Raw genomic sequence first — 288,358 nt, 5'->3', positions numbered from 1 at the left:
TACACTTAGACACTCTAACAGTTCTGTATTCAAGGATTTTCCACATCCATCAGTGTGTATGTAAAACTGGAGGTTGTCTTGGATTCACTTTGTGAAATTAATACCAAATAATAAATACACCATTTAGAGTAATTATTACTCTTAAAAAGACAACTAGAACTGGGACTGAGAAGGAGTTTTCTTGTATCAGAGAGCCAAAAGCCACTGGGATTTTGTTCATATGGAGTGTCTTTTTTCTGGGATCATCTGGAAAGGTTATTTAATAAACAGCCTGCTAATGCACTGACAATGACCACAGTCTCTCTTGATCTCTTCCTGTGGAACATTTTAGATAAGACTCCCATCTTTTATTACATACCTTGTGTTTTCAATGGGATGCAGAAGTGGTTTATGGCCCATGAGATGTATAGATGGCATGTAGCACAGATGATATGGTGGACCCTTCAAACTTGGTATGATTGCTGAGGATTACAGAGAATGCATCAGAATGTATCAGAATGTAATCAGATTACATCTGATGATGCAGCTGACCATTTCCAGCCCTATATTCCCATGCACTTCTCTTTTCATGTTTGATCTGTATCTTCTCACATCTCTTGCTTTTGTGGAAGAGATGGGTTCTCATACAGCACTTTGCCCAATTTTAGGGCTAAAGCACTCACCAATGAAGAAGGTCTTCATTACAACTGCTAGAGCTACTTCTTACCCACCCCACCCCTTTTTTTTCCCCACAGTCCACAGAGACAAATCTCTCAGCCATGGAAATTAAATCAGCAGCAGCTGATTCAGGACATGTGAATTTAATTCTCAAAAATGCTGAACAGACTAGCCCTTATCCAGCAATTTATATAAATACTTGCTTAACCTCAAACACATTAATAATCACAGACTTCAAAGAAAGCTTTACTTTGCATATGAATATGAACTATGGTTTTAATGTACTTTAGTGAGAGCTGCATAGTGTAGTGGGAGTATTCTTGTAGCATGATAAAAGCCTGTAGCACTCCTTTAAGTATAGATCTATGTATGTTTTGGTGATCATGCCAAGCTGATCACTAATTTGGTGGTTTAATGAAAATGAAAAAAAAAAATCATTTACTTAAACCAATGAATCTCAGCCTTGGAGTTCAAGACCTGATTGGTTTCCTATATCCTGAACTCTATTAAATTATGTACTCTGTATTTTTCAGATTTTCTGCCTTCTGGAAATGCACCAAAAAAAAATCAGTTTAAAATAGCATATATATATAAAATAAATGTAACATGTCAATGTGTGAGCCATATTTACCTGCTACATCTGTAGCTGTTCCACCTAATTCTTGGCAAAATACAAAGCTACCGGTCAAAATGTATTCTAAAACTTCACTTATTAATCTTACCCTGAGAAGCATTTCATTTTGTAACATGTCTTCCCTATGTACAGATGGGAATTAATATTATGCTGTCCAGTAGCAAATAACTTCATAAGGTTTTTGGATAGCATATAGAAGGGTAAGGAAAAATATGCTGACATTCCGGGGAAGCCTTTGGTGATTTAGCACCTCTCCCAGGGTGCACATAATCTCTTCTGTCCGTCAAATTAAAAAATAGGTGCCAGCTATACACAAAGAAACCTTCCTCTGCATCCTAGAGAGAAAGTTCTGCCAGAGAGGTTTTACCTTTTTCTGACCCTTTAACCCAAATCTGTGGAAACTTCATGCAACACAGTCTGTTTGAAAGTGTAGAAGATGTGTTAGAGTGATGAACAGGAACTAATAAAAGACGTATATGCATGGCTAGAGCAAATGCTATCAATGTCATGCAGGATATTTTGTCTAGTGTGTTCCCAAACATTTGTATCCCCACATTAAGTTTCTAGTCCAAACAGTATGAGTAACTTCCTTAAAGATGGAAATTGCTTGTTACCTATGAAATATCTTTGCAAATAATTCATGTCATCCTCAAGAGAACTACTTTTGACAGAAATATGTGTAATTTGTAACTGCAGGTTTCATGTTCAACTCAATTATAACACAAAACATCTAAGGGAAAAATAAGTGTAAGCATATGCCATAAAAATTAAAATGCTTTTAGAGGGGAAAGTCCTCTGCATAAATTTGTGTAACCCTTGAGAATAAAGCAATCCACTCTTTCAAAGTTAAATGACAGCAATAACTGTATAGCTCCAGAAATCTCCACTTGTGAATGATTTTTGGTGAAGAAGAAAAGATGTCTCATAATATAGGTACTCAATAATTTGGTATTAAATGTTCCATAAAATGCAACTGTAAAAATATCTAATATAATACATTTACTTATTCCTTTTTTAAATCATAAGTCAAATCCTTCAAAAGCACTGAAGTCAATATCTTAAAAGTCCTTCACACAAAGCCATAAGAAGTTTAAGTACTCAATTTCTGAAGAATCCTGAAACAGTCACATTCTTAGTTAAGTGTACACAAAGGCCAATATTTCTGCAGACATGACTACATAATAGTATGGAAATGCAATAACCAACTGTGTCAGTTGGAAAATTACTTCCTGTGATTTTTTAAACAAGTATAAAAGCTTTGAACAAACTTAATAACCTCAGAAAACACCACTGTCTTTAATGATATTCTCTCAGCTTCTCTGTTAAGCTTATATATAAAATTTTCTCTCATCCTCCTCCTACTTGTCTTTTAAAGAAATGACATATCTCTTCACACCTTGGCCTGCCCTTTTCCCACAGAGTTTTTAATAAAATAAGTCATTAAGTATTATATTACAGACCCAAAGAAGTCATTAGCTTTATCAGTCATCAAGAGTCAGTTACGTGCTGGTCTTTGGTAGTTATGCCCACTTTCACCTGATTCTTTTTAGATTTTTCCACTGCATTTATAAATTCCATAAGTAAACTTATGTTCAGCAGATTTAAGACTCCTCTTAGCACAAATATATATCAAAAATTGTTCAGGTCCTCCTCCTCTCCCTTTAGACAACTAATTCAGATTAGTTTGGACACAAGGGAGGAGCAGCTTTAAAGAATTCTTTGAGCAATGACTTTCTTCATTGCCTGAGATCCATGTTGGTAGAGGGGTTACAGGCACATGCTTGCAATCATATTGCAACCCAAGGCTTAGCATTTGGAGGTGAAAAACTTCTTTATCTCCTTCTTATGAATCTGAACCTACAGGAAGGGTTGGAAGGAGGATCCAGGGAACTACAGGCCTGTCAGCTTGACGTCGGTACCAGGGAAGGTTATGGAGCGTTCATCCTGAGTGAGCTCACCAAGCATGTGCAGGACAACCAGGGGATCAGGCCCAGCCAGCATGGCTTCATGAAAGGCAGGTCCTGCCTGACCAGCCTGGTGTCTTTCTATGACAGGGTGACCTGCCTAGTAGATGAGGGAAAGGCTGTGGGTGTTATCTACCTGGACTTTAGCAAAGCCTTTCCCACAGCATCCTCCTATAGAAGCTGGTGGCTCATGGCTTGGATGGGTGTACTCTTCGCTGGGTGAAAAAACGGCTGGATGGCTGAGCCCAGAGAGTTGTGGTGAATGGAGCTAAATCCAGTTGGCTCCCAGGCCTCAGTGATGAGGCCAGTCTTGTTTAATATCTTTATCAATGATCTGGATGAGGGGATTGAGTGCACCCTCAGTAAGTTTGCAGACGACACCAAGTTGGGCAGGAGTGTTGATCTGCTCAAGGGTAGGAAGGCTCTGCAGAGGGACGTGGACGGGCTGGATTGAAGGGTCAAGACCAATTGTATGAGGTTTAACAAGGCCAAGTGCCGGGTCCTGCACTTGGGTCACAAAAAACCCATGCAATGTTACAGGCTTGGGGAGGAGTGGCTGGAGAGCTGTCCAGTGGAGAAGGACCTGGAGGTGCTGGTCAACAACCAGCTGAACATGAGCCAGCAGTGTGCTCAGGTGGCCAAGAAGGCCAACTGCATCCTGGCTTGTATCAGGAATAGTGTGGCCAGCAGGAGCAGGGAGGTGATCGTGCCCCTGTACTCGGCACTGGCGAGGCCACACCTCGAGTACTGTGTTCAGTTTTGGGCCCCTCGGGGCAAGAAGGACATTGAGGTGCTGGAGTGTGTCCAGAGAAGGGCAACAAAGCTGGTGAAGGGTCTAGAGAACAAGTCATATGAGGAGAGGCTGAGGGAGCTGGGGTTGTTTAGTCTGGAGGAGGCTGAGGGGAGACCTTATCGCTCTCTACAACTACCTGAAAGGAGGTTGTGGTGAGGTGGGTGTTGGTCTCTTCTCCCAGGTCGCTGGGAGAACGAGAGGAAAAGGCTTCAAGCTGCATTAGGGGAGGTTTAGACTGGATATTAGGAAGAATTTTTTTACTGAGAGAGTGGTCAGACATTGGAACAGGCTGCCCAGAGAGGTGGTAGAGTCGCCATCCCTGGAGGTATTTAAAAGACTTGTAGATGTGGCACTTGAGGGCATGCTTTAGGAGACTTGGTTGTGTTGGGTTGGCAGTTGGACTTGATGATACTAGAGGTCTTTTCCAACCTTAATGATTCTATGATTCTATGAAATTCTCAGAAGCCATTTCTTTCATACATCACACAGAGTAAATGAATGCTCTCTAACTTTTCCATCCCCTGATCTTATAGAAACATGAGGTAATATCCTCCTTTCAGAGAGTTCTGCACCTACTGTTTTTAAAATCTATTGGTCAATGGCCTCAATATAAAGTCTTTGAATTTTCTCCACAGATTCTATGCTGGGCTGCAGGACCTGCATCAGGTTTCTGCAGGTCAGGTCTTTTTACAGATATTCATTAATTCTTTCCATTTTTTACCTCCAGTTTGTAGTGTGTAGAACAACATCCACATAAGGACTCACTGAAGCAATAACACCACTGATTAAATAGTCTGGCATACTGGCATTCCTGTATGAGCCTTAAGCAATAATTTCAATTACTGTGAACTTGGGGTCAAACCTGGCAGTATTTCAAGGTGGAACCCACAAGTTTGTCTGCACTAAACCTCCAGAGACTCTGAACAATTAATAATAGTGGCTTTATATAATCTGCAGCAGAGCAATGTCTTATTTTTCAGTCATCTTAAAAATCACAGAAGCTAAGAGCCACCCTACTGTGTGTCTCCTTTTTTTTCATGGTTGGTCTCCCTCACTGGAAATTATCAAGGCCCATGTGGGGAATCCCTCAGAGCACCGTACCCTCACCGACCACCTCTCCTGCAGCTGAGCATCCCTTGCAGCAAGAAAGGAAGCCATTGGGAGCCCAACAATACCCTACCCTACCCTTTAGCATCCATTTGTCTCTCAGGACCTGCACAATGTCTCACTGCCAGCACCTGCCAAAGTAACTTCAAACTTGGAAATGTTGCAGGAAGCCAATAAGGATGATGCAGTCAATTAAAATGAAGCAAGGATATATCTGCTATTTTATCTACTGATATAGTTGGAAAAAACCAAGAAGCTTTCAGGCACACAGATTGCTTTTCAATTAAAATTGAGATTCTGTGTTTATTATAAATCCATGCAAATATTGTTTGCTGTAACCTGATAAAGAGCTTGTCTTTATGGGGATGGATACCATACTAATTTGTTCCTAACGTTAAAAATTTTGAAAAATTGAGCCATTCACATTTCAACATTTTTTCTATCCCCCTTTTTTTTTAATTTGTCTGCACATACATAATTCTTATAAATATAAAAGCCACAGTTAGCTTGATGTAGCTCACATTTTCTTCCACAGAATTCTAAGCCAATAACCTCAATTACTTTCTGAGTATGTCTTAAACTAGCATTGTTTTTCTCCTAAAATTCCATTAATATTAGGCAGTTGACAGCTAAAAGTAAGAATCAGGAGCAGCTGTAATTTCATAAGCAATTATTCTTATGTACTTGTTTTTCACAGATTTCAGTAAATTCAGGCAGAGGAGGGTAGCTATGAAGTCGTGATTTTGAAATGTGAGAAATTCTACATTGTCGCATTAAAAATAAAACACAATTTACGTGTTTATGTAACAGTTCAAAGAACAAGGACTATTTTTTCGACTGATATAAAACTGAAAAGCTAATATTGCAATTGTGAGAGATTGAGCTTCTGCTAAATTAAAAATTCATAATTGGGATCTGGGGTATAAAATCTGTGGAGTGAAATTTACCCTAAAATAGTAATTAGAACTTGCCAAGCAAAGTCACCCGAATCAAAGTAAGGTTTATGCAAGCTAGATGATATTCTGATGTTACAGGGAACACAAAATACTACAAGAAATGAACCTGGAAGCAGACAAGCAGACATACTTCAAATGAGTTTTCAAGAGTTGCACTAAAGCCACTTGGCCAAACAATACAAACCAAATTATGATCCAATAGTTGAAAGAAGATGTAAGCCAGTAAAGGCAAAGAGAAGAAAGCCCTTTAGCTCAAAGATCACTTCGTAGGCATGAGGCACAGAACTGCAGCAGCAGATGATAATACTAAGAGTCTTGTTGCAGAAGATGTATTAGATTTTCAATTAGTGCCTTGGCAGTATGGTGCAAAAAGCAGCTACATTCGTTTCAAAAAAGCCTCATGTTTTAAAACTTATATGGATAGCACTCAGGGCTATAAAAATATTGTCCAGGTTAACAAACAATGTGAACTTAATCTGAGAGTAAATAAACTGGAAAAGATAGTATTTGCAGTAGTACTTCATGGGAAAGTATCATTTAGTGTATTTTTAAATGAACGAGTACGTCTACTGAAGGAAAAGGGGGCTAAAACAACAGAGGGAGGGTTTAACGTGACTTTCCAGTTGGATATTTGTCTCATCAGAGTATAGAATGTAGGTAATGGAGCCCAGATTTTCACTTTGTCCCAAGGGAAAGGAAGCATATCAGAAGAGACTCATCACTCTGGGAATCAAAGAGCAAACAAAAGAACCGGTGTGCTGACCACTGCTAGAGAAAAAGAAAAAACAAAACAAAACAAAACCCAAGACAATGTGTTAAGTTAAATAGTAGAATAAATTAGGGATATTTTCCAGTACTTCAGAGAGATTTTATGAGAGAAGGCTGAGGCAGATTTTCTTTTTAATGTAAGAAATACATTGCATATGTGTTAGTACCCATGCTTCCAAAAATACTGTGTGCACTTGTGTATATTCAATTTATCTTTCAGGTGACTCTTGCACTGCTACTGCCATTACATTCCATAGCCAACATGCTGAAAGTTCAAGAGACACACACACCAGTGGGTGGGGGGTGGGGGGGTGTACATTTTATCATACAGATGATACTAACATCCTCAGAAGAAATATTTTCATGCATAGAAAGTAGAAGAAAACCATGGCCAAAAGATCTGAACATCTATGAAAAGGACCAGAATTGCTGGACTAAACTTATAGATACAGAAATGTAGACTGTGTTAGAGAAAAAAAATTACACAGCAAAAGAGACAGGTAAGAGTGAAACTACCACCTATATACACGGTTTTCCAGGCTGCAGTCTCCTAAAGTCTCATCTAAAGTCTCAGGTCTCTCACGAACAATTTTACATACAGTACTCCTGAATAGGAGAATTCCTTGAATAGGTCCAGACAACCAAGCAATCCGGATTCCTTTAAATGACTGCCAAATCTTCAGCATTATTTATATCTCCACCTGCACATTTTGTCATCACCGATTTCATATTTACTTCCTCATAACACTGCTGAACTGCTGGAAAAACATTGAGCCTAATATCAATCTCAGTAGTACCTCACTGGAAAATCCACCATTTCAAGATGATTCATCATTGGCAGGCACAAGAAATCTGTCATATATATAATCCTTAGTCCATTTATAAAGTGCTTTTTTGCTGTGCTATAAATCTCATTTTTCACCACAATATTATGCACTGTACTTATTACAACAAACTTTATATACTCTATATCTACAGGAAATTTTATGCACCAAACTTCACATTCAATGCAATAAAAAATTCAGGCCTGTTTAAAATTATCTATTTCCTCAAAGTCACATTAACTACAATAAATCGTACTCCCATCCTCTAATCTTTTTATCAGATAACACTTTTCACATTATTTCCCTTGATTTTGATTTCAGGATAACCAGAATATATTTACATAGCTATCTCTTTTGCCCTTTTGAATTACTGGCACAAATGGCATTAGTTTTCAATTGTATGGAACTTCCCTGTTATTCAAATATTTACTAAAATTAACACTAACAGAATAGATATCTTAGGTGACTCTTTTCAAATGTAGACTCCAGTTATTGCACCATTTCTACTTCAGAGAGCAGGGTAGAAAGTTCTTCCTTGTTCTTATGTAACTCCTGTACATCAACCTTTCCAAATAGGGAATAGGAACAGTTGTTGAACATTTCCTAAGTAATTATCGTCACTTTAGCTATGTCCAATTTCATAGTGTCCTATCCCATTACTAGGTTCTCCTTTGTTCCCAATGTAACTGAAAAAAAAATTTTATTACCCTTTTCACTGGCAGCCATGCTTTTTTGCAATTCCTATTTTATTACCAATTTTCTATGCTCTAGGCTGACGCTCATCTCTCTCTCTTTTGTTTTTCTTCAGTTTCATAGACTGTTTTTCTATTTCTGTTACCTTCATTGCGTCACTGAATTATGGTGAGCTTTTAAGAAAATTAGTCTCTTTCCTGATATAGAATCATGGCTTTGAAGACTTTCTGATAATTCTCTAGGTTTAATCAGAACGCCTACTTTCTAATAACATTTTCTAAAGGAGACAAATTTATTAAACTTCCACTTCAGTCAAATTTGTCCATTATAATGAAGTTCAAAATATTGTTGATTCGTGGTGAATTCATGTACTACAAAATTACTGCATTTGATTGTAAAACCTCTAACAGTGATTACAGGCTCTTGTTCCATAAATTGTCCTACACTTGCTTTTAAAAGTAATTATAATTTTCCTCTCCACACTTCATAGTCAGACGTTTTCTATTTTTATTAAATGGTCTTTAACAGATCCCCTTTTGTATCTATATTTGTTAGCCCTTACATGGAGTTCTCAATACTATGCTAGAGATACACCAAAGTGTGCCTATTTGAATTCAAACAGTAATTTAAATGGAAAGCAGTGGGAAAGGGGTTGTGTGCAGAACTCAGTAGACACCCTTGGAAATGTCTGTTACTGAAAACTGTCTTACCATGCCAGAGTTTTCAGACATGGATGCCTACAGTTAGGCACCAGAATAAAGGATGTAAAATGAGCTAAGCACAAGCAATATGATTTTCTCAAGGCACTGATCAGTAACAGGCATTTTATTTTTTTCAGGTGCCTAATACAGCTTTCAGTGTTTATTTTTTAGAATATCAGATTGAGAACTGTAAGCAATCATTATTAAACTGTTCACTTCAAGACTTTAAAATTTGACAAGGGCCTGTAAATATTGCATGTTGTTTCCTAAGGGAAAATGTTGAGGAACTGGAAACCCCACATCATCCTATGTGTTGTCCCACATCCTTCTCAAAAGCATTGCCTTTGCCAGGCTTTGACCTCAACTCTAATTATTCTGGTTTCTTAACAGAGGGAAAACCTACTCCTATGGAGTACTGAAGGGAATTTTAAAGGAAAAAATACCTGTACTCAGAAAAGGGGTAAATATATTTTTATTTGGGCAATACCCGTTCTGGGGGGTAGAGGCAGTGGTTCCATATTTTTAATGCATTTTTAGTATAGCTGAGGAAGCTTTATCATAGCTTGTGTCTATCCAATGCCTATTTGCCATTAATTTTGAATATAACTCAAGTTACAAACCTTGTACAGAGTAGCAACTCACAAGAACTATGTGAGTTCTTAGGCAGAGAAAGGCAAGAAAAAAATTGGATCTCACTTCATTGACTGTAAAACTGATGTAAAACAGGTGTAAGGAGAATCAGATACACTATTAACAGATCTTGTACAAAAATAGAGTATACTGATGTTCATTTCACTTTTTTTTCTGGTTTGTATTTTTGATAAATTTTTCTGAGAGCTCATACTGAGGTAAGAGTTTGTTTATCATTTGCAGGAGAGTAAAGAGGTTTTATTCTTTCTTCACCTTTTGGCCTCTGCCAAAAATTATGATCTCAAGGAAGACCAAAACCTCAATTTGTTTTTAATAAAAGCAGATATTGTGCACAGTTTTCTTCTTACTCATTTATTAAAAACTGAATACCCTGGTAAAAGGTATGATGAAGGCCCCACATGTACTTGTTTTCACCTGCCTGATTTTAGCTATTAACTTGATCTCAATGAAACAGCATGTCTTTGGCAAACACAACACACAATTAAACTCTATGATCTGGTTCTAATGCTTCTCTGCTCTTGCATATTCACATTTTATTTCAATTAATTATTTAGATTTATAAATAAATGGCACGTCTTCTCCTCTCACCCCAGGCAATCAGGTAAACAAAACCTAAGCTTAATTATGCTGTGCTTTCTTCTTCTTTAATCATTCCCATTCCAAACTCTAGTGTTATGAGAACCTGAGTAACAAGAAAAATTGGGTTTGTCTGGATATTTCATCAGCTTTTGACTATGGATCCTTGTAAGCATATTAAAGGTTGCAGCTGACTGAAAAAAAGGCTGACTTCATACTGAAAGGGACCCAAAAATATAAACTTCTGTACTTCGCATTTTAAACATGATTATACAAATTCTACTTAGGCTATGTGATGTCAAAGAAGGGTGGGATCATGCTGTGGTTTAGCATAATATAGTTTAAAAGTAAATTAACTACAAGATACAAACTCATAGCAAACCAGACTTCATTAGTTCTGCCGTTCATGGAACTATTTATTTAAACACATATCAACTGACATTTACTGAGATTGTGAATTATTATTGCTCTGGATGCAGAACATGCTGGCTCTGACAGACCTTGCTGGCTCAACCTCAGAAATGACAAAACAGAGATATGTTAATCCCAGGACAACTCTTGCCCATAAACAGTTCAACTTCTTTCATGGGATACAAAGGCTGAGGCTGTAAACTCAGCAGCCCTAATTTTGCTCCTGGAGTGCCTCAGGACTGCAATTCTCAGCACCCTAATTCCAGCAGAACTTCTTAGATGGGCACAGCAGCATGTGAACAGCAGAATGTGAGCAAGCTTAAGCCCAGCACCCAAGTGACCCAGGGGTATGATCAAAAGGAACCCAATGCACAAAGACAGCATGTACCTGGAAAAGTCAATGTTGAGCTTTCCAATGGCTTTGGAAAAGACATTGCTGAGTCAATGTTGATAAGATTTACTGAGCCCAAAGTCAGTTCCAAGTAACTACAAAAACATTTTGCTTTTCAGCCAGTTTCATAATATTCATAACATCCAGATTTTTCCACTAGCCTAGGCCTTCCTAATAACCTTTCTCCAGCACAAACAGCTTGACTATGGCCAAAACACCAAGAAAAAGTAACATTTATTACTAGATGTAGATATTAAAGCCATGGGTAGCGATGTATATTTTACAGAACTATCCACTATTTCTATTCTGTGTTTGTAATGAAGCAGAAGGAGATGTTATATCCCATATGATGTTAAGGATGCAATAAAAGTTACCATCTGTTGACAAAGAAAGATGTGAAGGAGCATTTGCTAAAATTAATTATTTCAGTTAAAGCTGAGATAGAACAAGAGGAAATGGCCTCAAGTTGCACCAGAGGAGGTTTAGATTGGATATTAGGAAAAATTTCTTCTCCAAAAAGGTTATTGAGCACTGCAGCAGTCTGCCCAGGGCAGTGGTTGAGTCACTATCACTGGAGGTATTTAGAAGACGTGCAGATGTGGCACCTAGGGACATAGTTTAGTGGTGGACTTAGCAGTGTTAGGTTAATAGTTGGACTCAATGATCTTAAAGGTCTTTTCCAACCTAAATAATTCTGTGGTTCTGTGATCTTATATCCAAGATCCCCTCAGTAAGTAGCTGGGGATACCACTGGAACTGTCTAGGGCTATTCTGAAGGACTGAGGGACTCTTGGTGTAGTTCCAATGTCAGACATGGGCAAGCTCGAGGGTGAATAGGGACTCCAGGCCAGAAATCACCCCCTGCAGCACAGAAGGTCTCCCATGCCCCACTGTAAGATGGGTCACATTGCCAGCGATGTGCAAGCAGGGGTTTGTGGGTACGAACTGCCCCTAAGAGTGGTACATATGCCTCTGTTGGGATGTCATGCTCCAACTTCTCCCATGCTTCAGGAGCTCTCGCCTGCAAGGGAGCAGCAGCAGTCACATTCCTCCACAAAGCCGGTGTCCCAGGAGACAGAAAAAAGCCAAAGCAGTGTGCATGGATCTGTGATGGGAACAACTGGGAGGGAGAGTGATCTGAATGAGGGCCTGGGGTCAGTTTAGCCCCTGGTAAATCCCCACTTGCCAATTTTAAAACGAACTGTAGAACAGTAATGCTGGTCTGGCAGTCATGTAGTATTTTAGTTATCAAAACTCAGGCTTCAGGGATTCAGTCGGTTCCTTAATTACATTAAGAAGATTTCCCTTCCTTTCCTCTGCAACACACAATGGAGAGATGCATTCAGAGGGAGACATTTTATTTTAAGACCTATGATATTGGTCAACAACAGACAAAGTCAATCTGCTTTCTTTGCTTTCTTTGCTGCAGTCCACTTTCTTAGTATGTCTGACTGAAATATTCAGCTCACGTGATTATAACTCCATCACTAGATTTGGAAAGTGTGAACTGCTGCTGCTGCTTGTAACAGATCATCCAGGACAACAAATATGCCACTGTTTAGTCTCCTGATATTTGGAATTATTTTCTCTAACAGAAATCATCTGATTATGGTGGGGGGAGATCAGTATGCAATGTAACAGCTTTTGACATACAGAAAGTCACACTAGGTGATTAAATGGCATTCTTTGGCAAGCTTATCTGCTGAAAAATCTGACTTGCATATTCCCTACTTAAGGAAACAGCCAAGAACTTGAACACAGAATAAAATAGAAATACAGACCCAGCTGTGATGGGGTCATGGGCTCAGAGGCAGAATGAGTGCTCCATAGAATGAATCTCATGGACCACTGGATCACTAACAGCAGATATTCAATAGAAAAACTAGTTGAACAGGTAAGCTTTATTCTGTATAGCAGTAAGATTGAGAAGAATTCAGCTGCCTAAACATATGTGAAAATTTTAGATGGTCCAGAAACTGGAGTTATCCACACCTGACTGGCTGGTAGATGCATCACCTTCTGTAGTTGTAGCTAGAAGCAATAGGGAATCTAAAATGAAAAATATGTCTGGACACATGAATACCAATAGGTAGCAAAAGTCCGTTTAACTGTCATAAACTGTTTGGGTTCTTAAATCTTCCCATTACCCCTAGGAAAGAGACTGCATCTTCTGTGTGCTAGAAATGAAAAAGGTATACACATCCTTGACATCAGTTTTTATTTTCCTCCCTCTTCCCCATTTTTTTGTTCAGATTTTCATATTGAAAAATCAAATGGCTAAATTTAGAAGATGAAACCTATGTGTTGAAAAAAACTGCAATGGGCCATCTAAACTATGGCAATGAGTTAAGGAATAGGCCTGGTTTAAAATATTGAGATACATCATTCAGAAATCAAAGGGAATGGAATTAAAGTGGACTGATACAGCCAAACCAAGGAATCAAACAATTATTTTATTTTTTGACATGGACCTATATCTGTTTATAGAGCCAAATTTGTTATGAAAATGTGGTGATGCCATACTAATGGGCTGCACTAAAGCAAAAGACAGCATTGCCTTTCTTTTCAAGGATTTAATATGACCCTACAGCCAATCGTTCGTCACTGCTCCTGAAAGATTAAAGCTCTGGGTTAGTCTTAAGGCGGCAAGAGCAAACCTCCAGCAGTAAGTTATGCTCCCTCTTTTTTTTCAGATTAGCTACAGTAACAATTCCCCTGAGGAAATGCAGCTACCATGTATGACAGAGCAAAAGCACCATACCATAAACACTAAGACAGAAAGAGAAGGTATGGTTAACATCAGTCATAGTAGGTAACACAGCTTAAGCAGGACTTGCAGGTCCAATCATGCTGCTATAGGAGACATACAGTACAACAGTAGAGAGGTTTAATAAAGAAGGAAGATTTAAGAAAACCCATTATTTTCTGTATCTGTATCTAGTTTCTTCCCTTCCACTTACAGGGAAGAGGACAGATAAGTCAAGTCTGACAAGTCATCAAGTAGACTATTAGCCACTTTTCTACAGCTCTGTCTGCAGGTTTGTGAGCAGGTAGGGAAAGAGCACTTTATTTCCCTTCATGCCTCTATTCCTCACATCTCTCCCTCTGCAGATTTGCAGAGTAGCAAAGCAGGTTTCCTTCCTCTCTGGAGCTCTCAAGCAAGACTTTTCCTCCTTCTTTGGTGCATCTGGATTCTGGATGACAGGAATGTTCCTGCTTTTAATTTGCTTTCTCTGCTTTCTGCTCTCTGTCTTTAATGTTGCTGCCATCAAGACCCACCAGATCCCCAGGGAAGAAGAGTTTGTGGAGCTTCTGCAGTGCTTCCAGCACAAAAACTGAGCAACATCTCCTCCATAATCTGTGCCCCACAGTTGCACAGTTTTAACCTCCAAATACAGTGTCACTGTTGATTCAAATGGTCCATATTAACATATCACATGTAGCACAAATGGACCTAGCATAAAACCATTTGTTCTAGCCAATACATGCATTAGCCTTCTTTTTTTTCCTCCAGTCAAAGTATTTGTCAAAGAAGATTAACATTCATCTAAATTGTGATTATGGAAAATAGTTCTCCATATGATATGGCCAACTCTCCCATTAAAATATTAATTAGGAAATGATAGCAGTAAAATTTCAGGTATGTTTTCAATACCTAATTCACACATTTCATGTCCTCTAAACCATGGTTTATTTTGTAAATATTTGCTAATCTAACAAAATATGTACTGCCAGCCTCAGGTCATAATTCATGCAGACAGCAAAGAGGACTTCGTGCCATTTTATACTGTGACTTCCCCACTTAATTAGCTCCTTTAAACTGTTAGTATCCGACTTCTTTTTCCCTAGCTCTTGTGTTTTTGCTTGTGTGACTAAAAAGCTCTGCGTACCATTCAGCACAGGTCAGCTTCCACCCTCTCTCATAGCAACAAAATCCTGGCTACCTCTGAAGTGGATATGCTAAATGGGAGGGATTTCACATCATCTCTTGTCTCGCTAGCTTATGTGCACAAAATGCCTCAGTTTTGCTCAGAATGTTTTTTTTCAGCAACAACCATTTTGTGTGTGATGCTAATCAGTTTGCTATTGATGGCTGAATCTATGCAGTAATAAATATATATCAATAATATAACTAGTCTGTTCCATGTTCTTTCCTAATTCAGTGATGTATGGTATACACAATGTATGGTATACACAGACATGCTTTTCCCAATTTTTAAAAATTTTCCAGAAGCCATGCTTAAGGACCATGATCTTTTACAAATCTACATGCTTTTCTTGCTTAAATAAGAAAGCCACATTCTTCTCTGGACGTTTCACTTAGAAAAATACTTGATGCTTTTTGTAAACACAAGGTCCAGTCCTGTAACCCTGATTCAAATGACCTCATGGGAATAATCTCACTAATTTCAGTGAATTTATTTACATCGGTACTGTTCAATATTCTACTCTGGCTTGCTGAATCAGACCATTAGCAAAGATATACAAATGTATTCAGCCATAGGCAACTTGTATTTCCCTGTTTCTAAATTAATGATCTTATCCTGCAGCATAAACAGCTCTTATTTCCACAAAGCTTTAAAGAAATGAAAATGGCCACGATGAAACTCTTCCTTTATTATGATATCTGATACTTTTTCATTATCAGTTACTAAATTTTCTTGGGTGCCCTGCAATCAGGGAATGTTTTGTTGCTGAGTTCAGTGGTAAAGGATTGTTTCTACAAGGCACAACTGAAATATCTCCTGACCAGTTTGATGAGCTGCTGAGCTCCCTTCACTTCTAATGAAGCACCATTACTTAGCAATGACAGAGCATTTACTAGCTCTCAGTAGCTTTTATTCAGTGAGACTATGACAGCAGAACTAAAAGTGAGTATAAGCACGTGCAGGGTGACGGCTTTGTCCAGAGGTTCTGTGAAGCCACTAACGCAACACCTTACTCCTCAGAGCAAAGGCAGGCAATGTGGTGCGTTCCTGACCAAGCTGCTATGTTTATGCTAGAAGAGCAACTGAAGTTAAAGGGGTTTTGGCCTAATGGTAGAAGGAAAAATTAAATACATTTACCAGTTTGGTGCAGTAATACTGCCCAAATCCATTCAACCTCACTTATGTTCATCTACATTACTGCAGTGATGTTTCTCCCCTTTTATCTAAGTCAAAACTCTGGTTTGATAGCTCTGCTGGAAGGGGAATATGAGAAACAGAAGGTCTGCTGCAGCTGAAGGGAAAAGGAAAGATCAGGACCTTCAGTGTGACAGCAGTGTGCATTACCCGAATTTTCTTCTCCCTCTCCTTGGACAAATAAGAGTGCTTCTAGCCTAGGTTACCATAGTTTCTGGTTTCCTTAGTAACCCCTTTGAGAGCATTCATGTGTTTGTGTCAGACAGAAAGGGTGTGAGGGGGTCTAAAATGGAATACAAACCTCAAACTTAGAGCGAAAAAATCCCAAGTTTTCTCCTCAATCAACAAAACAAAACGAAGCTTAAAACAAGCAAAGTCTCACTGGAAATCAAATGAAATAATTATGACTGGGTATAATTTAAATCACGTTGTGACAAAAGGACAAGTTTGTTTTCAAGTTAGAACCAGTTAGGGTCTCCAGGATAAACCTAGAAGTTGAACACAAGAAGAAACACACTTATTCTTGGCATGGGAATCTGGGGTTTGGAACTCTGGCTTGCAAGGATGCTGCCTTTCTAGACTTCTGTTGCGTGCTAGTTACAAAGGAAGTGGTTACACACTTGAGGTGCAATATTAGCAAACAAAACCAAGGCCAGTAAGAATCATGTGTTTTCTAGAAGCTTTGTGTAAGTATAATGGAAATCCTGTCATAATAATACCCGGTAATATATTGTGCAGTAGTTCCTCCTCCCTTCACCCAGTTGGCACTAAATACCAAAATAACATTTTTTATGAGTTAATGGCCTGATCTTGCTTTTTTTTTATCTGAAGTAATGGATATGCTCCTTAACTACTTCAGAATTTAAATTTATGTTTAAATTTAGAAAATTATTTCTGTTTCAGGGAAACTATTTCTTATTAGTAGCCTTCACTGACCCTTCTGGTTGTGCATTCTAGAAAGAAACTTGCCAGTAGATTTGCTCTTTTGCTCTTTTTCTTGAGGATCTCTTTTGTGTTTGGAAGTTATGCAGACACTTAACTAAAGCAAGTCTTAGCTAAACAGCATAAAAAAACTGAATATAAGAAAATATCTTTTTTTCTGTGAAGGTGGTTGAACACTGTAACGCTTTGCCCGGAGAGGTTGCAGAGTTTCCATTCTTGAAAGTATTCAAAACCCAGCTGGACACAGTGCCGAGCAGCCTGCTCTGAGCAAGGGGGTTGCACTGTATCTCCAGAGGTCCCTTCCAATTTCTGCTGTTCTGTGACTCTGGGATTCTGTGGAGTGTGTAATGGTTGGGAAACTAAAGAACTAGAAGAAGTCTATGACTCATGTAAGGAGGCACCAGCACATGTAAAAATGCTCTTTCACAAATGTAATACTTTTCTAAGTTAATTTATAGCATTTGAGAGTTTGAAGTGTAAGTGCTTTTGAGGATATTTCTACATTAAAAATAGAGAATAGTAACTGTGACGTTGGTATTAAATAGGCCTAATGTCCTAACAATAATTTTGGCAATTATAGGATTTTGTATTACAGGAATTTGGGGAAGTTAGGAGAATTAGAAGTTACAGTTGGAAGAGGTTCATTTTTATATGACAAAAGGTACAGTTCATCACTCAGAAATGGAAGACGGAAAACGAGTGTACAGACAACTTGAGAGTAATATGAAGGATGAAATGCTGTTAGAAACACAACAACATAAACATTTATCGGGGGTTTTGTTCATATTTCCCATTCTTGTCCCTAACCTGTCAGTCCCCTGTACTGTTGATGGCTCGCTGTGTTTCTGAAGGCAGCAATGGCAAAGCTGCTAATACCACTTTTCTAATTTTTGGCTCCTGTGCCAATGTATTTTAACTTATAATAGCAGATTGCAAAATACATTTGTTGATCTTTGTCTAACTGATTCTCTAAAATGAAAGTAAAAAAGAATTACATAGGTCAGCAATGAATGGTTTAGTTTGTTTCTATGAGCTTCTCCTCAGAAGTGGTTTGGAAAGAAATTGAAGTTTTCATATACTGTACATGAATGGAGCATTAGTAATGGCCTCGTTCTATATACAAGACATTACATATACATCTTTAATCCGGTAAGCAGTTTCAGTAGGTGGCTCCTAATGAGCTATTTGCTATATTTCAGAGGTGATTTATTGATTGGGTTTCTGTTAATTATCAGTAGGAGCTCTGCCCTTCAGTAGATATGTCTCCATTGGCCAGTTTATTGTCCTTAAACTATTCTCTGATCCTACCTTTGTTTGATGTTTCATTGCCTTGAATCTTGTAGAATATTTACTTCAGCACAAGGAAGATAATCAGAACAGTAATATTTTGTGACCATTTTGCTGAGGCGAAAGTAACTACCAATTGTCCACATCAAAAAACAATCAGAACCTTTTCCTTCAGATAAATGCCGCTAAAAACACATGGGATTACAGAGCACCACTTAAAAGTCTGACTCAAACCTCAGTAACATCAGAGGGAATCTTTCTATTTAATTGAATAAACTTCAGATCTGATCCTGAATAGCCCCGGCTTATATTATAGTCAAAGAAATATCTTTCCTCTAAGAGGCAGAAGTGACTCCCTAGTGACTTCTAATGCTGTTTTTGAAAAGTAGAAAACTGTAAAGATGAGAGTGCAGAATAACAAAGAAATAATTGAAAATACCACTACCACAGTTTACTTCTTAGTTGCTGACCACAAAATTCAAGTTTCAGCTCAAGTGAAAAAAAAAAAAAACAAACCCTACAGTGAGGACTGTAGTTTGTATGTGTCCAGACCCCTGGGAGAATTTACCTCCTCATGCTTAAGCAGTCTGGACTGTAGGGACTACTGATAATTTGGGCAGACTGAAAACACTAATGTATATAGTAGAATGCTTTTAATATAAAATACTAGTATAACATGTTAGCATTACAGCTAAGACTAATGTTTTTAGAAAGATACATATTATTGCACATTAGTAAATTTCTTCTTAGTAAAGTGGGTTCCTTCCAGATCTTGATGTTTATTATTCAATAAGATGAAACAAACAAGTGTTACTATTTTATTCCATCTTCTCATTCCTTCTTTTACTACTGACTTTCAGGTTTCATATGAAAAAAATAGTGAGCGTTCTTTAATAAACAAAAACCCAAATCACTGAAGTCCTATTCACCAATCAGCAATTAGCTCTCATAATAAAAATAAGTCTTTTCCAACCCAGAAACCTGTATAAATATAATAGTAAGGAATCATGAATTGGATAGCATACTTATTACAATACCTTTTATTGTACTCATCACAGCCACAGAATCATATATGAAGTAACCAGTGCAGTATGTTACTGAAATGCCTTTCTTATACAGATAAGGTTATACTTCAAAAATCTTTCTTAAAATACATTTCCACAAGTCCTGCAGTCAGATGTCTCAAAGGATTACCAAATCGATGCCTATACTTTCAGTTTCAGGTACATGATTCAAGTGTCAAAAGGTTGTGGTTATTAGAACTTGTTACCATCTGATGGTGTTTAATAGTTCATATAATCCAGGTCACACTCCACTTTCTTGCAGCAAGTGATGTTCCCCCCACAACAAAAAGGGGTAGTAACTGGCACATTTGGTGACAACCTCAGGGTAAGGATTTTGAATAATAGAGGCTCAAATGATCTCCCAACATTTGGCGTGCTACACCAAACCAGGGTTTAGGCAAAATGATACAGGGAAGTTTTCATTAACACTGTCTGGTATTGAAACTTGCTTATAATAATATTACATTATGGTGAAAAAGATCCCAGGGGATAGAGGGGGTTTTTTTTGTGTATGATGGCTGTTTTAAACAGTTCTTATTCTTGAGTGCTAGGTACCAGTACAGGGATAATCTTGAGCTACGAAATCAAAACAGCAATGCCGTATGATACTGATTTCAGCAGAGGCTGTTTGGTAAAGTTGTTGGAGAGCCAGTCAGGAAGGTGTCTCATTCTGATTAGACTACTTGTTTCTAGTAACTTTGTAATTTGTTCAGGTTCAGAGGCAAAGAAAGAAATTTGTGTTCCTTATTTTCACCATCAGTAACCCACCAGCTTTGTGCACTTTTCTTTTAGAATGAGAAGCACTGAATTTCCAAGGTAGTATTAAATAGATGCATTGTCAGTAACGCTAAGAAAATCCCTACTCTTCTACAGTTAATTAGTCTTGTTACATTAATTGAAAACCATTCAGAACTCAGATCTGAATGGAAGGCGATCTGGGAAAGCGGCCAAGAGGGGTTTTAGAGAGCGATGCACAATGTGCCTCTCCAGAGCCCGCTGGGGGAAATGGACATTGCCTTCACAGGGCAGCGGATCAGGCTCGCTCCTACTCAGAAATGTTGCTAAGGACCCGTGTATTTATTATAAGTAATCACATTTAGTAGCGGTCATAATAATGAAAAAGGTGGAAAGGCAAAGCCTTTAAAAGGGCTTTCAGCAATTAAGAAGCAAGGAAGTATCTTCTTCCAATGACGGTAAGGATGTACAGGGGGCAGATTGATAATGGCTAAATGCTCTTCAGGAAATAGTTGTGCCCTCGTTGCAATGCTCAGAACACATTTTTGCCCCTTTTTTTGTTCCCAGTTTGGTTTTTGAATAACAGGGTGTTAATAAAATAATGATACAGAAGATGGTGTTGAACGTCTGTTTGGAAAATAGAGATATACACCGGAAGGCTCTCCTTTTTTTGTCGTACAGTGGTTGGACTAGTAAATATATCTTTCCTTAAAAATATTGCCTTTTTAGATCACTACAGAGTTCATTCCAATGTCCTGAATACCATCACGTTTGTAAGGCACTTTAGTAATCAAGACTGTCATTAAATCCTGTAATTCATTGCTACAGTGTATTTGCTCTGTTTTCCTCTCCTCTTTCCTCCCATATGTATGTCATAAATTACTCTAATTCCAGATATCTTATTATAGTCATCCTTATTCGTTCATGTGCATCATCTTTGACTTTTTGCTACTGACTTTTTTTCTTTTTTAACTGCGGATCATTTTGTGACCTGAGCTCTTTTTGTAATAATGGAAAAAAACTGGGATCAAAGTATGCATTTTGCAAAATTTGGTGCTTGAATTATTAAATACAATTCTATTCCCACATGCACTGAGAGACAAGTAGAAAATGGAAGCTGTCTATAATTTAATTATAGTACATACAATAATAATCAGTTGTCATTAGGACCCCGATTTTCACTGTGATGTGCAAACAGAGAAATGCCCAGGTCACAACAGAGAGGTGGTGTGTGGCTTGCAGAGCAGGGTTGGGTCCTTCCTTGTGCAAAGCTGGACTTTTTTATTTATTTCTAGTGTTTATTTCTGGTGACAGTATGTCACTCTAAACTTTTAACTGCACACAGTGAATACATGACACTAAAGGTATTATAACTTAAAGAATCCCTAGTTTACAAATAATTTATTTTTAACGCAAATCACAATAGATGGGCATATCCTAGAAAAGGAATTGGAAACAGTATTCTTATTTCTAAGTGATTCCTGTTTAAATTGTGAGCCCATGCTGCTATTTTGAAATTAAATGCCATAGTCTCAGCTCTCTAATGATAGAAATTTGTTGATTATTACAGATCTTTAAACAGCATTCATGCACATACCGAAACAGATTGATAATGCCAACTAGATACAAACTGGAAGTGTTAAATTCTGCTGCCAGCTTCAGATGATTTGAAACACTTCAAGAGTAGAGTTCTGGTGGCTCCAGATTGAGGACTGTGCTAAGCACTGTACACATATGTAACAAAAGGTCCCTATCTCAGCCAGCTTACATCACAAGTCTAGAAAGACACCAGCTGACCAGATGAATGCTCAAGTGACACTGAGCAAAGGTCGCTCACACAATTATATAAAGATATGAAAAATTCAAAGTCTAAGTATCGTAGCTATGCAACTGAAGTAGAGACTGGCAGGAAAGATGTCCATAGTCCATTGAAGGACAAGAGAAAGTCTACTCGTGGCACAGTGTGGAGAAAGACATGGAGCCTGGGAAATACCAGAATAGCTTTCAAACGTATATAGCACATACTGAACATGTGGTGCTACTAACGATGAGGTTTTGTGTACATGTTTTGCGTATTAATAAATTAATTAACCAATTTAAAAGGCACATGATTAAAATTATAATCTATAGGATTTTGTCTAAGGAGCTGATTAGACACCTATGAAGGAGAGCTGTAAGTTTGATTCAAGTTGCTGGACAATTGACACTACGGTGCTGGTGACGATTAAGCAGCCAAACACTCTCAGTGCTTTTCAGTTGCTGTACAGCCTTAATAAAGAAACTCAAGAGGTGAACCAGGTCAGTTCTGAATGATCCCAGTCAGTCTTTGTGGCTGGGCAAGGCTGAGCAAATCTGGTTCCTATAAAAGCTGGGATTCAAGGTAGACTCTGGGGCAGTAAGTAGTGTCTCTGGAAGAGCCCATGAGCCCTGTAGCACCTGGCAGGTAGGGGTAACCAGCTTTTTCCATGGCAGCTGAGGACATATTCAACCCTATTTTCTGCCCACCACCAAACACCAGGAATTTCTATAAGAAGCATCTCAATGTTCTATATTGCATGTTTTGGGGTTTTAAAGGCTTTTCTTTTTTTTATAGTTTTCACTCTCAATAAAGAGCCCAAACCTGCACACTGAAAATCGCTACTAGCTCCCAGTGAAGTTAAAGCATATTACTTGTCAGACCAGCTGAGTTTTCCCATTCAGTCAAAGAACCCTATTCAAGACTACGTGAAAAACATACAAAAAACCAAAACACCAGATTCAAGACTGCACCCCACTGCTAATATACAATGGAAATCACAATACACTGCTTGCACAGGAGCTTGATTGCTGACAATTTCACAGCCACTTTTGCCACAAGTCACAAACTTTCAGTACAAAAGGTTATTTTAAAGCCTTAGCTCTCAAACTGATGCCATGAAATGAGACTTGCAGCTTTCATGTAACCAAAATAATTATTTCAGGCTGTCATAGTTGCAAGCACATTCTTGAATGCATGACTCGGGTGCACCTTGTGGGCTTAGAAACCAAAATGTTGACCAGCTATTTACAGAACTGCTCCACAGCTGAAGAGTGCTTGGAACTGCCTACCCTAGTGCCAGCGTCATATACCTAAATGCCTTTTTTCTCTCCCTTAGCAGATAAAACTACCATCTGAATTCTTAATAGTACCTTGATCCAGCACTAAAATAAGGAATTGCATAGTGGTCAGGCTAAACGCACGGAGTGCAGTGTCTATCAGGGACCAGCACAGGCCATTCAGGTGTGCCACAAAGAAGGTTTTTACCTCAAGCAAAGCATAGAAATTATCCCATGCCTACTCCTTTTTTTATGTAATGGATCTTCCACAGTATTTGCCTACAGAACTATACATTTAAGCCATGTTACCACTTTTTTTTAAAGTTACAATTTTTTCAGTTTACATGCTTTCTTCCATTATAATTATAAGGGACACCTAATGGTTTTGGTAGTGTGGAAGTTTTGAACTACCTTCAGTAAGAGTGTAGTTAAACACTGTAGGCAAAAACTGAGCTCTGTATCACTGCAGAATTTCTCCACTCATAAGGAAGAAAATATTCACTAGCCAAAAGACAAATCTGCAAGCATTTCACTTCTGGACAAATACATGTTTCAGGATGTGGTATCAAGACAAAACCCATCCCCTTTCATCTAAACATTTGTTTTTATACCTGTCATACAGGATTAAATATAGCCTGATTCTGTGCTCCGCCACCATATGTTGCCAGTTTCTGAGTGCAGCAAAAGTGGTTTTAGATTTAAAAGGTTCTATGCAAATTCCAGCTGCTAATGGCACTCATTTTTATGTTCAAAAGGGGCTCATTGCTTTATGTAGATGTTTAATTTCTACTTGTAGTTACTTAAGGTATATTCAGACATCAGATGGCACTTGTCTAGATTTACATGGTATATTCATCCTGTACACCTGTGAAAGATCCTTGAGAAGAACAAGGTACAGCCACCTACTCACAGAAAATGTTAGTGCATGTTAATCAGCACATTATGAAAACACATAAGTCATTGCTTAAACTCATAGTCCCCATATATTCAATCTTTACAGATTACATCTTCTCAAATAGAATTAGAATTCTGGCCTGCTATTACACACTGCCACATGCAAAATGGGGTGCTCTGGAAGCCGGTTAAGGGAAGCATGCCTCCCAATGTTTCAGATAAGACTCTTGCTCATAACCTTGATATTCAAACACCTTTAGGTCAACACAAAGTAAATCCATAAGCAAATACCACTCTGCACACAAAGTGATAATTTATTCCAGCATAGGTGGAAACTGAATTTACTGTACTAAGTTCAGCAGAACAAGCCTCCAATGAGTCCCACAGAGTGGCAGCAACAGATGAGACCATCTGTGGAGAATTAAATATGCCAAACCCCAATAACAGAGCATTAAGACAATGCTTAAGGGCACTTCATCTCACTGTTCCCTGCAGGAAAAGAATCAGCCCTTTCATACCCTTAGTCCTACTCCAAGGATGTTACAAACTCATAATGGGTTGAATCCCTAGTTCAGTCATCCGGATCGCTTATATCCATCCTGATTCAGCTCGGCTGTTCCCTCAGTGAAGCATTTTCACTAAAGCTCTCACCTTGCCCAAAGGTTGCCTAATCACAGCTTTTCAGATCTGGCACGCAGATCTGAAGGCCTCGCAGGCCTTCCTCAGCATCAATTCTGCCCTTTTTTCCTAGAAAGTTTAGGCGAGGTGGAAAAGCCTGGCTGTTGTTTTGCTTATAGAAAAAAAGGGTGGAAGAAAAGTTGTCACTAATACACCCCATAATAAATACTTCATTTTTTGGTTTCCAGTTGTCTCTAGTAAGTTTTTACAATACCTTTAATACTTGATGACCTCTCAGAGAATTATCTTTTTGTTACTCTGTAGAACCTGAACCAGGAAAACTTTTATATACAGTCCAACTTCATGCTTATTTTTAAGAGTGTCCTCACACCTTTCTGGAGAACAGGGCTTTCTCCAAAACTGTGTTCAGAGCAGAGAAGAGGTTTTGGAAAACCAGTATGACCATCTGATAGCTTATAATTATATTCGCTATAAACTGACAAGCAACACCTGAAACATATGGCAATTCAACGTCAAAATGTTGCTCAGTATTTCAAAATACTGATTAATCATTTTCTTTAGCAATGCGGAATTCACTAGTGCAAAGCAGCAGCTATGACACCTTGTGGAACCCACAACTTTTTTGTTCTGCCTAAAAGGCAATGGGCAGAGCAAACAAGAGAAATGCAAAAAGCTTAGAAAACTAAAAGAAAGCTAAAAAAAAAAACCACAAGAACAAAAACCCAAGTTCAAGAGCTGGTGGAGTGTACTTTATCTTCAGGAGCCCAACTTGAAATATATTAAGTGCTTTTGATTTTCAGGATTTCCTGTAGGACAAGGCACATTGGGAATTCCTTGTCCATTCAAATTCCTTTGAAAAGTATCAGCCAAGGTTGGTTTGAGTTTTTTTAGCTCCTCAACTAGGCTGACAAGCTGCTGGTTGCTCTTCTGAAGAGATACAGTATAGGATGATTTGAGATTGACTTTTCTTGAAAGTCAAATCTGTGTCCAGCAATGAATTATATAAAACTGCTTATCCAGAACTTGTATAACTGGTGTGTAACTATTACGTTGTGTAACTTGTGGGACAGTTACATCATCCTATTTTGCATCTGCCTTTTTCTATTTTATGCAGTTAAAGACAGTGACATGAAAACACAATCAAACAGGTACAGGATACATAATGGTAAAAGATTTTATAGACATATTTCTGGGAAGAGTACGTTCCTCACAAAGAAGTTGCAGAACTCATTCTTAGAAGTGCCAATAAAGTCTCTATTCCTTGCCTTCCCCACCCTTTACCATCCACACACAGGCTAGCACAAATTTTTATGGAAAAACGTATTTTATTACATTTTCAGAGTTTGAGCCTGTTTGTCATTCACCTAGTTTATTCAATATTCTGTGTGAGGCTTTCAACAGCTTCATACACATACCATACATATATAAATATATGTAAATTCCTTCTTTATCGTCTCCCTTCATTAGGTATCTGAAAAAAGATTTTAAAATATTTTATGTCAGGTCTGGATATATTCACTGCTAGGTCATGCTGTTCTGAACATACTGTCTTGTAAAAGAGCATAACTGGAAACTTGTAGATTATTACATTGGACTACTGGGATTCCAGTCTCTCGCAAAACGTTTAAAGCATTTGCAATAATCCTCCTAGTTAGAGAGTCATCCATCATATAATCAAGATAATTCTTTTAATCCCTTCTGAAGTTTTGCATTTCAAAACAGAGAGCACAGGATGATCTAGAAAGGCAGAACATAAACAGCCAAACTGCACTGCAGATTTTGCTCAGGATTTCTTGGGTCAGAGAAGGCAAGCAGATTTCTAAATGTCACACACTCTGTCTTCCTCTGAAGTAATGAATCATTGTTTCTCTCTTTCACTTCAGATTTACAGTGTAAGTGCTTTTTTCTTTCTCTCCAACCTCATCCCCCTCCTCAAAGAAGAAACAAAAGTCACAGATTAAAAGGGGGTTTCTTGATCAGAAAAATTACAAAACCAAAACTGACAGAATAAAGTCAGACATTTCCAGGGAACTTATTACAACAGCAGGTACAACTTAAAATCCAAGAAAGGATCAGATATTTAGGGATAGATTGTCTAATATATATTAATTAAAGATACTCTAAAACCTTTAACTGGGAGCCTTAGGGAAGAAACTAAACTGCTGGTTTAAACCAATTTCTGTGTATTAGAAGTTAGGATGGCATTTAATGGATGGGAAAAAATTTTTACTGTAGCTTCTTATTGGAGTTTTTGGTACTGTCTTCTTCAGTCTATACTACCAGTCACCAGCTACCAGAAAAGTCTGGCTATGGCTTTGATCCACTGCATCAATTCCAGTATATGTATTCTGTTTGTTACATTGATAAAGTACTATATCTTCACAGACTGAGAAGACTGAAGTGCTTCCTACACAAACCAACAAAGCTGAAAAAATCCTTAAACAGTATTTCTTAGTTACACTATTACAGGTGAATTCCTCTGAGGTGGCTCGTAAATTTGAGACTAAGACTTTGCCTCCTATAAAGTCTGAAAGTTGTAGGTGCCGCCTTCTGTAAATATTAATAATGGCACTGGAGCGAGTACCACAAGCAAAGGGCACTCAGCCACTCCGTGCCTTCCCAGCAAAACTCTCACTACCACATAGACTCCATATCACTTGTTCTTGAAGCTTCCTATAAGATTGCAACTGTAAAGGAATTTTTCTATATATACCACAACAACACATGGATTAAAGACCACAGTTACTCCCTCACTGCTACTTGCATTCTAGACATGGCATTTAAATATTTTTTGCAGCAGTCAGGAAAGCTTCAGTGTGTTTTTGAGCTCTCGCAGAGACTGACCCAACCCAAACTACATCAATCCCCCAGCCAGACTTCTCTAACTGCACTCCAAAACGTACTCTTCAACCATGAACTATTTGAAAGCAGCCACATTTAATCTCTTTTACAGATTAAAAAAGAAATAGATTATGGAACTTTTCAATCACTATAAAAGACATCACCCTAAATTCTGCAAACAACCTGACAGCCCGAGCGGGTGCCCGGTAGAGAAGCCTTGTGCCTCAGTTCCCCGGGTAACAAGGACACAGGCTCAGGAATGGAGCACAAACCTGCCAGGAACAATGCAGGAACCATTCCACTTTTTTGCGGCTCTGTCATTTTAAAGTATCTCATGAGCATTCACTGTCTCAAAAGGCTGCTTGAAAGAGACAGAAATTGCCTTGTGTGCATTCTCCTTTTGAATCCAGGGCAGATCAATGATTGTTTATTTATCCTGAGTGAAGCTAGTGATGGTTTTTCTCCAAATTCTAGCAGACAACACTCCCATCACCTAACCTGGCACGACACGTGTCACACAGAGCTGGGAAGGGTCACGGGACTGAAGCAGGTTAGAAAGCGGCTGCCTTGGTCACACAGAGAGCACAATTACTTAATGACAGCAATTTACCAGTTTTACAGTTTGCAGTGCCAAGGAAATATCGCTTGTGACTGTGGAAACAAATCAAGCCTGAAGTGGTTATTCAGCACAGAAAATCAAAGCTAGTTCTTCTAACACTGAAAACCATGGAATTTATTTCAGTGCTTAATTAATGCTTTGGATACCCAGTTCTAAGCAGATTTGCTGGAAAGTTTGGGGCACTAGTCCTTTTAAATAACCAGAACTATGGATTAAACCATCTTTGCTTCTTCTAGTTATTAACTTGACAGTAGGTTTTTTTCTAATGATTGTTCACTGTATGCCATTAGTCTTCCAACTGTGAGAGTTATTTATTTGTGCTGTTTTCCTAAGCAACCCTGCTAATTCCCTACTGAAAGATCAGGCATAAGAATAGGGCTACCGAAGCCAGCTGAAGTCTTTTAGTTCACAGGGAGAGGACATTAAGGAAGAAAAGGGTTGTTGAAACCTCTCAAGGCTAGATTAATATCTTCACCTTTCCACATTAAATGAGTGCTTCTCAAATTTGTATTATCATAATTCGTAACAGGACTTCACAGACAGAAGAATTATTTTTTATATTTAAAATCACTTAAAGATAAAAGACAGAAGGGGATTTGGTTTAACAGGTAACAAACTCATGGCAGGAAGGGAAATCCCAGCTATATGTATTTTTCCCTGTTGTTCATGTACAGCTACAGTGATGATTTCTTAAAGTTATAGGAAATGAATGAGAGTCAAAATGTGAAAGAATCAGTAATTAAATTACGGGGTTGATTTTTTACTAAAAATTAGATAGCCCAAAAACTAATACACAAAGGTTTTTACAGTCGAATAGCTTTGAGACTGAAAAACACAAGAAATCTATCACTGCTTTCTGACCTACTTTCCATGGTCATCGCTAATTCGATCTTCTTGCCTTTCATATCTCTCTCTCTCTGCCAACAGACAGATGAGCAGTGGAAGAACAGAAGAGGCAGGTTGGGTTAAGAGGCCATAGCAAACAAGAGATTGGAAGATTTCAGAGACCTACTCCCTAAATAACAGGCAATTACTCTTATGAGGATGAAGTCAAGGGACATTATTATCACGAACACAGTACGTCTCATAAATCACCAAAAAGTGTCCAAGTAAATGATCTATGCATGGATAACGTAATGTCTGAAACAATTATTATACCACTTGCAGTATCAAATCTAAATTCTACAAAAAAGTTAATCAAGACATTGAATAAAGAGATCTATTGAAAAATGAGACAACAGAAGGGGGGGCAATTGAGTACAACAGACATTTTCTAAAAGAATTACTGGTATTTTTGTTTAAGATCTAGGTATTTGTTTTGAAACAGAAGCAATTTATGAGATGTTAAATAATCCATAAATCATACATTTCATTTCAATTCAGCGATTTTACCTGACTTGAACAACATAAAAGAACACTTTTCAGGCTGAGACCATTCTGCTTTTCCCCCCTAAGAAACTTTTCATATGTCTATCCTGAGCCCTCCCACATTAATTTTATTCTGATTTCCTAGGTAAACGAAGCTTATGTAACAGCACTGTCAATTGTCATCTGTCCCCATGCCTTCCAAGAGTTTTTCATCCCATTGACCACTTGAAAACAGCTTATATGGGGATACAAATGTATATAAATGTGTCTGAGAATCGACAGCTGTTTGGAGAATACAGGCCCAAATTCATGTCCCTATTTGAGGAAAGACAGTGTAACTCTAGCTGTTTGCTGCTAGCCAGGCATCATATGCATGGACTAAGCCAGCCTCTGCATGAGTTGTTACATGCCCGGCCAAACACAGAAGTGATTTAGGAGCTAGAAAAAAAAAAGAGGGGGAGAGGACAGGAGCATTACAGAATCACAGAATCCCAGGTTGGAAGGGACCTCAGGGATCATCTAGTCCAAGCTTTCTGGGAAGACCAGAGTCTAAACAAGATGGCCCAGCACCCTGTCCAGACGAATCTTGAAGGTGTCCAATGTGGCTGAGTCAACCGCTTCCCTGGGGAGATTATTCCAATGGGTGACTGTCCTCACTGTGAAAAGTTTCCCTCTCGTCTCCAATTGGAATCTCCCCAAGAGCGACTTGTGTCCATTCCCCCTTGTCCTCTCCATGGGACTCTGTGTAAAAAGGGAGTCTCCATCTTCTTTGTAACTAGCCCTTAAGTTTTAGCACATCTGGATGTTCTGTGAGATGGGAGAGATTTAAGACACAGATCAACTGAAAGCTAGTCTCCACTAGCTTTACTGTTTACATGAGGATTTTTTTCCCCTCAAATTTTTCAGTTTAGCCCCCAAAAGGAAGTAGTCACTATTTGCCCACTCCTAGTTAAATATCAAACTCTCAGGTACAAGCTACATGAAAGCGATCCAGAATATAAACTTCAAATGATTAGGAGGGTTTGAAGAGAGGTACCTGACATCTAATTACATTGCCTTGATTCTGGGGATCTGCGTCCTTTGACCTTGATTCTGGGGATCTTGATTCTGGATATCTGCATCCTCTGACCTTGGCCCAGGTGTAAAATAAGCCACTAAGCGTAATGGATAAGCATTGATCCATGTCTACAGTTCCATGTCTATGGTTCCAGGTCTACAGATCCATGTCTGTGGTTCCTAAAGGCAACTATCATGTTTTTCCATGTTTGCTTCTAATAAACACAAAACACATTGCTTATAAGGATTAATTGCCTTTTTGAGATGAACAGTCTATTCCTCACTGAAAATTATATTAAGACTGAGACAGATGTAAAACTGGTAGGAGTGTCAAGTCTGTCAAAGAGCATGCAGACATCTTCCCAGTGCCATGTTTTGTATACACCTATGTAATCCTGTTTTAAGGAATGTGTTGATTTTTTTCAGCCTTAAAAGAGCTAACTGGATTTTGTGCATTTCAGTTATGATCATAGGAACCCACAGGACACATTTCAACCAACCTTCCAACTCTACCCTCTTACACTGAGATTTCTAGGGGAGCTCTGTGCTCCCCACCACCATGAAATAACAGAACCTGTATATAGTTTTGCAGAAATTATTTTTTGTTTGTTCTTATCTGCAAATTTCCCTTTCAGAAAGTTGTCAATGTTGGAAATAACAAATATTGCCAAAATGCTGTTCTTTCATTTGCTATATTCCTTTTACAATCCCTGAGCAAAACAAAAACAACAACAACAACAACAAAAAAAAAAAAAAACCAAAAAAAAACCACAATCACCAGAAAAACCTACTAAGTTCTTTTTTATTTTCAGTAATGCTGTGGAACAAAAATGACTAATTTCAATTGTGATGACAAATTTTCAGCCAGCTCAATCACAAAAGAGAAAGTAGAAATACAGAGGTATTGTTCAGCTCCATGGTTAAGGCTGTATGAACTGTTAGGCTGTTACCTAGATTAAACACACTTGGTTTCACAAAATAATAGTCACAAATTTGAAAAAAAAAATTCTTCAGAAGATGACAGAACTAGCTCTACAATTTTTATTTTAATCCATAATTTTAAAATATAGATGCTTTTTTCTGGAGCGTTTTGGCCACACAGAGAAAAGGAAAAGAGGGAGTTAACTTCACTGCAACTTTCAGTTTCAAGATCGTTAATAAAATGCATTTCTTTGAATTCAAGAACTGGAGCCATTGTTTGTACTGTTTAACACTGCTATAAATTTTCTTTTCAACAGATATTTTGGCAGAAAATAAAGTAAAAATAAGTGGAAATTTTTTGAGAATTTATGCTACAAATAATTAACAGGAAGTGAACATTTTACCAGAAAACCTTTTAGGACTGTTTTAATTTTTAAAATATTATTTCTTTGTACCATAGAAGATTAATACACCTAAAAAGATAGTAAAGTACCAATCATTTAGGTAGCGAAACTCCCTAAGGCAGGTAGTAAATCTAATTTAATGTTTGTTGAGTTTTGCTATTTTTCTTTTTTTACTTTATAGCCACCTCTACTGAGAGGTAAAAGTATGTTGGATATCAATAACATATTATTTTAGCATGATGGCTATAGCTTTATCTATATTGAGTAACCCAGTTGATACTAAAAGGGGTTTAGTTACTGTGAGTACAGTCGTTCATACACATAAGCAGAATACCAGCTTGCAGCACAGTGGTCTACTTCAAATGTGTTTTCAGAAAAGCATGTTCGACTAGGGAAGAATATGAAACAAGTATCAAGGAAAGAACATTCACTTTTGAAAAACCAAACTCTTTCACAGTGCTTCTTAAACCAAAGAGGCTTTAATTTTTTACTGTTATTCAGAAACAATAATTTCTTTATAGTTTTCTGCTTCCATATTTTTTTTTAAACCTTCGCCACTCTTTTATAAGAAAAGAAACTATTTTTCTTCCCTCAGGACAACAGGAGGAAATTTCTGTCATGTAGCAAAAGTACAAAGTTCAAGTTCTGAAACTTACGATATTTATTTATTTTTAATACTTTACCTTCTACCTTATATGAACTAAAAATATCTCCAGAATTCTCCCACTTTTTTAAACAATAGAAATTGTTCATGTACTATGATACCTCTTCAATAGTCTTCTGAAAGTTTTTTAGAACTTCTTCTATTAAATGTATGTGTCATTTTTAACTATAAGAATGTAATAAAACATTTAGTACAAAAGTCTATCATTCTCCACTGAAAGGAATTATGAATCTTCAAAGGTCAGCTATAAATATGGTTTCTAATGCCTTTGTGAGTGAAAAGAGCTTCATAATAATGAGTATAATCTTTGTCTGTCCAGATTTTCTTTTCAAGGAAATCACAAATTGGTAATTTCTACCTGTTAAATTGATTTCTTTAAATCTCTCCTTTACAGGTACTCTGCAAGATTCATCCTTTCATAGCAAAGAGAAGAAAATAAACCATTTTAAAAGAGGTAGCTGGCATCATTGAGAAGTAGACTGAAAGACTACCAAAAAAAAAAACTTCAGGAAGACAGACTTCAGGGGAGAAAAAAATCAGTTCTGCTTCAGTGTGTGAAACAAAGTGAAACGTTTCTTGATTAATATAGAGAAACACAGGAAAACCAGATTAACAGGTAGGATTGCTGTATTCATTGTTTCCTTAGATGGGCCTCACCCATAGTTGTTCCCAACATCAGAACAGATGTAAAATAAGTCCTGAAGGGCAAAAAAAGCTACTGATGTACCTCTCAAAATTACAGTCTTCAGCACTTTTTATATGAAACCTATAATACAAACAGGTAGTAAAGCTGAAGACATTGGCAGAGCTCTTGTGCAAGTGCATCTTGTCTGCCATTTTAAAAGATCTCATAGAGTATGTCTTTCTCTGTTTATTTAGTGCTCTGTTTAATGCAATAAACCAAACAAGACACTGAAATATGGAGCTTAGTAAACCAGAGTAAGGCTATACTAAATACAATAATTCCCAATATCTAGGGTTCGGAGTAGTTTGGGGTTTTTTTAATTATCATCCCTTTCTTAATCTGGATTGTGAAACTGTTATGTATTCACGGCAACTAGCAGAAAAAGAAATATATTGACCTTTGCAGAACAAAAACGTGTACTGGAATGGAACCAGCCAGTAGTATTCCTGGATACCTCACTCTACCTTGGCTTTCCTGTGAAACAAAACTTCTTTGAGATATATATGTATAAATATCTCTAAGAATTTTCTATATATCTCAGACAGAGAGATATATATATCCCATGTCCTTACTTAAGATAACTATCACCAGAAGACAAGCTACTCCTAGACCTTTCCTGATGTCTCAAAAGATCACTCCTGAAGGTGTTTAGTAAAAAAAAAAAAAAAAAAGGACCGATACAGATAAAAGTGACAGAATTAGGAGCTTTAGTTTTATCTGACCTGACACACTGAAAACAGTTCATTTAGGCTCTATGTGAAAATATTGAAGAACATAATTTTTTATGCCTAAGCTACATAGCCTTTAGACCCCCAGGGTACCGGGGTCTCTTCAGGGCAGTGGGTCAGACTTCAATGAGAATAGGAATCACCCTTCAGGTAGCTGTGGTATGTACACTTATCTAATAGCAACCAAATGAGGAAATACAAGATTTCGATCTCTCCCCTTCAGTCTGACTCAAAACTAGACAGAAGAGTAGGGTTTGGGTTTTTTCCCCCAGAATTAGTAGCACAGGTAATCAGTTGGCCCAAAAATCTTGCTTTTGAAGGCCTGCCAGCAACACATGGTGCTCAAAGGCTGTATAATGAGCCAGATATCAGCCCTCAACAACCTGCCCAAGGAATGACATCAATATAGAGCCAGAAGCAAAATAACACACCATAAATAACACACAGTGCAAGCGATCTAAGGGCTGAGTGATCACTGACCACCACATAATACCAGATACAAAAACGAAACTCAGCTGCAAATGGATCATCCCCAGCTACAGCCAAAACTCTGGATATGTAAAAACAGCCAAGGAAGTGCAAAACACTGCTTAAGTTTTTAAGTACAAGCAGTGGGGGCTACAAAAAAAAAACAAATTAAGTGTTACTCTTTTTCCTGAGATGGCTTTAAGACATTCAGTGTATGCAGCTCTGTTACAGAAATCTGAGGATTATTTCACGTCAAGGAACTGTAAAAGGGTACTAATTTTAAAAGAGTGCTAAATACTGACATTTCCAGTGCTCAGGTCAACGCAGCAATAATTAATTCTGTCTGAACTGTTGCAATCAGGAATGCAACATGATGCTTTATGTCATGATTCCCCAATTAGTTTCAGCGTACAACCACATTACTGCTGAAAGGGTTGAGCCTGCCTCCTCCCTCCTTCCCAGTTCCTGCCCCCTCTCTTGTGCTAGCACTAGCACTCAGGAGAACACGTGGTGCACCAGACAGAGATCTCATCTCCATGAAAATTACATTTAGGGGGTTAGTTTCTAACCAGATCAGTGCCAGATCCGGTTCACCTTGCAGCTGCATGAATTTTCATGCCTGTTCAAGGGAAGGGGCAAGAATAAACAACTCAGGTTTTGCCCTTCGGTAGCAACGATGATTTATGCCAGTTAAATTGCTGTTGGGTCCCCAGGTAATGGCTGCCACAGAAAACCTTAACATGAGCAAACAGACTGTTGCCTACTGTAGCTTTGTATAGGAGCAGTGACGATGATTCCTTAGCCGCCTTCTGAGGTTTCTTTTTCTGCCTGACACTTCATATATTTTTCTGTTATTTAAGCTGTTCAGTTGCAGTAATAATAGTTATTCCAGCCTCATTAGTTAATGAGAATAATTGCCCATTGTCATCTTTATTAAATCCTTCCTTTTCCTTTTTCTTTTTAAAATAGTCATGCTTCTTACAGTACTTCTTTCCCCTAAATTGAATAGGATGAATTGATTTCCACAGTGTCTGCTAGAATAGGATGTTGGCTTAATAACTATGGATTAAATCCCTGTCCAAATTAAATCACAGGCATCTCTCTCATTGCATTGTGGCTTCGATTAACCCATTGCCATTCAAATGCAAGAATTCTGCTAGAAGAACTCCAAGCCTCTATTGTTTTCTGTCTAGGAAACAGCATCCTTACTTGCACTGTAACTTCTGAGTCAATGCAGATTTTACAGTGCCTCTGGCCTACTGCAAAGGGAATTGTCTTTTCCACGCCAACAGATCTTCCCTAGCTGCCCTTAGACTAATTTAAGGACACATGGAGAATTTGCCAGAGACTGTTACATTGCAGTGAATGGAACCACTGTAGTTAGAAAGGGCTTCATGAGCAAGCCCATATTACAGTGTCATAATACAAACATATAACTAATTAACTAAATAATGAAGGGGAAACATAAAAACAGTTTCTTATGCCTGGGGAATTATAGGGCCTAAGGCTCAAATGGCAGCTTTAAATAAATATTTCTTTGCTTTTGTTAAGACCCATTGCTTTATTTTAATATACATTTTAAATTAAATTTAATTATAATGTATATTGGATTCTGTGGTTATAATTTGTATTTTGTGCTTTATGTATCACTCTCTCATTAGTTTCCTAAATAACAGAGAACACACTTAGTCAGTTGGCATTTTCCAGTGTTTTAATTGCCTGCTGTGATATAATTATTGTGACATTTTGGGATGTTTTTAACATCCTGAATTAAATATTCTGACATCCCACAGAGCACTTCATGAAAACAGTCAAACTGTATTCAAGTCATTAGGAGTCTACAGTTGTCCTTTAATATTAAAATTATTTTTGATACAAAAAATACAGATATAATTAAAGTATTTAGCAGCTTATATGTTATGTCAGTTTTCACCTTTAAAATTGTAAAATTTTATTTGAATATAATTAGTAATTATGGAGCTCAAAATACTGCATTAACTTCTTTCTTTTTCTTAAGTAGCTATCAAAGAATGCTACCTATGAAATTCTACAAATGAAAATCTATGAAAATCTACAAATCTTAATTTTTGGTGAAATCTCACAGTAAAATATGTTACACTTATTTTTAAAAATAAAATAAATTTATTCTATTGTTTCACAACAATGGTTGTGAAATACTGTACATCTTTAAAAATTATTTTACTTGCCACAAAAATAGTTTATGACACAACATAGAATGCTTTGACTCTTAGATGAGACTTAATTTCTGCAAACATTAACTGTTAAATGGATTAAACAGTAAGAATGACATATGTTAAACAAAACTTTGAAAATTAGCTCCTAACAAGGTGCATGAATACCTACGAATAAGGTGGATTTATGTAATAAGCAGCTATTTGCCTGCCTTGGTCTTTTCAGCCCTGTTTTGTAAATGGATTGGAACCTTCCTGGTACGTGCCAGGAGAGCGTGGAAGAGGTTTTGGGGAGCACAGAGCCAATAGGTCAGCTCTGTTCAGCCCTCCAGTCCAGCCCCTTCTGCCTCTACCACCACTGGTGCAGAAATATGTAGGTCTTATCAAGGATAGAAAGAGAAGTAAGGAGACTGATGGAGACTGATATTGCACACTGGCAATCTCCAATTAATACCTGGTCCCTAAAGACTCATACGCTGGCTTGTGCGCGGCACTGTATTAAATTGCACTACGGTCAAGCTCGAAAAACAGACAGACATAGCCTGCCACTTTTCCATGTGAGAGTGTGGCTCTAAGACATAAACTGTGCCTGTTAATTAAATATACTTTTAAAGAGCAAGTCAATGTTTTAATCCATACTTAATATTTTATTTATATTTAGCACTGATACGCCAAAAATTGAACCAAAATCCTCAATTCATAGTCTCACATTTTGAGGCCAAAATAATGATTTTTATCTTAACTGCAAATTTAGATGTTTATAATATTAATCAAATAAATTTCAAAAGATTTTTTAAATTTCCTATAATATGAACTAGACATAAATGCAATACTGTAACACTAAAGTAATATTCCACAAATCTCAAATGTAATCATGTATATTTGTACAAAAATACATTGCACTATCGAGTGACCCAGACATGGGTCACTGAGTGCAAGATGAGTGACAGAATAAAGACTTAATAGCTTGTGTGGAAAGACAGTAGTTGCTAGTTACCAGAACTAAAACTAGAAGCAAGGAAGCAACACTAAACAATCCTATACTATGTTGGCATCAGTTTGATAGCAAATATACAGTTTGTTAGCAACAATCAGTTTGATATCACGCCTATAGTATGTGAAAAAAGGGACTGCACACATTTCAGGGTGTGCAGAGATGCAACAAGGAAGGCAAAGGCTCACTTGAAATCTGGCAAGGCATGTCAAAGATAACAAGAAGGGCTTGTCATCAGCAGTAAAAGAAAGACTGGGCATACAGTGGGCCCACTGCTGAACAAGGAAAGGACCCTGGAGATGCAGGATGCAGAGAAGGCAGAGTTACTGAATGCCTTCTTTGCCTCGGTCTTTACTGCTAAGGCTGGCCCTCAGGCACCTCAGCCCCCATAGAAGAGAGGAAAAATCTGGAGAAAGGAAGACTTACCGTTGGTTGAGAAGGATTGGATTAGAGATCACCTATGCAAACTGGATCCTCACAAATCCATGGGCCCCAATGGGATGCACCTGTGAGTGCTGAGGGAGCTGGCAGATGTTTTTGCTGAGCCATTCTCCATCATCTTTGAAAGGTCGTAGAGGACCAGTGAGGTGCCTGAGGACTGGAAGGTAGACAATGTCACTCCAATCTTCAAAAAGGGCAAGAAGGAGGACCTGGGAAACTATAGGCCAGTCAGCCTCACCCCTGTCCCTGGAAAGGGGATGGAGCACTTCATCCTAGAGATCATCTCCAGGCGTGTAGAGGACAAGAAGGATATCAGAAACAGTCAAGATGGATTCACCAAGGGAAGATCGTGCTTGACCAACCTGACAGCCTTCTATGATGGTGTGACTGGCTGGGTCGACGAAGGGAGAGCAGTGGATGTTGTCTGTCTTGACTTCAGTAAGGCATTCGACACTGTCTCCCATAGCCTGCTCACAGGCAAGCTGAGGAAGTGTGGGTTGGATGAGAGGACAGTGACGTGGATTGAGAACTAGCTCAACAACCGAACTCACAGGGTTGTCATCAATGGGGCAGAGTGTGGTTGGAGGACTGCCACTGGTGGTGTTCCCCAGGGGTCTGTGCTGGGTCCAGTCCTGTTCAACATATCCATCAGTGACCTGGACAACGGGATAGAGTGTACCCTCAGCAGTTTGCTGATGACAGCAAGCTGGGAGGAGTGGCTGACACACCAGAAGGTTGTGCTGCCATCCAACGAGATCTGGGCAGGCTGGAGAGCTGGGCCGAGGGGAACCTCATGAAATTCAGCAGGAGCAAGTGCAAGGCCCTGCACCTGGGGAGGAACAACCCCAGGCAGCAGTACAGGCTGGGGGCTGAACTACTGGAAAGCGGCTCTGTTGAGAAGGACCTGGGAGTGCTGGTGGACAGCAAGCTGACCATGAGCCAGCGATGTGCCCTTGTGGCCAAGAGGGCCAGTGGTATCCTGGGGTGCATTAGAAGGAGTGTGGCCAGGAGGTCCCACATGGGAGGTTATTCTCCCCTTCTACTCTGCCCTAGCGAGACCACATCTGGAGTGCTGTGTCCAGTTCTGGGCTGCCAGTTTAAGAAGGACAGGGAACTGCTCGAGCAAGTTCAGCGGAGACCTACCAGGATGATCAGGGGTCTGGAGCTGCTCCCTTAGGAGGAAAGGCTGAGAGACCTGGTTTTTTTTAGCCTGGAGAAGAGAAGACTGATGGGGGCTTTTGTCAATAACTATGAATATCTAAAGGGAAGGTGTCAAGAGGATGGGCCCAGACTCTTTCCAGTGGTGCCCAATGACAGGACAAGGGGCAACGGGCACAAGTTGGAACACAGGAAGTTCCACCTAAATTTGAGACAAAACTCCTTACCTGTGCGGGTGCCAGAGCAGTGGCACAGGCTGCCCAGGGAGGCTCTGGAGTCTCCTTCCCTGGAGACATTCAAACCCCGCCAGGACGCGTCCCTGTGCCCCCTGCTCTGGGTGTGCCTGCTCAAGCAAGGGGTTGGACAAGATGATCTCCAGAGGTCCCTTCCAACCCCTGCCATTCTGTGATTCTGTGATTCTGTAATATGGAAAGTAAAGTTCCTTTCACTTCTTAGGCACAATACAGCAAAAACTGCTAAATCAAATCAATTATCTGATACAAGTGAAGAAGATGACAGTATTAGTGCAGTGTGTGCAAAATTAATGTCCATCATAATTTTAGTGAGAACCTGGAGAGAGAGATAATGGAGATATCATTAAGGGAGGACAAATCTGCTGCAAAGATGTTACTTTTATGTATATTATTACCTGTCTATTCTATGACTTCTAGCTTTACTTACATGAGTACTTATTTATTTTGTATCTTTCTGATAGTATACTGATGATTCATATTGACTTAAGCATGCCCTAGCATATATACAATAAAATGCACTGAAACAATCCCAATTATATGATCAAAAGGTGACTTTGAATGCTGACACTCTATCCACACATGAAACTTCTATGGTGACTTGAGAGTCTTTTTTTGGTTGAAATCATGTCTCCATTTTTTATCTGTCTTTAAAACACTTTAAATGAGTTAATTACAATTCTAAACAGCAGATGTGGGTTTTAACAGCCATAGGGTTTGCAGTAATAGGATTTTTGAGCAAATATCATGTTAATTTAAGTGAAACTATCTCTCTTGCTGAACAAGAATAGGGAATGGAGAAATAAGAGATTACAAATAGCATGGTTAAAATTAAGCTCATGTAAACTCTGTCTGCATTTATAACCAAGAGCAGATCAGCACTGACCTAATTTTACTCCAGTTATGAATGATTTTTTAATATGTTATAGGATCGGTGCAAGCATCCTCAAGCCTACTGACCCTATTGAAGTCAGAAGTCCTACTACTTCATATTAGCTGCTGATTGGCAAGGCATTTAAACTGACCATCCTAAATGCATCCCCATTCAACAGAGTATTTTAGATGCTTTGTGCAGCTGAATCCAATGTAGACTTAAGCACCCACTTACAATGAGTATGGTAATACACATCCCTGAATTTGCTTTCACTTCTACTTTTAAGTATTGCCAAGCATGAAGATGGTGACAGATCACTGGAATTGGGAAAAGATTACCCACAACATCTCATTCAGATGTTCATTTTCAGGCACAAAATCTGAGAAGACAGAGTTTTTTAACTTGAAATATAATCAGCTGACATTGTACTCCATTGTGGTATAATATCAAAACCCAAATAAACCAAAGAACTGTTAAGCGCCAGAAGCAAGCCTTTAAAAAGTCTTTCCAAAAGTTTTATGAGATTTTTTTTTTTTGCAGGAATATGTACTAGGAAAAAATATTTTTGTGTTTGTGTGTTGAAAGATGCTAAAAGACCATCTCTTCACTTTTTTAGAAAATAAACACTCATATAACAAAAAAACTTAACACTCTAGTCATTTCATTCATGTCTTGCTCTGAGATAGTATGGAGTTACGATCATATATTTAGTTACATAGTTCTTTCAGATATATCAAAGTGGTACCTGAGGTCATGAGTAAAATCACACTTATGGCGGAGCACTGGAACAGGCTCCCCAGGAAGGCAGTCACAGCAACAAGCCTGACAATATTCAAGAAGCATTTGGACAATGCCCTCAGACACATGGTGTGAATGTTGGGGTTGTCCTGTGCAGGGACAGGAGTTGGACCTGATGATCCTTGCAGGTCCCTTCCAGCTCAGGACCTTCTATGACTCTATGTTTCAACACTGTCAGACAAGGTATTTTGCTATTAATAAATTATCTCTACTGAGGGAAAATTATATTGGGACTACCTACATTAGCATTTTAGTTCAATCAAAAGTTAGTGTTTTCAAGCATGTCTCCCACTCATTGCCACATTCTATTCCCCACATTACAAAGCTGGTGTAGAGTGCAAAAGCTGCATTATTTTCAGATGAAAATAAGCGAGGGTCCACTCCTGGCCAGACATCTAGTCCATGGGGCCAGGCTAGAACGAGCCTGAAGTAAACCTCCAAAAATGTAAATAATGGGGACATAAACCTGATACCAGTGCATAACTCCACAGATTCAATGGGCGAAGTCACTTGCTGATATGAACATAGCCATTCTGTCCAGAAAAGTGCCACAAGAGGTTTGATGTTTCAATGTACTGAAAACCAAGATTATTAAGAGAAATCATAAGCACTATGGTGACTGAAACAGACGCAGTAGGTTTTCCCTTCTTATGGGGTACATAATAATTCAGTGCAATAGCATGTCCTTCCTTGCCAATGGTTCAGCCTCTAACTCTATGTGTTTCCCAAAGTATACAGTGATAAGCCATCCCTGAGGCTTAAGCTTCCAGGTTATCTCCAACAAATCCTTCTTGTCAATGCATTTTTCACCTCTTAAATAATTAACCCAACAAGGTGATCCAAACTCCACTCCTGCCTCCACCTGCAGGGATTTAAACCTCTCCCTCTCAAGAAATATGTATAACCACGAATCTGTGGGTAGTTTTGGGGAGAAGGTGCTCTCCATCCATCCTACTGACACTGTGACATCATGCAGAAAGGAATTTGTGATAAATTGGGTAGGAGAGAGCCCAACTCTAACTTATTGAATAGGGCATTTCTGTTAAAGATGGGAATACTTAGTGACAGTCTGCACATAGTGGTAGCTGCCATTACAGAAAGTGATCCCTAGCATTGATTTGGGGGAAAAAAAAATTACAACTGCACTTGCCAGGGGCCTAAGTCCTGTAAGTACCTAGTAAGTATTAGGTATGCTCTGAGAATGTCTTCCAGATCAAGCTGCTTAGAGGATTTGGTAGAGAAACAGTTCCCAGATCGCTGCCAGACTGAGGTGGAACATAGGCAAGCCCCCAGCAGCTTTGGACACACACAAAAACAAAAGTCTAAACACATTTACACCTTTAAAGGCAAAGAAACAAAGACATTCAAGTGCATCTAGAAAGAAACTGCTACTGAGCAAGGTCTTTTTGGGTAATATTGTAGGGTTTGTGACCTTAAGCCCTTTATTTGAGCTACTATGATTCCTCTGATTTTGAGGTCTGTTAGTACTTTGCCTGCAAAAGAAATAGCAGGCCCTTGGGAAACAGAGGCAACTGCTCTGCAGAAACTAGAGCAGACTAACAGAAGGAGGTGTGTACTGCAAGCTGCATAACTTAACAGGCTTTACCAAGGCAGCTTGAGCACTGGAAGCAAGTCAGTGAAATCACTCCGAGTGCCACGCAGCTGTGGTTATAGACTCTTTCCAGCCCCTGAGCAAGCTGCTTTCAAACTAGCTCAGATAGCTCTGTGCTCTGCTGCAGTCAACAGGCATAGCATAAAACCAATCCAGGAAAGAACTTCTGGTATGCGCTTAAATTCGTTTCTAATTAGGAAAGTGGGTAAGTGGATGCTTGAAGTTAATCACCTACTTAAGTGCTTTTTTGAATTACAGCCATACACTGGTATAACCAATACCTATATATTTACACAGACCCCATTTCATAATTCTATACAGAAGCAGAGAAGGAAAATATTCAGATTAAAAGAAGGGAAGTAAAGCTGAGTAAATTCTATTCATGCTAGTTTTGTTGGCTTTCCTAATGCTATCATACCAGGTTGACCTTTATTTAGAGATCTGATTTTTGTCATTTGACATTGATATGTTTCTAAGCAATAGACTATTTCTGGAAGGAAAAATATTTCTTCCTTTCCCCTTTGCTTTTTGTTTTTCCTCATATTATAACAATTTGTACCATTTCTTACTTATATTGCTAAATAGATACTGTTGTTAGGTTTGCAGTAATTCCAGCCAAAACTGTTCAGTGTATATGGTAGAGAGCTGTTTCCTGACCCTCACCCTGGTGAAGCAGATTTCTGAGTAAATATTTACTCAGAAGAAATAATTTCAGTACAGTATAATTACAATTTTAATTTTTAAAGAATGAGAAAGACATAAAGATTATATGATTAAATAAAATTTTGAAAGTCAAAGCAAATAAGAAAACATGAGCTAGTCAGTATAATCCTATTGATCGTTGTAAACAACAGAACGTTTATTCTTGAAAATGATTGTTCAGCACAGAATATTCTGTGTCCACTGAATTCATACAAAAACCCTTCCACACCTTTGTGCTTACTAAACATTCTGCAATGTACCTCATAAAAAGCAGAAACAATATTGTTAGCTATTCTGAAAAATTCCCGGGTTTCAGTAAGTGCATTTTATCCTGCTTGCACCAGAATTGAGCCAGATGCGTTATAACATCGGCAAGGGCACCTATTAGTCCAAAGTTTGTTTTTCATTCTCTGAAGGTGTTGTTCAGGTTGTTAAATACTCACTGTATTTCACTTCATGGGTAGGAAAATGATCCCTGTGCAGATTGTATTTCAGATTTGGTGTTACTCCTTTCTCCAGAACAAAAGGTCCGATATATAGCCTCACTCTTGCATATTTTAAACTAAGCTGTACTAAAAATTCACATGTGAACAGGTCACAAAAAATGGCTACAGGATGCCAAAATAAATAATTATTTTGCAGATACAGATCTGAGTAATGAAACAAGAACACAAATATATTTATTTTTTAGCTATATGTATATCAATTTATTTGCAGTCAGGTAAGTTAGGATGGAGTTTTTGGAAGATCGCTACAAGTGCAAACACTTATCTACATAAATTTTCTTGGAGGATCAAGGCCTAAACATATTTTAAAAAGACCCAAATTCAGCCAGAAGTTTGTCACTAGCTCAGTTTCACCTTTTTTAAAAACAAATTCACCTCAAAATGTTATAGACTTCTCCATAAAAAGAGGTTCCATTGGACAAATAATAATGAAGTAGAACAAACTAATCCTGTAACTAGAGCAAATTCAGAAATATTGAGAAATGTGTTTAAAAAATGGTTTGAGAACAAATCTGTCCCCTACCCACTTAGCCCCTAGAGGCTATGACCTTCCTTGCAGGCCATTTTTCTTTCCCAGTTTTCCAAACTGAATATACTCTGCGTAACCTACTCAGGAAAGCCAAAGCCAACCTCTTTCTATTCCCTCTGAGACTTAACTTTGAGAGTTCACACTACTGTAACTGAACCCTAACTCTTTTGCAGATTTGTTTCCAGTTGCAAAGTCACTGTGTCCTCTTCCTCAGACTCTTCCTCATCCTCCTAGAAATATAGGACAATATTTTTAATCCTCATTTGAAGATGTGAAACATCTGACAAAGTAGTAGTAAATCCTACTGAATACTTTTGTTTAGCAGGCCTCACTAAAGGTTGACAGAAGGCTCCAACACTATCCGATACTTAAAACAATGGATTGCTCTTTTGAAGTTTTACTTGATGATCTGAAAATAAACAGAAAATCCCAAAGGCGAGAACTTGCATTGGATGCAAATATTGTTGCATTTGTCAAGGATGGTGAGAATGAGCTTATTGCAATCACCCAGCTTATTAAATGAAACGTGGGTCTTGGTAGAGCCAAGTGGAAGAATAAACATTTATAGGAAAAAAGAAACATAGGCATTTCCTACAAAATGGAGAACTATATTCCAGGCAGCAATGGTCACAAAATCCAGGGACAACATCACAGACCCAATGAGATCCTCTAGAAAGGCTAATGTGATTCAGACAGCTATATTTTAGCAGGGAAGTAGTGAGTATCCTTCAACTGAAGTAATTTTACATCCGCTATCTCACTTCTGAGATTTTAAAAAATTCTGCTGCCTGTTCTTATTCTTCCTTTTTAAGTGCATTAAGAAGCTAGGAAACAGGCCATCAAGGATCATAAAAAAAATAAAATAAAATTGAACTCTAGAATATGGCTTACTTTTTGACTGCAATGTAGAAATAACTCTTTGCTCCCCCTCTCACTTATGAGAGGCTTAGTATTATACCCAAAATATTTCTGAGGCACCATATCAAACCTAATTTTTTTTCCTCTCATTCACTTGATAAGCATGACTCCAAAATATAAATCAATGTATTTCATGGTGAAGCATATTTCCTAAAAGGAAAAAAAAAAGAGTTGCCATTTTTTACTTGTTTAAAAAAACACAATTTCGAGGACTATTTGAAAAATATCACAAATGTTGATCTTATCTATTGAGTACCTTTGCCTGAGAGTGATGATGTTTGTGAAATGATGCCTTCCTGCATTTTTAACAAAGGCTGGTGCATGGGGGTAAGAGGGGAAAGGGCAGCTCTGCCATTTGGTTATGTTTTCCTTCCAAAATAGTCTATGATGTTCACCCAGATCACAGGACACATAAAGCATGTTATTCTCTGCCCTAGGAAGTTAGAATAGACATTTCCGGGTAGTGAGAAGAGCCTGAGAGCTATCATACCACCAAGGGCTTAGGGCAAGGCTTGCTTGCCTGCTAGCTCACATGCTCTTCCTTTCTACAGCTGTTCACTTCATATGGATTAGCTAAATTGTCACATTGCCTGTTTGGTGACTAGCTGTGTATCCATGCAGGGTCCTGTCATGAGGGCTGATCTTAGGTCAAGATTCTGCTTCATTTCTTTCTCCAGCTTGGTTTTGTTTCATGCCTTCCCCTTGGCTTTTTGTCCCCTACCATGTATATGTTTATCACCTTATCCTAGACCTGGTTCTTGTATCATCTATTACATCACTAACAGCAACATTATTTTAGCAGCAAATTCCAAGGTTTCACTTCTGTGAAACAAATACAATGCATCCCAAGTAACATACACTGTACAAATTGCTGATAGGAGTGGTATAATAATATTTAACACTTAATGTTGAACTCTTTTCATATCAAGACGTCCTTGGGCAACATTGATTTGTCACTGGGTCACATGGTGGATAAGACTTTGTTTATGACAATTCTGATCAGAAGTACTCAAATTTAACAAACAACTAGGCCACAGATGGCAGTTAATCTAGTCTTTGACTAAATTAATTGCTTTCATAATTGGGTACACATTGAGCTGTTTAAACATTAAGGACGGTGCTCTTGGGTATCTTTAACAGGAGAAAGTATGGCTGTTTTAACCAAATGCTTTGAGCAGCTGAGAATAACAGGAGAGTGTGTGTCATAGGGAAAAAAACAGAATGCTGTGACTGCATTTAGATCTGCAGAGACAAGAAACAGCAAGATTAGAATTGGCATGTTTGGTTAAATTTGAGAAATATTTTGTAATTGCACAGAGGGGGGAAACTTGTTATTGTTATCTCCTCACTGGGAGAATTAGCTTAAATGTTTGGGAGATAACATGTTTTATCAGTTTCCCATACACTTAGCCAAATGATTATCCACATATGAAAATAAGGGGAGAGGAGTTTTAGTTACTGCTTGCACAACCTTTCCAGTGCTGGAGTGCAAGTCTTGTTGAAGCTCTAACATATCTAGCCAGAGACAAGTTGTGGGGATGATAGTGATAACCAGGGTGAAAACATGATAGCTGTGGTAAGGGAAACCTGATAAACACTAGAATACCAGGCAGTGAGGATTTTGAGCTGTGAATTTGTACACTTATGTAGCACTCTACATGTAAAGTTACTTGTGCATCACAGCAAGTTGTGCTGACCTTGACTAGTTGCTACCTGACAGGTCAAGTTCTGCCTTCAGGTAGTTTTGGGAAGATCATTTTTCACACATGCTGCTGCCTAGCAACATAAAGATCTAAACAGAGCTATACAGGAATTTCCCAGCAGCAGACCAAGCTCCTGTCCTGCAGGCCACACCTGGTAAGGCTACACCAAACAGAAAAGCATCTAAAAGTCCTAATATCCCTGAAAGCACAGTGAAAATCCCATCACTAAGACTCAACTAATATTCCAGCTAGTATGTTCTTCCTATCCTTTCCCTTTCTACAAAGGAACTGCAAGATGCTTTAAAATATCATATTTTCACTGATAAGAAATATTGATCCTAGCAGAGAAAAGATGCTATTTCCAATAATCTATTGCCAATAATCATGCAAACCAGTTATACAAGGTCAATGTGGAAATGGAGCTGAGATTTATTTTAGAAGTAGCACTCTGTGTATAAAATGAGCACTCACAGGGGACAAGACCACGGCTGAGGAGCTTAATGAGTTCTTTGTATCAGTGTTGGAGGTGGAAGAAGTTAGGAAGAACATTATGCTGAACCCTTTATTTCTGGGAGGAGAGAACTTGGCGGAGAAGTTGTCTGAAATCAGAGTGGCTATGCAAGAGCTATAAAGCAAGTTGTTAAAATAAACACTAAAAACAAATCACCAAGACTTGAGTATTCACTTGAGTTCTAAAAGAAGTCCACATTGAAACAGCTGAATTACTAGAGGAAGTGTATGACTTCTTATAGCTTTTTCAAATGTGATGACTGGAGAGAGCATCCCTAGAGATTTGCTATCTTCAAAATAAATAAAACTTTTAAAAGACCAAAATCAAGTTTGAAGTTGCTTTGGATTTTAAAAGCTTATGTACTTTCTACAATGAGTTTGTAGCTCAATATATTCCAGTTTCATAATTCTGCAGATATAGTGATAAAAGGTTAGAGCCCACTTTAATCATCAGGAACCGATGCTGTTGGTTTGAGATGTTCCTAGCACCTCCTTTGACTCTCCGGTCTGAATTACTAGTTGAATCACACAGGAATCTATTTTATGGCAGCAACACCTGGTTTATAAATGCTGAGAAAAAATTGATTATGAGAATGCCTATAAGTGCAAGAATATGAGAAATCATCTAGATGGGGAGGGCTTGTTTGTATGAAACCTTGCCTACCGAATGTGATGAAGTAGTGGTGCAGCCTTGGCTTGTAGCAATATTTGCGTAACATTTAAGCCTATGGCTAATTTTTTATTTTTAATGGTAAAACGTTACAGTTAAGATAGAGTCCCTACCTTAAAGAACAAAAAATTGCCAGCTTTTAAGCTCATGTTACAAATTCTGTTATTTCTTTAAGCCCAAGACTGTAGAATCAGTGAAGGCAGGAGCCTCCTCGCCTCCCTTTGAAAGAAATTACTTGCATAATAGTGCAGAAAAAGTTGAAAACATACCTTGATTCAACTCCAAGCAGAAAGGCAAGAAAAATTGCACAATGGAAAGTAACACAATAGAGAGACTGGACAGAGAAGGAATATATCTGAATCACTGTGGTGTTGTGCCCAAACTTGAAGGAGCAGGATCCCAGCAATTGCTCTCAAGTGGTTATAGTACTTTTAGATACACATCAGTTTCTCAGACATCTTGCTCTGTGCTGTGGGGAGGCATTGCCAGGGAATATAGATATCTAGCTGTGAAAACATCCTTCAAAGCAAATGGTAGGAACTTTAAACACTTAAATTTTAAACAAAAGGAGGAAAGGGAAGAAACAAATGTTTGGTTTTTTAGAGGAAGTGGACTTGCTTACGATAGAGAAGGAAAAGATTAATTCTGTTTGCACCTGAACCCATGAACACTTGGAATGAAAAAGGCCTTTCCAGGGATGATCAAAATATGGGAAAAGATAACAGCAATGTTACACTTTTTCTTATGATGCTCTGCAGTAGATCTACTCTGCCGTCTGCTTTTCTCAGCAGGAATCCAATGAGGAACTGCTCAGCCTGTCATATTTTGCCTACTGTGACTTCATTCTTTTTATTAACTGAGGGGATTACTTCATGTAGTCCAAAAAAGGAATACTTAATTTGAATCTATAATTGTTCCATTAATTTGTTTGAATTAACCTAATACAAATATAGTCTTTAAAAATTAATGTGAAAATGTTCAATGTAATAAAATCATAAAATCAAGTTTTAAAAAGCTACTTGAGAAATAAAATTACCCCAAAAAATCATTCCATGTGTTTGATTTTAAAATCTAGGTATGAAAAAAGGTACAATAAGAAAATATCTTGGTTATGTTGAATTAACTGCCTTTGCAAAATAGAAATGTTATTTTCAGTCCTTTTGCAGCACTACTGAGATTGATTAAAACCACATAAAAAGATACCTATTAAGAAGCAGCAGAAAAAACCAAAACATTTCAAGAATGCAGTTATGTGAAGCAACATAAGCTTCATAGCAAACTAAACCCCACAGCACTGATCTAGCTAGTGAAATAGTTGCATTTCAAGAATAAGCAGGTCCATATTTTCAAATTATTTTGGGTCTGAGAAATCATGTTGCTCTCTATTTATTTTGCTAAAGGGGTGGTGAATTTCATCCACAATATTCCTCCTTTCCTTTCTTTTTCTTCTACTTCCACTTTTCAATTTGAGATGTTTACCTTAAAAAATGGAAGAGATGGAATTGGTGGGCAAGGAGGGAGAAAGGAGTTGAGTGGGGGATTCAGAAGGTAGCATAACATAAACCACATACAATTCAGCTAAAAGGTAGGTTATACATAAAATTGATAACATGAATCTTATAGATGTAATAAAAATAGTTGTTCTAAATCAGACCACGAAGAGCTCTCCATCAAGAGGCAACAGCTCTGCAAGTGATATTACAGGGAAAAACCAGCTTTACTCAACTGACCAATGAGCCATTCAGTCTCATTTCCTACCACCTCCCATGGCGGATGCTGGTTAGCTTGGCTATAAAATTCTAGCCAATGCTGGAAACTGCACCTAGAAACAGTTGCAAAGGACCCCAAAACATGAATTTCTGCAGTAAAAACAGAAACCTGTTACAGACATCCTGCTCCCAGAATCACACACATAGCCACTCCTGGGAAAATGCTACCGACCTAGGAGGTGGTACCCTACATTCTGCTTCCTGAGCAAGGACTCTACTGGAGCAGCCAGCCTGTGAATTGGGTGTCACTTATGTGATACTACCCCTCTCTATTTAGATTGCAATCCTTCTGGAAGAAGGTATCACATCCTCTGATGCACCACATGTGCTGTATCTTGTCGCATGATCTGTTGGCTCTGTTCCTTGTCATACAGGGAAATCCATCCAGTGTGACATTCCAAGCAAGGAGGAGTAGTATTGGGGAGAAAAATTCCTCCCTAGCTTAAATAATACTTAATCTGCACTCTGCAGCAGAACTAGCAGCCCTTGCATTACTTTGCTTCAGCAAGCCCTTAGCCAGCGTAATCGTAAAAGTCATTCATGAGGACAGTAAACAGTTCTTTGTCTTTTCAACCATAGTATAATTTTGGATTACCAACGCATGCGCTGATGGCTGGCTCAGTATTTCATGTCTATCTCTAATATTAAGCTGCAATTAGTGATCTATTCTCTCTGGGTTTAATAGCAGTATATTTTCAGCTGCAGAGTTGCTCTGGTGATGGCATGCTTAAATTACTTGGCCACTTGGGAAACTTTAGAGAGAGTGAGTGGCATTACTCAACTGTGTGGAACATAGGATAACAGTTTAAATGTAAGGAGGAAACGGCCATATTTGATAGATAGTACTATGGAGACATCACTTAGGAGTATATATTGAGATTTTACCTTCCCTCTAAATTTAATTTTAATAGTCAAATAATGACATGTTAAAACAGCAGTCTAATCTATAGAAGACTAATTTGTTATTTTTGGCATTTCAAGCTGCTCCTTTCACTTACACACCTTTTTCTGCCAGGCTAGTACTGAAACATAGGATATATAATCCTCATAAGAACACTTTAAGAAGAATCACAGAATCACAGTATCACAGAATGGCAGGGGTTGGAAGGGACCTCTGGAGATCATCTTGTCCAACCCCTTGCTTGAGCAGGCACACCCAGAGCAGGGGGCACAGGGACGCGTCCTGGTGGGGTTTGAATGTCTCCAGGGAAGGAGACTCCAGAGCCTCCCTGGGCAGCCTGTGCCCCTGCTCTGGCACCCGCACAGGTAAGGAGTTTTTTCTCATATTGAGGTGGAAATTCCTGTGTTCCAACTCATGCCCGTTGCCCCTTGTCCTGTCATTGGGCACCACTGGAAAGAGTCTGGGCCCATCCTCTTGACACCTTCCCTTTAGATATTCATAGTTATTGACAAAAGCCCCCATCAGTCTTCTCTTCTCCAGGCTAAAAAAAACCAGGTCTCTCAGCCTTTCCTCCTAAGGGAGCAGCTCCAGACCCCTGATCATCCTGGTAGGTCTCCGCTGAACTTGCTCGAGCAGTTCCCTGTCCTTCTTAAACTGGCAGCCCAGAACTGGACACAGCACTCCAGATGTGGTCTCGCTAGGGCAGAGTAGAAGGGGAGAATAACCTCCCATGTGGGACCTCCTGGCCACACTCCTTCTAATGCACCCCAGGATACCACTGGCCCTCTTGGCCACAAGGGCACATCGCTGGCTCATGGTCAGCTTGCTGTCCACCAGCACTCCCAGGTCCTTCTCAACAGAGCCGCTTTCCAGTAGTTCAGCCCCCAGCCTGTACTGCTGCCTGGGGTTGTTCCTCCCCAGGTGCAGGGCCTTGCACTTGCTCCTGCTGAATTTCATGAGGTTCCCCTCGGCCCAGCTCTCCAGCCTGCCCAGATCTCGTTGGATGGCAGCACAACCTTCTGGTGTGTCAGCCACTCCTCCCAGCTTGCTGTCATCAGCAAACTTGCTGAGGGTACACTCTATCCCGTTGTCCAGGTCACTGATGGATATGTTGAACAGGACTGGACCCAGCACAGACCCCTGGGGAACACCACCAGTGGCAGTCCTCCAACCACACTCTGCCCCATTGATGACAACCCTGTGAGTTCGGTTGTTGAGCTAGTTCTCAATCCACGTCACTGTCCTCTCATCCAACCCACACTTCCTCAGCTTGCCTGTGAGCAGGCTATGGGAGACAGTGTCGAATGCCTTACTGAAGTCAAGACAGACAACATCCACTGCTCTCCCTTCGTCGACCCAGCCAGTCACACCATCATAGAAGGCTGTCAGGTTGGTCAAGCACGATCTTCCCTTGGTGAATCCATCTTGACTGTTTCTGATATCCTTCTTGTCCTCTACATGCCTGGAGATGATCTCCAGGATGAAGTGCTCCATCCCCTTTCCAGGGACAGGGGTGAGGCTGACTGGCCTATAGTTTCCCAGGTCCTCCTTCTTGCCCTTTTTGAAGATTGGAGTGACATTGTCTACCTTCCAGTCCTCAGGCACCTCACTGGTCCTCTACAACCTTTCAAAGATGATGGAGAATGGCTCAGCAAAAACATCTGCCAGCTCCCTCAGCACTCACAGGTGCATCCCATTGGGGCCCATGGATTTGTGAGGATCCAGTTTGCATAGGTGATCTCTAATCCAATCCTTCTCAACCAACGGTAAGTCTTCCTTTCTCCAGATTTTTCCTCTCTTCTATGGGGGCTGAGGTGCCTGAGGGCCAGCCTTAGCAGTAAAGACCGAGGCAAAGAAGGCATTCAGTAACTCTGCCTTCTCTGCATCCTGCATCTCCAGGGTCCTTTCCTTGTTCAGCAGTGGGCCCACTGTATGCCCAGTCTTTCTTTTACTGCTGATGACAAGCCCTTCTTGTTATCTTTGACATGCCTTGCCAGATTTAATTTCAAGTGAGCCTTTGTCTTCCTTGTTGCATCTCTGCACACCCTGACAATTATATTTAAAATGTAATATATGTTTTAAATTACTACTGAACAAAAGTTGCTATATTCCTAATTGCAAATATTCTAATTGTTTTTTCTAAACTAAAATATAGAGTCTTTTGTGTAGTTTGCATATTCGCATTTGATTTCACCATATAAGCCTGTATTGTTTAAAGCCCTATTTTTCTTACCTTATTGTGCACTGAAATGTAGCTCTGCTTAGAGTGATTCTGTAAAGCAACATTTTGGATTCCACTCTGATCAAATGTGCTCAGCTCACCATAAAGGTTGTGTGATTTTTTTTGTAACTCAAGGGGTTTGTCCAAATGTAATGCAGACTTCATATATGTGTACTTCTGCATAGCAGTGTGTGTGCGATGAGACCATGGCCTTTTGGCCACAGTACCACCAGACCCTTCGCCTCTAAAGAGTAGTGATAAACAAAGATCTGAAAATAACCTATGAAAATTTCACTGTGTCTTCTAAAATGGTAGCAACTGAAAGGTCTATTCAGGTTTTAGTTACCCATGTAAACCCAAACGGATCTATTTTATAAACATTTACTGTAGAGTTTTATTATAATGCTTGCTTGCTACAAACAAGGTTAGTTTGATACATGGAAGTGACACCTCTATTAAATCAGCCAGTATAGTTAACGTAGGCTGGACATGAAGAACATTGGTGTTCTTGAAAGCTTCACTGCTTTTTGCAAAGTTAATTAGATGGTCTGATAAGAAAACACCTGCTCAGATGCAAACTTTGCTTTACCTATTTAGATTGTCACAGCTTTAAGAGCAGTACTGCTGGAACATATAAGAAGCATTTTCCCATTAAAAATGGGAAACCTTCCTATACAATGAACAAAGATTTTTGTGGAAAATGGTCATCCACGTGCAATAATCATGTTTCACATACTTAGAATTAGGTCAATAACAAGTGTGCAAATATAGTGCTGACTTGATTGGCTTAGTGCTGCCTTTCTACTTGAAAGCTTCGTTTCCCTAATTTCCTGGTAGTTTTCCCTAAGTAGAGATTCAAGGAGCAGGTTCTGGCTAGAAAATGTTATTGTGCACTTAGAAATTCACCTTGGCTAGCTTTCTATTAAGCTGTGCATAGATACAGTTGGGCACATATGTTGGAAGGTAGTGATACCGACTAATGCTGGTGAGATTCACAAAAGCAGAGCCTGTAATTAAGAGACAGCAGTACTTTTCATTGTATATACTGCTGAAATACGCAGTCACCAAACAACAGATATTGTACCCCAAGATATTAGATGTAAAAAAGTGCCATCTCTTTCTTCATCTGTAAGATATTTGGTATTAAATTATAGCCTCTTCACACATCACCATTTGTAAACTACTTTGAGTTTTATAGGAGCACAGGATGATAAAAGGCCTAAAACTCAGGAGCCTGGAACACTTGCAAATCTTACTTCTTCCTGGTGATCCAAAACCCAAGGAGCAGACCTGAAGTTGCCTGACTTTTCTGCCCTGTTAAAAAGATCATTCTTCCACCTGTGTGTGAAATGGAAACTTTTCCAGGTGTTCTTATGAGTTTGAGCTTTCATTTTCCCTACTAGAACTGGTAACAATGCAAAGAAATATTTTGGGTTTAAGTTTCAAGGCTTACAGAGCCCCTAACCCAGATGCCCTGCAATGAAGCCCTGTGGAGAAACACTTGGGAGTACTGGTGGACGAAAAGCTGGACATGAGCCAACAATGTGCACTTGCAGTGAGAAGGCCAACTGTATCCTGGGCTGCATCAAAAGCAGCACAGCCAGCAGGTTGAGCGAGGTGATTCTGCCCCTTTGCTCCACTCTGGTGAGACCCCACCTGGAGTACTGCGTCTAGATCTGGGGTCTGTAGCACACAAAAGACATGGGCCTGTTGGAGCAGGTCCAGAGGAGGGCCACAGAAATGATCCGAGGGCTGGACCATCTCTCCTATGAGGAAAGGCTGTGAGAGTTAGGGTTGTTCAGCCTGGAGAAGAGAAGGCTGTGGGGAGACCTTACTGCGGCCTTTCAGTACTCAAAGGGGGACTATAGGAAGGATGGGAACAATCTCTTTAGCAAGGCCTGTTGTGACAGGACAAGGGATAATGGTTTTAAACTAAAGGAAGGTAGATTTAGACTGGATATAAGGAAAAAATTTTTTACAACGAGGGTGGGGAGGCACTGGCATAGGTTGCCCAGAGAGGTGGCAGATGCCCCATCCCTAGAAACATCCCAGGTCAGGCTGGACGGGGCTCTGAGCAACCTGATCTAGTTGAAGATGTCCCTGCTCATTGCATGGGGGTTGGACTAGATGACTTCTAAAGGTCCCTTCCAACCCAAACTATTCTATGATTCTATGATTTTAACTGTGAAGGATTTTAGCCATTTTGAAAATAATTCTGTTTTTTAAAGATATTTTTGTGTAACCACACTGATCGAGGTTGTTATGAAAATTCAAAGTCTAAACTATTTGATTAGGCATAACTTTTTCAGCTGGACTGTGTTGCTTGCCACCACAGGCAGGGAAGAGGTAGATAATGGGATGGCCCCTCTCTCACAGGATTCTTGCTGTGCCACACTACAGCTGCTGGTCCAGCTTCTTCTGCTGGAGGTTACCTTCCTCCTCCACTGGAGGAAAAAGAGTAAAAGAGTAGGCTGTATATCAGACTTGGAATAGTGGAGGTATCTGCTGGTAGTAGGTGAAATAGTAGGTGGTGCATTAATGCCACAAACCACACAAACCAGATGCGGTGGCATCGTTGTTCCCTAGCTCTCTGTGCTTACCTCTCTTCTGGAGGTTCCCAACCTACTCGCTCACAGCATTTTATGGTACGGTGTATTAGTTTAAGTCTCTGAAAATCCTGGTATTCTAGCTGATGAAACCACGTTCTTTTGCATTTTGCCAGACTCACAAAACTACTATCTGTGCTGGCTGTCCACTCATCACTGCCTGAATCTAAGGATGAGGTTTGCCTGAAGAATCCTGTTTCTTTTGAATAGGTGTACTTTTCCAGCTCCTGACTTTGAACTCCACTTTATGCAGGAAACTCTAGAGCAACTTAAATACTTTGTATGAATGTGCCTCTAGGAGTGACTACAGGGATTCTGCCTTCAAAGCATGAATGAAAACATATGCAGACTGATGAACAGAACTGGAGGGTTTCCTTCTCAGAGCTTCTTCTATGGAAGCTATGTGCTAAGTCCCCTAGCATTTTTTAAGATTAAGTCCTCAATGATCAGTGAGGAAAAAATTATAATTTAAAAAGAAATGGAAAAATTACCTATATAATTGCTTAAAATGACATTTCTCCTACGTCTGACACTGCAGAAGAAAGTGCTGTGTCTTATGAGCATCTCTGAATTCTTTATAATGTGCTAAATTGCTAGAAAATGGATATTGAAAATATGTTTAAGTAGTCATGTATTGGTAATCTAGTATTCACACTGATTACTAAATAACCCTTATTCAGTTTGGCTAGGTCCTGCATCTAAATGATCACGTTAGTGTTTATGGTGACATTCCCTCTAGTGTTATCCCCCCACCCCTTCTATTATTTCTGCTGTGGTATATCTTTCAAGTATGAGCAATTCTCTGTAATATTTATATCACACAATTCATCAGTTAAGTCCTTGTGTTTTAGCAAGAACACTGACAATTTCCAGGTTTACAAATTGTATTCATGTGAGATGGGGAGCTCATCACTTTAGGATGTATTCACTTCAAGGTAGCATCTGCAAAAGGCTTACTATAAGGTTTTGACGGTTCAAGTTAGACTGTTTTAATTACACTTCATCCTTACCCCCAGTTTCCGCAAAGCAATACTTATGTGACAAAGAGCCATGCAAAGCTGTCTCTACAGGAGTGAATTTCACCTTTGGGGATTAATTATAAAGAGGTTTTGGTGATGAAAAATTTCGCAATGTTTCAATAAGATAGTTAAATCTCTCCAATGTGTGTTCAGAGAAATTAATTCAAAATGACAGATTTTGATGGGGTTGTGGTATCAAACTGTAAGCATCTGTGACTATTTTAATTTCTCTTTACCCCAAAATCAATATGAGAGGAAACATACAGAAAGAACAGCAGTAATAATTCTTGAGCGTCAAACAAAATTGTACTGGACTTTGCCTCCAGAGACATTTGTAACTGACTCTCTGATCCCATAAAAATTAGCTAGGATAGACAGCTAAAATTAACTAAATTGAAGTTATCCCTCACTGCTCTAGCTTGTGCCCTCAATCAGCCTTGGAGTTTTGATCCAACCCTTGTTCAGAAAACTGGAATCACTTCTATAAAATGAAGTACAAATCCATGTAAGAAGTGACCTCTTGGCTGGAAAGCTATTTTCATAGAGAACAAAAACCACTACAGCTAATGTAAAAATAACACCCCTGATGGTTTGACGAAGCAGGATCCTTGGGTTGCCTGGTCCAGTATTAAGTTTGGAAGAATAAAAAATCTCAAAGGGAGGGAGTAGTTCGAAACCTAGTCTCTACAGCATATCTAATGTCTAGGCAGTATTTTCAGAAGGCTTAGGAGTTAAAATTCTAGGCAACTATAAAAATTCAGTTTGAAATTCTTTCTTTCCCCTTTCCTCTTCCTGCTGCCTGAAATCTGCCCACCAACTTTGTTAGCCAGCTTTACTTCTTTTTTTCTTTCATGCATGGAGAAGTCTTTCAAATGGGAGGCACCTTGAAACTACAGCAAAAAGTGTGTTAAATAAACAGAACTGGGGGCCAGTGTAGCTTCTTCTCTGCTCTTTATTTAATCATAGACATCTCAAAATAAAATTCTTCAGATACAGGGCATTTGTGTCCCTAGGAAGCTGATTCATGTCAGATAACTTCAGGGGTTCGGTTAAATTAACAGTGTTTAAAACTCCTGTGTGTTGAATTTATTAAGCTATTCTACAGAAGTGGCAAAGTTTATTTTTATGAAAATTCTTTACAAAAAAAAGATGTGACCTGTCACCTGTTACCAGAGTTTTGTCCGTTCCAGTGGAAGCAGAACTGATCTTCAGGGCTGTGATTTACAGGCAATCCCTGAATATGTCCTTCATCCACAAAAAAGAACATCCTTAAGAAGTTCTGAATGAAATATCCACCATGGAAGGTTTGCAGGAGAAGCAGATGCATGACAGATTTTTTTAAGCCTGTTTTGTGGCCAAAAAATATATGTTTAATGGAGACTATTACTACTTCAAAACAGATGCATTCTGTCCAAATAAGGTTCCATTTTAGTTTGTGCAGGCTTTGCAACACCTTACTGGAGTTGCCTTTTGGTGTTTCTCTGAGACAAGGCTGGTAATTTTTGTTGCTATTTTGGAAGTCCGGTGCAAATAACAGAGCAAAGGTACCCGCAATAGATCTGAGGTGAAGAAGAAGGAAGCCAGGAGACTGTGAAGCTGCTGCTTGCTATGTAGTGCTGGCTGCTGTAATGAAAAGCTAGAGGAAGGAATGGTTTGCCTTTTCACCTGCACTTCCAGTCTTGCCATTCTTCTGAACTGCTCCACTGGAAGGTAGTAAGGACTCCATTCCCAAACAGCCCCCCTTATGGTTGCACTGGCACTCTACACAGATACGTAGAGGGATGAATGAGTGGGGAACGGCTTCCCATTCTTTGTTCAAAGTTGAAGCCCCTCTGCAGCTTTGATGCAGTATTGCTGTTGTTAACTCTGCTCATCCTCTAGCACAAGAAAAAAAAATGTGTCTAGATAGGGCAACACAATTCTTTCCGGCATTGCTCCTTCAACCCTTATGGGGGAGGGAGGTGAGAAACATGGGTGTCTTTTCTGTGGCCTTATTAAATGCTGTTTTTACACAACCTGCAAATAGGCACAGAAAATGCCATTTTTTGCTAAGTAACACTGCATCCAAAGACTGTTCGGAGGAGGGGAGCAGTGGGGAGGAGGAGGTACTCAAAGATGCGCTAGAATCTGAGAAAACAGCGAGATCTTGATTTTTCTGTCTGGGGAATTCAAGACTGCTAATTGCTCTCTTGCAAGGCACGGGTAGCAACTGTACCATTAGGCTGGTGCTGAGGGATGTCTGTCTTGTGCTGGAGTCCAGAGGTACAGCATGAGGGCAAATATGTGTGCAGAGCAATGAAACTGGCTGTCCCAGCGGTTGTCAAATGCTCCAAGTAATCCAATCTGACGTTTGTGTGTTAACTTTTCTTGCAGTTATTTTAATCTGACTTTACTTCTGAAGTCATTTGTACGTTGATAGTAAGCTTTCTGAGGCATGCTCCCAGATACTGAACTAAACAGACTTGCTTCTAGTTTCCATGCCGCTCTTTCCCAAAGGCGGGGTGGGAGATAATGCTGTGTTTCGTGTGGTGCCAGCTCCCAGCTCACCTCCTGTCTGACTCCACGTGATCAACATCCTTATAAAAAGTAGGCTGAAGGCAAAGCGTTAAAAACAGGCTGGTGAACTGAGCGGTAGTTTAGAGAACTTTGAAAATCAGAGTGAATTGGCAAGCCAATTAGGAAGGCATAGCATCGTGGCTTCCCTCGTGTGACAACCATGTCCATGCAGGTGGTGGAATAAGGGATGGGAGCGGGATCGTATTGCCACCATGGGAAGCAGCCCTGGGGGCTCAGGTGTGGGTGAGGAGGTGGAAGAGGCTACACAAGCTGTGGGCCACAAGCGAGCCCCGCTCCAAGGGGGACCGTGGGCTGTGAGGGAAGCCCCCACAAGCGAGCCCCGCTCCAAGGGGGACCGTGGGCTGTGAGGGAAGCCCCCACAAGCGAGCCCCGCTCCAAGGGGGACCGTGGGCTGTGAGGGAAGCCCCCACAAGCGAGCCCCGCTCCAAGGGGGACCGTGGGCTGTGAGGGAAGCCCCCACAAGCGAGCCCCGCTCCAAGGGGGACCGTGGGCTGTGAGGGAAGCCCCCACAAGCGAGCCCCGCTCCAAGGGGGACCGTGGGCTGTGAGGGAAGCCCCCACAAGCGAGCCCCGCTCCAAGGGGCACCGTGGGCTGTGAGGGAAGCCCCCACAAGCGAGCCCCGCTCCAGGCGGGACCGCGGGCCGCGAGCGAGCCCCGCTCGAATCAGCACCGTGTCACACCCCGGGGTGAGGGTGAGACCTGCGCTGCACCCAGGGATGCCTCCGCCTGCGCTGCGGGGCTGGGAGGTGTAGGGCGGGGCTCGCCCTGCGGTGCCGGGGCTCGGGCAGCGCGGAGCCCTTGCAAAGCCTGCCCGGGGCGCCCTCCGGGTGGGGAAGCCGTCAGGGGACGCGTGCCATTCCCCCTCCCTCCACGAACTACAGCTCCCGGCGTGCATCGCTGCCGCCCGCCCTGGCCGGGACGGAGCAGGTGGCGCGCTGCCCTGCGGGAGTTGTAGGCCGGGGGGGAGGGGGAAGGTCGTTGGGAACTGGGGCGGCAGTGGGGAGCGGGCGCGGGGTGTCCGTTCTTGGCCCAGCTACCGCGGCAGCGGCGCTGCCTGCCCGCGGGGAGGGCTGGGCCCGGGGGGGACCGCGGCGGGTTTGGGAGGGGGTGGGGGCCGGCGGGGAGCGCGGACACGTGTCAATCAACCCGCCAGGCGGCGCGCGCTCCCCGCCCCGGATGCTGCGCTGGGGGATGGGGGGGAGAGGGGGCGGGCACGCGCTCGGCGAGGCACGGGGGGGTGGGGGGTGAGGGAGAGGAGACGGGGGAGCGCGCGGCTGTTCTGGGTGGCGCGCGCGCTCGTATGTAAATGAGCGGGCGTGAGGTCAGAGGCAGATGGAAAAGGGAACAGACAGAATGGCCGCCGCGGCTCCCGCTCCTCCTGCCGCCGCCTCCCAGTGCCGGAGCCCCCGCTGCACGGCGGAGCGCAGGGGAGTCCGCCGAGAACTCGACTCCTGGCGGCACCGGCTCATGCACTGTGTGGGTAAGAGAGCGGGGGGCGGCGGGGCGGGGCGGGGCGGCATCCCGGGGGCGCGGGGGGCGGCGGGGCCACACGGGGCGGGCGAGGCGGCCCGAGCCCGGGTCTCTCGGGTGGGCGGAGGGCGGCGGGAGGGGAGCGGGGATGGAGGAGCGGCTCCGGCGGCTTTCCCGAAGGGCGGAAGCGGGGCCGGTGTCTGCGGGGGAGGGCGAAGGTCCTGAGCCGCCCCCGGCAGCGGCGGGCGGGTGTCAGGGCTTCGGCGGGGGCCGCCCGGTCCCTGCCCGCGCTGCCGGCCCAGGCCCTGTCTCGGCTCGGGTCCTTTTGTCTCGGCTTCTCGTCGTTGGCGCGGTGAGTGCCGGCGGCTGCCCCCCTCCCCCCTCCTCCGCCGCCAGTGCCCGGGGGGCGGGGGTGGGGGGGGGGAGCCCGCCCGTGTGTGTATGCGTGTGTGTGTGTGTGCGCCTTTAAGAGGGAACCGCTCCTGCACTGACGGTTGGGATTTGAAGTTTTCCCTCCCCCCTGGAAGTTGTCATGGCGACGGCAGTCCTCCCCTCGCGCTGCCACCCCCCTTACGCCCCCCCGCCCCCCCCCAGTCCCCGGGGCTGCCCCGCCGGCTCTCGTGCCGCCAGGGTCCCCCCGCGTCACGTGCCGTTCTCGCGCGTGGGGGGTGGGGGTGGGGGTCCGGTCCGTGCGGGTCCGGTGCCGCCCGGGCGGGCCCAGCCGGGCGCCGGCGCTCGCTCGGAGCGCGGCCGCGGGGGACGCTGCGGGCCGGGGGCTGTGGCGGGGGCGAAGGACCGGCGCGGTGGCAGGCGCTTCCCTTCTCGGGGAGCGGATAAAATCGGCGGGCGCCCAGCAGCGTGCTGGTGCCGGTACTGACCCGCCCCGGCGGCTGAGCGCTGGAAACGCACCCAGGTGTAACCGGGAGGGTAAGCCGCCGTCGGTCGGGGGCTCTGCCCGCGATTGGGCAGAGCGCAAAGTGAGAAGTAAATATCTGGCAAGCAGGTACGCTTACTGTTGCAGGCGATTAGCTTTGTCCGGGTATGGGGTTGTTTTTTTTTCCCCACCTTATTTTCAGTAACCTTGTAGTTCTCTCTACATTGCCCCAATAACACTTTGAAATACCTGTGTATATGTTATGATACCTCTTTATGCTTGCACTGTCTTTTTAATCCTTCAAGTTATAATATCGTTTAGGAAAACAATGTTTATGTATTTCCGTACTCTAATACATTATATAACACTTTCTGTGGAAAGAATGTACTTTAGTTAGAACATGTAGGGAGAGCTAGCTCACTGGCACAGATGCTGTGATAAGCTGTTAAATCTGATGGACTCACGATATTTAAGTGGCCATTCCTCTGACAATGTGCTATTTAATGGCATTTCAGTTTTAAATTCAAACTAAAATCCTAAAAGTCTGCTTGGCAGCTGGTGGCTGAAGGGACTTTCAGGTGGAGATGGTATGCAGCCAGATGTGTTTGGGGAATGCACTTGCACAGCACGACCAACACTGATAAAAGCTGCAAAGAAAGGTAATGAGTGCTCCACAAGACACAGCTTCACCATATGTAGGGTCCTCTGCTGGGCAGATCTGCTGTGTTTAGGGAACTTCTTGACGGTTGTTTTTTTGGTTGCTCTTTCACTGAGAACTGCAAGGTGTAGAGCCATAACTACTTATATTTTGTACTCAGTTGCACTGTGGTGTCACTTCGTGCTCTTTTCCGTGGAATAGAAGTTATTTAGGATATGATTTCCGTGTATGTTCATGATGCAAAATTCAGTTAATAGAAAGGAGCCCCAAAATGATTGGCAGTTGCAAAGGAGGAAGGACATTGGTTATGGTTTAATAGTTAGTCAAGAGCTATCTCGGTCAAGAACTGTTACTTGGCATGCCTGTTGAGCCGCCCTTATCTGAGAGAAAGTGTAAACAAAGTGGCAAGAAAGTGAGTAGTCAGGATAATGGAGGTAGTGTACCCTTAACAGGTTTGGGTTGGTTGCTTTTTTTTTTCTTCTCTGAAATTCTGTAGCATTAACTTCTGTAAAATAACCTCTTACATTAGCTCAAATGAACTTCCAAAGTAAAAATGGTTAATTGTTGTCACTCAGCAAAGTATTCCGAAGGATTTGAAGAGTTTAATAAAGTTAATAATAACTGGAAGATCTGAACAATTGGCTGGTTGATGGGTGAAATAGCAACATGTTGGGGGGAGGAGTGGTGAATACGATGGATTTGGTATAACTTAATTTTTAATTTCTCCACCCTTCTCAAGAATCATACACTGGTAGCAAAGTGAGGAAGACGATGTGGTAAAATAGTAGCCCCCCAGTTCTTGAACTGGCTTACTGGCTATCCTAAAGCAAACAAAAAACCACCACCAACAAAAAAACTCATGTCACTCTACCCTTAGCTTTTTTTTTTTTTAATTAAAATAAATGTTGAAAAGTGATATGGTTCTGTGGACTATCATTTGTTGAGCATTATGTTCAGAGAGCGAAGCAGGGAAGTAGAGACTCCTTGAACACGTCACTGTTTCTGCTAACCCCTTTGGGTGAACAACTTTATTTTGATGTCTTATATCACTTACCGTGTTGACACTAGATTTGGTATTTGCATTTCTGTAGGATAATCACTTGAGCACTTTGAAATCCTTTATCTGTAAAGGATTCCTCGTCCACTTAATTTATGGAAATGGTAAACTGAGCCAGAGATAATACCTCCAAGACAGTGATTGCCTGGCTTGCAGCTCATAGTCAATGGATTTTCTGTGTCACTGTTGTGGAAATGAACATAATACTCGGTTGCCTGCAGTGCACTGTTTGCTTGAAGGGTCAGTGATGGTGAGGGAACTCTGCTCGAAGAGCTGGATCTCTGAATCACTTGTTTGTCAAAACCTGGTTGCAGACTTGGATGTTTGCATGGGCTTTAGAATTAAAAGCTTGGCCTTTGCCAGCCTATTATGTTAATTCATGACCTGTGGAATATGATTTAAAGTCTCAGGTCAAAATGTTCAAGCATTTAAAGAATTTGAAAGAAAAACAGTGATAAGATTTCACTGACATTACTGAGAATTCTTTTATTTGGTATCTAAATGTATTTGAAGGTATAAAAGACTTCACATTGTAAGTGAATGGGATATATTCACAGAAATTCTAAATAGGTGTTTGGTATAAAATGGCTGTAAAGATTGTAATCTTTGTGTGCGTTATGTTGAGCACTAACATTCCTAAGATGCCTAGGCTTGTGCTTATGGACGTACCTGACTCTCGCATGACTCTATCAGAGTTCAAAACGAGATGTTCTTAGAAGGCACATGAAGATCTTGATTCTGTCGGTGTTCTTACAGCATGCATAGTATGTGCGAACAACTACTGTTTATAGCATTGTTCACTGGGATGTTTTGTTCTAGGTACAGTCTTTGTAGCATAACTAACAAACAAAATACCCTAATTCTATATTCTCTGTTTATGGAAAAATGCCAGAAAGCTCAGAGCTAAGTACCTAACTTAGCTAGCAACTGAGTTCCATGGTGGTTTAAATTGCAAAATATTTTAGAGGTGCATATCAGAGTACTTTAAAATTACTCTTTGGTACTCTCTGATTAAAACTTTGTAATGTGAATTGGTTAAATGCATTCTATTGGATTGAGAGGCTTTGGTAGTATGGAGCTATAAAAGTCTAGCTTCATACCGTGGTCAGCCTTTAGAAGCAGGACTTATGCAGTTTTTCCCAAGCAGTCATTGTTCCCACTGCCTGATTTAATTTGAACTTTACAGGTAGAGTGTTGGCATGTATGTTGAGTCCCCCAAGTTTTCATGAGTAGACACAGAGGAGAGACCTAGTAATTGCTGGCGTACAAGAAGAAACTTCAGCTGTTTACTATGTTACCATAGTATCCTATGGGTAGAGTTTGGAAGAGTAACTTGAGGCTTTTTTTTGAAGATGGAAAATGCCAGGTAACTCCAGTCATGGAAGTTGAAATCTTGCGAGGGCCTTGCATTGTACTGTAAAAATATAAAAGACTCTGAATAATGTTCCAAAAATGACATTTTAAAATTTCATCTTGACTACTTTTAAAAAACAACAAATGCATTGCTATTTGGGGGGAGGGGAAGGGTAGAAGTTTCACTGTTCCTCTGCTGCAGCTCAAGGGCATCCATTTGACGGGAAGTAGCCTTGGTATTGCTTTCTTATGAAAACTGAAATCTGATCAAAGTGAAAAATCCATTTTTGTATTCCTTTGAAATCTAGCATACAAGTACTCCTTTACTCTTGTTACATGTTTTTCAGACTTTTTTTTTCTCTGAACCAGGACACATTGGTGCATCCAATTCTGTTTTGATGGATCTAGATTTTGAGGGATTTTTGAAAAATATTTGAACTTCTGGTCGAGCTTACTATTTTTGAACAAGGTGTCCCTCAAGTGGACTTTCCAGGAGAGGAATTCCCAGCCCCCTCCAAACAAAAGACTTGTAAGCTACTGCATTTGGTATTATCCCCATGCTTGCAACACTCCTGCATTAACTACTTTGTATCTTTATTCCCACAATTCGCGGAAGCCTTCTTGCTTTCACTGTGGCCGTAGGTACTTTGCAGCAGGTTAGTGTCACTTTTTTTGTAACACTGCTGCAGCTGTAGGCCATTTTCTGTAGCTGCCACAGTAGTAATGGCAGAACTAGTTATTTTACTGCACATCTATAATGTTCCTGTCTATCTGCTAGTAATTGTTTTGATGGCTCGATGCTCTATTGCCTGTCAGGACACTAACAGACTGTATGCAAGACTAATTTCAAAATGATACCTGCTGTGAACTCTCTTGCTTCCTTGGCACTCCAGCTTCTTTAAACAGCAAACAAGCTTGCTGTGGCTGTAGTGCCATCATCCAGTATGATGGGCAGTAATACTGGCATGAGGTGTTCCTGTGGATCTGTCATGCTCTGAGCTGTGATGTGAAACTCTTGGTGTGATTCCAGCGTAAAACAGATCAGGGAAGTAATTTCAGTGTTAATGCGAATGTTGGAAGAAGAACAGGAATTAAATCTAGGTGAGAGTCACAGCACAGGTTCATGGGCAATTTTTGATGCAATGGGGGAAGATGGTATCACGTAAGGAAATAGCTCAAACTGATATTGCAGAGGCAGGTGTGCAAGTCAGCATTAGTGTTGAACACTTACTATGAAACCATAATCGAAGAATACAGTAAAGTGCCATCTTGCATCATCAAGTCTCACAGAGCTATTACCAGAATGGAGAAGTTGCAATACTGACTGCATGTTCCTGCTGCTTGTATGCTTGCATCAGCACTCATCAGATCTCTGTCTGATCTGCTTTAGCTCAATAACTGGTCAATTCTCAGCTGAGAGGAGTTAGGGGCTTGCAGAAAAAAAAAATCTGATGGGTGCTGGTGCTAGCACAAGGATGGGCTTGCAACTGTGTGGTAGAAGCAGGGGGGTGGGTAACAGCAGAAATAAGCCATTGGATTGGTTTAGCTGCCGATGGCACCGTCAGCTGCCAGGAATGGAACACAGCCCTGAATATATACCATCCCAATTTCCCCTGAACTAGGCAGGTTAATGAAAGAGGAAAAAATGTTCAGTGTGTGTATATATGTCACTGGAAGTTGCTGTGGTGTATGTATCACATTAACTGTCTTTAGACGGAGATAAGAGAAAACACATGGGGTTTGTTTTGCTTGTGTTGGACTATCTTTGTTTCAAATGTGTAGTGTTAAATCAGCTTCTTTTCCATGTCCTCTCACAATCCGTTTCAACTCATCAGCTTTTCTCTCAGAAAGAATTGCCTACTGCTGTCATTATGTGTTTTTGAAGGGATACCTTATGTTTGACTCAGATAAATTTTTACTTGGCAAAATGGTACAAGAAAAGTTAGAGTGATGACACCCAGAGGCTTTCTTTAAAAGGCAGGGGGAGGAAGTTCTATGTATCTAGCAGTAGGTGCAATACTAGTTCACTGATCTCCTGTGATCTTGCAGTTGTAAGGATGTATGGAGCATAATTTTTTGAAGGACAAAACTGCACCTGCTATACAGACTAATTCAGGGACTGTGTGGGATGCAAGCAATGCTTTGTTCGAATTCTTTGCACTCCAAACAGAAATGTGTTGCAGATCATGCAAGTAGATATGTATATCTTTAGTAGTGTTGATAAAGCCTGTGATTATGTCTTTGGTACTCCTTATGTCTAGATACCAGTATATGGAAGCAGTTCAATTCTTAAGTGTTCCAGGAACTACCGTAATCTTTGTCAATGTTTTTAGCCATAGCTTGAACTTTCTTATTGTATGTTCTTATATGGTACCTGTTTACTTTTTATGTGGCTGATGGGGAGCTGAGAAACTTAAACTCTGATAGTCTTTCTACACTGTAGGCACTAAGAGTTTCTTAAGCTGGAACTTGTGCAGACCAAAACTGTGGAGTACGGAGATTGCCTCTGCAATTCGGGCTCAGTTCTTCCCTTGAATTGTGTACTAATGGTTGAGCTCGGTAAGTTTCGGGTTGTTTTTCTTGATGTGTACACAATTTCATTGTTTTTCTTTCTGGACTCACTGTACCTACCTTTATGATTTATGTCAACTGGTATGAGCATTCATTTAATAAACAGGTCAACAAACTAGACTGTAAAACTAATCTAGCTTAAAAGTAACCTAGAAAACAGGAGGGGAAACGTGGCAGGAGGAAGAATAGGAAAGAAAAGGTCAGATCTAGTTTAACTTGGATCAGTTTCCTAATCAGGTTTACTACATACCTGCTTTTTCTCCTGAATCAAGTATAAGTAGCTTTACTGGGGAGAGCAAGGCTTCTGAGTTTTAGTAACTGCCTGTTTAGCAGCAGGTTTTTTGGGGGTTCGAAGTGAGCTGGAAACTAAGTTGGCTGAACAGCATGCTAATCAACAAGATTGTTGACAAGAGCAAGAATACAGTACCACTAACAATAACATCTCTCCGCTTGTTCTCCCTTTGCAGTGGAACTTGTCTGATGCAACAGTGAACTGCCCTTCTGTTTTAAGTTAGTCTGGGGGGCCTCCTGTGATTGTTGTTGCTGCTGTAGGTTGGTTTTCTGTTAGCTGAGTCTCCTGAATTATCTTGCTATAGTAATGAGACTAATAGTTGTGTAAGGGAAATAATGTTGGGAAGGTGTCATGCTGATCAATTTATCAGATCAGTATATGCTGTTGAGGAGCTGTATTCCAGCTACTGGCAACTGGTCAGGGCTTGTACTGCCTACAGCTAAAATGGGAAAAATTAGTACCTCTTCCCCTTATCTGCCCTTGCCTTTTTTTCAGCTGTATTATATGGATGTTTTGAATAGATAGTTACAATGGCTCCCTTCTTTTTGAATCTGACTCAAATATCAGGGCTTCAAACAAGGTGGCTGTTCGAACCTTTAGAGTTCAGTGTGTTTACATGAAGTGTAGAGGTCAGCCAGAGCTTTATAGACTTCACTAACTTAAAATTCTTAGGACCACTGTCTCTTATGTTGTTCTTGAACCTTGCTCTCTTCCATGTGCTCGAAGGGAACTTTGAGATAGGTTGGAACAAAACTGAATTAGTGAGATTCACATGTCTAGTATCAAACTTTTGAAAAACAGGATGGCATTATAAATTTATCTACCGTACATTTAACAAAAATACCCCAAACCCCCAACAAAACCCAAAAAGCCAACTTGACTAAAGGCATAGAGGAGAGAGTAAGGGGGGAAGATGGATGGTAGTGGCATATCTGTTTGAGCCTGTAGGAGGGTGGAAGATGTATTCCAAAGAGTAGGGGGCTCTGAATCTGCAGAAAGGCATTGAGTGGTAGAGGTTGAATTCCTTTTTATGGGGTGTGGCCAGCAGCATGTGACTCTGCAGATCAAAGACCCATGTGACAGGTTGTCATCTCTTTTTTTTGTTTGTTTCCACTTCTGCCACAGACCAGGTTCCTGTGTAGTGTCTTAAGAAGCTAGATAACCCCTTCTTGGATAAATGTTTTATTCTTAGCAGCAGCTGAGACTCCAGAAGAATTTTGCATTTAATTGTGTTTGGTTCTCAACATCCATCCGGCCTCGCATCTCCATAGCAGCATGTGCTATATTGGCATGAGTTGGGTAAATGTCACTAGATGTGATTTTTTTTTTTTTAAAGTCTGTTGGTAAATGAAAGTGCACTGAATTTGGGACCTCTCTAACTATGTTCCTCGGCCTTTAGTTTCTGTATAACTTGGTAGGGGGCTGCTTTCCAATTATAAGACATTCTAGCTTTTGTGGCACCTGGGGATTGATTATTCATGTTTAAAGAGCTGTTCAGTCAAAAACTTGTTGTTTTGCAATGTGTTTTATTCTAAAATGCTACCAACTGCTTTTTAAAAATGCTTAACTTTCAGATTATAAATATTTATCTTCCTCATTCCGCAGTTCCCAGCTTCTTCAAATCATCTTAATTAAAGGCTAGTTAAAATCTTATATATGAATAATAATTCTCACCATCATAATTCTACTGCTTTATAAACTAGCTTTAGTGTTTTTCTAGTCTGCCGAGCCACCAAGAGGTCAGACGGCAGTGTAATTAATCTAGCGTTGAATATGCTGCTGCTTCTTATAACTACTGTCAAAAAGCTTTGCACACCTTATTTAAAAATCTATTTTTCCATTCTAAAATACCAGGTTAAAATACTACAGGTGCAAAACTGCTGGAGATCTTTTGATTAACAGTGAACTAATATTACTGCTGTATATGATGTAGATTATAGAAGACTGCCTTTGAGGACTCTGTGACTGCAGCCATCAGTTTGGCTCACAGAACAGTGTGCCATAGCAAGGCCAGGTTAAATGTGAAGACCTGATTTCACCAAAGTGTAGCTATTAAGGCTCCTAATCTGAGTATGGGGGGAGGATTATCAAATGGCTACTGCTTTGTGACCAGTTGTTCAGATGCAGGTCACTGTAGTGATAGCCATCTGATGAGGAGGAAGAAAAACAGGACCTACTGAGGAGCTACTGCTGCCTTAGACTGCTCTGTATAAGGGCTCTAGTGCTAACTGTGCCAAACTTTGTCTCAACAGTTTGCTGTGCTACCAGCTGAATAATGGGGTGACTGTGGACTTGGCTGTGATGCTGGGTTGTACTCCAAATTTTTTATTTTTCCTGGACCACCCTGTCTCTCTATCCTTCAACTTTCATAAGCCTGTCACTCCCTATCTTTGACTTTTCCTTAAAACCACTCATTTGTCTTTGCTTCCAAACCTTTCCTTTTATTCATAGTCAATGACATGAATGACAACTTTATCTGTTTCCACAGATAGTTTTCTCTTAGCTTTTTTTTTTTTAGTATGTTTCTGTAGGGAATGTCTTTAATTGATTTGCATTACACCACAAACACACTCACCAAGGCAAATTATACTTTTCATCTTTCAGTCCAGGAGACTTACGTGAGGCCTTCTTCCAAGTGTCTAATCCCATCTGTTTCTTTTTTTAATGTACTGCTGCTAGATACCCCATCTCCTGGTGCTTGAGGAAAAAGGGTGTATGCTTCTTCCTACTACCTTGTTCAGGAAATTACAGTCTCTGGCAATCTTGCCAGGTCAAGAAGTCTGCTGCCTTGTTATCAGACTTTCATATACTTCCAAATGGCTACTGATTAGGACTTAACTGTTCTTTTTTGGAAATGGAACCCAAACTTATTCTGGCTAGAGGTGTCCTAACTTCTAACCTTAATTTATCCCTAGTTTTTAGGTATTGTGGCAACACTGTCATTTAGGGGTTTTCCTTATGTATTCCCCTTCTATTTTTCTCCTTTCCCCTTCCATATTTATTCCTATTCAGATGATATTGCTTATTTAGCATAGTAAAAACTGAGTGTTAATGGATAATGAGCACCAATGATTCAAAAGTTGCTGTAGTAGCTTTGACTGTTAGGCAAGCGGTTCAGACAAGTGAAAAAAATGTAGCTACAAATGTACAAGCTAGTGCAAACAGTTAATAGCGGATATTGTCTGAAGTCACTGTATGCACTGTGGTACAATCCCAGTTGCAGTGTAGAGGCTTTAATAAGCTCTCTGTTCTTGTGGTCTGTTTGAATATTTTCCTTTTCTCCTGTTCCAGTTTGGATGGGTTCTACAGAGTCATACTAAACAGTATTTCAAACAAAGTATAGTCCGGACCATGTTGAATGTTGGTCATAATAATCTGTCTCTGCATCAGATAAGAACAACTCTACTAAATCAGAGCAAGTCAGTCTAGACTAGGATGCAGCCAGCAGTGGACTGCTAGGGAAAAAATTATTAATACAGAATATTTCTGAAATACTTTCCAGCCTTCAATGACACTTGTCTTGATCCTTGGAAGAACAATTTTCTCAGGTTTTTGTAATTGATTTACTAGATTATTGCACCATAACATTGTTGATTTTGTGTTTGGGTATGTGATTTCAAAGCAGCCTGAAACTTCAGTGGATCTCTGGTGTTTCCTGGTTATATTGTGTTATATGACTCTTCTGTTTGTCCTAGAACAAGAAGTGGAAGCACCATATGAAACAATTACTTTAAAAAGGCAAGGGATGGCAAAGGTGTTTCCTGTTCATGTGGTTTTGGGGGTTTTTCATATTTACCTTTTTTTCTGAAGACCTGACCTGTCTTCCCTTGGTCATCTCTTCCATCCCTCAAGCTGAAAAGTTCTTACATGTTCCTTTTAGAGAAGCTGTTTATTAAATTTGATCATTCTTCCTTTCTTCCTTATGTATTAGTTCTGCTTTCTTCTTGAGATGGGAACTGGAACTACATGTATTCAATATCACATCAGTGTGAATTTTTGTGGTAACAAACCAGGGAGCAATGCAGAAGTTTTTCCTTTAAGAAGTCGAAGCATTTCACATGCCCTTCATGGAGCTCATCCTTTCACAGAGCTATGTATTGGAACCCCAAGATAAAACTTGAGTGATGTCACTTCAGAGCCCATGACTATCCATGTGATGTGAAGATTTGCTCTTCCACTGTTTAGCTTAATATTTACTTGCCTTTGTTAATCATGTTCAATTTTACCACCTCGATATTTTGAAGTTCTGCTGATGGTCTCTTGATTTTCCTTTGCTGCTAACACTAGACTGTAATGGGCAGTGAATTGTTACTTATCTATGCAAGGACTTCACCTCTGGGAGGTTTTTAAAGCTTTTGGAGAGGGATGTCAATAGATGTCCTTTTGAAATCTTGATTTACTCTTAGTGTCCCATATCTACGTGCCTGCTGACATCTTCAAACATGATTGAGTTTCTTGAAGTATGACTTCCCATTCACAGAGGTTGTATTCAGTCTTCAGTAACAGATTATAATTATGCATGTGGTAATTCTGTTCTTTGGATTTTCTTTGCCCAGTTATGAACACTTGACTTATGAACATTTATGAAATGGCCTCAGGTTGCACCAGGGGAGGCTTAGATTGAATATTAGGAAATTTTTTTTCACCAAAAGGGTTATCAAGCATTGGAACAGGCTGCAAAGGGAAGTGGTTGAGTCTACCACCACTAGAGGTATTTAAAAGAAGTGTAGATGTGGTGCTTAGGGATGTAGTTTAGTGGTAGACTTGGCAGGGTTAGGTTTGTGGTTGGATTAGGGTTTTTTCCAACCTAAATGATTCTATGTATCCCTTTGCTGGTATATATTCTAAGCTGGTGTCTGTCTGGTAGGAGTATACAGGCCAGTACAAGACAGGCATACACAGTTGCTGATGGGATTTTCTTGTTGTGGTTGATTGGTGTTAAGTTTTGCTCCTTTCCTGTGGTCTGGTTTTGAGGTAATTAGCTTGCTGATTTCCTCATAATAAGTATTAGTTTGGGTGTATCAGCCTCAGGTTCCTCTCAGTTTTTCTTATTGTTACTTTCTTTTCTGGTTCCTGTCAACAAGAGGCTGTTATTACAGGAAGCATGTTTTATTTACTCCTTAGACAAACTGATCATAGTATGACTTGGTCAGGTAGGCCCTCTGAGGAGTGGGAGAGGCTGCTCCTTCAGTGGCATCAACTGAACTTGCTTAGCAGAGGGAAGGTCCCAGAGACTATATAGTGGACTATCATGGCAAGAAGCTGGGAGCTTGCTGCTTAAGCTGGACAGTGAGTTAAATGGGGGGGGGGGGGGGGGGGAAGGGGTGGAGAGAAAGAAGGGTTAGCTGTTTGACCTGAGGAGTTGAAAATGAAAACTTATGTAGATCAGCCTGTACAGAACTCAGGTGGTATTTAGCTAACTAAAAACAAGCTTAGAAGTGATATAGTACAATGGCTGTTGGAAATACAGCATATAAACTTGGTTTTACCATCTTACCTATTTACTTTGGAATTCTGTGACCTGTTGTGTTTTCCACTCTGTTGTGGTACCTGGCTTTTGAGGTCAGAAATCTTCTGGTGACATTTAGGGAGTTTTGCTGTAAGGAAGAGGTTTTACCACACCTTCTTCTGTTGACGCCTAAGTCAGGAGTTGCTCAGTTAGTGGCTTACAGTTGTCCTGTGATCTATTGGGGGGAAAAAAGATCCTTTTGTGAAAGTAGTTTCAACTCTGCAACTCTTAGTGGGTTTTTTTTGCGTGTTTCCAGGGGTATGTTCCTGCACTTCATATAATCAGGTGTGAAATTAAATGTCATGTGTTTATCTCTAAGGCCCAAATCATACTCTGTGCTGATGCAATAATTTAGAACTTCAGGTATACTTGTATGCTTCTTTTGATTGTTGGTAAAATGTATGTGGCAAGGTAAAACATAAGGAAATAATCCTAATAAGCCTTCTCCACACTGGACCATCTCCCTCAGCATTGCTTGTTGTCATCTTCATCTTTGTTTGTCAGTTCCATGCCTGTTCTACGTGCATCATGCAAATTTCCCTCAGGCTTGACAAAGTTTTGTCTTGAGATGCCAATTCATGCATCAGTCCTAACTCCAACTGATGTATATGTCATAGACCCTTGATACCGGCCTGGTATCGCAGTTTCTGAAAACATGCACTCCTTCCATGTCATCAGGTCATCTCAGCTGTCTAATGCAGATCTGAGGCATGTGAGGTAGCTCTTGATTTTTGGCCTTTCCCCCTTTTATTAGGTGTCTTACTGGAGTTTATTTTAATCCCTTACTGCTTTTTAAACAGCAACAACAAAAAAAACCAGCCCAAACTGATACTGGCCTTTGTTGTTGGAGTGCCAGATGTTACACCTTCTTGGAGAGAATTTCTTCAGCAAGATGATCGGACTGGTTAGGATATATTAGAAGGTAGTTTTATTTCCTGCTTAAGTCTTCTCAGTGTCTGCTGACTCCTGAACAAATGTGTTCCACCCCAAGGAAATGGGATTTAATTAGAAATGCTACATTCGTAACTTGTGGCTGCAGGATTTCTTATCTTTATCAACTTCTGTGCACTGTCCTCAGAAACAATGGTAGATTACTTGAGTCCTGGATACTTCTGCATGTAGCACCTTGCTACTTCGCTTGCATGGAGCAGGGTGTTTACTTAAAACTTGTGCTTCTTGTCAAAACTTTAAGGTTTCACTGGAGAATTCACATTAGAAAGAAACTGTTTAGTAAATCCTACAGGTATCAGAGGTTTTTAAGGAAGTATTTATCTGTAAATTGGTCACATCTGAATTGTTCTTGTTGTCGTCTCTGGCAAGCACGCTTTGTCCCACAAACCTTCAGGGAGTGAACTGAACATTCAAGGGATCATGGATTTCTTACTTAACTAGGTAATGCTTTCTGCAGTGACACTGCAGGAGAAAAAGCTATGAGAGAAAACTGCTGTAGTGTGTCCTGGGGGAACTTGCTTATCTAGTGTGGTGATGTTGGTTATTGAAATCAGTGGTCTCACTTGCTGAATATGCCTGTTAATTAGTGACTTTAAGAACACTTGTGCAATGGTTCAGGAAGGAGTTTTGCTAGCCCAAGCCCAACTTTGTAAGGCCTTTGTTTCAGGTTGCCACATATAGTAGCATTTTGAGGGATGGTATTTGATGTGACTTGAAGTCATTTCTGGCTCTTTCATATTGTCTGAAGAAATCTTGGCATCTTTTCAGAATCTGTCTTCTGAGGAGTCAAATCACTTTTGAGGAAACAGGTATTAACAAAGCATCTTAAAGGCGGTGGAGTGACTGCTTGTTTTCTTGATGCCTTTTTATTAATTTCCTAGGTAGGAACAATGGCTTGCACACCTTCAGCTCACCTCATTCAATCACCAGTATCACAAACCATCACAACCTTAGAAGAGCCAGAGCAGCCTCTTCTACTTTTGTCTGTAAGAATAGCTAACACTAGTGATTTGGATGATGTATTTGAATTGTTGTTGCCTGTCCTTCATTCTGTATGGTGCTGTACTTCTCCACCTGCCCTTTAACAACCAACTGACCTGACTATGTGGCACACAGAACAATTATGGGCTGGATACTCAACAGCTTCATCAGTTGTACATCTCTAGTGGTACTCTGGCATTTTTTCCTCCTTCATTCTCAACCTTCCGGATCAGTAATAAGGGCTGTTTTATTCTGTGTGTGGGATATAAGTGACCTTGACCTCTGAGTCTGATTAAAAAGTTTGGTACTTTTTAATAAGTAACTTCGTATGAAGTTTTCCAGAATGCTTGAACTGAGATTTATCTGGTTCCTGCAGGAGTTTCCCTCTTGCTGGAAATGCAGACTGTAATCACACCTTTCTTAGAGGGGAAAAAAAAAAATCCTATTCCTGTATTCTTGACCTTGCAGTTCTGTTGGCTTCCCTAAGTGGTTGCTGTTGTCCTTCTAAATTCTTTCATTAAGAGGGAAATGTACCCTACTTACAGATCAGCTCAAAACACTCAAGTTTCCTGTTTTGCTTTGCACAAGACTTGTGGGAAGCAATGGGATATGGCTGTCTTGGGTCAAATAATCTAGTGAGTTTCTAAGTGGAATAGTGAAATCTGGTAAAGATTCTACATCTTCTATTTATCTTAATATTCATGCTCCTTCTGGGGGGAAAAAAAGGGGGGGGGGAACCCCCAAAATCCAAACTGAAAACTCAGCAAAAACCTAGTAGCTGTTTTGCTTAAAGCTTCTGATTTGTGCTGAGTTTTTTGTTTTAAGGAGCAAAACAGGGTCATAACTTTTCCTTTTTTGCACAATATAAAATGAGAAGGTATCTCTCCTCATTATTTGTAAAGCAGACTAACAAATCTAGAACTGAAAATGAATGTCTCTCTGGAAGTAGTGAATGTTTGCTTCTGCTAAGGAAGAGCCAGTCCTCGAAAACAGAAGGAACAGAGTGTTTCTAAGACAGGATAGCCTACTGTTTAAATCCATCCACCGTGTGTAAGAGCTCTTGTCTGTTCTCTGCATGACCAAAGCATTCAGAATTTTGTCAGTAGGTACTTGAAATAAGTATCTGTTTTTCCTTTGTCGTGTTCCACCCCTTGCTCCCCCAGTCAGGTTGGACAGTTGTTAGTAATGTGAGTTTTATATGATGTTATCAGAAATTAATTACAGCATTCTTACAAAATTTATTATCTCCCAACAGATTTTCAGAGCTGCTGATTGGCTTCATTTGAGTACTACATGAATTTTGTTCCACAGCAGATGAGAGTCCAAGTCCCACACTTTGAATCTTACCATTTTGTGCTTTGTCTTCTGGCATTTAATAATTAGGAGGAAGTTTATCAAAAGTTTGTACAGATGTGTGCTAACTGCTTTTTAAAAAACAAACAAATCTCTACTGTAACACACCTGCTTAGCCTTTAAATTGTGTCAAATGCTAAAAGCAAAAATGAGAGACTAACTTTTTCCTGTTCTCTTCTTCTATCTTTGATCTGATGCGTGTGTCTAATGTGAAGCTAAAAATTGTATTTAAAGTCTCTGTTGCTGTATTTGTGCTTTTTCAATCTCCAGTGGCAAATGAGGGAATTCGGCCCTCTTAATCAAATTGTAAATTATTATAAACGTGTGTATTCTTTCCAGTACATTATGCAAGTTCAACAGAAGTACACTTACAAGATGTAGATTACAGGCTTATTGTCCATGACTTGTACATTGAGATATACTACCTACCTACTGTGAACATGTAATTTTTTTTATGAATCGAGCATGTTTAAGAACTGAATTGGAATCACAGTTTAGCTGAATTTAGAGTTCTTCCAATCTAACTGAAGCGTTAGAGGCACTTGCGTTTTAACCTTGAATTCCAGAAAATCTTTCAGAAAAAGGAGGCACAGTTAATACTTTTTATTTTAAGTGAAGTTTTTACATAGACAGAAGTGTCCAATTCTTGTTGACCTAGTTGACATGTTGCCAGTTCTAAATTTTGTCTGATTTTCCAGGCCAGATTTTGGCTGGGTACAAAAATGATGGCTGTCTGGGGCTTTTCTGGGGTTTTTGGTTTTGTTGGGTTATTTTTTTTGAAACCAGCTATTTATAAAAATAAACTGTAAGTTAAAGGTAAAAATACATGGCATAGGTATTATAGCAGTTAATTTATGTCACACTGATGACTTGGTAAAGTTGTGGTATGCCTAGGATTATTAAAAATACTTTTTAATAAACTGGTTTCAGTGTTTGTGTTAATAACATGTTTGGAAATAAATAATTTGAAGAATGCAGCACTGAGATTTATAAGGTTGATAGTTCACTAACTTATAATTTGGCATCTAAATACGAGATGCCTTTCATTCTGTAGCTTCAGCAGATAAGTGTCAATTGATTTCAGGGAACCACCATATTAGTGCAGTCTAGTTCCAGGATTTCAATCAATTTCAAATATAAACCAACAGTTTCTGAATGTGAGGGAGTTGATACTGAGAGATAAGAATTACTTTTCTCTTTATCATTTCAAAACAGCTTACAGGGATTAGATGGGTTGTTTGAATGGTGCAGAAATGATAATTGAAAAGAAACCTCCTGAAAATTCCCACGGAACTGAATCCCTTAGGAAATTCTATTTAATTGTTAAACTTACTGTCAGACATCAGTTTCATGGAATGCTCCTGAAGCCTTGCAAGTTCGCTAGCTTGCAGTAAACCCACAGTGTAGTACAGAATCCTAAGCTTCAGTTTTTCAAAAGCCCATCAGGCCAGGAGTGTTTTGAATTATTTTTTTGGCTCGGTGAACAGGCATTTTCTGATAACTCTATTTTTCTCTAACAGCTTTCAGCTAGCTCTCCCTTCTTAGCAGAAAGCTTTATGTTCTTTGATTCTGATAATCCAGGAAGTGTGCCAGACCTATTTATTCATAAATTGACTGCTAGACTCTCTCCCAGATGCTAGTTAGATGTCTGATACTGCATAGTAGTAAAACAGTGTTGTGACCTAATTAGTTGCTCCAGGTTTGCCAAGGACTTCACTCTTCCGTGATGGTTTAGTGAACATCAGACTAGGCCTTCATGTAGAAAAGAAGCCTTTGTCTGGCAATCTTAAACTACTTGGGTAAAATGGCCAAACTTTTCAGTCTTCTTGTACATCTTAAAATTATGGTTAAAAACCAAGAACATGCTTCAGGCACATGGTCTTCTGAAAGTGACAGTTGTTTCTATGTTGTAGTATTGGGCATTATTCTTCTCATGTTGTAAAGTGGTTAAATTGATACCGAATGAAGAAGTCACGAGTATTTTTCTAAGCTGGATGTCATCTTCTTTTATAGTGATTTCTTCCCTCTGAATTTCCTTCCTTTAAGAACGCAAACTATAAACTTTTATCCTACTGCCTTTCTAGATACCAACTGTTACTCAGAATAGTGCTGGAGATAATATGGTCTGGTTAAGCTTCAGTGTCTGAAGAACAGTGATATTCACATAAATTCCATATCTAAATGTCCCGATGTGACAGCTGGGATTACATCACTGTTCAAAGATGAGTTTTTAGAGACAAGAGAAATTAAGTTCTAGTAACTGTCACTTAAAAGTACTTTTCTCTCCCCCCATCCACAGAGCCACAGTCACTTCCGAAGTGTTTTCATTATGCCTTTTAAATCATAAATAAAACAAATATCTCAAAATATCTTGCTACTACAACAGATTAAATCTAATTTTAATTTTGACAGTGTCTGGAAGCTATGGTAAAAAGTGTCATGTGGGCTCTCCTGTTTATAAGTCTACAAGGACCCCTTCTTACTAGCACAGAAGATTACTTTGGAGTGTGGAAATGCTTCCTTTTTTTTTTATTGAATGTTATTTTTCTAGCTGTGATTTATAAGTACCTGAAAAATAGACCTGACCTTAGAATTGGTGCTAATCTCAGTCTTTACTTAACCTACAAATCTTGGTGGGTTTTTTTGGGTGGCAGCCAACAGGAAAAAAAAAAAAAACAACACACCTTTTCTTCAAAATTGTTGAACAATTAGGGGGGAGGCAGGACACTTCCTCTTTTTGTTTTTCTTCTGAGGTATGGCCAATGTCAGCCTCCCTAGCACTGGAATATTACTTTTTGTATTAATGCTTTTAACTACTTAATGTTATAGCTAGTTCTTTTGATGTATATATTCTTCTTGGAAACTATATTTCATTACTATCTGCATCCTCTCCGTGAAGTACAGTGTAGAGAGCTGAAAGCAAGGGTTTTTATCCTAAGTGAAAAGTAGTCAGAACTGAAGCTGTTCTATAGTTTCATTTCAGTTTTTGGTCACCCTGTCTCTTCTCAGTGGTAGCAGGAGTGTCCTCAACTACATTAATTCTTGGAGTCAAGATTTGTCTTAGAGAAGGACAAGTATCTTTTTTAGCTATGGTTTGGAATTTTATTGGAGTCTAAATAGAGGATTTCCTCCCTTTCACATTGGAATCTCTGGTATGTTGGTTCCTGTTTGCTCAGGGATCTGAATCAATATGGTAAAGAAAATGAGTGCATTAAGCTAAATGTTTAGAACTTTCTATTGTAAGAATACTTTTTTAGTGCCATAAGCAAAAAGTGGATTCAAGGTAGACAAGATATTCAAGAGAAGCCCCTTCCCTATCCGACTTCTATGCGAAATCTGTCGTAAATGATGTACTAAGAATTTTTCTGCAAGAAAAATGAGCTGTTTTTTACCTGAGAATCTGGCCAGATTCTCATCAGATGAGTTTGCTGGATAGATATTCTGTAGTGATATTAAACAGGAGAAAGATAAAATTTTTGATTCTGTTGTGATGCTCTATATCTTGAGTATTTTGCCCAGCCAAGCTAGTTTCTCTTTTCTTACCATTTGTATAAATGGCAAAAAAGGTGATTGTTGGCTTGTTGGATTTTGTTATGTGTTTGTTTTGATGGTGTTTGGTGCGTTGTTGGGTTTTTTGTTTTAAACTCGGTGCTTCAGTGGTTTTATAACCTGGCCAATCCTCTCCAAATTGTTGTTATAGTAGACTTAGAAAAAAAAATCCCAAAACAAAAAAACACCACCACCAAAAAAACCACCACCCACAAACCCAAACCCCCACCAACAGTAAAACCCCTGTGACTTTGAGAATGATGTCAATATATTAAACAAGGCTAAGATTATTAATCCATTTATGGCTGGGGCAGGGGCAGAGAGGACAGCTGCTGACCTGTGGAAGGAAGGGAGAGGCAGAAAAAACAGGTGAAGATGGTAACATCTAATTTAAGTTTCTCTGTTAAACACTCTGCTCTAATTTTATAAAATATATTAATATAACTGTCTTCTCTAAAGAATAGTCTCCTTTAACAAGTTGTAAGGGAGTTGCTGCTTGTATCCTAATGGTGGGATAAAGGAAACTAGGTGTAATAAAGAAAAAGATCAAGATAAGTATTTAATACTTTTCAAAAATTTTAATTAGTGCTACAGAAAACTCATAAAATGCGCTCTAAATAGGGAGTGGTCTGACGCATCAAAGGAACTTGGTGATGGCTGAGTAATAAACAGGTATTCTTAAGGGGTTTAGGTTTCTGATGCAATTAATTTTTTTTCTGTCACTTGGAAGGAGGAGACCATTTCTGTATTTAGAGACAAAAAATGCAAAACTTGCAAGCAGATAATAACCATTTTTCAGGGGAACCAGCAACCTGTCAAAAAGGTGGAACAGAGTGCAAGCAGCACCTGTAAAATGGGGGCCGTATACTTCACAAGGCTCTAAGCTTATATGATTAGAAACTAAAAGATGACAGAACATGAGCTCCAAGTTCCTTTCTTATGAAATGGATAACTTGGAAGAAAAGCAGATTACTTCTTTGACTCTAAGCTAAAACAAAATACTTCTTCCCACTCTTCCACCTTTATTTCAAATGACTATTGAAGCGCTATTTAGAGAGAATTGGAAGCGAAGCAGAAGTTTTTCTTTCAGAGAAACTGAGAGACTTGGTGCTCTGTCTGCCTGGGTTACTTTTTTAAAAAAAGAAAAAAAAAAAAAACAAAACAACAACCAACCAAACAAAAGATATTTCTGATGCTTGACAAAACTAATGAAGCCGAATTTGTGGTATGATTGTTTAAATCCAAGATAGCTGGCTTAGTAATGCAAACCACAAAACCTCCTTCAGATATACTCCTGTACTGAGCCAAACTAAATAAAGCAGTTGTGAAACTGTATAGAAAGGGGAGAAATAGAACTTGGGTTTGTCATTTATATAAAATACTTTTCAGAATTACATGTAAATTTCAGAAGGGATCACTTTTCAGTTGAGTGAAAGAGGGCAAAGTGCCAAGGGGGTGGAGGGGAACCTAAGTCATTGCACTGGCGTGGAAGAACCAAGCTTAATGTTTTTAACTGCTTATATATTTTCACATATGAAGGGAGATTTTTACTCTTTGTGGTAACGTCAGTGAGTTTTAGCTCAGAACTGCGTGTTTGTGTGTTGTACCTTGCCATGAAGTTACTGCTACTTAAATAAGTGTATGGGACAAAGAGGCTAGCAGTTAAGGAGGTTATCCTATCGGTTAGGGCAATAAACTAGGGTGTGCAGGATCTGTCTTTTGGTCCTTACTTGTCCATAACTTCTTTCCAATATGATTTTAGTTTCTGAGACTCCCTGTACAATTTATGTAATAGTCCTCGTAGATTAAGAAATACCACCTCAAAATATGGGCTGTATGGCTTCAGAATGAGAGCAGAATTTATATGAAAATTAGCTAATGTTGTTCTCATGGTCAAAGGAAAATGCAGAAGCAGGAATTGAACTCGTAGTTGTAATCAAGTCTCTAACAACTAGGTAAAGTAACACTAACTACTATTATAGAACACTGAAAAATAAAAAGTTCCATTTTCATGCTGTGTCTGGCAGTACTGTGCCCAATCTCATTAAATGTAATCCTATTCTTTGGGTTTTCATAATTACATTTTGAAGACCACTTGTTAAATTTTACAATCCTCTAAGAATAGAAATCAGCAATTCTGAACCTACTTTCGTAGTAGTTTTGACTTAAAAAGCAGCATTAATGGGCTAAACTCCACACTGCTTAGAATGTGTAACTTTTTTCTGCTTTAACTTTTCGTTCCACTTACTCTGCTTAGAATATTGAATAAACACAAAAAAACCAAGGAGACATAAATCTTCCTTGCTGATGCCTGTTACTTAACAGCATCTTCTTAAATATGAGGAGGGGTGAGGCCTGATTTTACTGAAAAAGCTAAATAACAAGTGATTTGGATTGTAATAAACCAACTTGAACTACTATAATTCAGATGTCATTCTTGGTATAGTAAGCCACAAAATGAAGGGCGATAGAAATTCCTGTGATAAGTTAATTTTTATGCACAGGGAAGTTATGAAGATTCCAACATATGATTCTGCTAACTTTGTTAGGTGCGTTAATAAAGGTGTGTTTTTAAAAAGCCTCAAGATCCTTTTCTCCCTGCGGTGCCTTCAGAGCCTGTAGTGCTTTAAGCTAAAAGTCTCATTTCATTGTAGTAAAAATAAGCATGTGTGCCCTGTCCTTCAGAGTAGTGTGCAGCAGTTCTATCCTATGCCTAACTGAGGATATGCTGAAGAACAGAAAAAGAACTTAATTTGCTTAGTCTGCATGCACCTGGTATTCTTCCAAATTCCTTAACACATAGACGCAACAATATGATCTCTTCTAATGGGTAACCTTTTGGCATTCAGATGAAAAGCAGAGCAGTAAATATGAATCAGGTGAGCAGTACTGTTAAGTATTTCCCTCTTCCATTTAAATTTTGTCTATCTGCATAAGGAACATTCATCTACCATTCCTGGTATGCATGCAGTGATATGAATGAAACTGTCTTTATGGCTTGGAAAAATATCAAACCAAAAAGTAAATTTATTTAGAAATATTCTTCTTGAAAGCTTTTTATCAGTTCATCTGCTCCTACTTGCTCCCCCCTTCCTCTGATCTGCTGCAGCTTTTTCCAGTTTAGGAAGGTATAAGTGAAGCGTTTTCTAGGTGGCTTTTTGTGAGGTCATTGGTGTGATGAGAATTTGAACTTTAGGGTTTTCCTTCACCAATATTTTTTTTTTTAAACTTGGTGGCTACAGAGTGGTAGCTGGTTACATGGATTTTCAGTTATCCTGTTACAAGTGACTAGGCAAGTACCTCAATATACCCCTGCATCAACTGTAATTATTATAGTTTGCCTAAATCTGGTTAGGCCCCTCCTTGAGTTTTAGTACTGTTATGTTCTAGTACTGAGTGAAAGAGCATCCTTTTAAACTAAGAAGGATTCAATTTTAGTAAATGTCTCAAATACGATTACTAATAAAAAAAACCAACCCAGCCTTATAGCTAAAGCCCTAGAATTGCATTACTTAGGAAACAGAAACATATAAATGGAGAGGGGGGAAAAAAAGACTGTGTGTGAAGGAATGAAGAGTCAAGGGTGAATGGAAATATATCTGCTTTTATGAAATGGACTTTCTTTTGAAAAGGAGATACAAATACTGGAGTTAATATGGCCATATACAAGACCAGGGAAATCAAGAAATTAGTATGATGCAGAGTGTACAAAACCTATCAAAAACATATTAGTATAACCTGCACATATATTACTGTACTTTGCCAACTCTAACTACCTCTCCTATCTGCACCACCAAGTGGTACACTTGAAAGTAGTACTCAAATGTCAGCTTCCATTTATTACGTTATATTTATTTTGTTTTGGCTGTTCTCTTAAGACATAGTCTGAGTCATTCAAACAAATTTGTTGAAAACATACTTGCAGTCTCTGTTCTGATCACCTAGAGGATGTAGAGAGGGAAGGAGGAAAGGGACGATTTGAGAACGTATTGAATTGGGGCCAAATGTGAGGCTAAAATAAGTATTTCCTCTCAGAAATGTTACGAAGATACAACTTTGGGAAAAACGATAGCCATTGTATAACTAAACTTGTTTGACCTCAATTTGTATTGTACAGTTGTTCAATTACATCTGTCCAAAGTTAACCTAGGCCAAACCTGTATTGAAAATTTGAAGTTTGTACCTTGTGATTTCTGCTAGACTCAGTGCAACATAGTCTAGTCTATGGATAGCTTCCGCTGTGACAGGTACAGCTTAGCTATTTGCTAGTTTCTGGGCGGAAGAGACCTTCATAGCACGTAGCCACACTATTGCTAAAGAGTAGATGAAAAAATGGCTGTATTTGGTCATGCAGTGAGGAAGAGTACTTGTGCGTTCCTTGAATACCTCTGTAAGTCTGTATAAGGTGCACAACCCGGGAAGCTTCCATGGAATGTATCCATTTAATCATTATTCTGTTTTATTCATAACAAAGAATTTTACAGCCTGTACTGTTCATACTTGGCAGCATACACTTTCTAACACAGATAAGCTTTTAAGATGTGACAGGCACTAAGTGGTTTACAGTGATAAAACATTACAGAAAACAAATCATAAAGTTCTATGAGCACTTGAAGGGTAGTTTCTCTTCAAGAAAACTACTTAAAAGTTGAAGGCAGTCTAAAGACTTACTCTGGATTTAATAGTCCTGTCTTAATACTCTTAATTCTGAGTCAACTTGTAGAGACGCTTAAATAATATACTAGAAATAGTTCACAAAGTGTTCAGATTTTCTCAATAGTGGTAATTACTCTTACCTTTCCAGCTTTTGACTTTTTATAAAGAGTTAATAGGATAGCACACTAAAATCCTTGCCATAGGCCCTTGGCCTGTTTAGGACTTCTGGTTTAGACAAGACAGTACAGCAGTCCTACTTTTAGCTTCATTGCTCTTCCCCTGTAGTCCTGGGGGAGGGATGTAAATCAGTGACTGCCAAGCCCAGGGCCATTATTCAACTACTCAAGTTCCTCACTTCCCTTGGGATCTTAAATTGCATCTCATGGCTGCTGTGGCCAAGACCACTGTCAACTGTCACATCACTGATCAGCTCTTCATTAATAATGAGTAGCAGGTCTAGCAGATTGCCTCCCCTATTGAGCTTGTCCACCACCTCAGTCAGGCTTGTCCTTCAAGCACAGTAGAAACCTCTTGGGTTGCTTGTGTGCTACCACGTTGCGTTTCCATTGGATGTCAGGGTAATTGATATTTTTCATGAGAGCTAAGGCTTGTGATGGTTCAGTGTTTTTCCTTCTTTTTTTTGAAGGTGTCATCTACTTACCCTTGATTGGGCAGTCTGTAACAGATGTTCCCCATGATGTTCCCCTGGCTGAATCCTGGCCCATGGATTTTCAGCTGTCCTGTAGGCAGTTCCACACTAAAGCTCCAGTTGTTGAAGTTCTTTACATAAAGTGTAAGCACTGTCCTTCTTTACTTTCTTGCTTCTCCTTTCTTAAAAGCCAGTATCTATCCACTGCCGCTCTCCAGTTCTGTGAACTATCTCACCATACTGTGTACTCCCAGTAAGGTTGTTATGTCCTGATTGGTAATCCTGTGTGCTTGCTTCCTGTGCTTGAATGCGTTCATATACAGCTACTTAGATGTGTTCCTGCTTATGCCGCTTATTCAGGGGTGCTGCAAGATTCCCACTGTTCTGCTGTCCTGTGCATTTACCCTCTTTGCCATTCTCCTACTTTCTAGGCTTTGATCTCCACTTCCCTGGCAAACCTAGCCTGAAGCCCTCCTTATGAGGCAAGCTTGTTGGCAATGATGATTTGCATTATCAGATGGATCCACTCTCTCTCAAGAACTCTTTTTCTCAGAGGATCTCAATACATGAAAAGCTGAGGTCCTGCCTGCGGCTGTGTAGTCAGATGTTGATCCACAGCATGTGTTTGCCTCTGCCAAAGTCTTTCCCCAGGTCAACACCTGGGCTCTGGTGTCATTCACCATTGTCCCTGGACTCCTGTAGTTAGCTTTTATCTGCTGAAGGCCTCCTTGGGCAGTCTTGTGGTGGCCACATGGATGGACAACAAATGGTAATATTGCAGTGGCCAGATGCACCATAAGACTTTCTCTGCAGCATCCCAGGTTTGGACCACAAGTAAGCAGCAGAGCTTTTAAGACAGCCAGTCTGGCTGCTGTGCAGAAGCCTTCATCCCCCTGGGAGTCTGCAATTACTGTCACCCATTGCTTCCATTTAGTGGCATTGCTGTGACCCATGGATCAGGCTTAGATGCCAAACCTGACAGAACTTGTTCTTCCACACCTCTTTCCTGCACTTTGCCTTTTCAGCACCTGAATAGCTACTGATGAAAAGAGACCCCCTTCCTGTTGTTGGAGGTCACAACTTCCAGCCTCCCTTGTCCTGGGAGTCCTCATCCTAGCCCTGAGTGAGGAGAGCAATGGATTTGGTAGAGGGTGGTCATGGGGTGGGGGAAGAGTTAATGTAGGGAAAAGAATTGTTCACAACTTGGTTCAGAAAAGCAAACTCTGGAAAGTCTTACCTGTAGTAAGAGACTAGCTGTATCATAAATTTCTGCTTATGAAGACTGTTGAAGGAACCTGACTTGGATAGTAAAGGGTGTTGGGTAATGAAGAAAGCTAATACTCCTTTTACATGAAGATACAAGAAGTAAGACAAATAAGTAAAAGTAGTAGTTTATTAGCAGTAAAGCAAGTTTGACAGACCAGGGAACTGCGAGTTAATAGAGCCAATGATGTTTCTTTTCAGTTTGGACATAGAAAGTGTGAGGGCTCAAGTAACAGTAGTTTTGAAAGGTAGTTAGGAATCGAGGCAATCAGCCACTAAGACACAAAAAATTCTGTAAAACTAGAGCAAACTTTTTTATTGGTGAATCACAAGAGGCAGAAGCAAAGTATATTTGTCCCTGCTCATTGCAGGGGTGTGGTCTAGATGATCTTTAAAAGTCCCTTCCAACCCAAACTATTCTATGATTCTATATTTCTGACTGATATCTGTAGGCTTTTCAGGTTCTGAGGAGTTCCAAAACTACTACCAACTGCTTATGCATATTGGCTCATGAAGTAAAACAAAGGCTTACTGAAATGCCTGTGTCAGGTGGTTACATTTTATGAAACAGTGCCAGCACATATTCATCAGTAGCTATATTAAAAGCTAAGATGTATCCTCCTGTTCAGGGTAAATTAAAGTTGTATCCATACTGCTGAAAAGCACAAAGTGGAGGAGGCCCACATCTTTTGTGGGAGAACTTTAGAATAAGGGCTGGAAAAAGATTTTGTCTCTGTTATTAGGTTGTATGGGTAAACTTTCTTTTGGAAGGAAAGGATCCAGTACACAAAGGTGAGGAAATAAATGATCCCACTGAGTGAGTTTAAATTGTGGCTCCATGGGGAAGTTCTGGGAGGACTTGTTAAGAGAAGTGTTGCTTTGCATGGGTGGGATGGAACTGAGTTTGAACTACCAGAGCAGTAGGTTGGTGTGCCCTTTGCTCAGGGCACAAAAATCCACAGTCTTTAATCCACAGTGCTGTCTCTAATACGAGCTGTACAGAAGGTGTTTGGAAATTGTATTCTTTAACAAACTGCTGTTTGGCAGAGCTGTCTTTTCTGTGCTCATGTTTTTGCATAGGCAGGAGCAGGCAGTAGGGCAAGCAGATATGTGTAAGTACAAAAGTAAAGGCAGAAGCAAGTAACACCCTCCGCACCTGGTGTGAGGGGGATGGGGAGAAGGCTGGTGCCCAAAAAACAAGGAGGTTTTGGGTGGGGACTGGAATGGTAAATAAGCTTCCTGTTGTTTGATTTACAGAGTGCTAAGAAATGGGAGTTAGTGTTTGTTCTTTTAGAATAAGTACAACTGTCTCCAAGAAATACTGCACTCCATTCATGTCTCTACTCACTGACAATAACTTGCAGGAACCTAAGTACTGGCTAGCTGCTGAGCTAAACTGGCTTGCAGTTTATAACGTTAATGATCATAATACTGCACAATGTGTTTTATATTTCCAGCCTGTTGTGTTTGGGGACTTGCTATGTTAACTTCAGGCTTCTTCAGAACTGCTAATTTGTGCAATGCTAATATGTGAATTTATATTACACTGAATCTAAGAGTCAGTGGATAACGCTTTAAGGTAATTTTTAGTGTATACTTTGGCCTTGGATTTTTACTTTCTGGTTATTTTAGACTTTAAAAAGTGTGCACGTGTATATATTTGTGAGAGGACAGTGGTTTTGTCACTTAATTTGTGTTCTCACATAGGGCTATATTTGTTACGAAGAAAAGTGGAAAGTTAAAACAGAAATAAATGTTTATAGCTCAAATCATAAATTTATAGCAAGTATAATCAATTGAATTTAATAATATAATCTATATAAAGATTATAAAATTTAAAAATTAAAGGTAAAATTTAACAAAATGCAACCTGTCAAGCTGAACACCTATGTGTTAAGATAGCTTCTCTTGTCTATGTTAGGATTAATATATTACTTGACATGCTACTTGAAATACAGTACATGTTCTTCCTGTGCTAGAGTACCTACAATCTAAACCAAAAGGTGTATGGCATTTTTAGAGAGCAGTATGTTGTATCATCTTAGAGGGCATCACAGCTGATGAGCAAATTTCATTATTCTAAATGTTCTTTGTTGATGGTAGTTAGTTGTTTCTTCAAGATATTGGTGTCTTTTAAGTGGTGCAATGATAAAATAGCCTTGCAAAGTGCTGTAAAATAGCTACATCTTTAATATAGGCCGGTTTTGAGTATAAAGAATGAGAACCTTCAAATGGTGCTTTGAATTATCCTCTTAGTTGAAAATAAGCTTATTACTTGGAAGGAGAAAAGAAGGGGCACTTGGAAACTGTTTCTGTATTGCACAAAACTTCTGTTATATTAACAATGACGTAGATTCTCATGGTGTTTCATCAGTTGTTATGCATATCTTTTTCTGGATTTTTTTGTTGGGTTTTAGTGTGGGTTGGGATTTGGGTGGGTTTTTTGGTTGGTTGAATTGTTTTTGTTTGTTTCTTTTTAAAATTATTTTGTTTGCTCTGTGTCTCTTCTCCCTTGTTGCAGTATGTGATTTTACTAAATACCTAAACAGGTTAGCTGGTAAATCTGGAAAATAATTGGATTTATCTAATCCTCAATTTTAAAATGTTTTTGTATAGATACAGAGAGAGCTGTTATGGTATCAGAAGCAAAATATGCTTTTTATTAATTTGTAGAAATATTAACCTACTCAGATCCTGTAATTTCAGGTGATTATAAATAAGAAGCTTCTGATTTTGAAGGCTTCCTCCTTTCTTTTTCCTCCCCATCCCCATGATTCTAATTCTTGGTGTGAGAGACTGCCTCACTTGTGTAGAGCTACGAGGCTAATCCTCCCACCTTTAAGATTCTGTGGTAGTTATTTTAAGTCTAATGAGGTTGTTGGGGCATGGCTTAATAGGCTGATTGTGTGCAGATGGCAGTTGCCTTATTTTTATCTTTTAATTCTGTTGAATAGTAGTATAGTGGAAGGAGTAAATATTTGTGTGATAAATGTAACAAATTTTTTAATTGCTTTCAGAATTTGAGAGTACTTGTTGCCAGTGTTCTTGAATTTTTCTTTTAAGAAACTTTTGATTTACTGTTCTAAATGTTTCTTTTGTCTCCAGGTTTTGAAAGTATTTTAGAAGGGCTTTATGGACCAAGGCTACGAAGAGACCTCAGTTTATTTGAAGGTAAATGAGCCAGCTTTTAGTGTAATGACCTTAATTTATTAGTTTCTCTTCTAGTTAAAGGTAGTTTAAAGTATACATGGAATTCTATGAAGGAAATATTAAATTGTTTTTCTTAAGTTTATTTCATCATGTTCTTGTCAATACTGTGCATAGACAAAAACTAGGTAAAATGGTACCTAGGTTTTGTTCCTATGCAGGGAAATTTTGGATTAGCTAAGCTGTCCTGAGAAGCTGTCATGAGAAAGATTTACTTTTCTGGAACACTGCATATCCTACTTTGGTTTTTTGGACAGCTTTTAGAAAGGGAAGACAAGTTGCCTAGCTTCCGATCAACACTAATTGGGAAAAGGAAGGTAATGAATGCTAGCTTGGTTTTCTTGTAGTGGTCAAGAAAGTTTAAGCATTTTTGTTTGGGGTTTTTTTACATCTTTATATATATATATAAAATTAAGCTTTTTATTTATATATGTATTATCTATGTATAAGTACGTGTATATGTGTGTGGGGAGATTATATGTTTTTTTTTTTTTCCCTTTACCCTTATAAGACCTAGCCTATTCCAAATGGGTTTGGTTTGCTGGAATAACCATCAGTAACACCTGAGTCTTTAGTTAGTTAAGTATGAAATGACTTACTGTCTTTAATAAAAGCAGAGGAAGAAAATCCAGCACAAAAATGCTTTGAAGTGTTGAAAGCAGTGTTCTGTGAAGTTCATTTTCATGGCTTTAAAAAAATGTTCCTTCTGTTACCAAACCTTCAAAATGTTCCACTTCATTTCTTTACAATTTATTATCTGATAGTGTAATTTGTAAAGCATGTGACTTACATACTGCTAGTACATGAAGCAGAGTGGCAGTACCTGCCACTCATGTTTGCTTAGAATAGATTTGGAATGATCGCCTTAACTTGGTTATGGTTTTGTCCTTTTCATAATGAGCAAGTTCCTTGTCCTGTATCATATGCATAACAATATTTTCAAGGGAAAGGGGGAGAACTTGAAATACTACTTTACTGATGTTTTAAGAATATTTTTTTTGTCACTAGTCAGACTTAAAAACATGTAAGAAACATGACTTTGGGTTAAAGCTTATGTTCATGAGTAGTACTCCCATCTGCCCTGATAAACAAGCACACTATTGCTTTGAAAGGGAACAGGGTGTTGTTATAATAGTGTACCGTATCTTTTTCTTCTTGGTTATAATTCCAGTGGGTTGCTACTATTGGGCTTTACGCTGACCAGTGATTAAAGTTTTATTATTCTTTTGCATGAAGAGGTTTACATTTTGAAAGAAAATTCAGGGCACTTTTTCTTTTGTGTAAGAAAGCAGAAAGTACTGAGGTAATGACCAGAATATAAATGTTACAGTTAAAAGAATCCCGATATTACACAATACGGTGTTATATTGCTCCTTTAGAGTTCCTGCATGTTACTGAGCTGTCTTGTGGGAAAAGTTTTAGCTTATTTGCCTCATGCTGTTGAAGATATCGTGTAACCTATTTAAGATCTGCTTTTCCATGGCTTGTAGTTGATGTCCCAGTGACTTTGTCCTGAAAATTAAATCCATGTTTATCTAAAATATAAAGTTTAAAACTACTGACAGACATTCTTGCAAATTAGAAAAAAGTTAATATGCCTGACTGTTTCAACAGTTAAAGCCTGTTTCCATGTTTGACACATCTGTAAGGTTGATATTACTTCTGGAGCAACTGCAGAAGAGATGGTGTACCAGGTTGGGATGCCCACCTTACCTTACTATTTTTGGTTAATTTTTATTGATGCAATATCTGTAACTTCAATCATCCTGTTTAGAGGAAGATCTTATACTATAGGATGCAAGGCTATTTCTAATTTGAGGTCTGAATTGTGTTACAAAGATTAATATAGAGTTCTTGAATAAAAATTTTTATAAATCTTTCCACTGTCATAATTTAAGTACCACTTTTCACTTTACAGATAATGAAACAAAGGTACAAAGTAAATATTTTGCTTTAGTTAACAAAATACATGGTTGGCAGAATCAGAACCCAAGTTTTTAGACTTAGTGACATGCCTAAATCACTGCATCTTGCAAGGTGTCCACTTATCTTGTCATAACTGCTGAACCAATACTGTCAACATGCAGCATTATGCCTCATTAGCAAGAGTGTAGGTTTCCTTTAACAAACCTCAAGAAATTATATGGCTTTCTCATCCAGAAACGTGTGAGAAAACAGAAAAAAACACTATTGTAGCTAAGCAGCATGTATTTCATTTACATTGGTGGTTTTCTCTATTGTTTGCAATGTTGAAAAAAACAACGAGCATAAAATGTAACAAGTGTGTTAATTGATATTTCCTCCTTAGTTCTGTCTTGAAATATTACTTGATTATAGATTAAATTAGTGTATTCTCCAAGTTGCTTGAGAGAATACTAAATTGTAATGACAAATTTAAATGGTAAGAAGAACCGCTTCAGTTTTACTAGCTTTTTACTTTTCAAAGAAAATTTCCTGTAAACCTCAAATAATCTTGCTGAGAAGCCAAACTAATTAAACTAAAATAGCTATCCATAACAATAGACGGTTACCTGAAGATGGTAGGATTTTTTTCATTATCTTGAAATTCTTATATGATGTATATATAGGGCTTACCTTGGGCTTGCTTAAGTGGTTCTTGTCACGTCTGTTACTCAGCACCATATTTTTTTCCTGACTACTTTGATAGTACAGCTTCTGGTTGCAAAAGTGTCAAGTTCTGTATCTTGGCATCTGACCTTGGTCATGCTCTGAACTAGCTGGAGGCATCTTGTGCTATTGAATCCTTAGGGCTTTCTAATCCTTTGCTTATACCCATTTTCAGCTAAGCAGATTCATGTGTAAGTAGTTATTCCTTACATTCTACTTAGGAACATTTAGCTAAACTGTTAGAAAGCGTTTCCTTGAATCATCTGGTGTGTGTGTATTCTTTTTTGGGATTATGTGCTGGGGCTCTAGCCTCCTATGGACAGGGAAAAAAGTGTCTTGTGGGAGAGAAGCAGCTCTCTTATCATTCTTTCTCTGCCAGGAAAAAAACTCTTTATACAGAATGAAAGGTTTATTTGAGGGTGTGTTTTATTTTTCCTTACATTATTCTGGAATATAAAATAATGCAGTAAAAAATCTATATTAGAAACACAAATCTCTATCATTCAAGTTTTTATGAAATCAAAAAAGATGAAGGGATATGATAAACACATCAGGTATTCTAAGGTACATGCAGAAGCAGTAGTGCCATATAAAAGGGAAGAGCATGATTTTTTTCAGAATTGTGGCAAAGAGCTGGAAAGTTCATTGGGACATTGTAATAATGCAGACAATACTGGAAAGTAAGGGTTGAATTTATAAGCTATCTCATTTAGATTTACTAGACGACTGCTTCATGTTTTAAGAGGTAAACGTGACATCTGTTCAGTACTAGAAATGTCTGTATTTGTTTAATTTAGCAGGACTCCTTGAGAAAAATGGTTTGGAGAAACAAAGGTTTGAATGGCTTAATAAATGAAAAAAGGTAGTTTTTTGTCAAAGTTCACCATTTTATTAAAAAATGGAAATAAGTTTAACAGCTTTGTACTAAATGACACTGGTTTGAAGTAATCTGTACCATGCATAGTATTAAAATGTGTTTTACAGTCTTAACTTTTTGCCATGGGCTGGCTAGTGTTTTAGGTTGTCAGCAAATCTTTCATCATCTGACCCCAAGCAAGATAAAATGAGGAGGGGAGATGGTCATGATCCTAAATTGAATGCAGCTGAGAGAAAGTGTCTTCTGCTTAAAGCGCCACCTATGCCTCTGATCTTTCTGGGAGTATGCCTGTGTATCTGTAGCTAAAAACTAATACTGGTTTCAGTATGTTTCCTGTGGTGGTGACCTGAGACTGCTGGATGCCTGGCATTTGAATCTGGTGTATATCTGCTATCTGGTGGCTAAGTTTTTTGCTTAGCTCGCTGGCTATGTGTTGTGTTGTATTCTTCTTTGAACAAATTTAGTGTTATGTAGAGCTGATTTGTCTCAAGGTTGGCTTTTTTTTTGGCAACACACAAGCATTACTCTCTAGTTAAGCTTTTTGCAGTGGAATTTCAGGATTCCAGAGCAGAAGAATTTCTCTGAAAGTAAAAAAAACTGTCTTGGAGTAATGCACAGAATCCCAGTATTCTTAAGTAGATTTACTGTGGTTGCCAGGAAAACTACGAAAACATGAATTCATTAGGAAAGAATAGAGTGGGTTTTTTTTAATCTGTGGACATATTAAAGGAATAGCTTTAACAGACTGGGACAGCTAGATTAATTGAGCAAAAATAACTGTCTTTTGTTACTGTCCAGTCAAGAAAAATCCTATGTTTGTTTTTGAGCATCAGCTGTCTAACCTGTCAAAACTGCTGGTTTGCATCTGTAGACGCATATAATATGTTAATGCAGAATTGTGTTCTAAATTAGGATTTTAGAACTGAGTAAACTAGACTTAAATAATAATACAGAGTTATTTGGGTTATGTTTGCACTCAGCTTAAGAGCCTCATTTTTATAAGATTCATTTCATTTTTTCTGGTGCTGCCTCCCTGATAATTAAGAAAGAGTAAAAGCTCAGCAGTTGGCTGGGGGAGAGGGCAGAGTGGAAAACAGTCCTGCAGGCAAGAAGGTGAGAGAAGGAAGAGGGCAAGAGGAGGTGCTCTGGGCACTGGAGCAGATTCCCCTGCAACCCATGGAGAGGACCATGGTGAAGCAGGTAGAACCTGCAGCCTATGGATGACCCTGTTGGAACAGATATCCACACTGCAGCCTGTGGAAGACCCCATACTGGAGCAGGTGGAGATACCCTGAAGAAAGCTACAGCCCACAGACCAGCCCATGCTGGAGCAGGCTCCTTGCAGGAATTGCGGCCCATAGAGAGGAGCCCATACAGGAGCAGGTTTTCTGGCAGGGCCTGTGGCGCAGTCTGTTCCTGAAGGACTGTGCCCTGTGGAAAATACACATGCTAGAGCCGTTTGTGAATAGCTGCAGCTGTGGGAAGGACCCACACTGGAGTAGTTCATGAAGGCCTGTAGCCGTGGGAAGGACGCCATGCTGGAGCAGGGGGAAAATGTGAGGAGGAAGGAGTGGCAGAGCAGAATTGTTCTGAACTGGGGACAGGCCCTGTTCACCATCCTCCTTGTACCATTTGGCGTGGGGAAGGAGGTAAGAGAGTCAGGAATGAAGAAATGAAGTTGAAGCCCAGGAGGCAGGGTTGGTAAGGTGGTTTTAGTTTGGCCTTTCTCATTATGCAAGTCTATTTTTGTTGGCAATAAATGAAATTAACTTTCCCCAAGTTGAGTCTGGCTTGCCTGTGACAGTAACTGGTAAGTGATCTTCCTGTCTTCATCCTGACCCACAGATTTTCTACCTTATTTTTTTCCCCTGCCCTGTTGAGGAGGGGAAGTGAGAGAGCAACTGTGTAGGGGTTGGCAGCCAGTCACGGTCAACGACAGGGTGTTATTGAACACAGATATTCTCAAGAACCCCAAGAGAACTGTAATTAGAATTTAGTGGTATGGAAAAAAAGAGGAAATGTATTTGGTAATGGCGGGGGGGGAGGGAGTTGTTTAGGTTGTAAGCGCATGAGCTGGAAATGAATGGGATGGAGAGGACCTTGGTGTTAATCAGATTTGTATTCACCTGCCAAAATGATGCAGTTGCAACAGACTCATGCACAAGTAGGATGCTGTAGGAAAAGTACTAATGGCAGTTTAAGTCTGCTGTAAATGTAAAAGAAAGGCAGCATCTTGAGATCTTGGTCACCTGTGTTCAGGAAATGTGTTCAAGTGAGAAGGGTGCAGAAATGATGGGGTTGACTCTTGTAAGAAAAAACTGGGTGGACTAGATTAGTCTACCAAAATGAAGTATAAAGGGGGGGACAGTGGTATTCTCTATAAATAAGTCAAGGTGCCAAGTACCTAAACAGCTATTATTTGTGGGTATAAGAAAAATGTTGCCACAAAAGCAAACTGGAGTAACTTTCCATGAGTAAATTTAAACAACAAATTAGAAAGTTGATTTTAACTATTAGCACTGTTGGTTTGGGAAAAGCTTTAAAGCAATTGGTGGTTCAGGATGAGGAAGAGTATGTGGTAGAAAACTTAACTTGTGAAAAGGAGCTTAGCAACTTGTTTACATAAAATAGATGGTGTGTTTCTAGTTCAGTAGAAGACTGGACTTGATATAGGTGATCTGTTTTAAGTCCTCAAGATCAAAGTGCATCTTTAGATAGAACATATAAAGTTACTTTAAAGCTTCCTAAATAAATCAAGTGCTACAAGTGAGTATAGGGTGTTGGTTTATCTATAGTGAGGGTATCAAAACAATTAAAATATTTTAAGTACAACACAGGTAGCTCAAGTGGCGTGGAGTCCATATCTTAATTCATAGCTTAGTTTACTACAGGTTTGCACACTTTCATTAAAAGGAATAGTGACTGGAATTCAGAGCTTTATTTACAGTATTCAGATGCCTCCAGTAATCGTGATAGGTAATCAGCTGAAAGGTGCACTCCGTTATTTGAAAATTGACCCATGTGAGCCAGACAAGACTTTGGAAATACCTGAAGAATTGAATACTAACTACTGACTACATTGTACCAATAAATGCACATTAGATTATGATGGAATTTATTTAAGAGAGTTGTAGGATGTGTATTTTGTTCTCAAAATTAGTTTTTACTTGTTTAAAACATCTAGCTTTTTTTCTTTTTTTAAGACTGTGAGCCAGAAGAGCTAACTGACTGGTCTATGGATGAGAAATGTTCCTTTTGTAATTTACACAAAGAAACAGTCAGTGTAAGTATGAACATCAAGCATGACTCCCCAACACCCAATTTTTTTGTGTAAAAGTAAGAATCAGGGAATTGATACTGCATTTTGACTCAAGATAGTTTGGCTATGAGAGGGAGTGAGGAGGTTTGGCTTTATAGTAAATATCTTTTTTAGTAGTTCTTTTTCACTCAGTAGCTGAATAATTGTATATTGTACTAGCAGTAGACTAACTTCTGAAAGATGTTACACTCTTCATGTCTTCTAGGATCGTGCATCAGTTATCGGTTCTTCACAGTCAACACCTACAGAGGAACTGTCATCTCAGGGACAGTCCAACACTGATAAGATTGAATGCCAAGCAGAAAACTATCTAAATGCACTCTTTCGAAAGAAAGGTAATAAAAGCATGTTTTAATATTAAGAGATGACACAAATCTAGAAGAATCAAATGAATCAGGGTTGATTTTTTATTCATTAGTAGTTTTTATTTATCTACTGAATGTTGTTCCCCTTCTTTATTCCTTTGGCTTTCCTTAATCTTTTTCTTTGCTTACTTGAATCACAAAATGAAGCACTACTCTTCCTACTTGCCATTGATGTTAGTCATGTTGCACTGTGTGATATTCTCTCGAATTTCTGTTCACTGTATTTTATTGGTTTCATTGTCATTTTTTTCTTAAACATGAGCTCCTACTTTGTTTTCATGCCAACTTCAGTTGCCATTCTCTGGAATTTTAAGTATTTAAACATTTTCTGTTCTTAAATTTTTACTTCCAGTTTTCAACCTGAAGACCATTTTAAGGTGAGAGAATGTGTCTCACAGATTACAACATGGGATCTGGAATCTTGCACAAAATATGTTACTTCAAATACATCAGAGTCAAAAGTTGAAACTTCTTGTCAAAATGTAATATTTAATAACTCACTAATTCTTTGACTATCCTTGTTCTTTTGGCACTCAGCAAGTTATAGCAGTACGTGAGTGGCTGACAAATCAGCTTGGTTCATATAAATTACTTAGCTAGTCACTGTCAACAGCAGCAAACCCTCCCCCCCTCTTTTTCTTCCTTAAATTTCTGTAAGGAATGTGAATGCAGCTCTACTCAGTAACTACAACTTTCACGGAGTTTTTTTTGTTTAGTAGGTGTACTTGGACATCAAAATAGCTGAGTATAATTAGGGTGACAGCCCTCTTATTGTCTAACACAGCATTAGAGAGAGTCAGGCATGTTCTAATCCTTCACATAGGTGAGAGAAAGAAACAAAGTTAATTTTCTCCCCCTTACCTTGCTGTAGCAGGAAGAGATTACTGTGCCCTTGAACCTGGGGTGGCTGGAATTTTTTTCTGTGCGGCATCTGTCTGTTCAGCCTGCATCTTGCTTAGAGCTTTAAAGAACTTTAAATTCAGTGCAACAGCATTTTGAGCCCACCTTCATTCCTTGGCTTTCTTTAAAACCATTTTCCATGCGAAATAAAATGTCCAGTGAAGTTGCCACCTCATTACTTCTGAAATTTTTATTATATTTTCATCACAGGCCCAGCTGCATGGCATCTCCCTAGGCAGGTAATTCAATTCCTTCAAATTTCTACTTCCTCAGATCTGTTCTTGGTCTTGTTGTACAGTGTTTTCCGACATTCGCCTGCTTAATGCTTCCACTGGAGATGCTGTCTTTTGATACTCCTTGAGAGAAGCTTTTATTGTGGGAGAACTGAAACTTGGCATGACCTCACCTTACTGGAGTGACTTCTGTGAAGTTTGTCACAAAAAGGATTTGGCTTTTGGCAGCTTGCTTAGATTTATTTTTTTTTAATCTACCAGATCAGTAATGCTAGGTTAAAAAGGTTTTGTCTATTGAAAAACAAAACCAAAGTCTCTTCCAATTGTTTTTGTGATTCTCTGATGGAATTGTGTATTCTTGGGTAAGAGGTACTTAGCTGAAGAGTTCTCTAAGAATATTGCTTCAGTTCAAGTTCCAGCAAAGTCTCTTAAGTTGTTTAAATTATGGGAAGTGAAAGGGAAATAAATGTTTGTATCTGCAAAGGGCATGTGAAACCAATTTGAGTCATTTAAGTAATTGTCTTGGCTTTGTAGGAGGAAGATGAAGAGGTTTTTAACTATGAAAATCCCAAGTCTGCTTTCTGAATTTTTGTTGGTTTTTGAGATCAGTTATCAGATTAGGAAAAAAGGAATAAAAAAACTTCAAGTAATTGTTTAGCTGAGGAACAGCTCTTACACCTGGTACTAAAACAGATGCCCTTTCATTGTCAGAAAAAATGTAGAATTCTTGGTTGGCTGCCTTTAAAATGGAAATAACACTTGTTTCACTTATTTTGATTGCAAAATCAGGATCATATACTGTCCCTGCCTATCATAACTAGCAGAGTTTCATTTAGGACCTCTGTGAACGACTTCTAAGACTAGTGAGCAAATTTGAGAGTTGTGTTCATTGGTCTCATTATTGTTTTATTTTAGAACAAGTTAGGTATATGGCTGGGTGTTTTAATTTGTGGACTGTTTTTTGGGTTTGGTTTTTTTTGATGTCAAGAAACTAGTTCAGAAGACCTTGAAACATGCAGTCATGTGATATTGCCTACAGCATACAACCTTCAGGCATTCATACATCTATGAGGATTTGTCTGTAGAATCTCATCCTTTTAAGAGGATGATAGAATTACTGCCAAGATGGGCAAACTCTTGAGAAGCTATAAATAACAAAGTCTTCCTGTTAGGGACCTGTCTTCACTATGTGTTAGTGAAAGACCAGTTTGGTAGGTAGTTGGTTGCGGGAAAGTCCTGTCCTCAGTGGATGCCTCAGTAAATCCAAAGTAATTTTTGTCATCAAACATTGTTTCTATTAAAATGTCTGCAACCCAGATGCCTTCTTCCGAAGTATATCTCTCTTTAACCATTTGGTGTTGTAAGCAGAGTAGACTGTGATACCATTCCACTTACACAACGTTAAAGTACGTCAATTTTATTTTGTTAGAGGCAGTTACGAGGAAAAAACATTATGTGCTTTAAAAAAATACATATTAGTCTGTCTTAACGATATTATCAAATGTGACATATGTGATCCTTATTACATGGCAGAACCATTGTTGTTTAAGAGCTTGATCAGACACTTTCATAACAGATTATTAATTTTCTGGGTTTCTAGTGATCCACATTCTATGTTCTTGGAAGCTTTTTTTCCCATGCCATATTAATGTGACCTCTTTAAATAAAAACAAAAAAAAGGCCACTTAAATACATTCACGGTTATGAATCAGGTTCTATCTTCAGGACATGATCCACCAGAAGATAGAAACCTGAAAAGCTTTTGTAGAAATTAAGGAAACGAGGCACAAAATTAAAGGGAGAAAATGGTCAGGATGACTTGAATCTTTCCAGATTCTCTGGGCAGCTCGGTCAAGTATCTTCAATGCCATGTTTTCCATGCCAGAATAATTTCCCTGTAAGCTTTTTGAAGTTCTTCCTTGGTTCTAGGTATCTGTCTCATATTCTAAAATATTCCCATTCAGAACTATGGCTTTCTTGCACAATACTGTATGCCTGCATTTAACTCTCAGAGTTCTCCTGTTCTTTGCTTAGTTCTATCTCAGAGATACATAGATATTACAAGCTGGTTATGTTTCTTGGACCATGCACATATAATTTGGCAAACCTATGAAAATGTTATCTTGTACACATAATTTCGGACTACAAAAAAGTGTTACTTTCTGAGGTATAGTTTTGAGATGTACACACTACTTGATCGAATACCTGGATTTCCTTTTTCTTAATAATTTTAAGAAATCTAATTTATCCTTTCAAAATCTGAGAGGTTTTCTGTAAGAACTGAGAATTCTGTCATGGCTTGTGCAGTAACCTTGCATGATATCCTTGCTATCTCTCTTCCTCAAGTTCATAAGGAAAGAATGCTTAGCAGGATTTCAGCTGCTTTCTTGAAGAAGTAAAACATACTTTTTGTGTTGCCAGTGTTACTCTCTTCACTGAATCTGAATTTCCTGGTCATTTTCAACTATGTTTAAGAAACTCCTTAGAGACACGACTGTATATAGAGTAATGAAAATTACCATCTGAGTAGAGGAAGGAAAAACATTGAATGTTTGCAAGAACACAAAACTAGAGTGAACTTGCCCCTATTCCTTCAGTCAAGTTAACTAATCATGATACATGGCTCAGAATATATTGCTGTATTCTGTTTTTAACTTGCTGGTGATCAGACAGTGGGCTGGACAAGTTTAAGGGTAGAGCTAAGAATGTTGCTGAGGCAGGTTTGTTGTTGAGTGGGGACATTCTAGAAAACATGGCCTTTCTGTGAAAAGGGGAGAGCGGGAGTAAATACAGGAAATGTGCTGATAAGCAACTAGGTGTTCTTAGTTCTGCTACTCACACAACAGGATTGTAGGGTTAAGGGAGGTTGTGATTCCCTGCTGATCTCCACTGCCTTTTGGTATTGTATCAGAAAAGACATTAAGTCACTATTTTGACTTTTTAAGGAAAAAATACTGTTTTTCAAGAAATAGAATACTACTGTGGAACATTATTTTGGGAGCTTTTAACTCCTTGTCCATTGTCCTGCCGAACACGTTTAAGTCCAAACTATCAGTTAAAATTGGTTGTCACTTTGTGCATTGCAGTCTATTGATCACAGGTAGTGTTAATGTATAGAGTAGTTAAGGATATGGATTTGAATAGGTTCAAGGTGGTGCAGTACATAAACTGGGGAAGCCTTAATCCTAAATAGTGAGCTTTTAATTAAAATAGATCACTGCAATTAGTCATAATTACACATCATCTTTATTACTAACTTCTCTTGCATTCTGACTGTAATCTCGACAATTGCAAGCAGATTATGTAGTATATATCACAATATAATCACAGGATTATAGCATGCAAATGTGTCATTTATCCTTCTCTTACCCTAATAACATCAGGTAAACAGTGATCTGAGAGAAACTAGAGGAACATCAGAACTACCTTTTACTCCAGATCCTTAGAGACCGTTCTGGGTTTGAAGTAGTATGTATATGATCCATGGAGTAGATACAGCTGCCTTGTGTTTTAAATTAACTATGTGAAAAATAGAAGTTTAAACAGGTATAGGCATGTGTATTTAAAACTTTGTAAGTAGCTATAATCATGATCCCTAATAAAACATCTTAAAATAAAAACTTCTCGGGTCATACAAAGTATATCTGGTGCCATCTGCTGATAATTATTAAGAAATATTTGCTAGTGATACCAAGCTCAGAGACCCAATACTTTTCTTATCCCAAAATACATTAAATTGCATTTAAAGTTTTTATATGACTAATTACAAATTCCCCACGTGTAGTGAAACTTTACCACTGTGAATTAAAATTACAGGTCTCTACACATTTTCATTGCATATTTGTGTAATTATACAGACTTACAGCCATTGAATGCAAGTAATTAGTCTTTATATAATACGCTTCAAGTGGGTGTATCCTGTTCTGATGACTCAAGAGTATTCTGTTGAGAAAACATTATATAAAAGTTGCATTTACCCTTGAAAAGTCTATTTTCTTTCAAAAATCTACAGTGTGTAAAAAAGAAAACAGTATATGAAACCATATAATATTTTCTTCTTTCCTCTGAATATCTAACATCTCTCTCATTTCTGTTTATATCATTTGGAGAGCTGTGGGAAATTATTTCCACCTTCAAAATACTCTAAATTATTTCTTCCTCATAATGCAAGTTACACACCCACAGCTTCATTCTGTATTAGGAAGCAAAGCAGTATTAATAGGAAAGGATCAAGAGCAGCTTTCCAGCATCTCTGCAGAGGTTACTGAGAAGATGGGGTCAAATTCTTTACAATAGTGCATAGCAGGACAATGGAAAGTTACAGACAAATTGCAATGAGAGGTTCTTTTTTATGTAAGGAAGAAATTAGGACAGGCAAGCAGTGGAACAAGTTACCCAGAGAAGTTATATAGTCTCCATCCATAGAAGTATTCAAGATCAAACTGGATAAAACCCAGAGCAACCTGATTTGATCTTAGAGTTGACCCTGCTTTGAGCAGGCAATATTACTAGAGGCCTCCCAAGGTCTTCGCAACATGAATGACAATTTAATGACTTCCACAATAGAACATACGATACTGATGATGTGAGTGTGACACTATTTGCATTTCTGGCTACTCTGAGGACTAACTGTGGTTTAGCCCAGTAGATTGGATATGCATTAGCAGTAAGAGCACTTTAGATGCACCCCTGGAGCATATCTTCCAGATTATATGCTGTGAGATTCTGTCTGGGATTTTTCCCTACCCCCCCATTATTACATTTTTGGAGTCAATTACTTACAAAACAAACAAAAAAAAACCACCACCACAAACCACCTGTAAACTGCCAGTAGCTGTAGTAGTTGAATATATGAGAAATTTTGCTGCATTGATTCTTCCATAGAGAGTATTTGGAAATTACTCGGGGGGGAACCCCTAATGCTAAAGAAAATATCATAAGAGAAAAAAAAACAACCCCAAACAATCCTTTTTTGTTTCAACCAAGCCAAAAGATGACTTGGCTCCTAATGGAAAAGTGGGCTTCTCTCCAAGTGTCTAAAAGCAATTCATGCTTGGATATTACCAGTGTGAAGAGTCTAGAATGGAAAGGAAAGGCAATAGAGACTTGGCAGTTCTGAGTGAGTTTTGTCTTGCAGTGTTGTTATAATTGATGCTGGGGATGGTGATTAATAAGCAGAAATTTATTCCAGCCTATTATGTTTTCCAGCTAATGGCAGCTGTCTCTGTGCTGTATGATCTTTTGCTTTTTAAAGGTAAAGATCATACTAGGATGTAAAATAACTATCTTTCCCATTTGCACCAATGATTATCTCTTTTCCAAAAATCTTCGACGTTTTTCTTGGGTGCATGCAACAAATGAATTACTCTAAGCACGGTTGTTCCAGACCAGATATCTGGTAGACTAATCCATGTTGATGATGATTCGTATATTTCATTTTGTGTGAGTTTCTTGATTGCTGGCTGTCAGATTTTTGTTTGCTTACATTTGAGTGAGTGTGGTTTTTTTTTAAGCTAAGCTATTGATCAGTAGTTTTTGTTGTCTAGAGCTAAGATTGCCATCATGCAGACACTTTTTTCCTAGATAATTCAATTTTTCAATTCCAACTCTTAATTTCCCTTGTTACGTTTTGCATATACATTAATGTGTTTACACCTGTTGCCTTACTGCTTCAATATCTTTTTGATGACTTTTTTCTGTCCTTGTAAGTGTGTCTCTAGGATTTTAAAATTCCAGCTGAACACTTATTGGATTTATTATTTTGGAATTCGAAAATAACAATAAACAAAGAATACCTGTGCCTGGGTGTTACATGATCTGGAGAGATCTTTTTCTTTGTACATGCCCTCCATCATTTAGAATTTCACCTCATACCTCTCCTCTAGAAACTCGTATCAATTTTAGAAGTTTTGGTAGAGATCTGGTTGAAAGATTGTCAGAAGATAGTGCTTCAACTATAAGCAGACTTGTTTTGTCATGCCTTGGATAAGGTCTCTTGAAGCCAAAATGTCTAGCATATACTCAGTCTTTGAAAATGTTGGAGTTCTACCTTTTCTAATAAAGCGTTACTGAAAGGCCAACAAAAAGGCACTGACAAGAAGCATCTGAACAGTCAGCTGCCTCCTCGTACGCTTTAGACTGCAGACTGCATATGTGCGTATTTGTAATTCCTTGCAATACTCTGAAAATTAATTCCTAAAATGGAATATATTTTGAATAAACCTGAAACAAACAAAAATCTATGCATTTATTTCTAAACTTGAGTAGCATTCTTTGATCTGTCTCAGTGGTCACTCTCCCGATAGTAGATGGATAAAGCTGCACTGGCTTGCGCAAATATGCTGTGTAATCCCCCAGGCTACCTATTAGGAAATTTACACTTTGCACGCAAACATCTATCTGATCCAGTCCTTTCAGTTTCTCCACTTCCATGAAAGCAAAAAGCAATTTATTGTCTGTCTTATCTGTTTCAGACTAATTTAAGTATCCCAGTAACTGCCACCATGTCCTTGGGCATTTCTTTCAGGCAATCAAGGCTGACTTAAAAGCTAATTCTTCTGTATCACATTCACACTTACTTTCAGTCTTTAAATCCCTGTCCCTTCTTGATGAAATCTGTTTCAGTCATTACCTATGAACCCAAGCATAGGCAGTGGTAAAAACATTGAAAAGAATATTTCTGTTTTGTGTGTGTAGAGTTGAAGGAGCAAAGGAAGAGTGGGATAGTGAAATGAGTAACTACTGCTGCCACTTTAAGGAAGAACAAAGATCTTTTGAGTATGGGCAATTGTTGTTGTCTTGTGAAATGAAGTATTGCAGTCATCAATGCAGTATTGCATTGATAAGTAACAGAGCTTACTTTAAGTGAGTTTCTTAATTACATTGTTATTTATGCTAAGTTACATATCTTTATTTTGATCTTTCTGGTACTTTATATTGGAATTCTTTTTTCAGTGGTTCACAAATGTAGTTTCAGCTATGCTTGTTAATAAGAGGTTTAACTCTAGCTAACACAATGTTAAAATAAAGTCAGATATCTGATGTTTAATCCTTTTTATTATATTTCTGTTTTTAAAATGAAACGCTTCTCTCCATGGGACTGTTACATACACAGACAAGAAATAGGACATGTAGAATAGGAAATAAAGGTTTTCTCCCAATGTTTTTATTGGTAGCACTTCAAAAATATCCTGGAAATGTCCTGAAAATCCTGTAAGATTTTACAATAAAATTTAACAATTTTGTATTACTACAATTTCTATGGGTCTTTTCAAGTAGTGTCATATCAGTTTTGATATTGCAGTCCTGAATCTACAATGGAGATTATAATCCAATACATACATGAAACAAATTATTTCCCCCCCTTTGATCATCTCCTCAAAAGTACAACTGTCCTATGTTATGAAAGACTAATCTATAAAACTACACTTCTAAAATTATTGTTGTTGTAATTGTTCTTTGACAGTAACTGGTTTTATTCAAAATCCTTTATTTTCAAAACTGAAAATGAACAGTCTACAAATGAAAATTCACCAACAGTACATACAGATTCTGACTCCCATACTTGCATTATTTATCTACCCACATAGTTTTACTTGCATGCTATGACAGAGGCATAGGTTAAAAATTGCTGATGTGTGCTAAATGTGTTCTTCCAAGTGACCTCCAGTTAGGAATGCTCATAAGAACAACTTACTAGATATCTGATTTAGTGTTCATTACACATGTACTTATTACACACATTTATTTTGCTTATAGGAAGTATTTCTTTAAAGACAAGTAATTAAGTTTGGTTTTTAATACATTTGTTGCTGTGTTGTTTCTTTTTTGTTCCTAGATCTTCCTCAGAACTGTGATCCTAACATTCCCCTAGTTGCTCAGGAATTAATGAAAAAAATGATCCGTCAGTTTGCGATTGAGTACATTTCAAAAAGTAGCAAAATTCAAGAGAACAGAAATGGTTCATCGTTTGAACCAAGTCTGATATGTAAAAGTATCCAAATGAACCAAACTGAAAACTCCCTTCAGGAAGAACAGGATAGCCCTCTAGACCTCACTGTGAATCGAACTCAAGAACAGAATACTCAGCAAGGTAAATTTCTGTATCTGCTTATCTTTGTTTTGCTGTCATTTATTACCTTATTACATCTTATTCCCTTAAAATAAATGTCTGACAACTATCTATATGTTTTGTCTGTCCAAAGCAGTAATCAGTACACATAGAAAAAAAAATCCTGTGGGATTAAAATAAGATTGAAGGAGGGTGGGCATTGCATCAACTTAAAGAAAACTCCTATTTTCCTTTAAACACTGTTATAAGAGAATGGGGGAAAAACACAAACAACAAAAAAATCCCAAAACAAACAGCACACTTTATATTGTGTGTTAGCAGATAAATATTCTAATTTGAGTGCCTGCATTAAATAAGTGGCATTGGAACTTCTCAGCTTTAGAATACTGAATCTAAGTCAGCTCACCTGTGGCTGTCACAGCTAACAGTGGTTCAGGATTTTGTTGAGGAAATGGCTGTTAAGCCTTCTGAGAAAAGAAAGACACTGGAATTTCAGAGAGCAAAGGTCATTCTGTCTGTGTCAGCCCTTGGACACTTCGATTCTTTAAATACAGGCTGGTCAGAATGATGGAAAGAGAAGATTAATTTGGGAGGAAGTTTCCATACTTCATGCCTTAATCGTTAGAGATCAGTGCAACTTTCTTAATTGAGAGTAAAGCTAGAAAAAGAAAAATAGTCTGTCTTGTCATCATTTACAAAAAGGAAATAATTTCTTTGCTCAAGGAATATCGCTATCCAAAACTGATAACAATCAAAGCACAATAGCAGTTTGGACTTTGAACTTGATTTGGATTAGCAGCAATCTTCAGGAAGGGCTGTGACTTATGTGCAACTAAAAGTAGTGGCAAAAGCAGGTTTTTGCCTTCTACAGATTTGGGGGTGCATGTTAATCCAGTAATACCAAAGGGAAAAGTTTACTTGTATGTCACGTACCATACTAAAAATGTAAAAAAAGGTAGAACTGCAGAATTAAGTTTTTTAAAAAATATATACATTGGTTAGAATGAAAGCAGATCTTGTATGTGTGTGCTTAATGATACAGTCTTTAATTAGATGACACATCCTTGGTGGGGGAGCTCTGACATGGGTATACCTTGCTAAACATGACTATTCCTATTTCAAGCATCCTTTCTCTTTGACAGCAGAAGCATTAAGAAATCATGGAATTCCTGCTCTTATTCTGCATGGGCACTGGAAACCAGTTCATGCCTGGATTTAGTGAATACCTTGTGCAGATTAGATCCTGAAAAAGTATCTGGTGTGCTTTGACACACCTCTGCTATTGATGAATTACAGATTTTAGAGATTTAAAATTGGCCAGGTTGAAGCACGTGTTGTTTGCAAGGGCAATAAAAAGTACTTTCCTGGTATCAGCCCTATAGCCTGTTGCTTGCTTACTTATAACAGCTGGTTGTAAAGAATAACTAGCTTAAAATGGCCATGAGGGAGCAAAGTCCCCAAAGACAGGTTCTGCTCCTGGCTGAGCTCAGGTCAATCTTTGAGGAATGAAAGGGAAGGCAGAGGGTGAATGGGCAGGGTCAGGAAGAAAGTTCTGCTGCTACCTTCAGCTATTTGAAAATTCATTGATCTTTTGTCCAAGAAAAAGTATTGAGAAAATGAGGTATTTAAATCTTTTTAATATAATTTTAATTTTTCTTAATGGGAGTAAACAGCAAGTTTAGTTGTGTGTCTTCAGCAAAACATCTGAGACTAAAATAGTTGCTCAGCATACATGGCTTACTATGTAAAACTTGTATACTGTGTAAGATATTGTAGATTCTTAGGACTTACGCTGCTGTGTTTGCTGGAGTGCTTTGCAGCTGTTAACGATACTAGTCTTGCTGTGAAGTTTAGAGCTACTGAAATGAGAGGAAGTACTGAAACAAGACTGTAAGCTGAAGAAAGGTTTCAAGCTATCTTATCTACCAGGGAAGTTGTATTGCACGTTCCTTTTGCCATGAACATACCAATTTTGAGCTATCTTAGCTTTCCACTGTAGTAGCAACACAAGCAAATAAGATCAAGACGGGAAAAGTTGGCCTGCTCTTTTTATTTGCAGCGTGTTCTAGGTGCAATGATTTATGGAAAGTTGTTTCAGTTAGCTATTGTCAAGGACTGTGTCTGCCTACCCTTCACTTCTGTCGTCTTCCTGAAGAAAGATTGGATATATTAAAGTGTTACATTCTTACAGTAGCAAATTGTGAAATTTTAACGGCATTATTTTTAAAAATATATTATTCTGTCTAACGCAATATACTACTTCAGTCTGGAGACCTGTAAAAGCAATACCGTGGTTCCCTTCTTAGTAGTGTCTTTTAACTGTTGTGCAACTCTTATTTGCTATTTGTAATTCCTGTTACAATTTCCAAATCAAGTGGCAGTAGTGGAGTAGGAAATTCAAATTTGTTCATTGCTCTGACAGATTCTGAAAGTTGAAATCTTTTTAATCCGAATCCTGTGAAGGAGATAATCACCTAAATACAAATACTCCCATTTCATTTTCTCTTTAGGCAGGTGCTCTGTACTTACAGTAGTCATCTTTAAAATGAATGATCGAAATGATAAAACACTCAGTCTTGTTCCTTTACTATGGCAATGATTTGTGGACTTGAGAGGAAGGAAGGAAGGAGTAAGCTTTGTTTTCCAGATCACTAGAAGCATTTGTTTTTTGTTGGTGGGTTGTTTGTTGGGTTTTTTTTTGCGTACTGAGCAGATCCAAGCTAAGTGCTAGCTGAACATTGAGAAGAAGATTCTGCCACTGAAGATGTCTGGATGATCTTATTTCCATTCAAAAAAGCTTCTTGCTTTCCTCCAATATCTGTGGCCCATCTCTGAAGTACTCCCAAAACATTCAAGTCTCACACTTGCAGACCTGACACCTGTTATTGGTTTTACATGGCAAGGTTTTGGTAGCTGGGCAGGGTTGCCAGGCTAGCATCTATGAGAAGAGGTCAGGGGCTGCCCTATGCTAGGCACAGCCAGCTCTGCCGCAGACCCACAACAGGCCAAAGTGCAACACATCAGTGAGGTTTGGGGTGCCTCTGAAAACACCTTTAAGAAAGAGCAAAAATGCTGGATGAGCAGAGGAGTAGGAAAGAGAAGGGTGAGCAACAAGGTGAGAGAAGGAGGGGGAGGAGGTGTTCCAGGCACCAGAGCAGGTATTTCCCCACAGCACATGGAGAGGGCCACAGTGGAGTAGGTAATCCTCTGCAGCTCATGGAAGAGAGAGCTCTGGAGCAGATATTCACACTGCAGCCTATGGAAGACCCCACATTGGAGCAGCTGGATATTTCCTGAAGGAACTGTGGCCTGTGGAGAACCCACAATAGAGCAGGGGAATAGTGTGAGGAGGAAGGAGCTGTAGAGAGGAACTGCACTGGCTGTGACCCCCATTCCCAATCCTGCCTGTGCCATGTGGGGATGGGGGAGAGAGGTAGAGGAGTTGGGAGTGAAGCTGAGCCTGGGAAAAAGTAGGGTGGGGAGGTGCTTTATGTCTTTTCCTTATTTTCCAAATATATTTAATTTTCAATGATTTTTTCCCAAGTCTGTTTTACCTGTGATGGTAATTGGCAAGTGATCTCCGTGTATTTATCTTGATGATCTTTTTCACTGTATTTCTCCCCACTCCCCTGTTGAGGAGGGGGAGTGAGAGCGGGGCTGGGTGGGGGTCTAGCTACTGGCCAAGGTCAACCCATTGCACCCCTGGTACTGCATCATTCAATACTGACTGTTTAAGCACTGGCATCCAGGTGTGTCCAGCTGGCACCTGACTGATAGAGTCCCAAATTATGCTTTGCTTTCTTCTACATGTGGAAGTGTGGTAATCTTGCTTTAATTCCTGTGCACCTTGCTGGTAACTAATCAGGCAATTACTTCTGTCAGTTAGAAGCAACTGACTCCAGAAATACCTGTATTTTGCTCTTTTTTCCTAATGCATGTAACTCTAGGACTGTTCAAGCCTTGAAAAGAATACTCTGTGTAGTGAAATAATTTGTTTTGCGTGCACTGTATCTAACAAAAATAGGGTGGTATTCTGTAATTTTGCAATATTACTTGTTCTCCAAACTAAGCCAATGAAAAAGCGGCATCGTTGCAGAATAAACATTGAGTGAGGAACAGTCTTGGAATATCCGGCAGCAACTAACTATTTTCTTGGGCAGTCATGATGTTGAGCTTTTTGGGCAGTGTTCCCAGCAGCAGCTAACTTTGATGCAGAGGCTTCTTTCCCTTGATAGATACAGGAGAGTTGATCACTCTCAAGCTACTAAGCAAAGTGACTTACAAGAGGCTGTACAAATAAATAATCTGTTAGTTTAGCAACACAAGCTTAATCTTGTTGATGTATCTGCTAAGAGCAATGGTGGTGTGTAAACATAGCAGAAAAATACAAGAGAATTTTGCAAAAATTTCCTTGTTTTATTGATCCATTTTATATTGGAAGACATCAGAAGGTATCTGGCAATGTGATACACTTTGCTGCATGAACTTTTTACAGCTATCCTGTAGCTTTGTCATTGTTGGCCATTATTGAAGTAGGAAAAATAAGGATAATCCAAGTCATAATTTCTGTTTAAATTACTTAAAATAGCATTTTATTATCCAGTTTAACAATGTGCATGTGATTTCACCAAAATTTTGTAGCAAAATAAAGATTTCTCAAGAATGGACCAGAATTTGGAAACAATACTTAATTTTTGAAAAGTGGTTTCATATCTCCTGAAAACCCGCACTGAAGTTAATATGGCAACTGGCTTCACATCATGTGATTGCTATGTACAGGGCTACTGAAAGAATTCCAAATATTACTGAAAATAACCTTTTTTTCTTAATATACTCTTCTTACCATATATATTGGGGAAAACACTATGCTTTTTGGAGGTACACATGTTATATTCACAAAGATAAATTGTATGAGCTGCAAATATATTCAAGAAACAGTTTGTTTAATACTTCTGCATGAAAAGGTCACCCTAAGAAGGTACATCTTTGAGGGGAGTAGGTGTTTTATTTCTTCCTTGGCTGCTGTAGTGACTAACAGGCAAGGTCCCTGTCAGATGCTTGCTTGCTTCCCTCTTAGTGGCACAGGGAGAAAATGGGAAGGAGAGAGAGCTCATGAGTTGAGATAAGGACATGGTCATTGCTTACCACTTGCTGTTATGGGCAACACAGACTCTGCTTGGGGAAAATTAACTTAAATTATTGCCTGTTAAAATAAATACCTAATTATTAATGCAGATAGTGGAAACAAAGACACATTGCAATACTACCTTTCCTCCTTAGCTTTGCTCCAGATTCCCTTGTGACCAACACCACCTCTGTGGTGCAAGGGGAATGGGTATGGGGTGTCCATCGTCTGTACCCAATGGTTTCTCTCTGCCATTGGGCTTCCCTCTGCTGTTTTCTCATTCTTTTTGTTCCCTTTTTCTCTCTCTGTCTGGCACTTTTTGCCCTTTCTTAAATACATTTTCCTAGAGATTCTGCCCAAATGGCTGCTGGGCTTACTGAGTCCTGCAGTGGGTCTGCTGGAACTGGCTAGGACCATCTGTCTGTGGCCCCTCCTCACAGATGCTGCTGATACTTTGGCTATATATTAGGTGTCCGTGGCATATACTTTTGATCTGGTAGTTTTTCATCTTACAAAATAGCACATCAGCTCAGCAAAAAGGGGCTAGTCAAAGCAGTAGTTAGGAATTAATAAGAGACTTCAGTGTTCTTACTGACAGTTCTCTGAAAACTTTCTTACCATGTACAGCAGTGTGGAAGATAGCCAGCAAAAGGCAAGGCATCATCAGGAAGGGACTGAAGACAAGACAATGTCATTTTGTTATTATGAAAAACCTTATTGAGGTTTACTGCAGGGTGATGGATAAGGTAAAGGGAGAGTTGTTATTTACTAAATCTCACAGTCTTAGAACTAGGCAGGGCTTGCTGAAACTTCTTAGAAAGAAAAAACAGATAAGGGGCAGCTTTTGCACAGCAGTTTGTGAATGTCAGGAACTGCTCTAGCAGGAGGTTGTAGAGATGGACAGTGTCACAGGGTTCAAAAAAGGCCTTAGCTTTCTGGCTAGCAGCACCAAGGCCAGAAGTTAAATCTAGAGTAGGCAGGGATGTATCTCTGAGATCCCTAATGCAATGACAGCAGCTTCTGGGAGAGCAGGAGAGGAATGAGCTGCCGGTATGGCCAGGCTGATGTGATCCCCCATGCAAGGACTGGAGTTTTTCCCATGCTTGGAGACTGAGGGCTGAGTAGAGTAGGTTGTCTGATCTAGTACGGCAGCTCTTAATAGCTAGTGAGAGGTTTCCTGAAGCCCAGAAAAAAGCAGAAGTTTGCTGGAATCAGTGTAGAAATACCAACTGTAGGAACTCAAGGGTGACCCATGCAGTCTCTGTTACTTGCTCTCCCCCCACTGTTTCTCTAACGTTGCTAGGCTGGAGGAGTTTCAAGTGACTGTGGCCCTGATTGTTTTGAAGATGACCTTTGATCACACTTAGTTATATCTTGGTATTGCTGCACCTGATGATCTGGTGCCAAGAAGCAAAGGCCAGAGGTTGAGCTATTGCTTTGAAGATGAAAATCATTTAATTTGCACAGAAATAACTTCATTCTAATGAAGACCATGAGCACACTTGGAGTGAAATCACTGAAAAAAAGCCTCGTATGTGGTGACTTTATCTAGTCTTTCGTATGTATATCAAATTTCTTGCATGGTTCTCTTACTCTTTTTACTGAGGATCATCTTCCTATAAAGCGTTGTTTTCAGGGAGGTGGCATATACTTAAGGAATGCATTTGCTGTGTTGGAGGAACCAACTGCCTGGAACCTGAAATGACTGTTCAGTTCTGCTTACCCTTTAGAGGCCCAAAATGTATCTAATTTTTTATCTCAGGAGTCTGCATTTTCAATACTGTGTCCTTTTTAGTAATTTTTCAACATATTGGTGGCCTGGCTTTGTCAAAGCTAATTCTGAAAAGATTGGAGATAAAAATTATTCTGGTGAGATTTTGTTATAGAATCTTGGAGGAATCTTTTGAGTCTTGTTTGTTGGATTTTTTATTTCCTAAAAATCTAGTTAGCTTCAATTTTTTTGTAGATTGAATAGAGAGAATTTATTAGCTTGTCATAACTTGGTGAGTTGTGAACTTCCAAGTAGGTTTTTTTTAGTGATCTTGTCCAGCGATCTCTTCTAAACATTTTTGTCATAGTGCCTATGAATATCAGCTGAGGATGGAGAAAGTGTTGTGAAGGGAAACACACAAACACTTAAGAAAGGGAGATGTACTTTGTATAACTGACAGAGCACAATAGGATAAACTTGTCTGTTGTGCAGGACTTGGGGACATTGTGAGTTTAGGTATTTGGCCTGCCCAGCTGTAAAGCATCCCGAATAGTCCCCGTAGAATGTTTCTATAGTGTTTTTAATTGACCTTTCCTTCTGGAATATCACTGCATCAGAAAGGTTGATTAACATTAACTAGTCTTTCCTTTAACTTTCTTAAGGTTAAGGAAGACTTTGAAAGGAATATATTCAGGAGAAAATTAACATCTTTAACAAGTGGCATATTTATAAATGTTTTTTCCCCTTATGCTGACTTACAATGCTACTTTTTTCTTTCTTTATCCTTCTTCAAATAATACAAAATAGTTGGGGAAAAACAGGCAAAAATTTGTTAAAAATTGATTTGGTTATTAAACAAAACTCTATTTCTTTGCAGTATGGGTATAAAGGAGAGTTATCCTAACAGTTTTTCTGACTTGTTATTAAATTGTTGGCATTTGGACTGTTCAGCCAATGCTTCATGTCTGCATCTGAGGCTGTGGGAAAATACATACAGATTACTGATGTTTTAGAAGTAATACGCAGTAACATGAAAATGACATTAACGTAAAAAGGGCTGGTATAAGGTTGCTTGTAGAGTTGAATGTTGAGCTACATGTTGAAACTCCAAATTGGATTTGCAGAGCTCAGGCACACAAAACAGCCCGAGTTTGAAACAAGAGCAAGGAAGAAAGGTATGAAATTAAATATATCTAGGGGATTTATCTAGAATTTAAATGTTATTTAAACAAAACAAAAACCACACACAAAAAACCCCCAAACTTAAACTAGAAGGAGTATTTCAGGTGCTAGTTGGTTTCTTTAATTTTTAATGTTCTTTTTAAAAAAAAAAAAAAACATTTTAAAATTCTAAAAAATACGGTTTTCTATTTCAATACTTTATAGACTTCAACAGCCAACTATAAATCTTGAATTTAACATTTGCCAGTGACTTAACAGAGCAGACTCCCACCCTAGTTTAGGTATTTTCATTTCTCTAGTTTCTTTATTACATATATGTGGGGGCAGCAGGGGGAATATGTATAAACAAACTGATAGAACCTTTAATGACATAGGTCTTGTATATTTAAAATTCTATATTGGGCTCAGGCTTTCTTCCCAGTTCCTGGGTTACTACTTCCTTATCCAGTAACTTGGTCTGGTCTCATAGCTAACCCTGCTCTGAACAGGAGGTTGGTCTGGAGACCTCCTGAGATCCCTCTAAGCCTATGATTTAGTTATGTCAATTTTAACTTTAGTATTAGGGTATTTTGTTTACAGTATGTAAATATGAATATATGAATAATAAGTGAATTGCTTTGGTTGCCTTGAAAGTAAACTGCAATATATATTCATACATGATTTTTAGGAAAGTGGTCACACGTTCCTGTTTAAGACAGGTTCTTCTTTTAAATTTCATTGTTTCTGAATGGGTTTATTTCTTATTTTTTCTTAATTTTAGAAATTTTGTTACAAATCAAATACATAAAACCATTTGGTGGCAGCTGACATTGTTAAAGGAATAAGATGTAAGAAATTTTACAAGATAAAGTAACTGCTTAAAAATTGTGCCATAGGTACGAACATTTGCTAACAAAATTCCTGAGAATCATCCTTAAACAACTGCTATCATCACTACTTGTTCTTTGCAGGGGATGGAGTGCTAGATCTCTCTACAAAGAAAAGCGCAAGGTTGGAAGAACCCAAATATGATCCATTGTGTTCTGAAAACTCAGTGTCTGGGTAAGCAAAGTTTAGGACTCTCTTCAGTTTATTTAAAAGACAATCCAGGTTTCTCTTCTCTGAAGTCAGGTTTTATGTTCATAACATTTGTATATACTGACACACACGTGTGGTTCCTATTTTGCTTTCAAAAGAATTTTTGTCACTCATAAGTGTGTGTCTATGTATATATCATATGTTTCATTTGTCTTTTTCCTTTTTTTCTGTTTAAAGAAAAGTTATCAGAACAATCACCAAACTTTAGTTCATGTTACTAAAAATGAACTGAAAATTTATTACGTAATGCTTTAAAAGTAATAGGATAGTAGAAGAAAATGTAAATATATTCTTTCAGAGTTTATTTAGGAAACTTCAATTTTGGACAAAAATTACCATGTTAATATTTAGATTTAAAATATTCTTCAACTAACATGAACAAGTTAAATGACTTATCTATAATATTCCTTACTAAGAGAGAGAAAGCAAGCGTGCGCGAGAGAGAGCTCTTAATCATCACACTTATGCTTACATCATGGTTCTGACTATGGTGTGTGGTGGCAAATGGTTAAATTTGTTTATTCAGCAAGAAAGACATTATTAGATCTGCTGAAAGCTACCACAAAACTAGTGAAACGCATTTTGTTGGATTTTGTTATGATCTTGGCATCCTCCCATCCACTAGCCATAGCAGGACCCTTTTTGTCACCTGTACGTCTTACCAAATAACTTATTACAAATAGGCCTACAATAGCAGTATTTGTTGAATGATGTAAAATTGCATTTCATTAACTTGTTGATATGAAGACGTTTTAAAATGAATATGACTTTGTAATTAGAGAGCTGTAAATAGTGGCTAGAAGTTTTAAAAACTGTTTTATTTTACCAAAATGGACTTGATTGTTAACTATGGCACTTTATCCTATTGTTGTAGAAAGCCTAGTTTTGTGTAAGTCTGGGATGTTTGTGTGTAGTTATGTATTTATTGCTGCAAATTTTCTATGAGGGGGTTGACTCTTTTATTACTTGTTTAGCGGTAACGTCACGTTTCTACTAACAAAAACTCCTTCAGGATTTGGGTATTTAACGGAACGTTAATTGTATAATTAAAATTATAAGTGTTGCTCTGCAAGCATGTGAACAAGGGAATATAGCAAGCACATGAGAATATTATCAAATAGAAAGCTAGGATATAAAGTTCTTGGAAGGGCTGCTGTAGAAGGCACCGTATGATTTTTGACACACTGTCCTACCAGAACTGTAACATTTTGCTAGGATAATCATTTAACTACCCCATCTCAAAGGCTTTAAAGTATCAGAAGCAGTGATGTTACCGAAGCAAGGAGTATAATAAAGGAGTGGACCCTTCCCTTCCATAGCTGTGTGAGAGTCTCTCATACATCAGTTTACCATCGTTTCATTCCATCCATCCAGGAGACTACACAGACACAGAGAGGACTATGTGGAAAGAAGTGCTGAGTTTGCAGATGGTTTGCTCTCAAAAGCTTTGAAAGACATTCAGTCTGGAGCACTGGACATAAATAAAGCAGGCATACTTTATGGCATACCTCAAAAAACTTTACTTCTCCACTTAGAAGCCTTACCAGCAGGAAAGCCTGCACCTTTTAAAAACAAAACTCGAGATTTCAATGATAGTTATTCATTTAAAGACAGTAAAGAAACTTGTGCAGTCCTACAAAAAGTAGCCTTGTGGGCAAGAGCTCAAGCAGAGCGCACAGAAAAAAGTAAACTCAGTCTACTTGAAACCTCAGAATTAAAATTCCCGACAGCTTCCAGTTACCTCCACCAGTTAACTCTACAGAAAATGGTCACTCAATTTAAAGAAAAAAGTGAAAATCTACAATATGAAACTTCAAGTCCTACTGTACAATTAAAAATTCCTCAGCTAAGAATAAGTTCTGTGTCCAAACCACAGTCTGATACTGCTGGTCTTCTGGATGTTATGTACCACGTTTCTAAAACCTCCTCAGTCTTAGAAGGATCAGCTCTTCAAAAATTGAAAAATATACTCCCTAAACAGAACAAAATTGAATGTTCTGGACCTGTAACTCACTCAAGTGTTGACTCCTACTTTCTGCATGGGGACCTCTCTCCTTTGTGTCTTAATGCTAAGAATGGGACAGTAGATGGAACCTCAGAAAATACAGAAGATAGTTTGGATCGTAAAGATAATAAGCAACCAAGAAAAAAACGTGGCCGTTATCGGCAGTATGATCATGAAATAATGGAAGAAGCAATTGCAATGGTAATGAGTGGGAAAATGAGTGTTTCCAAAGCACAAGGAATTTATGGGGTACCTCACAGCACTTTAGAATATAAAGTAAAAGAAAGATCTGGAACGTTGAAGACTCCGCCGAAGAAGAAACTCCGATTACCAGATACTGGCTTATTTAATATGACAGATTCAGGGACTGGCAGCTGCAAAAATAGTAGCAAGCCTGTGTAGAAAAATTGTTAGCGAATTGTTTTGTGTGTGTGTGTATGTATGTCTGTATACACACACTGTATGAGAAATACATATGCTCACTCTGACAGAAGACGTGAAATTATACAGTTCAAAAACCACATACATGCCTTTTGAAAAATAGTTTTATTCAGGGTTTTCACTGTGGACAGAATTATAGAGTTGCTCACGTAATTCTGATAGTGTGTATTTAATATAATCCTTGTATAAATAGGTGAAAAGATTCAGGTTTTATTTAGTAGTCAATAGCATAAAGATGTTTTTGGAAAACAAGTAATTGTCATGTGAAGCATAATTTTTAATTGGTGAAGAACCACTCTACCCATTCAATAATCCATCTTATTATGGAAATACACAACCAAGGGTTAGCAGACTTTTGTACTTCACAGAATACTTGCAATAAATTGTAAGTAACTCAGACTATACAAATCAAGGGATTTTTTTTTTTAAAAAGCTAGTTCCTTACAAGGAAGTGGATTTGTGAAGTATTAGTAGGATATAGTACATTCTGTGAAAGAAAAGAAGTTCATTGTCACTTAAATATCCAATACAAGTAAGAAAAACATTTCATTACTAAAAATGTGTGTTTAGCAGGCATAAACTGCATTTTTTATCATTTTAAGAAAATTTTGTTGTTGGTTTAGAAAGAAATTGGTGTTTACAAAGTGTACACTTATGAAACCTGAGAAATTACTGTAGTTATAGAATTATTAAATATGAAATGAGATGGAATACTAAGAGCATAAAATAATTTAAACTTTAACATAATTTTCCTTTTTAGTTTGATGAATAAGGTAACTTGTAAGGTTTAAAAAGAAAGCTGGAATGCAACTTAGAGCATGTTCATAATGTGCACAGAATGAGCTTGAGAATGGTTTGGGTTTGTATGGGTTTTTTGTTTAAACGTGCTGGTTAGTTGATGTTATGACTACTTAAAATTTATTTAAGGATTGTGTCACACTCCTATTGAAAAAACCTCACTGTAACTGTAATGTATTTGCTGCTGTGACATTTCAAAACATTTTCAGTTTATCAAAATGAATACCAAGTTACATTATCATTTTGCTAATAACCAAATTTGCAGTTCAGGGTCTTGATAGAAATACAAATATTAAACAGTGAAGCTGTTTTGAACTTTCAGTAGTATAAATTCTTTATAAATTTGGTAGCTAGAAGTTAGGCAGTTCACTTTAAATACGTAACTTTTAATAGAATTTAAGGGAGACCAATTACCTTCATATTGCAGTTTTTACATGAGTTTCAAAGTATTCACATTGGACTTTATATCATACTTGGGGTTTTTTTGTAATATCACAAAGTATATGTCTACATATGAAGAATGGGGGCTTGCTTCATACATTCAATACTGAACATCAGTGCCCTTTTCCTCTCAAAATGTAATTTTTTCTCTATGTATCTAATTTGGCATAGAAAAACACTTTCCTCCAACTTCGATACATTAGGTGCACATGCATACATTTTCCCCCACTTAAATTTGCATGTTTCTGGGTTAATTATATAAATTAAATGGGACATTAGACACATATGGGCTACATCAGGTAATTTAACTTCTAGATAAACTTGCCATTACATTCAGCGGAGAGCATGCTGCAATATTGCCATTGCATACTGCAGTGGCAAAATGTAGCCCATGTTTATTAACACTACTGAAAAAAACCAACTTCCATTTTGAAACAGAATAATCCTTTGAAACTGCACAACCAGTGTCTCAGTTCTTTGGTCTCTCAGATCTTTACTGAATCTTCTTCAGTGATTAAGGTTTACTTGCATATAACAGAATGAATCCTTTTTTTAAGCAGAACTGTACCTGATAACAAGGAGGTCACAAAACAGCAGATGTCAGGGTCATCTTTCATTTTAAAAGAATTAAGCCATATTTTGTGAGGGCCAGAAGGATTAATTTGTGAATATATCCCCACTGAAAAATGAAGCTGAAAAAACCTTAAATGTTTCAAGGTGTGTCTTTATACAGTTTTACTTGCAAAAATTTTGGGCTTCATTGCATTGCCTAATATTTGTACCATACTGATGTTTTCTACTCCTCAGACGATGTTATAAATTTGAGTCAGAAGTTTATATTGAAGGCAAGTTACAGTACTCTTTTTATATCATTTAAAAGATGACCTGACCAAAAAATTAACAGGATTCATAAAATCAGGGATCATTTTACTATTGACTTAACAGTACTCAGTAGTTTTGTATGTAATATTATAATTAATTTTCAACATTTTAGTACTTGTATTTATTTTTTGGTCAGAAATAGTATATTAAAATATTTTTTGATAGTTTATAGATGATACTCAACCTGTAAGTGTTTTAAAGGAACAGAATTATTTGTTTCTAATTATTAGGCTAACCTTTGATTACACAACTAAAGAAAGGCAGGGAAATGTGTAGATTCTCCTTCCCCAACCCCTATCTATTCCATTAAATGTCATTTAAATTACACATTTTGAACTGTTTTATAAATTCAGTTACCAGTACCTACTTAGTAATTGACAATTTCTGAAAATTCCTCTTTCAGCAGAATTTTAAATGAAGGCGAAAGCAAGCCCTACATGCTTTCTACTTATTTGAATGTTTCTCAAGTATTTTATATTAAAAAACAGTGCCTCTGTTTTTAGAACTACTGCTCAGTAAAGCTGTTTAAACCATTTCTGGTAGCTAATGACAATTTTATATTAAATTGTATATTAACTTTAGTGAGACTGATTTTTTTAGTTGTTTACAGTACAAATACTTGTATTTGTTTTTTAATTGCAGTATTTCCATTGTCGCAGTAATTTAGTAAAACTCTGTGGCTGCCTTGATTTTTGACAGATTTTTGTTAACAACTGATTTTTAGGCAATTAGTTATATTTATGCATAAATCAATTGCACTATAATTCATGAATTATTTATTACAATATTTTCTAATTAATTCCATGTATTTGTCTTGTGTTGTAAATGTACTGTAATTCTGTTTCTTCTTTGTGTTGTTATATTCCTAAATCTGATTGTATGAATTTAATTGTTTAGTTAACGTGTTTCTACGTTGTAATTTGTAGTAAAGCACTTCAATGCTTTTGCACATAAATTTACAACACTGATGTGTGATTGATTTGCTCATTCAGTAAAAAAAAAGAAAGAAACAAAAACCTGTACACTGACTCATTTGACTTACTCCTGAGGCACAAGTCGGTTAGCAGTGGCATAAGATCAAGAACTATACAAATTAAGCACATAGTGACTAATTTACTATGAGATTTTATATATCAGAAATAGTAGCTGTAAGGAGGGATGATTTCTCAGAGTTGATGCATTCCTCATAAATGAGAAGAAATTCAGAAAACTAATTTTATAAGTTACATCCTTTAGTTTGCAGCTAAAAATTATCTATTATATGTTACAGGCAATATATAGCTTTTATGAGGGATTTATTTGCTTAGTAAAGTCAGAAAACAAACATTTCTGTAGGACAAATTTATATTTCTATAATAGTTCTATGCTGTTTATATGAGTTCTTGAAAGTATGTTCTGTTCCCATTTTTGTTCCTGTTCCCAGTCTGCAAAGAAGTTGCTAAATTGATCTATCTTGTCTGGCTGAGACGACAGAGGATAGAACACTAGGGAGTCCTCTGATAGAGCCCTTTCCTGATAGATGGGTGGGTTTTGTTATTTGTAGAGGAGGCAAAGGTTGACTTTTTCAATACATAAAACAATACGCTGAAAGGCTAGTACTTAACCTTATCACATCTCTGTCTTTGTGCCTATTTTGGACTCCAGTCAGGCCCCACTCCATGGTATGAACTGCCCCTGCCCTCCAGCAGGGAAATAATGTCATTCCATGCTTAACTTTTGTCTTCAGAGGCATTGTGCACAAAAGGTACTGGGGGAGCAGCACATATTGATCCTTTCACCTCTCAACCCCTCCATTTCCTACCTACTCTCTCTAGCCATCTTTTTGTGTGTGATTTATAGGAAGTGTAAGACACTTCTGTGAAGGCGTATGCAATTGTGAAAGTGACAGTTCTTCCTTCTGTGAAATTATTGCTTAAGCCTTTTATCTTGAGGATAGTCTAAACTAGTGTGTGACAACAAATTTAAGGGCTATAGGAAGGAATTGCGGGAAACTGAAATACAATTTCACAGTTGTATTGAAAAGCTACTAATAATTGATTTGCTTAAATGTATAGACATCTCTCCAGAGCGAGGCTTTAAAGAAAATTAGTTGCTTTAATTTGTTTGCATAGTGAACTCTGTTCCCAAGTGGCGACTGAAGTGAGGAGTCGATGTGCTTTCACAGAGTTGGAAGATCATTTGGAGTGTGGTACTATTACAGTAGAATAGATGAAGTTGTCTGTCAGCTTTAGAAACTAACAAATGCTAAGGGAAAGCAGATTATAGATGCTACACAAGGGTAGATAACCAGTAACGAAATTGTATTAGAAGAATGTCCAGTGTGTCTGTGATAACCAGGCTATTACTTTATACAACAGGTTGATCACCCCATAGCAAATTCAGAGCAGTTCTGAGGCCTTTGAAAATTTTGGTTACTGACTTTGAGAAGGGTTTAGGACTCTGGAAGTTTCTTTCACTAGTGAGCATATTTTAAATAGCAGTTATGGATACAGGTCCTCCACAGTTAAAGCTCTCCAGTGAAACTCCATTGTACATACCTTGTAAGTCTAGACAGATGGAAAGATGTCTGTCAAGATTCAGTCTAAAAAGGCTGTACCATAGGCATTTTTTTTTTTAGCAAATTAGTACTTGACAAATTTACTCTGAGTTACAAACTGAATATTGAAGACCTAATGCAGTGTTCATTTTTTTATCTCTTTGGCCTTTCAAGATATTATTTTAAGTTGTGGTGTGGAGGGCAATTAGTTTTTATCCATAATTATATTACTAGAGTAAGTGTTGTTTTCACAAGAGTAGTGATACACTTCAACACCTCGTGACTCCTGAGTTTGTTGGACTGAGTAACACTCAGACTCTTCTCAGTGAAGTCGTGTTTTAAAAACAGATAAATCCTGACAATTACATGCCCTTGAATAGTACTGTTTTTACTTTAGATTGCATGTGTGATGAGATTTTTTTGTCTTTTTAAGGCTTCAATTATTTCATTTTAAACATAATCATAATTTCAACTGGTACCATCACAATTATCTTACGCTTTTATGACTTAGTATCATCTAGATGCTTGCTTTTGAATATCTATAATTTCATACTAAATATTACAGGAGAAGGAAAAGACCTGAGGAATTAAGTGTAGTTGGCTGTTTTTAAGCTCTAAAATCCCTGTGGGACAATAAAAATATGAATTTGTATGTGTAACTTCAGAAACCTGAAGCTGAAAGTTATTACTGATGCTAATAATATCGGGTATAAGCTAATTAACGATTATGTAACTTCTATAGAAATACAGCACATTAAATTTTAAATATGTTAGTTCCTTGATCAATACAGTTGTAAACCATTTCAAAATGAAATTTTTCCGAAGTACAGACTTAAATGCCAAAAACTACAGGAGGTAATAGTAGGGCAAAGAGTTAGTGCCATGTTCAGAGTTTGGTGATATGTTTAAACAATACATACTTTTCTAAAACAGAATTCTTCTAACGTTTTCTGCTCATGCAATTGGTTTCAGTAAAACATTTGAATTCGATGTTAACTATCTGCTGATAGTTGCTATCCAGATTAAGGATTTTGTATTTAATTGAAGAAATATCTGTATTAATCTCTACCATGGAAAATTTTCAGCTTTTCAATATAAATGATTGATTAGGTAAGTAGTGACATTAGTTTTAATAATTTTTAAGAAATTAATTAAATAGTTATGGTAGTATTTTATAAGTTATTTTATTTTGAGTTAATATCTTTGAGAATAACTGCTCAGAAGTCTTATTTAGATGTAGGCCTACCCTGTATTTGAGATTTAAAGGATTTTAACCTTTATCACAGAAGGTATTTGTTCCAGTGGTGATTCTGTCTCTCTGTTTAATGAAGGAATCTGTGTGTGTGTGTGCGTGCACATGTGTGTGCACGTGTGTGTAATATATTGCAACGAAGAGCCTGTGATGCACCACTGCAATTTATTTAAAAGCTAGAAGGGAAACTTTCATCTGAAAAAAAACAGTAGCAGTAGCAAGTGGCTATTTTTTCTATTTTCTGTTAGCCCATTAAGTGTTCTTTAAAAATAAGTATATAAATAAAAACACTTTTAGAAGGATCTCTAAGAGTATCCTGTAGAGCATTCAATATACTTTGGTATATGAATACCTTAGGGTGGGATTCAGGAGAGGTGGATCCATTCTTGCCTCTGCCAGAACCTTGAATTGTGACCTTAGGCAAGTCATGTACCCTCCCTGTGCCTCACTGTGTGAAATGGGAGCAATACTAAGCTCCCCAGGTTCTTGGTGAGGTTTTCCTTCATTAATGACTAAGGTAGTTAGAAATATCAGAAAGTTAATGTTATTGTAATTACACTTAGATACGCGAAGCTATGTTTAAAACTATTCTTTTTGCCTCTGATTTTCTTCCTGGTTATTTTTCTTCTGGTAGGACAATCACTGCTATAGATAAGATGCACATCATTGCTAGTGACATTTGCAAGTATGATTGGATAGTGCAAATCAAACAGAACTGTTTTGCAGGCTTTAGGTTTTTAGGCTTGAGTTTAGCCATTATAACAAACATTTAGATATGGTGTTTTACCGTAATTTATATTTTGTTTTGATTTGTTTTCATTTTCAGTTCAATCTCAACAGCTGATGCAAATTCAGAGGAAACAGCTAATTTGGAAAAAGGAAAATCAACATTAAACAAAGTTTTGGAGTCTTTTTGTTCATATCACTGGCAACAGACTTTGGCTATGTTAAAATTTTTAATACAAGATGAAAACATTCCTATAGTTTGCAGTTGCAAGCAAACACATTTGGTCCACTCTGAAACTCCCAGTTCCCTTACTGAAGAGGATATTCACGTTTCATTTTGCAATTGCAGTGGGCATATGCTGACAAAAAGGTGCTGTTTACAAAATCAAAGACGAAACACTTGTTTACCACCTCTGCCTGTTTGTATTAAAGATTTCCATCCTTTGTCATGCCAAGCTGTAGCGATCGGATGCGTTAAGACAATGGTGAACAAAGCCTGTAGTTCTCCTAAGTATTGTGCTGAACAACTGCAAAATTGTAACAGGCATTCTGTGAAAGCAGCAGCATGTACATATTCAGCTAAGGACTGTGATCTCCTGAACAGCATTAAAAATGCAACTAGATCTCGCAGCCCATCACCGCCTCCACTATCACCTGTACAGAGTAAAGAATTTGAATCATCGGTCATAGATTTTCCAACTTTAGACAATAACAAGCTTGAAATATCCATCAACCAGCCTCCATCCCTCTTGCCAGCTGAAGGAAGCAACGGAGAATTTGAATATGAAGGTAAAACGTGCAGAGGAAAAGAGACCGAATATCCAGGTGGAACGTTGCTATCAACAGACCAAGAAAGCAGCAATTATTATATAAATTCTGAGAACGCTGAGAAAGGTGAACATTCTGCCATCTTTCAAGATTTAATGGACCGTATTAATGAAAAGTTAAAATCAATAGACACTACAGATATAGCAACAAATCTTGTGAAACTTTCTAGCAGTGACAGGGCACCAGAAAATGATGTCAAATTAGGAGAATTCATAGCCTCTCTTTTGCATAATGCTAAGGCAAGTGACTACAGCTTTATGGAATTACTTCGCCAACATGATAAACAAATGGAAAATAAAATTATCCAAACAAGATTTCGCAAGCGTCAGGAAACCTTATTTGCAATGTATAATTCTCCTGATTCACCATTCATCCGACGGCAGTCTTTGCAAATCAAGAGGGAGCTTGCAAGCCTTGATGAAACTCTCGTAAGAAAAAAGCCAATTTCTGAGAGAAATGCAAAGAAATCTACAAAAAAGTTTGATAGAATATATCCAAATAAAAGACACAGTTTTACTGTGATAGAAGATGAGGCTTTGCAACATCTCAAAAGTAATCCATGCATGAACTGCCAAACCAAACCAATGTGCTTTCCAGTACACCAAAAAGAGGCTTTCAAACTACCTCTTCCTAATTTTCAAACTGGCTCTGGCTTTCTAGTTCTTTCAGAAAACAGTGCTATTGCAGCCAGCCAGGCAAAACTTGCAAAAACACAAGGAGATTGTGCAACCTTAAAAGAGACTGATCAGATTCCTCTAAAGGATGAGAATAATGGAATCTTGGGCAGAACTAAACGTAACATTGTGCCTCCTGGATGGTTCTCTGTGTATGTCACGAACAATATGGTGTTTAGAAAGTCAGCCAATGCAAAAACGTCTTTAGAATGTTTGGAAAAAATGAAAATAAATAAAGATGTTCATGCTGAAAGATGCAGTGACATAAATATAAGCAAAATTGTGAGAGACACAAATCTGCAAGTTGTTGTAGAGCGTTTAGAAGATACAATAAACTTAGCCAGAAAGACTAACAACTCATTGCTGGATAGTTACAAAATAAGCCAAAAAGATAATGCTTATGCACAGGTTATGAACTCAGCTGCTAGAAGACGCTTACCTTTCACTCTGAGTGAAATAGGATGCACAGGACAAAGCTTCCTTCCACATTCACATGTGCCAAGCAGCAGTAAAATCAAAACTGTGTGTGTGACAACAAACAAACAAGAAATGGTTATAGATCAAGAAATTAATGACAGCCTTTTGAAATCTCTGACCTTTGATTCATCCAGTTCAACTTCCAATAATGGGGACTTGCATACAACTTCTGAAGCTGGGGAGATCTCATCTCCCTTAAACTACTCTAGTCCTATTAAGCTTATGTTTGTCTCCGAGGTTAATAGTAGTGAAGGAGTCAAATATACTTTGACATCTGCAGCTGCATCTTCTAAAGGAAGCACAGATATTTCTTTGTTTCAGGGGCACGCAAACACTTTGTTAGACAAACAGGCCACAGGAGAACTTTCTCATGCAATCTGTGTCAAGGAGGATTGTGATTACAGTGAAAGTGGTACCAAGGATGAGTCAAGTTGTGTTTATGCGGAAACAATTACAAGCTCTTGTCCAGCTGGTCAAACTAACTTAAATGACTCGAAACAAAATGGTGAAGCTGTGGAGAAATCTAGTAGTAGCAGTGAATCGGTTTTAAAAAGAAAACCAGGTAGACCAAAGAAAATAGGTCCTCAAGTTGTTAAGCAGGTTAAGAGACCTATTGGACGGCCTCCAAAACCAAAAATAGACATGACCGAAAGCACAGAACCTAGACCTGAACTTAACAGTGATGGTAGAAGTACCAAATCTGATGCAGCAGTAGTGGAAGAAGTTAACAGCAACAAAAATATTACTGTGACAGTTGTTTTTGGAAGGTCAAGAAGAACTAAGAGACAAGTTTCTGAAGGTAATCTAAATGTAATCAGCGTTCTGCCCACACAGCACATTAGTTCTAATTTTGCCAGTGACCACAACAAAGCGAGGCACAATGCAGAAACTGAAAATTCTTTGACTGAAATAGTAAAAGTCTTACAGAATTCTTCTACTGAAAATGAGGTCTCTCGTTATGACTATGTCAGACCTATCAAGAACAACCTAGCATCACCACATCCTTGTAGCAATATTATACGGCCATTTAAGAAACCATTAACCACCATTCGAAAACCTGGTAGGCCAGCAAAAGTAAAAATCTCCGGCATATCAGTGACTGTTAATAGATTTTCACCTCAGGAAAGAAAAGTGAGTATTAGCAACTGTTTGCCTCCTTTACAACAGCAGAATGTGTTAGAAAAAAACGTACCACAGGAGAGAAAAAATCAACTATACAATAATTTGGGTCAAGTAAAGAGCATGCAGAAAGATTCTAGAGAGGATGGATCAAACAGTGTTTTTACAATAGTGTCAAGAAAACGTGAAATTCCACTGAGACATTCTGCTAGAGACAGAAAACCCTCGCTGCATTTTTTACATTCATTAGCGTCTTCTAGTGCATTTACTTGTAGAAGTGCCTTACTACATAAATCTTACAAACTCCATTTGAAAAAAGCTAAAGATCGAAAGGAAAAACATAGGCAATCAAATCAGAGCACAGCATCCAAAGATACCTCAGAACTGAGAAATCCAGGAAATGCAAAAAGGGATCTTAAGGATGGCGAATTCGGGCCCTTTAATGAAGTATCATCGGATCCCATTTTTTCATCGAATCCCTCTCTCAGGTGGTGGGCTACTTCCACGTCAAGTGACACTTTGTTGGAAGAACTAAACAACAGATTTGAACAGATAACTAATACCTGGTTGCGAGTGGGGGGAAATGAGTTTGATAAATGTGTACGTGAAAAAAGGGATCCCATTGAGCAAGACTCTAATACTGAAATGCCAAACCCTTTAGACTCCTGCCTTGTAGAACTTGAAACATCACCTATAAAAATGCTTTTTCAGAAAAAGTGTAATATGAATGAACTCTGCACCTGGTTTATGCAAACTACAGAAACACAGTCTCTCTCTCTAGTGAGAAAGGCAAATGCTCGCAATCCTTTAGAAGTAGTTAGCACTAGAGAGATAAAGGTGGAAACTAAACAATCTGATCTTAGTACTTGCCCTTTCAGAAAGCACTTTAAAAAGTTTGCACTATCCTCTCCTTCAAAACCAGCAGGGAAATTACAAATATTGCATAACATGGTGAGGTCTCCAGTCTTAAGCATGAAAAGTAATTTCACGTTAGCCAGATTAAAAAGAAATGAATTTAAGAAGTTGCAGCGTGATAGGTGGGGAGAAACAAAAAAGCTCTATAATCAGGCTCCTGGAGGCTGGAAAGCAAAAAAGAAAAATTTGCAGTTCTTGTGCCAAAGCCAGTTGTTTAAAAGTACAAGTGGGGAAACCAATGATGAAATGCCCAAGCTCCAGGAAAAAAATACAGTAGGAACCCAGCCCACTCAGACTTTGGTAGAATCTCAGAGTAGCCTCTTGCCAACTGAAAATGAAGCCAGAGATGCATTTGCTCAACAGATGATGGGATCTTCTGACTTCAACTCACATCCTGGTTTAGCAAATATACTTAAGTCACATGCAGAGACAAATGGAACAATTTGTTGCCAACAAAATGTTAGAAAAGAACAAAGCCAAGATAAACTGTTTCAAAATACTTGGAAAGCCAAAACCTTTAAAGATTGTAGGATATTTCTGAGAAAACTCAACCATATTGAGCAGCACAATTCGTTTAAATTAAGTAATGTCATTTATTCCCCTGAAGCTGTTGAAAGTCAAAGCAATCAGGCCTATATGGAAGACAAAAGACATCCTCTTTTAAGGTCCCATTCTACTAAGCAAAATGCATTAAAGAAACAAGAAAATGAAATGGAAACATCTAAAGGATCTAATGCTTCTAAAGTGACTGAAAGGCTGGATGACCGGTTTCACAGCAGAAAATTTAGTGGTGTAAACCATGATGATAATCCTGCTGGTAATTCCGAAGTTCTTATCAGAATAAACAAAAGAAAAAGTCCACAATGGGAGACCACTGATACAAATATAAGAAAAAGGCATAAGAGACAATCATGCAGTAGTGGACAAATGGCAACTTATTACCCAAAGTACCAAGTAGGTAAGTTCCTGTTCCCCCCTTCATCTTAAAATTCCAATCTTAACAAGTTGGAGAAGTCAAACAACTAAGCACTTTGGATTTTTTTTTAATTGTATGATATTAATTTTAATTTCAGAGAAGACATGAGATTAAATATTGTATAGCATCAGAGTAATGCAGAAAGTGCAATTTTAAAATATATAATAGTTTACACAAATCTTAGCTACAATAGGTGTGTTACGTTCTATTATGGCTATAACGCACCAAGAGGAAAGAAAGAGACTTAACTAACATAGTTCAGCCAGACAACAAATCAAGTTCTGACATGTCTAAAGTCAGTCACAACTGGCTATTGATTCCAAAAGGAACAGAATTTTATTCCACTGTGTAGTTTCTCATATTGTGAGGAAGGGTAAATTATAAAATGAAGCAGAAATTCAGTGTATTAGCATACAGTTGTTTTAAAAAAAGTCATTGAATGATTTCTAATATAAGTCTGTAATGCTTTTATCATTAGACAGTAAAAAATAGTACTATATACTTCTGAGAAGTATTCAGAGATCCGTTTTAGTATGTATTCAATGCCAAATGAAATCTGCTGTCTCTAAAGGGTTTACTCATTGAATCCTTACAGAACAATTTAAAATGCAAAATTATTCTAGACAAGTATACCATACAGTTACTATGCTAAATTCATTGGATTGGAATCTTTTTAGGCTAGTGTGAAATTAAATCCATTTTAAAGCTAGATATTCATTGTAATACAACTGTGATCTTAGACAGGCTGTTATATTACTTACAAAAAGGGTACACTTGTGAAATTATTTTTTCTGTAGGATGAAAAGATCTCCTTTAACAGAAGTCTCAACTCATTTCAATGAAATAACTAAGGTGTGAAATACTCATATCTTTAGACTGTTATTTTGTATTTTGATTCACTGATTGGGGACCAAACTCAACATAAAATACTTGTTTGTAAGGAGTTCAAACCTTGAAACAAGATTGCTGTAAAAAAGCCAGAACTAGAAAAGGAAAGGGTAGCATCTATCTGTTTCTTTTTCGCAAATGAAGAAAGAGCTCTCTCATACTTTTATGTCATAATTTTGACTACAGTTGAGAAAATTTTGCATTCAAATTATATTTATCCTTAAAGTTTTTCTTACTATGGCAATGTAAGACCTATTACTGTGATATGACCTCATGTTAGTTTTAATTGGGACTCAATTTTATTTACCTGATAACTTTCCTCCTTTAGCTTTGGATCTTTAGGAAATCTGATAACTATTTTGATATTTTACATTATTTCATTCACAATTTTTGTTATTTTTCCCTTTTACTCATAGTTTCTCATATCAGTTGTTGTCTTAGAAAGGATATCACAGAAAGTTCATTGATAAAGGGAATGGTAAAAGACAAAGAATTACAATTCTGGAATTTTCTCCACACTTGTAACCCCAAATCTTTTTTAGGGGTACTGTTGCAGTATCAGGGGATTGTCAGATATAGAAAAGGATGTCTTGTTTTGGCATGTTGGTTCAACATTGTGTACTGTCTGCACTAGCCAAGGAAATCATACAAACATTTTTAGTCTAGAGTATAGCTACTGGCTAAAAAGAAGGAATGTGATTTCTAGCTGTGCATGCATTTTCAAACATAATTCCTGCATCTGGAAGTTTAATGCACATGAAAATATCATTATTCATTCATATGTTCTTTGGGCTATATTTTTGTTGATGTGGTATCATAAATCACATCATCGTTCTGTTGTCATGCTTGAAATGTTTTTATATACACATTTATGGTCAATATTTAAAGTTTTTCTTAAGTTTTCTGATCTTGGTATCTTACCGAGTATTCTTGAAAGAGAGAAGTGTTGTGATGCTGTTTTATTGTGAAGCATTGTGGCAGGTAGGCAGAATGTTGTCACTGAATTCTTATGTATACTCAGTTTTTGTTAGGATTGGCAAGTGGGAATAAAGCAATTGAATTCTTACAGCTCAAGGTAGTATCAAGCAACTAGAACTAGCCATGTGCTCGCTGTAGCAACAGAAGACCGTTAATCACTTTTTCATACTGCCTGTTTTATTCAAGATAAGGTGGATGGTAGATATGTTGGTCCATATGCTGTTTGTTACTACTTGACTTCTGAACTGTTGCTTCAACAATGCATTTGATGTGTTATGGGGCTGTTCCCTTTTACTGTAAATCTATGTTCTGACCATTTTAATTTCTTTAGTAACACTGAAACATTATTAATGTCTTGGTGGCAAAGAAAATTATGTGTGTTTTTAGGAAAGTATTTATGTTTCTTTCCATGCGGGTGGTTCGGTGTGTTTCCTTGTAACACTGAAGATCATATTCACATGCTTTGGACTTGGCCAAGCTAGATCCAAAAAGGCTTCAAGACAGCCATGCTGTAATACAAGAAACTATTATCCAACAATAAAATGGGACACAATAAAAGACTCCATTTTAGGAATTTACAGTGTACTGAGTATTTTAAAAATCTGCTTCAGGGGGTGTGGATTTATCACAGAGGCAAAGGAAGCTGTGGGCCCACTGCAGTAACAAGCAGCGCTGCATGCTGTGAAGACATGACGTACCTGTCTACTTACCCTTCGTATCAGGGTGGGAATTCGCATAGAAAAGCTTTTAAAAATCAATTCCGATCACTTGAAGCTAGGATATTTTCTTCATCTAAAATGAACTTTTTCATTTTTCTCCCTTATAATTTGGCTTTTCTTAAAGTAGTTTGGAGTTTTAGAAGAAAATCTATTGTATTTGTTGGCAGCAAATATACATTTTCACTTTTAATTTTTTATTATATTTGAATGCTGTTTTTAAATGCTGTCTTAATGAGATCAAGTTAGTGCGGTACTTAAAATAAGAATTGCTAATCTTTGTAATCATTTCAAAGTTGACTACAAGAGTTAGGAATCTAACTCAAAAACTTGGTATTTTTATGAGTCTATTTGATCTCATGATTGTGCATGTAAAATAACATCTATTATAATATGACAACAGACAAAATTTTTCTTAAACTTGATTTCTGCTACCATAAATTTTCTCAAAACTGGGAGGGAAAATTTTGTGAACTCTTTTTACACATCTATATTAGTATGGGATTAATATTCCAGTATTGTTGCTTATTTGTCTTACGGTAGTGCAATCCAGTAGCGATAAGGCTACACAATGTGAATTGCTTTCCTACTACTGTGGAAGACATTAGTCTCACACCAATGATCTAGTGACAAAAAAGATTGTTTTTAGCAAGTGTCTTCAGCTTTCTCTTTCATGAATGAGCACATTCTACACTCCTGATGTGGAACAAATCTAAAATATTGGGTTAGGTAAAATGCAAATGACACATAGTGCAACCATCGTTATATCTGTTGATTTTGAGAAATCCCTTTTAACAGCCGTGCCTTAGCCCTTTTCACTAAGGCGTTTCATCAGAAGGTTACTTGGCTTCAGAATAAGTTTCACCTGTGATGCAGAGTAAGCAGACAGAAATTTTTATAACTCTAATTGCCAGACGAGAAGTTACTTTTTCACAGACAGACATAAAACAAAGTAGGAAAATTAATAGAAATGAATGACTGTTCTCAGTAAGTGGGCCATTTTTAATGCAGAAGTATAAAAGCAGAAAGGTAGACTTGATATATAGTTGATTATAGATGTATAATAAGTCCTGACTCATTTAATGAACTTGATGGTCTCTGCCTCATTCCCCTTAATGCAACAACAGCAGCTCTAATACCACAGTCCAATACTCCGTCTTGTTTTATACTCTGGAATCCCACTTGCCAAATGCAATTTTATAGTCTGTCCTTCCCTTGTCTTTCTCTGCCATCATGTGACCTCATGTGAGGTGTATAAATTTTGGGTGCTGTTTTGTTTTAAACTGCGGGCATTTACATATTGCCTTAGGGTATGCTGTTTGTCATGTTCTTTTGAGGGTTCTGAGCTAAGGATTTTTACTGTTGCTTATTTGCTTGTTTGAATAGTAGACTACTGCTGAAGATCTCAACTTCTTTAACTTCCTTTACCTCAAGGAAATTTCTGTAGTTTAGTGTCATGATCATTAAGCCTTTGTATAGGATTTATATGCTTAGTTTTATACATAACTAGGGGGGAGGTCATCATTTTACTCAGTATTGTTTTGTCTTTTTTTTTTTTAATTTGAGTTCCTAAAAAACTGAGAAACTCATACTCATGCTTTCGTATTTGTTCTCAGTCCTGAGAAAATTGGTAAAATTTTCAGCTTTCTTTAGGGAGCTGATAATACTATATAAAAATAGGGACGCTTCTGTCTTTCTGCTTAAGCCTTTCTCTAGAAGAGAAAACAGTAGCTTTCTCTAGGCCTGCCATTTGAGAATATGACAACTACAGATCCTTTTTAAAATCCTCTCTTCTGTTAAGAGTTTAGTGCCTTAAAGCTGCATTTTAGTTGATGTTAGATAGAAAAGGATAGAGGGCAATCAGCACTGCCTGTTACTTGTAAATAAAGGATTTATGTAGTCTGCCCGTCACGAAGCAGGTTAATTATACTGAGGCAATTCCACATTTTGGTGTTGAGCTCTGGGAAAGTATTCCTGCTCAAGAAAGATGCTTTAATCCAGAGAGGCACGTGTACTGTGCCTTATTTTGCATTCCTCTGTTGTTTATATGCTAAAGCTAGTGGTGGGGGTTTTTTAATCAAATTTTTGTAAGGTGTCTTATACTAGAATCTTCAGTTGGTTACATTAAAAAAGTGCAGATTCTGGTTCCAGAATTGAGGGGAAGATTTAAAATGGTGTGAGGTGACGGGGCTGTTTGCATGTATTCTTGAGTAGATTTTCCTTCCCTAATTCCTCTTTCACTCAATCAAAAGATAGTTGTAGCCTGTCCTTTGATGATTTGACACCTCCTTCAGATTTTCAAGCCAATTATAGTACTGCATTTATTCACTTTTTATCCTTTTGCTAATGGTGTCCTTTTGTTTTGCTATAATTACACAGTAGTGCCTTAAAGACATTGTTTAAACAAGGTTTGAGGCTAATAGAAATGTTTTCATTATTTTGAAGTGTTTTAGGAGAAAGTCTAAACACTTGTTTGCAGGGCTTTACAGAGTGGTGCTAGATCTTATTAACTTATCCGAAATTTTGTTTAAAATATAGGTAAACATTTGGTAGCTGTTAGATATTATATTTCATTTTTTATGTTCCTTCTTCCTTATATTCATTGGGTAACTGGATACTAATTTAATACAAATAAGATTTTTGCCATAATTAAGGACAGCATTTTCTTATGATAAGTCTTTTTTTCTCTAGTGTTTCCTATGGTCAACATGAAAAAGAAGGACTCTGCCCTTGTGTCTTGAGTGTTCCCTAGCATACTGAGTGTTTCAGAAAGCTGTTGATAGCCTTTCAGGCTCCAATTAAGCCAGGTATTTTTACAATGATCAACAACTAATTAGATGGAAGTATCTGAATGGAAATTGTTTTATACGGGAAGCCCAAGATTTTCAGAGCAGCATTTTGCATTCACGTGTGCACATCACTAGCACATCATAGCTTAACAGTTTTGCCCTTAGTGGTAACTGAGGTAGGGTCACGCTTTGTGGTCTCACTGTAATATGAAACACAATGGTGTCCTTGGGTGTGTAATCTAGCAAAGTTTATGGAGTCCTCATTAACAAAGTTTACTTCCCAGTTATTTAAAAGATATTATTAGATATTTTAAAATAAATCAGAAGAAAATGTTTGGAAACACAAGCTATGTTTTTTAACAAATACAAGTCTATAGAAATGTATGATTTATAGACCCGTACCTATATGTATTTGTATAGGGATATGTGCTACTTACGAACTGAGAACATTTCTAATGTACTGTTTTAAGAGAAAATCACTTATTTGAAATACTGCAAATAGAACCTAGATTGTGGTCCCAATTCAGAAGTCAACTGGCATTTTTAATTACTTTGTTGTTTGCAAGGATTTTTGTAATAGTGCCTTATTAAAAAGCTGGAAAAGAAAATAGAAATTATTTTACTGCTGGGCAGATAAAATACTGAAGTTATTGTAACTGAGCAATAATTAAAATGTACTCCACACATTTTTATCAGGTTCCTAACCAGGTTACAACTAAAAATATTGTTTTGATTGGTTGCAGCGTACCTTGATAAAATAATGCTGCTCTTGAGACATATCTCTGTCCATCTTCTCCTTTCAGTGCATAAGATATTGTCTTGAGTTACTTAAGTTTCCATATCTCCTCCATCTGTTATTTCTCTTCCCTCCTTATTGGATTGCCAGCGTTCAGCTGACTGCCTTGTTTTCTCATCTAAATGCTCACTTCATTTTTTTCTCAATGTGTGATTTTTGTCAACATTATTTATTCTGTTACTCACTTCAGTAAGTCAGAGTACCTATGTTTTCCTTGCAGCTTTATACCTTTTTCCCCTCTCTCACATAAGCATAGAAAGGGTGCCCACTTTTTCAAGGAGGCTGATGAGCCCAAACAGGATGTCTAAGCACTTCTGGTAACAGCTTTTAGCTCCCATAATGAAAATTACACCATTATCATTGGCTATCTCTTCCGATGTTAGCTATCCCACTGCTCGTTGTATATCATGACACTTAGTTGTATTTTTATAGCAATGTAACATTGACTTGTGCATCACATGTGATCCACTATAGCCGCCTACGCCTTTGTTAAAGAACTACCTAACCTGCATTTGCCATGGTCCCTGCTGAACCGTTGTTTATTTCATGCTGTTGCCTTTATTCATTGATTTTATGCAGACCCATGTCTGCACCACTGTTCAGACCATTCAGACCATTACACTCTGGTTGTTCCACATGCGTCTGCATCCTCCCTTCATACTGTCTTTCAGTACCAAACTTCAATTGATTCTCAGGTCACACATCAGCTTTCTCTTTTTTCCAAGCTATATGTTTTCGAGTGCCAAAGCATGCTCTCAGGAGCACTGCAGAATGAGTGCAGACCAACTTCATTCCCCATTTTGTTTTTTTTTACTGCATATTTGTCATCGTATACTTCTGCAGGTCCTTGTTATCTCTTACACTTGTTAAGAGTGTTATGTTATATAAGCAAGATGTCAGCCAACCTTGTCATAGTTTTCTTCAAACCTTGGTATGGAAAGTATTTTCAAAATAGCCATGCCTACTTTTTAATCCACTTTTTCTTATTGAAGACGAGGTAACTTTAAATTTTTTTCCTACAGCATAAAGATATATGTCTTTTTCAAAATCAGGGTGTATAAACAGACTTTGTCTTCCTAGATCCATGGTTTTGGGGCAACAGCTCTGGACACTTTATAATGCTAGAAAAGTTACTGGTTTTGCCCCCATTCTCATGGCAAATTGCACATTCTGTTCTTGTGGAACAGGTCAAGCAATTGGTATTTCTCTTACTATTTTTCATAACTGAAAGGAGGAGACCTTTTTCTGATGCTGCTTTCTCTCATGTTCTTGACATCAGTAAAGGCTGCCTAGACTATTCTTCGGTGTTCTTTGGAGTACAAATAATGTTATCTCCTGCTGTATTAAAAGGATGTAAATGTTTAGTGAGACACTTCATGCTTTGTGGAGACGTAGGCTTTTTTTCTGTATTCTTTTGTTTGGTTTTGTCAGTCTGACAGATTTCAGAGTCTGATTAGTTCTTTCAACAGCAGAAACTTACCTGACTTACGCCTGCATTCAGCTTTATCAGTTCATTACCACAAATTAAATTTAGACAGGAGTTTCTCAAACTTTTCTCTCAGTGGCTGTGCCAGCTCACCTACTCTCCATCCTCTACTTAATGCCCCCATGCTCCTTTCCGTCTCCACTTCTAGGCATACCTGAAAGGAATCTGCTTCTGCCTTTTATCATGGTTTGTCTGTAAGGGGGGCAGATACCTTGTCTGTAGCTTTCTTCAGTGATGATCAACTTTACACCTGCTTTTCTTACTGCATGCCTACCAGTAGAAAAGGCCTTCATTTAGCATTAGCTCAGGACATTAAATCCTTTCAAAAGCATAAGCCTCTGCAGCTCTACTTGGGTTTGAGTGTTTTATATCAGTTGTCAAGCCATCAGTGAGTAATGTGACTACATTCATGCTTTCCCAAGCAGGACTTATGTAGGTATTCTGGTTCTTTGTTTTCACTTTGCACCTCAGGGTAGAATATTTCTAAATTGTGGTCCTGCTAGGAATTAGAATAAGACTTGCACATTTCATATTAAATTACATGCATACATAAAACTTAAGATGCTTAGGGAAACAGTCTTTTCAGATAGATCTTCTCACAGGTTCCTATTATCTAAGGAGTGGATTTCACAAATATGATTATACTTGATGTTTTACTGACACAGGCTTGCCCTCAAAGTTGTCTATTTCAAACCATTGGAATCCTAATTATTTGCTTCAAATAATGGATGATTTCCGTGTACATGAAATGGAAGCCTAGCTGAAAAATTCTTGTCTAGAAGCTGTAAGAATGCCATATGATATTTTTCTTAATCCAAAAAATTATTCTTATTCTCACTTAGATGGTGCTCTTTTATCTGCGTGTCATGTTTTCCATTTGGAATGGAGGATAAATTTTGCGGGAGGTGGGGGAGTACTTAAAGTTAGGTTCCAATGTTTTTATTGGGGCATTTAGCATAGATTCCAAAATATTCAGTAACAATTTATATTTAAAATTTAAGAAATTTATGTACAATGCAAGCAAAGATTTAAGAGCTATACTTAAGGTATCCATTCTTAAAATTGTGGAGGTTGTTTTTACCCGTCTTTCTAGAGATGTGTGTTTGAAGAAATTCTTTTGTATATCATATTTGTTGCTGAGACATTTCATATTTGTTGGTTTACTACTTACAGCTGGTTTTAAATTATATTTAATTAGTAGAAATCTCAGAAAAGGAAATGACTTATTTGCAAATTATTGTTTGACCTTCCTTAATTCAGAAGTCTGGTGGGTTATAAACCACTCAGGGACTGTCTCATCATACTTCTGAGATTATGTCCCTCCATAACATAATTGCATTTGTAATGTCAAAAAACTATTATGAATTAACGATTTGAGTTAATCCAGCTCAAATGACAAGATTTACATAGCTGCATTCATCCCGGTGTTGAGAAGGTGGCATTGTTTCCTTTGAGAACAGCCCGAACCAGCATATGTAGTTCTGAGCCTCCAAGTTTTAGCCTTATTGCCCCTTGTTCAAAACCATTTTTAATTATGATTAAGTAGAATAAAAATAGCAAAAACTTTTTTTCTGTTACGGTGTGTTTCTCAGGCAAATGCAATAGTACTCATCTGCACAACAGGTATTTAGGGTTTTTTTTAATTTATTTGCATGCTACTGACTCCTAATAATGCATAGAAATTAGGTAGTTTTCTTTCATGGAACTGATGATCAGAGGCAGACATGTTTCACGGCAGTGCCTAGATGCTAAGAATTAATTATGTTCCTTATAAAATCAACGATGCTTCCTTTCAACTGTTAGCTTCTTAGCTGGTGTTTGTTTCTAAGATCTCTGAAGACAGTATGATATGAGTGATTTGAGGTCATAGGACTATTTTTTTCTTTAACGGGTTTAATACTAACATCACAAGTAAATTATGCCCTAAAATTTTATCACTTCTACATGCCCTTTTCAGTGACAGCTTACATTAATATTTTGCTTCCTTGTTATTTAAGAACACTCTGCCTTCTGTGGACCACTAAGTAATCTGTATTGCCACAAAACAGTGATTCTTGTCAAAAAGATCACCGTTCTAAATAACTTTGTAAGTCGGGCTGCTTTAAACAGTTATAACTTAAAAAGGGGGCAGAAATGTTGTGTATATTTAAACTTGTCAACATCCATTCAAATCTGCCCTGTATTCTGGGGAGCCGTCAGGACCGAGCTCTCTACTTCCATGGCTGTGCAAGTCCGATAATGTTTGGGTTTTTTTTCCCCTCTTGTTTCCGTTCCCGATTTCTGCAGTGAGGTTGCAATTTAAACCTTTTATTTTGCCTATGATCCGTTAGGTTTACGGGAATGAGAACATTTTTCTGTAGCTGACTGGTTTTGGGGGGAAAGTCATGTTATTTCTGTGACTGCACTCTGAAACTGTGGTCGTCTAGTCCACTTGATAAACTTTTACCTGCAAACGCATACAATATGCTGTTTAGTTTCACTGTTGTACTGTGTTCTTTGGAGATTAATTAGTGATGTAAAAGGTGCAACAAACATCCACTGGTATATAATTTTGTCTCTGTGTAAGTTAAACTTAAAGCTTGAACAGTGTGTGGATATTTCAATATATAGCTTCAGGAAGACGCTACCAGTAAGTAATCCTCTTCCACTGATGTGCCACAAGCACTCAGCAAATTCCTACTAGCCTCTTTTAGTTATCTTTCTCATGTATTTTGTATGTATTTCATTCCTATTTCCTTTCTTCTTCCCACCTTTCCCCGCTTATGCCCCCCCCCCCAAGAAAACATTTCTGAGTTAGTGTGAAGGGCAAAAGAAACTCTTCCACCATAATTTCAGTCTGGGGCCATGGCTGGTTCTGACTTCTTACTGTCTTTTTGCCTCCATTCAGTTCACATCCTGACTTGGTTCAGTCGTGTGTACTTTTTCTATTTGTCTTAGTACTCCAGATGTTTTAAACCCAGCTCTTATGTCTCATTTTTAAAAGACTCCCTGGATATTGCTTATCTCCCCAGCTTGCTTTGATCTAATTGAGTATGCCATCTATTTCCAGGGCATTTCTTTCTCTCTGTCCAATTCCCAAATGGGATTCCATCCACTCAGCTGAAAAATATTATTTCTTCTTACAACAAGAATCCATTTGATAAATGGAAATGAGACATTAAAAAATTCCTTTGTAGATTTCTTTGTTGTTGCATTTTGGCATTGTGGAAAGATGAGTTTAAATTTCAGAGACAATAAATCTGACTGTGTGTGCTTGGTTTACTTTAATTTCAAGGTATGTTACATTATCAAATCAATCGCTGTTGGAAAGCATGCTGAGGCTACTCTAGTCATTGTCGATTTTAACCTAATATATTCCACTATTTCCATTTCTGGGAAACATTTGAGTAGTTTGTACAGAGAAAATTTTTTTATCCTGCTGAAGTTTTACTGTTTCTACTCAGTATTTTTGAAACCTTTCTGTAAAAGCCTCAAATCGGTGCTATATATCACAAATACTCTTACACTTTCCAAGCTGTCACTTTGCACATTAGTGGTGGTGGTGGTGGTTAACAAGTTTGCAGAATTTTTGTCAGATAGGAGGGTAAAAATCAGCTTGCCCTAGCCTCAGCTAGTTGGGAAGGAGATGTTTTTATCTATGAAATAAGTGTGTGTTGAAAAAGATTTAGGGAAACATAGCCCCACAGTGAAACTTTCATAGTCATTTTACAGCATACACACAACGTTTGATGGTAATCACTTTGGTAGGAAATGCTGAGGAGTTGCCTAAGAGATAAACATTTATCCCCATTCCTACTTTTTCTGCATGGCCTTGACACGTAGGCACACATTAACTCAGCAAAGGTGTGGACTTGAGCTAGCCAGATTTTTTTTTTAACTTTGTCATTTTCATACGACAGGTGTCAAGTTTCTGGTGTTCCAAGCTCAAATAATATTATTTTCTTTTTGTGCTTGGCAAGCCTATCAACTTACACAGTATCGCGCTCACATCCTCCTATGGAAAATCAGTATTTCTGTTATCGTAACAATTTGGGTAAAACTAAAGAAAGAAATGCAAAACTTCACCAACAAATACTTGTATTCAAGCAGTTTTAACTGGAAGTGTGGAAAAGAGCGGGGTTTTCTTTAGCTCTTAGGAGTGGTGGGAAGGCCCTTTGTTGCTTGCTTTAATAGAATGTTGACTTCAAAGACCTTTCTACTTAATTCCTTTTGCTTTAATGTTAGAAGGAAATTTTGGTGGGGAGAGATGATCCTTTTAAGTTGTAGCAGGCCTGGAGACTTAACCATACATAGGATTGTCTGCTTAGCCAGGGGAGATGGGCTAAAGTAGGACTTAGCAGTCCATTGGCATTATTCTGATTTGGCTGTATGATTTGATAGAATAACATAGGCAATTTCTCTTTTTCTAGCACTGCTGCAAGATAGCAAACTCAGAGATGGTTCATTAATGATGATTTGGGGACTGAAAGTTGCAACACATGAGAAAAAAAATCCTGGAGTCATCTCTGACAGTTTTCTAGACCCATTGTTTTTGTGTGCAGCAGCATCCAAAGAAATCCAAGAGCATGTGAGGGCACCCTCAACTTGCGTTGACAAAACAGTGGGTCTTGCCACTGTGCACAGCCTTCGTGTGTCCACCTCCACAGTGCCTCTCTGCTAGTTCCCACATGCCCACTTACAGAGAAGAGTCAAAAATCTTTGTAAGACTGAACCTGCTCCTTAGAGAGCCAAGATATAGCACATGCTAAAGGAATGCAGAAACACACAACTGACCTCCCTGAGATTTTTAATTGCTATTGTTTCAGATCAAAAAGGTATAGTCGCGTTTCTATATACTTTTTTTTTTTCACTTTTATTTTGAAGAAGAGACAAGAATCGTCAGGATTAGTTATTGTACACTCTGAAATCTTTTAAATTAAGCAGTAAGCATGTTAACGGTGCTTCAAGAGTAGTTAGAGGACAAGGGCTGGTAGAGGGTGGTGTAATTAAAGGTCAAGAAAAGAATCTGGCTTTTGAAGAAATATCACTAGTTTATCATACAAAGAATTTAAAATAAATGGAGACTGTTTTCTTCTTTTTCCCTGGGCTTTTAGCACTCTTGGCCTGTCTTTGAATTCACTAGTGAAAGCAGAATTACTGAATGTGCCATGGCTGGAATTCACAGTCCATGTTACAGAATCTCCTGTAGCTGGCTTCCACAAATCACATCCATGGGATTGACAGAGTTAATCAGCTTCCAAGTGAATAAAAACAAAACAGATTGTAATTGCTGGAATAGTAAACAGATGGCTTCAGAGCTGGAAACTCAAACCTTTTTAGAGACCATTATATAAGATCAGTAAATGCCTGGTGTCTAGGAAGTTAAAGGGACCTCCATCCTCTTACTGGTGCAGGCGTTGGTAGTAGAGGACTCCAGGAGGACACAGGGCAGAGATACTCTACAGCCAGTGTCCCAGCTCTACCGCAATAGGTGTCATGGCTTCTGGCAGCATCAGGCTGTAACCTGCAGTTCTTCCTGACAGGAGGGTTGCTGTATGAAACATGTCTTTCCATAGGAATGCTTAATGCACAGTGCACCTTCTGTAAGCAGAGCAGAATGAAATTCAGAGTAGCATCTATTGATGGATCTGGCTGGAGAAATTCAACTGCTTCTATTTAATTTAACACCTTAATTACATTCTCTGTTTTAAAAATACTATTTAAATACACCATTTTCATACCTGCTACATCAACAGCTAGAAAATAAATCACTACAGGTAAAAGAATCAAAAGCAAGATGGAAGACTAGGTTCCTGGATAACAAATATATTAATGCAGATCTCTAACCGTATTATTTTCCACTTTATTTCTACCATGGTAAAATTTCCTAATATACTTGAGCTTTTTATATGTCCATGTTACTCATACTGGGGAACTGGGAGGGGAAAAAAAAACACACAACTTTTTTTATTCCTGTTTTCATGCATTCTCTTAAAATGCCACACCCTCAAGTTTCTGAGAGTTCTTCTGTAAGAGGTAAATTACTGCTTGACAGTTACCAGCATATACTTCAGTTCTAGTTTTGCAAATTCAGTGCTGCCTTTCACACCTTGTACAGAAACCTGCACAAAAACTAAGAGGTAAAGAGTAGGACAGTCCCTCAGAGAGGGAAGCCGTTACAGTCGGCTACTCGGAGAGAGCTCTTTGCTGGTATTAAGCACCCTGCATGTTGATTTGCAGTCCCGGCAAATGGGAAGGAATTATGGTTACAATTATACCAAATCCTAGTATACGCTCTGTTATTGCTAGCAGCGGTGGTATTTGGAAAACAGGCCATAACAATTTAGCACAATTCCTAGTTTATATACAGGAGTAACATGGCAAATTGTTTGAGGAACCTGACCCTTTAGCTTCTGTCTGGCACTTTCTCAGCATTAAACAAGGTTCATGTAGCTACTGGTTTAAACAGTGGAAATACTGTTCTTTAAAGCACTTTGCATAGCTGCAATGTCTTGATTCCTAAGGCTTTTGTTTCTTTCAGATAACAACAAAAAAAACCTGCAAACAACAAACCCAAAACAAAACAACATTCCATCCCTTTCTCTTCCTTTAGCCGGTCATTGCTGGTCATTGCTAAGAGTTTAAGTTTTGCTACCTGGCCACGCCTTGAAAGCACATAAGCAGTAGGGGTGAAGAAAGCCGCAAGCGTTCAGAAGTCAGCCCTAGCACCGACTTATACAGACAGTTAATCCCATGGTTGTAAGAAAAGGCTTTGACTTTCCTCACAGCAAGTGAGGGCAAAGGTTCGAGCCTGAAGAGGTGGTATAGTCAAAGTAACCTTGCTGACTGGAGTCTTCCCTGTCACCTACGCTTGTACTCTTGTTTCCTATAGGAAGCAAAAGACCAGGGTTTGTGTGCAAACCAGAAATGAATTAAGGAAATGGTACCAGGCAAAAAGAAAAGTCATCAAAAGCTTGAGGCAGAAGAATGAGGACACAAGGACTTGCAGGTCATGGGAGCGGTACCCTAGCTATGGAGGGTTAGGAACTAGGGTTAGTAAATTAGAAATGCCTGTTTCACTGCCATGTCAGAGAGGTGCACAGCCTTCTGGAGAGCTTGCCTAGACATGTAAAAGAATGAAAATTGTGTTTCAGATGATCTGTGAAAAATAACAATGAATTGTCACTTTAGCTGTTACACAAGCTGTCTTGCCCTCTTGCCATGACATGGGAAAAAGTTTAATCGGTCAGGAGCATTTCAGTGGCACAAGCTAGTACGGTTTAGGTTATAGTCTTGTAATTGCTGAATGCTAGTCTGGTCACCCATGTGAGCACCACACTTCCGCAGACCCAGTCCTTGATAATTTGCACCCAAGTCCTGTGGTGGACGCCATTTCCTGAAATGCAGCAAGTAAGATCCATTGAGATATAGTCTTGCTACTTAAGCATCCCTTTGGTAGAAGAAACTGTATGCAGGTAGTTTATAGCATGATCATTACCGCCTATCCTTAATTACCATACATGGAACTTGATTTTTTTTATCTCAGTAATTAGAAGTATTTCCTACTTTGTATCATTCTTGCAGTTCTTGAAATTTTTGAAAAGGCTGGTGAGAAGCAATGAATTGCACATAGGACACATCACTGCAGGAGGTAGGCAGTAAAAAAAAATAGCAGGGATGGAGAGGTTTGAAAATAGGATTTCTAAACTCTACCTTCTTGTCTTCTGAGTGTGCACAATTACAGTGCTTTACGTAGTAAAGGAAGAAAACTTTTATGATGAGGGAGGTAAAACACTGGAACAGGCTGCCCAGAGGGGTGGTGGAGGCCCCATCCCTGGAAACATCCAAGGTCAGGCTGGACGGGCCTCTGAGCAACCTGATCCAGTTGAAGATACCCCTGCTCACTGCATGGCCTCTAACGGTCCCATTCAACCCAAACCATTCTATGATTATATGACAATAATTAAAGTATGATGCAACCCACTTTTGTGTCCTAGTCTACTTTGTGGTCCCCACAAAGGGCTCCATTTCTGTCCCCTCTCATATTACTTATTTTCCTTGATTTGAAACAAAATACAAACTGTCTATATCAGTCCTTTCGTGTCTGTACTAAATTAACGTCAGCAAAACCCCCAAATTCTTGCCCAGTTCCTGCTCTGTTTTTACAGTAGTCAGCCTGCAGAGCACACCTCTTCCTGTGCAAAGCAACAGCACAAGCCGGAGCCAGACCTAGGGCAGTCCCTGCAAACGAACAGGGCCCCAGCCATTTCAACGCAAACAAGCACACCTGATCTACTTTTACGACAGGGGGAGCGCAGCGCAGCACAGCCAGGTTCTGATCTCGGTGTTTCTGGAACATAGTGCAGTAAAACAACAAAAAAAACCCCAACAGTATATACAATCTGCCACCACCTCATCTTGCCTCTTATCGCTTGCTTGGTTGCGGGGGGCGCGGAAAGCGTACTAAACTTTTTCTTGTTTTTTTCCCCTCTCCCACCCCCGCCCCTCTTCTCACAGCACGCTACAAGTGAAAGTCTCGGAGCCACAGAATTCAATAGACATGAACACAGAAAATGAACATTTGAAGTCCATAAAGATGTGCCTTAATCAGCCCACGGAGTGGAATCTGAGTTTTTCAGCAGCATCTCTCGCCAGCTGTAAAGTTTTTAACCAAAATCTCAAAACTGATGAGAACAAATAGATTGCAGCTGTTCTTGCACTATTATTTTGTACATTGTTCCTGAGGTTTTTTTTTCTGCTGAATAATAAGCATTTATTACATTGATCTTGAAATGATCTTGTGTGATTTGGCTTTATATTACTACTAGCATTATTCATTTTGATGTATTTTTCTTTTTTTTTTAAAGTTTCACATCTGACCATCATGAAACTCTTGCCGTACAAATTTATATCAGAATCAGATGTTCCCCTTTAATAGTATTGTGATTTTTCTATGTTCTTTAAGTTTAATTATTATTTGCCAATTTTATTTTTGTGCACGAAAGTTAATATATTATGTAATTTGTGGCATAGGTCACCATGTAAACGTCTATAGTAATAACAGTTCAAACAAATCTGTAACAGGTGGAGACTGACTACCTCGAAGCAAAGCAGTAAAGGTTAATGATCTGAGGAGATCTCCTTCACAAACGGACTGAAGTATATCGAACAAGCGGTTTGTTTCTGCAGTATGCTTTCATCTTCATTTATCTTGAGAACTTGTGTGAGTGTTTAATGACCGTAATGTCTAAAAGAAAGGCCGAGCCTGCAGGAGAATCTCTTGAAAGATTGTCATTCAACAAATCCGTATCTGCACTTTTTGAGGTTTCTGCTAACTGGTCTTTCTTCCCCTTTTGTTTTTATGAATTTATGCCTGCCACCAATTAAAATGGATGTAAATGCTCTTCTATTTCTTTTTTGTGTGTGTGTGTGTGTGTGTGTGTGTGTGTGTGTGTGTGTGTGTTTCCACACTTTGGAAATTCAATGTAAACATCAAAATTTTAAACACTACTCAAAGTAGCAGTAAATGGTTGTAGCTGACTACATTGTAGATGTGCCATGCTTAGCTCAGCTTTAGCAAGGTTCATGTACTTCATTCATCAAAACTTTATTATTAATAGAGCTATAACAAAAGTGTTAGAATAAAACCATATGATCTGTTTCTCTTTTTCTGGAGTCATACATTCAAAAGCTAGAGTAGAGGTATCTTAAGGAGTTGAATTAAGAAGGTATCAGTCCTTTACTTGCCAAGACCTAATTTTCCAGAAGGAAGATTCCTTCAAAGACACTGTATTTTATAAAAAACAAAGGGTTGATGATTCACTTAAAATTACCATCTTACTTAACAAAATGAAGATGCAGCTCTTCTTTACAGAAGTTTGTTGGTACTGTAATCCAGTAACTGAAATAAAGATTGTTGTGAATACCGGTAAGCCTCACAAGATCCCACAAGGATTTTGAGTCACTGAAGTGTCAGACGGCGCAGAACATGATTAAAGATCAAACATCCATTATCACACCACACTGGCTAGAGGGTCTTTATTGTACCTCAACTGTTTAATGCATTTGGATTCTATGTGGCAAGAAAGCAAAAAAGAGAATTAAACTTGCTGGGGAAGAGGCACTGCAGTTGACTTCAGTGGAGCCCCACCAAAGCGCAAGGAGTCAGGGCTATCCAAAAAGGGTCATAAAACTGGTCCGACAATGAGTGTGGGTGGAACTCACACAGCCAGTATCATGCTCACCTGCCCAAAGGAGGAGATGCCCCACAGATTTCTCATTTCAAAGACAGAGTAAATACCAGGCCTCTTCTGTTACAGGCACATCTCACCTCCAAGCAGCTGGTTTCTTTAACTTTTAACAATCACATTCACTTCCCTTTGTGTCATACTGAGCTTCAATTGGCTGATGAGTTCAAAAGTGTTCAGATGGGGTCAGATACAGGCCTAACCCAAGCTCAGACTGCTTCGGTACCTCACACAACCAGACTAGAAGAAATGTTCTTGGTGCAGCACTCACCCTTCTCCTGACAGCGACGGGGCAAAGGAAACCCTTACCAAGAGGAGATCTTTGGGTTTGCAGTCTGAAGAGACTGGTTAGGTAAGCAAATAAAACCCGTCACAAAACTGCTTTTAAGAAACAACTACTGTAGGAATAAGCATCAGATTAGTTTAAGTTTGATGACAAGTGACCACTGCTATTTTATCATTATTTAATATAGAATTAAGTCTCCTGGTCTAGGTATAGTTTGGCTCACGCACACTAGACACCGTTGTGCTTGGCCAGCAAAAAGAGAGAGGATGCACAGTAATTGGTTCAGAGCAACAAAGAGATTGTTTTTAAGTCAGAATATTTTAGGGATTAAAATTTTATTCCTTAATTAAGCAACCAGGAAGTTAGGTACTTTCAACCCATAGAATTAACGTAAATAAAAGTTATGAACATGATATTAGCTAGAAAGAGTAATGCATACTAAGTCAAGATTTTTCACTGCGGGTATAAGGTACTTCCAGGCTTGGCTCCTCAGCCCCTCTGGGTGTTCTCTCTTGCTACTGATGTGCTACTTTCTCAGCCAGCCAGCTGCATACATTTAAACCTTGGTTATTGCTAATGATCAGCTTTGAAAAAGACAACACACACCTGATCATCCTACCTGCAATTAAGCAGTCATCCCTCCTCGAAGGACAAAGCAATTTTGTAGAGCATACCAGATTTCCCTATTGCACAGAAACCCCTTCCCTTGGCAGGGAGCAGGGCAAGGGAAGAGCCCCAGGGGCTGGAAATTAGGTGCCAGTTGCTGATCCAAGTTTCTAGCCTGAAAGAGGATCACAGGGTCTTCCAGGCATAGAAGGGCCTCAGAAGGGCCATAGTTCTCTGCCCTGCTCAAAGGCAGGCCAGCTGCGAGGTCTGAGCAGGTTGCTCAGGACTTCACCTTGTCAGGTCTTAAAAACCTCCTAGGAGGGAGCCTGCACAGCCTCCCCGCGCAGCCTGTTCCCCTGCCTCGTCCTCCTTATATTCTGGACTGAGTTTCAACTTACACCCATTGGTTTTTGTCCTCCCATCATGAGAAAACAACAAAGCACCTGCTTCCATCTCCTCAACAGGCTCCTTGTAGGTAACTGGGGTCCCCCCCAACAGCTGCAGGCTGAACAAACCCAGCTCCCTCAGCCGCTCCCCACAGGGCAGCGGCCCAGCCCCCAGCAGCTTGGGGGCCTCCACCAAACTCTCTCCCGTTTGTCAACGTCTCTCTTCCGTTAACACGCACCAGCAAAGCCATACCCACAGCAGACATGTCCACCTGCCAAGGGGTGACTTCACCCGCCGAAGGGGTGACTTCAGGGAAACATGATCTTTCCAGTACAGCATTCCTGGAGAGATGCCAGAGCTAGAACCCACCCATGTGGCCAGGTACCACGGAACAGCAAGAAGTCAAAACTGAAGGTCTTCAGTTTATTCAGGAAGGCATTCCCAGAGAAGCCTTCATGAATTTTTATTGCTCCTGCTTTTCCTAGAAACTCATTTTAAGGAAGAACAGACTGACTAGCAGCAGTTGTTGAGAGTATATCATTGCCAGAAGAGCAAACCACTCATGAGAGCAAGGGTGACAGAGAACTTGTAACTGAAATAAAACACACCAAACCAACAAACTAAACTTTGCAGCACCAGGGTGGCTCTGACTGACAATCCACGGAGAAAAACTGAAATGTATGTCAGCCTTCTGAACTATGCTCAGGCAGCATTTGAGGGGACAGACGCTGTCTCTGATCTCAAGTGATTGCACGTATGCAAGCTCAACCTAGAACACAAGTTGGGGATATGAAGGAAAGTATTATCAAAAGAGGGAGCTCAGGACTTCAAAGTTATCTTTAAAATTATGAATAAGTAGTAATTCACCACAGTTACATAAGCTTCTGAATAGCAAATATCAGCAGAAATGTTTGTCAAACCACAAAATGCCATGTCACGTTTCCAACAAAAACTGAAAGGGAGGAAAAGCAACACAATCCTGCCTGTTTTCTGTATGCAAGCTTGGAAATAGCAGAAAAGCTTGGGCACTGCACTTTGGGAACACTGATTTTCACTTGTGGCCCTAAGCCATTTCTGAGAATTACCAAAGATCAGTTCCAGTATATTTATCTATTTTAAATACAAGTTCCTTAGAAAGCTACATTCAGCATCAGTAGTTGAGATGCCCATGTCAAGCAATCAACAGTTTTCTCCAACTGCCTTGGAAATTATCTATATTGTTGTGCTGGTTTAACCCCAGGCAGCAACCAAGCCCACACAACTACTCACTCACTCCATCCTGGTGGGACTGGGGAGACAATTGGAAGGGTATGAGTAAGAAAACTCGTGGGTTGAGATAAAGGCAGTTTAACAGGTAAAGAAAAAGCCGCACGCACAGACAAAGCAAAACAGGGAATTCATTCACTGCTCCCCATGGGCAGGCAGGTGTTCAGCCATCCCCAGGAAAGCAGGGCTCCATCACATGTGAACAGTAACTTGGGAAGATGAAAACGGCGTCATTCTGAACATCTCCCCCTTCCTTCTTCCCCCAGCTCTATGTGCTGGGCATGACATCATATGGTATGGGATATCCCTTGGGTCAGTTGGGGTCAGCTGTCCCAGCTGTGCCCCCTCCCAGCTCCTTGTGCACCCCCAGCCCACTCGCTGGTGGGGTGGGGTGAGGAGTAGAAAAAGCCTTGGCTGTGTGTAAGCCCTGCTCACCAGTAACTAACACATCCCTGGGTTATCAAGGCTGTTCCCAGCACAAATCCAAAGCACAGCCCCAAACCAGCTACTGTGAAGAAAACTAACTCTATCCCAGCCAAAACCAGCACAATTGTAACAAAGCCAGACATGACTGTTTCCAAACCAAAACCCTAGCATTTCCGGAGTGAGTCTGCTCAGCCACCAGTGACTACGATGTACAGTTTAATCTTCTATTGCCTCTGTAAAATTCATGACTATTCCTAGATGTGTCATTAGAAAAAAGGTTTGTGAACTTCAAAGCTACCCAGAAATCACCACTGTATGCCACTTTAAAGAGACAGTACACAGACCCTGTGAAGTATTTAGTTTTTTGCCTCTTTTTGTACTTCAGTATTTCTTTCCTTATTGGATCTCATTTTGTACCACAAATATTTTTATGCTCTTCTAAAAGCACATGACTGATTTTCTATAACAAGGTCAAGATCAGTAGCAGACTTCCAGACTTAGGTTTGTAAAATCAGTAACTCAGTTGTACCATTTTGACATGATTTAAAATAAAGCGGACACTTATTCTGCAGGAAGCAGAATTCACAAATAAGGTCAATTCCATTTTACGTTAACATGAACAATAAAACCCAGTGAGCAGATGCACAGGCTAATAATTTAAGCAAGTAGCTGCATTAAAGGTGGGTACACTCAGAATTGCTGCCTGTACAAGCAACCACTCCAGGTCAAACCCTCTCTCTGAATAATGTTAAATACCAAACCACCTTTAACCAGTAAGTACTTAACAACCAACAGCAATTTTTATGTGCAGATAAAAAGCATTCTTCTCTATAAAGTAAAAAAAAAACCCAAGTGTTATTCAGGTAGTATTTTAATGTGTTTTATTACATGAATGGACTTCATCTTTGAAAAATCAAAAGTATCTATTTAAAAAAGTGCCTACAAAAATCGAGAATTATGAATGATCATAGCATAGAAAGAGTTAAATGTGACTAACAACAAAACAAATCTTATTTTTCAAGCCTGATGTTAACTGCCAGCATGAGCAAAGGACACTTTCTCCTTTTGTCTTCACTCATCTGCTTCCCTGTCCAAAAGTCTGGAAAGATTCATCCTTGTTTTTTCAAATGCCACTGTCTTTGCTCGTCTTGAAGGCCTTGAACTTGGCACTGGGACCGATTCTTGAATTTCATCTCCACTGAAATGTAAAATATTTTAAAGTAAGGCCAAAAAGACTAAGCAAGCTAAAGAGTTTTTATATGAACTTGAAACATGGTCTTAAAGAACAAAAGAACTTCTTACTAATTATACACCTTTTTTTTTGAGAAGAATATATATCAATGTTTTCCAAGTGATACAGCAGTATCAGTAAAGATAACCAAGTGTCAGCAGTTGCAAAATAAAAGATTAGGTGGTATCAAAGTATATATACACCAAGTAAACAAATGGGAATGACTGACACCCTAAAGGCCAGGGATTTCCCACTTGAGAAAGAGTGAGCACAGCTAAAAATTAGAAAGATAATGTAATTTCAATGCTTATATCCTACAAGACCATAAGGGAAGGAATGCGCTGTGTACATTCACTTCACAGTGATTTCTAGAAGCTCATCAACCACATGTTGAAAAGCAAGCAACAAAAACATGGAGGGGAAAAAAGAATTTAAATAAAAAATAAATTTGGTTCCTCCACAGAACAGTTATTAAAAAGCAGAAAATGTGATTGGAGAAAGAGTAATTATGTAAGCCAAAAATCTAACTCTTGTCAGCTAGAATGCACGTTAACTCCATGCACAAAAGGTATGTTAAGAAAAAAGAATAAAGAATGACAGGTTCTTAGGCAAAGATAATAAAATGTGAAGCTGTCAAACCTGCCATTGTTTCAAAAGTAGCAGTTCACAGAAATTTTCTTAAATATTTATCTGTGTCTTAGGAATAAAGGATATTAAAGATACAGGTTTGGAGAAAGAAAACATTTGAATTAAATTTGCTTGCTAGAACAGATGTTGTAGTTTTGATGGTCGAGAGAAAAGGATTTACCTTTCACTACCACATTTTTCAGTTGTGCCAGTTTTTCTTCTCACAGACCTCGCTTCTGCTGCTGCTTTCCTTTGTTCTAAGTATAAGCAAAAGTTTCTTTTCATATCATGATATTTCTTTTCTTAAACAGTTTTGTACCTTTCTTCAGTGTTTGATATTGCATTAACACACAAATACAGAGCCACCACAGATGGAATGAGGTGACAAAACAAAGCCAACACCACCACAGTGTACCCCTTCTCTCATAAACACTTGGCCACAGTCACCCACAGCAATGGGCAGATTATCTTAAAATCCTGTAGTTGGACTTTTTCTATTTTAAAATCTGTGCTCAAATATTTCCACAAAACAGACTATTTTAATCTTTTAACAAATAAAATCTGTTAAAACTACACAGTATGAAGACTGAATGGTTTTTATATCTTTATGTTCACAAAAAGTATGAAGTTATTTTGTTAAAACCAACTAGTACTGTAGCCAGAAAAAGTTAGTGCATACCTTTGCCAGTTTTGTTTCTCGTGGATTTCAATTTTGCAGTTGCTTTATTTTTAGCTTCATTAACTGGAGTATGAAGAGTATCTTTATTATTTTCTGTTAAAGAGAACAGCACATGAAGAGTCATAAATAAGCCACTTTATCTTAAGCACCAGTATTTTAAATTTTGGCTGTTACATAGACAAGCCACACAATTTTACCTCCGCTTTTTCCTTAAACTAGAAGTTAGTAATAAGGCTAGAAAGAAGCTGAAAATGTCACTCAGTTATAACCCTGCCCCAGCATAGGTCAGTCACATTTAAACTATTCCTGAAAATTGTTTAGCCCCTTTCATTGTGTCAGACATCAAGCAAGTGGGGCAGGAGACCAGCTTGGCTGAACAGGGAACTCCTCGTGGAGCTCAAGAGGAAAAAAGTTGTATGATCCCTGGAGGCAAGGTCAGGCTTCGCAGGAAGAGTACAGAGCTGTGGTTCGTATATGCAGGGAAAAGTTGGCCAAAACTCAATTAGAGTTGAAACTGGCCAGTGTTGTGTCAGATACCAAAAAGAGCTTTTAAAAGTATGTTAAAAGCAAGAGGAGGTCTAAAGAAAACATTGGACCAATACTTGAAGATTTTCACCTAAGAGGTATGAACAAAAAAACTAGACATTCGAGGCTTTTTTTTTTGCTGACAGTGTGCCCAGGTGGCCAGTAGCATCCTGGGTTGTATCAAGAAATAGCATGGCCAGCAGTAGGGAAGCGATCATCCCTTTGTACTCAGCACTGGTGAGGCCGTACCTCGAATACTGTGTTCAGTTTTGGGGCCCTCACGATGAGAAAGACATTGATATGTTGGAGCATGTCTAAAGGACAGCAATGAAGCTAGTGAAGAGTCTGGAGAAAAAGTCTTATGAGGAGTGGCTGAGGGAGCTGGGGTTGTTAAGCCTGGAAAGAGGAAGCTCAGGGAAGACCTTACTGCTCTTTATGACTACCTGGGGTGAGGGGGGGGGGAAGTGGAGAGGGAGGTGCTGGTCTCTTCTCCCTGGCATCCAGTGACAGGATGTGTGGGAATGGTTCAGAGCTGCGCCAGATGAGATTTAGACTGGACATTAGGAAGCATTTCTTTACTGAGAGCATGGTCAAACACTGGAACAGGCTTCCCAAGCCTGTCAGTGTTTTAAGAGGCATTTAGACAAAATATGCTTTAACTTTTACTCAGCTCTAACGTGGTCAGGCAGCTGGACTACATGATCGTTGTAGATCCTTTCCAACTGAAATATTCTATTGTGGTTTTAGAAATTTCTAACAATCTTCCTTCAGCAGTCTTATGTTAGGAAAAAAGCTTCCTTGCAATCAAATCTAAATCCCCTTTTGGCTTCCAATTGCTGCCAAGATTGTGTCTGTTGCCCCTTTTGTAAATGATAGCTGTGAACAAATTTGAAGTAGTAAATGCTGCTTTACTTTTAACGATCCCAAATGTATTTGGGGAAGGGTGGGAGAAGGGAAGGGAACAATGCTTTTCTCCTACATCCTGCTTTTAAGAAGTGCTCAAAAATCCTGTTTCATGAGACATTCATACCAAAAAGTATTATCAGATGTTAGCAAAAAACAGTACAACTATTTTCTCAAAAGCGTACTTCCAACTTGCCATCCAATAAATATTTGATGACATAAACATAGAAGATAAAAAATTAAAGTATTTGACACTTCCAGAAACAACAGATTAAAGCCCTGAAATAATCTACTAGAAAATATAAATGTAAAATTAAAAGAAAACATGATCTGCTTAAAACAGTTGTCAATATCTTTGCTTTACTGCTGTATGCAAACCTAAGCAAATCTCATCCAAATGCTTTTCTGCTGAAAAATGTTAGACTTTGTGCCACCAGCACAATATACACTGCTAAGGCACATGCAGCTGTGCAGACCATGGAAAGTCTTCCAGCTACCTCTACTTCAAGCTCTGAAATAGCAATAAAAACAAATCTGGCACCAACATACGAGCTTGTAACAAGGACAGACCAGTGTCAACAGTAAAGATATCAACTAAATACTGCTATAAAACAGTCGGCAAGAAGCATGGGCACCGTAACTCCAAAGTCTAAAAACCCCACCAAGTACCTGCAGGGCAGAGCTTAAAACTGAGCACTGAGTCTTAAGTAGAGTATATATACTATTGTGGAAAATAACAAAACACAGAACCTGATCAAAAAAAGCAGTAACAAAACATGGAAAATACTTCAGAGCAAATATTTTGAAGCTATATGCGCATTTACTAGATGTTACCTTCTCCTGTTTTTTCAAGAAGTAGATTTAATGGAGGAAAACTAAAATGTATTTTCATACACAGCTAAACAAGTCAGTTGTATACCTACTACTAAAACCACACCTCTCCTGAATTACCTTCCTTGTTGTGAATAGTATTTTCAGCTAACGTGGTATCGATTTCCTGTGGCATTTCAGAGGGGCCCATTTCCTCAGTCCTTTCAGAGTTGTCTTTGCCCACATTAGGATCTTTGATCAAGTTCATCTTGACCTTCTCAATAGCTCTTTGACACAGTTTATCTTTCACTTTCTGGAGAAGAGATATTTAATGTTAAAAGCTACTTAATTTTACAACTATTTATTTTATTCATTAAATTTACCCACTAATAGGATTAATCAAATTCACTACTTGAAGGATACAATGTGCAACATGAATAGTCAAGTTGAAAGGAGAAATGCTTTCTCCATCAACACCAGGAAGAGAAACCCAAAATACCTCTTTTTTTTTTTATTAAAGGAAACTTAAACATTAAAGCAACTGGACCTTTCCAGCTAAGTCCTGGAGCATTTCTACCTCTGGATGATATGCCCATAGCAGATCAGCATTCTCTTCAACATTTCGATATACCATTATCTTCCTCTGTCACACACTCAAATGTTTTTTTTTTCCCCATATTAATAAAAGCATCAATGTAAAAACTTAGTTAGTCTTGTAATCCCTTCCCACTTCATCTTAATTCAAGCACTCTTCATGTTGCCTAACAATCTTAGTTATATCATACATTTAGGTGTAAAGTTTCAGCTGTTAATCATTAACTAAAGATAAGCCATCCAAACTGTAAAAGGCTTAATATTGAATTTTATTTTAACATTAATAACTACACCACAGTTATCAAAAGAACTTACTGTACTGAAATGTATCAAGTTGGGCACACCGTTTCACACTGGCTTTACTATAAGCATATCAGAACATTAGATTGCTAGTGATTAAAAAAAATTAAGGACCATGTTATTTATGTACTACCTCTATTATCTCGTTGAGCAGAACCAGAAGATTCTCTGTGGAAGAACTACTGAGTTCTAGTGAATTTAAAGCTTTTGCATAAATACGAACATCTGGTGCCGTTGGGTCCATCAAGATCTCGTTGCAAATTCTCATTGCTAAACTATCATGCACTGTTAAGTCCTGTAAAGGAAAGAAATCATATCAGAATTTTTGCTTGGAACCATTTACAGAAGACAGCAATGAGAAATCTGATTTAAGCAGCTAATGACTAATTTTACATAGTAAACATTTTCTTAAAATGCAGTACTTTGAGTACATACACCAACTGATTTTTATAAATACTTTTCCCAATATAGACAGTTGGGCATGCTGAAAGTTCCCACTAGCATTTTAATTGTACGAGGGAGGGGAAATGGAGCGGAAGGTCAAGCTAAGAGGTTTCATTACCTGAAATAATTTAATCCAGCTTCTGACCCTAGGAACCTCAGAGAGGCCCAGACAGCTAGCAGTAAATGAGGGGGGGTCCAGACAAAGTGGTGAGAAGAACTATCTCTAGACATAAATATTGCTTTCCTCCAGTTTAAACACACTGTACCTGATAGTCCTGAGACTTTTTAGACTGAGGTTTCAGCCCACTTGGTCTGGTCAGGTCCACTAACAGTTCAGAAACATTACTGATATCTATTTCAGCCAAAGGTGAAGTTGCAGGAGCATTTAACAGTGTTTGCAGAGTTGGAAGATAAGCTTCTTCAAAGCATTCCTGGTTAGACCTGTTTCAATTGAGTCAAACATTAGCAGCACAATGAGACAAAGTTAAACCTTCATTCAACCCTAAATCTTCTCTTCTATGATGAAAAGTTCACATACCCATTACAACACTTCAATCAAAGCAAAGGGGGAGCAGCCACCTCGGCAGAGACAGCCAGCAGGATCAAGACATTAAAACTGCTTCACAAAAACAATTTCTTTCAAGTTTTAGCACATATTATTTCAAGTAAGTTTTAAGTAACATTTCCGGCCTATGAACAGTTTGAGAGTTTGCCCTTACTACTGACAACTTAACTGATATATACATATTATCTCCTAAGGGACAGAAATACATTTCTCTAAATCTTCTCTTTAATCTGTCCTCCTTTCTGCTTTTTCCTTTGGGGGTACTCCTCATTGTGTAAGGAAGCCTGGCCAAAAAAATGCAGTAGTTAACAAGATTTTTTGGAAGAAATACTTGTGCTTTCTTTTCCCAGAAGAGTTAACTCCTGCCAAGCAAGCCTAAGAATCACATTGTGCTTGGTTCTGCAGCAAGTTGTGTAAAAGTATAGTTCTAGAAGACAGGTCAAAATATTTAAAAGGTAAGGTGTCAAAAAGTACAAGGTACTAGTTGGTGAAGTAAAGCCTTTCTTGAATCTGATAGTTGTTAACCTCCTATCTGAGCCCAAATAACTGCAGGAAAAAACTAAGAAAGTAGATAATTTCAAAAAAGCAGATTGTTTGCTGCTGGATTATTGAGCCAAACCAGCTGACCAAAGGACCTTTTGAGCACTGACAATGGAGCAAGAAAGAACGAAAGCAAGAACTGTCCTTTTCAGCAGCTTTAAGGCTTTAGATTGGTTCAAGCATAACCAAAGTATCATTCAGATTATTTCCTGTAAATCAAATAAAACTTTAAAAAGTCTAGTAACATATAGGCACAAGGCAGAAGTTTCTCCTCTTAGGCTGCCAGACAGTTTATTACTCTTCAGAAAACATTCCATGAATAAGAATTATTCACCGGTTACAGGATCTTGTCCCTATTATTAGTATACCATGCCACTCCACTGACATGACAGAATATTTATAGCAGTCAGCATCAGCTTTTTTTCCCTCAGAGTTCAAATATTTAATTTCAAAAAGTAAGCCTCTTGATTATTTCTGTGACAAGATGGAGATGTTAACAGAGCAACAGCCAGAGAGATCAGTACCAAAATTTGGTATTAAATTCAGCCAAATCTCATTTTTTAACTTGAGTTTTCCTTTTCTGAATGGTAACTCCGCACAGTTCTGAATTAAATAGTAAATAATTCTCATCTGAAAATACACTACTGCTCTCAGAAGAGACTCCATGAGTCATCTTAAAATAAACCATTTGTGATCCAGAATACAGATATTTTGAAAAAGAAAAATTAATGAGGTTTCCTAACTAAACAGAGATCCCAAATCAATAAACCAGATTAAGATTTACAATTTTTTTCTCCACTGATTCTTCTGATTTTTGTTTAAAGCATACAGCATATTTTCCTTTTCAAGAAAAGGATCATCTATGAGGTGCCAGAAGGCATTGCCTCATTTGCAAATGACTTTGAAATACACAGAATTACTCAGGTGGGCCATCAGTAGGACTCAAAAAAAAAAAAGATTCAGAGGGTAAGACAACTACATTCACAGGTAAAAGATTATCCGTATTAAAAGCTTAAATTCATTACTCACTATCAGATACTAGAAGCACATAAAATCACTTTTTAGGTTACTTATTTTCAAAACAATTTAAGTAGGGAAAACCTCATTCTGGAGCAGACCGGCTATTTTTCTAAAAACAGCAAAAATATATTTTTGGGTTTTTTTCCCTCTCCAGACTCCCGTTTGAACCACTCCCCTTAATGTGGCAATTTATAGGCCACAAAACACTTAAGTCAATTTGTTTTGGAAAAATAGATAAGGCAACATGTAATACACTAAATTAAATCTTAACCATTAAAAAAGGCAGATAAAACCTCAGTGGCTAAAACCACTAGCAACAACTGAAAAGTTAAATGTATTTTTCTTTGAGCAAATGAAAGGTGAATTACAATTCAAGCTCCTACACCCTTACATAAGCTCTCTACCTCCTTTGTCCAGATCCTTGATCTAATTTGCATTTGTGCAATTTCTACTTGTGCAAGATTAAAAAAGATTCATAAAGCTGCTAGACCAATTGTCACGGTTTAGCCCCAGACAGCTGCTCGCTTGCTCCCCCCCACCCAGTGGGATGGGGGAGAGAATTTTAAGGGCCAAGGTAAGAAAACTTTTTAAACTGTCTTTATCTCAGCCCAAAATTAAACAGTAATAGTAATAACAATAATAATTATATAATGAAAACAACAAGAGAGGCGAAACCTCGGGGCGGGGGGGGGGAGGAAACCAAGTGATGCAACCACTCACCACCTGCTGACTGACACTGCCGGTCCCCAAGCCACAGTCGCTGCTTCCCCTGGCCAACTCCCCCAGTTAATATACTGTGCATGACGTTACATGATATGGAATATCCCTTTGGCCAGTTTGAATCCACTCCCTTGGCTGTGCCCCCTTCCCTTCTTGTGCACCCAGCAGAGCACGGGAGGCTGGAAAAGTCCTTGACTAGTACAAGCACTACCCAGCAACAACCAAAACATCAGTGTGTTATCAACATTGTTTTAATCCTAAATCCAAACACAGCACTACACCAGCTACAGTGAAGAAAATAATTCTATCCCAGCTAAAACCATGACACTAATGTATATTTTCACATAGTAATTCAAAGGCCATACCTATTTGCATAAGCAAATAAAGGGAAGAACACTCCCAGACAGTGTCTAAGCCGAACATCCTCTTCGGTCACAGGATTATACCACAACAAAACAAGACGAGAAAGAAGCTTGGCACTAACCAGCCTCCCAGAGAACATCAGTTTAGCTATGCCTTCTGCAGCTTCCGTCCTAAGTTCTGAAAACTGAAGGAAGAACTGATCATACACACAACACCAACCACAGCACTTTTCACTAATACTTTACAATAATAATTTACATCCTATTTTGCCAGTCAATTCTCTACCTCCACAAATTTGCACCTGCACAGAATTCAAAGCTAGCTCAGGAGTAATGTTAGTCTCCATCTGTGACAAAGTTGTGGTCATTTTCTAGGACAACTACTTTAACATTAAACCATTAATTTCAATTACACATCATGTAATGTTCACATGGAACCTAATGGGACAGGAAACCTTCTGCAAAAGACATTTTAAAACACAACTACAGCAAGTTTTATAGTATTTCTTACCTCACTGTCTAGGAAACCTGAAAGAAGCTGCAGGAGGTTGTGAGTCATAGCAGTGTCTTCCTCCTCCTCTACTGTTTCACTTTCTTCCTCACAATCTTCCATTCTACTATGTGCGTCTTCACTTTGAGAATTACTGCCTTTTCTGGATTTAAATGGCTCAATCCCAAACAGCATTAGTTGATCAAAGATTGCCTTTAAAGCACTGAGCTTTACCTTTATGTTATCTATTTGTAAAACCTAGATTTAATAAGGAAAATACATACATCATCTTACAGTAGACCACCAATGTTAACATTAAGTGTAATAAGATTTTTTTTTATTTGCTTTAATAAGATTGATCTGTGAAACTTTTTATAGTACTTGGGACAAATGTCACACTTTAGAAAGGTGTGATATAAGTTTAAACCTGAATTTATAATACAGCCTAGGAAAGAATTTATCAATCTATCTATGCAATTTCCATTACATAAAACTGATTGAATTTCACTCAGAGGGAGCATGAGTGTGTGGGACAAAATTTGATTGTCCAATGTCTGTTTAGAAGTTGAACAAGTCTATCTGCCTATAGTAGCTCCATAGTGCTAGGCACCACAGAAAAAACACATAAGACAACCCCTGCTCTGAAATCCTGTATAGCTTCACTAAAACAAACAGTATGTAAAAAGACAACAGGGAGCAAGACAGTAATAAAAGTCAAAAGTTGCGTAGGTTACTATATGTATTACAGTTCAAATTAACATTCAGATAAAACCATACACAGCGGGTTAGCCTAGAAATCCTAGATGTGTTTAGCCCGATGCCCCACTTTTGATGGCAGCCTACACAAAGAATATGGGGTTTATTACCTACAAAAATTAAGCCTAAACTCTAAGCTGCTAAAACTACTGAAGTACTCCCTAAACAAGCTGATTTTTAAGACGACATACTCAAAGGCAGATTAAAAACAGTAGGATGTGCTAACTTTTTAGGAACCTGAAGTTCTGCTGTGGTGACTGACAACTATCATCTTGTCTGAGCCAAGCATATCAACTCAACACCAGTCAAGAACTGACACCAGTCAGTTCTCAAGTGTGTACCTGAGCACACTCTTAATAAAGCACGAGAGCCACCTTCACTTCTCTCAGGGCCAGGGCCTGAAAAGTTAACAATAGTGTAGTCTTTTACATAATTAGCTCAGCATCAGAATAATTACCACAAATATGGGAGATGGGGCTATTACGGCACCCAACATGTTCCATGAACAGATGTTCAGCTATGCTTTTGTTTGTTGGTTTGAATGTCGCTTTATCCTCTAATTAACAACTTTTACTTAATCCATACAAAATTAATAATTCAGAAATTAAATCAGACACCCAAGATGACAGGTATGTGTGTAACAGAAATGAAAGCCAGTCACATTTTTAGTTTGGTTTCCCAAGCAAGGAAGGCTTACAGAATCCTACAGCTTCTTTTCTACATTAACAACATGAATAGAGGACCAATTTAATCCTATTTGGAAGAGAAAACCAGATCTTACAAATAAGGAATTCCTACAAGCTTTCAAGACAACAGGTGACCATACAAAGGAAAGGCATGCTACTACCAAGATATACTGTATAAGCTTGAATATTACTAGACATCAGAAAATTCGAAGTGAAACCACACTGTCCAGATCCATACCTTTAGGAAAACAGGAATCACTGGTGTTCAACTAACGTAACTATGTAGAAGAGCTTGTTATAGATACAAGACTAGTTTTAGTTACTTAGTCACACAGACCATCATTCTGTTTTCCATCAGACATTTTACCTGTAACAGCAGTGCAAGGTGTCGTCGGGCAAATTCTTTGTTCTGAAGGGCACAGCAACCCAAACACAGAACTGCCATATTTCTCACAGCTGGATGGACATTAGTTATACCAGGAAGTATCTGGAAACAATAATATTACACTTTATAGTTGAAATACATGAATTGAAAATAAAAAACCGACTACTAAAATGTGCTTATCCTGAAACTAAAAATAATTTACTTTTGATACAGGATTGGGAAGTGGTAGCTACTCTATACTCAAGTTTATCTAAGTATAAACAGAAGCCAATTGAGTATGCTGTCTGAAATCAGCAACAAAATAACGGCAAGAATCACAAGTATTTTGCTTTGTGTTTGTTTTCAAACAAAATTGAGGTGACCACTCATTGTGAAACAAAAACCAAAACCAAACACAAACAACCTACACATTTCTTCATAAATGACAAACATTCTTGCAGAGAAACAATACCCAGTTCCAAATTGCAAAATACAGATGCCACTTCCACGTACTTGGAATAGTTGTGTGGATTTTTACCATTGTCTTCTCAAGAAAAGCCAAACTAGATACAGGATGAACTCTACAATGGGATAATTTTATATTTTTGCATTTACTAACGAGTTCAAATTTAAGCAACAAACAATATATCTCAAATCATGTAATATGTGAAAATCCAGCAGAAACAATAATACAAAAGCAGGATCTTGGAGAAAGAAAAGTGGAATAAACAACAACAAATGTGAACATTAAAGACTGACCTAATGAAAAAGAAGGTTTCTGGGAGGCACGTCAACACCAGTTACGATTTCTAAGAATACTTTATACATCTGAAAGAAATCAGGTGTGGTTCCACTATATTTAAACTAATCTAAACTGGTATTGCAACTTTCTTTGCAGTTTGAATTCTAAGAATGCCCATAGTGAGCCAGGTCTTCTGGCCCATTGTCTTGGTATCAAAAAAGGGCAAAACCAAATTCCTATAAAGTATTACATAAACAAACTAAGTAGATACTTCCCAAGAATTCTTGTCAAGGTCCCAACAATTTGCAGCTGAGACACCCTAGAGCTGGGAGGCTGTTCGTATCTGCCTAATCATTCCATATTTATTTTTCTTGAACTTGCTGAGTCTTCCTTGAAATTTAGTCACGTGTTCAGCATGCACACATCCTGCGACAATGAATTCCACAGATTATGTATTAAGTGAAGAATCAACTCATTTCATTTGTTTTGAGCTGGCTAGTTGCTAGCTTTACGGGGTGATTCACTTTCTCCATAACACATCTTCTGCCCTCTATCAGACCCTACCCCTAAGTCTTCTCTTCTCCAGTTTTTGAAGAGGTAATTTATTTAGTCGTTCTTCATACAGAATCCATTCCATACTTTTCCTTGCTGCCCTTCTCTTGACCACTTCCTATCTAGAAAGTTTATTTGAATTCGATGAGAATCGCACAGAGTATTCAGCTGTGGGTGCACCATTCATACAACAGCATATTACTTTTTTCCATTTTGTTTGCACATTCAGTAACAGTTAAGTCTGTGATATTTAGAAATGTTCATCTTAAAATCCATACTCTTCACAATGAAAACTAGGAAGTATGTCTTGTAGGCTAAGAGGCCTATAACACCACTGCCTTAATTTTCAATACAGAAATATTTTGCTCTTCAAAGGTGCTAAGAAAACAGAAGAGGGGGGAAATCCCCATAAACATCTTTTCGTTCATCCCTGCCATGTACAAGGAAGGTCTACATGAGTTCCAGTCTTTCCTAGATGAAAAGCTTTGGACTAGCAAAAAAAACCCACAACACCAAACTCATACCTCAAGTAAAATAAAAACAAACCACAAAACCACAACAAACAAAAACCCAAATTGTAAAGTTCTCTATTAAAGAGCTCATCGCTTCAGCTGATAGAAAATCCAAGTAATTGAAGTACCAGCAAGGGCAGTAAGCAGATGCCTAAGCACCACATTTGGCACAGTGTAACTCAGTACTGTCCAACACTGTCATACATCAGTCGGTAAATATTTACCATATTCCTGTTTTATTTTAGTATCTTTCTGCCACAGCCAGTTCTGGCAGAGGAGCTCAGAACAGCCTATCTGGACTGCACCTCCAAGGCACTAGGTTCTGGAAGGCTTAAAAGCACCAGACACAGCAAAGTCATTGTGAAATAATCACAAACCATCCTGCCAGCACCTAAGGGCCAGCTATGATATATCTATTTTTATTACAATGTAAACAGTATTTATTCCTACATACCAGAGATTCAATGAGTTCATTAATGGTTGGACCAATTCCTTTAGAAAGGGACATGATCTTCAGAAGTTCATAACACATCATCAGACACTTCAACAGTGTTTCAGGATCATTCTTCAAGTGGGTCAGGAAAAAAAAGACAATCACTATTAATACAAATGGTGGCTGTGATAAGAAGAATTGGGACATTAATCATAATCTTTCCCTACCCAAACAAACATTTCTTGTCCACTACACATTTGTTGTGCAAGAATATTAATCAAAATCTGTCTATAAATATGACGAAGAGAGACTCAGGTTTTCAGTTCGTTCATTACTCAAGGACAAGAGAGCAGTTTAACTGAAATTCATTTTTTGCCACAACATACCATCAGCTTCTCTACATGCAGAAGGAGAATATTAATACCATAAATGTTCACTTTCAATTTCAAAAATTTAGGTGATAAAGCAAACTACAGTTTCCTTTAAAATTATGAATAACTGTCCAAACAACAAGCACTTGGGAATACAGAAAGGGAAGAGACCTTCTCCACATGCACTTCTTTAATTTCAGGTTGCTCTGCTTCTTTTATCAGATCATTTTTAATGTGTTCCAACTCAGTTATTTTCTCTTTTAATACTGATGCTTTATTAAAATCCTGCAGATCAATGCATTCTTCCAAAGCTGCTTTTGCTTCAAAAAGTTTCACCTTTGTTTCAGCCAGCTGAAATACAAAGTAAGAAGTTAATATAATACCATAACCTTTGTGACATTAGCCAACAATACACTATTGACACAAGCTAATAATACACTACTATATAAAAATCTTAGTAGATGGATACACTTAATGTTTTTCTTGTCAACTGAAATCTGCTTACCTTAAGCTCCCGCTTTCTTATTTCAGCAACATCAACAGGCTGGTCGACTGCAACAATTGGCTCATGAACTTCTGATATAATTTCTGCAATCTATTGTTACAAGCAGTATATTAGTACCATTAATTTCAGTTCAGATACCAGATACTAAGCATTTAACTTCTCCAAATTTAAAATATCAATCTTCTGAAAAAGTATTCAACATCTGTGCAGTTTACCTTAACAGCATCAATTTGGCAACACATAGTCTAACTGGAAAGTCTAGTGTTTTCTACCATTTAGCTAGGTAAGCAAAAAAATAGAAGACTGTATATCCATGAATGAGTTAAGCAGTTTCCATGCCAACAGCTCACTGGCACCATTCCTCTAGATCTGAACACATGCTTTAAAAAGAATTACTGGTAATGAGAGTAAGGTTTTTCATCTGTTACTACTTCAATCAAAGCAACTAAGAACACTATCACTTAAAGATCTATAAACCACCATATATAGTATAAGAAACCACGCAAGTAACTTAATTTCAAGCCAAACACATGCATAGAACTAGAAGCAGAACTAGGCTGAGAGTTTTTCAGTTGGTTCAGAGGTTTCTTTAAAGTCAGACGTGTTACATTAATAAAAATCAAGACAACGCATGAGGAAAACTGAACACTGAGTGAGACAGGATAGTCTTAATTTGATTTATCTTGTATCAGATCACCTCAGTTTCTAACTTCCTCTCAAGCTGTACCAAATCAACAGAATATACCAAATCAGCGTATTTCACTGGAATAATAGAAATGCACACATCTACTATTACTATTGTACTATAATGCCAAGATTACCATAGCTCTCCACCATAATCATTTTAACAAACCTATATCCTAGCTTTAACCACTGGACTGAAGTTTTCCAAAAGGGGCCTCTGTCCTTAAGTCCAGGGTTCATTTAAAATATTTGAGCAAAACCAAGGGCCTATTTTTCAGGAGTCAAGTTTAAATAATTATGCTGTATATTAAACTTTACTATATGAAATACTTTTCTTATAAGGGTTTTCAGTACCTATCTCAGCTAAAAGGAGGGAAGAGAAGTCAAACCTGGAAACGTACATTATCCTCACTTTGAATGATCTAGTCAAAACTGTTTGGATCTAATATGACAAAGGATTCTGAAACAGGACGTTGAAGTGTAATACTGTCCTAATTTGAGGATTACATTTACATCACCAGCCAAATGTCAAAGATAAAAATCTTTGGACAACCACAAAATGCAGCTATGCTACCAAAAAAAAAAAGGGGGGCGGGGGGAGGGCAGCCGACAGACACAACATAAATGCTTCTCCAACCTAAAAATATTTTAACTCCTGATATTTCTGTTACTATGCTTCATAAAGTCTGTTTGACATACAGGGAAGGCAGAACCTAGAAAACAATGAACCTTTAGAACTACTTACAGTTTGAATCCTTCTGTCATCATCCTGAACAATAGTGAGTAATCTTTCCGTAAGCAGAGATATAAAGGCTGTTGAAGTTGTAGGCAGAGTAAGAATCTTTTGTAATGTAACTAACAGATGCTTTCTGCATTAAAGAGAAAAACCCAATCAATCTGTTTGCTTTTTCAAGAAAATGGAAGACATGAGTTAATATTTTACCCACTTTGAGTTAGTGCTATCATGACTTTATGATACATTATAAGAGAAACTTCTCTTTAGCTATATTAATTGCTGAATATATTTTCTTACTTAGCAATGTTTGTCTTCTCCTGGTTTTACCTTATTTCTCTTGATTAGAAAATGCTGGATTTTTTTTATTCAGGTGTCACTACTGTCCAATGAAAGGTCATACCAGCAGAAAACAGTCAGAGTATCAACACTGTAGAATGCTTTCACAGAAATTATCTGGCTGAAAACTAAAAAAAGTTTAAGTTAAACTATCCTGCCAGTCTGGCATACATATGATGCATTCCACTAAGAGTTTGAGATTATTGCTCTGTTTGTATGGTATGAACTTCCAAATTTATTTACTCTTATTACTTCACATCAAAAGGCTGTTAAAATTATAGGAATGACTCAGTTAACACAGTCCAATTCAGCTTGGCATCTAAAGCATCTGTAACCTGTTAGGCCTTAGCAGACTGGGCTTAAAAACATAAGAAACACACAGGCTACTTGCTACAAGTCATCGGCTGAGAAGTAAACCATTTATCTCCTTTTATTTTTTTATATACTATGTTCCAAATCAACAGTCTTGTAACTTCATAATCTCATGAATACATTATGAAAACAACTGAATTTGTTCTCCCCAAACAATGTTGTATCTGCATTAAAACTCATTTTTCCATGAAAGCAAGCAGACGATATTTGGCACGCTTTTGGGAACAATTCCATTAGAGAGACCATGCCTTTTTTTCCAGCTAGCATTAGAGCTGTATTTTGTCTGTTTGATCAGGTTATTTTCCCAACCAAGACTATGCCTGTCCACAGGCACGACTGCCATAAGCTTAATAACACAGATTTTAAGTTTACCTTCCTCCTTCTTCTGTGGTATCCATGCAGCCTATGATATGAATCAGTTGCTGGCCTATAAATTCTTTTGTCATCAGGTTTTCAAAACAAGTGAAGTCTTCTCTTTGTTCCTCGCTAAGAACTGGAATATTTTTAAAGTAACTGAATCCAAATAGAACAGATATAATTACATTCAGAATAATTGTTAAGTAAAAAACCAAAACCCACACCAAACAAAACACCACCCGACTCAAACCCCCACCACTTGCCTTAGTTACAAGCCTTAAAAATTATTGTGTTCTTCTTTTCATAGATTAATTGTTCCAGAAATTTATACCAAAGAATGCAGTTTTAAAGTAGTGTACATTAACCCTGTTTGAGAATGCAAAATAGTAAGGAACAGAAAATGAGAAGTTATGCTTGTGCGTGTGATTTCAGTTCTGTACCCCTGCATAAAGGGAGCATCTTAGGCATAAATGTATACACGTACCATTTTTCATATATACAACTAGTATTTTTCTATATATTTAGGTACTATGTATTCTTTTACATGTTCAGAGTGTTATATTTCCTACAAGACAAAATACAAGAAAATCATTACAGTGTGCAGTGAATTCTAAATTATATGGTCAAATATACCATCATTTGAGTATGTCAGATATACTCGGCCACATGGCATGGAAACTGTAATCAGTCTGGTTTCTTGTTTTTTTCTAGAGTCACTGTTCTTTTATCAAAATTTCATCCATCAATGAGAGCATGCGTGTTCAGAAAATCTGGAGTGAAATATATGATTTACAAAATTCAGTACTGAAAAGAATATAAAATGAACACACTATATGAGCTGTGAAAAAGATGCTTATTTTTACACAGCTTTGCAGACACTTTTCAGCAACAGCTCATTAAATTTAGCAAATTTTAAAAATTTCTTCTAAGGTAGGACAAAAGCTCTGCACATAGCTATACTTAAGAACATCTGAAATTACAACAGTGTAGGCAGCTGATCCTGATCATTTAACAGTAAAGTTACCTGCACCAGACAATAGTGAAATATTTAAACAAAGCTCACAATCTTGCATTTTTTTCTTGACAGACTTAGTTTCTTGCTCCTAACTGATACTCTCACAGTGCAAATAGAGTCCTGGATCATACAATTGCAAATCTTACCCAAAGCAACTGGTGGCATAGCTCACCAATGAATAGTTTAACAGTTGATACTACAAACAAGTACCAGCAAACCTAATTAAGCTTACTCAGCCTCTTCCTGAAGGGGAAGATAATTGAGGACATTTTGGGTAAGATCAGATGGAAAAGAAGAAAACCTTTTTTTTTTTGGAGAACAAATGTTTTATGGACTCTTAAGTTCATTATGAATGAATAAATTTACACCTACCAGACTGGATCACACTTCAAAATTCCGGAAGCACAGATGCTTCATTTAATAAAAGTTTATGAAATGTGTTAGCACATTCCACATTGAAAAGTAGCAATGATTTCTGTAAGTACTACTAGAATACGACACCCACTGAAGTGCGAAAAGAATATGCACATTTTTAATTGGAAACATCTATCAAAACAATGCATTTTTCAGCAGATCTGATTTATAATAGTTTCAGGAAGCTTCACTCTACATTTTGCAAGTACAATACCTCAGTTAAGATGTCTCAGCATTTCCCATGCTCACAAACAAATTCTGTTCAAATTTTATTTTAATACTAAAATAGCCCATTGAGACAAAAAATACCTTTCTTCACTTTGGTAAAAAAAATTACTTAACAAAACATTCATATTTCTCTCCCCCTCAATTAAATGCTCTGTAATTTGCTCATTTAACAGCTCTATCACTGCCTTCAAACATAAGTTTTGGGGAAGCATGCCTGCCTAAGCAGGGGAAAGAGAAGCAAGTGAACTTTCAATTTCAAAACACACTTCTCTTGGGGTCAGCAGCCAAACTACAACAATAAAAAAAAGTATTGGTTTCTGCAAGCTCTTTGCAAACACACAGCAACCTACAAAACAGCTGGACAAAGGATAGCCGCATATTACAGAACAATGACTCTATTACCTTAAATGGAAAAGAATTATATGCTATTGATCTAGCAGTCCATCTTGCTGATAATTCATGAGAAAGGACATTCCAAAGTGTTTTTTTCACATTATAAATTTGCTTTTTACAGTTTTTAATTCCTATAAATGCTCTCAAAAATCTTTAAAAATGTTTTCTAAAAAAATATCACTTTTCAAGAACAACTTTGGCTTTGGAGGAAACCTAATCAGTTAAATAAAATAAATATTCTCTACTTTAAAAAAATAAATTTGTTTTAGTGGTAAGAGATTTATTTTTAAATGCAATATACCTTAATAAATAATCCGCATATATAGCTGGTTCTGGCAACATCTGTTCTAGTAAATCTTCACCTTCTTCACCCTTTGATTTTAGATATTCACAAAGACATCTCCAATATAATACATTCTCAGCTGTTAAGTCTTCCAGCTGCATCAGTTTTCTAAACAAAAATAAATACAGAGAGATCAATAAAACAGGGTCAAAGACAACAAATACACAGAAATTGATTATTTCCTAAAACAAAAATAAAATCCTGACAAAGGTACTGCCCATAGAAATACTTGAAGGCTGACAAAAATAATCTAGTCTCTCTTAAGTGAGAACACTGAGCTCCCTGGGCCACTCACCACACTACACTTTTCAGTATTCTACATCAAGGCAGCTCGTGTCAGTTTGCAGAAAGACACTGCTCGGCCTTTCAGACCTCCTAGAGCAACCACCCAAGTCCTTTACCCCTATGAAACAGTGTTATTACTGTACACATCTGGAAAATTGAACTTCATTAATCTGCAGAAATGCAACAACTTCATTAAGTGATTTTTAAGCTTCTGTTTATGAATTAGTTCTTCCATTCTTAATAGAAGACCTTTACACAATATTCAAGTAGCAATCATAGCATATCAAATGCAAAAAGCAACACAACTGCGTTCTCAGCATCTCGGTAAGCTCATCCTGTTTAGCAGACATAGGGCCCCCACTCCTTTTTATAATCATAGTCTTTTCCATGCCAAGCAAGCATATGATCTTTTTCAGAAGCAGACATTAAGTTGTGCATTAATTCTACCTCAAAACAGAAAAAACAGAGCATCACTGTCAGTGGTAGTTTTCTCTCCCTTCAATCCCATTTTACTTGCAAGCTATCAATAACAAATTTGTTTTTCTTTTAGGTCCCTTGCACACACTGAAGAAAACAAAAAAACACCCCAGCAACATGTAGATGAAAAATGATCATTTGATGGCTTCCCATAAACCAGACAGGCCTTAAAAGCAAGTTTAACAAACAAAAAATCATCAACTTCAAAAATCTAAGCATTTGTCATACAGCTACTGCATCACTCAAGGTGTAGTCAGAAACATCATACAAGAAGCCTAATATTTTCCATAAATAAAAAAAATTACAAACTGAATAATTTCACTCACTTCTCAAAATGTTGTTAGTCTAATAGATCTAATTCTTAAAAAAAATTCTCAGCCCAGTCTTTCATAACAGAAGCCTTCTTTTGAGCAGGATCAAAGTCAGACTGACAAGTCCACAACTATGTAAATTTTTCCTTTGAACCTCTTCAACTATTGGCACATTTACAGAGGCTGTTAGATAGTTATTACAGTGTTATTGACGCTTTTTAAACGCAGACAGGCCCACATCTATAGCTTTGGAGTGCAATGCATGTAGCATCTACTGACTGTCATAAGATATTACTAGCTTGCAAGACACTTCATATGATGACATTATACGTTTTCCCCCAAAACACAGAATAAGATTGTTGCCACTTTTAATCAGTAATAATTTGTAATTTAAGTTTCAGCTGAGATTAGACTCCTACCATGTTAATACTCATTCCACTCTGGTTGCCTCAATTAACTCGAGCTGTTTCTTCTCACACCTTTTTGTCTCCCTTAGCAATTTCCTACAAGTTCTAATTTCTTGGCTTCTTTCCCCCGTCATTTTTGCCTTAATCTTAATATTCATCACACCATTTTCTTCATAGCTTAGGAGCTCACTTAGTTGAATTCTACCAAATATTAACACAAGAAAAGAAGCCTCTAAGATACCAACTTCTGTAAGTCTCTGTTTATTCAAGTAAAATACCTCCAAAAGAAAGCCGAAACACAGGTCATTAATTCCATTCTGATAGATTCTCCAAGCAGTTCATGGATAACAAACAGCCCCAAATTGCACTGCCTCTAGCTCAGCAAAAAAGATAGAAGGAAGCCAAACTAGGAAATATGTGAGAAAGACCAGACACATTACTGAAAGGGAGGAGGAACAGGAGAAAAAAGGACCACAGTCCTTCAGTACTACAGGTTAAAAGAAGGGAGGAAATTACAGTTGTGGGGGTAAACTAGAGCATTGCTTTTATTGTAAGCTGTACAGACAGTACAGGAAATAAAACAAATTAGCTTCCAAGTTGTTACTCACAGAAAAGCTTGTTTAGCTGGTTAATTTACTGCTTCCTCCTAAATTCTAAGAGTGTGATTTTTGGGGTGTTCAGGAAACAAGAAGTCATTTTTCATTTCTTCCTCTTGCTTATCTGGCACTATCATTTTCAGTTGGTGAACACAGAACTTTAAAGACCAAAAAAGTGTATCCGAATGATGCCATGAACAGGCATCATGGCTTACACCACAATATCAGTCTTAACGCAGGTAATAGTTACTCTGCTCCCCATTCAGATATAAACTTGATATTCTTATACAAAATATTCTTTTTTTTTTTAATGAAAACTGATCTGCATACCTGCTGTCAAGGTTTTTACAGTTCTGAACAAAGTCTTGAAGTGGAGATGATGAAAACAAAGCATTTAGTACTGGGCCAGCCACTTCTGGGCAATTTTCCACATCCAGTCGATGAAGCAATTCTAAAACATCCCCTTCAGTGAATTGTAACCAGGCCTGAAGCAGCTTCTTCTTGATTACCTCCTTAACAGCATCTAATAATACAGGAATTTCAATGGTTTAAAATGTTAAAGGTCAAAAGATAACAAGCTTTCAATACACTTTCACAAATCATTTTTCTATAGGCGGCTTTTTGGAAAGAAGTTATTATATAGTTGAACTTAATGTTACCTTAAAAAAGAAACCCAACAGTTAGACAAGAACTACCTATGGAGCACTACTACATTTTTGAGGCAATATATTTTCCCCCCACAGGGAATTAAAAAAAAAAAAACCTCTATCCAAAAATTGTTACATCTAAAGACAACACCTCAACCCAGAAAATCTACAAACCATGAACTCTTGTAGAGCAAGGAAATATTCTGGGGAAGCATTGTTAGATACCTGCTCTGTTCCAGGCATTTTGGAATTGGCCACTTTTGGAGGCAGGATACTACTGCACAGACCTTTAGTTTGAACTGCCACACAGTTCAAACTGGTGTTTGAACTGTTGCTAATTCAATTATTCAGCTGGATTATGAAATTTACATAAAGATACTTTAAGTTCCTCCTCCCCATTACTGTTCTAGAAACTACTTGTTCATTGTGGCAGAGTACTATTAATCAAGGAGAAGAGTATTTATGGGAACATCTAGAATACATACCTCATTAATACATATATACAGAATTAAGCGAGGAAGTAGAAATGCTAATAGTCTGATGGAAGTGAAAACATAACAACTAGGGAGCAATACAAGTAAGCTCTTAGGACCTTTTAGAAAACAATATCCAATATAATGGAAAAAATAAAGTACACACACACTGACAACACTCATCTTTTCTCTTATATGTAAATTATTATCATAAAGACAGCACCTATATATAGTCAAGAGTTCAAAAAGAGCTGTAAAAAGGCCTTGAAAGAGCTAAACTAAGGTCCTAAGAATAAGAAACCTCTCCAAGAAGGTAAGAAGCATAAACTAGTAGAATGCAGTAGAATGAAAGAGAACGAAGAACTGACAGCTGAGCTGAATGCACCCTGAAAAGTAGAACTAAGCAGAGTCAGCATTGTGTCTTCTAGGTTTTAATTATGAACGCTTGTTCTAAAGCCAATATGGAAAGATATCAAAAATTTAAACCTAGCAACCTTGAACAAGCAGGTTCCTCTCTTACTAGCTTGAAAGTTACTCAGATAAGCAAATTCAATAAAGATACACATATTCAAGGTTATAGAATTTACAATACAGATCAAAATGACTGAATACTTGTGGATGTATATATAAATGCAGCCAAACTGGAACATAAGCCTCTTTTGCCCAGCAAAAAGTATATGATATCAATGACAGATTATTTTCCCTTGTGATTCTAGTTGTCAAGAAAAAGAGCAAGTTCTCAATATCTGGGATGAAGAATCACCCTAAGGAAGATACAGACACCAACAGAGAAAGTACCTGCTCTGTATCATAGAAGTTCTTTATGTTGAACACCTCAATGTCACTGAAATTGAAAAGCTGTACCTTCTCAGTAAGGAAATAAAACAAATCCTTGTTCCTGACAAATGAAGATCACAGGAAAATAGTGAAAGTATCTTTCCCCCCACCCCAGTTTTGAATGATTACTAAAACAGAAACACATTCACCTGAAGACAGAACAATTGTCTGTCAAGACCCAAGTATTATTGAGGTGGGATGTAGGGGGTGGCAACCAGCAGACAAACAGCAGCTAGTTAGGTCAAACAGCAAACTAGTTCACTGATAAGAAATAGTAAATCAGAACACAGGTCTTCCAGTGTGGGAAAAATGCTAATTAAAACTTACACAGAAGGAGGACTTCTTTTTAAGTATAGCTCTATACAGTGTAAGAAAGCACTCATCTGATCCTCTCTTCCTTTGCTGTCAAGAACACACTAACATGATCCCCAAGTAGCCAAAAAGGTTGATAAAAAACCCACAAGCATACATGACAACTTCAAGAGCTACCAGCGAACACAGTACTTTTGCCTTGTTCTCTAACTGAATATCCACATGGGTTATGTTTCTCACAGTTCACAAGCAGCACATCACTAAGCAAGGGAAAATTCTCAGAGTAAAATTCAATACGGCTTAATACAGATTCTCCAAAAAAAGTATGTGGATAACACACTAACACTTGGTAAAACCAGCAGCTTTTATTGTGAAATTCATGTATATAATTGCTATTGTTACGGGGAAAAAAAAAAAATGTAGGCAGGCCAATATTGTCTCACTCAGATGCACATGACCTTTTGATCTTTTGGCAACACCATGACACACAACTACGGGTACATTCTGAATGGCTCTTTGTATAGAAATGATATAGCACAGAAGACATCAAAACGAATAAAGCTGCTCCATGACTAAATTAATGAGGGTCAGTCAAAAATTCATTAAAGAAAGATTCAAGCTAGTTAACTGAAAAAATAACCAGCTGAAGAGATTTCTCTGCAAACACACATAGGAAATATTTTCAAACAAATATGAAACTGACATAAATGTTCACATTTCAATTATTTAATATATTTATTAGTTACAAAACTATCTGTAATGAAACATGTTTCAAAATACACTGAACTAAATAATTACATTTTTCTACTTCTGTGTTTAATTACATTGTCATTTTTTAATTTTAATAGCATTTGATCCTATTTTAGAGCTCAGTGGCTTTCAAGTTTTTTTGAAAGTGCAATTGTTTTCTGGAAAAGGGGTCTGGAAAACCAAAGCAGCAGGCAGAATTTCTTGTGCTTAAACGCCTCCTGGTACCTCATGACTCCCTTTGAGCTCCTCCTTATTGCCATCACAGATTCCACATAAATCATCCCCAAAACATTAGAAAGTATTTTCTCAAACATTTGTATTAAGATGTCAAGAAAGATGATCTCTTACCAGATCTGTCATTAAGTCCTTGTTGTAACAATTTTACTCTCTGTGCTATTGACAGAGCTCTCATGTGAACTTTTTCTGCCAAAACCTTAAAAAAATAAGACATTAAAATATATTTCTACAAATGGTAACAACTGTATTCATTACCTACCTGTGGGTTTAAACTCTCAGTTTTATCCATCCACAGAAACCATAAGCCAATAAAATCCTGTAACACCTATACCATCAGCACCATACCAACACATTAACAAGCAGATTTTTGTTCATGGAAGAAAATGTAAAATAAAGAAAGAATAAAGTTAACAAATAGCTCAGAAGCTTGGCAGCTCTGCTTGAATGCAACACCTGGATATAAAAACTATTCTCTTTAAAGCTCCTAGATCAGCAAATACCTTCAATAAAATGACTAAAGTATCTACATTTCTTAAAGCCTACCAATACAGAGGTTCAGTTAAAAAATAGAAATTAATCTAAGTTAAGAAAGAACAGAAAATAGTTTTGCGTGAAAAAAACTGAATATTTTGTTTTAAGATCTTGTCTAAGATGCCTGCACAAGAAAGATACATGGTAGCATACCTTCCTGCCCTTACCCCTACAAGTAAACATAAGTAATAGCTGATACTTCTCGAAATTGGAATACCAAAAATATGCAATTTTTCACTAGTATTGCTGTGATCCTAACTTTATTGAATTATAACAACGCTTCTCTGTAATAACAGAGAAGATTGCTTCACAAACATCACAAAATGCATAGAAAGAAACCAAAAGATTGTACATATACTCCATACTTCTATTGTCCAATTCTGAAAAGCTGAGTTCTATCACACAAGTAATTTCTATTAAGCACGTTCTGCAGACAAATTCAGGGGTTTTAACTTGATAACTTGTATTAAATCACTCCCCCTCAAAATTCTGGCAAGTGAAAATAAATTGTTTAATTGTTCTTAGTATTTAATCAGTGAGATGGAGGAAAAAGACTTTAGAACTTTAAGTCAGTCTTTGAAATTAATATTAAAGTGGTCCAATTTACCTCATATGCCTGCTTCCTGACACCTTCTTTTACATCCATAGTGCGGCCTACAATTTTTGGCAAAGTCCTTGCTGATGGAGCAATACACGACAGCACTGCACGCCTTACTTCTGAATTTGAATCATTTTCAAGCAGTGTACTGTAAACTGAAAGTAAAATAATCATAACAATATTTTCATAAGAGTTTGAAACATGGAAAACACTCAATAAATCAGCTGTTTTTAAAACCCTTCCTCTGTCCCTGCGTAACACATACAAATGTAGGGAAGAGTTCAGGGTCACAACCCCAAGATTTTATGGCTGAGTTATGATCTCCAAAGAAATTCAACTATGAAAATAATATTTGCAATCCTAAGTAGGATCTTCAGTTAGTAACTCTGAAAACTGCTACTCTAGATCCCACCTATAAAAAAACATTTTGTCATTTTCTGGACAAAAAAAATAAAAATAAGAAATAAAATGCTTCCAATCATTGGCTCCTTAAGTCCTCTATTTACTGGCTATACATCCTCATTACCTTTGAAGTAGATCCTCAAGTTCTAGTATAAATGGAAAACTGCAATCTTCATCAAGCCTATCAAAACTCAAATAGTAAATCTCTCACATAATACTTTTTGTTATTCTTGACCCTTCTTCAAAGTTAAAAGCAACAAGGATTTAATCAGAGAATACTTGACTTCATCTTCTCGCTCTGTGAGACAATGATTGTCTATGAGTTTTACGTGCTCCTAAACGAGCAACTTACAAGCAAAGACTTAGAAAATATAATTTCAAAGAAGGTTCCTTAACAACAAAACAACCTGAATTAATTAACTTACTCTCTTCACAAAAGACAGCATGTAAAGTCTAATCAGGACACGATTTATGTAACAGCTGTGCTAGTACAAACCTACAGTCTACCTTGAGCAATGGAAGTATAGGCTTAGTCAAGAATCATACCATACACAAAGCAAGCCGCAAACGGCACAAAAAGAACATCAGGAAACCTGGAAGTGATCCATGAAAAAAAAATGAGATTTGCAAGAAAAAAAGTAGCCCAGAAAACCATAGGTCAACAATGTCAGTAACCAGTTTGCCTCTCACAGGGCTGGAAGCTGTTATTTGAGACAAAATTATTTTTCTTATCATCTCTACTCCTCTTGGGGTTTTTGTACAAATTCAATAGCACAAAAGGGTCCTTAGAGGGTAAGAACTTAGTAAGCACATATTTTATCTCCACCCCAATTTGCAACACACCTTTACTCTCACCATCCTTCAGCTATGTTTAGTCCATAGAACAGCCTGAGCCTAATACGATTTCTTATAATTTAATCCCCAGTGAACCTCTCCTTCAAGCAGTTCTGTCTTTTCCCCTTGAACATACACAACTCTTGCACCTACTGCCTCCTCTGGCAACGAGCTCCACAGTTTACAAATTATTACAAGAATACCCTCTAAGAGTTGTTTACTCAATGCTTAAAAAAAGCTTTAAAATGTTTTAATGTAATGTAAATTAACAAATGTTCTTAAATAAAAGAAAAGAATTACTATTACTATTACTTACTGTTAACAACAGGACAGTTTTCATCCTTAGGATCTTGAAGTCTCGACAGGGCCAAGACAGCTTGGATTCTCACATTCGAAAATTTATCTTGTAGTCTAATCAGCATAGCTTCATTAATTTTATCAAATAAGTCATCATCAATCTGGGCATTCTCTGGCATATTTCCCAAAATCTTATTAACAAGCTGACATGTTCGAAACCTAACTGCATGGCTGTTTGCTTTGTGAGACTTAGGGAAAGAAAAAAAAAAACGTTCTTATAATCACACTTTTCACATTTCCAACACAAGGCTATTAATATGCATATGTATGTAGTTAACATTCTATACAGTACACGAAACATGCACTTATGTATTTCAAAGCTTTTCCTACCTAAGTTTATTTTTAGTAAGAGTCACAGAACTAGAAAACGATTATGCCAGTACCTGCGGCACTTCACATAACTTGCAGTGTGCCTTCACAAAGGAAGGAACATGCTTACCATTCAATGTCGGCTACAGTACATTAGCTAACTTACCCGTCCCCATAACACATTAAAAAGAAAAAGAAGTTAGCAATGACGACTAGTGTTGGCAATTACGACTAGTGATCTTGGCCTGATTAATAGTTTTTCTATGTCAAAACACTCGTTTAAGAAAATGTAATTCTGCTGTGTTTTCATGCTGTTGAAACTGTTGATCATCTTTCTACGTAACACTCGCAATAAGCAGAAAGGATTAATACATATGCCAACCATACTTGTATGAACGATCTTTTAATATTTTTACTTATCAAAGAAACACTATAAATCCATTTCCACAATTCCACACCTAACACTTATAAATGCACCTATAGTAAAGCCTATAATGACAGCCGACAGCCAAAAATGAAAACAGTTCATATTTTCTCACAGGCCTAACTTCTGAATCCAATTGTTGGGCTATTGGGGGGTGGGGGAGGGGTGCGTGTCAGTGCGGGTGTTAGCCAAAAAGCACTAGCTTTCACTTTTTTTGCAGGTATCATCTTGAGCACCAGCAAGTTTTGCCCACTGCATGAAGTTTCCATTTGTTACGTTAAAGATTTAATAAGTGTTACTGTACCTCAAGCAGAAAGTTAAACACGTAATTCAGAAGTGAATTATCTTCTTCACCCTCTTCACTACCATCTTCTTTCTCCATTTGATAAAAGGAAATAACAAATTTAGCCACAAAATTGATCACTTGTTCCACTGCTGGTTCCCGTCTATAGATTATCATGGCATACTTAAGGAAATTAATGAATTTTTCATGAAAATCTTCCTTATCTTCCAACTAAAAATAAAATAAAAATCAAACCACAAAAAATTATAACTACCCGGTTCATCTTTCAGAAGCAATACCACAGAAAAATAAAATAGTTTTAAAATTGACAGCTTCTATTTAAATTTTTAAAGTGCTAAAGCCAGCAGTAGGGCACACCAGCTGCCGTGCACTCTTCACTGAATATTTTGCTTTAACTCCAGAGCAGGCATGCCTTGACCGCTGGACTCCATCCTGGCGTTTGCACTTACCTGCTCAATGCTCGTTTTAGGGGCGAGAATGCCGAAGAGGCCTTGCGGGCCTCGCTCCCGCCTCAGCCGGGCGGGTCCCGACTCCCCCCGAGAGCGGGCGTACCTCGTTGTAGGTGCTCTTCAAACCCACAATGAGCTTCGCGTGGTTCTGGTGAGGCTTCTGCGCCAGCTGAAAGGCGTCTTTGATTTGCAGAACCTTCTTTTTCGCTCCCATGGCTGCGGAGAAAGTGGGCGGTCACCTCACGGCCCCCTCCCACGGTCTCCCGCGGCTCGGGGCCGCCGCTGTTCCCGCTCCTGGCTCGGCGGCAGTGAGGCCGCTCCTAACGGCGGAGGGAGCGCCCAGCCGCCGGCGGACCGTTCCAGGCGCGGGGACACCGGAGGAGAACACCCCCACTCGCCGCCGCGCGCGCACCACTAACGGCCACAGCGCCCGCGGCCCCAGCTTCAAATTCGGCGCGAACACCGCCCCCCATCTCGCGAGAAAGCCGGTGGGCGGGAGAGGGCGGGGGCTGCGCGTGCCCGCCGCCGCGCGCTGGGGGCGGGGCCGGGGCCGGGGCCGGGCGGCCCTTAGCCGGGCGCGCGCGCGGAGAGCGCGGCGTCGCCATCTTCCCGTGGGGTGGGAGCGGCGGTTTCGATGCCCGCTGGGCGCCGGCCCCGCCGCCGCTGAGGAGGGATTCCCGGAATGGCTGTCGGCGCGAAGGGGTTGCGACGGCCTGGCACGCCCGGGTACTGCGTCCAGCCGCTCTCCCGAAGTCCTGCCCGGACGTGATCATGTAGAAAGATGAGCGTAGCGGCATTTTGTAAACGGGAGCGATTGGGGTGGCAAACCAAGAAAGCTCAGCCTGCGTCTAAAAGTAATCAGAGCCCTTTGGAGAATCATCCAATAAAACAAAAAAATTCTACAGCGAGATACATTGGCCTATTTTAAAGTTACCTTTTGTTTAAAGACTTAGGTAATAAAGGGTATCAAGTTCACTAGGTAACCGGTTAAGTAGCAGCTAACTTAGTTCCCTGGGTGAACTATCTAAGCTGAATCCAACCAGCGGGCTGTGTGTTTCTTACTGAAACATCCTTCCGTTTTGCATTAGCTGTAAGGAGGGGCTGAAAAGGTGGATGGTGCGGGTAACTGACTCGTTGGAATGCACACTCGTGTTTCGTCCAGACCGAATCTTTCACTGGTGGAAATTTCCCCAAAATTTTCAGTCATTTGTTGTGAACCTAATGTTTTCCCCAAAATCCTTACCTTGATAATAGTACTAAATTCTGTATCTCGTTAAAAACAGGAAAGATAACTGAGCTCAAACTCGAGAGGCATGTTACAGGTTACAGAACTTACTGTGAGACAGGGACAGATATTTAATGAGAAGCAAGGCAGGGGAGTGATTAGCTATGGGGAAACAATCTGAGCATGTATTAATTACAGGGTTCTGGACAGCATTCAAAAATGTTAACAGTAGTAGTTAACTGTAGACACTAGGAACTTAAGCTATTTGACATCTGTTTGGTTTTGGGCTCTAAAGAGTCTACCTCAAGCGATGATAGTTATCTAGTAAGAACAGATGACATACCATCAAATGACAGTAGGTAAAATAGGCAGGACCCATCCTGAGAAGGGTTATTTTTTGGCTAAGAAAAAAACACCTAACAAATAAAACAGATAAGCACTAGGGGTCAGTCTTGTTCCAGATCTGAATATTCTGAGTGTTGAAGTAACAGATTTTTATCAACAAAATAATGGAATTATTTTCTCTTTTCAATTGTGTCAAGGATTATGGGGTGTATATGAGCTGTATGTGGAGAATGGAGAGCAGCTGCAAGAAAAAATCTATAGATAAAAATAAATTTGTGACAGAGAGGGTTTTTTTCCCCAATGTGTTGCATTACCATACATTTGTGTATGTTTAAAACAGATACCTGATTTTAAAGGTATTTTGTATTAACTTTTAAAATGTATGGATCTGGCCTAATCCCCTTCTGCTCCTAGGGAGCTGGAAATGGATTCTATATGTTACTATTCAATAGTAACATAGAATCACATATATTAACTTTTTCCTAAAAGTTTTTATTCTATGTTGGAGAAATAGTCACTCTACAAAAACATTATAATCAACCACAAATCCTCAATGAGTTGGGTGGTTTTTTTGGAAGGTTATATTTCTAGGGAAATACAATGTGTAACCATCTTTCTATTTAACATTTTTACTGGAAAATTAATTGGCTTTTTTCCGCTATAGGAAAAGACAACTATCAAAACAGGAAAAGGGGATGTGGAGAAAACGATGGAAACAGGAAGAGAAGAACAGGTAAAACTCTGTGATTCTTGTGGCTTTAAAAACCGAGGACTTTTATTTTAAGTGAAACTAATAATGCAAACTTAAATATTTTTGATTCACATAAGTTTGGTAGCCCATTTGTGCCTACCTGCATCTCAGATCCACAGATGAGGATTTTCCCTGGTGAATACCTTGTAGTCCCTTATGACGGATTTCAACCAGGATGTAAGATTTATTACTTCTAGTCTGCTTTAAATATTTCTGCTAGGCTCTGTGTTTCTAGATAAGAGTAGAAGTCAGGCTTCTGTTATGACAAATTGATGTCCAACCCAGTTAGACATACTGACTTTCAAGGTGGATATGCTACAGGAATCTAGATTCCCAATATCATAATTGGTATTTCATGTGTAGGTATGTAACATGCTGAAGTAGGATCACAAATGTTGACCATTTAGACTCTCCTCTGCATAAAGTGTAACAGTCTCCCTGTGATACCAGGTGGTTTTGTGTTGTTTAACTAACACAGGTGTTTGCTGTCCGAGTTTTCACAGGTTAGGTTTCAGGGCCTTGACTGCATTAATAAACCTTAATGGCCCCTGACCAGCCTCACCTGGGCCTTCCAGCCACACGTTTTACCCATGGGCCCAGGAACCCCATTTCAGCTCAGCCTTCAGCCCTTTGTTGAGCTGACTTTTAGGGCTCAGTGAGGGCTAGCTGCTTCCTGAAGGATGGATACAGTGACTGATGGGGGGGACAAGGGCCTCACCAGCAGTACAGGCCCAGAGTTTGTGGCCAGTGGATTCTACCTGAAAAGGAAAGGAGTGGTGAAACTCAGAACCTTGGATGGTGCTCCAGGCTCTGGAGGGAAGTGTGCTCTAATAATTCAAGATTTCTTCCTTGTCCTTTGAAATAATGACCTTATCTGCTATGCTATGCTCTACTTCTGGTTGTTTCTACTTCTGACCCACTGTTCTAGATCCTTTCTCTTTCCTTTGTCAGTCCTGTTGTGTGAGCAAATGCACAGTGCCACAGGGTAAGCCAAACTTGTTGCATGCCAGTTACTCTGTGGTAATTTAAGATGTCAGTACTGGGTAAAGAACATGTTAAAAAAAACGATAGTTGTGGCGATCCTATTTAGTACGTGTCCCAGGGCTTTTTTAACTGCTGCATCTGATTCTGGTTCCCATCTTAAAAATATAAGCACAGTAATGTTTCATCCATAATTGGGACATCAATATGCAGTAGTGATCAGAGGTTCTATTCACTACATTCCTCCAAAATTTGTGTGTATGTATGTCAGCTATAAGACTGTATATATGTTTTTGGATGGTTACTGTTTTCAGTCAATGATGAAATCATTTAGCACTTCTGGTGGTTTTTGAATAGGACTCTTAAATCCTGTTTGCTTTATGAGGTGGGAAGAAATGAAAATAATAAAGTTGCTATATATAATATATATGTAAAATTATACATAATATATGTAATAACCCAAGATGTACCAGTGGCAGAGCTACTTCATACTCCTTTTTCTTGCATTCAATCCCCCAAAAAAGCTTTATTGGAAGTAGGACAGTGAATTAGGTGAGCAGGATAGCTACTTTTACGAGTCTTCTGACTTTTTATCCTTGGTTTGTTGTTTTTTTTTTTATTGTTTTCCTGTTAGATGGAAAAAAACAGTCTCTGAATTCTGTATTCTTGGGTCAAAAAGCTACTCTGGGACCAAAATGAATTTAAATGGAGATCAGCAATGAGGATAGTGATTTATGGATTAAATCAGAATCTCACTTAGGGCTATATCCTCATTTGTTGAGACACTAACTTGAGAAGTTTGAAATCTGTTTTATTGATACAGCTTTGTCATTTGAAACATAATATGACAGTTAATGACTAATTCTATTCTTCTGTTTTCAAATGCAAGCTTTATTGGACTGCAAAGCAGCAGAAGAGTGTAATCTGGGGGATCAGTTTAACTTCACCATCCTGTATTAAAGAAGATAAATAAATCCCACTGACTTCAGTAGTACTGGTATTCAGACAAATAGAGGAAGAATTGGGCTCTGTTTATTGTGTTTTGGGGAAGCTGTTTGTAATACATTAAACAAAGGAGCAAACCTAGGTATTATACACTTGCAGCAGAAGGGTCTTCATTACATCTTGAAATTTGTGGTGTGCGAATCTTTTAATAGTAGCTAGTCTTATGTTGTGCACTGTCAGTAAGTTTGCAGATGACACCAAATTGGGTGGGAGTGTTGATCTGCTTGAGGGTAGGAAGGCTCTGCAGAGGGACCTGGACAGGCTGGACTGATGGGTCAAGGCCAATTGTATGAGGTTGAACAAGGCCAAGTGCCAGGTCCTGCACTTGGGTCACAACAATCCCATACAAAGCTACAGGCTTGGGGAAGAGTGGCTGGAGAGCTGCCCGGCAGAAAAGGACCCAGGGGTGTTGGTTGACAACCAGCTGACCATGAGCCAGCAGTGTGCCTAGGTGGCCAAGAAGGCCAACCACATCCTGGCTTGTATCAGGAATAGTGTGGCAAGCAGGAGTAGGGAAGTGATTGTGCCCCTGTACTCGGCACTGGCAAGGCAACACCTCGAATACCATGCCCCTCACTACAAGAAGGCTATTGAGGTGCTGGAGTGTGTCCAAGGAAGGAGCAGCAAAGTGGCGAAGGGTTTGGAGAGCAAGTCGTATGAGGAGAGGTTGAGAGAAGTGAGGTTGTTTAGCCCAGAGAAGAGGAGGGTGAAGGGAGACGTTATCACTCTCTACAACTACCTGAAAGGAGTTGTAGTGAGGTGGGTGTTGGTCTCTTCTCCCAAGTTACTAGTGATAGGACAAGAGGAAACGGCCTCAAGTTGCATCGGGGAGGTTTAGATTGGATATTAGGAAAAACTTCTCAACTGAAAGAGTGGTCAGGCATTGGAACAGGCTGCCCAGAGAGGTGGTGGCGTCACTGTTCCTGGAGGTGTTCAAAAGACATGTAGACGTGGCACCTTGGGACATGGTTTAGGAGACATGGTGGTGTTGGGTTGGCAGTTGGACTTGATCTTAGAGGTCTTTTCCAACCTTAATGATTCTATGGTTTCTATGACACAAAGATTTTTTAAGTGTAGGTATAAATAATGTTGGATTGATGGACTTAGATTTCAGTTGACGTAGTGAGATAAACTGGGTGAGTTCAATTCATGCGGGTCACACCTTACTTAAATTATACTGATGTTTAAATCACACAGGGTGTTAATAACTTTATCTATTATGAAAGCCTACCTGAAATTTCTTTCGGCCATTTGAAGCTAACTTGCTTGGCAGCAAGGATTTTGTAATAACTGTATCCACAATTGTACCTCTTCCCATTTGACAATGCTGATGATGTTGACTTAGAGGCACCTTTAAAGATTTACTGACATTGATCATCTTTCAGAGAATGTTTCTGACATCTGAGTCACTGTTATGAAGTAAATATGTGACAAGAAAGAGTGCTTTTATGTTAACCTAGCAATGACAAATTGCTTTGGTACCATAGAAAAAGGGTAAGAAGTCAAAAGTTACTTACTTTGCATGCAGATTTTGCTCCAAGTTGTTTCTTTTTGACAGACGGAGAAAGGCATTATAACACTGTAGATGGAGGAAAGTAATTTGATTTTTTTGGTTCTCACACACGTGCCTCTAAAAAAAGAAAGGATTTGATTCCAAGTCAAAGTTCATCAGAAGCCCTAATTATTTCTTCATTAACTGAGAAAAGTAAATATTCCTTCAATGTTATATTATTAAAAAACCAGACCTGAACATTAAATTTTGGAAGGATGTGATGAACAGAACATGTAATTTTTGTTGTGTAAATAATGGCTGAATCCACCATCAAAGTGAAAGAACATGCTCTCATATGATAATAGTTTGTGCGATGATTTTCCAAATTCAAAGGTTGAGAAGACTAAAGTTTGTAGAACAAAGGTCTCTAAACTCTATTACGCATACTACAGTTGGCTGAGTTAGAAGGACTGCAAAGAGGTATTACAAAGATTTCAGAAGCATCTGAAGCAGGAGGTACCACAAATGGAAGAATTGTCTTTTACTCGTATATGACTTGGCTTTTATAATAAAAAGGTAAATTAGTTAATGCATCTGTGCAGTGAAGCTATAAACCTGTGTACAGTTACTCATAGGCTTATAGTAGTGCCATGACCACCTTCTCTCATAATTTACTTAAAACTAATGCAGCAATAATAATTCAAGCAGAAGTGTGTGTGTGTTTTCTGTTTCAACTTTTATTTTGTATTTTAAATTATCTTTACCATACACTGCCCCAAGTTCAAGATCATCTGTAATCTACTTGTGTTCCATGTGGTTCTCACAAAACCCACATTTGTGTAGTACACACTTAAGGATGTCGCAAAGCATAATTTGCTTTGTAGTTTTTTCTATAGGTGAACCCTAGATCAATTAGAAGAAAACAATATGTCAAATTCTCATTGAAAAGCTCTGGCATTATCTGCTGAAATTCTGTTATTGAAATCAAGTGGGCTTTTTGAGTGGTGGAACTAATGGACTTGAGTCACCTATAAATTTATGTTCGGTGGTTGTGTTTTCTGGCGCATGAGGTCTGATTGAAGCATTGACTGACAAGCCTTGTCTGGACTCAGAATATTTTAGCCGTGACAAATTCTGTTTTGCTAACACGCAGTCTTGTACCAAAGCCTCAAGTTTCTCCCTCTAACCCCCCAAAATACAATAACAGCCTGCTTGAAAATATCTCGGTGGTTTTTTCCTTTCCCAGAGTACCTGGAGATCGCTGCTCCTCTGCTCTGTCTTTGCCAGCTTAAGTGGCCAGCCGTGCATTTGGGTCCAGTGAACTCTGATGTTCAGTAGAAAAAACATGAATGTTACTATCTGTTTAGTCGAACGATAACATGAGTAATTTATTATAAGTACTTTTAAAACCTTTCACATTTTTATTAATTTGCTTTCTATTTTCACTGTTTTATTCTTTTTCGGAGGAAACAAAGTGCTAGAAAATTGCTCCAGCCCTTTGTGTTCTCTTGATTGTCCTAACAAGCATGTCAAATTTTACATATAATTAAGTTCTGACACTTTTTTCTCAGTGATGACAATGTAGAGAAGATGTTATAACCATATTATCTGAGTTAAACTTAAGTGTGAGTACGTGTCTTATCAGACACCAGACAATTGACAAACAAAGGCATGCCCTTATGCCCTAGTCATAGAAAAAGTTTCAGTCAGAGGCAGCAGCATCTTGGACACTAATGCCAGTGGATGAAGAAACTCTGCTTAGTCATTCCTGCATACAAGGCTGTTTCTTACCTTTTCTTATTAATGTTCCGTCTAGACTAAACTTCCCTGCTTAGCATCTCCAAGCAGCTGTGACCATCTTTGTATTCCTTCCTGGCCTTTCCCTTCTACACTGTGTTTCTCAGTAGGTCTTAATTTCTTCTCACTCCTGGAGTGAAGATTCGTTCTGCCTCTGGAGATTTAGAGTTCCTCCTTTTCTCCCAGCAATTCAAGGGTTTGGTTTCTCTGTCCCGAGGTCTTCTCTTCTTAAATCTGCTCAATCCTCTTCCCCACTGCCTGCAGGCATTCTTCTGTCCTGATCTTTTTCCTCTTGGAGTGTTTATCCATAACAGTGCTTTATCTCTTTTTGCCCTCACTGAGGATTTTCCCTTTTTCCTTTTGCCCTTCCCTTAGCTAACACCGGATAATCCTCCTTCCCAATTCTGATAGTCCTGAGGAAGCTCTGTTTCAAACCCACCACTAGTAAAGTGGAAGCTGCTTGCCCGAGGAGGATGGCAAGTGCTGCCAGGAGGTGAGATGGGAAAGCCGCCTTACCTGCCTGGAACGGGGGAGAGGCAAGCCTCGCGTCCCCGCTGGCGGGCTGCAAGCCAGCGTGAGCTGAGGTGGGGCTCTCGGCCTGCCCCATGGGCTCTGTACAGCCACACATCAAAGGGGTGTTGAGCACCTCTCAGCTTCTTACTTGTTCCTTCTCCCTTTTCCTCTTCTCCACCCTACTTCACCTTCTCCTCCTTCCCCTTTCTCGTCTGGACTTTTTTAAACATGTCCATTAACCGTTTTCTTCTTGCATAACACTTTACTGAACTATTCTTCTTTAAAAACCCCATTCTCTTAATAGCTTGCCTCTTTTGTGCCCTTTTGTTCTGCTTTTTCTGTCCTTTTATTTATTTTTTACATGTAGAAGCGTGGTCTCTTTGAAGAGAGGGAACGGATTGCAGATAAAAAAAACCCCTGACAATATTGCAGGTCATTTTCTTCTGGCAGTTTTCCAATGCTTTTAGTGTAACTGGGGGAACTGACCAGTCTCTGTGGATACGGGAGGCGGACGGGATCCTGGACACTGCTGCCGGGCTCAGCTGTGCTCAAGCGTGCTGAGCAGCAAAAACTGAACAAGGTTTTCGTGAAATATTTATTGGTGCATCCGGACATAGAGGGGATTACCAGAATAACAGAGCGTATGAAAGGTGCCAACACCGTCCTCTGATGCCCCCTGCAACCCTGTGGCAGCCCAAGACGGTAACATGATTTAATCTGCAGACGATCTCTAGAAGATATCCCCAGCCACGTCTGTGCTGCTGTCTGTACGGCTGGCTCAGCCTCTCCTGGGGGGGGGGGGAATTCGTAGCATCCAGCCGCTGGCATCTTCTCCTGGCGGAAGCTCAACCATTGGAAGGGGAGGGAAAAAAAAAATCCTGATGAGGATGTTCGCACATGCTGTTCTCTGCCTCCTCGCCCGTGTGTTCTGCTGAAGGATCGGGACATCTGCACCGAAAGGAGCGCGGCGGAGCTTGCCCTGGCTGGGGCTGAAGTTCCTCCAGCGCCGCGGGGGTTTGAGTGCCTGCAGCGCGCCGGGGGCGGCCCGCGGCCCTACCCGCGGCGTCCACGGGCAGGCTCGGTTAAAACATTTCAAGCCTAATGGCCTCTGGCATAAACAAGATTCATCAACCCGGGACTTGCAACGGATCTAAAGCCGCTCGCAGCAGCTTGGCGGAGGAATGCCATCAGGACATGCACATGAAAATGTGCAAGAAGATTGCACAGCTCACGAAGGTAAGTCTCGCTGTCGCAGCGTTCCCGGGGAGGTGAGGCTGCCCTGTCCGGGGGCGGCGGGGCTGGCTCGGAGCTGCCGCCTCTGGCGGCCCCAGTCTGAGGGGAGGGGGGGGAAGCCGGCCCTCTCTTCTGCGGCTGAGAGCGTCGGAGCGCACAAACTTCGTTTCGAGCGGTTCCCCCGCGGGTGCGACAGAGCAGCCTTAGCGGGGTGCCTTTGGCTGACGGGCGACGTCTCGCGCTTAACCGCTCTAATTATCGCGCAACAATAGCGAGAAGAGCTCAAGCTCTGCGAAGGCATCGGGTTTGTCTGCGTGCTGCTCGGAGGCAGGGCTGGTACCCGCTTTTTTTCCTGAATTACGAACCCGGCAATTCATTTGCGTTTCATAGGTTCTCGAGTAATCTCGTTGCAAAGCTGCAGCCGAACTGTGCTACTGAAGTACAATATCACTTGTTGTCTTGTACTTAATTGTTCCTGCTGTGCATAGGTAGAGGTACTTTAAATGACATTCGTGAAAGACAGGAGTTGGAAAAGAGGCAGGTATAAATTACGTAATATATTTCGTAAAACTTTTAGTCAATATCGAGCCACACTACAAAATATTTTGAACGTTTTCCACACCATGTTAAGAAATAAGAGAAAATCTGCAGGAGGTGGCAGTTATCTTCTAAGCTATTTTTATGCTGCGTCTTTGTCAGAAAAAAAATATTTCCTACCTTTGGTTACTAATCCAGCTTTTACATGTTCTGTAACCTCACTGCAACTGGTAAAGACATTTTAGCAATGAAAAACCACTGACTAAAAATACAGGTCAAACAACAGGAAATCATTAAGATGTTGAAGTTAGAATGGCTTATTAGTTACAGTGCCATGATTCTCATCTAACGGTGACCATGTCTGATAATGTATATCATGTATGGATACATACACAAGTGCTGCCTGTACTTAGACGTATAGTTGCTATATTTATTGTACTATACCAATATTTACTTTACTGGTGCTTTGATTGTGTATTTGTATAATAGTATTTGTACACAATCTGATCCTTACTTTTTGCCCATGAATATGTCTGTTACTCTCTCAGGTACATTTTCATTCTATAGTAGTTGAAAGCTACCCAGATAGACATCAATTTTCTTTAGTATTTGGAACACAGATGTGTTTGGGCAATGAAGTCTGTAAATAATTCTTAGAAGCACTTTGTTGATAACACTCCTGATTCCTCAACCACAGTGAAATGTACATGAAAGATTACTGTAAATTAGATTAAGATGTCCTGAATTGTTCCCATGTTTTCTCTTTGGTACTCGCTTGCTATCTTTAATCAATCTTGCACACTAAGTAAAATTTTTCCATAAGTATCACTAATTAAAAAACCACAACAGTATTACCTTTTCTAATGGAGAAGCAATAGCTGGGTCTCTATTAATAGATAGCTTATAACTCACGGTAACAAGAGTTGAGGAATCACCAGCTCCCTCTTTCTGGGTGATCCTTTTCTCAACAGCAGACTTGGAGCATATTGATGAGATCTGTGCAAAGAAACATGTGTTCAGAATTTTCAACTTTCAAGCTAAACTGATTTTCTGTACAGATTTCTCTGCCTTCCTTTATAGATAACATGATTCTTTTTAAAATCTCTCTAATATCAACTAAATTTTAAGGGGAAAAAAATCTCATTCCTTTATGAAAACTCCGATCTTTCTTTATAAAGTTTGTCTCTGGGTTGAGGAAGAAAGTTCTGCTATTTAAGCAGCAAAAGGGGGGAAAAATCACCCCATTGCAAAGGATTGTGGCAAAATTTTATTGTAGTTTGGTTTTTTTCAGATGCTTTTGCTGAATTTCTGTTGTTAAAATATGGGTGGGCTCATTACTTTTAATCGAAGTTCCCCTCTGGATACTTTTCAGTCATCCAAAATAAAGGTAACTTGTACCTGAAGCTCAAAAAAGTACTTCTGAAAAGTAAATCATTCTGGTCTCGAATGTGGCCTTTAAGAACCAATTTTGTTGGCAATAACACTACACTTGCAGAGAGCTCATGGCAGAACTGGAATTTTAATCATAAGCTTTCCCTTCTAAATTCTGGGTAGAGTAATGCTGTACCAACAACGAGCATCTGAGAAGCAAAATCTGAGACCAGATTAGCTGAAAAATGGTTATATGGAAAATTTGTTATAATAATTTTTAGCCTAGGAACTCCGAGAGCTCCCTTTCGAATCACTGTTCTCTTGGCTATATTACAATTGGGATAATTGTAATACACTCCCTCCAAACTTTAGATTGCCTGTAAGTGCGTTCCTTTCCTGTTTCTAACCTGGTAAGCAATACTGCTTGCTCTCTGTTGTTACATACAGCTGCAGCTTCCCGTCCCAGTAATGTTAGATTTTCATTGATGGGGAGATAATGATCTAATTACTCATCCACTCTGCATTGTACCAGGAGAAATTAATATAAAATGTTTAGATTAGGTGTAGGATAGAGTTTGACTTACATTCAGTTTCTTTGTTACATAGTCAGTAGTGGCATCGTCCTACTCTTGAAGGTAAAGGAAGGGTGTGCAAAGGTGAGGTGATGGAGTTTCCCTCATTGCACGAAGTGCTGGTTACATTGTAAGACGTGGGTTCATACAGGGAATCCATGTAGGTAAGCAGGACACTGATCCTGAAAGCTGTTCCAGTTTTACTGCCCCACTATTTCTGGTTTTGGAGAGGTAGAACATAGTAAGTTTTTATACCTTCAGTCGTTCATTTCTCTGTTCTGCACCTTTTTGGCTGTAGCAGCAAAACTACAATCTTTTAGAAGCGTTTGCTTTGGGCAGGAAGCTACTGCTTTTTGTAGTCCATTTATCAGTATTTTTAGATGCCTGGCCCTTCTCACAAAGATTGACTCTTTCTACTGATAGCATGTAGAACACACATTGTTTTTCCACGTTGAGTTATCACAGTGAGCAAAACCAACGAGCATATTTGTAAGCTCAGTCAGGCTGCCTGTTCTGCTCTGTCCCCTTCTTTCCACAAAAGTAAGGCGGCCTTTGCATTTCAAGGCAGAAGTGGACACAGATCCCTGTTTACCATTAGATATCTGTCTTCCCACATTTGAAGTACACTAATGAAAATATGGCAGGGTTTTGCTATTAATGGTACAGTTTAGGTTTTACTTTTAAAGCCGCAGCTCACAGTGCTAAATGAATATGTGGACAACCACAGGATTTTTTGGAGAAAAAAATAAAAGGTTATATTAAAAAGTGCAAACTGAAATTTTTTGTTCTCATGGATGCAAGTAAAAAGTTTAAAAGCCCTGGTAAGATTGGTGAATTTGGAGGAGAACTGCCTAGGCCTTTTGAATTTTGACCTTAAAATCAGATAATGTTGCAGCTATTTCCAGATGAGCTATGCTTTGATTTATGAACTTACAGAAATTAAACCAGAAGCATTCTCCTTGCAAACGGGAATGTCCATCTGTAGTTGTCATTCACATATACGAATCATGCATTTAGTTGGTATGTGCCTTTCTGCAATAGTAGTGCGTTCAAATTAATAGGGACTTGAAGTTAGTGTATCCTTACGGTTACAGTAGAATGTGTAACTTTGTACCAGTAATTAAGTTTAGACTTGTCCATCAGACATGGGACCCTTGGCATGCTGTTTTGTGCTTGCCAATTCTTTGTATTTCTGATCTGTTTAGCAATAACATGGAATTTAAAATGCATGGTGACTTTTATAAGATGCCTTGGGTATCACTCCTTGCTCCCTCTACATAGGGATTTCTAACATCCATTGGCTATAACAGGATTTTCATGTGCTAATCGGTTCTTGGGACAGTCCTTTTTACTTGACATAGGATGAGAAATGCGGGTGAACTCTTGAAGAGCGCTGAGGAGAGTGGATCAGCTTTCATTGAAAAGGCAGTTCAGGCAGGGCTGGCAAGAACTAGATACGCTACAGATATCCGTGTTACTCAGGCCTCTTTTCACACCTCTGCCAGTGGAGATCAAACCAAACCTGCTGGTCTGGACTGCAGTTCTGGAACCAAGCCTAATACAAATAACTAGGGTGATGACATTACCTGGTGATTAGAGAACCACAAAACAGTTGTCTTTCCTTCTTAGAGACAAATTCTTGGATACAAATGGAGGAATGTTTTTAATGAGAGTAGATAGTTACTCTCAAACTCATTTTCCTTAGGGGTTCATCTGACTTTATATTGGGAATTTGGGAGCCTTCTTGTAAGAAGCACTTTTTAAATTGCAGTATTTTGGGTCAAGTAGATTGTTAGTCAAAAAATCAAGCAGTCTGCAAGAATTTTGTGTATGTATGTTGGATACTGTCAGTCTTAACAGAAAGAGAGTGCTGTTGCACGGAAAAGTTAATTGCTGGTAAAATGCAATTAAGAACCCTTTTTTACTTCAGGGGAAAGAAATGTCAAAGGGGAGCAAGTGTGTACCTCTTCTAGAAACAGCAGCATAGGCAGATGTTCCTTAATGACTCTATGTGGAGCAGCTGAAAATCTTACACACACTGGCTGCTTATCAGCACCAGTCACTGGGAGGTTTATTGCCCCTCAGCTCAGTCAGCAGGGTAGAAAATATGAACATTATTTAATAAGCTTCAGTGGAAAATCAGCCAGAGAAGCAAAACCAACTTTTGTTAGTTATTTGAGGAAGGATGTCTGACTTTTGCACAGAAGTATATGAGATATAGGCTCATATTTAGTTCTATTAGCTTTGTTCAATGGGTAGAAATTTACAGAAGAATTAGCAAGTGGCCTGGTATGAGTGTGAGGGCATAGACTGTTTACACCACTCCAGTGTTTTGCAGCCTGGCTGTATATTAGATCTTTTAACCTTTCCTGTTTTATTTGCCATTTTAAAAAATAGCTGATAGGTTTAAGAATGAAATATGATTAAATTCTAATGGCTTACTCTGGAAGTGCCTATCAGCCGAGCAACTGTAATGGAGCACTCCTGTTGTCTACTCATGTTTCTAGTTGAAATACGTTGCCTTCTTCACATAGTTTAAGCTAAGTTTATTGACCTTATTTACTGTGATGTGTTAACACTGATCAGTAACCAATGTTCACAGTGGCTCAGCTGATGTGCAGTTAGTTGTTATGCTCCCAGAGCTCTCCTGTGTGCTTGAGGCTTTTTGATCTCAGCTCTCTAGAGAGGTATTCAGTATTCTACAGAAGTGAAGCAAAATGCAACAGCATAAAAACTAGGATCATGGTTTCAGAGCAACAATATTTTTCCTTTGGGCAAAGCATATAAAAACTGGTTTCCATATAGGCAAAGAGAAGGAATCTTTTTATAAAGCTGCTTGCATTATATACTAACAAAGTCAGCTATCAATATCCCCATGTACTTGATGTGATGATATATTTGTTGCCATGATTTTTATATACAATTTTCTATCAAGATTTCAAAGCTAGCATTATTTTTGCCTGCCAGCTGACAAAAATGTGCAGACTAAGATTTCTTATCTTGTCATCACTAAGTTTTCCTTACAGAAGTAAAAGGGAACTCCTGGTTCATACAATCCATATGCAGTGTCATATAATTGTGTTGATCGTTGAAAGCGCTGTTAAAGCCACTATTTCTATTAGGAAGTAACCCAGAATCTTATTATTTAGATGGCTAGAAATGGTCATTGAAATTAATTCAAGGTATAAGAGTGATATCTAGGTATTGAAATTATCTTCTTACCATACAGATTTGTCACTGACTATGCCAATTTTGCAGAAAATCTGACAGCCTTAGTAATCGACAACTCAAAGCTACTTTATAATGGAAACTATATACTAAATTCAAGTCACTTTTTCAAGAAACCCTAGTTAATGTTTATATTAAAAATATTGTGTGTTTCATTGTTATGCGCATTAAGGCAATAGGTAATGAAATATCTAGTGATCCCTTAATTGCACAAAAGAAAATTGCAAGGTTATGCTTTTTTCATGTTCTATCTTTTCTTCATGGGTAATGTGTAAAAGTACCCTTTTCTGTGACATTATAGCCATACCTCTCTCCTAACATGTTCTTTAACCAGTATGTAGATGCCAGTATTTTACAATTGAGAAAATTATACTCAAGGTTAGAAGTCAATGCCAACTCAGCTTAAGAAATTCTCACTTAAATATTCTAAAGCTATGTATTTAGGCTTTTGAGCACTTCATCATTGTGTATGGTATATGAAATATTTTTTCCTATAAAGTATCCTGTTATTTTTTCCCTGAAGTCACATCTTCTTTAGGTAAAAGAGTATTATGTCTTATTAAACAGCTATTAACAGTGAGGTAGAACTACCTGGGTTGCCACCTCTACAGTCAGATCTTAAACACATTAGCTGTCTCCCAGTAACAATTCACTTTTTTTTCCTGCCTGTGCACCACCAGACTGTATGTTCTGAAGTGCTGAATACACCTTAACTTGTGCTTTTAGTAGGAACAACTAGGCATGCAAGTTTTTCTTGTTTGTGCCTAAAGCCATCAGGAAGTGTGTGAATGTAGTTAGTACAGTACTAAGACTGAGTTAATTTATCCTGCCTCCCAGTGGGGCATGGTAGCTCAGGCTGGGCTGAGCTGGTTCAGACTTGGCATTTTACTTCATGTATATTCACTTGTCTTCCAAAGGGCTTGGAGGCAGCAGAACCCAAATAACCCTATTACTGAGGAAGTACTGCCATTTTTTCATAAGGAAACTACAAACTGACTGTTTTCAACTAGGGATTCTTTCCTTAAGTTAATGAACTCGGTGAAATTAATCTGAAATAGGACTGTACCTTTTTAATGTAGCTGTCATTCAGAACTTTGTATGATTTGACCTTTAGGCACTTAAACACAGTTTTAACTTAGGTTACTACCAGAGAAGTCTTCTGGTTTAATTGTGTTTGGAAGCTACAGCATTTGGTTGTGACTGTGCACTGACATTTAGAGGGTTACATAAGAGCTACCTTTGGATCTAAATATAAGATTACAGTTGAATATTTTGCTTTTTTCCTTCAGGAGGAGACAACTACTAAAATTTGATAACAGGGCTGTTAAGAACTATAGCTGGTACTTTTAAATGTTTTCACAATGTTTAAATGCTTTTACTAAGACGCTGATATACCTTAGTATTTCATAAAAATAATGCATTGTCTCAAAACTACAGGACATTGCAATGTAACTACAGTGCATTGCCGCTACGCTCCTGGCAATGCACCTTACAGTCCTTGTACCCTGATTTTTGAGATGAGGGGTGTGTATTGCAGAACAGTACAGGTTCCTGCCCTCTTGTGCACCCAGACAGCCAGCCTGAGGTCAGGGAGTAGAGTCAGGTCTGGGTAGTGACAAGTGCCTCTTGGTCATCCAGTGCAATCACTGTTCATGGTATAAACAAGATGCTGTCAGGGACTTGTGGGGCTTAACACTTTAAATGTTAATGCTTAAAAATTAAAAAGTGAAGCATTATTAAAAATTAGTCTAAACATTTATATTTGGACTAGGCCCTTATCATAGAATCATAGACTGCTTTGAGTTGGAAGGGACCTTTCGAGGTCACCTAGTCCAAGTCCCCTGCAATAAGCAGGGACATCTTAAACTAGATCAGGTTGCTCAGAGACCTGCTCTCTCTATATTCAGACCAATTTAAATTTCCCAGGCTGTTTCCACTTTTTTCTGATGATAAATGGTTGTCCAATTTTCTTGGTTTTGTGATCGTTGATACAGTCTCAGGCGGTGTCCAGCATATGCTTAATATGCATACACTTAACAAGAATGTCTTCCTGAAATGGGAATGTCAGTAATGGCTGTGTTCAGTCTACCTCTAATAGCTGAAAATTACATGGCTACATGAGTAATAGATTAGTATCATGATGTGTATTAATAGGTAGCCCTTTAACTCCATAACAATGTGTAGATTCTGGCTGCTACAATACTACTTTGAACAGGAGGAGAGAAACTGGAGAAAAAAAATCTTTTAAAAAACACAGTATGTTGAGGTCCATCTGAGCCAGTAGCTTGCCTCTGATGGTGCTGAGAATGTTACAGGAATATGGCATGTCTCCTGTGCAGTTGTGTGAAGTATTCTCCCTGCCTCCAGTAATTTGTGCAAGTTTTCCAGAGACCCAAGGTACCTTAGCACTTAATAGCCCTGACTGGATTTTTCTTCAATAAATTTGTCCAATCACTTCTTGAATCATTGTGACCTTTTAGTGTTACAGACTCCTGTGACAGGGCGTCTGTACTTAGCTGAATATAACATGATAACCTGTCTTCTGTTTATCTTAACCTGCCACCTCTTAGCTGTTTTGTAGTTCATATATAGAAAAAGATGATGAACGATCACTTGGTATTTATCTTCTCCATTATACTTTTGACTGTAGGGATGGCATGGATGAGCCCCAGTTTGAGATTTGGATACTTTAATTCACTGTTCTTCATGCGTATTGTATGTCCAAGCAGCCAATGTAATCAGCAGAGCCTAGAGAGTAATGTAGTAGGCCAACCATTAGGGACTGAACTCAGTTTCATGAACTATCTAAAACTAATGTCATTTGAGATCTGAGGTTAATCTGCCTGGTTCTGGGAAAACATAATTATCCTGCAAAGCCTGTGGCATATTTGTCAATTCCTGTGTGGATGTTTCAGGTGTCTATGGCATCTTAAATGGCACCAGATGTGTGAGACCAAGCAAATGAGTTGGGACCTCAGTGTCTGCCTCAGCGAGCTGAATCGCTCTCGGGTCTCTCTGTTTTGCTGACTGGATCTCTGTTGATGGACTATATAGCGAGTTTACACAAATGGCACACCAGTGAACACTTAAATCCCAATATTTTAATCTCTCGCAAAGTTATCTCATGTTCCCATCTTAGCTGTGTCTCTTGGACTTGGAGAGTTATACTTTATTTTGTTACTTCTTGCATAGAAGCTTTTATCCTGATTGGTTATTATTGTTGCTTTTTAGTATACCTTTTTTCAGTTCAATTAGACTCTGCTTAAGGGGGAGGGGGAACCATAGCTGCATGCTGTATACAGTGCTCTGGGTGAATCATAGACTTATGGTTGTGATATAGAGAGGTTTTTTCATTTGTTCTGCATTTGTTGCTTAGGTGTCCTGTATCTAGCTGTCTGACTGCTGTCTTCATTGTGTATTTTATAGCTCCAAGATTTCTTCCTTGAGCAATTTCAGATTCTGTCAGTGTGTATGGAAAATTTAGATTTGCTCGTTTAAAGTACATTATATCACACTTATCTACACTGATCTTTGTCTTTTTAACCCTGTGTTTGTGAGGCTCTTCTGCAACTCCTGTAGTCAACTATCATTTTTGATGTTATTTTACTTTTCAAAATTTTAATAGATGTATTCAGTAGGACAGCTGCTAGTATAGTGCTCTAGAGACTCTATTCGTGATCTCTAGTCTGAAAATGAACTATTGTCTGTGAGTAGAGACTATATTTAGTCATAACTTTAGTCATATATTTAGTCATAAAATAAAGAGTATGAACTGCTTATTAATAGGATGAGAAAACCACAAGGGGACTGAAATTTCTGTAGCCCATAAAATACCATGCTTTTCTTTTTTAAAAGTGTGTACATAAAAAAACTAGGAAGAAAAAAGCAAAAACTCTTTTGTTAACAGAGTGGCAGCAGAGGGTCTGTGAAACTTTCGTATGTATTCTCCCTGTTGAATTTGCTTAGAGCAGCAAAGAAGTTAAATTTTGGTGCCTGCAGTAGTATAAACTGGTATTATTAATTCATGGATACCTGAGGGGTTTGGTGATTTCTTATTTAGCAAAGTATGTAGAACATACAAAGAAATCTTTTTGAACTGTAAAAATTCCTCTATCAGAATTTTACCTGCAAACTACAGGGGAGTAAGGATTTGATCCAATCTGCATGCTTTAGTCTGGAATAGGAAGAAACAGGCCTCATTTTATCTGTGCTTATCACAGATCTACACTTCAGGCAAAACCTGCAATAAACATTGTGTTTTAAATAAATTATAATATTTGTCTCCACAAAAAGATATATTGGGTTGGGAAAATCTGTTTCACCCTGGGCTGTAATTAAATCAACGATCTACAGTTTATATTTGCAAGATTTCCAAATTCTACTGTATTTAAAGTAAGGAAATACTTTGGAAAACAGGAATCAAGTGAGAATTCACTTGAGAAGTTACAGCTAAATTATCAGTGAATTACATGGAAATAAGGCCTTTTTATTCCTTCTGTTGTCAAGAATTTGGTGTCTTCTGCACTAAAATTCACCTCATCTACAATGACCTTAGAATGGACAGAGAGAAGGTATAGATATAAATGTGGCTTGTGTCAAATAAATCTTGTATTTCTTGCATGTTATCTAACTGAAACAGCTTCATAAGATGGCTTTGAACTCATCCAAGACTGTAAAACCAAAGATTTACGGGGATATTTAAGATCTTAAGGAGTTATGCAAGAATTCCACCAAGACAGAGATTACAAAAGGTGAACAGAAAGGACTCTGAAATCAAACAATTTGGCCTTTCCTCATCTAGTTCTGTGGCTTTTAATAGACAGAAATTTTACCTGATTTTACTTTTAATGAAAAATAATGTGGTCCTCGCTGACAGAATTTGAGTACAGTTTAACCTGATAAAAATGCTCAGGATGAATTTGATTCACCTCAGGGAGAACAAAGAAATAGAGATATTTCATGTAAATATCATGCTAAGCAGTATTATTAATTCTAGTTTTTAATTGTATACAAAATCTACAAAAGTGGTTTTGATATTTAAGTTTTGCAAAATTATTTCAAAGTTATGTAGAAAAGGGTTTTGGCAGATAAGTTACCACAGGAATCAGTAGCTGTAAACAAAAGGTTTATAACATCATATTGTAGGGAGGCAGATGCTGCAAGGATCTGGGTTAGAGCTTGCAGTATTTCACGTATTAATTAATAATCTGGAAGTAAAAATAAACATGTTAAAATTAAGAGATGATACTAATTCAAAGGGAATCATAAACACCTAAACAAGATGGAAATAAAAAAGGAATATAGATGGAAGACAAAATAAACTGCATTCCATTTGGAAAAAGGTTTATTTTTCCAAAATCCTACCTCAAAGCAGATGTGCATGTTATGTGTATGCCCAATATCTGTTTTGGTGTGTAAAGTGTTGGTAAAACAACGTGAAGCAGGTACATAGAAATGAAGACAGTATGAAGTGTCATGGTTTCAGCTGCGATAGAGTTAATATTCTTCACTCTAGCTGGTATAGTGCTGTGCTTTGAAATTAGCATGGAAAAAACCTGTTGAGATAACACACAGATGTTTAGGCTGTTGCTGGGCAGCGCTGATACTAGTCAAGGACACGTCTAGCTTCCCATGCTCTGCTGGGTGCACAAGAAGCCGGGAGGGGAGGGGGCACAGCTAAGAGAGTGGATTCAAACTGACCAAAGGGATATTCCATATCATGTAACGTCATGCCCAGTATGCTACCTGGGAGGGGCTGGCCGGGGGAGGGAGGGAGCAATCGCGGCTCGGGGACGGGCAGCGTCGGTCGGCGGGTGGTGAGCGGTTGTATCGTTCGTGTTTCTGCGTTTTTGTTCCCTGTTTTCCCTTTCCTCCCTTTTCCCTTTTATTATATTAACCTTACTGTCATTATTATCATAATCATTTATCATCATCATTCTATTGTAGTTATTAAACTGTGCTTATCTCAACCCACAAGTTCTTTTGCTCGTCCGATTCTCTTCCCCATCCCACAGGGGTGGGGGGGGGGGTGAGCGAGCGGCTGCGTGGTGTTCAGTTGCCAGCTGAGGCTGAACCACGACAGACATTAGTGCAGGATGGAGAGAAATCCCAAAAAACAGAGAAACGGGAATATGAATCTGTGTCAGCTTCTGAGAATTAAAACTTGTCTCCTCCCTCTCTATGGGACTCTGTCTATGCTCTATAGAAGAAGGAAGAGCTGGGAAGTTGGGTATGCAGAAGAAACAATAACAAAACAACCAGTCAAACACCTGAAGCAATTCACTGCTATTACCTGATTTAGGCACCTGTATTGGAAAAGGAGATGTTGTCCTTTGGAGGCACCTGTCTGTTGACTAACCTAGATTAGGTGTGTAATGATGAAATGAATTATGTTAGGTGAGAAGAATCCCATCTCTTGTATGCAAGAAACGTCCTTCTGAGAATGAAATGCATAGGGTTTTTTTCATTGTTTCCATGCAGTAATTGCTAGTGGTCTCCTCTGACCTCCTTCTGTGGTAGCTGTGCTTCAGAACAACCAGTTTCTCTCAAAATTTCTATGTCAGAACTGAAGGAATCTTTAATATTTCCATGACTGTCTAGAAAGACCTATTTCTCGACATGCTGGAGAGACACTGCTTACAACAAGAGTCGTAGCAGGTGGATTTGTGACCAGTGTAAAGAGAAGGGATTAAAGTTGGGTAGATTTTATAGAACAGTTGCAGAAGACATTTCGGTAATAAACTGCATGTGAGTTTCCCAGCTGAGGAGTTTCTGTCTAGAATTAACTTTTGCAATTCTACAGTGTATTTCTGCTTTGCTGAAATTGATGGAATGTGGTATTGGTGCCTTTTTAGCACCTGCTCTGCTTGTGGAAACATTCTTGCAATATAGTTTTACTTGCTAATACTTAAGTTGCCTGACAATGATTCTGCTTAAGTGATTAGAAACTATGAAATACAAATGAGGGACAGCTGGGTGTCTTTTTAGTAAAATTTAGGCCTGGGATAACTTTGTTTGATCACACTTGAGAGATCAAGTGCAATACATAGGCCACTAAAATAAGGTTTTCTGTGTTCTGTCTTGCAATGCACCAGGCAGAAAAATAAAAAATTAAAAAATGGGAATGAATAAATGTGTTTGTGGGATTTCCTTGTATAAAACTTACGCTAAAAAGGTGTTGTGGTTTAACCCCAGCCAGCAACCTATCCCCACACAGCCGCTCACTCACTCCCCCCAGGTGGGATGAGGAGAGAATGGGAAGAGTAAAAGTGAGAAAACTCATGGGTTGAGATAAAGACAGTTTAATAGGTAAAGAAAAAGCTGTGTGTGCAAGCAAAGCAAAACAAGGAATTCATTCACTGCTCCCCATGGGCAGGCAGGTGCTCAGCCATCCCCAGGAAAGCAGGGCTCCGTCACGCGTAACGGTTACTTGGGAAGACAAACGCCATCACTCTGAATGTCCCCCCCTTCCTCCTTCTTCCCCCAGCATTATGTGCTGATGTCCTATGGTATGGGATATCCCTTGGGTCAGTTGGGGTCAGCTGTTCCAGCTATGCCTCCTCCCAGCTCCTTGTGCACCCCCAGCCCACTCGCTGGTGGGGTGAGAAGCAGAAAAGGCCTTGGCTCTGTGTAAGCCCTGCTCAGCAGTAACAAAAACATCTCAGTATTATCAATACTGCTTCCAGCACAAATCCAAAAGATAGCTCCATACCAGCTACTGTGAAGAAAATTAACTCTATCCCAGCCAAAACCAGCACAAAGGGAAAAAAAAACAGAGAGAGAGGCAGAAAGAGGCAAAAAAAAAAAAACCCATACCAAACAAAAGATATTAGAAACCTGTAGACATTTTATGCTTGTAGTTTCTTGATACATTTTAGTGTCTCCGTGTATTTGGACTGACTGTAATACATGATACATGTAGGGAAAAGGGCAATATGTTCGGGTTTTAAGAATGTAAGATCAACTTTCCCTCTTCTACTGTGTATCTCTAGATAAGGAAAACCACAAATACTGGGGACACTGTGGGACACTGAGGAGGGTGAGGCATTGCACAGTGAGCTTCTGCCCAAGAAGCATCAGATCATCTAAATGCAAGTGGATTTCATACAGAGCTATTGGCTACATCTGTGCTGCTCCCCCCTCCCATCCTTCCAGACCTGAAAGGCTTTATTAACGTGGTTGAAGCAACAGATGAAAGGATTTAGATTGACCCTGCACTAGAAGAGAATATCCTGAAGCAAAAGTCTTTTTTAGTAGAGTAATTAGGATTGATTCTGGTGCAGGACACAAGTGATGCAGCTCTTCTGAAGTGTGAGGATATGTGGAAACCAGTTTGGTTTGTTGTGGCAAATGCAGGTGAGAGCTGGTGGAGTTTCCTTAGCTTGAGCTAAGGCTATGTCAAGTCAGTTGCATGTGTTTGCAGCATGATGCTGGGGCATCTGGTCTGACTTCGTAGAACTTGCATCCTTAAAGCTCATTAGTTTCTGGTTATAGTTTTCAGAGCTAAAAGCAGACATATTGATTTCAGCAAGAGGCTGGCACTGTGAGCTGTAGCTGGGTTCTCAGCTCTGACTTTGAGCTCATGAAGTCCATAGAACATAAATTGGCCCTGAACAATTTGCATCTCTGACTTGTTAATTTGTTATCCGTGCCCACTATGTATGGATAGATAGAAGTTTGAGGGTTGGGAAATTTTGGAAAAATATTTTTAATAACTTGCTGACAGTAAAAGGCTTGAAATAAGGTATTTTTATTGTTTTATAAGTGACAGTCAACAATGTTGGTCTGTGTTGATTCAAAGTAATTTTAAAGTACTGTCACGGTGAGTGGATAAATGAACTGTGAACTGTATATATTTCTTATAAAAAGAAATGTACTTTATAGCATTTTTCTAATGAATGGGATGGTAATATGCTATGTAATCTGAAAGCTCACAAAAGAAACTTTTGGTATTTCTCACCACAACTCCAGCTTTTGAAAGCAATGTTCTTTCAGCTGGAGCTGAGCTTTCATTTCAGAGGAAAATAAATTACTTTACCTTGTGTTTTGCAAGGTGCTTGAGGCACACGTGGAAGACTAAAAAATCATAAGGCAAATTAAAAAAAACCAAACACCTTAAATATATAAACAAAATTCCATGTGATTGTAAAGATATTTTTGTAATTTTAGGTTCTGAAACACTTCTGGATGTTTGGAGTGCAACTTTTTTAAGGCTGTACCCCACATAAATGGGTAATGTTATCAACTTTTGCTGCAACTATTTGGATACATGAAATTATTATTGGGCTTTCAGGAAGCCACAGAGGATGTAAGGAGAGGTATGAGACTCAGTTCATTAGGTCCCTGATCATGTTAAAACAGTATCATTCAGTTTAAATTAGCATTGGTGTAAAATTGGATCAGCACTGTAGCTAATCATAGCCTAGGTCTGTACCTTATTTAAAAGACATTCTTCCTTATTCATTGTTAGAAAGAACAAAAGATACTTATTAGAGTAATAGGTAATAAATCGTGGGAGTTGGCTTTATTTTCTAATCTGTATAGTTACAGTGACATTGGAGGCTGAGGGATACACAGCCTTTTCTTTCAATAACTGAGCTTACTTTTAATAATGTCTCTGTCCTTTGCTTTAAAAGAGACCCTTTTAAGGCTGACATGTTTAGATACCTCACTCTGCTCTAGTTTGCTTGGGAAGCAGACGAGACAGAACTTATAGAAACAAATTTACCTGCTAGTGAGGATAAGATACTACTGCTGCTAGTGGAAAGGAGATGATGTGGTCACCTGGCCTCAGTAAGCCTCTAGCAAACTAATTAGCAATCAAAATTTGTCTCCTTCCCTGCTTTGTTTAGTGTGCTGCCAGCAGTACCCTGTTTGGCAACCCCCTCCAAGGCCTTTTCTCATTCTTGTGTTTCTTTTTTTTTTCTTGTAGCCCTTTCTCCATCAGGAAGGATTTGTGCCCCCTAGCTTGGGCCTGAAGGAAGAACACTATGATCTTTCCCTTCTTTGGTTCTTCTTATCCTCACTCCTCACCTTCCATACCAAATTGTCTCACTTCTTATCCAGCTAATAAAGCAACCTGCTAGAACCAATTTTTTCATTATGAAAGTCAGGTTCTTACAAGAGTAGTCTTTAACACTACTATAGGGAGACAGAAGTGTCTTTGTCTTTTTTGGTTTGAATGCTTTAGCTTTGTCTTCACTGATGATGTTCAGTTGACTGTTTTCTTTTTTGTTATTTTACATTACCATAAAGAAAAGGAGAAGGGAAATGCCATTCAGTTTTACAGCATTTGGAGGATAAAATAGGATTAGTAAGATGTATTCATATTCACCACACTGTTAATGTTCAAGTGTATGTGTGCAAGAGTGTTATTACCAACCTGTCATACAACTCTCAGTTGCTGTAAAATCAGTACAATGTTTCCCAACACATTCAGTTTTGGAGAACTGTAAGGAGGCAGTAGGCATTGGTATTATGCTAGTAACTCAGAGAGTAATGTAGCACACTCTTAATTTGTGCGCAATTCTGTCTGTATTGTCAAACTGATCAATTTTAGAGCTGCTTTAAAAAAGCTGTTTATCAACACAACTGTTAAGAGGTTTATACTGCATTAGCCAACAGTATGTACACTCGCAAAGTACAGATGCTGAAATACTTTTTCAGTATTTTTCCTTCCAGCACATAAAGTCCCAGATTCATGTCACTTAACTCCAGTCTCTTAAATGAGGTATCTGGAATAGGAATGTAGTAGCTATATTCAGTAGGGAGTGAAAGGCATGTGGAAGGGGCTTGAATTTCATAAAGGACAGAGCAGCAGCCCTCTAAAAATTAAATCTCTTAAGAAGGTTAAGATACTGAGGAATCTGTTTCAGCACTCAAGCTTGAAGATTAAATTTAAAGGCATGCATTTTCAAGTCAAAATTCTTCATTGTGCTTCTAGCCACTATTGAACAGAAGTGTAGGAATAATAGATAAAGGAGGGAGGCCAGTTTCTTCCGTTCTTTCAAATAACTCATTTAAGATGTTGGTGACGGTCTAATGCTCAGTGGAATTTGGGAAGTCTCTCTGATGAAGAGAGACTTTAGAGGAACCCAAACTCCACCGTCAGCCTGAACACAACATAATATGAGACAGGCAGTGCTGCTTTACTAGATAAATTAATCATTAAGAGTGGAAGTCTTTGAGTCACAAAGGCTGGACATTCATTTATTTTGCTGGTGGAATGAAACACAGAAATGTGATCATCAACATCTGACCTTGCTAATTGAAGAATTGCCCAAACTAATTACTGGTTATTCTAAACCTGTGGGCAAAATTAATCTTTTCCTTGTAGTTTTTATGTCTTCTCCTGAACAGTTAAGAAAGATTCATAGAACAATTTTAGTTAGTGAGGAGAAGGAATCTGCTTGGTATTCTGCAACTATTTCTGTTTCAAAGGAAAAATCATTAAAAATAAGAGAAAATTAACAGCATGTAATCTAGGGCCCAAAAATATACATGTCTAAATGTAGACAATGGCTTCTTGTCTGTCTTCTGGAATATGATGCTGTTACTCTCTTTTATCACTTTTTTTATCCAGAAATGTATCCAGACCATGTTTTGCATTTGTGACTTTCTAATATTTCTGTACTTAGTTACTGCCAGGGAGGAGGTTGACTACATGCAAGATGTATTTCATCGAATCATAGAATTGTTAAGGTTGGAAAAAACCCTTAAGATCGACGAGTCCATATCACTGCCAAGTCTACCACTAAACCATATCCTCAAGCACCATGTCTACCCTTCTTTTAAAGGGTATTTGTGTTTGCTTTCATTTATGGATGACTGAAATTCAATGTTATTCATATACAGGTAGCACAAACAATGGTTAGATATAGCTAAGCAAATTCAATAATTCTGGAGACATCCTCAGGGCTTATACAACACAGAATACAGACTTGTGACATCCTGTGGTCAAGACACCTATTGGTCTCTCAGTTGAGGCTTTCCCTGAGGAAATATTGAAGATTACGGGACCAAAATTCTAGTATAATTAAAGAATTATGCGTGACCTTGCTTCTGTATTTATTTATGTACTTAAGACACTTATTTTCTCAAATATCATCTAGGAATGTTTCAGTTAACATCTGTGGGCTCAGGCCAGGCTGAAAATATGTCATAATGTATATACAAATTCCAAACCTTGCTTTGTAGAGTAATAAGTTCCCTCTAAAAAAAGACCCCAACCAACCAAGTGGAAAACCTCCACACATATGTTAATACATAATGTGTTGTTCCCTTTAAGTTAGATAACTATGCCTAGTAGAAACTGAATTAGACCCCTTGTGTCCTAATAGGGGCCTGAAAAGACAAGCATGTGTCTTTTGAAGGCAGTTACTATGTTTTGCAATTATATATAACTGTGATGTAAGCTTAATATGTACATTTACCAGTTTTGACTCTGAATTCTTCATTTCAGTCTCCTGTGAGCTTCTAAAAGCATTTCTTGTCAAAACAGTAGTAGCGTGCTTGTACAACAGCTTTGTGAAAGGCCTTTGGTGTTATGTCATGGGTAACAGATGAAGCCTGCTTGGAATAAAAATTTGTCTTATGGTCATGAGAATTATTCTGTATTTTGTAGGAGAAAATAGAACATCAAAACGTTTAAATCAATTATTTGAAAAAATTGCTTATTGTCATCAGAGGCTTACTTGAAACTCCTAAAATCTGATTTCTGATAATCATAGCTGTTACTGAAGTGAGGGAGAAAAACCCTTTTCCCAGACACTTCTCAGAATCAAGCCAAAAGGTGCTTGCAGTTGAGTAATACCTATCTTGAAATGCTGACCAAGCTAACTTGCCAGGTATGCTGCTTCCAGGAATGCATCTTCAGTGGTGTTTTAGTTTGAGTCAAGAGTGCAAAATTTAGTCCTCCTTACTAACTTTCCTTTCATTTACATCACAGACTGAGATTGGTCCACACGAACTGGATGTCAGGACTTCAGGCTTCACTCTACAAATCTGCTAATACTAGTCCCCAGCACTTGCTAATGCTAAAGGCAACATGGCAGGTAGTCTTCCTGTGCTGAAGGCTAGGGGGACTGGACTACAATTAAGGAGTCCATTAGCTAAAGAAGGGGCCCTATTTCATTCCCTGTATCAGTTAATAATTGTCCTTAATGTTCCTAATTTAAAAAAAAAAAAAAAACCCACAAAGAAATAAAACACAACCAAAAAAAGATTAAGCAGTGGCATTTAACTTTTAGCATTTAACATCTTGATAAACATAGTAACGAAATTCATTACTTCCATTTACCAGATACTTTAATTTCCTAATATTTTTCTTGTTCTATAGGTGATATATGCCCTGAACACTAAGAATGATGAACATGAGGCTAGTATACAGGCTCTGAGAGACGCTCATGAAGAAGAAATTCAGCACATTCTTGCTGAGACAAGGGAAACAATTCTCCAGTGTAAAAGCAAAGCTGAAGAAGAAAAATTGCTGAGAAAACGTATTCAGGCCCTTGAACTTGCAGTAGAACAACACAAGAGACTAAAGGAAGAAGCCTTGGCAGAGTTAACATTGTGCAAGAAGCAGGTGGAAAAGAAGGAGCCGGGAACGGAAGTGAAACAAGCAGAGATGACCCTTTCTACAGGCATGGTAGATACCAATGCAGACTTTGAAAACAAGCTTCTACATTTAAATCAGGAGCCTGATGGACTGCTAAATGAGTGCAAAGCATCCAGGAGAGCAAATTTAGATAAAAAAGTAATTTTAGATGAAAAATACACTGTGGAAGGACAAACTCTACTAAGTGAGATGGAAAACCCAAAGAGTGTGAATGAGAGAGCAGCTGAAGAATATACTCAGAAAACAAGCAAACTGCAAGCCTCTTATGAGAGAGAAAAAGAGGATTTGAAAAATGCTATGCAGCAATCTATGATAGAAGCAAAGAAAAATTGTCAGCAAAGAGAAGTGGAGCAAAGGAAGAGCTCAGAGGCTGAGGAGGGGTTTTTGCTGCAGCAGGTAAAGAAGCTGGAGGCAGACCTGGAGGAGAAAAGCCAGAAGATAAATGAGAGGAAGAAGCATTCCCAGAAGCTGAAGGAGAGAATACAGGTAGAGTATGAGACTGTGATCCCTATCTCTGCCTATAAAAGTGCATATTATTAATTCTTCAAGATTGGGAGGAGGAGGGGTCTTTTAACTATCATATTGAGTCAAATGCTTTGTAAGCACTAAAGTAGTTTTAGAGGCTTAGAAGAGAAATAGGAGGGTTATAATGCTGAGAGTTTTAAAGAAAGAGTTAAGATGATTAGTGACTCATTAGGAGAACTCTTTGAACACCAGACTCTGTATTTCCTGAGGGAGCAGAGAGGTAAAATTTATCTGTTGACTGAATAGAACTTTTCCTTTCCTGCCCAGAAATATGAAGAGAACAGCAAGCAGGCACTAATGCTAGCAATGAGTATTTACAGAGTACATTTTCTGTTTTCCTTCTAGTTGCCAATAGCTCAGTGCATGAACAGGGTTAGATATGAGACCTGAGCTGGCAGGTTAGGAATCAAGTGCTTTGATTGTATGACGCTTGCAACAGTGCCTTGTACCAAGTGACATTTAAAGAAGTGTCCTTTACACTGGTGAAGTTTTATGTGCTGAGCTGTGAGACTTTCACCATTAGTTCTCACCTCCCACTTTGCCTGTCTACCTTAGCTGGTGTATATCTCATACATTGGCAGCACAGCTCTGCAGCCCCTTTCTGCTTAATTGCATCACATGTCAGATGCAGTTTCAGAGGTTGGCACATCATGGGCAATCTGCCAACCAGCTGCATTTGGTATATAAGGTCAGGGTGTGGGAGAGACACTGATGAACTGGACTGATGCTGAAGCACCCAGCCATGCTCTGTGCTCAACAGTTCCACTTCCTTCTAATACAGTTGGTCCCTCCCATCACATAAACTCAGCCATCAGACTTGTCCCCAGCCCTATGATAGCAATCTTGCATATTAGATAAGAAAACACCTTGAAGGTCTAGACTTGGAGCATGTCAGAATAACAATAATTGTTTCCTGGTGGGAAAGAAGATTTATCTTCTTTAGAGTCAGAGAATCCTGGAATCCTGTAGAGAGCAGGGTCACCCCAGTCAACTGTGTTCCTCCAAGACAACTCTGACCTTCTTCACCATCTGCCCTTGCATCTTGCCTGTCAGTATCATTTTGTTGATGGTGCAGAGTTCTGGGCCTCTTCTTTGAGGATTCTCTTGGAGGGAGTTCAGCCTGCAATACAGTCGCTGCCTTTTTGTTTCACAAGATCAGAGGGTGAATTGAATACACCTTCCCCAACATTATTCAGATGCCATTCTCTCAGTGTGTAGGTCTGTAGCAGAACAACCTCTGTTTTCTGCAGAAAAGTGGAAAGGATATAATGAAAGGTAGAGAGGCAGATAAACTCAAAATGGTTTATCTCAATGGCTTCACATTGCAAATATTCTGGCAGCAGAGACAGTTTAAGGGTGTGGAACAGCAAAAAAATGCATTTAAACCCGCTCTGTAGGTGAAAGATTTATATCATGGAACTGCGCTAAGAGAGAAAATGAGCATTTATTTCAGATGACAAAAAATGAACATATGTAATAAACGTAGAAGTAATGTTATGCATATTTTAGGATTTGGAAGTGTAGCTTAAGGGAACACAGCAAGAAATTCTGGAATCAAAAGGTATAGTGAAAAAAGTGGAGGGAGATCTAAGTGCAGTCAAAGAGAGAAATACACTTCAAGAGAAGGAAATCGTGAAAAAGCAGGTAAGATGCTCATTAATGTCATTCTGAAGTATTTCCCTTGTTAGTAGTCACTCAGATTGGAAATTCCACAAGTTAGTTATGCTATTTGAAATGGAAATTTTGATACCACAGAAGATATGGAAACTATATTGAATTCCCAAAGCAAAGCTATTAATAAGTAGATGAACGGAAACATCAAATAACACAGCTGCAGCAAACGACTTCTGCCAAACAGAGCGAGAACAAGAGTGGCTCTGAAGATGCGCAAGAGCTTGAACAGGTGGTTTGCTCTCAAATGGCATGCTTCAAAGGCATGGCATGCTGAAAATACTGAAATCAACATCATTTTTCCATTAAGAATAATGGCTTTTGGGTTATTCTACAGCAGTCAGTTCTGTAAGATTCACAGATCTCTGAGCTCATCCAGTGGAACACTGACTCGTGTTCACAACCTGCAGTACATAAGTTGCTGCAATGACAGCAAAGAAACAACTGGCGTCCTTGAGCTAGACCAGGGCAGAGTGTTCATCTTCCGCTGTAACCAAAATCTTAAAGAGAACAAGTTCAAAGGCAGACTTGCTCTGTTGAAGTCACGTTGGAATACTGATTATTTTTTTTTTAATATAGAAAAGAGTTCTTCTGAAAAGCTATGCAGAAATAATACCACAAATAACCTCAGTACAATCAGGAATGTATGTATCCTGAGATTTCCTTCTGCACAATGTCTCCCCTGAAACAATTGTCCGGCCCTGAATCTTTTCTATATTTTTTTATTTCTCCTAGAATATTGTTATGCTAGCATTCTGGAAAATTAGACCTGTCATCAGAGACATAACAAAAACCAAATTGTCCTTTGTGCTTTTTCACAGAGCTAAGGTTGTCCTTGAGGAAGCCTGCATGGTTAGAAGTGAGTCATGCACCCAAACTCAAACCAGAACAGCAAAAAAACCCCATCCCTAGGCTGCAGAAGAGGCATACAGCCCTGAATCATGACAGTTACACATTGTTAACTAACAAAGCCAGTATTTTTTGGTGGGGTATATCCACCTAAATAGCATATTCCCGATGAATAGACTCCTGTGACCCCAGAATTTTACCCTGGCTTTGTCATTTTATTTAGCTAGTGTGTTTTATAGACTATGGAAACTGTAGCTATTTAAAAAGAGAGTATGAATAAAAGACAGAGAAAACGTGCTTTGTAAAGGCAAGCATCAGTCCCATAAGGAAAAGATTTGTCTGAAGGAGTAGCCATTAAAAGGGCTGGTAGAGCTTGTAATGAAGCATACAAAGGAAATCAAGCCAGGCTAAAATTTCGTGGAAGTTGAAAGAAAAAAAATGCAGAAGGTAGGAATGTTCTTCTATTTATAGATGCTCTAATTCGTCTGGTTTTAATCTTATTGGTCACAGTGACATCATTTGAATTGTCCTTTCTGGAGGCACTTTGAATTAACATTAAATGCAAGGATTTTCTCTCTTTGGTCTTACTGAGGGAAAAAAAAAAAAAAAAGGAAAAAAACCAAGTCAAGCTGATGTTTTTCTGTGAAAAGCTCCAGAGGCAGGAAGGTGAATTTATCCTTGATGTGGTAAACTGCCTTCTTAGAAACACTTAACCTTGCATGCTTTGCAAGTGACAGTTGGAGTGATTAATATAAGGTCCCTCCTGAAGAAAAATGTATTGTAGGTGTATTCCAATTTGTGACTTAAATTTCCATGGATTGCTGCTGTGAAATACTCAAATACATTGATTTAATCACAAGTTTGCTTTGTTTAGGCAGAGGATTCAATTCTGCAAAGTGTTGGTAAATGGGTTCAGAGTGCAGCTGTTACCAATGACATGATGACTAGTTACAAACAAATACATGCATATATATGTCCTTATTTAACTTTAGTCAGAAAGAGTGCTCATCATCTGGATCCAGACAGGTTACTTGAGCAATACCTTTTCTCAACATGTTTTAAGTGGCTGAGCTGTAACTTTTGTTGTCGGTGTGCATTAGCAGCAATTGGCTTAAGAGATACTGCAGAGAATTTCACTTTCATGAGACCTGCTGTCTGTGGCTGAATCCTTTGGCTTGAGGAAATTTGCGATCTGTAATGTTTCTGTGCAGTAGGAACCTAAATGTGAGCTGAAATCTATTCAAATGGAGGAAAACCTTGAAACACGTGCTTAGTTTTAAGCGCATGCTTTAATGCTCGGTGAAGCTTACAGCCTAGTGCATACCCAAGTGGTTTGCCAAAACTGGGCATAAACTAAGGAGGAATTTAGTTTCTGTCTCCTTATGTACTTGTGTGTTTGTCAGACATAATCTGACAAAAAAAAAATTTGTTAGAGCAGTTGGTACCATTGGACAATCAGACTACTGTTCAAGTGTTCTTTAGACCCTTCTTGGTGCTAAGAATGTACTTGTACCATTTGTCCCAGTTTTAATGCTGCTATGCCTTTCTGACTTCAGAATCATCAACTTTCTGACTTTCTGACTTGAGAATAATCAAACCACTTGCTGACAGGTTCTGAAGTCATAAGAAGCATGTAGCTCCTATCACTAAATGTTGAGCTTCATAGTACCTTCTAGATTTTGGAGAGTAGGAATTATGTTAAGTGCTTGTCAGAAGAATTCATTTCTTCCTATGAAACTGCTGAGGTTTATACATTTATGCATCTCATTTCTCAAAAAGGAACCTGTGTAAGTAAATTATTTTATCTGGTTTTGAAAGTGCTCACATTTGATCAGTATGTGAAGATGTAGTTCTTTAAGGTACACAGTTAAAAGGCCTTTGCCTTTTATGTAGTGTATTCTTTTATGTGAATAAGTTCGTACAGGTATTCTTAAAATAATGCAAGGCTGAAGCTCTTCATATGACTCAGATCAAACTTAAATATCACACACTTTATACTTTAGTAAAAAAGGCATAATAGTGGGCATTTATTGCTTATAGGTAGTAAATATTATTGCTCATAACCATCTCTTCTTAGAGACTGATATTCATTAAATCAGAAAAATCTTGAGTTAGTAAAACCTAGCTGAATGACAGTATTTTTGATCCCTAATGCTATTTATATCCTCTGGTGCGATTAAGGAACCGTAACAGCTGTTCGAGAAGTATTGTATCTATTTTGTGGATAGGAAAATTAAGATCTAGAGAAGGAATTCAGTTGGCAGAGTTGCAGTGGGAATGCTGCAAACACCTGATCTTCAGGTTTTCATCAAAAAGACCATTATATCCTCCTTTTCTTACAGGCAAAACTAAAGTTAATTTCTCCCTTGCAATATTCATGTCTCTGTGTTTATTTCCATCCTTTAATTGCTACCTAACATTTATCCTGTTTTTAAACTGTGAAATGCTAATGTATTCTCTTTTATTTCATTATGAGTTGCAAGGAATACGTCACTATCACCTGTCCTCCTGTTTCCTAATATCATGCCACCCTCCCAATGATTATCACTTCCTTAATTTTTAGGTACTTTTTCTGTTATCTTGAATTCTTAAGTCATTGTATTATAAAAATGGTGCAGGGTGGCATTGAGAAAAGGCTGTACAGGATGGGGGAGGTGTTAAATTGCTATTTTTTTCCTCTATTTCCTCCATTTGTGGTGTCTGAAAATATGGTAGAATATTTTTTTGAGTCAGCAAATTGGCACAAAAAGGAAGAGCAAGCACACTAATAAGCTTGTAATATATATCACTTCAGGACATTTCTGGAAGTTGCACTTTCAGTTTTTCTACAATAAATGATTGCTTGCGTTTGCTACCAGTGATTGCTACAAGGTCTTGGTCACTGTCTTGCAGGTGGTATTATCACTGATTTTTCAAAAACTATTTCCAGCAATAAGGTGATAATATAGTCTTCAATATTTTATTTTATTTTTACTTCCTCACTGGGATTTTCTTTATGGATACTATAAGATAGTGCCTCCTTTGATTCTTTTTTCCACTAATTGTCCATTAGCTAGTCATCTGGTTTTTTATACGGTCAATGTATATTTATGGTTTTTCAGATCTTGTAGGTGAGTCTTGCGTACGAAATTATTTTTGAACATTAACACTGCTCAAGGCAAAACAGTCTGACTCTTCATGCTCTGTACGGTTTTCCACCTCAGGGAAACTTTCAGTAGATGAGGATTAAGTGAGCTGTATTGTCTAACACTAGTATTAGAAAGAGCCAAACCAAACTGTTAATACTTCTTTGAATAATACATGAGTGACATTAAAAGACAGTAGTATGTATTATTGTGTAAACAGTACCATGTGTTACTGTGTAAACTGCTGTATTGTCGAGGTTAATGCAGAAGAAATGTTCTCTCTCATGCTGCATGTTTTGTACCAGCTATTGCATGCTCTTTTGTGTTGTTTTTTTTTTTAACTTTAGGAGCTCCAGGCACAGCTAGAGGAATTTAAAAGAAAATCTGAGTGTGGGCTAAAGCAACTAGAGAAAGAGAAAGAAGTCCTAACTGGGAAACTTCAAAACTCTTCACTTGAGGTAAACAGGGCATACCTGTAGCTCAGTAATAAAAGGGCTCTCCGTTTTCCTCCTCACTTGAGAGATTCTTCATTAGATTTTATTCATAGTTTGTGTGACTGTCATTCAAGAAAATATGCAAGGACTCTAGATAGAAATAACAAAAAGTACTGCTCCTGAATATCTATGAAGATTTTGAGAATTTTGATAAATTTCATATATCACTCTTTGGAGATATATTAAGGCTCTTTGGTAAGGAGTTTGGCTGTATGAAGGTTGGATGGTGACTCTGCTCATCTGTACATAGGGCTAAGTGAGATCAGAATCTTCTTTACAGCTCTTGTTGACTTTCTGATTTTTTTTTTTTGAGTGTGTGTATAGACATAAAAAGGCCTGCTTGCTTGTTCCCCTGAGCAAGAGAATTGAATGGAAAAAAGTCAAATAGATTGTTTCTGTTCTGCCTGCTTGATGGTAAGGGTGGTAACTGAAGCAGATTGGAATGTGCAGTAATTTAGTAGATATTAATAGCTAGGTATGCATCTCTCTACATTCTCAAGATCAAGAATGAAGTAGAGAAAGCACTGTGACCCCAAAGTAGCTTTGAAGCTGTCGTAGCTTATGTACTGTTCCCCACTCCGGTTACACCTACATCATAATGCAAATCTGTGGACATGAATTAATCTGCAAATAAATACCTGAGATGTGTTAGTATTAGATTATCCACCTGAAACAGCTGTAATGTATAGTCAGTTGCAGGCCAAGTGATGCAAATTTTCTGGATTAGTATATCTGCCAAAATATTTATACAGGAAAGTGTCATTATTTGAAAAGCCTTAACAGGTTGGATAAATCATTTTCTGCCAAAACAAAAGCAGAACCCCTACAAGGCAATTATTTGCCCTGGTAAAGAGTTCACCTTTAAAATTTCTGACAACTGTGAATATATATTTTTCTCCCTCTCAGGCTCCCCTTTTGTGTTGTTCAGTTCTTTTTGGCAAATGCTATCTGCTTTAAAATATTACATACAGGGTATTTCCTTTTCTTCAGTGTGATGATGTAAAGTTTTTGCCTGTGAACATTTCAATACTTCCATCTCATGGATAAGCTATAAAGCAACTGCTTTAACAGAACTAAAATCAGTGTCCTAGTGAAAAGTTCTGATGATGCTCAGTGCTGCATTTATTTTTCTACCCCAATATATCATTGCATTTCGTACCTTTTTCAGAAGAATAATGAAATGATTTGTGATGGTCCATTCTGGGAGATTATGGATGAGTGGACACATTTTCACCATGAGAATTTGTCATCCATTTCTTTGGTTTTTTTTCCTGCCAATCCAGGTTTTGAGGCTCCAAGAATTTATTAAGAAAAATGAGGATATTCCCAAATATTGAAAACTTCTTCAGTCTAGTTCAAGAAAAGTTATAAGCAACAGGAATTAGGTAGCTCACACTGTGGAACTACTGAATTACAAATAGCCCCTGTTGTTCTAAGTGACTGTTTATAATTTCCATTGCTTTATATCTTCACTGATCCTAACCAGTTTCACTTCCAGCAAGTTCAGTGGGAGCTTGCAAGGAAACAGCTCCACGAAAGTTGAAGACCTAGATCTTTCTCAGCTGGCATTTTTACTCTGAGTGGCCATAGTAAGTTCTTTTTGAGTGTTCAAAGACAGAAAAAGGACAAATAGGCTCATCGGGGGCTAAGCAAGAAGCTGGCCCTCCTCTCCTACCTGCTTCCACTTTCCCATATGCCATTACTCCTGCTTGGTGCAGCATGTTCCAGCAGTCAGGGCACATGTTATCATTTACTGTGTAACACCTGCTTTTTCTCCCATTCATGCTGTACTAGCTGTACTAGTTCTGAGTGCAACACGGTCTCTTCCCTTTCATTTCTTCTGTAAAACAGTTTTGTACATTCTGGTATCACAGTTGGATTCTGGCATTCTATCCATTTCTCAGTCTTAGAATACAGAATTTAAGTGTAGTTCTTACTGTTCTTAAAGTTCTGGCTAAATCCTGGTTTTAGGATTTAACAAAAACCATGAAAAAGTTTCATTACACATTTTCTGCAGGTTCTTCTCTGAGAGAATTTCAGGTCAGTCCAACCTGTGCTGACCTATATAGCATGACTTCTTTGCACCTAATGCAAAATATGGGTTCTCAGAAAATCAGCTGTCTTTATTCTTTTCCAAATTCCCCTAAATGTACATATTTCTACAAAAATATCTTAGTTCACTCAAAGCTGAAAATTTACCATGATATTCTGGCATCCCTAGCTAATGCCTGAAAGTTATACTGGTTTGAGGTGTGAGGGGAAGAGATGGAAGGGAGGAGTAGTGGCATGCTGTCTGATCTTGTTCTCTTGTGTATATTCATGCAGGTGGTATATTCCACTGAAAGGTCTCAAAGAAATCAAAAGGATTGTGATATGAAGGAATTATTGTTCACAATTTGTAAATGGAAAAAGTGAGGCAGTGGGTCATCAAATTACTTCCCCTGAAGTCACACATTCAGGGCAGAAAAATACCTTAGAATCTAATGATGCTCCCAAAAGGGAGGAAATGCTCCCTCTGGAGAGAAATTTTGCTTTTTTGTTTTTTTTTTTTTTTTTGGTACTCTAGAAGTTACTTTCTGAACCAATTACTTGGCCGTATTGCCACAGAAGGGAAGTAATTTCAACTTACAATACTTTCCTTACATAAATATGTGAATATTCACAGCCAAGAAACCACCACTTACTATACAACGTTATGTTTCACTGAGGGCATGATTCCCATCTGGGAGCCTTTGCAATGGCTCAGCCCAGAGCTTCCGCCTCAAAGGTTAGGCAATGTGCTGTTACTAATCCAGTTCTAACCTGGATACAATTTCAGATCTAAAAATAGCTTCCTTGGCTGCATAAGGCATGTTTTTGGTTGGGCTGACATAGCTAGAACACTATGCAGAGTCGACAGTATCATCATAATTCCATCTCTCTGGGGATGCACTTTTATGTATTACATATACATACACAGAAATACAGTATTTCTGCATTACTAAGATTTTTCTGGATCAGGAATTCAGATTCACGCCTATTTGGTCCTTTGGAAAGAAGGATGTGAGATTTTGAGTCAAATGCTAATTCATTAGGAGTCGTCCAGTTCCTTGCTTTTGCACCACATGATCTCTTCAATGTGTTAAAGGGGCTATTCTGGAATTAGAAGGTACATAGAATAGAAGTGCAGGCATCCACCTTGTCATGGTATAACTTTGAACAAGGCTAGCACAGCAATGCCCAAAGCCTTGATGGAGATCTTGTAGGTACCACCAAAGAGCAGCAGTAGAAATGTGCCTAGTGTGTTCACACCTGTCCCTCTGGTTAGGGATTGCCATAAGTTTAGGAAGACAGTTAACTGTGAACTTAACCGAAGTAACTGTGAAATAAGCCTAAAGACAACAGTAAAATATAATTTCATTATTTTGTTACTTATACCATGTTACTGTTTTGATGTAATAACATCATAGTATGAGTAAAACCCTGTAGCATTTGGGTGCCTGATTTTAACTCTGAACAAATTCTCAATTGTGGTGACTTATAATACATCAAAAAGCAGTTTTAAGTCTTTTATATAAATTCATTCCCTAGCAATGCATTGAGAAGCTTGGATCTTTCTACTTAAAAGATACAGGAAGTCAAAATATTCTCTCTGATTCCAACTTTAGATCTTGCCTTTGAGATTTCACATTTCTTATGTACAATAAATAAAAAAAGGGGAGAGCAGACATAAGATAGACTTCAAGTATTAATAGTGCTTGCAAGCACGGTGAATCAAAATAAAGCAGAAGTCAAACGGGGGAGCCAACTGTGATGACATGGACAGCCTTATACTTGCCCAGTATTTTTGCCCATGGGCTATCAAAGCCTGAGAGGTACTTCTTCAAAAGAATAAATCCATCCTTCCCAGGAGAAGGACAGTAATTATGTTTAGAAAAGAATGAAACTTGAAAGACTTTTGAAATATTTCAAAACTTATCTGTCATCTTTTAGCAATAGTTGTTCATTTCTTTTTTACTTGGAGGACAGTGGGAGGCAAAATCAGCTGTCATAAGAAAGGGCAAGTACAAACATAATCCTGAAATTTGAAAAGAATTCAACAGAGCCTAGAAATATACTGCTGCCTAGAGTTTATACTGCAGGTAGGTAGTAGTTGCATCTTTAAGATGAATTTATGCAATTAGGGTGGATAAAAGTGAATGAATAGTGGTATTAGAGGTATGGTTTTTTAATGAGCCTTTGTTTTGCAGCAGGAAGGCATTATAAAAGAATGTCGCTGGTCTGTTAATAGTAAAAGGAGCCAAAGAGATTCTGGATGGATGTGAGTTGGCATAGTTTCATTGGCTTAAATGTTGCTTTACCAGTTTTACAAATTGAGGGTCTGGCTATCTGTTATGAAGTAACGAAACACAATAAAATGCCTGGGCACTGCAAAATATTCCAGAGAAGGATTTGCATTGGTGGATTTGAAAGTTCTTTTAATTCAAAGACAGGAGGAGGAAACCTGATGGGATGGAAAGGTTTGTTTCTTAACCTCTGATATATTAGAAGTAGCAGGTTTCATGAGAAAAGTCTGTTTGTATCCCTGATGTATTTGTGTAGGTCTTTTTCCCCTAAATCACGGAAAAATAATGTTTTTAGAAATACTTTTCCATCTGATTTCTTACTATTTTGTTCTCCGTTGCTACCAATTTACTGCTTAGCCTATTTCTAGTTAGTATGATTTTGTTTCATACTAGCAATGCTTTGAACCAGTAATTATCTATGAAGAGAGTCTGGAAGGTTAATAAAGTTGTGACCACTGCCAAAGTTTATATACACCTCCTTTCATCTTCCCCGCCTAGATGAATATTTAATTTGCAAAAGAAATATTCCAAGTGACATATTTCCTGTTTCAAATTTTTCTATTGGAAAATAAACAGCCTACTCTTCTGGCACATCTTTTTTACTCACTGGCTTCCTTTCAGGAAGCCCAGAAAAAAATGCTTGCTTAAGTGTAGTAATGGTAATGCAAATCACATCAGCTGATGCAGGGGACTGTACAGCATTAAGTGTTTCACATCAAAGGTTGGTTTTATAAAGAACTGCAGTACTAAAACCTTAAGTGTTTCTTTTCTGTATATAGGAAAACATTGTCTTGAGTTCAATAGACATTAAGACAAAGTAAGTGTTTTACCTGTAACCAGAAGCCAAACTGCCCATTTTGTTAAATCATATGATTTGCCACTTATTCAAAAAAAAAAAAAAAAAGCAGCAGCTCTGGAAACAAAGGTGTGCTTGGCAAGTGTTTCTGGCATCTGCCTGTTCTTGGAGTGTATCCAGGCCACAGATAGATCCCATCACACAGGCACATTAAAGACAATTAATGCTTTTCATTAAGAATAACATTTAGCAATTTTTCATTAGTTTTTTCCAGACAGATAGTTTTCTTTGTGTTTAATTGGATGACATAAAGGAAGAAGCCAAGAAATGACTGGATGATGAGTTACCTTAAACTCACAATTTGGGGCAGCTGAAGCTAGGTGCTCTTTCAAATTTCCAAGCTCAAGCCAATTTGGTTGGATAGCTTCAGAGAAATTCAAATGTACCATGTTGGTTTGAAGTTGTTAAAGAAATGATAAAACTAATCTTTCATTTTCTGGCACTTAAAAGAGAACAAAATAAAAAACTTGATTCACAAAACACTGGGTGGAGGAATGTGTGTTTTCTTCTTATCTACCAGCCTAGCATTCCCATGATGTGTGGGATACCTAGGCTTGGGGGTTTTTTTTCTTCTGTATTTTAGCTTTCTCACCATTTAGAGGGTTCCCTTGTCACTGGGTTATAGGGTAAAACAGTGAGCTACAGCATGTCACCCGTTGCCACTTGTCATTGGACAACCTAGGCCTTCATCTCTTGGCTAAGTGTCCCACTCACCTTCACCTGCACATGCACATACTCTCCTGCTTTCTCGATTTTACTGTGCCTCCATGCTTCCTTTCTTTCTCTCTCACACACGCACAAAGCAGAACCACCGCTGACATCTCTTCTTCCCGTGTTCTGTGAATAAAACCATTTGTCTCCTTGCAAATGATGAAATAATTTAAGTTTTAAAAACATTTAATTCAGTCTGGAGGAAATATTTTAATTTTTCATTTGATGTGTACATTCAAAAATGTTTCCTTTGGATTGATTTGACTAGAATTTCGATTGATTGCTTGGTTTGGCCACCAAATAGGAGAAAGTCAACTGCCCAAGCTGGTAACTTTGCTAAAGAGTTTTTAAAAAAGGGTCATCTCTGCTTGCAGACTTCTGTCATGTCTAAATTACAGATACTGTTGTAGATCTCAGAACATGTGAAACATCAGTAATAAACTGATGTAATAAACTAAACATCTACCCCATCTGGTGAAGGAAATCACATTAATTATAATAGTAGTATGGCCCTTTGTGAGCAAGCTGTTGGAAGTGGCTCAGAGGGAAACTGAAGTACATAATTAGTGATGATCAGTAATGACCACCACCAGTAACTGGAAAAAAGGAACCTGACATGTGGATTTGAAGTGAAGGGCAAACTCTGTTTAAATGGAAGGAATACTGTATACTGGCTTGTGTATAGGAATAGCAGTTCTGCAGCCGTGAGCCTGCTCAAAGACACAACAGTAATGCTTTCTTGTAGCTGCTTACAGAGGCACAGAAACCAGATTTAGTAAAGGAAGTTATGTAGCTCTCATGAGACACGTGTGTGTTCAAGCAACAGGTTTTGAGTTATCTCCACAGCACATGAAGTCCATGAGCATTCATGTTTCACACAAATTGTGCTTCCATAGAAATAAATCATCTTCATCTGATATTCTGTGAATGCAAACTTTCTACTCAAAATAATAAACTAACAACAGACCAGATAGAGCAAGTTTTTACGATGTTTTCAGGCCCTTATTTACTTGCTCTGTAGGAAAAACAATTGGACAATTTAAACAAGCAGAGATAACTCTTTCTAAGCTGTGGGTGTCTCCAAAACAAAAAGGTTCACATTCATTTTTCTTTTTTTATATCAGGATTCATTTCTGGGGCATAAAGACTTGTATAAAATCTAGAGAGAAGGGAGCAGATGCCAAGAAATTCTAAAAGCAGAAATTGGGACTAGAAGTAGAGACAAGTCAAGGTTCAATGTAGTTGAAGGTTGTGGTCATAAAGTGGGAGGACAGAATGTCCTTTCTCCGAAAGGAGTTGAGACCTTGGGAACTGATATGTGCTTTGTGGTTTGCAGCATTTTGAGCCTTCATAGCACAGTTCCGAGCTGGGAACCTGTGAGACTAATAGAGGCTTAGAGAGTAGTTGGATGAGGGCTGTGAATGATCCATCTGTGAACGGAGAAGGACCTTTGGAGAGGGAAAGGAGAGAACACATTGTCTGGAAGAGAGAAGCTGGTGTGCTTAACCAGTATGAGAAAGAACAGAGTCATGAGCTAGCAGAGTACATCATCAGAAAGTATTCCTATGGTTTGGAGAGATCTGGCATTGCTCATTAGTATCTCCCTTTGGACAGTGCAATGCTGGCTGTGGCCATGAAGTTAATGAGGAGTAAGGCCTTCACACAGCATGTCTCCTTTTCTCTTATGTAACACAAAATATACCAGGAAGTGCTATGCGAATGAAACATGGAAGGATGTAGACACCTTCACCCGCTTAGTAAATCTTCATCCGGCTTTTGTGGTGCTGCATCAGACACGACCACATGTTGTGCAGTTGAAGTTACAAGCAACTATTTAGCTCGCTAAAGCTACAGTGCTTCCTCAACTAACAAACTGTCTTTAGCATGCAAGGAAAAAATTGAAGGCAATGCTGAAGAAGAGAAAAAGAACATGTATTAGGGTAGAAGAATAGGATGGAGTCACAGGTTATAATCTGTATCATATCCAATTTGCAGGTGTCTGTAACATTTGAATCGTTTAAAGTCGTGAAATTCTAAGAAAGCCAACTTCTTCCTTTCACAGTTTGAATTCTGTTTCTCTGAGGCTGGAAAGTGCAAGTATATAAAAATCGGAAAACAGACCATCCTCTTTCACAAGCTCCCAAAAAGAAAAGGCAAGAGACACAGAGGTTTTGCAGGAGGCATGGCAGAGCAAAAAGCAGACTTAAAAGTCAGATACAGCAGCAAAAATGCTAACCGGTCATACTAATTATGCATGCTCCTTCTGTGCAGAAGGCAGTTCTTCAGAATTTCACAGCTTTGATATTAGGAATGGGAAATTTAAGAAGAAGGGCAAATACAAATTTTTCCTGAAAGTTTAGAAAACCTACCAAATAGGAAAGAGAACAGACTCTTCCTTCTTTCCCCACAACAACAAAAAAACCCATCAAGTTATCCTTTATAAATAGGTATTTTTTGTTACATTTGTGTCAGCCATTATAGGCATGTCTACTGTATTTAGTAATTAAGCTAAGAGAGGGGAGAAAATAAAACAAATGTGAAGTCTGATGTGCAGAATTCTTGTTTCCATTGATTCTGATCTACTGCTTTATATAGATGGACACTGAAGTTACATCTGCAGGATGACAATAAGCACAGCATTAAGCCTGCCTCCTGGTTTGTGCTATAATTATTGTGCAAGTTGAACTATGGATTGTACATGTGAGATGGAGAGAATTTGAAAAGAAATAATTTAAGAAAAGTACTTGGTGGGCAGCAGACAGTATATGCAGAAGGAATGTTATTCTTCACTGAAAAAAGGGCTCCTTCCTGGCATGAAACAAGCATCTTGCTATTTTTCATAGAGCAACACGAGTTCATAAAATGTACTTAAATTTATATAATTCCTCTCCATTGTGAATGCAGCCATTAATCCTGTCCCGCTGACTTACTTTTCTGGAAGGTGGCTCAGCTGAAGCAAATATTAGATGAACAAGCAAATAATTTCAAGGAGTCTCTGAAGAAGCATAACCTACAGTCCAACAAAGAAAAAGAGAAGCTTTTGCAGGATCTCCAAAACACCATTAAAGAAAACCAGAACATTAAGCTGCAGCTGGAGGCATCACATCAAAAAGTCTTAAAAATGTTGGAGAAAAGCAAAAATCAGGAACTCAAGGTCAGTTTATGACATACTACAGTAAAAAAAAAATCATATTTGTGGGATAGAACATATTACTGAAAGCCAATTATCAAAACTCAGTTATCCCCAGTTATCTTATAGATGGGTTGCCATTGTTGCAGATAATGAATTATTCTGTGATTTTGAAACCTCATCATCTTCAGGTTGTTGAGGTTTTGGTTTTATTTTTGGTTGTTGTTTTTCTAAAAAAAATTTCAATATTTGAACTTAGACCACAGTGCAAAGGAAGTAGTTTCATAAAATAATATAGCCTACCCTCTACAGTTAGGCTGCAATGAATACAAGTTCCTCTAGCTGTGCTCTTGCTTCAGAAATACAAGGGAATTCCTAAGCGTATTATTAACAAGACAGTTTTATTCTTTTTCATCTATTATTAATTTATGTATAAATACTTTAAAAGTATAATAGACATGTATAATGATGTGTATTGCCTTAAATACGTTCAAGAAATCAATTCTGTAAATGTATAACCAAAGCTTTTAAAGGTTCAAGTGGATTTATTTCAGTGAGAAAATGTTAATGCAATATATTGAGGTTCTAAAGAATGTTGCTGTGTGAGAAAAAAAACAGCTTAAAACATCTACATGTGATTGTGAGATGGAGTTCAGATGTCCCCATTGAGATGGCACACCTTAGAAAAAACCTACTTATAAAACATATGTAGTAAAACCATCCTAAGTCGAATTTAATATCTTGTTTATATATTCAGAATAAAATCCCAGCTTTAATGAAACCAAGCTGAAGGCAGTAAGTTGGCAAAAATGAAGCTGAGGATAGGATTTTGCTTTCAGGGCCAGTACAGAGAAACTGCTCTGTTGTTTATAGTGCATCAGCGGCACTTCTAACGACAGTGGAAGTTTTAGCAGAGAAAGATACAAGAAAAGATAGAAGCCTTTGTCTGACACACTGCGATAAGTAATAACATACAGGTCAAATGTGGGAAGCTTTGTATGTTGAATAATAAAACATCTTTCTAATGCCAAATAGTGCAAAGATGTCAGTGTTGTTATTTCATGATGTACAACAAATCTAGCAGATGATATCCTAATAATGTATTTTGTCCCTATTAAGTTTTATTTTTTAACTTCAGCTCATTTTTATTCTTGTGCTGATAAAGTTTCATGTTAAAGTGGTGCTGAAAATAAAAGTTCTACAATGAAAGATCAGATTCATCCTGGCATTACAAGTGAAAAAACAAGGTGATAAATAGGCTCCAACTTTGTTTTTTTGGGGGGGCTTTTGCTTACAGGAGGCAGAAGAACGTTTGAAAAAGGAATTTAATGAGACTTTCAAGATCCAACATCAGTCTCATAGGCTAGAAATACAAGCCTTGGAAGAGAAAGCAAAGAAAGAATTACAGGATGAACTGAAGCAGATACAGAAGCAGCAAACCCTGTTGCTAGGTACAATGTATCATGTCATGCACAGCTCTTACTGCTTGATTATACGCTGAAAAGCACTGGCTTTCCTCCCATTCATTTTCTTCCCCATGTTCTGGAAACGCAGGCCTTTGTGAATCACCTTTCCCATACCCTGCGATTTCAGCAATACAGACTTAATATTCTTTGTTAACCTCGCTCTTAGCCGTCAGCAGCAGAATGTTGCTGGGAGAGTAGTCTGGTGTACAACGTTCAAGTATGCATTACCGGGTGTATTAAATTGGAATATTGCAGTTAGTGTGTTTGACTTCCCTCTTTTGTTTCTATGATGTGCAAAATATTATATGTGGTTCAGTCTGTTCTATTGAGTTCAGCAGTGGAGAACAGGTGCTCCATACATATTGTTTAGTCAGTTTAGAAAGTTCCCTAAACTGTTCAGAACTAAACACAACACTGCGTTAGAAGTACCTGTAATATCTCCAGGTTCGAACTCAGGTTATTAAAGTTAATCTATAAAAAGTTTTTTAATTAAAGAAATAATAATTTGAAAGTATTTTAAGTACAAACTGGATTATCTTCTTGGTTCGTTTTTTGGGGTTTTTTTCCAGTGCTAGAAAGATCCGTTGCTCTCTGAAGTTTATATGTTCAATAGATAAATTCTGTTCTTCTTCAAGAAAAATTGTAGGGCGACAATAGAGAGAAAAACTTCTTTCTCCTTGCACTTGATCCAGCCCAAAACTTGTACCCAATATACACAAAAGTTGCAGTGTATGACAGGTCTGCTTACCTAAGTGGTGTACTTCTCTAACACAACCAGAGCTCTCCTCAGTCTGCCTTACAGCCCTCTAAAATACCAAGGCACTTAACAGGGAAGCTCAGGAGTGCTCCAGTAAAGTTCAAGGCTAGTAGCAGCAATTATAGTGGTTTAGTCTGCAAAACAACTGCCACAGAATTGCCACTCTTGAGTCCGATGTTGAGTCATTACTGTTGTAGCTCCATATCTTCTTACTGTTGACCGAGTTATTTCTCTAGTAATAGGCAGCCATTATACTTAATGGCAAAGGAGTTAAGGAACAAAGCAAAATGTAATGTATTAATGTTTTCATCTACATTGTCTGTATCTACCTTCCCCATCCAGCTGGCCCCTGACTGCCTTAATGATTGTCTGTCTGATTGTTACTAGGATCTCTAAGGATGGAACTCTCTGAGCAACAGACATCGTGCACTAATCTCAAGAAACAAATAGAAGAACTCCAAATGGAGCTGAGGAGTGTGAGGACACTGAAGAAGCAACAGGCAAGAATCCAATTCCTACTTTGTTGCCATGTTGTGTTTTATGAAAGCAATAGTATCAAATTTCTCTCCCCACAGATAATAGAAGTGTACAGAATCTCTTACAGAAATGGAATGGGTTTCCTTCTCTTATGCCACACGGTAAAATGTTAGTATTGTTTATCATCTTTTCCCTATGGGCAGGCTTTTTTTCCATTTAAAGATAAGACTCTATAGCACAAGTAAGTGAATGTTACAATAAAATTAATTTTGTGGGGACTATAAAATACATTCAGGAAGTTTTGATCACAGATTTTGTCTTGCACATATGATTGAAAAATCCGTTCACAAAAATTCAGTGCACACAATTCCAATGAGCTCTTCACATTGAATAATTAGAGGCTGTGAATAACTACATTTGGCCTTTTTCTTAGGAAGGAAGTAGCCAGAGCCAGATCAGATCTCTTCATGATGAACTGGAAAAATGTCAGAGTGAAATTTCTGAACTCAAGAAAGAGAATTTACTTTTGAAGGACACAATGGAGCTACTCAGCGCCGAGTTGGAGTCACAGAAGCAAGAAGCTGCACAGCTTCAGGATAGGGAGAAACAGCACAGAAGGTTTGCCTTAAATTCACACTTCACAGTGCTATCTAGAGAGTCAGTAATAATGCTAGTATCAGAGGTGTTCTAAATGTGATGAGTGTCAGAATCTCTCTTTTCTGAAGTACTAATTTTAGAGGTTAGGAGTTTTGCAAAAGCAGTAGTTCATTTCACATTTCTCTCCAGGCATAATAAAAGCATTTGAACTAACTGTTCATGATATGTCACAGAGAAATACGTCCAGTCTAGGCCCACAGGAGTGACCTGAGAAAATCTGCCTAATGTCAGCCTTTGAAAGGCACTGGAAGACACAAACAAATCCCAAACTCCCCCAAGAGCAAGAGCTATTAAAAATATGTAGAAGTCTCTGGGAATGAGTATCAGTTTTTTTATACGTACTCTCTATAGCTGAAACCAATGGGCTGTTATCTCTAAAGGGAACACTTGAGAACACCGTACATACTCTGTGAGACTCTGCTTTGGCTGCAAGAGCCAGCTTTGCACAGGGGGAGCAAGGGCAGTGACAGCAGATACTGACAGTGCCTCTGGGCTGGTGGAAGCCTGGAGCTGTAATATGCTGTCAGGGCACAGGAAGGGCAAGGTGACTTGTAGTCGTGGCGGCCTTTGTAGAAGGTGGACTGCATCCTCATAGTGTAGCCACAGGCTCAGAGCATATGTTGCATGACAGTAATAGCAGTCTTCCCATCTGCATACAAAAGAAGTGCAGGGCTGACCTTTTACATGGGAGCCAAGGCTGGGGTTCACTGTCCAATGGCTGTTGAGTGCTTTGAAATTTCTGGATGATCATACTTAACGCATTCTCTTTGCTGAGAGATTGAGGGATCTGGCGCATGGGTACCTTTCAGTTCATTTCTGCAATGGTGTAGAATGTATGCCCCTAACTACTCAAGCTAGATATATAAGAGGATTTCTGAAGAAAGTAATCTTTAAAATTATGTCCTATATAGTCTAGAGAAAAGCACTCAAGGGATACAGTGTCTCTCAGCAGACTGTCAGAGTAGCCAGAGTAATTCCATTGCTGTCTACCAGTCAGTAGATTTATAAAGAATGAGTAAGAAACTTCCCCCCCGCCCCTACTTTGCACTCTTCGGAGAGTTACTTGAAAGTGACTTTCATTTCAAGCTTTTGAAGAAAGATCAACAGAAAGAATTGCAAACCAGAGAGCCTCATCAATGCCCTCCAGCTACCTTGAAGGAATTTAGAGCCTCTGTTCATGAAGAGGAGAATTATTCGCATGTCAGTGATGAGGTCTAAAAGTCCTCAAATGCTAAAGCTGCTGGGCTGGAGGATAATCTTTACAAGGGATAGATGGTGTAGCTCTACTACAGTAAGCTTTTGAGAAGGAAGCATTAATGGAAATTATGTTAGGAGAAATCCTTCAAATAACAGGAAGTAGAAGCAAAGCGCTCAAATGGTCCTAGGCACCTGATACAGACTGCTCTGAAATTAACCCATGGAAGATCTGGAACATTAACTTGCAGCTCTTGTTTTGCATTTGCAGGACCAATGATTTGGGTAGGGGAATAGTTAAATTGGTGAGTGCATATAAATAACAGCTTTTTTACTGTTACTTTAACCACAATGACCTTGTCTTATGCTATATGGCTGTTTCTGATTTGAAAGCTGATAATGGCCTGTTATTTGCACGTGCCAGATTCTTATAACTAATTATTTAAAGTTACTATTCCTACTGTTGCCAAGTAGGTGAAACCAGTAATCTGATTGAAGTAATCATTCCCATTTCCATTGTTTGAATTGTGTGAATTCTGCCTCCAGTACAGAAACCTTATGCAAGGACTAGGATGAGAGCAGACAAAGGCGGGTTTTTTTATGGGAAGAGAAGACAAGTCCCAGAATGGCTGTTTGGAAGCAGAGCTTTTATTCTGCCCCTGAAGATCCATTTCAGGGATTCTGCTCCCATTTTCACTCTTATTCTTCTGCTTCTTATTTTCTGCCAAGTGACAAATCAATCACTCCCATGGCTGTGCTCTAATTTCAAGGGCAGAAACCTTTCATGGGCCTTTTGGCCTTTCCTGAAGTATTTCAGAAACAAGTGAAAGCGGCTTAGAAATACATTAAAAAGAAAACAAAAAGGTAAACTGAATATCTTTGTGAAAATAACAGTTGTTAATCTCCTGAGGTTGACATCTCTATTTTAATCAGTAAACAACGGAACATGGGCTCTGCATTGAGTTAATGAAAAAGTTTCTACAAGGTTTAACAAAATGTTAGCAAACAAAAGGCAGCAAGCTAACAATGATTCTTCAATAGATGTCTCTTGGTTTTGTGGTTCGTATCAGAGAGCAATGTTATGGCTCGACTTGAAAAAATGTTAGGTAGCTTTTAGTTTCAATTGATGGTGTTATTGAAATAGTATCTTTCAAAATATATTGTCTGTTAAGGACAAATGTAGTTGAAGGCATTGTTGTAGCATTTCTTACCTTCACTTCTTAAAAAAATACATATTTTTAGAATGGTAGTAGGCAGTATTACATGTTTCTGGTGCCATCATGTGATGAAATATAGCATCAGAGCCCCATGTTAAAATCCCAGAGATTTCTGCTTAATACAAGTGAGTTCCTATGGTACTTTATTGTCAAGTTTGACCATTAAGGTTGATGTACAAGCTAAACATAGAGTATCAATAGCATCCTTATATAGAACAGACCCTTCATTTCCTGAAGGCTGAAGGTCTCCAAATAATTTCCCTCTTCCTCAGTATTAGTGTGGTTCTGCTTCAGGCTGCAACTGAACTGTCAAAGCCAAATCCATAAACAGAAGCCCACAACTGCGCCCAGTTAACTACCTTTGTAGTCAGTAAAAGACCTCAAAACTACATGCTCTGATCAATGATAATGAATCAGTATTGAAACGTAAGAATGCAGACATATTTTAATACCCACAAAAGGCTACTGATAGAAGACCTCGATACCAAGCATAAAATAGAACTGGATATAATGAAACAAGATCACCAGAATGGAATAAAAAACATATTGTCTGATTTCAGCAGCACTCAGGCACTCCTCCAAGCAAAGATCTTCTCCTTAGAAACTGAGTTATTTAAATAAACTCTGGCTAATACTGGCAATGAGTTCTGTTTGAAATTATTATTCTTAGTATGTATAATTTTTGTATTACTCATAGGCAGAATATTATAAGCACTGAAAATAGAAGTGTATAGGTATTTTCTTTGCAAACATAAAAAGACCCAAATGTATTGTAATAAACTCTGAATATCGTTTAAAGTACTACACATACAGTTTCACAGTGCTAAATTAAAACCTGTGCTTAGTATCTTCCAATTTTATGAAGTGTAAAATCATCTTTGTTACAGATAATACCAGAGGCCTTGATCCATGATCTTGTATTTAATTTTGTTCAGCAGAGCAGCATCTTTGGGTTTAAGCTCTTGCTCATTCTCACTCCCTTGCAAATTTCCCAGGACAGCCCCCACTCACTGATGTAAATAAATGCACTTTGCAGCTCCCTGTGGAGTTAAGTAGTTCTGTGGTGCTTCAGACTGTACAGGGGAGGCCTCTCAGAAATAATCCCTGTGATTATATATATGCCTTGGCGTCTTCTGTTATCCCAGCTGTGCAGCATGGGTCCGGAAGAGAGACCTACTTGCATTTAAACAGGTCTCAAACCATTCAAATGTTAAAAAGTTCTCTTTTTGTCTGAACTCGGAGATACACTAAATTAAATGTGTAAGACTGGGGAGGAGGGTCTCTCAAAAATGTTTACCCTCACCAAAAAAAAAAAACCCACAAAATGGTGGTTTGGATTCTGTAACTCGTTTCTCAGTGCGGCACGTGAACTTCATAGCACTCAGTTTCTCAACAGCAAAATTAATGAACTTGTCTGATGAAATAATGACTTGTGTTCTCATGGGTCAATCAAATGTAATGTTTCCACACCGTCTCTAAGAAGGTGTAAATTCTCATTTGCCCTGAATAAGGCCTTTAAAGTGCTGAATTCACACTACAGGTTTTGACTTAGAGGGTTCACTAAAGCAGCATGTATATCGAAGCCTCTCTTTTCATGAAAGTTATAGGAATTGAGTATTTCTGAGGCTTCTGTCAAATATGGCTGGAATTAGCCTGTGGATTCTAAAGGTATTGGGTCAGAAGAGAGAACAAATAGATTAATACAGACATGCATAGATACTGTGACACAGATTTTTTTCTTTAGGAAATTAGACTAGCAATGTGATGCATAAGCTTGTTAGTATTTTACACCAGGGCAGAATTTTACACTGGACAGGTGTTGTGGGTTAACTCTGGTGGCAATTTATTTTGGAACTCTGCAACGTTCTACACGTACGTGTAATCCATGTGCTGATGCCCATTTTTCCAAAAACGTTGTTTTAGCAGAAAGCCCTGGCTATGTCCCTGTATTTTAGGCTTGGAATTTAGGGCAGAGTACATCCCAGATAACTCTTGAACCTCATCTGAGGAAATTTTTTCTGGTCTGCTTTTTCTTTGGTACAGAATTAAAGAATTAGAAGAAAAGTCAAGAAAGTGCAAGTCCAGCTCAGAAGAAACACACCTTATAGGCTGTCTGCAAGATCAATTAAGTGAGAGAGAAGAGATTACCAAGCAGCTGGCGGTAAGATTTCCTTTTATATGTATATATATAGTTTGGAAGCTGTTGGAAGGCTCTCTTCAGTGTTCCACACATTGCTTCAGACTGATTCTTTCTTTCTGTTCTGAAATACTTCCACAAATATATGTTTCTGTACCAACTTCCAACAAATCCATGTTTCCATACACATAACTGTCTTTCCCCTCAGGAAGGAAGAAAATTTCAGCATTCACTTATAGCCAATACGGCATCTTACAGGAATCGATCGTTTTCTTTCAACCGTAATACAGGATGCTTGACTCCTTCCATGAAGGTAAGATGGGCAACACAATTAAAATTGCAAATTGTGTTGTTTTATCGCTATTTCAGTCATATGATGAGCAGGAAAATAAAGGTCCTATTAATTTTTTTATGGTAGTGTTATTCATTAGAATTCTTTGCAGTAAGCCATCCTATAGTCAGGTGCGGAGTATAATATAAATTCAGTAGAAGTATATATGCACATACATACAGGTGTGTAAGCAAATATAAAACACTAGAACTCCAAAGACATCAGTCTTCCACTTGGGATAAGCACAGCTGTTGCTCACAGATTTGGGAGCTGCTTATTTTGGATATTTGATGCATCAAGGAAAATTAGAAATTGTGTTTGGGCTGCTCAGGATTTGCCCTTTGTCATTGCAGCCCCTCTGTATGATACTGTCCATAAACAGTCATGGAAAGAAGGGGGGTCAAGTTGGTGGGAAGCACCTAACAGAGCTCTGCAAAGCTGTTGGCTTTGATGTATATAAAACCTCAAGGCCAAATACACAAGTTGCTTTAATTGGACTCTCTAATCCATGGATCCTCACAGCATACCCTGAGAATGTATTTTAAATGCCTATAGAAAAAGATGGGAATCTTCATTTTTGGGTGCTCCTCACAAGGTATCTAGGAATGTGGTATTGCTGAGGTTTTATAGTGTGAATTTTTTTTAAAAAAAGTGTGTGTAATGAAGTTTTCTGTTACAATAAAAAGCAGCAGAAGAAAACGCTTGAGGTGCCCAGTCGTGTTGTCAGTGTTCCGAATTTAGCTTCCTACGCAAAAAGCTTTTTGAGCTGTGACTTGAGATCAAAAAGAAGTGCTCCTCAGATCACAAAATCTACAAGCTTAGACCGGAGCCCTGGCTGCCTCAGGGTGGGCTCTCCATCAGCACAGTCCTCAGACAGCAGCGCTGTCACAAGGTATTTGTCCATTTTGCAGTGACTTGTAAGATGATAAATGAATTGGTGTTCAGAATCTTGTAGGCATTCAAACACATTAGACATTTGGAAATAAACAATGACATAAGGTTCTTGTCATGCAGTGAACTCCATGTGTTCAGCTCTCTGCAGACAGACCCAGAACTTTAGTGCAGAAGCAGGCTATAATCGCTGCCCAGCAGTTTATGATTGCAACCCCTCCTGGTACAAAAAAAAAAAAGAGGAGTTGCAAGTATTTAACCAAGAATGTTGTTAACAGTGAACACAGCTGTTCAAAACTTCATGCATGTATCAGTGGTTCTGTTAAGGATGTGTTTTCCTTCTTACTTGTTTCCTCACTTTGCACCTGGTAGATGTAGACAGCTTATTTTTATTTTAGGAGATATTTGAATGAATTTAGGCTAATCACTTGGCAAAGGGTTTAGAGACTTAAAAATTCATTAGGAGATACTTAACCAAAAACTTCTTAGTTTGATATTTTTTCTTTGAAAAGATTGAACTTTTCTTCAAATTTATGAGTTATTATGTGAAAGTTTACTGTTTCATAGACATGACTATGAAACAGTAATGTCTCTTCAAGAAATACTTACAAATTTATGTAGTTAACATTATACAGTTATAATGATAAATATTAAAAAAAACCAACCCTACCACTCTACTCCAGGACAAAAGCCAGCCTTCTCACCTATCTCCTAGTGGAGATGAGTTATCCTGTAAATTGTGTGCCACAGAGTTCTTTCCTTGAAGGCAGATGGTGCTGACTGCTGCCAGATAATAACCCGGGACACGGGCTTGGATCCAGTTTGGCAATTCCTACATCTTAAAGATAAAAGCATACTCTGTCATGCCAGATGACTGCCAAGGCAAATCAGATTTGTATTTTAAAGCAAAACATACAGGGAGACTGAGGGTAGCTTGGCTGCTACTTACTTACTCTTTTAAATCAATCAGTCATGAGTGAAGTCATATGCTGAAGTCAGTTTGCTACTATAAACTAACCAAAATTACTATAGATGTTAAAAAAGCATCCTAAGTGCTGAAAAATCAGGGACTATGCAACAGGATTGGTTATAAAAGCCAGTTAATATTCAGATAAATCTTTCAGTTCCAAATAAAACTTTTAATGTATAAATTGTATTTCATATTTTTAAAAGTGAATTGCAGCTGCCATTTTCTGATTTTCAAAACTTCATATTCTTGAAGCATTCTTTTTTTTTAAAATGTCAAGAAGTATGTTCAAACATTTCTCCATAACTGTTTAGCTCTCCCTCATGCTTTCCTTTGTGTTACTGCCAGTGCTGTTAGCCCAGTTACCCAGCTAGCACAGGTCCCACTAGAAATTGTAGCTGGCACCTTTTGGCCTCGTCCGGTTCATGTGAGCACAAATCCATTCACAGGATCATGAGGTTTTCCAGGAAAAAAAGTATTAAATATTGATAAGATTGTAAGTGATGCTAATGCTTATTTGTTTGCACAGGACACATGGCAATGAACCACCACAAACCAAAGATGACCAAAAACAAGACCCTCAGCATCAAGAATGGTTTACTAAATATTTTTCATTTTAAGGCATATGTTTCCATGCTTCCCAGAATTACTAGAAAAGCTTTTCCTGTTTTCTTTTAGGGAATGATAATCCAATATATGATTTAGAAAAAAAAAAAAAGTAATTTCCAAGTAAGTAATTAGGAACAACTGCACTCTCTTACATCTAATTACTATGGAGTTATAGGCATGGATTTCAGAAAAATGCATTTTTTTTAACAACCTCTGTAAAAAAAATGAAGGAAAAGCAAAATTCTGGAAACTGTTACATGGAGAGACTTTTTAATCAAGCGACTGTATCACTCCACAATTACATTAAATATGCAGTTTGGTCTCTGATACATCCTGCCAATCTGGCTCCAGCTGAAGAAAGATCTTACTTCTGTAGGTGATTTCTGTACGTTTATATGCTTGTTTCATTGGCCGTTTGAAGTAATTTCTGCATATAATAATGTAATTTTTAATAGGTTTTTGTTAAACTTATTTTAAGCTGTACAGCATGCAGTATACCTCCAAGAATAGCATGTTTATAGCAGGCTGGTTTAGAAATGCTTTCTGGTTTGCTTTAATAAACTGTTTTGTATAGTCAGCATTGCAATATAATATTCCTGTTGCACTTCAAGACATGTAACAATCACCCTGATATATTAGGATAATATGTAAGTGACCATTAAAACTTGCTTGTAAATCATCCATTTCTATGTTTTGCAAAATAATGTTATGCTACATTGAAGTGTGAGTCAGACTCAAGTTCCAGACTTACGGGAACTGCGTACTTATACATTATATCTCAGTATTGTTCTTATGCCGTAAATGCACAGTGGGCAAATGGCTACATGTATCAGATCACGCTAGCTAACTCATGGCTGGGAGGAAAGACCCATGAAGAAATTAACCCTCAGGTAATTATCAACAAACGTGAAAGGCAGGGAACTGTGCAACCAGCAGCCTGGTGTTTAAGATAGAATAGTTCATCTTCAACTGCGGTACGATTTGAATCCCCATTTAATTTCAAAGAGCAGGGCCCAGCTATTTAACAAATTTTACGTGTGCGAAGCGGTGCACCTCCAGCCTCACTGCTTCTTATAGCAAACAGCCAGCAAGAGCTGTAACAACAGATGCAAGCACTTACCACAGAAGAGCTGCTGCACCTGGCCTGTGCTAAAAGGGTGGCAGAAGAGGCAGAATGCTTCTAGAGGCCCACTTTCATCCCACCTGCCTAGTATTTTTTCCAAGATGAACTGCTTGGTTTGGAAGTAGACTTTGGCATCAGATTTAGAGAAAAAAAAAGACACTTTTTATACATGTAACGAAGAAGGAGATAAAATGGCGTACAGTATGTAACACTGAGGAGTGTTTTGGCATCTGTGAGAGGATCAGAAATCTACGGGCCTAAGTTTTTCCTTAGAGTTTTCATCCACTTTGCCCCAAAACCTTTTCAAGCATACTAGAAAGTTCAATACACAATTACTAATTCTGATTTCCCAGGTTACAATATTCTGATTAGTTAACTCTGTCCCCAGAAAGGTGTCCCTAGGAAGTAGCTTTCCTGGTTATATGGATGAATTAAGCTTGTTGCCAGTTATAGACAGGGCTCCTTTGCTGTATCTACCTCCGAAATCCTTTTCTGGCTACATTTAGATGACTAAATAGCGCACCCCAGAAGCAGCTAATTCTGTAGACTGGACAGTGCTGATGACCCAGCATCCACAATGAGTGGTCTTTATTTTGGGGGTAGGTATTTGGACCATGTGTAGACTAGCCTGACAGACAGAACACCAGTAACATTGGGGCGGAGTTACACCACCCCCCCCGGGGTACGCATTTTGCAGTTTCACTTCATCCTATAAGAATCACATTTGTATATCCTGAGACCTCTTCAAGAGGTGCGCAGAAATCCAGCGGAGATGGACAATTCACTTCCAAAAGAGTATCCTTGATCTGACCTAGATAGAGACAATTCTAAAGGTGCTTCCACAGTGGTACTTAGGACAATTACTGGATCACAAAACATTGAAGTCTTCCAGTAAAACCAAACAGCAATCTTTGCAAGTATTTTCATCACACCAGCAAAGATACAGTTAGGGGAAGGCTAGGGCCACCCTTTCTAGAAGGAACAGGATGCATTCTGGGAAACACACTTCTACCCAGAAAGCATCCTGAATACCAGCTCTGTGTATCTGCCACTGCAATATAAAACAAATCCGTATTTTTGCAAAGACAAAAAAGGTAATTTATTGGGCTTGTCTTAACTGTTTATATTTGTAGTACAAATTATATCAAAAGCATACAAAGTAAAACCAACACCACTGCTTTGCACTGTTGCAAATACTCAGATATGTAAAATCAAAGATCACGTTTGCTTCATTGGAGCAGGAATATTAGCAGATGCTTGTTCTAGGTAAGCTAGTGGACCCTGAGGCATTTCTGCTGGCTTTTTGTGCTGCACACTGATATCTTCCAGGACCTGTTGCCACTGTCGCAGCTTACCCAGATGTTTCTGAATTAATGCTTCTTTTCTCTGCAATTCATTTCTTAATTCTGAAACATCCTATGGATGAAAAAAACATGTATTAGTAAATAGAGGATTCATAAGAATAATCACCTCACATAAAAAGCATGTCATTTTTTTAGCTTGAGTTTTCAAGCTGATCTTACAGGGATTCTAATAATGAAGTAGTGTCTAATGAAACAGAGGGGAGGCACTGTGAATCCACCAGTTCCGTTCCCCCATGTCACGTATTTCAGAGATCATTACTTCCAGCAAAATCGGATTAACTAGTTTGTTTCTTTCAATGAAACTCTCAGCTGTGCTCTGATACTGCCCAGAACAGCCAGCGTCCAGCTTCTACAGGCTCCTTGTGAGAGCTATGTTAGCAGTCAAGTTCTACCAACTTAAGATACAGCATCGCGTTGAGAAAACCAAAATTAATGTGAATGAGGTGATTAACTGTACTGGTATGCAGCTTATCTGATCTAGCACAACACAGGGAAATTAACTTAAATGTACCTCTTTAATTACTTGCTCTGGTTTCTGGACCGATAGCTGCAGTCTTTTCTGTAGAAAAAAGCATTCAGTTTGTCTTGCAACATCCAGAAACTTCTGGATGCACTGGTCAACACCTAAACATAAAATAACAAAATAGAACAGATTCCAAAAAGGAAGTTATCAGGCTGACACTGGTAGTTGTCGGCAAGCTATTAAAAAACCCTTTTCACAGTACTTTCTAGAAAGGAAGTCTTCAGGTTTACTAAAATGACGTATCTATAAAACCAGGCTATGCATTAAATCTCTGTATAAAACACTGCTTTGCAAACTTTCAGAACTTCTTTTAAAGGTGCAAGACAACAACTCTTCTTCCCCAGTTTTACAAATACGACCCAATATCCAGAAAGGAGTTTTCAAAAGCATTTATGCTGTTTTCAAAACGGCGCTTGAGAGTCAGGCCTCGAAGGTTTTTCGGGGAACCGCACGCTCCCAAGCGGCGGCCGAGGGCCGGTTTGTAAGGCCCTGTCAACACCAGTCCAGCGCGAGCCAGCCGTCCCGCGCGTCCCGCGGCGTGGCCCCTCAGCGCCCCAGGCCCGCCCGTCCCACCTTACTGCTGCTCCTAACGCGTCGCGTCAGCGGCCTCGGCTCTGCAGCCCGCGTTTCACCGCCCGTTAACACAACGCCACGGGACCCCCGGAGCCAGCTGGCGCCCGCACGCTTCCACAAGCCCGCATCGTTCCCGGGTGGGTTTCCTCCCGCTGCGAACAGCGTGCCCCCCCCCCCCCCCCGGGAGGGGGCGAGCGACCCGCCGTCGCGCCGGGGTCGCCGTCCAAAGGCCCTGAGGTGGTTTTTTAAACCTCCGGCCCCAGATGACAAGGCGCGTCCCGCCCCGCCGGAGCCCGAACGCCCCGCAAAGCTGTAGGGGCAGTTTTAGGGCAGCGGCCACGGAGGCGCAAGCCCGGCCGCGCCCCGCGGCGCGCCCAGGGCTTGTTGCGAAGCCGAGCCGAGCTGCAGCGTCCCGGCAATAGGCGCCAGGGGCCTCACCGGTGCGGATCTCCTCCTGGTCCGTGCCGTTCACGTAGTCCTGGCTCACCAGGGAGGCGAAGCAGGCCTGCCGGGGAGGGAAGGGCGGAGGTGAGCGGCCGCGGGGGCGAGAGAGAGCGCCAGGAGGGCAGCGCCCACCCGCCGCCGCCTCCCGGCCCCGCCCCGCGCACCTCGAAGGACGCCTCCAGCTCGTCCACGAGCGTGTTGTTGGCGCTGCGCAGCCCCGCCGGCGGCGGGATGAGGCCGGCCGGGCCAGGCCCCCCGGGAGGCCCCGGCGGCGGCCCCGGTTGCCCCGGCGGCTGGTTGCCGAACATGCCGCCCAGCGTCCCCGCCATGGCGGGCTGCGTCCCCGCCGCGCCTGCGCCGAGCGGCGGCCGCCGAAGGCGGGCCCAGAGGCTGCCCCGCCCGCCCGCCGGTACCAGAGCCCGCCGCCGGTTGAACGGCGAGGAGGAGCGGGGAGAGCAGCGCCGGCCTTGCCAGCGGTTTCCTGGGAAGCGCGTTCGCTCGCCCGGTGCGCAACACGCCGGACTGCACCCGGAGCGGAGGTGTTTTATTCATATTTGCGCAAAGGTGGGTGCAAGGCAGTAACTCCCCAAAGCCGCATCCCGCACCGAGAAACTACAAGGCATTTATACAGTTAAATGTGTCAGTAACAGCCAATATTTATGCCCCACAGCCGATCATGAGTTAGTTTATTTCTCATTTCACGTTAAAGGTACAGCTCCGTTTAAATTTGCCAGGCATGCTCAGACACTGAGGGGCTCATTTGAGTTGGGGGTTTTCTGGCCTAGGGACATGATTTTAAGTACTATAATGAGTATAGTTTGCCTAAAGGACACTCAGTTTTAGTTCTTACCAACATCCCGATTAGTTGTCCTCCTCGACTTTATCACCCAGCTTTCAGTCTTCTGAGGCAGGACATTCCCTTTTCAGAGAATCATAGAATGGTTTGGGTGGGGAGGGACCTTCAGAGGTCACCTAGTCCAACCCCCCTGCAACGAGCAGGGACATCTTCAACTAGATCAGGTTGCTCAGAGCCCCGTCCAGCCTGACTTTCGATGTTTCCAGGGATGGGGCCTCCACAACCTCTCTAGGCAACCTGTTCCAATGCTTTTTTTCCTTATATCCAGTCTAAATCTACCCTCCTTTAGTTTAAAGCCATTACCCCTTGTCCTGTCACAATAACCCTTGCTGAAGAGGCTGCCCCCATCCTTCCTATAGTCCCCCTTTGAGTACTGAAAGGCCACAATAAGGTGTCCCCACAGCCTTCTCTTCCAGGCTGAACAACCCTAACTCCCTCAGCCTTTCCCCTCAGTTCTTCTTCAAGGATAAAAAGTAAAGCAACTGCTTCCCTATCTGTCAGCTCTATTATCTGGCCACCAAATTCTGTTTTGCCAGGCTTACACGGTTCATTGTCATTACTTAAAAGAAAATTCTGTTTTCTTCAGGATATCACCATCAAGACCCTCCTGCTCATCTGTGCCCTCCTGTGCCGGCCAGACACCAGCCTTGGTAAGCACCAGTGCATCACCACACATCAGGGCTTAACAAAAAACCCCCTCTCTGGGCCTGGATCCCCCAAATTCTCAAGACCACTTTGCCTCACCCCATAAGCATTAAATCTCTTTGACCTTTGAACCAATTCTGGGAACACTGTCCTTGCTCAGAGCCCTACAGCCTCGTGCAGTAACAGGGAGAGCAGCAGGACAGAAGTCAGGTGAGGTGGTATCAGGTTCCCCCCAAAACACCCACTGCATTCTTAATTGCCTTCATGGGGTTTTGTACAACAGTTAAAGATATGCACTTGTTGGCTGTCGTCTTAAGATTCACTACATAATTTAGTGCTGAAGCACTAAACGCTAATTGCAACAGCCTAAAGAGGCTGACAGTGCATCATTTCTACTTCAATACACACCAAGAGCCATTTCAGTTTTCCTATGGAAAAATGTTAAATGGCATTTTTATAAACAACTTTTGCAGAGTTACCTTTCACACCACCTACAACTCACCTAAAATGAGGCACAGCCATGATCTCCATCTACTGTTAATTCTCTCAGTCAAAACACACACAAATAAGAGACTTATTGCTTGCAATAATCATGCTTACTTTACATATAAAATAGTTCAGATGTTTTGCATCATCATGATTTGATACTAAAAAAGTTCAAACAAAATATCTTTTATTTTAAACTGCATAATATGGGATGACAAATCTCAAAGGTAAGATATTCTTACCCAAGAATTTATAAATAATTTATAAAATGCATTTGTAGCTCATTGCCATAGTGAAAATGTGCTTGGGGCATTCATTCAAGAATAATACTTTGTAAGGTTTTTTTCCTTAAGGCAGAGTGGATGATTTTAGAATAAGTATTTTATTAGGTACTGCAACTGTCTTGACTTAATCGAGCTGCAAACTCAACTAACGTTCTTGTAGGCCGTCCTGCCATGCCTTTTCTAAGATAGGGCACCTCATCTTTATTCGACATCACACCAGCTATATCTAAATGAGCCCAGTGAGAGGCAGTCACAAACTCCTTCAGGAATGCAGCAGCAGTGCACGCTCCTCCAGCCCTATGGGAAGCAGAAAAATTGTGAAGTTGTGTTGTTTCTAAAGCAACACCAACACCACAAACATTACACAAATACACGGAAAGGGGCACATGACGGGTATCAGTACATCACACCTGCTGTACTTTCCAATGTTACTCAGATCTGCAAGAGGACAGTCTGTTACTTGTTTTGTGTAATGTTCAAAAAGAGGCATTCTCCAAACTCTATCTCCTGTCAAAATGCTGGCCTGAAAGAGAAAGAGTGACAGTTTTGGCAAAATTTTTTTTAACTGCATTTATAAGCCCCGGCATCATGCATGCTTATTTTTGTTTAGCTTTGATCAATCTAAAAAGTCTTCAGCCCAATATAATATTAGGTATTTGGCAATACACTGCAAACCAAAACACTGAAACCTACTTTTTAGGTACTTTAGCGTTAGTCAAAAGGCAAAATCTGAAGACTGCTTTTTTATAAATTTTTTTTTCCTGACAACACAAATCCTTCCCTTCAGAGACTTCCTTTAGCCATCACGCTTCAGCCACTCATGAGGCCTCTCTGAATTTGGTCATGCTTAACACTGAGACACAATTATCTTTTTAACATGAACTAATTACTGTCAGTAGTCCAGAGCTTATGCATACACAGTAAGTTATCATAAGATGCAGATCCTTGGGATGATGTGCGCACTGTTTACTGTATGATATGAAACCTCACTAAAGAGCTAGTAATCAATAGTCAAATTATTTTCAAATACAGTACTTAACCATTCCAATGAGATTCTAAATGGTAATAGCATACAATGACACAGATTTGCAAAAAGTAAGACTTTCAGTAATGCACTAACTTTTCAATAACACCACCTATTACTGAATTATTATTATTATGATTTAATAATAATGCAGATGGCCTACCTCATAAAGGTGAGTCCAAAGCCAAGATGAGTTTGTGAACACTCCAGTCGCAGCAGACCCCAGTGCAACATCCATGGCACCTACAGAAACACACCTTCAGGGTGATATAACCAAGGCAAAGGTGGATCTGAGCTATTCCTCTGCATCCTGACTCCTCACAGAACTTCACATTTTTAATTCCCATTATCAGTAATTTCTAAAGTCTGCAAAAACTAAAGATTTTAGTACACTTGCATTCTTAAAAGTTTAAACATTAGAACATATAATTTAAATAGGACAATAATTCATATAAATTATATTCTGTATTTCATGAAACTAGATTTTCTGTTTTCACCTTGATGTTTCTTAGCAGTATTTCTAATGTACTCAAGTAATAACAGCATCTTCCCCACCACCCCTCACCCCCAAAAATCTAAATGTTATTGTTTCCATATAGAAAATGTAAGTGAGGGGGCTTTTTCCAGTTTCAGACCTCTACTATTTTCGAGCTTATACTTTCCCATTTGTGACTTTCACTTGCACAGATTTTTGCACAGCATATGTTTAGTTTAAATGAAAGTAATCCTTATAAAAATATTAAACCATGCTTAAACCAGAGGGATTACATACATATTTATCTGCTGTCACAGAATTGCTTCTCTAATGCCAACACTCAATCCTCAGTGATATTTAAAAAAAAAAGAAGAAATAAAAAAGTCGTTTCATAAAATGGTACATCAAAGAAATTTCTGCAGGAGCTCTTCCTTGGTGCCCAAGGATCCCAAACACCAAATAATCAATAGTGGGAGTAAACTCCTTCTATCATGCCCTTTATATAGAAGTCATTTTATACATGCCAACAATCTGAAGATCAGCCTCCCTTCTGTCTATTGAAATTTTCCACACCTTTTAAACTGGTAAAACTGATGGAAAATAATTTAAAGCACTGGTAGAGAATATACTGAACGATAATTATTTTGCTTAGCATATTGATTAAGCAACACAGTGGACTCCTGTCTGAACTACTCTTCAATGTTTGCTCTCATTTCAGCTGCAGTCACTTCACCCACGACTGCTTGTTACTGCAGTTCATGAGACAGTTACACAATGCTGGTTTCAAATTCAAAATTATAACCTCATTCACATACAACTGTAGAGATGAAACAATTAAAGCACATTTTATTATGCCTGAAAGTATGCAAACTGCACATCAAATAAGAGATACTTCAGTCAAATGAATTCCTGGGAAGATGATAATGACTTTTCTGTGCTACTGTCTAGAATCAAGGAAACCTGAGCTAGCTCCCACAGTGGAAGAACAGGTGCTGGGCAGGTCAGAGCCCAGGCAGGCGCTCAGGGAGCCATTCACAAATAAGCCATTTTGGCTTCAGCACAGCCAGTCCCATATGGACCTGGCAGGATTCTTCCACAACCGCACCATTATCTCTGCACCACACAGCTCCAGGAGCTGGAAAGGCTTAGCTCAGAAATGGAAGCACTGGGAAACATGGTACAGAAACAGCAAAGTCTGCATAGGTCTTCCTGCTCTTCCTAGTTCCAGCTCCGCTGGGCAAACCCAACTTTGCCTACGTGGCTGATCAAGTGCCCTGCATGCCAATACCCTCCCCAGTCCCAGAGACGCGGTACAGCTGTACAAGTTGTTAAGCATAAACAGTGTGACCTGTTCTCCCACAACATGTAAAATCCTCTCAGTTGATTTTGAATTCAGGTTGGCTTTGTATACATAGTACAACTAACCCACAGCCCAGGTAATGAGACTAACAAAGAACTGACTTGCAAAATGAGCAGGGAAAGGAGATTGCATACCTGTTAATGTTGCAGCATTCACAATAGCCCTTGGATTAAAATTGTGGGCATAACAGAGAGCATCAGCTAACAGCAGCCTTCCTTCTGCATCTGTGTTATCTACCTTCAGGTGCAAAATTAGTAAAACAAGATTAACTACTGAAAACATCCCTTCCACCAACTTATTTTTTACATATTATCTTAAATAGCTGCCACATTGTAAATGCACTGTCACAGGCCCAAGGAACTTCAAGTAATAAAAATTTACTCAAACTAAAAATAAAAAAAAAGGAAAAAATATAGTATTGATACGCTTCTGTTTTATAAGCATAACTGTATATCTGTAGCTGAGGTCAAGTCATCCATCAGCACTGCAGCCTCCTCAGTGCTGGTGGCTCCTCAGAAGAGCTTGGAGGTGCCCCAGTAGAGCAGTGGGGGCTGGTTACCATTGCCAGAAAAGCCCCAGGAATCCCAGGGACTGCTTTGGAGCAAGCACAAAGGTCTGGCAAAGGAGAAGAGCATACCATAAAGAGGCACAGATGCATGCCTGGGAACAGTTCCCTTGTCATACTGCTTTCTCTTTGGATCTTGAAACTTCTTCCCTCCAAAAACAACAACAACAAAAAAGACATCAATAGCCCCTTTGCTCCTTTCCCCTTTCAGGGAAGATTCATCATGAATTCTGCAAGACGAATTGCGTGATATGCACTGAGCTCTGAGCACTTTCTTGCAAATTTCTTCTTGGTGTGGGAATATGTGCCCAGTCTTTTCCCTCTAAGCAGAGGGTGACTGAACTCAGTTTTGGGAGAACGACCTCAAGGAACTGGAAGGTTCAGCAAGTCAAAGGTGGCAGAATCACAGAAATCCAGACAGAGAGGAATATTAAGTCATCTACTTCTGCATGAAACCAGTGGTTTACAGCACAATGACTTTCAGTACCATTTAATATATTGGAAGAGTATGGAACAGTTTGGATTAAATATGAAATATATATCCTGGGTACTGATTTGGCAAGCTCCTTTGAACCAGCAAACACTATGACTCACAGTTCTGATTGTACAGAACAGCTTGTCAAAGTAGAGACCTTGGTTATTGCAGCAGGAAACTAATACTGTTGTGTCTTAATCCAGATAGCAGAGAAGTGTCCTGAAGGGTCTGCTGGAAGCAGTTAATGTTATTCATTCTGACTGAGAACCTATATATACGAGCATTGTAACAACCTCGTGCTATAACAAGATTTTCTAGTATGTTCAGTAGGTACCCATACTTTTCAGCCTTTCCTAGCAATTTATAAGACATGTCTAATCTCTTAAATTTATATTTATATTTGAAAGAATCCTATGATAGCAATTTCTAATTAATAACATGCTGCTTACATTTTTGAAAACAGTACATTTGTACTGCTTATCTTTTTAAAGGTCTTTTCAAACATGTACTCTGACTGCAGTCTTATAACTTGGTCGATGCAACCAATTCACTAAAAGTATACAAAATCCAACTTTCACATCCATACCTGTATTGTTTTTCCATTCTTGGCTCTAACTACGTCCCCAGGCTTGTTTGCCTTACCACTGGGCATATTTTCACAGAGGGGCGCCAAACCTCGGAGAGAAAGACAAATGCATTACTAGTTTCTTTCTCAGAGAAGATGTAGAAAAAACCCTTAGGAAAAAGCCCAAACGCCACCTTAAGAAAAACAGTACTATCCTCATCTTGATGTTATGCTCAAAATCCAAATTTTCGCGGCTACTGAAAGACACATGGCCCAGTTTCCAATCAGGGAAATTCCTCTGCATGTTGCATCACCACTCTCTCTCACCTACACCATTTTACCACTGGAATTTACTTCTACTTTACGCCCAGACAAATGAGATCAGAGGAGCAACAAATATCATCTTATGTCCTCTGTATATGAATAATTAGTCACATGTAAAGGGACTTCTTTCTTTCTGAAATAAAAAACTTCTCAGATTAACATTCTGAGCCATTCAAGCTCTGCTCATTGTAGATAAACGTTGTGTAATGTCAAGAGGGGTCCAAGGACTTGCCATAGAACTCCAACCATAAGAAGTGCAGATAAAGGGGAGCAAAAGAGGGTCAGTGTCAAAACTCCACCTATGAATGGGATAATGGATGAAACGCACTCCACCATCCCTAGGGAAAATCTACTCCTGGCACAAGGAATAAGTGAATTGCAGACCACCACTTTTCAGCAGAATTATGCACACAGACTTTTGTTCCACTGACTTAGCACTTTCCTTGGCATACTTTGAAGTGAGGAATGTCACAAGGATGCATGTTTCGTTGCCCTCTACTGGTTGAAGCATAAAAGTGACTAAAATACTAGTTTCCTGAAAGTCAAGGTTCTCGAACGTAACACTTATCCTAGAATGGATTACATGTCATCACCAGCTGGCCTTGCCACAGTTCCTGAATCAGCTCATTTAATTTTAGCTGTGCAACATTTCTGCAGAAAAAATAAGCATTGCTCCTACTTAAAAACAGTATCAGCAGACTGGGTTTTTTTGTTGGCTTTAGATTTCTGCTGAGATAGTCACCTAAGGAAACAAGAGCTGATCCATCTTCTTGTTCAGCTGTGGCAAACACTCATGGAGGTAGCTCAGCTAACTCCTTTTCAGTTTTAATATCTTTTACAGATATCCACATTCCTTCTTGTAATGAAGGATCAGAACTTCTGAAAAAAAAATTGTTGAAAATAAGTTTATTTACCATAAACTCTCACCTAAGACTAAAAATCATGCCTTCAGAATTTTAATTCAGTGTTGAAATACTTATTCAAGTAAAGCTGGTAATTTTCGATAAGCAAATAAAAACAGAAGAGAAGCAGAGCAAGGGAATGAGACAAGTCAGTCTGCAAGAGTCCATGGCATTTCTGTAAGACCGTTACCACTGCTGATACTAGGAAACGACTTTGTCAAAAAGAAATCTTGTACGATTATGATTTTTGGATTCTTACACAAACGTACTTACCAATTATGTTAAGAGGTAGATTTAAAGCTGCTGCTGTCACAATGGCTGAACAGACAGTTGCTGCCCCTCCCATATCTGCTCTCATCGCATCCATACCCGATGACGGCTTCAGTGAAATGCCACCACTGGAATAAACAGAACAAATCTTACCCAGTGCGTAGGAGTTCAAAGTTGCATACATTGATAATACTCTGTCCATTGGTGTTTTAGCACCAAATACAGTAAATATGTTTTCAAATATTCCTGCAAGACCCTAACAAGCATACTGAAAGCAAGATATCTGGGTTTTCATTTCAGATAAAATATGGCCATGAATTCTTTCCTCATAATTCAGATGCCATAAAAATCCAAGTAAAAATCCAAGCAGCAGACTAACTCAGTGATCACCAAAACAAGAACAAAATAGTACACTTGGTAAAATCAGCATACAGAAGGGGAACAGCCTGATAAATTCTTCAGAAGTTATGTGACATGCAAAGCAGTTATAAGGAACTGCCGCAAAGAATGAACTATTTTCTCTTTCCTTAAGCATGATCTAGATGTTTAGAATTGCCGTCTGTCACTGGACATATAAATTCTTCATCCAGATATTTGCTCAGGCCAAAAGAAGGAAAAAATAGCATGTTGTTTTCTTTTCTCTTGAATTTCCTTTTTCACCCCTTACAAGGCAGGAACATATCAGTTCCTATTTTGTCCAATCACTCAAGCTTATCTTCTCCACAGGAAAGGCAGCACAGTCTACTATACAGGGCAAGTTCATTGGAATGGCATTGAAGGATGTGCTGAGCAAAGAAAAAAAGCATCTCCCCATTGAACATGAATAGCAGGAAGGCATTTCGCCCCCATTTAGTCATTAAAATATAAGCATACATACCTGTCAAATGTAACTCCTTTTCCTACAAATACCAATGGGGAGTCATTTGCATTAGCACCGCCCAAATAGTGAATCTCCAGAAAGATGGGAGGTTCAGCAGAACCCTTAGCTACACTCAGGAATGCTCCCATCTGTTGTGTTGCTATCCAAGACTCCGGTCTGGAACAGAAAGATTTTTTTTTTTTTTAAGAGATCACAGTTCTTGAACATTTATACACAAACTATTAATTCCATTTTAGTTAGTTATTTCAGAAACCATAATTTAAATACAACCATGGTGACTTTTTTGTGAAACAGAAAAATACTGGCTCAAAGTTGCTGCTTGGTTTTGTTTTTTAAACCAAAACAAAAACAACAACAAACCAAACAACCACCAGTCTACACTTTCTGCGTTAGAAACATTAAACTTCCACTTGCCCATCAGGCTGTAGTCCCTGAAAGCATATGGAGCAACAACATTGCAGCAGGTTACAGTTCAGTGTTCTGCTATCAAGATAGTTAACTATAGGCAAAGCTGATTTCCCTCAATCTTCTGCTTTTCACCAAGACAGCCTCCAACACTTGCATAACCAGCTAGCACATTTCCGATGATGCACAGTAACTAGAAATGCCGAGGCATGAAGCATTAGCCGTGCAAATTCAATTGCAAGGGCTTTTACTACTCCATCTCAATCTTTTTAAAAGTTAAAAAAGTCCCAACAATAACAGCAATAAATAGAGGATTTTTAATTACCATATCCACACAAAAAAGCAAAGGTATGTATAGAAGCCATTTGGGGGAAAAACAAGAGGTATTAGAAAAAAGGTCCCTAGTATTGACCTCCATTCACTGAGTCTCCCATCAAGCTTCCTCTTTCACAGCACATGTGTCAATTAAGCAGTAACTGACTGTGTGACTAATTGACATTTAATCATTTTACTGTGTCACAGTATCTTGCTTACTCTGCAAACCAGAAGCTCACCTTCTAATCCCAAGAGTCACTTGCAGTCTGGGCACCCCTCATACCTTTTTGCCAAACATTTCCCCTGCTTTTGTCACTTGAAGCAGCAGAGTGAAAATGAGAGCCTGCTGCAGATTTTAATAGCCTGGAAAGCTTCTCACCCTATAGAGGAATAGTTTAAATTGAATGTACCTTATATGGACCTTCACGTTGCTGAAACTTCTGAGCTTCTGTTCAATATGTTCAGCAAATTTGATCGGAGTTATATAATTAGCTGGAGCCTCCATAAGGTACCGAGCGAGATTCTGACCCTCAGCGTAGGTAACACCTTTTTGCCAGGCTTCACTTTCAGCACTAAACAACACCATACAATAATCAGGATCATAAACATTTGCAAAAGTAAGATGTTGTCAGCATCCACCTGTTCTATCCTGTTAAAAAATGTGGTATCATTAATCTGGAGCAATTAAGATTGTCATAGTAATCTTACTACAAGGAATTTAGGATGATATCCAAGGTGCATCTAGTGTAGTAGCTCATCTCTGGTTCTAGTCAGAGCCAAATGCTGCACAGAAAGCTAGAAGAATCCTAGAGCAGACAGATGTAAAATTACCTAATACATTAGGTCTTGTCCTAATCCTTCCTAGTCAGAGATTGGCTTAAATCCTTAAGCACAAGGTTTAATATCCCTTCCAAAATTTGTAATCGCATTAAATAACAGCCCTGAAAGTTTGTGTTTACCATATAAAGCCTCCAATTCTGTTTTTCACGTTACTGAAATATGGTTATGTGATGAGTGCAATCTGGATCTCGTTTCAGCACACTCAACACATTTCACTAACAAATAACAGAGCAAATGTTCAAAGAACCACCTGCACAGGAAGTAGGGACATCTCTATCGTTACTTTGCAACACTTCTAGTACAAAATCTTTCATTTTACTGAGACAGAACTGAAAGGCTTATTTGCTTTAAAAGATATCACAAAGCAGAATATTAAGCTGGATTCCACCTCTCAGAAGAGCAACACAGTGAAGAAAGAATCCAGGAAGAATATAGAAACATTGCCTGGGTATGGAGGGATGGAATTAAGAAGCCAAATCTCAGCTGATGCTGAAACTGGCAAGAAGTAGGAAAGGCAACAAAAGAACTTCAACAGGTACATACATCAGCAAAAGGACGGTCAGGGATAATACAATCCCACTGCTAAACAGGGCAGGCAAACTAGTGACACCGAGATGACTGAAGTTCAATGCCTGCTTTTCATTAGTCTCAATTATTAAGGTCTGCTTCCAGAGTCCCCAGTTCTTTGGGCTTAGTAACAGTTTGGAGAAGAAAGGTACTACCCATGGCAGAGGAGGACAGACTTAGGACTGTTTAAGGAAGCTGGACATACACATGTCCTTGGCAGCAGGCAGGGTATACCTGAGAGCACTGAGGGAACTGGCTGGCTGCACTGCAAGCCTGCTCTCTTTCAGTCTGAAAGGTCATGGTTAACTGGATGTTGTCTCTGATTATTGGAAAAGGACACATCCATGCCATTCTTAAAGATGAGGATGTGGTGAACTACAAACCATTTATCCTAGACCAATCCTGTAAAAGTTTATGGAGAAAGTAATCTTGGAAGCAATTTCCAGGTACATGAAAGACAAGATGGTCACTGGGAACAGCCATTATAGATTTATTTGGGCAAATCATGCCTGATCAACTTGACTGACTGACTTGACAGACTTTAGCAAGGTTTTCATGTAGAATCCTTGCAGATTGAGAAAAAATGAACTGGAGGGGTAAATTACAGAATAGGTAAAAAACTGGAAGAACTGTTGGGCTCAGATGATAGCAGACAACAGTTGAATGATCTAGCTGGCAGTTAGTTATGTGTGGTGTTCCTCAAGGATACTGGGGCTGATACCTTCATCAACAACATGTACAGCATCGCACTACAGGGAGCAGCTGAGACTGGGAGGAGCAGGAGCTGGAGCACATGGCATATGAGGAGAAGCTAAGGGAACTGGGTTTGTTTCACCTACAGAACAACTGTTTAGCAAAGATCTAATTGCAGTCTTTCCTCTACCCTTAAACAGGGTTCATAGAGAAGATTAAGACAGACACATCTCAGAGCTGTACAGTAAGAGGGCAAGAGACAATAGGCTTAAGATTCAACAAGGGAACTTGCAGTAGGACAAAGAAAAAAAATCACCATGGGTGTAGTTAAGCACTAGGACAGATGGCCCAGTGAGGTTGTGGAATTTCCATCTCAGGAGGTATTCAAAACTGGTCTAGACAAAGGCCTGATCAACCTGACCAAGCTTTAAAGTTGTATGTAACTTCCAGGTTATCCCTAATCCAGGTTGGAGCTGGACTAGATGACCTCCAGAGGTCCTTTCCAACCTAAATTATTATATATGAAAATTACTTCCAGTGTTGTAAGTGCTTATAGGGCCATCTATGCTTTCAGGAAATGTTTATTTAATATAATCAGCTCCCAGACTATCTGCTGTGTTACTAAATGGGAAGTGGTTTACATGTATCTTACCAAGACATGCTTAAATTGAGAGCTTGTTATTTTATTTCACTAACCTCTTCATAAGGAAGGACTTGTTCCTCTATAAAGAACAAATGGGAAATACCTCTCCTCTGCGTGACAGAATATCCTACATGGCATTTCCAAAGTCCACTCCAATACAGTAAATGGGGATTAACAGAACTTTGTTCTGGAACCAAAAGCTCTGATACCACTTTCTGCTCTCAAGTAACAGTGATGTCTGTTTAGAGGCCAGAAGCACCCAAGCTTCTTGTCTTGCATTATATTCTGTGAAAGAAAATATAACAAACGAACTACGTAAAGCCTCCATCATGGCACAGTCTGGTGTCAGTTAGCATTTCCTGATTCTCAAAAGGATTTATTCATTTATGGAATCTGAAATACCTTGGCACGCAATATCAACAAAAGTCCTTTTACATCACAACTATGCCTCAAATTTTTACTTCTATTTTTATCCTGGACCTTCTTTTCCATAAAGCAGCATTTGTTTGCTTTTAACCTCAGAACACAGCGTACTAATAGAACACATGGAGCAAACACTATAAATACACTTGAGATGTAAAACACTTCAGGAAATTCAAAGGAGTAGGAAGAGTTAAGAGGGATATTGCTGCTAGCACTATTTGTCAGTTTTGTGGTTTTCTTACACACAAGCATGCACACAGTTTTATAAATTAATAAACAGATAAATAAATAGGCAAGCTTTCCTTTTGCCATCACCTTCCATGAAGCCGAGGAGTAACTACAGGTTTCTTTTTTTGCTTCAGCTCATTATATTCATGCAATCCAAGGACAGCACCTTCTGCAGCCGCTTGAGCGTCTCCACAGGGGTCTACTTCAACACAAGGGATCTCCAGATCTTGGATCTGCCTACAACCAACTGAAAAGTAGAGTACAGAACTAGTAGGCAGAGTATCACACAGAACAGCAACACAGATGTCTGAGGGCATCAAAATGACATTTCAAGGGAAAAAAAAATTAACTCAAGTTATCTAAGTTTATAAGCAAATCAATTAAAAAGATCATGCAGTAGAATAATAAAAAATGCTGATGAAGATATAATGACAAATTTTAACTAAAAATATCACTTGATGAATTGTAATGATTAAGAGATTTCACAAAAATAACAAGGAAAGTCCACAGTTGTTCTGATTCCTTTACACCAAATTAAAGCTTTACCATTCTGGAGTGCTATGAATTACGACTATCTACAGGTATCAGAAATTTGCTGTCATTTAGTTTTTTGCTAAGAATATATGACAGCTTTTTCTTCCAAATGAGTTTATATACACTTTTATAAATAAACAAACAAAAAATATTCCATGAACTCAATTTTGTACCCAAATAATTTAACAACATTTTGGCAACTGATGAGAGAACACGGGCTACCATGTTGGACACACAGCTGTCATACATGTATGACTGACCTCCAGACTCATATTATAAACTCTGCACTGAAAACTTTTTATTCTTGTTTTATACACTTAGATACAGCAGTCATCCTTGATTGAGATAGGGAGGCCTCCTCTGCCTTTGGCAGATAACTTACTGAATCATACTACTGATGTTGTGAAAGATACCAGTTTATAACACAAACATCTGTCCGTTACAAACTAAGTGGCACAAGTAAATATAAGTGCATACTTAAATACAGCATGAGCACGAAGCAAATCAGAAATGCTTTCAGGCTTCAAAATAGCTGTAATTAAACAAGTGCCTTTTCAATAGCACACTGTTTAGGAAAGTTATTTGTATAAATAACTGGAGTTACCTGTCTGCAGGTTGATTTACATGCCCTATAACTCCTTCCTCACTAAGGAAAAATTTCATTAATATCAGTGACAAGTAAATGCATTTACTAAAATGTGCAGTAGGTTTTACATTTCAAAACAAAATCATATCTAGACTCACTCGTCAAAAGTAGAACATGCTGCACCACTGCAGTAGTTCTACAGACAAAATGCTTAAGAAAATTTAAAAATAGTTAACCTGCAACAGCTGCACGAATATTTTCTTTGCCTTCATTCCAGTTCTCTTGTTCATTTACTCCAGCATTCGTCTTACCCAAGCCAACTACAACCACACTCGGGAAGTCCTAGATGAAGCCAACACATAAATGGATTCACTTTCCTCATTGTTACAGCCACAGCAGAGAGTTGTTAAAAAGACGTACCCTCCAAATCAAACCAAGCACAGTATTAAAATCCATTCAGTACTTTATGTACATTACACACATTTCTATGTTGACTGCCACTGTCTCGCACTCCCAATCATTTGCTGCAGGCAAACCAGTTGTTCTGTTGTCCACTTAGTAGTTAATTATATGTATTGCAGCAGATGGGGCTTTACGCTCACCACATAGAAGTATCAAGTTTGCTAAGGGCAAGTCTAAGAGTCCTCTGAAAACGGATCCAGCTTTCCAGCTGCAACAAAGGCCAGAATTGAGCTGGAGAAGTGTAACTTTTTTTGACGCAGTACTACGTTCAAGGAAATAAAATCACTCCAAAGGCTAAGCCTATTAGCTCAGCTCAGAAGCTGGGCTGGCATGATTTGCCAGGTAACAAACCAAAGCTGCACAGAGGTACGCAGCTCCAGAACTCAGGAAAGCAATGTAGCACAGCAGACTAAATGCTTGCTTTATAAGAGGCAAGTGGAAAGCAAAAAGGAAGAAATAATGAATATAAAGGAGCCTTAAGAATGAAGTAAAATTTGTATAACACTCAAGGTTATACATGTGAACAGATTTCCCATTACTCTGAAGAAAAATGAAGTTAATCTTGGGCTTTCCCTTCCATCACAAATAGCTGCTCTGTCAGACCGTAACAATCAGCTTTCAAACTGCTACTCCTCAGTTAAGTCTTTCAGTCCACAAGATGCTAAAACTAGCATCAGCTTTCCAGAAAGACAGCGTTTTTTCCAAGTGAATTCAAGTTAACTTTTTTTTTAGTTATCATTATTTTACACACTTAGAAGGACCATAAGGCCAAATTCTACTGCCTTCTCTTGCAGAGATTTGCTACTCACTTCATACTGTATGCAGACCTGGGATAATGCAACCTTCAGCAGACTCAACCTCCATGAGATTTCTGAAATGAGCAGATGTCTGGGGTCTCTGCACAGGAATTTATACGTGGTAGGCAGTACTCACAAATTGATTTATTTAAAATCATTTAAATAGCCCTAACATAAGATTCACACCTAGACAGACAGCTAGTGTCATGTCACCTGTCTGCCTGGCCTCTAGCTACTACTCCAAAAAGGCACAAATTGTACCATATTTGCCTGCTCCATGCAGATGCATTAGATGTATCAGGGCTTCCCTAATGGCACCAAAAGCTTGAGACTTCAAGCAGATGAATCCCCATCCCATACCCTTGTGATATATCATGTCTGTGCAGACAAAAGTCCTGCTTGAAGAACAGTTCCATGTCTTGTTTTCAGAGGTTTCAAGCACATGACTTTAAAACCTCTGTTAAAGCCTATGATGGGACTACCTTGGGTTAGAACTGTCACATCTGGAAGGTCTTTGCCCGTATCAGTACATACTCGTGCACTCACTCCTCCTGAACACAGATGGCACAGTATAAGTCTGATCCAAAGCTGCTGTGCTTCAGCTCATTCAGTAAGCGTTACTCAGAGCACACCACCTTTGGAGCAGACTCGTTTACAGCTTCTCAACTTTCAGCACAGTGGAGGGTGTGCAGGATGGTGCAAAGGGGCACGCAAACATGGGGAGTGCACAACAGGAGGTTTCAGTAAGAACCCCATCTTTTTTTGAGGGATGAGGCAAGGAAGAAGAGCAGAGCATTTATACACACACAGCAGCGAACTTGGCTTAAAATAAGATGTACAGGCAAACCTCACACATTAATTAACTTTCACATGAAAATCCAAAGGTCATACCTGATGCAAACCATGGAATATGCGTGTTTTGCCTTTCTTCAAAGGTGGCCCACATCTAGGACACAAAAAGATTTCTCAATAAAGTGGTCCTTATTGGTGATAGATCTTACAGTACTAGTTCACTCCACAACCACACAGCGCTCCTCAACACTGTACTGGGACACTTGGCTCAACCCCAATTAAGAGGAAAGTGCAGTTCCCACAAACACTCTGCATCTGTTTCCCCAGTGCTTGGTTTTTCCCCAGGAGTTGCCCTCCAAGCTGCTCGGCCTGGCAGAAGCAAATACCAGCCTGAGAAGCAGTATACATACAAACACTAACAATTATAAAAATAATCATTCTTATTAGCATTTATAGGTACTTAATTGATTACAGAAGCTTATCATACACTTACACAGAGAGAAGTTCTCTCAGCTTTCCAGACACAAGTCTATTGAAAGCATCTCCTGCACTAGTGAACTGGGCAGCATCTTCATCCTTTTCACTTGAGTAGATTCCCAGAACAAGACCCTAAAAAAAGGGGTGCACGTTAACGTAAACAACACGAAATTTAGAGACCCACCTGAAAAACAATAAACACGCTGCTCAAACCGTAGGTACTGCTGTATATATTCATCTCAGTTTATGTAATTATCTAACGTGATGCTCAGAGCAACACTTTGTAAACAGGGACAAGCTCCAACTACTTGTAAAAGAAATGTGATACGGTATAACTACAGTTATAATCGTAGTGCCTACCACGTAGGGACAAAAACCTCTTTCCAACTCTAAGTACGCCAAGGGCTTTTTCTCCTCCCCCCCCGCCCCCCCACCCTGGCCAATCTCCAGCCGCGGGCCGGGGCGGGGGGGAACGGGCGACCTCGGAGCCGGGTAGGCTCGGCCGTGGGCTGCGGGGCCGAGCGAGAGGAAGGGCCGCCCCACGCCGCCTCCTCCCGCCCAGGTTCGCCCCAAGCGAGGGGGAAGCCTCCCCCGCCGCCCCTCACCTTCCCGCCCGCCCCGCGGCTGTAGCCCCGCGGCGAGGGCTCCTCTGCCGAGCAGCTGCAGGCCAGGGGCAGAGCCCGGCTGAGGCGGCGCGCGGCCGCCCGCCGCACCCAGGGCAGCAGCATGGCGGGCACGGCGGCAGGGGGGAAGGCGGGCGCGCTGATGGCCTCATCACTCGGCGTCGGGAGGGGCGGTGCCCGCGGCGGGGCGGGGCGGGCCGCGATGGAGGGCGGGGCGCGGGCCGCGGTCCCTGGGCTGGCGGGGTGGCGTGTGGTTGCTCAGTCGAGTACGAGTTGGTGTCGCAAGGAATGGGGAGCGACTCGGTCCCACAGTGGGTTTTTGTCGTTCGCCCCCCACCCCACCCCGTGGTATGCTCTAGGTAAGTACTGGCACGTGCTGCTGAGGATAGAGCCGTAGAATCATTAAGGTTGGAAAAGACCTCTAGGATCAAGTCCAACCATCAACCCAACGCCACCGTGCCGCCTAAACCATGTCCCGAAATGCCACATCTACATGTCTTTTGAACACCTCCAGGGATGGCAACCCTACCACCTCCCTGGGCAGCCTGTTCCAATGTCTGACCACTCTTGCAGAGAATAAATGTTTCCTAATATCCAAACTAAACCTCCCCTGATGCAACTTCAGGCCATTTCCTCCCGTCCTACGGCCAGTAAGCTGGGAGAAGAGACCACCCACCTGACCACAGCCTCCTTTCAGGTAGTTGTGGAGAGCGATAAGGTCTCCCCTCAGCCTCCTCCAGGCTAAACAACCCCAGTTCCCTCAGCCGCTCAGCAGGCAAGTGCAGGACAACGAGAGAATCAGGCCCACCCAGCATGGGTTTATGAACGGCAGGTCCTGCCTGACCAACCTGATCTCTTTCTGTAACCAGGTGACCGACCTAGTGGGTGAGGGAAAGCCTCTGGATGAAACTTCTCTTGTGCACTCATCACACTTAAAAAAAAAAAAGCCCTGGTATGCATACAGTGCATTTAATTTGCATATTGAATATTAAAATGCAAATGGTTTACGAAAAAATAATCAAATCTTTATTGCAAATGCAAAGACAACAAATTTACATAATGATGTAAAGTAAGGACCATAAGGATGGTAGTTTGCTTGTATAATACCATGCCTGTCTAGGTAGACTTGATTAGGTTCTAAGAGAAAGCAGTAACAATCCCAGAGTGAAATTAAAAAAAAAACGTGGTAAGCAAGAATAAAAGACCAACGCAAATGACCATGGTTATATTTCATCAGGAAAAGTCACACCGGAATACTGGGTCATCAGTGTAACACCAGAAGTAGATTTCAGCATCTCTAACAAAAGCACTGTACCTAAAAAAAATATTGGGAGATTGCTGACATTTATTGCATCATCAGTATGAAAAGCCAGAGTTTCAGTGGCACTGAACATGCACTGGATTTTAATGCCAAGTGATCTTGATTTTTTTTTTGTTTCTTTTTTCTTTTTTTTTTTTTTTTCAGAAATGTGAAACAGGTTATAAGTAATTTGCCTTTATATGTGAGAACCTGACACCTTACAACACTATAACAATTAGCTTGTTTTTCCATATATCTGTAACAGAACTTACACTGTTAGATCAGCAGAACACAATGAAGAAGCGTAGCTGGGGCTGTTCTTCTCTAACAGTATATTGCAGTTCCCACCCTACCGCTTCTTCCATTAAGTGGTACATGGAAAATAACATGTCTCATTAAGGACAGCAGCACTCAAGAGACAATGACTGAGGGAAATTGCATCCATTTTGATTTGTCTTGGAAAATTACATTTTTTAACATTAAATCATAACATTTAAAGAATCAAAGTGGTAATTACTTTTTAGCTTCATTTATTTTGGACAGGCTCTTAGATACAATGAATAGTTTCTTCATTCTTTGAAGAACAACTCCATAGCTTCTCTACATCCTGCGCAGAGCTTCTATTTATTCTGCACATACAAATTAAGTGGGTATTTTCAGGGTATATGAAGTTGCCTTTAATTTTATGAAAAGGTAGGATTTGACCCATAATCTCTTCAAAGTTCTGGGCAGATACTGCTCATAAATGTTCTCACTTGAGGTTTCAAATCTTCCAAAGTAAAAAGTATCCCCAAAGAGGTCTTTATTTCCACATGTTGAGCACGCAACTAATCAGATACACTATGTGAAGTAAAACTAACATGAAAACGTGTAAATAAAATACATCAAGTTCACTTATATCAAGTTCCACATTTTTTGAAAATATTTTATGATGTCCAAGGGAAAGCTGAAAAGTTCTAAGTGATAGGCTTACCTGTTCTTCACCTTAAGGTGTGCTTTGTAATTGTACATCCTAACAATGTGTGATTGCATTTAACTTTTTTCCCAAGACAAAATTTCCCAGGGCAAATATTCTATGCCTTGTCCCCTCGGTGTGTCTTAGCAGTGCTTAAACTGAGCCAACCTGTGCAGTTGAAAGGTTAATGTAGCCTTATATCTGTTTTGTTCAGTTCCATTCATGCATGGTAATACTTCTGTTCACTCTGAAGTGAACTGAAAATACTGTTTTCTCACAAGACAGCCATTGGGTGATAATGTTATTTGGCCATTCAACTCAGGCAGCTACAATATCCCACGATAATACCCCATACATCTGCTGCGAGAAATCTTTTGGACCATCACTGCAGAGTATGCTTCATTGTTGAATATATTTAAAACAAGAAATTAAAAAGCTGATCAGCCCAGCTATCCCTCTTTAGACTTATTCAGTGTACTCCAATGGTTCTTTCAGAGATACTGTAACCTATCCTGGAATCCAGTCCAACAAATCTTTAATCTTGTCCTTAACTAAGTAGTCCCATGGCTCTTACTCAGTAACCATTTTGGAGGGAAATTTGGGGGGCATCAAGCAGTTCATTAGCAGTATAAAAACTGTGTTGTAATATATGGATCTTAGTACTACTGAAAAGCATTTCCAAAGCAATCGCTTTATATGGAGGATTTTAAAATCTGCTTCCTTTTCACTTCCTAAAGAGAATTATACTGAGTAAAGGCTAAGTTAAGCGTTACAATATAATTGTTTCTGTACAACCACTACTTCTAAATTGTACATTCATAGAACAATTACAAATGACAAATATTTCAGTTTCTGCTTGTGCAATTATACTGCACGTGAAGGTCTTCTATTTCTGAGCCACTCAGAATTTTCTGGGAGGTGAAGGTTGTGGTACCACAGAGGCCCTTGTGGACAGTTTTCTGGACAGCAGTGTGCCGTCACCATCTCAGGCAGCTTCATTGGCTTGCTGCCTACCCATGCACTAGGTATCACACCGTCTTCCTCGAGTCATGGCCCAGGGTAGAGACTGAGTGAAAGCACCAGTAAGATTAGAAGAATGGTGAAGTGGATTATATGAATTAGGAATCACTTTTTCTGCCTTACTGAGCCTTCTTTATGCTAAAACTGTACCAGGACTCTAGACTCCCCAAAACTTTCCAGCTGTCTCTTAAATTTTTATGGGACAGTTAAAAAAAAATTAGTGCTCCTAAAAAAAAATTGGCTAGCACTGACTTGAGGAGGACAAATTTGTAGGGCCTATTGCAGAAGCGCCCTCAGAAATTTCTGCTTCACTCATAATCCTGCTAAACTTGCAGGGTCAAAACCAGAGGTGGTACAGGCTACAGTACCAAACAGTGCTCATTACATCTGTAGGTTGAGATTCCTCTGAAACTAGGCCACTGACTGCCAAATGTCTGCTGGTCTTGCTGCGTATGTGCTGAAGAGGACGTAAATAAATGTCATTTCTTACCTCTCACAGAGCTTGCACATACACTGCTGGAGCATTTAGTGAACATAGTGATTTGAGTCCGCTGTTTAAATTAAGAGTACTTTGAGTAGAGTTTCATAACAGCAAAACTGATTTTATAAGAATACCAAATGGAAGTGGAATTTACTCCATAAAACATCTGTTTTCATTGGTCTTTAGATGAAAACAAAGTAAAAAGAGCATGGAAACTAAGTATTTGGGCCAAAGATATTAAACTCAAAGGCTTAAACTGAGTTATAATTCCTTTTTTAAATGTCTAAAGAAGTGGCCTAATAAGCAAACATGTTGAATATCAACTTATTCTAGCAACATTCTTTACTGAGTGTTCTGCACATTTCAGTGATAAAACTAGCAATTTGGGTACATAAAAGGTGGGTTTAGGCACTCTTGAAAATACCTGACCCTTGCAATACTATTTTTGTGAAGAGGTCTTTTCAAATAAAAAATAAGATATTTTTGTATAACTTGACATGTTCTTAAAATGCTTTGAATTCCTTTTCTAAAAAAATTCAAAGAGCTTTTCACAAAAATAGAGTTACACAACCCAGTGGTCTGATGAAGAGTGAGTGACTGCAAAATAATATCTTTAATTTAGATGATAACTTCTTTCATTCATTTGAAGTCATTCTTCAGTGATGTGTAGGTTCTGTTGCTAAAAGGTTAGTATATGTTCACTATAGTAGTCAAACTCTAAAAAGGACATGCTTAATGGCATATTCTTTTTTCTGAAACAGTCATTACTCATGACCCAAGAACTGGTCGAATGCCTGTCAAAGTTATGGTACTTCCTAACAAAGTAACTTTTCCATCCATTTAACCATATTTATTCATTTTAAATGTGTTTCATCATACATTGCTTCTACTTGATTTCAGATAGACATAAGAATTAACAGGGTTCTGAAGACAATTGATCTGTCTGATCATTATTTTCCAGGTTATCTAGAAGCACTCTTAGATTCTGTTTACTTCCAGAAGCTGCAATGAAACCTTCATCTTGCAGCTAATAGTTTTTTTCATAGTCTACTAGCATCCCATAAACTTTATTTCTTTCACTTCTTTAATTTCTGTTTCAAAAACATTTCACACATACTTAGCCTGTGCTTAGCCTCACAGATGATGTTTTCTTTTTCAATGCAGTATAACATCATCAAACATATCTTACATGCCCCTCTCAATGTTTTCCAGATAATTCTGTGAAGGTAATTGGCAAATGTTCATCCTTTCTGTTCTGAAATAACCTTATAGCATCAAAGATTTGTGATGAACATATTTTCTTTCTAAAGAAAGAAGTCACTTGGTTTTGATGCAATAATATTTCACCTAAGTTTCCTAAAATATCTCAAAATGTTAATTTTCTGAAAACTGCAAACAGCATATATTCACTGCAGATATTGGTCAGTTTTGAGAGAATTATATTTGTAGCACTTGTTTTTCCCACTTTCCCACACATGTTACTTGCTGATATTGTAGACTGACGTCTTTACTCATGTTTATACCAAAATCATTCATCCAAATCAAAAGCTGAAGAGCCAGGAAGCTGTTTCTATCCCAACAGTTCACCACAGTAGTTTTGTGTATATCTATTAGTACATGATATCTTCTGCTGTAACATTTGCTTCTTCTGTTTTAGTCTTAATTTTAGGGAAAGGAATCCCACTAATGGCTATCAGCAGCAAATTTACTGCAGATGCTGTGGCACTTGCCACACAAATCCAAAAACAGTCTTCAAACCGTTCTTCTAAGATAACGAATTGAAAGACATTTTCCCGAAAATTGGCAATTCTTTCTGTGAGGTGATGAAGTTTCACAGCAGCCATAAAGCTGGTTACTGCAAGTACTATAAATCCACCTGCAACAAAAGGAAAGAAGTATTCACCGTTGTTGCCAAAACAAGAGAGACATTTCGGCTGTGCTTCAGAAGGCTTACTGAATACCACAGTGAGCATTATACAGAGTAGGGTAGACTTAGGCATGGTTTAAACACCTTCAAAATGCTTAGTCTTTATTGTATGGCCAAATACCATACCAGTATTTGTCATAAAGCCCTTTTATCAGTGATACAGAGCCTAAAGACTGGCACTCATAGCTCCTATAAGAAGTTGACTGGACACAAGCCAAGATGGCATCTGACAGTTCTATTTTGATAGATGAGAATTCACTGCTAACTTCATTTTACTCACAAGTATTTAAGTTGAGGAGATATTTAGTAAGGCAAGAGAATGAACTTCTAACGTTTTGTGTGAATGTGACTGGTGAAAAATACTGGTAAAAGATTTTACCTGCAAGGAAATTCCAAAGGCATACTCCTGCTGGACCTTTAATAGCCCGGTAAGGAACTTTTATTGCGTTAAGAATGCAGAATCCAAAACTGACCAAAGAAAAGAAAATGGCCACACAGAGGAACATTATGATCATCACGTGCAGGCCTGTATTCAGCTTTTTCACCATGTGTGGGAAAACTGTCAAGAAACAAAAAAATAATCTATTCAGCATGTATTTTTTCTTGACAACAGTAAACATCGCACTGTGCTGGTACTACAAACTTAAATTACACTTAAATTACACTTATTTTTTGCAAAGGTGATCAGTTCAGGTAGTTACACACATCTTAGTTCATGATGATTTATTTGTCACTACATCAGACAAACCTGAGGTATTCTACTACAGGAATAATCCCTTACACAGGGTCTGTGAATGAAGCTTCAGACTTAAGTCCTGTTTTATTTCTCTAGTTGTGTAAATGTCTTTATCTCTGCTGCTGTATCGCCTGCTGCATTCTTTTCTGTCTCTTTTTCACCTATGCTCTCCATTCCAAACTCCTTTTTTTGAGCTTCCCATTCCTGTCCCATGCTTTTAGTCTCATCCCTTTGAAGTCCGATAGTCCCAGGTTCCTTGTCCAGCCCCCTGCTGCCTAAAATAGTATCACTCTTTTCTGTGATTATTTTCTCATATTATTCTTATTATTCTTCTTTCTCTCTCTTCCTTTTTTTAATACTGGCTCCAGTGAGATCTATTTTGATTTCATACTTCCTAATCCCACAGGTATCCACTTTCAGATGCTCTTCCTGGTTTCTCATCTAGTGCTTATGGCTCCTTTATGCTCTTCTGGGTATCTGGCAGTATTTTAGTTACAGCCGTAGGATGTTTGTAGAGTGTCGCAGTGGGGTGGGCTTTAGGTGAAGTGCTCACATGTTTTGCTATAGGCACAAGCTCTTCCTCAGCAGCCTGTCGCTTGCCTGTCCCTAAAGAATGGTAAATTTCTTGGTTTTGTCTTCACAGATGGAGTTACTCCGTTGGAGGGGCAGACTGGCCAGCAGCAGGGAAGTGTGGGGCCCCTGAGTATTCAGTTTATCCTGCAGCCCTTTGGTAACAGAATCAGAAGAAATGTGAGTAGGGGATTGTAGGTGACTTGCTGACTGACAGGAAAGAGAAGCTCATTGAGAAGAACCCTAAAATGCAAGCTGATCGAGAAGAGCCCTTCAGGTAGCGTACCACTGCATACTCATACATGTTTCGAAGAACTAACTGCCTAATTACTAAAAAGTTACAAAAAATTTATATTTAACTAAAAAGTTACATTTTATTATAAACAAATAAATAGATTGCTTCCTGTGCTGCATAACTAAAAAAAATCTAAACAAGCCACAAAAAAAATAGGCAGCAGTAACTGGTAGGTGCCACAGTGAATATCAGGCATACAATTTGGTCATCATGGCGTGACAGAATTCTGGTAGATTATGTAGAAATCTTCATACTGTCCAAATTCCATACCAAAATCAATGATTCAACAGTTCTGCCTTTTCAGTAGCTCATTCTAGGGTTGTAGTTGGGCCTGGTGTACAAGGGAGCCACAAGAAGACACTCCAACAACAAGAAGAAAGGAAGTAAGTAAATGAGAATCAGAAGCATATATGAGAAATGGGAAACCAGAAACTAGCTTGCTTTCTTACCGGAAAATAACTGGCTGTGTAACAACAAGGCACATGGAGTTTAGCCTTCTTACAAACCAGCAGAGTTTTTAGGGTGGTTGTAAGGATTCTCTTGACTCTTTTCTGAGGGTCTCAGCCAAGTCCCAAAGACATGACCCATGAGCCTGGCTTAGTACGCAGAAATAAGAATCCTCAGGAAGGATATTGCCACGCTATGTATGGGACAACTCCAGAAGAATCAGCTGGAGGCCAGATGATACGCCTTGAGGAGTCTAAAATGGCACTGGACACCTATTATGGCAACGGAATCATGCCGTCACTGCCCTAGTTAAAAGACAGTGTGCCAGCTGCAAGCCGGCTCTAGTGAATGTTAACGCAGTGAAAGGTGATGTACTAATAACTGTAAATTATTGCAATTCGGAATTCCAGAGTGTCAGAGCTACCGTAGTACTGCAGCGTATGAGGTGCTAGCTTTCTGTCTTGCTCTGTGCTGCCCATGCAGTCCATTTACACTAACACGTTTCCCAAGAAAAGTCTCCCATGTCTTGCTCCCCGGTACATTCAGAATGCTTGGAGATTGAGGGGGTCATTCAAAGCAAAAAAAAGTCAAGTCAGACCCAGAACCCCCAAAAGTCCTGCTGACCATTGTGCAAAAGCGTTTAACAGGTTTGTATATTATCATGATACCATTTTGAAACCAATATTGTGGAAGTATCAAACCTGATAGAGGGAAAATCTTTGGGACACTTATTTACCTAGAAGCATGGTTGTGCCCACTGCACTTAATTACCCAATTTTACAGTTCTAACAGGGAGAATTCTTACAAGCTTCCGTGAGAGCTTTGCTCGTCTATGAGTATAGGATCATGTCCTCCAAATACGTATCGATGCAGTCCAGAGTGATGGACGAACGTTAGGCCCTCCTCTCAGGTTACACAGTAAATAATAAGAAAGTTTATTACAGAATCCAGAAAGTTGCACAGATATTTAAAGGGGATAGGCTACTTTTTTCCTCATTATCTCTGACAGGACAGGGTGAAAGAACTGGGACTGTATTTCTGAATGCCCTGAAGAGAGGCAGGGCAGAGCTGGCAGAGCTTGGACCTGGTGGTCCAAGACAGAGCATTTGAGCATGACTGCTGTGTCCATGTCATGAAGATGCAGCGGCAATCAGAGCTTGAACAGAACTTGGTTATTGTAAAAGTGGCTAGTCCAAATTCATCCCAGCTCAATAACTGGTCATGCTGATCTACGCTGAGGTTGCTCTGGTTCTCTTCTCCATTCACTCTGAAGTCCCACAGTCCTGCCTTCCTTTGAGTTTTTATAGTGGTGCCCACCCAGTTATGTAGGCTGCCATGATCCTATGGGAAACAAATGGGGTTTTTTGGCAGGTTAATTTTTTGGGCAGCCTAACTTCCTGAACTACCTCACCACCACAACTACCAAAGCCATTGCAAAGGCTGGGGCAGGACAGCATTGCTGTGGGCCAGGGAGAGGGTGAAACCGCAGCAGCTTCAACTCATCTTGGTTTAAGTTGCAGTGGGTCTGCACACTGAACTAAAATTCTTCAATGCAAAGTATCGTTTTCACTAGAGCACAGGATGTGTGAAAACTGGAAATCATCCAAAGTACGGACCAACATCTGAGTGCTTTTGAGGCCTCAAGGAAATCTTTTAAAGGAATAAATTTATAAGAGTTTCTACGTCTTTTAAGAGTTGAATGATTTTTTCTCTCCAAAGTTACCAGAAAAGAAGGTGAAATTTTCTTCAACATGTTAATAAAATTATGAGTATCTGCTATGGCAGACATCGGCATTACGACAGCTAGAGAAGTGTGGCTGGCTAAATAAGTCTTTACTTCTTAAAAAAAAAAAAAGGAAGAGCTCAACAGGGGAGGCAAGGACAGGTGCACAGAGAGATTGTGCAGCAACACGTGGCATGGGAAAGAGTCTGTCAAGGAGAAAGTATGGTTTACAGGGTCATCTCCAAATGACTCACTCCCTTCACAAGACTAAAAGGAAACCCTCAGTCTAGCCCTAGGTATTTTTTTCCCATCTTGATTCCAGGATTACAGAACATAACTGGAAGAAAAAAGCTAGCCTGAAATGGTAGAGATTTTACATTCGTATTCAGATCCCAAACCACAAACACCACAAGTCAGCCACAAACATATATTTAATAATAATAATTTGCATCCTCTAAGTCCTATAAAGAAAAAGAATAGAGTGCTTTTGAAGTTGAACTAGACGTTAGGCAAAAGAGTCAACCAAAATCGTACTTACTTGTGAATTTGGAACGCCGCCCACCCAACCCACACTGGCGTATTTTGCCACCCTGAAAGAGTCCATAGTAAATTTCTCCAATGAACTTGACCAGTTCTGGATCCGTGGCATTGACCAAATCAGCTCCTGTTTTGCAAAGGATCTTTCCAGTCATCCACTTTGGGGTCCCCATTGCAACAACAATCAAGATGAAAGACACAAAACTTATTAGAGAAGCCAAGGCAAATAAAGTCTTTCTAAAACAGCCAGGCATCCTAGTGGTTTCAGGGAATCATCTCCAAGGCCTTTCCGCAGCAGTCAGGCACGTTTCCTGTTTTTTCTTATGCTCTGAAATCTGCAAACGAATTTCAAAGCACATCGCATGGTATTTTGATGTTTCAGAAATTAATCTGTATGATTAAAAATCAAGTCCAAAACCATGTTTTGCTGCAACAACGTCCTGAGATGGTTGCAAGTAACAGCTTCGTTAGACAGTAGGGCAGTGATGCTTGTTTCTGCAGAAGGTAATCCTATCTCTATTGCCTGGCTAATGTTTCACCATCTAATTGTTCTGCTCAAATGACATCAAGTTCCTTACCATAATAGCACGGGAAGAAAATTAGGAGCAGAAACGTGGGTGGATGTCTGTGTGCAAGGGACAGAGCACTAAATCTGCGCCCTTCGATCCAGCTGCTCGGGGCGGCAGCGGGCGGCCTGAGGCGAGCGACGGGCGCCCTCCGGGAGCGGGGGGCAAAGCCGGCCGCCACCGCCTGCTTCTGCCGTCACGGCTGGCCCGGCCCGGCCCGGCCCGGCCCGGCGGGGACCTTTGCGCCTGCTAATTAATTCGCATGTAATTAATTAGCGCGGGGGCTCGGGGGGCCGCCTCGGGCCGGAGCCATGCGGGGGGTGGGGGCCCGCCGGAGCGTGACACCGCCGCCCCGGCGCCCCTCCCCCGCCCCTCCCGGGGGCCGCCCCCATGCGCGGGCGGGGCCGGGCGGCCGGGCCAGGGGCGGAGCTGCCGCCCGCGCCATCGGCGGCGCGGGGCCGGGCGGCAGCGGGCATGGCGGCGGCGGCGGCGGCGGCGGCGGGCAGGGTGCTGGTGTACGGGGGCAGGGGGGCGCTGGGCTCCCAGTGCGTGCGGTACTTCAAGTCCAGGAACTGGGTGAGCGGCGGCCCGGGGGGCGGCGGGGCGGGGGGCTCGGCGCCCGGCCGAGCGCCTGGGCAGCGCCGGGAGGGCCGGCGGTCCGGCCGCTAACGGCCCGTTCCTCTCGCCGCGGCAGTGGGTGGCCAGCATCGACCTGGCGGAGAACGAGGAGGCCAGCGCCAGCGTGGTGGTGGGGGCGACCGACTCCTTCCCCGAGCAGGCCGAGCAGGTGGGTCAGCCCCGCGGGCGGGGGTGCTGCCGCGGCGGCCGCTGCCCGGAGGCCTCGCCCGCTCTTTGCCCGCTGCGGCAGCAGCAGTGTCTGTCTGTCTGTCTGTCTGTCTGTCTGTCTGTCTGTCTGTCTGTCTGTCTGTCTGTCTGTCTGTCTGTCTGTCTGTCTGTCTGTCTGTCTGTCTGTCTGTCTGTCTGTGGGGTGTTCCGCTTTCGCTGCGGGGCGGAGGGGCCCGGCGGGTGGCGGCCCCGCTGTCGCACCAGGCACCCGAAGGGCCCAGCCTGTGCTCGGCCCTGCCTTTAGGGTGAGTTTTTGGTTTTTGTTTTTTCCTTTTAACTGAACTCGTGCATGAGTATGCAGAAAGAGCCTGATCTGGGATTTTGAAGGTTCAGCACATAGGGCCGTTTTGTGTTATTTTTCTCTTGGTGACTTGAAAAGTCGCGGCTGAATCAGGTAAGTGTAATGAAGATGGATTAGGACATCTTAAAATGCAACACTGATGTCCTAACTCTTAAATGTGCTGTGTGCAGATAGATGGTGTACCCAGAGCATGCAAACCCTAAGCCCCGATGGGACGTGTAAGAATGCACTGGTTCCCACAGAGGTAAACGTGGGAGAACCCAAGCTAGCATAAAAACTATTTTGCCTTGTTCTCAAGAGGTAGGATCTTTTTTTTTTAATATTAACTTTTGAACCTCTTTCTGTTATTGATAAACTGAATCGCTAGCCAATAGGTATTCTTTATATCTACACGACTCGTCAGGCTTTTAAAGAGTAATACAAAATGTTTGCAATGGATTTTTCAATGCCCAGCCTTTGTGAAAACCAGTGGATTTTTTTCTTTTGTTGAGAGATGGATTGTTTGCTTTTCACTTTGGCAGAGAAAATTCATAGCTGAAAAACTCATTACCAACCGTGAAGTCTTGTATTTGAAAGAGAAAGAGGTACTGGATATCTAAAAGTATACAAACTGAAATGTAGGGGCCAGACGTGAACTGATGGTTGTGGTCTGGGGAGAAGCAATAAGGCAGCTAATCTTCAGTTGTTCATTTCTTGTACTGTCATCAAAAGTGACACCAGTAGTCCTGGTCAGACCTGGAGTTTCATTTCCCTTATTAAACAGCACCATACCCAGAGACGAACCTGTCAAAAAGTAAGTCTCAAATAAAAATTTTTCTTAATGGTATAGGTAAGGATCGGATCTTTCAGTCTTGCTCAAACCAGTTATTTCCAGTGACATCACGCGCTGTATGCTCCGACTTTCCTCTGTAGTTATCTTTCAACACAGTTATTTTGAGTTCATAGATCACAAATGTTAATTTTCTGCAGCTCTTTAAATTGCTGTGTGTTGTGTTGCTTGGCCACATAACTTGGAAAAAAGTAACTTTAAGGCAGCCTCGATATTTACTCCCTTACCTTATCAGCCCTGTGTTTTCAATATGCTTTTGTTCCCTGTATTGAAGGTGACAGCAGAGGTCGGAAAGCTACTTGGTGAAGAAAAGGTGGACGCAATCTTGTGTGTAGCGGGAGGATGGGCTGGAGGCAGCGCCAAAGCTAAATGTAAGCCTTTGGTACGCACATGCTAGTGAATGCATGAATGAAATCTGAGAGGAATCTTTAAAGTCGTGGTAATAAAGATATCTGAGGTCATCTTTCATCCTGAGTCCAGAAGAACACATGAGCGTAAAAGCACAAAATGGTTCGGTCACAATGCTGCCTAGTGCTTCTCTGAATTTTTGCTGCCTGTTAAATTTGCACAGCACTTAGTGTTCTCAGTAATACTCTTTGATGCGCCAGTTTTCATTGGAAAAATCTTGATGCACTTTATGAAGGAGTTCAGCTTTATTATCTACGAACTAACTTTTGCCAAGGTTACCTGTGTCAGGCAAGACACACTGAGTGACTTGGTAGTAGCGTGCTGGGTAGAAACGTCGATGTTGTTTCCTAATTCATTGCTTGGTCCATAAACCCTTGGTTGCCTCCTGCAGTCCTCTGAGCTATTACTGTGTATTGGAAGGAGCTGTCTAATGACCTGAGCTCAAGCTACAGAAAAAAGCTTTCAGTTTAAAAAAAGCTATTAAACAAGTACTGTTCAGAACGAAATTTTATACTTTACCCACTAGTGTAGAGATCCAAGGAGAAAAAAATAGCCTTGTTTTCTGTCTGGAGTAAATCTGTTAAAATGTGTCCTTTTCTTCCCCCTTCCAGTTTGGGCATTTCAGGCAAAGGCATAAATTGGTATTTTACCCAAGTTGGAAATAGAAAATGGTAGAAAGCATGTTTTCATAGCCCTGTTGCATAGTGCTGTTGCACTCTGTGTGCCAGTAAAGAAACTGGAGTTAGAAGTCTTCTATCTTTTAGCTAATTTCACTAATTGCCTTTCTAATCAGCTTTATACAAAAACTGTGATCTGATGTGGAAGCAGAGCGTTTGGACATCCACTATTTCCAGCCACCTAGCCACAAAGCATCTGAAAGAAGGTGGCCTCTTGACTTTGACAGGAGCTCAAGCTGCTTTATCTGGAACCCCAGGTAAAATGCAATGCAGAGTAACAGCTGGTTTGTCAGCAATTCTTGCTATCTGTTAGTCTGAGCGTTCTTGTTTGTAAAGCAACAGTTTCACTCCGCAGTTTCTTGACATCTAGTACAAATGGAAAATTGCTGCTGAAACACTTCAGGAAAGTGTAATTTTCAGGTAGCAATACTGAATCTCTTGAAGCTGGAGTGTGAACAGATAGAATCAGTATGTAAATAATATTTGACATGCATTGGTGAAATGTACTTGACTAATATATGATACAGTAAAAAAGAGTTGGAAAAATGAAGAATAGAAGCACACAGCAAGCTGTAAGTACAGTGCTTAAATAAAGTTAAATCTTCTATTTGTGTTCTGAAAGGCAGTCCTACATTGCCTGATTTTTCCGTTGGTGATGACTTGGCTGATTCTGTTAAATGTGCTTGTCCTGTTCATGTTCTGATTCCAGTCTGCCTTTGCTTCAGACATAGATAAGCTTGTTGACCGTTGGCTTTGCCCTCCAGTAGCTATTTAATATGAACTTTATTGAGTTTTTTCATCTCGCTCTTTGTTTTGTTGGTGTGGAGAAATAAATCTGGGAGCAACTTAAAAGAAAAAAAACAAAGGCACCGACACACAAGCCCACAGGCAGGGAGAGGGAAGTTTCTGAGACAAATGCTGTCATTTCCCAGTCTTTTATTAGTGTGACTTCAACAGTATTTTGATGAGACATAGCTACTAAAATTTTAAAACACACTACAGAATTTATAAATATTCCTGAAAGCTGTGTCTAAAACTGTTCAGGAAAGGTATGCAGTATTTTCTAGTTAATGATTTATCTTCTGTGTTTACAGCTGCATCTGGCATAGTTGGAAGATGAAAGGCTTATTTTATGAGAATAAGCAGATTAATAACTTACTGTGTACTACTGGCTGACGATATAGAAATGAAGAAATGTGAACTCTGGCAAACTTTCATGTTGTTTTTTGTTTGGGTGGATTTGGGGGGTAGGGACCACAACACAGGAATCAAAGTGATTTGCTTTCATGTTTTGAACTAGCTGGTTTCAGTGGCTCTGGATTTTTCTAAAAAACACAGCAGTGCTTTGGGCAAACACATGCAACTTATTAACATCAGGAAGAATTGGGAAAGAGTTGTTACTCAACTCTGTTCCCAGGGAGGTGGTGGAGTCACCATCCCTGGAGGTATCTATTTAAAAGACATGTAGACGTGGCACTTCAGGGTATGGTTTAGGAGACATGGTAGTGTTGGGTTGGCGGTTGGACTTGATGATCCTAGAGGTCTTTTCCAACCTTAATGGTTCTATGATTTTGCAAATCTGACTTGTTAGGCTTGTTACTACCAGCCGTTATGGAAGGAGCCATCTTTTTCTTGTTTGCTGTTAGCATGATTTTTCTTTTTGTGTGTGAAAATGTTGACTCACATAATGCAAATTGAAGAATACTGAGAATTATATGAACAGTTACAGAAGCAGTCTGACAGTGATGGCTAAGAAATGTAGACGCCTGAAAAGTTTTAAGAAGGCTTGGAATGTTTGGTTCAGATGAGACAAGAGGGGAATATGGTAGAGAGGCAAATAGCTTTATTGTTACAATAAAAAAAGTTAGCTACTCTTGCTCATGATTCCTCCTAATAAACATGGATGTTATACAATATGTCTAAATGAATGTAACGGTAACACTTCTACTGTGCAACGTTACCTTTGTAACTTTTGTAGAAACACAGAATGGTTTGGGTTGGGTTGGAAGGGACCTTTAAAGGTTATCTAGTCCAACCTCCTGCAATGAGCAGGGACATCTTCAACTAGATCAGGTAGCTTTGATTTCCAATGTTCCTGAGGAAATATTTTATAAGGGTTGTGTAGTTAGAGATGGGGAGAAAAGCATCCGGTTGTAGTAGACAAAAGACATCTATTTTTTCTTATGTGGTTAATCTGTGTCTAGACTGCTTGGCAGATACACACCATGAGACATTCAGACCTATAGCACCCTGATTGACTTGTACCTGACCAGTGTGCCTTATGCTGTCATTCCTGTTGCTCTTACACTGCTAAATAGGATCTGCCTAGAAAGCAACAGTGTTTAGGAAGAAGCTTGCTGTATCTGCAGGTGCTCTAGTAATTTTCTACCGTGAGGGGTTTTTTGTAATTTTCTCCAAAGGGCCTGTCAGACTTGGGGTGCTCACCAAGTGAATTTCGGTTCTGGAGACATGCGAACTCTATCTGTTTGGATCCAAACCTGCAAATACCTTAGTCATATGATTAAAATTAATGGATGATTGCCTTATGAATGTCTATGAGCATCTTCACACTTACTCTGTTAGATTTGTAAGGTTAGCCCTGCAGGTCTCATCCTCCAGGGTGCATTTGGGTACATTAACTAAATATGCTTAACTTGGTAAGCTGCTTATTTCTGTAGTGCTGAGTCAGCTGCATTCTGTGATAGCTCCTGGATGCCTAATAAGAGCTTTTTATTGTTTATTTTTTCCTTTTTTTTCTTGTAATCTGTATGTTTTGATACATTTTAAAAGCCTGATTCTGCTCTGGCTGTAGTAAGTGGTCTTAATATTCACCAAACAATCTGAGTTTCTGTCATACTACTGATAATATTGAGAACTGTTTTGACTGTGCTCTAATTTGCCTGTTTTTAATTGTTAGGGATGATTGGCTATGGCATGGCCAAAGGAGCAGTGCATCAGCTTTGTCAGAGTTTAGCTGGTGCCAATAGCGGCTTGCCGTCTGGTTCTGCTGCTGTTGCCATTTTACCGTAAGTGGTTGCATAGTTGCTTCTGCCCATGTTGTTTTATTTAATTACTGCTGTAACCTGGAGTCACAGGGATCTGCTTGGGTTGTCCCGTTCACAGTACACAAACAGCTTTTCAGACCTACTTACAGTTTCACAAAGGAGGCATCTTGAACGTACGAACAAAATGATATGCCAAGTCATCCTAAAAATTGTTAAATTCTTTCCCTTTACTTTGCAAAACAGTGGTGGATGTTAGGATTAAAATTTTATTCACTTTTAACCAGTTTAACTGTAGCCATGCATTAATGCGTGATTCTCCCCCCACCCCCAATATAGACAGAATTTTGAAAATGAGATGAGCTATTCAGCAGTTTTAGACTGAGCTGTGTCATAATAGCAAAGCAAAGGATTACTTGACAAGTTTTGACTTGGTTCAAGATGCATCTTCATAAGGTGCTGCATATCTGTGCTCGATCAGAAAAATCAGGTCACTGAGGATCTGTGACAAGAAAAAGTTCAGCTTGTATTTGCCTGTCACAGCTTTCTTTTTGATGAGGAAAGCTAGTAAAAAGCAGATGACCTAGTATGTCTTCACTATGTCTAAATTTATCAATTCTGCTGCAAAAATTAAAAGTTATGGTTTGGTTGTTTTGGGTTTTTTTGCCAGGTTCCTATCTAGTTCAGGACCCAGAACTTAAGAGTTCTGTATAGGGGTTTGGAACACAACCTGAATTCTTCCTGCTTTGTTTTTCTCATACACACACTCTTATGCACACTTGTTCAGTCAGTGAGCAACAGCCTTAAAAGTGTTTGGGTAATTGACACCATCTTTTACAGAGCCTTAGGGACAGGCAGACACCAAGGTCACTGGACTTCTGGGCATTCTGCACTTGCATAGTTCTCATGCAATACTCTTGTTCTTGAGTGACTTTTTGGGAGTGTGATTATACCTTGGGTTGTCAACAGCATCTCAGTGAGGGGGTTGTGAAAAGTTCACCCTTTCATATCACTGTATGTAGCGTAAATATGTATCATCAAAGTCAAAAATTCCTTGTGCTTGTGCACTTAATCTCTGCTTTTGCAGCTGGCGTGAGGCTATTTGAAAGCATGGATGTAGCGCATATGTGTCACACAGTACATGTGAACAAGTATGTGCTGCCATTCCCTGTCTGTGTGAGAGAGACAAGAAGGGAGCTGTGGGCCGAGCGATTGCCCTAATGTGCTGGGTGTAACAGCGGGCCAGGAAGGTGAGGGGTTGTAGGTTGGAGCCCGTGATACATGTTTGAAACTGACGGGTATGTGCTGTTAACACGTGTAGAAGATACATACCACGTGGTATAAAAGTCAGGCATATATTACAGCAATGAATAGAAGCAGGTGGCGTTCATCAGAAACGTGATGTATAAATAAAAGGCTTATCTTTTTTTAATCACAGGGTTACCTTAGATACACCAGCAAACAGGAAATCAATGCCTGATGCAGATTTCAGCTCCTGGACGCCCTTGGAATTCATTGCTGAGTGAGTATCCATGTGATAACTAAGCAATTCCTCACTGTCCCTCTTGCTGCTGCATCTTATTGCATGTTCTTTCTGAATAGCTGTTTTGGATTTGGGTACGTTTTTCCTCCATCATCCCCTCATTGTATATGTTTCTAAATCCAGTTGGGTTTATTGCACAGGCTTCTTAACTAGAGAAAATTAGCCCAACTCTGTCAACTTCAGCATCTCTACACCAGTTATTCCAACAAGGGAGATAGCCTTAAGCAGTTGGAAGCCAGAGAATCTCATAAAGCCTGTAGACAAATTAAATTGCAGACAGCAGATGCAGGAGACAGTCTGGCTTAAGGGTAAACTGCAAATAGGCATATAAACTTTGGGATTTTTTTTTTCTGTTAAACACTCTTTACTGCCCGGTCTGTGGCGTGTTAGTTCACTTCTCTCAGCACTTCTTTAGAAAAACTTAGTCAAGATTTTCTTGTTTTCGGTCATCCACAAAGGCTTGTCCTGATTGATGTTGCAAAATGCTGAAATTGTGTAATAGGAGGCTGAGATTTTGAGGCTTACTGTTTCTCGTTCCTCTCGGTTAGAGAAGGTGCAGTGTAAGTACTGCATTCTGCGATGTGATGGGGAGTAGCAAAGATTCCGTGGAAGGTGAGCTGTCAAAAGGACAAAAATAAGGACACGACTGTCTTGCCTCTTTGACGAAACCAAAGATGAATCTACATTCATACATTGTAAAGGGCTTTACTCTCATACGGTTCTAAACTCTTTTAGAACTGACACTGAAATTGCATTTACCTATTGCTAATTGTTCAGAGAGTAATTTAGTTCCGACATTAATTTTTTGTGTGATTTTTTTCTTTTTTTTAAGTTGGACATTAGAGTGGGAAATGGCTTTTGTTGTGAGAAGCCTATGCAGCTGCTTGTGGCTCTTTGAAAGGGCCCCATCAGTTGAAAGTAGTTGGCCTAAAAATGTTCCGAAGGAGATCTTTAATTTATTGTGCTCCAGAGACTGCTTAGCCAGATGTTGTGGCTTTATAAATTAATTTTTAAAATTTTAACTTATAAAAATTTTTTCCTTATGGAAGAATTAGGTTGATTGTTTTGTTTTGTTTCTTGAGTTCTAAACTTTAAATCGAGCTTTAAAATCTGAAAATCTCACTGGCAGTGGAAGAAAAACATCCAGTGTTGTTAAGTGTTGGTAACATCCACATCTTTGGAAGGATGCAGGAAATCTTTTCCTGTGTGGCATTTGAATTTTGTGCCCTGGAAGCTGTTGTGTCAGATAGCAACCACCATGCTGGAACATCCTGCTATCTGCAGTATTGGAAGTGTTGGTGGGCCTGAAAAACTTACAGTGCTTTCTGGATTATATTTTGAGTAAGGAGTTTGTATTACGTTTTGATGAGGAGTGTTCTAGTGGGCTACCTAGAATGAGTGCATCTTCCTCGGCACTGTTTTGGATGTCTTAAGGCTTTCTGGGCTTCTGCTGAGACCACTTTTGCAGTTAAATAAGTGTTACAGTGGCCTGTTGACAGAGTAATGGGCGTAGCAACTCTATTTTAGCTGTAAATCCTCCGGATTTCTCTGGGCCTCTGTCCAGCTCTGAGGGTCTGAATCCAGTGACTGCATTGCTCATTTACAACATACACAGAAATCACTAGAGAGGGTAATAGCAAAAGGAGGAAAAGTAACAGGCTTTTATTTTATGCTTCCTGTCAACATACCCAATAGTAGCATTTTCTTCCTCCTCACCCTGTTTTATCCATTTATTTTAAAACAGAACCTTTTTTGACTGGATAATGGGAAAGAATCGACCAAACTCGGGGAGTCTAATCCAGGTGATAACTACAGGAGGGAAGAGTGAACTAGTTGCAGCACATCTTTGATGTCAGTCACTTAAGACGGTGGAACTTCAGCAAAGGAGAAGCTATGGAAAATCTGTCTGCCAGTATAATTTGGATGGGCTTCTGTATCCAGTGATAGTAGTTACGTCATTAATGGAACCAGATTTCAAGTAATGTTTCTGTGCCATCAGTTGTGAGCTGTCAGCATTTGTTTACCAACAGGTATCAAGTATTTGTCTCTAAATGGAAGTTGAAGGCTTCTAAGTCTGTAGATGTCCTAATTCTGAGCATTGGATGTCAATTTACCTGTTTTCTCTGAAATAGGAATTGTGCTTAATTATGTCATGTAATCGCATATATAATGGTTGGATTTTTTTCTCAGTAAGTGTTTCTGACAACTTATGAATCTTTCAGTAGTCTGTCATCTTCTGTCTGAGAATGTAATTCTGCCCTGCATATTATGTTGGCTGTAGTTGTAGGCAGTGTTACAGTCATATGTAATGTCTTGGTCTTGTAACGTTTTTCTTGTGAATGTTCCACTTGAGATAATGGAACTGTGTAGAGATTACTCACTTGAGAAGGAGTTTCTAATTTGCCTTACAGTTTATAAGCTGCAATCAGGCCTACAGTTGTAGGATAAAACAGTCGTTCTGTCAAATGATTAGTGTGTCTTCGTGTTAGTCACGACGGTTCTTGACTTTCTGAAAAAACAAAGTGCTATGAAGAAATGCTAGAAAAAGCATACCCACACTTCTATTTGAATATCAAACTTTTTGTGCTGAATAAATGTATATCGTTTTATGTACTGGGCTGTCTCCATCACTGTAAGCCAAATACTTGCATAACATTTTAATCACTTTAACTGAACTTGCAGTTCAGTTATGGCAAAGGACTTAATTTTTTTTTTTAAACTTATTTCCTTCTGATCATGCTGTGGTAGAGGTGCAGAAGAGCTACTAGCCATGCCTAGAGGCAGGCCTTCAGCTGGAGCAATGTTTTCTTTATTTCTACCATAAGTGAAAATATAGTTTGGTTGCAGGGTGAAAGTATTGCCTATTCTGAGCATAGGCTTACATGGAATCACTACTGTCAGTTTTTTTGGAACACCACGAAAAGAATTGAACGTGCAAAGTTGTGTATACATTTTCTTTATGTGCTTTTTATTTTTTTTAAAAATGACCTTCAGGGTTATACTGGGGAAGGATTGACTGCCATGAATCAGGAAACCTCTCCCTTCTGCCCGCTAGGAAAAGCTCGCATGTGCCCATGTCACTTTTAACATGGTCATATGGCTGCATGAGTGCCTCTTTTGGTATGACTGTCCCTTTCCTCCTTTTGTTCTGCTGGATGCAGAGGTGTAGAGGGGAATTCGTATATCCTGTCAAACCAGTCAAGAACTGTCAATTCATGAACCTGCTTCTGATTTTAAATGGAAGACTCGCAGTCATACAGTTTGTCCAGAAGTTTCTACAGGTTAAGGGTACAGACAAAAACTGCAAGTCAATGAGGAGGAGTGAAACACTAAGGTGCTGCTCGGTTATTCTGGAAAAGGGAAGAGCTGTCACACTACAAGCTTACATGATTTGAAGGTTCCCCTTTGCCAAGCTAGCTGAATTTCCAAGTTGCTGAGTTGTGTCTTTTTGCAAACATCTATTGAATTGTGTCTCAGAAGCTCCCTGAAGGGCAGATCAAACTCTAAAACTGTGAAGGGAGCACAGCTGGGGGTCCAGATGTGCATTTCTACAGCTGTATAAGAGCACAGGGCCAAGGACCTAGCAGGCTATATGGCTCATGGATATTTTTACAGAACTTGATGTGGGCAGAAGATGATAATGCAGCAAATGGGACCAAGACAAACAGAATCTTTATTTACCAAGGGCTACAGGGGCTTTTCAGGCATCTTTTATAGATTACATGCACATACCTGGACCTTAGTGTTATTAATAACCTGATGAAAAAGGCAAATGGCTGGTCATCGGTCATGTGGAATAAGTTGAAAGTTGTGACAAACCAACCCTGAGATTATACAGGAGGAAAGAGGGAAACCAGGTTTCAATTTTGGTAGAGATAAAAAGGTCAGAAAAAGACAATGAGGTGCAATCCATGCATTTCAGGAGGTAAATTGATTCCTCCTTCTTCGCTAGAAAGACCTGATGGTTGTAGGAAAACCTGCAGCAGGTCTGCGCTTCTGACCTAATTGTCACAGGTATGCTCTGCCAGCATCAACCAGAGATAGGGCCTTGAAAACAGGAGAGGCATCCGTGCTATGCAAAGGACAGGGTCCCTAAGCTTGTGGAGACCTAACCTGGCCAGTTGTCCCCTCTGTGTCATATTGCATGAACACACCAGCACAGGTCCAGCAGCAGAACAGCCGTGTTGGGACCGGTGTTGCACATGAAGCAGTGCCAGCGGTCACTCTGTGCTGCTGTACGTGTGCAGCTCTAGCTCCAGTGCCCGTTCAACACCTCACGGGTTTGCTGTGTGTATCCTGACTGCTGCGCTCACCCAGCTGATTAAATGAAAGGCTGTGGTTATTTTAAGACAGAGTAGCTGTATAAACACACAAGATGGAAGAAACCTATGTTGAATGGAGGCTGAATGTAGTAACAGGAACATTGATCTCAACAGAGCTTTCCTTCTTCCACTCCTGCTTGAAGCAGGAGAAATGGTAGAAAATATGAGCAATTTTTCTGCTCCATAAAAAGCGTCTACCCCAGTTCAACTCGTACTGGTGCCTACCGGATAAAAAGCAGTAATATAGCTACTGGAAAAAATAGCATGTTGACTGTAGCAATGTAAGAGTGGTGAAATATGCTGACTGTGAAACAGTGAATAGTGTTAAAACATAATTGTGAATGAAAGACTGTTGGCTGGATTATTAGCAGGTGCAGGTATGAGTGGAAAGATATGAAAATGGCAGCATTGAAGCTTGAGAGTGAGAATGGAGGTGTTGGCAAGCATATGTCAAGCTTGCTGCTCAAGGTGAGAGATTTAACCTGGGGAGTTTGGAAAAAAGGCTTTATGTGGCCAGTTTCATCCTGCATCTCTACAAACTTTATTCCAGTTAAGTAACTGTGTATGAAAAAAAGCCACTCTGACCATGCAGACGTCTGGGTTGCCTGGCTCCTTCAGCAGGCTGCGCACGCTGCTGGTGCTGCAGTGAGAAGTAGCGATGTGGTCTGTGGGAACTGCTGGGAGTTGGTAATCCATACTAAACACTAAATCCATACTGAAAACACACACACACAACTGGAGACTGGAGGTCTGTTGTGAAGATTGTTGCAGAATTGCAGGATGGTTTGGGTTCGAAGGGACCTTTTAAGATCATCTTGCCCAACCCCCCTGCCACGGGCAGGGACAACTTAGTGCCTCTTGCAGAAACGCAATACCTGATGAATTTCTGCTCCGCTGTTGTTGAGAACCCCTGGACTGTTCAGCACATTTTACTATCTGTATGGCACTGTTAACGACAATGTAATACTGCAGAAGTAAGAAGTTAATCCTCCTTTAATTTAAGGAATGCAATATTTATTCATTTCTTACATTTATTAAGCAGCTGAATTTACCATTCTTTTTATATAGGACTGTACAAGTGGTGTCATCTTAAAAAATTCACACGAATAGATCCAGTTCAGTAAGGCACCTTTGTATATAACCATCTTTTGAAGGTGCGTGCTCCTGTTTACTAAAGAAAGATTCATGAGGGTTGGGGAGAAGTAAAACACAAATGGTGCCACAAAGATCAGTCCTGCTCTTAGGCTCTAACCCATTTGTGCTTAACATTCTGGGTATACAGGAGTAGCAGTGTACCCCTTGTTGTTAGAAACGGGATGTTTCCAGACCTGAGCCAATGACTCTTTGAACAGATGACGCAATTACATGGTACATGCATAGGTGCAATTACCCCAACTGGGGCAGCTGTTACACGCAGCATCAGATACAAACGTGCAGAGACAAAATAAGCCTTTGCCAGAATGCCATGGCAGCAGGGGCAGGTCCGTTCTGTACGAATATCTTTGTCTCTTACAGATTTAGAAGAAGTAGATTTTAATAAAGCACAAATAAGTAGAATAGAGACTTACACAGAAGAGTATTAGTAGTATCATTGCAAATCCAAAGACCTCGAAATACTGGGCAAGAAGCTGTTTTCGACAGCTGTTTGAGCCTGGCTGGACACCAGGTGCCCGCCAAAGCCGCTCTATCAGATCCTCCTCAGCTGGACAGGGGAGAGAAAATATGACGAAAGGCTTGTGGGTTGAGATAAGGACAGGGAGCGATCACTCAGCAATTCCTGTCACAGGGAAAACAGACTCGACTTGGGGAAATCAGTTTATCAAATCCGAGTAGGATAATGAGAAAAAAAACCCAAATCCTAAAGACACCTTCCCCCCACCCCTCCCTTCTTCCTGGGATTAACTTTACTCCTGTTTTTCTCTACCTCCTCCCTCCTCAGCCGCACAGGGGGACAGGGAATAGGGGTTGCAGTCAGTTCATCATGTTGTCTCTGCTGGTCCTTCCTCCTCAGGGGAGGACTCCTCACACTCTTCCCCTGCTCCAGTGCGGGGTCCCTCCCATGGGAGACAGTCCTCCATGAACTTCTCCGATATGGGTCCTTCCCACAGGCTGCAGTTCTTCACAGACTGTTCCAGCGTGGGTCCCTTCCACGGGGTGCAGTCCTTCAGGAACAGACTGCTCCAGTGTGGGTCCCCCATGGGGTGACAAGTCCTGCCAGCAAACCTGCTCCAGCGTGGGCTCCTTTCTTCATGGGGCCACAGGTCCTGCCAGGAGCTTGCTCCAGCACACACCCTTCATAGGGTTACAGCCTCTTTGGGCACATCCACCTGCTCCAGCCTAGGTTCCTCCATGGGCTGCAGGTGGATATCTGCTCCACCACTAACCTCCATGGGCTGCAGGGGCACAGCCTGCCTCACCATGGTCTTCACCAGGGGCTGCAGGGGAATCTCTGCTCTGACACCTGGAGCACCTCCTCCCCCTCCTTCTCCACTGACCTTGGTGTCTGCAGGGTTGTTCCTCTCACATAGTCTCACTCCCCTCTTCTGGCAGCTGTTGTGCAGCAGGTTTCCCCCCGCTCTTAAATATGTTATCCCAGAGGCGCTACCAGTGTTGCTGATGGGCTCAGCCTTGGACAGGGACAGGTTTGTCTTGGAGCCGGCTGGCATTGGCTTTGTCGGACATGGGGGAAGCTTCTGGCATCTTCTCACAGAAGCCACCCTTGTAGCCACCCCACTACCAAAACCTGGCCACACAAACCCAATAGACAGGTGTGAGTGAGTGAGAACCTGAGCTGCTGTTCAGACTGAGGCTGCCATCCAGCAAAGCCTGACTCATGCACGGTCCTGTTGCTTCACAGAACCTTTGGTTCATTGCAGGACTGAGACTGAAACATTTTCAGATTTCACTGTGAAGTCAAATTCACATATTTTAGCAACAGGTTTAATTAGTTTTCCAAAGTTATATTTTTATGGGAAAATTAGTTTTCTACCAATTTTCTAGTAACAATTGCCACAAAATGAAGGTTTAAAATGATGCTCTGCACCCAAGGAAAAGTCAAGCACTGTAAATACAATGAAATGGTTTCCAAATATGATGGTAGCTGAATAGTTCAGCAGTTGTAGTTCTACATTAACCCAAAAATGCACTTTGAAACCTTTTGTTGAAATAATTCATTATTTTCACCAGGCACAATTTTTTTTTTTAATGAAAACCACCACCACAACAAAAAGTAACATTTATTATCTTGTTTGTTCTTCCTTGTATTGGCTCCCTGGAAGAAAACAGATGGGGACCGTAATAGCATCCGAAGATGCTTCAGAGTAACCCTTGCAGTGTTGAACAAGGTGAGAAGTAGGCAGACGACTGAAAAGCATTGCAGAAGTCAATAGCAAATGTCACTTGAGATTTAGATCCCTGTCAGACACTGTCATTCTCGCTCCTCCTGAAACACCGTGTTCTAAAGGATATGCTTTATAAATACGGCCAGTCTCAACGCTGTCTGCGATGGCTCTCTGGGGATATGATCACAGACTCTCTCTGCTGAGCTGAGGCTGATCTTCAGGAATGCCAGCAGAGGGCAGAGACTTCCAATACATTGGGGAGATGTCACTACTGCTGGGAATATGTAACTATGTTCTTTTTGGCAGCGAGGATTTTAATTGTGCCACAGCCTCTAATGAGAGGCTCATTCTCCTTTCTTGCTTTATTGCCCACAATCCGAGCTTTCTGGCCTTTCCTACACCAAAGCGCATGAAGCCTTTCCGTGTACCACTTCCAGAAATTGTTCCATCTCTTTCAAACAAAACAAACCGAAAAATGACAAAAACCACCAACCAACAACACCACACACAAAAAAAAAACTAACAAAAAAAGAAGCCGAGGCTGTGAAGGGAGTCCCACAGCAGGGTGTAGCATTACTGTTGACATGTTATCAGCAAGTGGATTGTCAATCAATATTCTGTCACACAGCTTTAAGGGCTTGGACACAATAGGAAGGGAAACAGATTATTTAACTTCTGTACTGCACATAAGGATTGTAAGAATTTCCTAACCCAACCCAAATAACCAGCATCTATTCAGACCAGACTAGTATTAAGAAAGGGATGGAATCTGAAGATAGATAAATTAGTTACTATGGGGTTGTGAATGTGAATGTTTTAACTCCTTTACCTGTGAAATGGAGGAATAGATAATATTTTTTAAAGTGCTATTTAGGACTAAATAAGAAGTAGCAAGCCACGTGACATGTCATTTCTATAGTTTAATATTCATTATCTAGTGCCTCCTGTAGATATGAACTACACCACTAATCACAGTATTTCCTCTGTATGAACTTCCTGTTAAATACTGTTATTAAGTATGTATTAGGGCATTCTTACAAATGAAAAGTATAGAAAAACCTTAAGATTGGAGCTGCTGGTTTCTATTCCTGCTTCGGCTACTGGTCTGCTGGAAGACTTTGAATACATCTCTGCATCCATGCCTCATATCCCAAATACATATGAGACCATTTTAAAGTGCTTTGAGATCTACTGATGGAAATCAGGACATATGAATGAAATATAATTATTTTTCTGTGAGTGCAATAACAGAAGCTCTATATATGTCTTTTGTCATCGATCTCATTGAAATGAATGTAAAATTGTGACCACAAGCCAAAGTCATATCACTTTGCTACAAGTCATATTCAGTGATTCGCAAAAGAAGTACTATGCCAAAGATTACCTAAGCCAGTTAATTTCGATGTCACCTACCTGTGTATCTGGTAGTAGGTAGCAGTAGTTTCTATCCAACACAACAGGCATTAATTTTCTGTGACTATCACAGCTGGAATTTAAAAATACAGTGTTGTTTTTAATTTTGAACAAACCAATTACTCTTTCTACCAGCATATCCTTGCATCTTAGTGAGACAGGGCTGAGGAAACAATACAGATGGGCCCCATATTAGATTCTGGATTCACATGAGTTAGCGTGATGGTTAGCTTTTTTCATTTAAGACCATGCACAAACATCACCTGGAAGAAGAGAGTCTCTTTGACCCCCAAGAAGGTATTTTTTCCAAATTATTAAGATCCTTCTCATGTGCTCAGACTCCCAGATTTTTCTCCATCCTCCATGTGCAGAATGGCCAGACTCTTAAAATGCCAGCTGCTAGTTATCAAAATCACTGCATACTATCCCGGATAGCAGGGCATAGCTATGTGTGTGTAAAATAAGTGCCTTATGCATACAGTATTGCAGTAATCAAATGAAGCAGTTTGTAATCCAGCAGGTGTTAATGACCTACTTTATCCACGTTACCTGATAAATAGCTTTAACTCGACTAATTTTTGTGAATAACAAATTTTCTTTCTTCTTACAACCTCCCCCCCTCCGCCATCTTCCTGTTTGCAAATTTAGGCTTATCTTCAACCAAAGTGTTACCCTGCAAACCTTTACACCATCTGTATAGCTAGAGTGTAGGGAGACCACGCTATTAGCAATATGAGGCTACACAGATGTGTAAAAACGTGTATCCTCCCCGCTCTCAGCTGCCCTTATTTTCCCTGTGGATTACAGACTCAGCCCAAATTTCCTCAGAAAGGTGTCAGGCAGTGTGGGAGGTTGAGGTGCTGTGTGCCTAATGGTTTTCTGCTCCACTTTGCCTACTGGTTTTCCTATTGCTCTGTTCCTTGGTGCCCCTGCCCCGGCGTGGGACATCCCTGAAGGGCTGGGGCTGCTGCTGCGGCACGGGGCATCCGCCATCCCCTCAGGGGTGCCCCTGCGGCCGCAGTCCCTCAGGCAGCAGCTCCCTCCGTAAATGCACATAACCCCTTTTGGCAAGCAACAACCCCCCCCCGAGGGTGTCCCCAAGCTGCTCCCAGTGCCTTTCTTAAATGTGGTTCCCCGACTCGCTGCGGTTTTGGGGCACAATGGGCTCATCCCCACAGGTGTCTGAGCTGGACGGAACCGACTCCGACCAGCCCAGGGCAGGCCCCAGCTCCCTCCTGCACAGGGCACCGGGCAGGCCCTGTGACTCCCAGCTCCCTGGGCCCGTTACGAGGGTAAGCAGGGAAACATATTGTGGGCAAGGGTCAGGAAAGAACCAGCTTGGGAGGAAAAAGGAATAAAAAAGGTAAGCTCGTGCTGAGCTTTTGCCACTTCGCCGGGGGGTGAGTTGAAAGACTTGTCTGATGTGACTGCAGGCACGCACCGTGTTCCTGCTGTGGAGGGGTTTTGTCTTCATTGTGCTGCTAGAGAAAAAGAGTCATGCTTAGCATACAAACATCTCGAATGCCGTATAAAAAAGCATGAAGATCATGTGGAGGATATATGGGGGGCCAGGCGAAGAACGTGTTTTTTATTAATGATGTAAGAACTGTTTAGCTGGCATGCAGTCATGTATTCAATTAAAACGTTTTTTCCTTGGTGTTTATTACGAAGGGCAAAGCCCTTACAGCCATCGGGTGGCATAAAACGCTGTTTGAAGGGACGGGGCCAGCTGCCGGGCTCCCGCCCCCGGCGCTGGGTGCAGCCAGCGCGGGCCTGGCGCTGCGGGCGGGCTCCGGGGCGGCACGGGGCGTTCCCGGGTGCCGGACCTCTGGGGCAGCTGGTCGCCGGGGTTAAATAAATATGGAAATTCAACACCACAGAGGCTGATAAAAGTACCTTTAGGAGACTAAGAGTTGAATTTTCAGACAAGGTAGTAGTTAATTCTTTCATGAGGGTCTGATACCTTTCAAATGCAGTTTAAAATTGGAACAAACCAGGAATTGTCACTCTCCAAGTGCCCACTATTAATTTCCAGCGGAGGCTCAATTTTCAAATTATCGTCATCTCCTTAACCTTTGTGCTTTTAGTTAGTAACTTGCCAAAAAAACTGGACCTCAGATAAGGGGATACACCTGTTTTTCCAACTTCTGGTTTAGCAGTTGTTAAGTGGTTTAAGTCAATACTTTCTATTCGGAAAGAGATACTAGGTGCATCTGATGTTAGGTGCGTCTGCTAGAACAGAATTACTTGAGTAAGCACCTTCAGGATTAAGGCTTTCTAAAAGCTGCAGCAAATTTGAGTTACATTCCGTCATGTAATGCATTAATTTCACCTGAACTGTAGTCAACAGGGAACAGACGAAAACAGAGCAATTGCTTTTGTGTGCAGCGGCATTCTGTGGATTTCATGCAGAGACTCTGAATGCAGCTAAACATGTCATGATTAGGAAAATTCTTAATGTTTAGGGATTTTTTTTTCCTGTAATGATTTTTCACTGAGGGTGGCATTTACAGGGTAATTTTGAAGTTCAGCAGGAAAAAAGAGGGATTGATCTTAAGTAGCTTTGTTCCACTTACTCATTGTTAAACTTATTATTCTTTGTCCTATTAATTTTTTTGAGACTTCAATCAGAAACACTTTATGTGAGGCATGATTCCAGCTGCTGTGATTATAGGTTGCTTTGGATTGCTGAGCAAAGTGGAACTGTTAACAAGAGAGGGTCTCTACTGTGGGTGAACTCATGCTAGAGCTTTAGAGTACAGTTTATTCTGATGGAGGACAAGTGGGAGCAGTACTGGAGGATGATGGTGATACTGACGACTGGGATAAAACGAATGAGTGAAATGAGAACATATAGACCTGAGGAAGAGGAGGATTACTCTTCAAATTGAAGCTAAAAGTAGGAGCCCAGAACACCAGTATATGGCAAGAAGCGGAGCTGTGCAACACCCCTGTTTTGTTGTTGACTAACAGAGCCAACCTAGGGTTATTCCAGCACTACTTTGTAGGGTTTGGTGTGAAGGTATCAGCGTTATACAGAAAGATCAATGTTCTAGGTAAAGATGCAAATCATGGATTTATGACCAAGAGGGTGAAAAAAGCTTGAGAGAGGTGAATTTTGAGTTAAGAATTAGCCAAAGCAGGTATGAATATTACCAAGGTGTTTTCCTCTCTTGCTTGATTCTTTCCACGTTAAGGGAACCAGGCCTCCATGCATTCTTTATGCAGTCATGAAAAAAATCAACTAATTGGGTCAATCTCCAATACAGTGGAAATTATCACCCAGGTGATAGAAACCATGTACCTGTTCTGATCAGAAAAGATAACATTTTAACCCCTGATTTGTATTTATTGAAGAAATGAGGCTATCTGCAGTTGCTAACTTGAAGAACCAACCCTCTTTGTAGTAATGCAGACATCCCAAATGTGTAATGAATTACATTATCTGTGTTTCATAAGTAAGCAGAACAGTCCACCATTTTGATGGGAAGCTTCTCCAACCATACAAAATGAATATTAACAGGCTGTCAGGTACTTATTGCTGGCATAAATTGTGATTTGGATTAAAACATGTAACGTGTTCTCATTGAACCCAGGGGAAATAAATGGGTTTGAGTTCTACATCCTCCTGCTCATACCAGGAGGTGGAACACCTGTAACATCATGGCAGAAATTAAAAATGTGGTTCTTTTCACTGTCAGCATCATCTGTTACCTCAAGCAGTTACAGTTTCTGGGGGGAAACTAGAGGTATAAGGAGGCCTTAGTGGAAGTTAATTGGCTAGTGGGGAAGGATGTGGAGAATGGAAGATCAAATCTAGGATCAGTCTGGAGCTGGAAAACAAGTCCACCTCTACAATTTTCACCACAACCTTCACCACCCGCTATGTCCTCTGTTATATCCAGGCTTATTTTATTAATAGCAGCCTCCCCATTATGTCTCTCACTGTTGCCCGGTTACCTCTGCTTCTCTGCATCTCTCCTTTATTTTAAGGAGCATAAGAGATGAAGTTCAGCCTCCCTTTAGTTCTTCCCACATTTCAGAAGACACTCAGATAATTTGTCATAACCAGTATGAAATATCACATGGGGAAAGGCTCTGAGTGTAGCTATCAATGCTTCAGTGCTTGCATTGGTGATGAAACTCACATTTTGAGTTGTTGGTGCCCTGAGAAGAATGTTCTCCACTGCTACTAGCTTAATAACCTGAAGTTGTGAAATGTTTCCTGGCAAGTGCAGTAGAAATGGAACTACAAAACGTCTAATTTGTTGCTACTCACCACAATCGATCTTGTCATATCAAGAGCCCAGTGTCTGTGTAGTAGTTTGGAATTGTTATTCGAAAGCCAAGTTGTCTTCCATTCATTGAAAAAATAGTGTTGGAAAACTAAACATTTTACTTATGAATTTTTAGCTAATCAGATGTTTCTTGTCAAATGAACTCGTGTAAGACAGAGAAAGTTGATCTTACAAGTTTCAAAACAGATTCTAGCTGTGTTAGTGTCACATCTGTGATTCTTTTTAGCCAGTGGTACTAACTTTAGGCATTTCAAACTGAAACATCTTAAGAAAGGTATACTTCTACCTATACGAATTCCTGAAGTCCCTATAGGTCCTAACCCTGAATATGGTTTGTGGCCTCCACTGTCACCCAATCCAGCCCGATATTTCAGACTGGAATACAGACTAGTTTTAAATTAACCCAGATATGGCAAGAATACAGGCATCATAGGTCAAAGTTCAGCCTGAGCTATTTACTCTACTTAGAAACAGTTAGAAAAAATTAACAATAATGCACCTGTAATCTTCTTCCCTTAAATTCCCCTCACAGGCTTAGGCTGTTCAGAAAGGAATAGGACCAAAGAAAATATGCTTATTTGGTTAATTTTCATTTCAGTTACAGTTGGCAATGAGTGTTTCAAGATAGTGTGCCTGTTCTGTCACAGTTAGTATAGCCTTTCCTTGCCCTCCTAGTACTTGATTCTTAAATTCTTTCCCAAAAT

At 39.1% G+C, this 288,358-nt stretch overlaps 7 protein-coding genes and 1 long non-coding RNA gene across 24 annotated transcripts; 3 read left to right on the top strand and 5 right to left on the bottom strand.

Moving 5' to 3' along the window:
- Nucleotides 1-60,839: 60,839 nt before the first annotated feature.
- On the top strand, nucleotides 60,840-146,582 carry LCORL (ligand dependent nuclear receptor corepressor like). Of its 10 annotated transcripts, XM_064449211.1 has the most exons (9): nucleotides 60,840-61,070; nucleotides 89,882-89,947; nucleotides 96,692-96,771; nucleotides 97,013-97,142; nucleotides 106,143-106,397; nucleotides 115,345-115,435; nucleotides 124,653-129,523; nucleotides 144,758-144,824; nucleotides 145,691-145,803. In XM_064449211.1, the coding sequence occupies exons 1-8, from the start codon at nucleotides 60,923-60,925 to the stop codon at nucleotides 144,793-144,795; spliced, it is 5,679 nt and encodes a 1,892-aa protein (XP_064305281.1). In that variant the 5' UTR covers nucleotides 60,840-60,922; the 3' UTR covers nucleotides 144,796-144,824; nucleotides 145,691-145,803. The 10 variants fall into 10 exon arrangements, with proteins under 10 accessions (XP_064305281.1, XP_064305280.1, XP_064305282.1 ...); XM_064449210.1 differs by lacking the exon at nucleotides 144,758-144,824 and having other exon boundaries at nucleotides 124,653-129,519; nucleotides 145,691-146,582; XM_064449212.1 differs by lacking the exon at nucleotides 144,758-144,824 and having other exon boundaries at nucleotides 145,691-145,840.
- A 4,664-nt stretch (nucleotides 146,583-151,246) lies between these two features.
- On the bottom strand, nucleotides 151,247-180,018 carry NCAPG (non-SMC condensin I complex subunit G). Of its 2 annotated transcripts, none has more exons than XM_064449207.1 (21): nucleotides 179,644-180,018; nucleotides 179,092-179,301; nucleotides 178,014-178,242; nucleotides 176,471-176,616; nucleotides 175,444-175,528; nucleotides 172,407-172,599; nucleotides 169,959-170,108; nucleotides 167,623-167,763; nucleotides 166,552-166,675; nucleotides 165,123-165,212; nucleotides 164,789-164,968; nucleotides 164,268-164,378; nucleotides 162,011-162,130; nucleotides 160,223-160,459; nucleotides 159,715-159,896; nucleotides 156,771-156,945; nucleotides 156,194-156,355; nucleotides 155,308-155,479; nucleotides 152,929-153,021; nucleotides 152,431-152,506; nucleotides 151,247-151,589 (listed from the first exon to the last, which is right to left on the bottom strand). In XM_064449207.1, exons 1-21 carry the CDS (start codon nucleotides 179,752-179,754, stop codon nucleotides 151,463-151,465), a joined length of 3,114 nt encoding a protein of 1,037 aa, XP_064305277.1. In that variant the 5' UTR covers nucleotides 179,755-180,018; the 3' UTR covers nucleotides 151,247-151,462. The 2 variants fall into 2 exon arrangements, with proteins under 2 accessions (XP_064305277.1, XP_064305279.1); XM_064449209.1 differs by having other exon boundaries at nucleotides 179,541-179,737.
- Nucleotides 180,019-180,121: 103 nt separating this feature from the next.
- On the top strand, nucleotides 180,122-235,860 carry FAM184B (family with sequence similarity 184 member B). 6 transcript variants are annotated; one of them, XM_064449198.1, is made up of 12 exons: nucleotides 180,122-180,333; nucleotides 181,775-181,843; nucleotides 207,927-208,691; nucleotides 214,723-214,833; nucleotides 223,703-223,915; nucleotides 225,189-225,342; nucleotides 226,502-226,614; nucleotides 227,025-227,209; nucleotides 231,703-231,820; nucleotides 232,005-232,109; nucleotides 232,814-233,019; nucleotides 234,515-235,860. In XM_064449198.1, exons 1-12 carry the CDS (start codon nucleotides 180,322-180,324, stop codon nucleotides 234,603-234,605), a joined length of 2,142 nt encoding a protein of 713 aa, XP_064305268.1. In that variant the 5' UTR covers nucleotides 180,122-180,321; the 3' UTR covers nucleotides 234,606-235,860. The 6 variants fall into 6 exon arrangements, with proteins under 6 accessions (XP_064305268.1, XP_064305270.1, XP_064305271.1 ...); XM_064449200.1 differs by having other exon boundaries at nucleotides 180,122-180,394; XM_064449201.1 differs by lacking the exon at nucleotides 180,122-180,333 and adding an exon at nucleotides 180,472-180,493.
- Nucleotides 235,861-236,791: 931 nt separating this feature from the next.
- MED28 (mediator complex subunit 28) lies at nucleotides 236,792-238,991 on the bottom strand. Its single transcript, XM_064449206.1, has 4 exons — nucleotides 238,786-238,991; nucleotides 238,616-238,682; nucleotides 237,593-237,705; nucleotides 236,792-237,133 (listed from the first exon to the last, which is right to left on the bottom strand). The coding sequence occupies exons 1-4, from the start codon at nucleotides 238,948-238,950 to the stop codon at nucleotides 236,936-236,938; spliced, it is 543 nt and encodes a 180-aa protein (XP_064305276.1). The 5' UTR covers nucleotides 238,951-238,991; the 3' UTR covers nucleotides 236,792-236,935.
- A 1,787-nt stretch (nucleotides 238,992-240,778) lies between these two features.
- On the bottom strand, nucleotides 240,779-256,255 carry LAP3 (leucine aminopeptidase 3). Its single transcript, XM_064449203.1, has 13 exons — nucleotides 256,100-256,255; nucleotides 255,511-255,626; nucleotides 255,117-255,171; nucleotides 253,203-253,308; nucleotides 251,934-252,093; nucleotides 248,863-249,024; nucleotides 247,730-247,888; nucleotides 246,856-246,980; nucleotides 245,378-245,466; nucleotides 243,886-243,988; nucleotides 242,080-242,159; nucleotides 241,303-241,415; nucleotides 240,779-241,189 (listed from the first exon to the last, which is right to left on the bottom strand). Exons 1-13 carry the CDS (start codon nucleotides 256,220-256,222, stop codon nucleotides 240,994-240,996), a joined length of 1,587 nt encoding a protein of 528 aa, XP_064305273.1. The 5' UTR covers nucleotides 256,223-256,255; the 3' UTR covers nucleotides 240,779-240,993.
- Nucleotides 256,256-260,701: 4,446 nt separating this feature from the next.
- CLRN2 (clarin 2) lies at nucleotides 260,702-267,032 on the bottom strand. Of its 2 annotated transcripts, XM_064449205.1 has the most exons (4): nucleotides 266,687-267,029; nucleotides 266,110-266,266; nucleotides 262,180-262,359; nucleotides 260,702-261,749 (listed from the first exon to the last, which is right to left on the bottom strand). In XM_064449205.1, exons 1-4 carry the CDS (start codon nucleotides 266,687-266,689, stop codon nucleotides 261,484-261,486), a joined length of 606 nt encoding a protein of 201 aa, XP_064305275.1. In that variant the 5' UTR covers nucleotides 266,690-267,029; the 3' UTR covers nucleotides 260,702-261,483. The 2 variants fall into 2 exon arrangements, with proteins under 2 accessions (XP_064305275.1, XP_009503045.2); XM_009504750.2 differs by having other exon boundaries at nucleotides 266,110-267,032.
- Nucleotides 267,033-267,117: 85 nt separating this feature from the next.
- Nucleotides 267,118-276,469, top strand: QDPR (quinoid dihydropteridine reductase). Its single transcript, XM_064449204.1, has 7 exons — nucleotides 267,118-267,250; nucleotides 267,369-267,461; nucleotides 268,925-269,021; nucleotides 269,852-269,992; nucleotides 272,653-272,761; nucleotides 274,176-274,259; nucleotides 276,025-276,469. Exons 1-7 carry the CDS (start codon nucleotides 267,149-267,151, stop codon nucleotides 276,128-276,130), a joined length of 732 nt encoding a protein of 243 aa, XP_064305274.1. The 5' UTR covers nucleotides 267,118-267,148; the 3' UTR covers nucleotides 276,131-276,469.
- Nucleotides 276,470-281,820: 5,351 nt separating this feature from the next.
- Nucleotides 281,821-287,994, bottom strand: LOC135313248 (uncharacterized). Its single transcript, XR_010372874.1, has 3 exons — nucleotides 287,636-287,994; nucleotides 284,798-284,834; nucleotides 281,821-283,429 (listed from the first exon to the last, which is right to left on the bottom strand). It is a non-coding gene; the product is annotated as an uncharacterized LOC135313248 (long non-coding RNA).
- Between the last annotated feature and the right edge of the window lie 364 nt (nucleotides 287,995-288,358).

Source organism: Phalacrocorax carbo, chromosome 4, assembly GCF_963921805.1.
Source record: "Phalacrocorax carbo chromosome 4, bPhaCar2.1, whole genome shotgun sequence".
NCBI lineage: Eukaryota > Metazoa > Chordata > Aves > Suliformes > Phalacrocoracidae > Phalacrocorax > Phalacrocorax carbo.
Note: the sequence above shows the minus strand (reverse complement) of the source record. Positions and strands in the feature narration are given on the sequence as shown.

Coding starts and splice junctions, on each gene's coding strand:
- LCORL (XM_064449210.1), top strand. CDS start 60,923: ATGGAAAAGGGAACAGACAGAATGGCCGCCGCGGCTCCCGCTCCTCCT. Junction 97,143..106,142: donor TGCACTCTTTCGAAAGAAAG/GTAATAAAAGCA, acceptor TTTTGTTCCTAG/ATCTTCCTCAGAACTGTGAT. Junction 106,398..115,344: donor AGAACAGAATACTCAGCAAG/GTAAATTTCTGT, acceptor TGTTCTTTGCAG/GGGATGGAGTGCTAGATCTC.
- FAM184B (XM_064449197.1), top strand. CDS start 188,751: ATGGCCTCTGGCATAAACAAGATTCATCAACCCGGGACTTGCAACGGA. Junction 188,886..207,926: donor AGATTGCACAGCTCACGAAG/GTAAGTCTCGCT, acceptor CTTGTTCTATAG/GTGATATATGCCCTGAACAC. Junction 226,615..227,024: donor GGACACTGAAGAAGCAACAG/GCAAGAATCCAA, acceptor CCTTTTTCTTAG/GAAGGAAGTAGCCAGAGCCA.
- QDPR (XM_064449204.1), top strand. CDS start 267,149: ATGGCGGCGGCGGCGGCGGCGGCGGCGGGCAGGGTGCTGGTGTACGGG. Junction 267,462..268,924: donor TCCCCGAGCAGGCCGAGCAG/GTGGGTCAGCCC, acceptor CCTGTATTGAAG/GTGACAGCAGAGGTCGGAAA. Junction 269,993..272,652: donor TGCTTTATCTGGAACCCCAG/GTAAAATGCAAT, acceptor TTTAATTGTTAG/GGATGATTGGCTATGGCATG.
- CLRN2 (XM_009504750.2), bottom strand. CDS start 266,362: ATGCCTGGCTGTTTTAGAAAGACTTTATTTGCCTTGGCTTCTCTAATA. Junction 262,360..266,109: donor GCGGCGTTCCAAATTCACAA/GTAAGTACGATT, acceptor GTTTCTTGACAG/TTTTCCCACACATGGTGAAA. Junction 261,750..262,179: donor CCTTTGGAATTTCCTTGCAG/GTAAAATCTTTT, acceptor CTTTTGTTGCAG/GTGGATTTATAGTACTTGCA.
- MED28 (XM_064449206.1), bottom strand. CDS start 238,950: ATGGCGGGGACGCTGGGCGGCATGTTCGGCAACCAGCCGCCGGGGCAA. Junction 237,706..238,615: donor CCAGGAGGAGATCCGCACCG/GTGAGGCCCCTG, acceptor TTTTATGTTTAG/GTGTTGACCAGTGCATCCAG. Junction 237,134..237,592: donor CAGAGCAAGTAATTAAAGAG/GTACATTTAAGT, acceptor TTTCATCCATAG/GATGTTTCAGAATTAAGAAA.
- LAP3 (XM_064449203.1), bottom strand. CDS start 256,222: ATGCTGCTGCCCTGGGTGCGGCGGGCGGCCGCGCGCCGCCTCAGCCGG. Junction 255,172..255,510: donor CTGAGAGAACTTCTCTCTGT/GTAAGTGTATGA, acceptor TTTGTGTCCTAG/ATGTGGGCCACCTTTGAAGA. Junction 241,416..242,079: donor TTTGGACTCACCTTTATGAG/GTAGGCCATCTG, acceptor TTTCTCTTTCAG/GCCAGCATTTTGACAGGAGA.
- NCAPG (XM_064449207.1), bottom strand. CDS start 179,754: ATGGGAGCGAAAAAGAAGGTTCTGCAAATCAAAGACGCCTTTCAGCTG. Junction 175,529..176,470: donor TCAGGAAGCAGGCATATGAG/GTAAATTGGACC, acceptor TATTTTTTTAAG/GTTTTGGCAGAAAAAGTTCA. Junction 156,946..159,714: donor TTATTTGCTTATGCAAATAG/GTATGGCCTTTG, acceptor CAATTGAAACAG/GTCTAACCAGGAATGCTTTG.